The 279254-nt window shown below is 39.6% G+C and overlaps 1 protein-coding gene and 1 pseudogene across 6 annotated transcripts; one reads left to right on the forward strand and one right to left on the reverse strand.

Moving 5' to 3' along the window:
* Positions 1-54961: 54961 nt before the first annotated feature.
* Positions 54962-232893, forward strand: GLRA2 (glycine receptor alpha 2). Of its 5 annotated transcripts, none has more exons than XM_080652521.1 (10): positions 55093-55595; positions 56454-56522; positions 57711-57844; positions 95222-95289; positions 104752-104975; positions 121418-121500; positions 124364-124501; positions 126175-126389; positions 195704-195853; positions 231372-232885. In XM_080652521.1, exons 1-10 carry the CDS (start codon positions 55528-55530, stop codon positions 231648-231650), a joined length of 1428 nt encoding a protein of 475 aa, XP_080508647.1. In that variant the 5' UTR covers positions 55093-55527; the 3' UTR covers positions 231651-232885. The 5 variants fall into 5 exon arrangements, with proteins under 5 accessions (XP_080508648.1, XP_080508647.1, XP_080508646.1 ...); XM_080652520.1 differs by lacking the exon at positions 95222-95289 and adding an exon at positions 95385-95452; XM_080652522.1 differs by lacking the exons at positions 56454-56522; positions 95222-95289 and adding an exon at positions 95385-95452 and having other exon boundaries at positions 54962-55595; positions 231372-232893.
* LOC308239420 (F-box only protein 31-like) lies at positions 173398-174755 on the reverse strand (annotated as a pseudogene). The gene has a single exon. The product of its transcript is annotated as an F-box only protein 31-like (transcript).
* Positions 232894-279254: the final 46361 nt, after the last annotated feature.

Raw genomic sequence — 279254 nt, forward strand, 5'->3', positions numbered from 1 at the left:
TTTGTGTATTAGGGGATGTGAGGGGAAGGCTAATATACTATGTATCTCAGTTCTGCTAAATGCTCACGTATAAGAAGACAGAGAGCAGAGCTCTGGTGGCTGAAGTGAACCAGAGGAATCACAAAGGATGCTCAGAACCAGGACAATTCCTTTGGATCATGGAAAGAGGCAACAGAGCAAGAGTAAGAAAAAAAAGTTCAAATAGGTGAAAGGACCAAAGAAGAAATACAAAGAAGGCTGTAGTGAAACTGGAGAGGAAATTGGAGGAGAGAGTTACCCCTCTTTGCTTGACCCTGTTTTTGGCCAAGAGATTCCAAATTAACAATTGGAAGATTTTTTCTTCCCCATGAGAACACACACCTAATTTCATTATACAAGGGGTAGAAAAAATTCACATTGTATATGCAGTGCAAAGTACATCTGTGTAAAGGATAATCAGGGTCTGGTTTAAAAAGAAAAACACAAGGACAGATAATAATGCGGGGAAGACCTGGGGAGGGGACAGGAGCAGGGTGGGAGGGCCAATGCAGGGGAGAGGAGAGGGATGGGACATTCGTAATACTTTCAACAATAAAGATAAATTTAAAAAACACAATTGAACAACAGCTCTCCATAGGAATGAATTGAGATGCTTGCGAGTTAAGATTCCATTACTGGAATGGTTCTTAGCTTTTTGGAAAAGGTAGTAAGGACAAAGATTATTTTACGAATCTGATGAAAGCAACTGAACCCTCTCCACAGGAACAAAAAACCACATTCACACATATGAATTGTTGTACTTAATCCCGGTGCTTCTGCATCCCAGCCATGGCCAGTCCATGGAGCCCATTAAAGAACACCAGCATTAATGATTGCTCTGTGTTGTTCCAGGTTTCGTCCCTTCCCCAATAGGTGTATAAGGTGCTGCCCTTGTGTTGTAGGCATCTCTGTGTTTTGTCATCTTCTATGAACCCAACTCATCTTTCATTCAATAGTTGTCCACTCCCACTTTAGAATGATAAACCAGTCTGCTCAGACTGCATTTCTGCACAGAGGGGACTGTGCATTGATAGGACTTTCCTTTTTCTGTGATCAATGCAGGCATTTAATGATATCATGAAAATCAACTTTCAGATTTTAAAAGGAAAAGGAAAACTTTCTGAATTGAAGAAAATATGGAAGAGAGGTTCTAATTTCTTCCTTTCACATTTGATGGCAGGGTAAGTAGTAGAGAATAGGGGTAGATTGTCACTGGCGCTTGTCTGGATGTTTCCTGCTGCTCTGTTACATGGTAATACATTTTAAGAATGGTTTTGCACACAATCCAGATTAATAATGAAATATTGAAGTACTTATATCTTCTCAACATGTATGATTTTCTTAATAAAAATGGCCAAAAGCAATTCTTAGGCCTAAGAGGCTGTGTATGTAATGACTTCCCTAATTACAAGTCAATCTGGAATTTCTGTAATGCTGTACAATCCATTATCCATTGAATGAGTCTGATCATATCATTAGACCATCCAATTTCCCAACTCACCAGGCTCTTCTTGAATCACTTCAGTCTCTCACATCATCAAAACTGAACCACTCTCCCAGGCAGAGATTTATTGGTGATTATCAAGCAGCCTATACAGTTTAGTGTGGCTTGAGATACTTTGTACCTCAAGCTGCCTTGTGTAATGGTTCAGCTTGTGCCTGGTACATATTGTTGAGCTTAGGGGGCTTGAGTAAAGACTGAACTCCAATCAGAGCTTACTAGCTAAGTGTCTCATTCACTTCACTAAATACCCCAATAACTCAAACTGTAATGGCTTAAAACAATAACTATTTTTTTTATCATAAATATTATGGATTGGCAATCTGGGTTGGGCTCAGCTGCCTGGTTCTTCTACACCTGGCTGATCTTGGTTAGCTTGCTTTTTACCAATAGTCAGCTGGTGGGTGGGCTGAAGCTGGCTGGTTTAGGGTGGCCTCAGCTGGGATGGCTTGGGTGACTAAGGTCTCTCCCCTTATAGACTCTCATTATCCATGTGGTTAACTGGGCTTGTTTGCATGGTAAGAAAGGTTACTGAGAGCAGTAAGAGGGAAAACCCCAATGTATAAGCTTTTTTCAAGTCTCTGTTTTCATCATGTTTGCTGATGTTCCATTGGTCAAATCAAGTCTTAATGACAGTCCAGAATTACTATGGGAGGGCAATACCAAAGAGTTTGGATAAGAGAGAATACTTTGTGGCCCATTTTACAATCTACTACACAAAGCCATGGCACTGGCCTGAGCGTACATTAGCGTGGTGGAAGGGGCAACTTTTCTAGATGATCCAGCCATTAGTTGTGACTTTCCCTAATTTCATTTTCCCAGAGTAACTCTTTTTTTACTACTCACAAAGGCATTATATGTGCTAGCAGAGACTCTGATTGCTCCAAAATATGTTTTGTCTTCCTAACTAGATTGTAAGTGGTGAATAACATCCCTGGGGATATTTTACCCTTTTTCTGTTTAGCAGACTTTCCAAATTAAGCAGTCTCAAAAAACAGAAACTGCTTCTTTAAATTTTTATGTCTTTGAGGGAAGGATCCATTTTTCATTCAACTTTGTAAACTCCACAGCCTTTAGCCTAGCATTAATTTGGGCTCAAAAATAATCCAAATTGTTAAATTATTATCATGAATATTAGTTATAATCTCTACCCTAGAAACATGTTGTTTAAAGTGGATCTGCGGACCACTTGAATCAGAATCACCTTGAGTGCTTGTTAAAATGCAGATTCCTTGGTCCTTCTTCAGTCTAGTATACCAAAATCTCTGCTTTGGGCCTAAAATTCTATCTTTAATCCATCTGGGTACTTCGTGAGTGCATTAAAGTTTAAGAATCAACATCTTAGAGAAGTGATTTTTGCAATGTTTTGAACTCTACCCATCGCAATCACACACATACACACAGAGACAGATAACTGAATAAAAGATTTCGAGGAGAAAATACCCTAAGTACAATAAATATTTTCTAATTTATTTAAGTTTTCTAAATGCTGATCAACAACTTGGATTATTTCATGACCTAATAATGTGTCATGGCCTGGCTTTTGAAAAACACAGCTCTAGGGAATATGCTTATAATACATTTACTTAAAGACATTCTTTCTTCTCCCATGTACATGACAAATATATATAATGCTTCTCCTTCTATAATTATGTACAATATCATGTCATCTGCAAATAAGGACAGCTTTACTTCTTCTTTTCCAATTTGGACGCCTTTTATTTCTTCTTCTTGTCTAATTGCAATGGCTAATACTTCCAGTACTATGTCGAACAGGAGTGGTGAGAGTGGGCATCCCTGTCTTGTTCCTGTTCTTAGGGGAAATGGTTTTAGTTTTTGCCCATTGAGTATGATGTTCGCTGTGGGTTTATCATATACAGCTTTTATTATGCCGACGTATGATCCATCTATTCCCACCTTGTTGAGACTTTTTATCAAGAAAGGGTGTTGGATTTTGTCAAATGCTTTTTCTGCATCAATTGATATGACTGTGATTTTTATCTCTCAATTTGTTTATGTGATGTATCACATTTATTGATTTGTGGATATTGTACCATCCTTGCATTCCTGGGATAAATCCTACTTGGTCATGGTGTATGATCTTTCTGATGTAGTGCTGGATCTGATTTGCTAGAATTTTGTCGAGGATTTTGGCATCTATGTTCATGAGGGATATTGGCCTGTAATTCTCTTTCATTGTGTTGTCTTTATCTAGTTTTGGTATTAGGGTGATGCTGGCTTCATAGAAGGAGCTTGGAAGTGTTCCTTCCTCTTGAATTTTTTGGAATAGTCTGAGGAGGATAGGTTTTAGTTCTTCCTTGAATGTTTGGTAAAACTCCCCTGTGAAGCTGTCTGGCCCTGAGCTTTTGTTTGCTGGAAGCTTTTTGATGACTGCTTCAATTTCTTCCATAGTTATTGGCCTATTAAGATGTTTAGATTCTTCCTGATTGAGTTTTGGAAGGTTATATTTTTCTAGGAATATGTCCATTTCCTCCAGGTTGTCCAGTTTGTTGGAATAGAGTTGTTCATAGTATTTTTTTAACAATCCTTTGTATTTCGGTGGGGTCTGTTGTTATTTCACCTCTTTCATTTCTGATTTTGTTTATTTGGGCCCTCTCTCTTTGCTTCTTGGTGAGCCTGGCTAGAGGTTCATCAATCTTGTTTATCCTTTCAAAGAACCAGCTCTTGGTTTTGTTGATCTTTTGTATTGTTTTTTTGGTCTCAATGTCATTTATCTCCACTCTGATCTTTATTATTTCCTTCCTTCTGCTTACACTGGGCTTTTCTTGTTGCTCTCTTTCTAACTCTTTGAGTTGTAGGGTTAGGTAATTTATTACCATTGTTTCTTGTTTTTTGCAGTAGGCTTGTAGAGCTATGAACTTCCCTCTCAAGCCTGCTTTTGCTGTGTCCCATAGATTTTGGATTGTTGTGTTTTCATTGTCATTTGTTGCCATGATGTTTTTTATTTCTTCCTTGATCTCTCTGATAACCCAGTCATTGTCTAATAGAATGTTGTTTAGTCTCCATATGTTTGATTTTTTGGATTGTTTTTATTGTAGTTTATTTCCAGTTTTATGCCACTGTGATCTGAGAAGATACTTGATATGATTTCTATGTTCTTGAATTTGAAGAGACTTTGCCTATGACCCAACATATGGTCTATCTTTGAAAATGACCCATGTGCACTTGAGAAGAATGTATATTCTGTGGCTTTGGGGTGAAATGTTCTGAAGATGTCAATTAATTCCATCTGGTCTAGTGAGTCATTTAGGATGGATGTTTCTTTGCTGATTTTTTGTTTAGAGGATTTGTCCAATGGTGATAGTGGGGTATTAAAGTCTCCTACTATGATTGTATTGCTGTCAATCTCTCCTTTGATATCCTCCAGGAGTTTTTTTATGTATTTGGGTGCTCCTGTATTGGGTGCATATATGTTTACCAGAGTTATTTCTTCTTGTTGGATTGCTCCCTTTAGTATTATGAAGTGGCCTTCCTTATCTCTTGTTATGTCCTTCACTTTGAGATCTAATTTGTCAGATATAAGTATTGCTACCCCAGCTTTTTTTCATTTCCATTCGCCTGAAAAACCTTTTTCCATCTGTTCACCCTCAGTCTATGTGCGTCTTTTTTTCTGAGTTGGGTTTCTTGTAGACAGCAGATATATGGGTCGTGTTTTCTTATCCAATCCGTTACCCTATGTCTTTTGATTGGGGCATTTAATCCATTTACATTTAAAGTTATTATTGATAGGTACTTATTTGTTGCCATTTTTATTCTTTACCCCTGGGTTCCTTCTTCACTTCCTATTTCTTTTTCTTACAGCACACCCTTTAGCATTTAAATGTCTTTATTGATTAAGGTATTACATATGTGTCCTTATTCCCCCATTACTCCCCACCCCCTCACTCATGCCCCACCCCCCTGTTGTCTGTGTCCATTGATTAGGCTTACATGCATGAATATAAGTCCTTTGGTTGATCTCTCCCACTTACCCCCACCCTCCCCTACCTTCCCTGAGGTTTGACATTCTGATTGATGTTTCTCTGTCTCTGGATATATTTTTGTTCATCAGTTTATGTTGTTCATTATATTCCACAAATGAGTGAGATCATGTGATATTTATCTTTCTCTGCTTGGCTTATTCTCCTTCTATAATTAATAAATGCCTCTTAATATCCATTCCCTGGTGCTGGTGGTTCTCAAATTTTGGTATGCATAACTATTTCTTAAATCAAAACTTCTGGAGGCCCACCTCCAGAGTTTTTGATTCAATGAGGCTGTGGCAAGGCCAAAAATTTGCATTTATAACAAATTCCCACATTGATGCTGCTCCTCCAGAGACCAACTTTGAGAACCACTGCCACCTATGTTCCAGTCTCTTTTATTTGGTCCAAAAACCCTAAGAAATCCCTAAGTTTAATGATTGATTTTTATTACTCTTTTCCAACTACATTTGTACCATTTCCTGATTTTTTTTATTACTGCTTTCCAACTACATTTGCTTCAACTGGGTTTCCACTCAGACTTAGCTTTGCATTGTGTAATGAACATACTGGATTCAGCTGGCATTTTCCTAATGCCGGCCAAGTGCACTCTAACCATTGTCTTACTGGCATGTTTCCTAACTATGATTCTAAAGCTGTTCTTTTAGCTCCTCCATTTCTTCAGGATGCACTAAGGTGGCTCAAGTCTCAGTCTAGAGGGCTGTTTGTTTGGTAAGGTTAGATTATTGTCATCTCAGAGATAGCAGATCAGTCCTTCAAGAATGGTATTCTGATACTATCAATACTTTCTTCCTCCAAGTCTCTGCTAGGTCTCTGCCTGAGTTTACTGGCCTGTATTTATTATTGTGCCTTATACTATTAGAAATTCAATACAAGAAGAAGAGCGTGAAACATTTTTGGAAATTTTATGTGTTTGCTGGGAATTGGACAAAGTAGCAAGTTATTATATTGCCTTCTCGTCTCCTAATGCATAAATGTGACTTTTGTTCTAGCCATTCTATCCAGTTTCTTTGGGCTGTGAAGAAAGAGGAAGGGAAACCCAGATAAGTCTAGACCTCCCTAGAAATTCTGAATTACCCATGGTAAGACCAGCTTTGGATGTTTTAATACATCCAAAGGGGAACAGGGGACTCATTCCTATTCCAAGAACCCTGCATCCGGCCTCACAATCCTCTTTGTCATGATAAGCTGATTAATGCCTATGTCACAAATGCTTTCAAAGGAAAACTACTTGGGAATCTGATGTCATTGTGTTTTCTCTCCTTCACTTGTGATCCAGGCATTCACAGCCAGAATGCTGTTATGGTGGTCATGGCAGTTGACCCTAAAATCTCCCTGTAAAATTTCCAAGGTCAAAATTATCTCTCCTCTATCCTATGATCTCTGTTTATCTGGGGAGTGGGGTTGGATCCCTAAGTTCTCACACAGGATTTTGCAAAGAATTTAAGTTATTTTCTGAGAAAAATTAGGACTCTGTGCCCAGGTCCATCTGATGCTTTATTCCATTTAAAGGTAGGATGACTTTTTACCTAAGTGAAAATACAAATCAGGTTTTTTAATTTTACAAAAGAAGGATGTTTATTTAACCTTGCCACACAGTCATCTGAACGTGAAAGCATATGGGTTTCATTTCATTCAACAACACAAAATACATGTCAAATGCTCATTGGAAAGCTTGTTTTGGAACTGACATGTACCTATGGCCAATATCATGGTTGTGAAGGGTTGTACATGCAAGAGATCATCTATCTTATCCAGCAATAATTCTAGGATCTCTTACTCCTAGCTTTGTATTAAGTGTTAGATCCCCTGAAAGCAATGCATTCAATAATATTATCTTGGTTGCACTACAATCCTTCTTCGGGACATCATGCCACTCACACCCAAAAGTGAGAGTAGTTGCCCTAACCGGTTTGGCTCAGTGGATAGAGTGTCAGCCTGCAGACTCAAGGGTCCCAGGTTCGATTCCGGTCGGGGGCATGTACCTTGGTTGCGGGCACATGCCCAGTGGTGAGTGTGCAGGAGGCAGCTGATTGATGTTTCTCTCTCATCAATGTTTCTGGCTCTATATCCCTCTCCCTTTCTCTCTGTGAAAAATCAATAAAATATATTTTTTTAAAAAGTGAGAGTAGTCTACAGGCAATCATTTTCTGTGATATGGCTTTGACTTTCTATGCACAGTTGATTGGTTCAGACTTGAATGTGTGACCCAGATTAGACAAAAGAGAGGACCTTCCCTGAAATTTGGAATTGGGATTGAATTTCCAGTTTCCACCAGGACTGTTTATTTAAAAGGAAGCACTGCAAGTCCATGAGTGGTAGTGTGATCCTATTTTTCATCATGTGGATTTTTGATCAGAGAAGCCCAGGAGGAGGAGAGAGAGAAACTTAGGGGAAAGAGAAAGAAATGAAGACTTGTAGAGTGATGCAGAGATGAGAAATGAAGATAGCACAGAGTGTGTGTTAAGCCCTCCTTCTAATCTATTGCCAAGGCCTTTGTAGGCCATGTTATTATATCTTACTAATAAATGGTGGCTTTTTTGCTTACACTCGTTTGGGTACACTTGAGCCTATGTCTGGTATATGCAACTAAAGGAGTTTTAATAGCACTTATTCCTTCTATGAACAACTATCTAATGTTATCTCTCAGCTTGTATTAGAATCCTTACAGAAAAGACATTTGTGTTTTATATAGAGACATGGTTGAAGCAGCCCCTTTTGCATTGATAGCTGGGTAAAAAATATTTACACAGCCCGGACAGTGTGGCTCAGTGGTTGAGCATTGACCTATGAACCAGGAGGTCACAGTTCGATTCCAGGTCAGGGCACATGCCTGGGTTTCAGGCTTGATCCCTGGTTGAAGGCATGCAGGAGGCAGCCGATCAATGATTGTCATCATTGATGTTTCTATCTTTCCCTCTCCCTTTCTCTCTGAAATCAATTAAAAAATATTTACACAGACTTATATGTTATTTGTGTGAGTGTATTTCTGTGTGCATATAACATTACATTTTCTCTATGAAAATGTTTACCTTACAGAAAAGATGTCTGTGTTCCATATGGAGACATGATAGAAGCAGCCCCCTTTGTATTGCTAGCTGGGTAATAAATATTTACATAGACTTATATGTTATTTGTGTGAGTGTGTTTCTGTGTGCATATAATGTTACATTTTATTTATGAAAATGTTTACCTTTTTGTAGTCATTTGACCAGTGTTTACTGAGTACCTACTATGTGTTAAGCATTATGATAAGACCTGGTTTTAAAACAATGGCAATTTCTTCTATTAGGACAGTTTTATGATTTATAATGTTTTCCTAATTGTCTTGCCTGCCAGCAAGCTCCCAGCTAAACTTGCATGTTTGCTATGGGGATTATTTCATTTCATTATTTTATTCTTGTTACACTTACAGTCTCACTTTCTTTATATGATTCCTGACCATAATTTAAATTCATTTTTATTAGCTTTTCTTCACATGTCTGCACATTTTTATTTTAGGTTGACTCCAACACCTTCATGAGAAGGTGGGCACATATAATTTGGAATTCATACAGATGAAATTTGGTTTCATTTGGGTTGATCCTTAGAGTGAAGATGTTATTAATTAAGGAGTTTAATCATGAGATGGCCATGTTTTCTGTCAAGTGGATGATGGAGGAATGGAGAAAGGGAGTGTGGGAGGGAGGGTAGGACAGAAAGATAGAGAACACAAGAGAGAAGATATAAGTAGGCATGCAGAGAAACAAAGCGAAGAATATAACACTAAACTGGACTTTCATCATTCACATGCATTCTTTCCTTTATCCTCCAGAGCTTTTGGGGTACTTAGAAGAAAGTGTGCTGAGTGATGAATATCAGAGACAGTTCGCTCTCAGTTTTTATACCATCACTAAGGGATCATCATTTATTTATTTTTTAAAAATACTTTATTGATTTTTTACAGAGAGGAATAGAGAGTTAGAAACATCGATGAGAGAGAAACATCGATCAGCTGCCTCCTGCACGCCCCCTACTGGGGATGTGCCCACAACCAAGGTACATGCCCTTGTCCAGAATCGAACCTGGGACCCTTCAGTCTGCAGGCCAACGCTCTATCCACTGAGCCAAACTGGATAGGGCCAGGGATCATCATTTAAAAGCTCCTTTAACTGAATCAGATTTCATATTGCTGACCTAGGATGTTTCTGTTTTCTTTTTACTTCCAGACTAGTTTTCAATGGGCTTTCTGGCTTTACTTCTGATCTATGTTGCTGGAGTCCACATTTCACCTACTGGCCTAATTAATACTCAGGTGGCCTGTCCCAGGCTTCACGAAGCCCTTGGTCTTTACTGCACACCCTAAAGCCAGGGATAAGTCAGCATTAGGCCAGCACCCAATGGTTTATCTCACTAAGGCCAATGGTGAGTCATGAAATGGGGATGAGCGCTTGATATTGGTAGCTGGCACTGCGTGCAAGCTAGCAATTTAAAGTGAAAATCCAGCTGCCTGTCCCCTGAGCTCTTTCACATTTTAACAATGGATGTTTACTGGCAGGGGAAGTGATGTCTGTGCAAAAACAAAGATTGGAAGATAAAACATCACCCAATCTTCATTACTGAAATTAGAGCTTTGTTACTTCTCGTTACTAAATATTCTAATATGTTGATCTGAAGAGATTTTCCTTCACTGTGTGACTAAATGAATTTCCTGAGATCCACAAAAATACTCTTATCGTTCAGAGTCTGAAGAGTGGTTACAATGTATGGGCATAAAAACAATACATACACACACTCTCTTAGTGGTGAAATTTGGTCCTATTTATAGGCCTGTGTTTTAGCCCACTCTCACATCTAAGAATGCACTATAAATATTGCTTCAGAAAGCTGAAAGAAAAAAATCATTAAATGTTTCTATTTTACAGAATTAATACAATTAAATGTATATATATATATATATATATATATATATATATATGTATATATATATATATATGCAAGTAGAACTAACCATTGGCTTAACTATACATTCCTGATTTTTAAACGTGTGCTTTAACTTCCAGTTGGTATTCTAAAACCTGAGAGCAAACTTCTTGTGATATTGAATGGAAGGAATTGCAGAATCCAAAGAAGCCTTTCTTGATGTCTCATCATTGATCACAAAGAACACATATGCTTAGTGAACAAAATTATAAATTAATTTAGAATACCCAATGAATTGTTTATTAAAATTCAGTGTGCCTGGTTACAGTGGACTTTGTATTGGAAATAGATACATTTATAGTATGTACCAGTATAATTAATTAGGTGAGATATTCCATTTACAGGCAACATTATCACACTATTTCTTTCATCTCCAGGAATGCTCTAACCTGTTAACAAAATTGTTCAGAATTATGTTCTGCAAATTCTAATTTTTGAGCAATGTGGGAGGTCAGAGGAGAAGTTTTACCTAAGCAAAAGTCCTCACCCAATTTTATTCAAATGATCTCTGGCTATAGGGCAACTGGTAAAATATTTCTTTCAAATGCTCTTATAATGTGTCAGAGAGATGGCAAAGATGAAACATGTAAGATTCAGTAATGAGCTACAGAAAAACTCATTGATAAAGAAATGTTTCTAATTCTATATATTATATTCATAAATATAAAATATAGAGCATCTTAGTTAAGCATCTAAAATTGAAGGTTATAAAATTGAGCATGTCAACAAAAGATAGTGTCCTTATCATCATCACTACCACCACTATCATCATTATCATCATCAATGTCATTATCATGGAGTATTTTCATGTGCTAGGCATAAAGTTAAGTCTTTGACTCTCAATAGCTCATTTAATCCTCACATAGACACTATAAGGTAGCCATATTATTACTATTCTCCTTTTACAAGGGAACAAACTATGTCTTAGAGCAGCTAACTATATAACACTAAAGTTCCAATTCTACTATCCATCTGGTTATTTGCCACTTATGGAGGCAGCAACCTTAACTGTTCTTGATTTGGTATCCTTCTAAAGATAACACATTTAAGGTTTGAAACACGCTATAAACATTTGGTAGACTAAAGGGCAATCCTCTTCCAATGTGGAGTGTAAAAGAGATACTGAAATGTCATTTAAAGATTCTTTTACCATTACCTGACTAATCAAGAAGCAGCTATTTTAATATTATCACGACTCCTGCTTTCCACATTTGTAAAAGTGGTACACAACTGAGAAGGGCACAAAATTAGAAGCTCACTCTTTTCACCCATGCTTCGTCACTACAGTAAGTGGTAGAGCCAATTTGCCTACACATCAGAATGTCAGAACAACACAGAGATTGTGACATAGATTCTGGAACAGGACTGTCTGGATTCTTCCAGATCCTGGTTATACCACTTGTACCCTGTGTGAACTTGAGGTAGTCACTTAACCTGACTATACCTTTATTTCCTTGTCTGCAAAATGGTGGTAAAAAAAAAATCCTACTTCATAGGGTTGTAGTAAAGATTAAATGAGATGCTACATTCAGCATACTTCAAACTATGCAATAAATGTTAACTTGTATTATCATCTGACTATAGCCTTCACCTCTTACTCACTAGTAAACTGTCCCCCAGAAGTGATCATTGGGTTTTGTTGTCTCTAAAACTATTGGTTTCTAACTGTCTCCCCATGATAATCAACTCCTTCATGATTGGGGCATTTGTTATCTCTTTATACTGCCTGGTGCCTAGGACAATTGCCTTTTTATGTGTAAGAACTCCATAGCATCTTTTAAAAAAAATTATCTCAGCATTTTACTGCATTAAAAAAGTTTGGTTGATAGGGAATACCTTTGATTTTTTTACTTTGGCCTACCTTTATATTAGTTTTTCAGATTTTGAAAGCCGAAGTCATGACAATATAAAAGTAGCTGCTGTACTTGGTTAATGATACAAATGGAAAAGATCTTCAAATCACATTAAAGCATCTCATATACTTTGCATTACTTTAAAGAAAGGGTTTTACTTCAATCTAGTCAATGTTCACTGCTGGTTAGTGCCCTGTATTTTCTTTTTTAACTTAAAAAAGAATGCCAAATCAAGAACACGTAATGTTGATGACCTTATATTAGCAATAAACCCAACTGGAATGGATAGTGGAATTTGGCATAATTGTATGAGTCCTTAGGTACTTTTATGAGTCCTTAACTCATTGGATGATGTTAGGTACAGAAGGCAGGAGAGTGGCACAGAGGGATGAAGTCCTTGGCAAGGTCTTTTGGTTAGACATTTATTATAAACCCAAGGGAAGAGAAAGCATAGCTTTTGTATCAGCCATAGAAATTAATTTGGTTTTGATAGTGTTAACCTGAAAACCAAGTACCTGGTACTAGCTTTGAACGCTGAGATATATGGGGAGACACTATGTCATGTTGATGATAGGGTCTGTCATTTCTGAAAGTCACAAACTCAATAAGGTTATATCAAGCCATCCATCATAAAGGGCTGATGCAATTAGAAGAGCATGTGGAAAGTATTTTCCACTGGTCAGGAGCAGCAGAAAATGATGGTCATCTTGGTAAATAACTTTCTTCCAAGGGGCTCAAGTGTTCTATTTATATTCAGACAACACAGAAATCTCAAAGCTTTCTACTGTAAACATCACCCTTGGGCTTGTGTTAAAATAGCACTTGGTCTTAAAAACATTGGCCTCTTGGAAGCAGCTTCATTACAGATACTCTCATTTACTCTGATTATTTCCCAAGATGGCTAGTGTTGTTAGTGCTTATTAGTTGCCTAAGAATCAAGGCTTACAGACACTACTCTTTCAGCCTGACTTCATTATCAGGCAAGGGTCACCACTTGAATGGGAGGGTATCGCTAGCTCTAAGGAACTATGTAGGATATTCAAGTCTGAACTAAGTTGTCCTTTATAACCATGCTCCATGAGGGAGAAAGAAGGATGATTTATTAAACACATATACATACCATATTTCAAACCTATATTGGGCACTATTTGTGTATGTGTGCTTTATATAGTCTACATATGCCATATACTGTATATGTGTACTGTACACTGCATAATCTATCTTTATGGTTGCTCAACAAAAAATCTTAATGTGTCATTTTTGATCTCTCTCTACTTCCAATGCCTCTCTTATACCTCACCATGGATTCATCAGCAAATATGATTATCTTTAAATTCATAATATACCTGGAATCTGACCACATGTTACTATCTCTTCTGCCATCGGTCCCATCTTCCCCCATCTTCCATCTTCTCTCACCTGGATTATTGCACTGGCCTTATAATTGGTATCCTTGCTTCCATTCTTGCCTCACAAAGGTCTATTTCAATTAGGCTCCAGAGTAATACCTTGAAGACATAAACCAGGTCATGTCGGTTCTCTGTCATCTCACTCTATGATCTGTACCACCTAGTACCTCTCTGGCATTATCTCTTGCTCTTCTCCATGCCTCATTGGAGAAAATTTGGAATATTCTGTTTTAAGTGTTATGTAAATGGAAGCATAGACTAGTTATTCTTTTGTGTCTGACTCATTTCTTTCACCATTATAGTAATTAAGAGGTTATAGCATCTTCTCAGAGTTAAACAGACTAATGGAACAAAAGGGAAGGTCTGGAATTGTGCCCACATATACACGAGAAAGATGAAAAGAGAAGATAGATATATGAAAACAGAGGGCCTAGAATTGGTCCACATATACAAGAGTGGGCATGGGAAATCACTGAGTAAATAACTCATCTATTCAATAACTACAACTGGAATAGTTATCCCTATGAAAAGAAATTAACTTGTATCCCCATTTTTTATCATAAATAAAAGTCAAATACAGATGAATAAAAGATTTCAAGGGAAACAAAAAATAAAGCTAAAAGAAATATAGAGGAATAGTGCTACAAACTCTAGGTGGGGAGGATTTCTTTAAAAAGATGACAAATGCACAAGCAAAGGAAATACATGCTAAATTAAAATATATTAAAATTAACAATTCCTGTTCAATAAATAGGCCACAAAAGATAAAAGACAAGTCACAAATAGGAAGAAGATATTTGCAGTATAGATAACTGACAAAGGATCAATATTCAGAATATTTTTTAAAATCCCACAAATGAATGGAAAAAAAAAACAAACAAGCATGCATTTAACAAGAAGAGATATATGGATAAAAATATCCCTGAGCCCATTAATAATCTGGAGATACCAATTAAAGCTACAATGAGATAGCATTTTATGCCTACTAGATAAACAAAAATTAAAATGGCTGACAAAGATGATTATTGCCAGAATGTGGAGACCCAAACATGTCTTGAACTGCTTGCTGGTGGTGATAAAAATTGGTACAATCACTTTGGAAAACAACTTGGCATTGCCTCATAAAGTAAAAATATGTATACTCTTAATACCTAGCAGTTTGACTCCAAGATATGCACCATAGAGAGAATCCTTCTTATCTGACCCTAGAAACATGTGAAAAACTATTCTGAGTATTTTAATAGCAAGAAAATAGAAACAAAACATTATTATCATTGACTGAAGAATGGATGAAAAAACTATAGTATATTAATACACAGGAGCAGGGCACAAAATAATACCTAATCTGTGCTTCCATTTAAATAAGGTATGTCAGTGTATTAATAAGATCAGTACAAATGAAGTACAGCTATATTCATCAATAATGGGTGACGGTTAAACATAATATTTGGTAAAAAAGCAAGTCACCAAGGAATGTACACAGTACAATTCTCTTTTTCAAATATCCAAAAAGATGTGAAGTGAAATAAAATTTTGTTTAAGAATGAATAGAATTTTTCATAAAGACATACAACAAAATGAGAAAATGATAAACATAAAATTCAGGATAGTAGTTACCTTTGGGGGTGTGGTGGGATACAAAGGGATCAGGCAGGGATACTTGGGGAACTTCAGATATCTAGGTAATATTCTCTTTCTTAAGAAGGGTTAAAGTGTACATGAATTATTTTATTATTATTTAAACTGTATATGTTATATATTCTTTTGTGCCGATGGTATATTTAATAAAATTATAGCACCCATGAGGGCAACAGTTCTACTAGAACTGGGATTTCCAATATAATAGTCCTTAGACATATGTGGCTATTTAAAATACAATTATTTAAAATTAAACAAAATTACATATTCAATTCCTCAGTCATACTTCCAAATTACAAAGGCTCAATAACCATATGTGGCTTGTGGCTATCATATTGGACAGGCCAGACTATTGGGTAGCACTGTTCTAGAACATTCTTATTTCCTTAGAGTTAGATACTATTTTTATCCCCTTTTTATAAAATCAAGCAATTCACTGGATTTCTGCCAAAACAAATACAAAAATACATGTCTCCAAAATTCTGTCAATAACAGCAGTGGGAGATGAAGCAAAGATTTGCTTCCTATGGATTCTGTTGATCCTCTTGGTTAAAGGAAATTCCATTAACAAATTTGTAAGGCTTTATATTTCAGTTCACTTAACTCCATCAAATGCCAGCAGGAGCCTGATTATTCGTCTGCTTCAGGAAGTCAAAGACTGTTTCCATGCAGCTTGTGCCAACAAGATTATGAGCAGAATTTAATCTGCCAAAAATTTTTATTGTGTGAAGATTTACAAAGTTATATATCTTCCAAGGTATAATTCATAAATGGACTTCCAGAAAGAGATCCATAGGTACTATAAAGAAAGGAGACCTCTGGCTCCATCCCACCTACTTCCTACGTCCTCTCTAAGTCGACGTTGCTAATATGAGTGGTTCAGATTCTACTACTCTAGTGTGCGTTTGACCCTGTGTGTTAGAGGGCCGAAATGCATGGGTATATTTCCCTTGCCTCCATGGAGTACAATCCAGTCATGGGTTCTGGCTTCCCTTCTTTTCCATTGGGTTGAGGGAAGGGACAAATTTTGCCTCCCCACATGGGTGTAAGCTATGGATTCCTGTCCAGTTGCCTAGAAAGCTCTACATTGGGATTTTAGGTATAGACTCACTGAAAAGAAGTGTAGCTTTTTTTTTTTTCCCTGCCATTGCCCACTGTGGGCACAGTGACTCTGGAAACTTCAAGGAGAAGAGAGAGGTTGAATTAAGATAAGATTCAGTTGATGCCTTGTCCTTTGCTTAAAGTTCCATTTAATTGCACTTGACACCCTGACATCACTCCCAGAGATCCTAGATGGGGATTTATGATTCAAAGTTGAATGGACATACAACAGGGGGGTGAGGGCATGAGTGGGGGGGATGGGGAAGGCTAATGGGATGAGGACACATATGTAATAACTTAATCAATAAAGAAATTAAAAAAGAAAAAAAGTTGAATGGAAAGTTAGAGAAGTAGCATGACTCTGCTAGGAGCAAACACCCCTCTTTAGACAGGTGTTTCCCTCACCTATGGGTTATCATTATCCCATCAACACCAGCGGTGGTATGGTAGGGGGCATCAAGTTACCTTCCATCCTCTCTCAGGGCACTTAGGGCAAAAGAACCTTTTAATTCCTCTGTTCACCAAGTATTGGTTGCATAATGAAGAAAAACAGGTCTTCCTATATATGGACTGCTTTTTCAAATATATGCAGGTGTTATGATCAATCAAGTACAAAATCATTTAAAATTGTTTTTGAAACCTAGTCATTTTTTGTTCAAATATTTTCTCAATCAACTAGCACTAGAAACAAGTAAAATTACACAGTGATTGGAGATTTTTCTTTTTAAGTTGAATTTATTGGGGTGACATTGGTTAATAAAATTATCTAGGTTTCAAGTATAGAATTCTATAACACATCATGTATTGTGTGTTTGCCACTCCAAGGAGAGTTTTTCTGCTGGTATAAAGGGGTTCTCAGACTCATAAGGGATACAAAATTCTGGTTTAAGTCCTCTCCCATTGTGAATTAATGTCTGCAAATGGACTATTCAAATCCTTGAGCAACAGGAGCCACTGCTGATCAGTGACTACATTAGAATGTTGCTGGAGCAGAACCTGGGACAGAGACTTGGGATACTAACAAAGGAAAATGAACAAAGCTCTCTTACAACCAAAGAAAAAACCTTTTGTTTCTTGAAGGTGATTTTTCCTTTCACTTTCTGAAAAATTCTGTAACACCACATTTTCTTTCCAAACATAAAGAAATAATCAGAGGAAGCATGATGAGAAGTCAAGGAATCCCAGGCATCTAGCCATCCAGTCTTTCATCTAAGCATTCCCTTGTCTTGCTTTTGACTTCCCTAGGTGTTTGTGGATGGAGGCAGTGCCCAGTGAATTCATTAGTCAGAACCCTCTCTTTCAAACAATCATCTGCCTCTTCTAAGGCTACCAATCTTCCTGAGATTCAAGCTGTAGGAAGAGGGGTAGTCAGCTATGAGCCCTCCAGGGGCTGCATATGCAATGTGTCAAATATCTCTGCAGTCCAACCTTATCTGCTCTTCTTCGATTGAAGTGTAGGGTAGGGCAGAGTGGAGACTAAAACTGGCAGTGAGCCTGGGCTCCAGTCCCAAGATCAAGTTAAGATGCGATAATTAATTCAATTCTGATGAATTTTTCATAGAGAAATTAATTGGAAAAACTTAAAAGTATTATATGATATGTATCTTTTTTCTTAAAGTTTGAACAGCAGAGATAGACAATTTTACAAAAAATAAGTTCCTCTGTATAATAATCTCCTTTAGCTTAGTTATGTGTCCACAGTTTGCACCTCAGATTTCAGTTCATCAGTTTGTAATATGCATGTTCTTGGTAATAACAGGCTGAATCAGAGGATCTTTATGGCTGGATGAAACAAAGAAACAATGGAAATTCTGTGCCCCTGATGCTAAGTCAGCAGTATTAGCTCTCTGTGGAAGAAAAGCACACCTTGATAAGGTTTGGGGAGGTTGTGGAGAAGTGGAAGGAAAGCACAGAGGGAAATAATAAAACTTCATCGCCTTCTATTGTCTACACGGTTCTGGTAGACATTTTATAAGGCTAGCTTATCATACTTCCAAACTGCTATAATGATGGACAGCTTCAGCATGAGGCACACACTCTGCACATAATAAGTACCCGATAAATATTTATTAACAGCATCTGACCAATTCAAGACCAATTAAAAGAGTGCTTCTGTTTTTTTAGCCAGTTTGTCAGTTTACTTGATTTCAGCTCTCAGAATTCCTTTACCTAGGCTCGAGACTGAGATTATAGTCAGAATTACTATTAAAACTTACTCACCTGAACTTGGTAGAATGCTCAGAAAACAATTTCTTTCCTAAGGGTAAGGCACCACAAATAGCTCTGCTTGTTTGTTCCCCCATGCTTTCTGAATGTTATTTTTTAAAATATTAATTATAAGAAAAATAAGAAACCGTCTTCATTTTAAAATGACTTTACTGTATGCATTTACTTCAAAATAGAGTTTTTACCTACATTTCACAATACTATTTTGCCACCTATGATTGCAAAAGGAGGGCCACACACTTTCCTGGAAGCTGGCAGTCCTATTCACTGCTATTACTGAAGTCACGTTAGCTCTTTCTTTTTGAGGTTTAGGGAAGTCTGGTCCTAAAAGAGTAATAGATCAACACTCAGTAGAAATGTTAAAATATGAGAAAGTCATCTCATTTCCTCTTCCCAACTTTTAAAATTCAGCTTCGTGATAAGTATGTCACTAATCAGTGTATTTTTAAATTCAAAATTTAGAAAGAACTTAGACAATTCAACAATAGGAAGACAAACAATCCAATTAAAAAGTGGGCAGAAGACCTGAATAGACACTTTCCAAAGAAGATATACAGATGGTCAATAGACATATGAAAATATGCTTAATGTCACTAATCATCAGAGAGATGCAAATTAAAACCACAATGAGGTATCATCTCACACCTGTTGGAATGGCTATCATCAATAAATCAACAAGTGTTGGCAAGGATGTGGATAAAAGGGAACCCTAGTACACCGCTGGTGGGAATGCAGACTGATGCAGCCACTGTGGAAAACAGTATGGAGTTTCCTTAAAAAATTAAAAGTGGAACTGCCTTTTGACCCAACGATCCCACTTCTGGAAATCTATCCTAAGAATCCTCAAACACCAATCAGAAAGAATATATGCACCCCTATGCTCATAGCAGCATTATTTACAATAGCCAAGATATGAAAACAACCCAAGTGCCCATCACTAAAAAAGCTGTGGTACATTTACACAATGAAATATTACTTGCTCATAAAAAAGAATGAAATCGTACATTTTGCAACAGCATGGATGGACTTGTAGAGCTTTATGCTGAGTGAAATAAGCCAGCCATACCATATGGTTTCACTTATATGTGGAATCTAATGAACAAGATAAACTAACAAAATAGAAACAGACTCACAGATACAGAGAACAGATTGACGGTAGACAGAGGGGAGAGTGTTGGGGGACTGAGTGAAAAGGTGAGGGGATTAAGAACTACAAATGGGTAGTTATAGTATAGTGGCAGAGATGTCAATTACAACATTGGAAATATAATCAGTGGTTTTTTGTATTTTTCTGTTAACTTCAGAATGCATGAGAATGCCTCGTGAGGCTTGGTAAGGTACAGATTCCTGGGCCCACCACTAGAGGTCTGATTCAGTGTTGTCTGAGCATTGGGATTTCCAACAAGCTCCCCAGTGATGCGGATTCCACTGGTCTTCAGGCCACACTTTGAGATAATGGAGCCATTCAAAAGACCTGACATCTTCCTAGAGGATTATGTGTGGGTTCAAATAATCCTGCCTAATAAGTGACAATGGATGTCAATACTTGGACATCTTAAGACTTAAGCTCTTGCTACACCAGAGATAGTATCTTTTGAGAACAGCTCCAGCTTGACAAATGTATTGTCACAGTGGATCATCATGCCCCATGCCTCCCAATTCTGTTGTTAAGGCAGCCAAATTGAGAAGAGTGTGTACTTTAGGGGAAAGCCTGTTTCCTTACCCTGAGAACTACTGAGTCAAATCATTCCAGTAGGACTGTGCACAAGAGGGAAAGCACTATATCAGATCCATTTACTTTCTAAGATAGCAGTTTAAAACACTAAAACCCAAGGGGAATGGGTGAACTTGTATGCTTAGAAAGCAAAATGGGTTGACAGTCAGAAAACAAGTGTGGAGTGCATTTCCAATGAACCAACACGAGTTCTTTTGCCCTCTTGAATTTTCTAGGAGCCCATCGTACAGAACAGCAGGTTTTCAACAAACTTGGAGACATGATTCAAAGCAGAAGAGGTGTCTTTGAGTGTCACTGAGATGCATTCACCTCATCTAGAGTTCTCATGCTTTTAATCCCATTTGTTTGCTGTGATGTCTAAACCACATTCTATGAGAAACATACTAAAATTCAATTACAAAAGTATTGAGGACTTTTGAATCTGGTTGAGATGAAATAAGCACATACATGTACCCTATTCTCCCATGAAATACAAGGAAAAATCCTGGGTAGAATACATAAAGTAACTATTTGAGGATGGCAAATAAGCACACGAAAGTATGTTCAATATCATTAGTTATCAGGGAAATGTAAATTCAAACCGCAATCAGATATCACTACACAACTATCAGAATGGCATATAAAATAATCTGACACTACCAAGTGCTGGTGAGGATGCAGAGTAACTGGAGCTTTTGCACATTACTGACGGAAACTCGAAATGGGACAGTCATTCTGGAGAACAATTTTGCAGTTTCTTATAAAGGTAAACAAAATACCAAATATTCCAACATTTCTAAGTGATTGTCCCAAAGAAAGGAAACTTACATTCACACACAAACCTGTGCATGAATTGTTATAGAAGCCTTAAAGTGAAAAAGTAAATGCCTTTCAACAGATGAATGAATTAACAATTTGTAATCCATACAATGGAATGTTATTCAGTAATAAAAAATAAAGGAACTAAGTATATAGAAATAACAAAAATGAATCTCAAATAAACTGTGCTAAAGAAAAGAAACCAGTCTAACAGAGGTTTCACACTGAAAAATTCCATTTATATGACATTCTGAGAAAAGCAAAACTACATAGAATGATCAGTGTTTTGTCAGGGAGAAGGGTGGGTGAGGGATTGACTATAAAGGGGCAGCATAAGGGAATTCAGAGGAATTTTTATTGTTTAATTCTGATTGTGGTGATGGTTACATGACTCCATGCATTTGTCAAAATGCACAGAACTTTGCACTGAAACAAAATTGTATGTAAATTTTAAAATAAATTAAATTAAAATAGTATCTGTTAAGGTTTAACATATGCATATTATAGAACCCAGCCATTCTACTTTTTGGTTTATATCCAACAGAAATGTACACATTTGTTCACTAAAAGACATCATGGAAATGTTTGTAGTAATATTCACAATAGTCCAAATCTAAAAACTACCCAGATGTCCACCAATAATAGAAGGGATAAATAAAATGTGGTATGTTAATGGAATATATGCAGGAAATAAGGAGCTGCAACTATACATAATAATGTCATCTACTCTTACATACATAATGTTCAATTTTTAAAAAATCTTTATTGTTGAAAGTATTACATATGTCTCCTTTTCCCACCATTGACTTCTTCTAGCCCACCCTCGGCCCCTACTCCAGGCCTTCACCACCCTATTGCCTGTGTCCATAGGTTATGCATATATCCATAGAATTCTTTGGATGATCTCTTCCCAAAATAAAAAAATATATATATATTGTTCATTAGAATCCACATATGAGTGACATCATGTGATACTTATCTTTCTCTGACTGGCTTATTTTGCTTAGCATAATACTTTTCAGGTCCATCCATGCTGTCTCAAAGGGTAAGAGTTCTTTATTTTTTACTGTTGCATAGTATTCCATTGTGTAGATGTACCATAGATTTTTTATTCAGTCATCTGCTGCTAAGCATTTGTTTCCAAATCTTAGTTATTGTAAATTGCATTGCTATGAACATAGGGGTGCATATATTTTTTCTTTTTTTAAATTTATTTTTATTTTTTTTAATTGTTTGAAGTATTACAAATAGTAGTACATATGTCTCCTTTTTTCTTTTCCCCATTGGCCTCCCCCCGGCCTCCCCTTCCCCCCAGTACATGCCTTTACCTGCCCCCCCCCAGTGTCTTGTATCCATTGGTTATGCTTATATGCATGCGTCCAAGTCCTTCGGTTCATCTCTTACAGCCCACCCCCCCAACCTCCCCTGCCTTCCCATTGTAGTTTGACAGTCTGTTCAATGCTTCTTTGCCTCTGTATCTATTTTTCCCCCATTTCTTTCCTTTAAAAAATCTTGCCTCTGCAGACTAGAAATAAACGTATAATAACAAAAAATGTTTGAGTCCCAATTTCAATGTCCAACAGTTCTGAGTCCCCGTTTCAATGTCAAACAGTTCCTTATGTGTACATGTCAGCAATGATATCTGGACCACGCCCAGCTCAGATCGGGACACAGGTGACAGACAGTGACTTGGCCCAGCTCAGATTGGGACCCAGGTAACAGACAGAGACTTGGCCGACAGCAGCTGCCCTATATCTAAATCCAGCCTAGCACCAGGAATGCTCAGGGCCTACTCAAGAATGCAAATAATCCTTTCCACTAATATTTACAGGGTAAACTAAGATTGTTGGTAGAGTATTAAATTTGACAGTAAAATAATAATCAAGTTTTCAGATTTAAATAGGCTAATTGAAATAAGTGAATATTCAAGAAAATTTAATTGTACTGGACAAAAAGCTGTTCCTAATGTGGTAACTAAAATTTCTATTGGTAGTTTATCTCATGGTACAATTCCTGAACATGCAATGAAACTAAAGCAGTCATGTTTTTGTGCAAAACATTAAAATTTAAAGTTATTAAGACTGAATTATAAAATTTACAAAAGCCTCCATTAATCAAAAAAGGGGGGATAGTAGGGCATATATTCTTTCAAAGTTGAATTTTGTTGAATTTTAAGAAACCAAATATAAAAGTGTACACTGTAGATGATTTCATTTATATGAAATTCAAAAGCCAGCAAAAATAGTTAAAGTGTTAGAAGTTGGGGTAGCATTTACCATTGGTGGGCAAGTGACAAAAAGGGGAAGATAGATCCTATCGGGGTACTAATAATGTTTTATTTTTGATCTGGATGCTGTTGATATGGGTGTGTTCATTTAAAAAAAATTATCAAGCCCCAACCTTTAAATTTTTAAATTGCTCAATTACAGTTTACATTCAATATTATTCTGTATTAGTTTTAGATGTACAACATAATGGTTAGACAGTCATGTATTTACAGAGTGGTCCCCCCAGTATTTTAGTACCCCTCTGGCCCAAATATTTTTAGTACACTTTATGTATGTTATACTTCAAAATAATGTGACTATGCATAGATTTTTCTAGGTAGAGGTTCCAAAGTTTTCATCAGTTTTTCAAAGGGGTTCCTGCCTCAAAAATAATTAAAGCCGTTGAATTGGGAAAGAAAAAGAAGATCTTGGATGGCATTGGGATTGTGGGTTGACCAGAAAAATGTTTTGTTTTGTTTTTCTGGATTTTTATAAATTGAATGAGTCGAAGTCTTATTCTATTTTAAAAAATTGGTGGACATGCGCCATTCCCTACTCTTGGCTATATTTATAGGAAAGCTGTTCTGTGTTTTCTCAGGACTGCAGGGTTTTCCAGGACTATGGACCACTAAAGCCAGGAAAGTCCTGGGCAAACCAGAACCGAAATGGAAGAAACCCCTGCTCTGCTTTTCTTTCTTTTTAAAGAAAAAAACAAAAAAACAAAACACGCAAATCTTCAAAGTCCCCTGTCACTGGAGTCATTTGGGAATCCTCTGCCTCCATAGAAACTCCAGATGGGTTTTGAGGGGAAACAGAATGGAATTTCCAGCAGTTCCTGTATTTGAAAAAAACAAACAAAACCAATGTGGGTCAGGGCAGTGTTTAGGAATTCCCCTGTGTTCTGAGGGTGAGGGCTATCCTAGTACCAGCCCTTTAATCAACCCACTGAATGATTCCTCCTTTCATCTTCCATGCTAAGTGCAGGGACTTGGTTTCCTGTATCACTTCAACTGGATGCATTTTCAGCAGCAGTTTCAGGACAAGTGATTAAATGAATGCCTTTCAGAGTCCTTGCTGGTGGATCAGATTTAGCCAAGGCAATCTTGTCTCTGTACAATGAGCTCCTGAATTCCCAGGGAGAAGGCACACATGTGCCCCAGCAACCCGTGAGAGTTTTCAGTATAAGGTGGCTCTCTCTCTAGGATTGGCTTTTCATGGTTTTTCCCCTCTTATAATACATGAATACCACTTAAAATATTCAATATGAGACAAAACATTTCTCCAAGAAAGGACCAAAGCATCCTTTTAAAAAATGTAGAAGGATTCTTTGCCTGTTTGCACTTGTGATTAACAAATGATCTCAGCAAGAAGTGGAGAAACAGGCAAAGTGGCTGGATTCTCTAAATGTTGCAGAAAATTATAATGCAGGATAGTGGACACTGTGTTTTATTTTTAGCCTGGTTTTAATTCTCTTTCAAGGGAAAACATCTACACATCTATATTGCCAGGTGACATAGGGCCCTACTGTAGCTTCTGGAAAAGCTGTCATGATTGGTACGAGAGCTAGAAGAGAGAGAGAGAGAGAGAGAGAGAGAGAGAGAGAGAGAGAGAGAGAGAGAGAGAGAGAAACAATGCTACCAATTACAAGTTTATTGAGCACGAAATGCTTATGAAATTTCTGGAGAGGGATATCTATCTATCCTTATACATATATATTTATTACACATATATCTTTATTTAATCTTCTCAACAACTTTGAGTATATTATTATTTGTTCTATAGATGAGACTCTAAGATTGAAAGAGATAAAATAATTTGCTGTATACACAAAAAACAGCAGAGAAAGAATTTTCACCTTTATGCCTGGTGATACCGTAGAGGTGTTATGATCACTGTGGGCCTGGGAAGTCAAAGAGTTCATTTTACAAAGAAAGACTTGAGCTGAGTGTTTTCAGGATAATTTTGTTCAGATCATTCAAGAGGACTATGTAAAACAAATTAAGGCAGAAGTTTGTGAGCCTTTATGTTTACAAGTGTGAAGAGTTCAATGTGTTTGGGAAAGAAGAAATAAACCCTCACGAGGGCAATGCAAAGTATGCATGGGGCAACTTCGAAGAAACAAAAAGGAAGCTCAGATTGCAGGGGTGGGAGAGGGGCTTGACCCCTGGGCAGGGCATAATGGCTCAAGTGACCCAAATTTCCACCCCGGCATCAAGAGAGGCGAAACCCAAATAAAGCCTTTTTATATTCTGTTTATGGCACTATGCACATTGTATCTTCAGTTTCTACGCTTTGAAGTGACAGACTTCTCTAATAAACATTAGCCAAATTAGTGCTCAGTAAATTCCACATATGTTGGATTGGCCTCAGACATAATTCAGATTGTTTTTTAATACCTCAATATGTTTTTCCCCAGTTTTCATTGCATTTACTACTACTTTATGTCCTAGAGATAATTATATAAACACAATTATCTCATCTATAACACAAGTAGACAGGCTGATATTACTGTATTTATCTTAGAATTTTGGAAATTGGAGATTTAGCTGATTCCACTTTCCAAAGTTATCTTCATGCTAGCACCAAACTATTCTAAATCTAACATTTTCCCAAGTGCATTCATTCTGAAGGATTCGAACTATTTTCTGGATTCTTTATTAATCCTCACAATATGTGCCAAAGGGACCATTGTCAAATGTCAAGCCCATTTTCCAGATGGAGGATTTGAGCAGTGTAACAAAAGATAAGTCAGTCACATCCTCAAAGGAGTGAAGTTCCAGCCCAAACATGGCCCTAGACCTGCTGGCTCCTGGCTGTTGCTTTGTTTATTAAGGAACGTGGCTTCTCTAGGTTCCCCTCTGGTGCTGGTTTTCAGCTGGTTACTAGGCAACTTGAGCCACCCCACCTAGGCTGGTTCATAATACCAGAACATCAAAGTCCTAGAAAAATTAGGCAAAATCCTGTCATTGTATACATGTTAAATTTAGTCTAGCACCATGCCATTCCAGCCAGGATCAGCCAGGAAAAAAACAGAGAGCTTTGAAGGGTGACCGAACACTGTACATCTGATGGATTTGGTTTAATTTTAGGCTGATAATTATTACAGGTGCCTTAGAGCACAGAAGAGGAAAAATAAAGTACAGCTGCTTGCTCTACAGAACTCAGAGCCCAAGGCACTCGAACAAATATTTGTACCACATGGAAAGATGATGCAAAGGGGATGATGTGAGGTCAAGTTAGAAAAAAGAACTCATCTGATAATTGGGCGGGGGGGGGGGGCTTGAGTTTACCTTCACTGACTGGCCTTGTATGGTAATTACAGAATGGAAAGCAAGAAGGTGAAGGTAGAGGGTGCAAATTACCCCAGCTACTTATTTCTAAAGCATGAAAAGGAAGTCCTAATAAGAGTAAAAGGAGGCAAACAAGTTCTGTGCAGTCATTTATAATCCTCAGCGTGTGAATCCACGTGGGCCTGGTTATATGGAGTGGGCTTTGTCATTGAGGACAGAAAAGGTTATGAAATGTGGACCTGGGCTTTGCAAACAACAGCAGACCCACAAACCTACAGCCCAGTCACTAGGCACAGTGAGGGAGTGGTAGACTGAGCCTCCAGCTTCCCATTGTGCACAGGATATGTTGTGGGGAACATTTCACTCCACTTTGTTTAATGAGGGGGCATTTTGACCAGACCTAAAAAGTAAAATATGCAAATTATCTTGGTTTTTAAAATATCACTACAATTTTATGTCACTAGAAATTTGTGTTAGGCAATTAACCCCAGAAGTACTTTGCACTCTGCCCTGCCTGCTCCCTTCCCCATCCCCCATCAACTTCACAGCAATGCAGAACAACCTTGTGAATGTGTCTCTTATAAACCCTCCGGTTGTTGTTTGTTCATTTGTTGCTTTCAGTTTTATATCCCACACAGGAGTGAAAGAATATGGTTTATATGACTTCTTTCACTTACCATGATATTCTCAACATCTTATATATTCTCATTAACAATGTCACCCTAATAAATTTAATTTTAAAAAATGTTTAAAACCCTCTGATTGCATGTGGCTCTGCTCAGGGAGGCACTCTGAAACAGCAATATCATCCTAAATAAGACAAACAATAGAATATATCACATGTAAAGTACCCCGTCACAACTACAACTGTAGCATAAACACTATCCAACAGCATATACTTTTACTCTCTCAAAGAAGAGATGCTACTATTTTCATTCTTCAGAGTTCTAGCTAATGCAATAAGCCTTAAAAAGTAAAGACGTATGTCAATATTCGAACACAGTCATATTATCCTGATTTGCAAATGATATATGATGGTGTCCTAGAAAACTTAAGAGGCACAATGAAAAGTAAATTGGGGTGGGGCAGGGGCTGGGTGGGGGGGGGGGGCAAAGAGGAGGGAAATCTATAATGCTGTCAACAATTAAAAATAAAATAAAACAAAACAAAATATATGGCACCTAAAAAAAGTAAATTACTGGATTAGAAGTAAAATAATTTAGTAAGGTACTGGCTACCAGAAAAAAAAAATATATTGAAAATCAATTCATTTTCTAGTAGAAACCAGATGGAAATAGAAATGAAAATGAGGGGGGGGGGTCAAACACACACACACACACACACACACACACACACACACACACACCTAATAAAAAGAGACAGACACTACAAAACATGTATTGAAAAATTTAACAAAGAAATGGTGGGAAGGAGAGGGAGAGGGAGAGCGAGAGGGAGGGGGAGGGAAGGAGAGGGAGAGGGAGAGTGAGAGGGAGGGATAGGGAAGGAGAGGGAGGAAGAGAGAGAGAGAGAGAGAGAAAGAGAGAGAGAAGAGAGGAAGAGAGAAAGTCTATTAATCGCCTCCTGCATGCACCCGACCAGGGACAATACACCAACCAACTGAGCCTCACCAGCCAGGGCAAGAGAGTTATATATTTTGAGGCATATAAAACAAGACAATAATAAATGTAGACACATAACATGCTCCTGGATTGAAAGTCTTAATGTCATTAAAATGTTCATCTTTTTGAAATAAATATATAAATGTCATGCAATTTCCATCAGAAATACAATAAGCTTTATTTTAAAACTAGAGGCCCGGTGCACAAAATTCATGCACAGGAGAGGGGGGTGTCCCTCAGCTCAGCCTGCACCCTCTCCAATCTGGGACTCCTCGAGGGATGTCCGATTGCCCATTTAAGCCCGATCCCCGTGGGATCAGGCCTAAACGGGCAGTCGGACATCCCTCTCACAATCCAGGACTGCTGGATCCCAACTGCTCGCCTGCCTGCCTTCCTGACTGCCCCTAACCGCTTCTGCCTGCCAGCCGGATCACCCCCTAACCACTCCCCTGCCAGCCTGATTGATGCCTAACTGCTCCCCTGCCAGCCTGTTTTCCCCTAACTGCCCTCCCCTGCAGGCCTGGTCACCCCTAACTGCTCTCCCCTGCAGGCCTGGTCCCTCCCAACTGCTCTCCCCTGCAGGCCTGGGTCCCTCCCAACTGCCTTTCCCTGCAGCCTGGTTGCCCCCAACTTCCCTACTCTGCTGGCTTGGTCACCCCTAACTGCCCTCCCCTGCAGGCTTGATTGCCCACAACTGCCCTCCCTTTCAGGCCTGGTCCCTCCCAAATGCCCTCCCTTGCTGGCCATCTTGTGGTGGCCATTTTGTGTCCACATGGGGGCAGGATCTTTGACCACATGGGGGCAGCCATCTTGTGTGTTGGAGTGATGGTCAATCTGCATATTACTCTTTTATTAGATAGGATAGAGGCCTGGTGGATGGGTGGGGGCCAGCTGGTTTGCCCTGAAGGGTGTCCCAGATCAGGGTGGGGGTTCCCTTGGGGTGTGGGGTGGCCTGGGTGAGGGGCCTGTGGTGGTTTGCAGGCCGGCCACGCCCCCTGGCGACCCAAGTGGAGGCCCTGGTATCTGGGGTTTATTTATCTTCTACAATTGAAACTTTGTAGCCTGGAGCGGAGCCAAGTCTTCTGCTTGCTCCGTGGTGGCAGCCATTTTGGGGGGGATTTATGTATCTTCTATAATTGAAACTTTGTAACCTTAAGCAGAGGCCTGGGACAGCCAGGGTGTGCGGAAAGCTTGGCTTCCTCCATCACCGGGGGCAACCCTAGCCTCCTGCTCTTTCCAGCTCCGTGGCTGCCGCCATTTCTGTTTGGGTTTATGTATCTTCTATCATTGAAACTTTGTAGCCTTCAGTGGAGGCCTAGGCCAGCAAGGGCAGGCGGAAAGCTTGGCTTCCTCCATTGCCAGGGAAACCCAAGCCTCCCTCCTGCTCTCTGTGGCTGTAGCCATCTTGGTTGGGTTTATTTGCATATTTGCTCCTGATTGGCTTGTGGGCGTGGCTTGTGGGTGTAGCAGAGTGATGGTTAATTTGCATATTACTCTTTTATTATATAGGATTGAAGATAATGATTTAAGAATACATATAAGAAAACAAAGTATGCCAAATGGCCTAGAATGCGTTTGGAAGGGTAGAAAATAAGGAGAGATTTATCCTCCGTGCTATTAAAATTAAAAACTACTGTTTTCCAAAATATTCCTCTCAGCACCTGCTTCTGGGGAACTCAACATGACACAGTAATGATAGTTTGTCACTCAACCATATTTTGATGGGGCTGTCAGAATTCAATTTCAATGCTGTGTTCTTTATCCAGATACAGGAGCATGATAGAAAAGTGGGTTTAAGCTTTTTAAAACTGGACCCTACTGCCAATTGGGTCTATAGATTCAGAAAGCATTTTTCATGATCCCTTTCGTATGCCTTATGGCTTTTTTAAACCTTGGCCTTTGTGACCTGGTCCTTCTTTTTGCCTGGATCATTTGACTTGCATGTTGTCCAGCACAATTCCTCCCTGTTTTGTGTGTGATTCTGTGACTTGGCAACCCTCCTGGTGTTTTGTTCTGGCTTGGCCACCTTTATGCCCCACTTGGCTTTGGCCCAATATCCAGCACATTTTTTTCCCTTGCTCCATCCTTGCAGGCAGTTCCAGAATTCCAGATTTAGTCATAGCCTCATTTACAATTATACTGCTCCTTCCCTGAAGAAACCTGCCTCCAGAGGATTATGACAAGTGACTAGCCCCTGAGTGGTTTGGAGTCTTGGGCCATGTCTTATATATCAACCAGGCATTAAGGTGTAGTTGTATTCGTTTGCTAGGGTTTCCATAACAAAGTACAATAGTCAAAGTGGTTTACGGAACAGAAATTTATTTCCTCAAGTTCTAAAACCTACAAGTCCAAGATCAAGGTGTTGGCATGATTGCTTTCTTCTGAGGCCTCTCTCCTTGGCTTGTAAATAGCCGTCTTCTCCCTCTGTCTTCACATGGTTTTTCCTCTGTGCATGTCAGTGCAATAATCCCTTTTTATAAAGACACCAGTATAGCCAACCCCAATTATCTTATTTAACACAATTACCTCTTTAAAGACCCTATCTCTAAATAGTCAAATTTTGAAGTCCTGGAGGCGGGGTAGGTCTTCAACATATGAATTTTGGGAGGGACACAATTTAGCCCATAACAGTAGTCAAACTACCTAACTTAAAATTGCTGAGCACATATACAGGAGATTCTTATTATTTACAGCAATAACATACTCTAAAGTCACCATGAACACTGTATTAGTGAATACTGAAACATTGCTTCTAGGAGAAAGACAGGGTTAGTTTCCTAAGTCTCCAGTCACAACATTCTCATCAACTGATCAGAATATATAACCTTGTTTGAAGTACGCTTCTGTTTAAGATACCTTATTTACTACATATTGTTGGTTCATTAACATTGACCTCAAGGCCAACATCATTATAACTTAGGCCTGGACAAAGCTTATCTAACACATGTATTTTCTCTGTAAGGTACAGCACAGAATTCTTGTGTTTGACAACACTAGGCAGCACTTCAGGGTTATAGTTGGGGGTAATTTTCAACAGTAAAGTCACCAACAAAAAGCACAATTTTTTTTTTCAAACATGGTACTAAAGTGAGCAGAAAAGGGGTACTTGTTTACAGTAGAAGAGCTAAAATAAGTAGGCAGACCTTTGTCTTACTCAACCTCAGTTAGAAGCATGCATGTGCTTTGGAAGGTTAAATTTTTTTTGTTGCCCTGCATATGTACACAAATGACCTTGAAAGTACTGCAAGTATTGATTTGGAGGTTACAAATACATTTTAGTGAGTAGATGAATTTACAAATATGGAACCAGCAAATAAAGAGAACTGACTAGGTGTGAAGTATTGCATTAAGTTCTAGAGCACACCGTGGAACAAGGCAGTTTCTGTCTAGCAGGGGACAGGGTGGTAGGGTGCCAAAAAGGGGCTTTAATGAATGACCTGCTGTCGTGGAGTTGGCAGGATGTTCCGAATCCTTGAATCCTTTGGAAAGGAAGAGAATTCTAAGCATCTGCCTCTTAAAGGCGCTCCACCATCACTAAACTGAATGAATTGTATCTCTTTTCAGAGGCTACCACGATCAGGGTAAAACCCAACTAAAGTCACTCTCGATTCCAGTAATTACAGGCTGTTGTTGTTCCTTGTGATTAAGAAGCTGCGTTATGGAGTATGTCAGCATGCCCTTGTGTGCTCTGTGTCTCCCTGTACTTGAATGACATGGGACTGGCATTCCTCTTACACAAACAGTCCCTGGCTGCAACACTTTCCCTTTCCAGTGTGGCCATGGCTCATTTCCTTTTAGTGCTCTCTGAAGGGTGGCAGCATAGGGGTAGAGGACACACCTCTGATCTTAGACTCACACAGCATTGTTCTACTCCCCATTCTGCCACCGAGCATTAAAACATGGATTCTGGACTTTGGTTATATATGAGAACCATCTGAGAGGGTAACTTTTTAAAAACCACGAGTGCCAGGCTTCATCCCTGACCAATTATATTGGTTCTGGAAGTGGGGCCTGGCATCTCTAGTTTCTCAAGCTTCCAGATAGAGTTACTGTGCATTCAGAGTGGAGAACCACTTTGATCTCTTTCCATCTCACTTTCCTCATCTGAAGAAAAAGATGCTGGTCCAAGATAAAGCTATGAGCTAAAATTGTAAATTCCATTTCAACTTTACCAAGGCACCTCCTCCTCCAGTCTTTCTTTCATTGATGTAGCTTCTATAGCAAAGGTGTCAATTAACAGATTTCCTTCCCCATAGCATGTTTACAACATAATGTAATGTCTGTCTCCTTATTTATATCTTTGGAAGGAAGTAAAGTGATTTTTCTTCTCCACAAAACCAAAACACGAAAGTACCAAAAATATAACTTAACATTCACTGAATGGAAAGAAAAGTACCATGATGTTTCACATGTTAGCTGAACTTGAATGCTCTATGGCATGAATGTGTATGCCATTTCATGTCTCTAAGGGCATTCCTTGAGCACTTAAGTCTGAATGCCGTAAGTGCAACTGGAGAGAGCAGGAGAGACACAGAGGTGAGCCAGACTGGTCTTTTGTTTTTGAAAAAGAATATGTCCGGGACTCTGAAAAATAGCTCAGATCAGAATCTATGAAATAAGCATAGAAAAGATGCAAGTGAGAAGATGAACAGAGCAGAGGTCACAAGGCTCTCCACACAGGCCAAATGCTGAGTGAAGTAACAGCCACACTTGGGCAGAGTTCTCATCAAGAGACACTAAAACTCCACACTTGAGTTACTTAACCTTCCTTGGATGATATGTAGCAAATCTTCTTCAGCAAAACTAAGTGGTGAGAATAATTTAGATATACTGATCAGCAGTGGTGCAAAGAGACTCTTTCTAAATGGAATTTAGAAATATATATCCCCTGCTAATCTGGTATGTCTGGGCACTCACTTCAGGAACTACATAGGGGGGTAAAATATATAGTTGGCCTCCACCAGTCAAGATATAATGTTTTCCAAGACTGTCAGCAGTTAAGTAAAAGGGTGACGGAAAGAAGCTGTGCAAAAGTCTGAATTGGTATCTAGGAGCTTCCAGAATGTTCCAGAAGTTTGGCAGACTGATTAGGAAACAGCAGTTACTGTAATTCACATGGACAGCAAGTGACACTCAGTGACATCTTCAATGACTACATACAGTCAGATCCTAGATCGGAAAAATATCAAGGCTGGATAGAGGGTGTTGTCCATGACAGAGAGAAGTAAGCTGATAGAATGTATCTACACAGGTATGAATCAGGAACCATGGGGTCAGGAAGCAGAAATGAGAAAGCCAGGCTCAAATATTGGGCCCCAAAGGTTGAATGACTGTGGGAATCTAAAGTGAGACGGCAACATACTCAGGCTTTTATCAACAAAAACAGAATGTGACGGAAGGAAACTTGACTTGGGGTGGTGAACACACAATACAATGTACAGATGATGTATTATAGAACTGTACACCTGAAACCTGTATAATTTTATTAACCAACGTCACCCCAGTAAACTAAATGAAAAAGAAAAAATTAAACAACAACAATAAAATTATCTTGGAATTAGGGGCTTCCTGGTAGGGTGACCAACCGTTCTGGTTTGTCTGGGACATTCTCAGTCTTTGCACTCAAAGTCCTGCACCCAGGGCAACTTCACAGACCTGGGAAAGCAGGGACAGTAGGTTATCCTGTTACTGTGAAATCCTGAACCAACACCAGACATTTTCTGAGTAAGAGGAAGCCAACTGCAAAAAAAAAAAAAAAAATCCTATAAAAGGACAGAGCTGATTTGAGGGGAGATGTCAGAGAAGAACTAGGGAATCAAGAATACAACTTATATTAGTATTCAAAATGGTTAGGTAGCTTAATGATTACACAAACTAGTTGTAAAGATTGGGGGCTAATACACTGCATAGATTATACACGTATAACCACACAGGTATGCACACAGATGTGGGGTACACTGAACTTCAAAGCCCAAATGAATAGAAACACATTTTCTTTTTTAAATATATTTTTATTTATTTCAGAGAGGAATGGAGAGAGAGAGAGAAATGGAAACATCAATGATAAGAGGAAATCATTGATTGGCTGCCTCCTGCACTACCCTCACTGGAAACAGAGCCTGCAACCCGGGCATATGCCCTTGACCGGAATTGAACCCAGGACCCTTCAGTCCGCAGGCTGATGCTCTGTCCACTGAGCCAAACCAGTGGGGACAGGAACTGTTGTTTCTTTTTCTTGCTTTATTTGAGAGTGTACAGTAAAAGGGATTTTTTTCAAATTATTTTTATATTATTTTAGCTTTAATTGTGCTGTCATTCTTGAAACAGCTGCTTTGCTTCTCTGTCAGAGATGACAAGGGCTTTCTCAGCATCTCATTTATGTGTGGAATTTAAAGGAGTAAAGTTTTACTCCATTCTGTGTGGGAAAAAATTCTCCTTATAGCTACCATATATGAATGGTCATGGGATCTTCTAAATTTTCTTTCATCTCTTGGAACTTCAATTACCTTAATTGGTATTAGAACAATGACTTTTAATCATTTTTATTTTAGTCTTTTAAAAGGAACAGAATCCTTTCTTCAAATGAAATCTTACTCAGAAAGGAATACATACATGAGATAAAGCAGAGCCGCTGTGTTGAAGCCAGGTTGGGGGACCTATAGCCTTGACCACTTTGCTATACACTCAACCATCCCTTATCCTGCCCCGCAGGCAGCCCCTGAGGTATCTGTGCCAAATCTACACAGCTCTGAAAAACAGATTTTTAAAATTACCAACTGGATGATCTGCAAGTTGTCTCTGGGTCAGAAATCCTACAATGCTTCGTCCATCTGCAACATTATCACTATTTTCCAGAAATGGATTAGCTGCCCCTATTTTCAGAGTCCTGGCCTCAATACCCCTCCCTCTCTCCAACACACACACTACTCAGAATATAGTCAGGGAATCAGCTCGGTTGGGCTTTACTTACTCTCAAAGTCAAATAATGTAAAAACACACTGCAATTATCATCTTTGGATAGTGGGAATATGGGTGACTGATTTCTCATAGTGTGTGTGTGTGTGTGTGTGTGTGCGCGCGCGCGCACGCGCGCGCGCGCACGCGCGCTACTGCTTTTCTGTATTTTATACTATTTGGATAAAATACTTATTTGATCTTGTGCCAAACCCTGGGGCTTAGACATGGCCTAATCTGCTATATTTGACTTACTACCTACTCTGTTCTTACTGTTTCCTCTTGGCTCCTCCCTTTCACCTTACATCCCTGCTATGACAATGCACTTTTTAAAATTTTCCCTTATATCATTTTCCACCTTGTATTTCTTCCTCCTACTTTAGTTTCCCACGTGAGTTTCTAATATTAGCTTTAATGTCCCCTGCTCCCAAGAGATTATCCAACTGTAAGACATCACACTTTGTTTCAAGTGGGTATTCCTAGGAGCTAATTCCCTGGCGATGTCTTCTTCCCTCGCTGCAAAGAGGTTTAGTCACCCTGTGCCCACCTCCCAGCCTTAGAGGGTGATCAACTCTCAGTTCTGTTAGCCTCACAGGATCTGCTTCCCTGTAAAGAGGATGTTCTGATAAGCAGAGACAAATCCTTGAATTTGATAACCCTGGATGGTATATCATTTAGTCTCTGAGGATAAAGACCCTCCAACTGAGTCTCAAGCAGGGCCAAAGGATGTGTCCCTCCCTTTGCCATATGCAGCAAAGCTTATGGATATATATTGATGACCCTATCACCATAAAAGGATCAGGACAACTGTATATTGTAAAGTGATAGAAGAATCAGGTCTTTGGTTGCTTTAGGAAAAAGGATGATTAAGAAAAACAAAATCTTTTATTCCATTTTTTCGCATTGCAGTAGTTGATTACAAGGAACACTCAATAGTCTAGCAGCCAACCCAGTTTCAACCACTCTTATCTTCCAGGACCTGACTCAAGCCTGATCTGGTTCTCCTGATCTTTTGCTTCCAGCATCTGATTCTGCCTGATGTCATTCTTCTGTCAATAACCTTGCACGTTACAAACTACCCAACCTTGCTACTTGCTGATCCTTAAGAAAAGATGGTAGTGGATAGATTTGAGTCAAGGAGAAAAAACATTTTCCATCACTGATGGATTCTTTTTACTTGCAGCATATTTTCTAAACTCTGTAAATCTTTTTTATTTTTTCATTAAAACAGAAGAGTTGCCTCAGAGGATTGTTATGAAAGACTAAAAGTATGATATTGATTAAATATTTGGCATAATACCTGTCCCTTAAAAGGTGATGGCTTTTATTTACATATATACCAGGGCTATTCAAAGTGTGATTTGTGGACTAGTGCTAGTTGTTCGTTACTAGTTTATGGTGAAAAAAAGTACAGAAATTGAGAGCTCATACTTAGAAACTTTTAGACTGGAAATTTTCCTTTTTTAAAAAAACTGGTCCTTTCCCAAACATACTTAGAGAAGCACTGACATAAATGGGACCTCAATTGAGAAAATGTCTGGGGTACCACTTAGCATATATCACCTGGAAAGATATTCTTAAGAAATTCCAAGTGGTTATCAGAAGGGAAGGGGTAGGGAAAGAATGAAGAGGGTAAAGGGGGTCAAATACATGGTTACAGGAGAACACTAGTCTTTGGGTGGTGAGCACATAACAGCCTGTACAGATGTTGTATTATAAACTTATACACCTGAAATTGACATAATGTTATTAACCACTGTTACCCCAATAAATTTAAAAGAAAAACAAATATTCTATGACCTCTCCCTTTTCTGCTGGCCAATTACCTTCTAATCCTTGAAAGTCCTCCCATCACACCATCACATTCGTGAAGGGCTTCTTTCCCTGTTCTGCTCATCTGTTGGTGTCTGTTAAGGAAACACAAATTAATGTTAACATTTGTTCAAAACATAACTCAGAAAATCTGTTTCAAAAGCACGCAGGATGCATTCCAAAGCCAACTGGCATTTCTGATTTGTGTTACCCATGCCATTTCCTAAAGCTGTCAGGGGATAATTAAAAGTCAGAGGGGAAATTTTAATTTTTTTCATGTTGAGGTATAGTGGCTGTAGTAGAAAGAAAGCATTAACACTTTCAGGGGAGGAGGGAGAAGTGCTTGATTGAATCTAAAGAAAACAGTCAATTGTAGGCATAAGCTGTGGTCACTTTATCCCTCAGTTTCAGGATGAGAGCAGCATTTGGAGCACAGTCTTTTCAAGGCATTGGCACCAGGCCATTCCTGAAGCTCACAGTCATTACGGAGACATTTAATTAGTGCATTTTGCTTGATTGCCTATGGACATAGGAGGGGCAATGTGCCATCTAGCCCTTTTAGGGTCAAGTAATGGCTGGAGGGAAGGCAAGCCTGATGAGTCATGCTAAATTCTATGAGGTTAGGAACTTCATATTACTTCCATTTTTGTACCTCCCTGCTCAGAATAGGGCCTGGGGCATAGTAGGCACTCAATAAAATATCTGTTAAATGGATAAATGATTTCAGGGTCACCAAAGCTAGAATCCTTCTAGAAACCTGTTCCTTAACTGTTTCAGTTCAGTATGCTCCGGTCCTAGTAAATTACGGAACCAGGGTTCAAATACAGACCTGCTCAGAGTTCAGTGCTCATTCTACAACAGCATGCTTCAGAGAGAACACCAGAAACAAATACCATGCTCTCTGCAGTTGGGGAGGTCCCAGACTGTGTGATTTGGGCCACCCTTCCCCAGACTCCATAGGGCTGAGTTACTCTTCACTTATCTCTCTCCTCTCTAAAAAGGGATAGGGATATATAGTGGTACCTTGAGTTTATTATCAGGAATATAAAATTGGACTCTTCTACCATGGACAAATAAGTCCTCCCTCTCTATCACCATCTATGGAATGTGCCCTGGCCCTATCTTGAAGAACCCAACCAGGCCCTTGGGATACAAAAGGAGATTATAATAGATTGAAGTACAAAGCCCAAATGGAATCCGGTTCTACAAATCCGTTCCCGTCTCATCTTTATTTATCTTCCCTGGTCCAACAGCCTCATGACAGCAGACTACATGACCCTTGAGCATCCTTCACTAGAATTTTGTTTAATACACTAAAATAACTAACAACAGTGCTTAATTTAAGTAAACATGATAGCACTTTCCAAGTAAATTGACCTCCTTTCTTTGATCAGCCAAAACAAAACAAAAAATAAGATGAGCTCTGTATTGTGCCCTGAAGAGTGGAAAATTCAGACTTTGCTATATTAGAGAGCAAAGGACTTTCAGACTCACAAACTCAGAGTCCTTTGATTTGTCATCAATAATCTAATTTAGTGGCTTTATAAGGGGGCTTGGGAATGATGGGGTTATAACAATTGAGTCCAGGAAAAAATAGGGGTTGAAGGCATGGGTTAAGATTAAAAGAAACTAAGAAAGATTAGAAAGGAGGAAAAACAAAGCAATCAATAATGAATTAAAATTTCAAACTCAGCTCCCAACTATTGCCTCTTCCTGGACTAAAAACTATGAGAAGTATGAAGAATGGGTTTCTGTGTTATCTTTAGGTAAAATATGTCTTACACTTAGCCAAATAATCATATATGAATTTAAAGCAAAGCAAAAAGCCAAAATATTTAGAGTATTGAAAATGTGTGGTAGAGATGATATGGAAGAAGAGAAGTATATTGAATCACAGCTTGCAAAACAGGAAGGTGAGGAAGAATAAAAAAGGGAGTTATGCATATATGTTCTTTGGTTAATCCCTTCATCTTCTTTCATCCAGCCTCCCCCTACCCATCCCCTCTGGCAGCTGTCAATATGTTCCATGTATCCATGCTTCTGCTTCTATTTTGTTCATTAGGTTCCACATATAAGTGCATATGCATGACACATAGATACAGACAACAGTGTGGTGATAGAGGAAAGGGCGGCGGGCGGCGGGGATAGGCAGAAGTGGGCAAAGGGATGGGGGAATGGGAACATCTGTAATAGTGTCAACAATGAAAATAAAGATAAAAGGGGAGTTAAAAGTCAGAGAGAAGAGTTTGGACATGATGATTTGTATGGGAAAGGGTCCTGGCTAGGAACAGAGGGTGTACTCAAATAAGTTAATTGAAGAGGGTTTACTAATAGGATTCTTTACAAAGGTCTGTGGTCAGGATTAAAGAAAGCTAACTAGGGATGGTGAAACACCCAGGAGCCAGAAACAGCAGGGAGCTGTTATCTTCCTAGGCTTGAGGGCACAGAGTGGAGCCAGAACTGGAAACTGGAAAGAGCTGTAGTTTTAAGAAAGAGCCACTTTCTAGGAACTATGACCCTTCCTTCCTTTCTTCCTTCCTTCCTTCCTTCCTTCCTTCCTTCCTTCCTTCCTTCCTTCCTTCCTTCCTTCCTTCCTCCCTCCCCCTCTCCACCCTCCTTCTCTGCCTTACTTCCTTGACTATTTTCTTTAATTGATGTAAAGATACATTTTTCTTGGCATGTATTTTTGTGTTATGATGTCACTTTTTATTGTCTGTTTTTTTTATTTGTCCATATTTTCTTTGGTTTGTGCTACAAAAATTGGATTTGAAACTTTTCTACCCATTTTTAAATGAGGTATAATTGACATACAACACTATATTAGTTTCAGGTTTACACATAATGATTTCATGCTTTATATATTGCAAAATGATCACCACAAAAAGTCTAGTTAACATTTTTCACCACATATACTTTTTTTTTCTTGTGATGAGAACATTTAAGATCTACTCTCTTATCAACTTTCAAATGCACAATACATCATTATTAACTATAGTCACCATGCTGTACATTATATCCCCAGGACTTATTTTATATCTGGAAGTTCATACCTTTTGACTCTCTTCACCTATTTCACTTACATGCCACCCCTTGCTATGGCAACCACTAATCTGTTCTCTGTATCTATGAGCTTGGATTTTTTTTCTTCAATTCAACATATAAGTGAAATCATACAGTATTTGTCCTTCTCTGTCTGACTTATTTAAGTTAGCATAATGCCCTCAAAGTCCATCCATGTTATCGCAACTGGTAAGATATCATTCTTTTTATGGTTGAATAATATTCTAGTGTATATTCCCTATCCATTTTGAAGTGAGATATTATTCATACATCATAAAATCCACCCATTTAATATACACAAATAAATGGTCTTAGTGTATTCACAAAGTTTTGCCACCATCGCCACTATCTAATTCAAGAACATTTTTATCACCTACCAAAACCCCATATCCATTAACAATCACTCCCCACTTTCCTCTCCCCCCAAGTTGCTGGAAACCACCATTTTCTCTCTTTGAATTTGTCTTTTAACAGAACAACAAAGCCTCTACCAAATTTCTGCTTAGCTGGAAGGGAACTGATGGAATAAATACTCCAACTTCTCTTTCCTTCCCTATTATGATATCCTGCTGGTGTCTCCTATTGGCTGAAATCATATTGAGGCCAGATGTCAATAAAGGCTGATTTGTGCAGTTCATTAATGTCAGCCTCCAGAGGCACAAAGCAGGATGGGGGGTGGAAGGGAATCTGTAGGGACAGGAAAAACCAAGTGCCCCAGCGCCCTACAGATTCTTGATGAGAAGATGTTAGGGAGAGAATGGATTGCCAGACAACTAGAAAGTAGAAAGGGTGTGCAATCCTGGGGCAAGGAGCTGGGTGGAAGGAGGCACCCCTGGGGATAATCGGTCTATTCAACGGAATGGAATCAAGGGGTCTAGTGGTCACAGTATTTTCAATGTCCTTATGTAACAAAAGATTAATCATGGCATGCTTTCATTTTAATTTTAAGTGGATTCTGGAGACCAAAGAAAATGATTCATCATCCATTATTCATATTTCATTTTCATTTTTATCTGTATCAATGTGACTTTGTAGACATGACATTGAGAATTGTATTTATCCTTTCTTTATGGTACCCTATAATAAATAAAAAAGCTTATTTTCTAATTATGTGATGGGAGCCTGTACAACTAGATTTGTCTAGGATATTTACTTAAAAACTGATTTCTTTTTGCAGTATAAGTTGGCCTTATCATCAAGGAATTGCAAGCCATAATAAAAATAGTTGTCCTTAAAAGGAGAAAAATGAATGGTTATTCAAGTGTTTCAGTCTCTTGAGCTGATTATGTTTCTTGGTGTCCTGTCCAAAAGCAAACACAACTTGCCTGGCCAGTGTGGCTCAGTGGTTGAGCATTAACCTATGCAGCAGGAGGTCACAATTTGATTCCCTGTAGGGCACATGCCAGGGTTGCAGGCTTGATCCCAATGGAGCAGGCAGGAGGCAGCCAATCAATGATTTTCTCATCAATGATGCTTCTATCGCTCTCTCCCTCTCCCTTCCTCTCTGAAATCAATAAAAAATATTTTTTAAAAAGCAAACACAGCTCAATATTTTCCACAGAGTTGGTCTTATGGTTATATTAAGTTACCTCCAACGAGTAATTAGGACAGATAATATAAATATTCAGTTTCATGGATGGCTATTAAAGTTGGAGATGGCTCCATCAGTGTATATGTAATCAACAGTCCTGCCAATCAAACAATCAACAAATATTAATTGAGAATTTACTATATACAAAGTACTGCGTATTTTTCTGAAGATGAGGCAGTGATATGACATTATTTTGTCCCTCTGGGGACTTATGATCTATATATTAAAATAAGAAAAATAAATATAGAGGTGGGGCTGTAAGCCAGGTTATCATCTGGGGAGATCAGCTCACTGACACCCAAGAGCTTCAAAATGTGGCATTCACCTATGTATTCTATGTATTCAAAGTCTAAACTCTGGTTCTTAGCTTGGCAGGTTCACAAAATTAATCCTGTCAGTGTCCCAACTATGTTACTAATCAGGGATGTGACATACTAACTCTAAATACCTAAGAGTCACCCTAGCTGGTTTGGATCAGTGGAGTGAGCATGCAGATGGAAGGGTCCCAGGTTCCATTCTGGTCAAGGGCACATTGCCCTGCTTGCGGGCTCGATTCCCAGTAGGGGGCATGCAGGAAGCAGCCAATCAGTGATTCTCATCATTGGTGTTTCTATCTCTCTCTCCCTCTCCCTTCCTCTCTGAAATCAATACAAATATATTAAATATGTAAGAGCCTAACATATAAGCCAGAATGAAAATATAGAAAATATAGCTATCAGGCTGCCAAGTAACCCATGTAGGCTGAGCATCGTATAAGTGTATTTGATACACATTACCAGAAAATGTTTCATGATAAACATAGAATTAAATAATAGGATTTTTCTAATTTTCAATTTGTTTAAAATTAAATTTATTGGGGTAACATCTATATATATAAAAGCCTAAGCGATTGTTATAACCAGATGACTGAACAACCAGATGACTGACCGGTATGATGTGCACTGACCACCAGGGGGCAGATGCTCAATGCAGAAGCTGCCCCCTGGTGGTCAGTGCTCTCCCATAGCCAACCTCCTGGCTGGCCAACCTCCCGCAGTCCCTCCCCCTTGACCAGCTGGCCCCAATCAGGCTGGCTGAGGAACCCCACCTGTACATGAATTTGTGCACTGAGCCTCTCGTTGATAAAATAACATTATATAAGTTTCAAGTGTTATTAATTTGCCAACCTTGGGCAATCCCCTTCTTTGAAAGCAGCTCTGAGATTAGTTCTATAATGGAGACAGACTTGGTTAAGGTTGGAGTGAGGGCAGGATGACGCTAGGCTGGGCAGGTTATGAAGTGTGGGGGTTCCCCAAAGGGCACTCACAACTGTTGCCATTTTTCAAATTAAAATAATTCATTTTTTCAAAATCAGCTTCTTTTCACCCTTCTGTGAACCAAGAAGAGGCATTTTATGGGAAGGGAGAATAATATTATTTAAGTAAATAGTAAAATTTAATCTCTGAGAACTCTCCAAAAGAAATTTTTAGCAAGAGCATGATAATGAAGGTGATGTCAAGGCAGTTTTCACATCAGTTGCCGAACCAAACCTAGGAGATTCTAAGAAGAGTGATACACAACAATAAATCTTATTGTTATTCATTATTTTCATTTTTAGAATTGTAGCAGAGGAAGCTTTCTAATACATTCCAATGGTATTACATTTGCTTTACCCTCAAAATTAATGTTTAGCACCTGATGTTTATGAAAAGAAATGCTGCATTTCTCACGATAGTCAATAGAGAAGCAATCAATTTATGAATCATTGCTGGAAATAGAAATTTTTCCAATTACTGCACACATATGTGGTCTGTGAACATTGAACACTAATAAGCAGAAGAGTTCCAATCCTAAAATGAGTTTTCTGACTTCTCAGTAATTTCATCCAGAAATGCTTTGGACAGACATCCAGTTGTCTGCATGGAACTTGGAAGAGCAACGGTTTCATATTTTAGACTTCATGGCCTTAAAGCTTGCCTCTCTGGATGCTGAGCATTTTTATTCATTCCATAAGATAAAGAAGAGAGAAGCAAACTGGTTTCAAAAAATGAAAGTGAATAAATGCAGGATGACATCAGTTCTTTAGGCATGCTTGCTCTGTGGACAATGCTGGCCATTGAAAATAGCCTTAAATTCATTGTAGCAGCCTGCACAGATCAACATGCAGGAGCTATGCTTCATTTTCATTCTTTCTTTTTAAATTCCTGTCCTCCTGGCAACTTATTTAATCCAACAGAGTGGGCTCTATAGTGTGCCTTTCATTTCCAATACAACGGTTGCAAGGAGGTAATGGATATATGAATCAGTGAGTGGCCATGAAAGTTGAAAGCCATTTGTTGACTCTGCAGTGGTAGCTGACAGATCTCAGATTTAAGAGATAGTCTATCTACCTGATCCCTGAGATATTATATATAGTAAATAATGGCAATCACTAATTATTAATCTCACAAGCTACATGTTTTAAACAAATATCATAATCATCACACATCCTCATGTTAGAGGGTTTTATTAACCAGAAATCTAAACGTGAGCCCTACAGTGAGAGGAGTATCTGTTTGGGACAGGAGACTTTCTCCTAAAATTCAAAAGGTGCATTTTATCAAGATGAAATTAGCTCTATTGTTCTCTGTGAGGAAGCATCCTCAAGCAAACAAAGATTTGGTAAAACAATTTCTTGCCCTCTCTGATTTGCCTCAAACTCTACTTCTTGGTTGGTGTCCATGGTACGTTAATAAGTCCTTTCTTAATCTCTATCTTTTCAAGTGGGGAAATAATGCCCATATTTTAGGATGACCATCTCTCTGCAGGAAGACCCATAAGACTTCACGAGGAGACCTGATAAAGGATGTTGATATGTTAGAAATCTTTCAACACTTTCCCTGAAGAAATTGACTTTGGGATTCTTAATAATGGGCTTTCCATCTGTCACTTGTGTGTATGTGGAATTCAATATAATAGAAACCAAAATGTCATCAAGAAAGTGACACTTACTGCAAAGGAATAATAAACATAGCTATTAAAAATAGTTGTGGGCATATAGTAGATTTTAAGTGACATGAAAAATAGCATCAATCATATATAGGATGAGAAATAAGTTTATTCACTTGGATAATAACTATAAAAAGTATGATTGTCAGTTAATAAACATGTTGACTTGGGATAATTGATCAATTTATATGAACTTGATATTCTTCATTGGAAAAATATGGCAATGAATCATTGTTCTGCCTACCACATGGCGTGGGTATTTTGAAAACTGTAAAGAATTATGTATATACTAGAGGCCTGGTGCACGAAATTCGTGCACGGGGGGTGTGTGTCCCTCAGCCCAGCCTGCACCCTCTCCAATCTGGGAACCCTCGAGGGATGTCCGACTGACCATTTAGGCCCGAATCTGGTAGGATTGGGCCTAAATGGGCAGTCGGACATCCCTCTCACAATCCAGGACTGATGGCTCCCAACTGCTCGCCTGCCTACCTTCCTGATTGCCCCTAACTGCTTATGCCTGCCAGCATGATCAACCCCTAACCACTCCCTGACAGCCTGATTGATGCCTAACTGCTTCCCTGCCAGCCTGTTTTCCCTTAACTGCCCTCCCCTGCAGGCCTGGTCCCCCACAACTGCCCTCCCCTACAGGCCTGGTCACCCCTAACTGCCCTCCCCTGCAGGCCTGGTCCCCCACAACTGCTCTCCCCTGCAGGCCTGGGTCCCTCCCAACTGCCTTTCCCTGCAGGCCTGGTTGCCCCCAACTTCCCTCCTCTGCTGGCTTGGTCACCCCTAACTGCCCTCCCCTGCAGGCTTGATTGCCCACAACTGCCCTCCCTTGCAGGCCTGGTCGCTCCCAACTGCCCTCCCCTGCTGGCCATCTTGTGTCTACATGGGGGCAGGATCTTTGACCACATGGGGGAAGCCATCTTGTGTGTTGGAGTGATGGTCAATCTGCATATTACTCTTTTATTAGATAGGATAGAGGCCTGGTGCACGGGTGGGGGCCAGCTGGTTTGCCCTGAAGGGTGTCCCAGATCAGGGTGGGGGTTCCCTTGGGGCATGGGGCGGTCTGGGCGATGGGCCTGTGGTGGTTTGCAGGCCGGCCACCTCCAGTGACCCAAGCGGAGGCCCTGGTATCTGTGGTTTATTTATCTTCTACAATTGAAACTTTGTAGCCTGGAGCGGAGCCAAGCCTTCTGCTTGCTCTGTGGCGGCAGCCATTTTTTTTGGATTTATGTATCTTCTATAATTGAAACTTTGTAGCCTTAAGTGAGGCCTGGGCCGGCCAGGGTGTGCGGAAAGCTTGGCTTCCTCCATCACCGGGGGCAACCCTAGCCTCCTGCTCTTTCCAGCTTCGTGGCTGCCCCCATTTCTGTTTGGGTTTATGTATCTTCTATCATTGAAACTTTGTGGCCTTGAGTGGAGGCCTAGGCCGGCAAGGGCAGGCGGAAAGCTTGGCTTCCTCCATCGCCGGGGAAACCCAAGCCTCCCTCCTGCTCTCTGTGGCCATAGCCATCTTGGTTGGGTCTATTTGCATATTCGCTCCTGATTGGCTGGTGGGCATGGCTTGTGGGTGTAGCGGAGTGATGGTTAATTTCCATATTACTCTTTTATTAGATAGGATTAGAGGTTATCAGTGTCAGTAAATAATACTGATTTCTTTTTTTAAATATTTTTATTTATTTCAGAGAGGAAGGGAGAGGGAGCTTGAAACATCATATTGAGCCCACAACCTGGTCATGTGCCCTGACTGGGAATTGAACCATGACCTCCTGCTTCATAGGTCGATGCTCAGCCACTAAGCCATGCCCGTCAGGCAATACTGATTTCAAATGATACTTTTTTTTTTTAATATATTTTATTGATTTTTTACAGAGAGGAAGGAAGAGGGATAGATAGTCAGAAACATCGATGAGAGAGAAACATCGATCAGCTGCCTCCTGCACACCTCCCACTGGGGATGTGCCCGCAACCAAGTTACATGCCCTTGACTGGAATCGAACCCGGGACCCCCCAGTCCGCAGGCTGACGCTCTATCCACTGAGCCAAACCGGTTTTGGCCAAATGATACTTTTGAACATATGAAATGCCTTTATTTGTTTCTTTTATTTAGAATTTTTTAATAGTAGCATCATATAGACTAAATATTGTGTATTGATCTTTATGACACTACTAGTGGCCCGGTGCATGAATTCATGCACATTGAAAGGAAATTAATTAGAAGAAATGTTTTAATATCGCTATTCGACCTTTCTCTATAATAGAAGTGTCAAACCAATTCACGATCAATAATGACAGAACGAAACACATGAGTGCAATTGGCGCCAGCAAGAGCTTTGTATGTATCACACATGCATGAGTTAACTTAGCCTTTTATATATATAGAATAAACTTGTTTAATTAGACCTGCTTTCTGGTTTAGCTAAACTTTTCCCAGCCCAGTGAAGCACCCCAACTTCTCTTTCAAGTAATTGTCAGCAATACAGCAGTAAACATCAACATGAAGCAGATTATTATTGTAGATCACGCAGGGAAAACAAAGGGTAAAATATTTATTTATTTTTTTAAAATATATTTTATTGATATTTTACAGAGAGGAAAGGAGAGGGATAGAGAGCTAGAAACATCGATGAGAGAGAAACATCGATCAGCTGCCTCCGGCACACCTCCCACTGGGGATGTGCCCGCAACCAAGGTACATGCCCTTGACCGGAATCGAACCCGGGACCCTTCAGTCCACAGGCCGACTCTCTATCCACTGAGCCAAACCGGTTTCGGCAAGGGTAAAATATTTAACTGCAGCAGTGTTTGACTATATTCTGTGCAGTGAGAAAACCTGAAGTTATTTTCAAGGTCCACCATTTCTTACTTCTTTTCAGTCAGGTCAAGTTTCTAAGCTTTCTAAATCTCTGTTTTCTGGCTAATGAAAAGAAAAATAGGATTCCACCAAGTCTCCTATCTACCTACTCCAGGACTTCTGTGAGGAGAAAATGAGATAATGCATGGGAAAACACTTCACAGACATTTGGTTAAAGTGGAAAATGTTTCCACCTGGCTATAAAGCAAGTTGTGTTCCTGGGCTGAAGAAACTCCAGGGAGGCTAGTCGCTAGGGAGAGGAAGATGGGCGTTGCTATGTGACGTCATTACCCAGTGTCCACAGCATTTCTGGGCTGGGCTGGGCTGGGCTTTGGGCCACATTTTGCGCCATAGGATCTTGGCAGTGTTGGCTGCGATTTGGTGGCGGGGCCTGTGTTCCACTTGGGGGAAGCTGAGTGTTGCTTTGTGGGCCTGTGTTCCACTTGGGGGAAGCTGAGTGTTGCTTTGCCAGGTCCGCAGTGCCATTTCTCTGTAAATGGCCAGTGTGTGTCACAGCAGCTCCTGCATTGAGCATCTGCCCCTGGTGGTCAGTGTGCATTATAGTGACAGGTCGGACAGTTGGACACTTAGCATATTAGTCTTTTATATATAGAGATAGGATGGGTCAGAATCTTCCCATTTATCTGACAAGAGTAAAAAGCAAGGGTGCCACATGCCTCAATCAGTTGTAATTTGGTGAACTAGAAGCATAGGTGGATTCGACTTCAAGATTCTATTGCATTGCAAATATGACCTTTCCAAGCTCTGAGACTTACAGTACTTGCAAGTATAATTGTCCAAGGGACGAAATCAAAACATGAATTTTAGTAGTCAATAGATGTTAAGAACTCAGATTAAGAACTTAAAACACATCCTCAACTATGATTTAATATGATTTTTAAGAGTATTCCATATAGAAATATTTTATGTAACAATATTACCATCACATTACTATCTGTATTTTGCATATTACTAAAATGAGACTTAGTGGGATTAAATGACTTATGCAAGATCACGTAATTGATTGGTGTTAGAGGTGGAATCTGAATCAAGCACATCAGATTCATAGTCTCCTACTTGTATTTTCATCTCATGCTATGGACTCCTGAGCCACTGAGCTTGGTTTCCTTTCAAATAACCATAGTTCTTAAATTGTTCATTTCCTCACAAGTAATTTTTGACAGAACTACATATATTTAAGTATATTGTTTTGTTTAAGTAGTACTTCTGGGTGCATTTTAAATATTGTATCTTAGTCAGCATTGATACCATTATGATTATTGTCATTATCATTGAATGCATGGGGATACAATAGTGGACCAAAACAAATGTTTTTCTGTCCATTACAAAGCTCATTATCTAAGCAATTAATCATACACATGTATACACTGAGTGGCCAGATTATTATGATCTCTGAACGGATAATAATCTGGCCACTCAGTGTGTGTGTGTGTGTGTATACACACACACACACACACACACACACACACACACACACACATATATATATATATATATATCTTACCTAATAATAGAGAAACATGTAAATTGACTGTACCTCCACTATGCCCACAGATAATCAGAGTATGCAAATTAACCCAACAAAGATGGAGGTTAATTTGCATACATACCTGGGTCCCAGGAACCTCCTTGGCACCCAGGTCACTCCCAGCTGGCCATCGGAGGGGCTGAGCCTGTGATTGGAGGGGCGGGGTGGGGGTTGCTTCCAAAACTTAAAGCCTGGGACTTGGGAAGGGGCCGAGCCTGAGACCAAAGGCAGACCATCCGGAAGTCAGCGCTGGGTTGCCCAGCTGCAGCCTGGCGACCCAGCACTGACTGCTCCGGTGGCTGAGACCCAGAAAGGGAGTCAGGGTCTGATCTGCAGCCTCAGTGGAAGCTGTTGATCAGTGTACTTACCTCTCTCTTTCCCTCCCTCTTTCTTTCTGATCCTCTCCAGCAGCCAGGCTTTTCTTTCTCTCCCGGCCTCCACCGGGGCTGCTGTTAAGCCCCACCTCTTTGATCAGGCCCAGAGATAGGCCTGGAGATGCTGACTGGCATAGGAACCAAACAATCAGAACCAAAGGTGGGTGCTGTGGGAAACCAATGGCTGCCTAGGAGGCGAAGCTTCTGATGCTGACTGGCATAGAAACTGACCAATGAGAACCAAAGGTGGGTGCTGTGGGGAGCCAATAGCTGCCTAGGAGGCAGACCTTTTGATGCGGACTGGCATAGGAACCAACCAATCAGAACCAAAGGTGGGTACTATGGGGAGCCAATGGCTGTCTAGGAGGCAGAGCTTTTGACGCTGACTGGCATAGGAACCGAACAATGAGAACCAAAGGTAGGTGCTGTGGGGAGCCAATAGCTGCCTAGGAGGTGGAGCTTTTGACGCTATTGGCATAGGAACCGGCCAATGAGAACCAAATCTGGGTGCTGTGGGGAGCCAATGGCTGCCTAGGAGGTGGAGCTTTTGACACTGACTGGCATTGAAACCGACCAATGAGAACCAAATCTGGGTGCTGTGGGGAGCCAATGGCTGCCTAGGAGGTGAAGTTTTTGACGCTGGCATAGGAACCAACCAATCAGAACCAAATTGGCCAGCAGAGGAGGGCAGTTGGGGGCAACATCAGGCCTGCAGGAGAGGGCAGTTAGGGGTGATCAGGCTGGCAGGCAAAAGCAGTTAGGGGCAATCAGGCAGGCAGGTGAGCAGTTAGGAGCCAGTGGTCCCAGATTGTGAGAGGGATGTCTGACTGCCGGTTTAGGCCCGATCCCTGGGATCAGGCCTAAAATGGCAGTCGGACATCCCACAAGGGGTCCTCAATTGGAGAGGGTGCAGGCTGAGTTGAGGGAATCCCACCTCCATGCACGAATTTCATGCACCGGGCCTCTAATTTTATATATATTTCCTATCTAATAAAGAGGGAATATGCTAATTGACCATCACTCCATCACAATGATGACTGCACCCACAGCTGAAGCCAAGTTCCCATAAGGAGCCTTAACAAGCAATCAGCAGGGACCTGAGGCTACGCCCTCCCCTGCCCCCGTAGGGCTTGACAGGGGACCTCAAGGTGCACCCCCAGTGCTGGGTCAAGAGAACTCAGGCCGTGCCCCCCCCCAAGCGGGGCTTGACGGGGGACCTAAGGCTGCACCCCCCTGCCGGTGGAGCTTGATGGGGGACCTCAGGCCATGCCCCCCACCTGGCAGGGCTTGACGGGGGACCTCAAGGCATGCCCCCTACCCCAGTCTGGGCTGGAGGACCTCAGGCCACGCCCCCCATCCTGGTGCTGCGCTAGGGGACCTGAGGCTACGTCCCCTGCCCGGTGGGGCTTGACAAGGGTGGAACTGGCCAGATCTGGATCTAGCCCAATGGGGGTGGGGGCCAGCCGGGTCTGGGTCTCACGCGATTTTGAGTTGCATGTGGGTGGGCAGGGACTTGACTCTGGGTCCCGTGGTGCACCCCAGACTCTGACAGGAGGAAGTTTTTCATATACATTTTACTAATTTTCTTTCATCTCTGACACTTCTATTATAGAGCAAGGGCAAATAGCAATATTAAATTATTTCATCTAATTAATCCCCTTTTAATGTGCACGAATTTCATGCACTGGGCCACTAGTGTGTGTGTGTGTATATATATATATATATAATTAGAGGCCCGGTACATGAATTCGTGCATGGGTGGGGTCTAGCCAGCCTGGCCGCGGGGTGGGGCGGGCATGGGCGGTTGGCTGGACTGCCTGCTGGTCAAACTCCTGGTCGAGGGAACAAATTTGCATATTAGCCTTTTATTATATAGAATATACACTGAGTGGCCAGATTATTATGTGTTCAGAGATCATAATAATCTGGCCACTCAGTGTATATGCAATGATGACCAGCTCTTTGAATCAGAGTTGCTGAGTACTAAGAGAGCATATAATAGGGAGAGTTAATAGAGTCACACAGGTCATGGAAAGCCTTCTTGAGAAAATAACACTTGAGCAGAGATTTGAAAAATAAGCTAAAGTGAACAAGACAAAATGGGAGGCATGAGCATGCCATGGGATTAAGCAACATGGCAAGCATGAGGGACTAAAAAGAGGCCAATATGGCTAGAGGGGAAGAAATGAGATGAGTAGGGGATGAGATGAAGGATAATGTAAGCACAGGCCAGACCTTGTAGAGCTTTTAGGTCATGTTACATTTTCTTGTTCTACCCAAAGATCACTGGAGAGTCATAATGTTAATCAAGAAGTGTGACATAATCAGGTTTGGATTTTTGAACAGTCATTCTGGCTGCAGTGTAGAGAATGAGGTGAAGGACAATGTGCTGTTGGTCCAGGTAGATCAGTAAGGTAGCTATTGCTGCAATAGAATCAAGAAATAAAGATAGGTCAACTGGAGTCATAGTGGTTGAGATGGAGAGAATGGACAGATCTTGGAAATATTTGAGAGATAAAATCAATAGGGCTTGGTGAAGAACTGAATATGGTGGATGATGAAAAGGGAGTCTTAGAGATGATGCCTTGGTTTTTGGTTGGCAACAATGAAACAGGCACAGTAGAATAGAAACATCATTTGGATGAAATAGTAAAGGGTTGATTTTGAAATGTGGAGTTTGAGGAGCCTTTGATACATTCAGCAGGAATTGTATAGGGAACAGTTGGATGTACAGGTCTGGATAGAAATACATATTTGTATATCATCTATATAAAAGGATATTGGAAGTTATGGATGGGCATAATATTGTATACTAGTAAGTGAGTATAGTATAAGAAGAGAGGGCCCAGAATATAGCCTTTAGGAAATTCAACTTTCATAAGCCAGGCAGAAGAGAATATGTCTGCCAAAGAGATAGACCAAGAGGCAAACCATGAATTCACTGTATCACAGGGTCAAGGGAGGAAAGTACTTTGAGAGCAGAGTGCTGGTTGCTAGGGACAGAGAAGAGGGGCGAGTGGGGAGCTATTAATCAAAAGGTATAAAATTTCAGTGGTGCAAGATGAATACGCTCTAGAGACCCACTGCATGATATTGTGCCCATAGCTAACAATATTGTACACTTAAAAAATCTGTTGAGAAAGTAGATATGTTAAATGTTCTTACCACAATAAAATAAAACTTTAAAAAAAATGGGAAAAAAGACCGAGGTGTTCAGTGTCATGGAACTGTCAAGTAAGATGACAACAAAAAATATCCTTTAGTTTTAGTTACATGGAATTCAGTGGCAGACTTAGTGAGAGCTATTTCTGTGGATTTACAGAGCTGGAATCCAAATGGAGGAGAGCTGAGAAGTAGAATGAGGAGGCTAGACTAGATCCTCTCTAAAGTTCATTCCAACTCTAAAATAGTTAATTTCATGCTGTTAGCCAGAGTGTCCCTTTGTCACAGGTTTCCCTACCCACCCTGCTCCTGGTTAATAACCAGATTGCTGTTGAAAGAAATTATTTGCAAAGACTATATTACTTTGAGCATCATTACAACCTCAAATCAATTTGGAACAAATCATTTTCTTCTACTTTTACATATATATATATACGTACATATATATATATGTACATATATATATGTACATATATATATATATATTATATATTACTTTTGGAAAGTATCTTGAGCATAAAAATCTTGTGTGGTTTTTCCCATAACACCAACTGGAATTGATTTTATTTTTGGGGTCAGGACTGCAGGGATAAAATCAGGTCTAGAGTTTTCATGTGGGTGAATCTGGAAGTGAACAGATTTGAAGATACAGTCCAGAGATGTCTCACACTACACTACACTGTCTTCCTTTTAAATTGAATCACTTTTTCTGGGCTTTGAGAGTTAAGAGAACACATCTCAAAGAATTGATTTTGTATGTAAGCAGAATGCTTGGGCACTGCTGCTTTTCATTAAGGAGAAGTTCCTATATTTTCACTGGCTTGGTGGGATAGAAATCCAATAAAAGGGTGTACAGACCGTTGCTCCTCAAAGTGTGATCAGTGGACCAGCTGCATCAACCTCAGCTAGGAACTTGTTAGAAATGCAGCATCTCAAACCACCACCTCAGACCTACTAGATCAGAAACTGCACTTCAACAAGATTCTCAGTGATTTATATTAACATTAAAAGGTGAAAAGAACTCACAATTTCTTCTCATAAATTTTTTCTACTTTTTAAAAATATGAAATTCTTTGTTACTCTGCTATGAAATTCAAACTGATCTTGGTTCATCATTTATGGACTAAAAAATTAATCATATTCTTTTTTAAAATTAAGACCTGCAGTGGGGTGCCAAGGTGACTAACAAGGTAATTTTACAGACAAAAAGTAGCTTATTCACCCAGCTCGTGGTTAAACATGCATTTTTTCAGTTCCCCTTACCAGAAGCTGCTAATTACTTGCACTGAACTATTTACCTTTCCTCTTTTATTATTAGTAATATTTATAATTTTAATTTGAAATAGCAAGATTACCTGTCATGCTATTTTCTGACTCTTTAGCCAATTTAGAAGAACTTCACTGTATTACATGACCCTCCGTAGTGATTAACATCTGGAATGGGCAGATGAAACAACCCACTTCCTCGCTCCATTTCTTACGTGGAGCCCTACTTTAACCTTTAACCAGGGCAGGAAAAGATTGCTACTGCCCCCTTCTGGCCCATTGTATTTCTTCTTCTTCTAGAAATCTGAAACTTCAAGAGGATGCCCAAGGATTTTGAGCCACTGAAGAAAACTCAGCGGAAGGGGTTTTCCCTAGTAGAGAGGTAAAGAGATACTTTGGAACAGGCGGCTAAAATCAAACGAAAACACTCAAGGGGTGAGGAAGGTATAAAGGGCTTCTAAATTAATTTATCAATCCCCACGTATCTTTCCCCGCACACGGGCTTCTCTATGCCACGGAAATATCCCCTGCTCTTCAGCACAGGACTCCCCTTTGCTTCCAGGTTCAACTCATAAAGAGTGGGCAACCCACTCCCCTATTATAATTTCAGTACTCCAGATCCTGTTTTGTGCTTCCCCCAATTTCGTTTTCCCACGCCTAGACCTCATTCCCTTCTCTTCTCTGCTTCAAACTCCTGTCCCGCCCACCCACCGACAGACTCGCATTTCCAGGAGGAGCTCAGACCCTCCTCTCCTTCACCCACTCAGTTTACCCTGACCTCTGCTCTTCCTTGGTTGTCATCGCACCCCCTTCAGCACCCCTTAGCTGAGTGGGCAGTCACTCTTTGCCTTTGAATGACAGACATGTCCCCTCTTGAATGCCTCTCCCCGACCCCCGCCCCAAGCGACTGAAAAAGGAAACATGCGCACTTCAGAGCTAGAAGCTGTCCTAGTGCTGAAATTTATAGGCTGGGTAAGATCACGTCTCCGTCTCTTTCTGTAGCCCTCATTCCAGCACAGGATCTCAGCATTTTTGCCCTCTTCTCCCTACCCACTCCAGCTCGCAGAGTCCTTTCGTCTCCCTCATTTACAACTTATTTTAAAAAGAGAACATTTTCTAGAGAAAGGGGATTTGCTAAACAGAAAGGACTTAAAAGCCACAGCAACCAGACTTCCAGCATGGCATTGTCACCAGCCCCCTTTGCATGGTGATGCGATTAAGGTAGCAGCATTTTTATTATTTAGGGAAAGCAGCTGGGGGGATCATCAGTTCTAAGGCTTTGTCCTTCCTGGGTTAACTGATGGTCCCGAGCCCAGTTTGACCTAACCACGATGCTTAGTACTGGCACTTTGTTTTTTCTCAGCAAACTATACAAACCCAGATCTCTTTCTGATTTTCAAGGAAACTAGATTCCTGCCAGGTTTTGAATCTGGACAATAGACAGATACTTTGTCCTAGCTTCTTTCTGGAATCGTTTCGGGGATATTTTCCACAAGATCACAGACACAGGAATGAACCGGCAGCTAGTGAACATTTTGACAACCTTGTTTGCATTTTTCTTAGAGACAAACCACTTCAGGTAGGTGAAAAGACTTTGCATGTTGATGTTTTCCACATGAAAACTGTTTGAAAGATAACATGTCATACAGTTTTTCTCAATTTCCTATGCCCCAGACCATATTATTTTAATTTTATGGGAGAGAGTTAGATTTCTTTTGTTCTTTTAAAAAGCTTAATTATGGTGGGAGGGGTGTAAATTTTCACAAAGGCAAGTTTTATGATATATAACCCCACTCTATGCATTTCAACATATTTTCACAGCCAATGTGATATTAAAGTAGTCTGATGAGTTGCATGCTCTTTAAATTTCTATATAATGGTGAATTTTTTGCTTTCAAATTCTTCTGGAAGTCATTTAAAAGGATTATCGAATGCAATACTTTTCATATGGTGGAAGTGATTGGATTAATATACCAAGATCATGCTCATTTTATATGAGATATTAAAAAAACCCTAATTCTTAGCCAACTTGGGACTTCTATTATATTTCAGCAACTAGATGCATACTATGAGGACTACAATTCAGGAAATTTCTTGAAACATCAGTAACATTTCAAATCACATTTTGCCACTATATTCTACTGTTCAGTATAGTTGAAATTGATTGCCTACCAAAATGTAATTAAAATGACATCTTTGTATTTATGTATGCATGTGAAATAGACTATGAATAATTAAAATAAGTGAGAAATCATTATTTGCATGCTTGCATTTTCTACGTAATTTAAAAATTGTCAAATCAATTGATACTTCAAAATATCAGATTATTACCAATAAGTAAAATAGCCAACCTAATGAAAGATAGATAGATGTTCATACAACAAAGTGTAGAACTCTTCATTTAATTTTCACCAAATTTTATGGTATTTTTTCACAGAACCAAGAGAAATGAAACATATAGCAGCAATGCTCTGAGTACTGGGAAAACCCACTACGTTCCTTTCAGGTTCACACCTCCTATTATGATTAAGAAAAACTGTAGGCTGGGTTTTATTAGAATCATCATCATCATCATCATCATCATCATCTTCACCTTCACCTTCACCACCACCATCATAATCAAATAGTACTTGATTAATCAGATGATCTGCATATGGGAATGTGAGTATTTCTAGATGATCATATCAATTTTTTAACTCCTACCAAATGTTTATATCATCTTTGCACTTATATTTAATATTACTTCTTTGAAAAACTGGAAAGAATGTGGTAATTTTTTGCGGTAATTTTTTTAGTTATAAAATTAACAAGACTATTAAATTATTGAAAACAAAGCTTGTAAAATTTCTTCAGGGTAGAAATCAACATTCAGTCACCACTATATATTGTGAAATAAATCATTTCCACTACAAACTAAATATGCTCTTTTTATAAGCCCTTTAAGGAAAATAAAAATTTTCCAACCAACATTCAGTATTTTTGATCATTCAAGAGAAAATAATTTAAAAGTTCTTTTCTATGAATACTTTATTCCAGTCAACAATTTAAATGCTTATGTATAAATAACAACTGATAGAATAATAGAAGTACAGGCATGCTCATTGTTGACCTATTTTAGAATGAAGTTAAATTTCCAAGTGAAGATTTTCTTTTAGACATCACATTGGAAAGTATTAATAGTTGATAGCTGGAAAAGAATCTAGCAGGTGAGAAAATAAGCAATGGGATAATTAGTCCATGCTTACTTTGTTCTGCCTATATTTCTTATAAAAAGTAGAGGACTTATTTTAAGGGCTAAAATACTGGAAGAATTTTTTGAAATTCATGAGGAAATGATTTTAAGACAAACACCTAAATTTTAGAAGTTATCATCTTCATTTCTCTGTTGACTCTAGAAAGAAATATCCTCAACTATATGTCCATAAAATCTACACTCTAAAACTATGAATATTGTTTCATCTTAAACATCTTATGTATGGCTGAAGTTTGAAAACTTAGGAGATAGGACTCAGAATTTGTACCTCTCATCATTTAAAGTTAACTCTAGACCAGAAGTTGACCAAAGAGTTTGTAATTTATTTTCTTCTTAGTAACATATCAAATATATTTACAAAACATGTGAAACATTCTCTGAGTATTAGTTCTTAGGCAATGAGAATGGAATTATTGCTAAAATATTCAATGATGTGCTTAGGGCGGCTTTCTGCAAAGACCATGACTCCAGGTCTGGAAAACAACCTTCGCAGACCCTATCTCCTTCAGATTTCTTGGACAAATTAATGGGAAGGACATCAGGATATGATGCAAGAATCAGACCAAATTTTAAAGGTACGTTTTGCTTAAACTTATGTTAAGCCTGTGGGAAATGTAAACATTTAAATATTCTTTAAAAAGTTTTCAGGTCTTTTTATTATAAAATGGAAACAAGTATAGCATTCATTTCAATTTGGGATTCTTTTGAACTCGTCTACTTAATAGCTTAAATTTTACATGTTGCTTGCAACTTTTGAAAACTTTCATTTGTGCTCTATTTCACAAAGAAGACTAATGTCAGAGATTATTGCCACATTCCCTATTTTCTCTTAAGTAAGAGAGTAATTGGAAATGAATACAAGAGCAAATGATGGGCTTCACTTGTATGAATGCCTACCAGGACTCATAAAATTCAATGGTTACACCAAAATCCTTGGTTTGGGTTTTATATACCTATTCCCAAAGTAAAGATTAAATCTCAGTGTAAAACATGCCATTTTACACATTTTCAGGCCTCTCTCATTTTTAAATATTGTGAGAAGAGGCTCTAATACCACATCAGAAAATTTTGATTTCCTCTTGTTTGAACATTCTAATTGTTTATTTGACATCTGAAATTAACACAGAAGATAACAGAATTATAAAGTGCACATGTCAAAGACAATACTTTCTTTGTTCAATTAGAAACAAACCAAAAAATTTGGCATTATTGTTGAACATTACAAAAATTTAATTGATAATCTGAAGAAATTACTTTTTAACTATTTGGTTTATTTTTATTCTAAATCAGAAAAATACTGTAATAAGAACCAATCACTAATAATTGGATTATTTTTAATGTTTTAATTTTTAAATACGTATTTTAAATGCTTTAATTTTTTAATATATATTTTAAATGGCAACTGCATTTTATCTTATAATTTCATTTAATGCATTGTGAAATGTTTATAATATTTTATAAGAGGAGAAACCTATAATATTCTTGATGTTATGTCACAGTCCATGCATTGCTTTGGTTCTGCTTATTAGCAATTTAATTGGATTGCTTTCCTTGAATTTTGATTAATTTTTATTATTAGCAAATGTGAGCATAAAAATTAAATTCTAAATTCATTTCTTCTTTAAATGCTACACCTCTGAATATACTCAGCTAAGGGCACATTTCATAAAGAAATACATTAGAATTTTGATAAAACATGTTTTTTATTTATAGGGTATTTCCAAAAGAGACAACAGAACTAAGTTCAAAGCTTATTTTCCTGAAAACAATTTTCATATTCATCCCATTTCATATTAATTTTGTGATCATTGCTTTGGAAGTCAATATTTGAAACAAAATCCTATGAGTAACAAGTCAAGAATCAACTTTCAATGGGACTGCTCATTCATACATTTATTCATTTAGCTATTCAATAACTGTTGAATTTGAACTATATGCAAAATACTAACTCCTGCATGCTTTGAGAAGTGGAAAGATGACACAGTTTTGGGTGCTACCATAAAAAATTTCAGTAAGGAGATTAGATGTTACATGAATATTTATAAAATATAATGATATAAGCTATATATTATTATACAGATGTAAAGTAATTAAGAGTTAAGTAACATTAGGAAGTACAGATAAAATACTACAGGTTTCCAACAAATGAAAAGATGATTTCTATTAAGCTATTTATGGAAAGCTTTATAGAGAAGGTGCAGAGATGAAAAATTGTTTCAAATTCATGAGCATCCTGTTCAATAGCAGTTATTATTATTTTCTAGGAATAATTCTTCAAAAGGAGATAGAAGTACAGAGAGTAATAAAAATCCATGTTGCCATTGCTACTTTAAGTGACCATATAGAATGAACAATCATTTCCATATGCAAGCTTTTTTTCTGCTTCTTCTGGGGATGTCACCCTTTGGAAGTGACAGTTCTCATTATTCTAAAGGATAAATAAATAAGGGGAATATCAAGGATAGCAAAGTATGGCCATGTTTTGAGATCTATCCACTACTTGAAGACCTGAACACAGGATGCTTAAAGACTTATAGGAGGGAAATATGTGGATATAATTTAAGACACTATTATTAATGGACATCACTGAGTTTTGTCTCTCTCTCCCTTTATATCCTCATTTCAATGAACCCTGATACTCTTTCATAAATTTTATTTACACAGACAATTTATAACAGATCAATTATCTAACAGTTCCCACAATTCTCGTTACTCTTAGGATCTTGGCTTTTCCTGTATATAGAACATTCCTCATTATTTTAGAAAAAAACAATTATCTCTCCTTAGTGTTCCCATAAAACTTTATGTTTAATATGGTTCTTTAGCATACTTATGTTTTATCTGCCCACCCCTACACCACATCTGAGAGGGCAGTGAAGTGTTATTATTTATACTGATGATGAAGAAGGAGGAGGAGGAGGAGGAGGAGGAAGAGGAGGAGGAGGAGGAAATGATCATGATTAATAAGAAGACACAAGGGCAATATTTGGCCACAAAAATAAAAGCAAGAGCCAGATATGGGCTGCTGAGGCAAAGGGAATGGCTTTTCTAGAAGTCTTACTAAATAATAGCACATTTCTCTGTTTCCTTGCTGCCATGCATTAGCAAGGGAGAAAGAAATGCATATGCATAATTTTTCTTATTGGAAGGCATGTCTCCTTCATACTTTCAAGTCAGTAAAATATATCATGTCTATTCAATGTCCCTGATAGACTCTGAAAGATGTCATAATGGGGATACATACAAGAAGGAAGATGGACGTAATCTAGAAAAGGGAAGCTGAGACATGATTCAGACTTAGGTCTGTAATTGAGAGCCATTCTTAGAAGCTATAGGGAGAAAATAGCTTTTCTGATGTGAAGCATAAGTGTATAAACAAAGTAATGAGTCAGAGTTGCCAATTGCATTACATCTATAAGATCCATAGAGACCTGGGCCAGATCTTGTTAAAACATAAATTTTCAAAATCCTCAGTTCAGATGAAAACACAAGCTATGTGTGCCTGGTTTTGAAACTATGGTAAATATCGATTTTATGCCAACAGATGAGTCTTTTTTCCCCACTTGGGTGTTTTGTCTCATTGTCAGTTGATTTATCATGATGTTATTCTATCATTCTATCAGCTATTCCTTTGTCAGTATTATTGTATCTTGAAAATGCCACTTTAAACATTAAGCTTTTAAAGAAGCCAAATGAAATGCTCAAACCAGAGCAAAATGCATTAGTTCTAATTCTCTGTCTTTGAAACAAAGCCTTTATCTATTGTAATGAGATTTGCTTTGAAAATTAAATTAACTTGGAGTTATAGCCTAAGTTTTATCCCAATATGAATAAATACATTTCACTATCACATTCATTTTGGAATAGGATCTTGAAAAGATAAAGCCAGGAGATAATTATTCACTTCACTTCTTTGTGCATGCCATGCACACTATTCTCTCCCCACCCCTCACCCCATGTCTGGAGACCTAAATCTGAAAGTGTCATGTGTGACATTAAAACCTACATTTGCATGCAATATGGCTTCCTTCATTTCCCAAGGAGATATCAGCTCAAGAGGTGTTTCAGATAAAAATATATACCCTTCTAGAACAACTAAAGGTCTTTAGGTTTCTCCCCTTGGAAATTCTCTTGTCTGTAGCCATGTAAATGTCAAACTCAAATGCTGTGCTTACCAATCCTTGTAGGGGGTGGCTTGAACACAAATGTCCATCTAGTAGGGACTCTTGGAAAGAGTGATTTTCTCACTGATAATGTAGCCACATAGTGTGATCACTTCTTTGATCACCCTAGTAGATCACATATTAATATGAAGAGTAAAATGCTCTCATGTATTAGAAGTATTTAACCTGAGTACAGAAAGTAGCAGTACCCTTGAGGCACCTGAAAGGGTAATGCCATCCTATCTAATAAAAGAGTAATATGCAAATTAACCATCACTCTACTACACCCACAAGCTACACCCACCAGCCAATCAGGAGCAAGTATGCAAATTAACCCAACCCAGATGGCTGCGGCCACAGAGTGAGCAGGATGCTTGGGTTTCCCTGGCAATGGAGGAAGCCAAGCTTTCTGCACACCCTGGCCAGCCCAGGCCTCCACTCAAGGCTACAAAGTTTCAATTATAGAAGATAAATAAATCCCAACAAAAATGGTGGCAGCCACAGAGCTGGAGAGAGCAGGAGGCTTGAGTTGCCCCATGTGATGGAGGAAGCCAAGCTTCCATAGCCCTGGCCTGCCTTGGCCTCTGCACAAGGCTACAAAGTTTCAATTATAGAAGATAAATAAATCCCATATACCAGGGCCTCCACTTGGGCTGGGGGGCGTGGCTGGCCTGCAAACCACCACAGGCCCCTGGCCCAGGCCACCCCATGCCCCAAGGGAACCCCCACCCTGATCTGGGACACCCTTCAGGGCAAACCAGCCGGCCCCCACCCGTGCACCAAGCCTCTATCCTATCTAATAAAAGAGTAATATGCAGATTGACCATCACTCCAACACACAAGATAGCTGCCCCCATGTGGTCAAAGATGGCTGCCCCCATGTGGACACAAGATGGCCACCACAAGATGGCTAGCAGGAGAGGGCATTTGGGAGGGACCAGTCCTGCAAGGGAGGGCAGTTGTGGGCAATCAGGCCAGCAGGGGAGGGCAGTTGGGAGGTACCAGGCCTGCAAGGGAGGGCAGCTGGGGGTGATCAAGCCTGCAGGGGAGGGAAGTTAGGGGCAAACAGGCTGGCAGGGGAGCAATTAGGCATCAGTCAGGCTGTTAGGGGAGTGATTAGGGGGTGATCAGGCTGGCAGGCAGAAGTGGTTAGGGGCAATCAGGAAGGCAGGCAGGCGAGCAGTTGGGAGCCAGCAGTTCTGGATTGTGAGAGGGATGTCCGACTGCCCGTTTAGGCCCGATCCTACCAGAATCAGGCCTAAACGGGCAGTTGAACATCCCTCGAGGGGTCCCAGATTGGAGAGGGTGCAGGCTGGGCTGAGGGACACACACCCCCACGCCCGTGCATGAATTTCATGCACCAGCCTCTAGTTTTAGAATAAGACAACAGGAGATAAAAGGAGGAGAAAAGGTTATTGAAAAGAAAGGCTGTGGATAACAAAGGGAATGATATTGTTTAGGGATGATATTTATGGAGATTTTTTTTTTAATATATGAAGTCCACTTTGTCATAATTTATTTTAGATTTTGTGTTCTGGATGGACACCAAGTAATACATTTATATATAGTAGGCTACTACTACAGGCCTACAAGGTGCCTGTCAGGGATTTCAAGTGGCATCAAGAAGGAGGCATCTTGCCTGGCTGGTGTGGCTCAGTGACTGAGCATCAACCCATGAACCAAGAGGTCACAGTTTCGATTCCTAGTCAGGTCACATGCACATATCCAGTTGTGGGATCGATCCCCAGTGGGGCGGGGGGGGGGGGGTGCATGGGAGACAGCAAATCAATGTTTCCCTCTCATCTATGTTTCTTTCTCTCCCTCTCTCTAAAAATCAATAAAAACATTTTTTTAAAGAAGGAGGCATCCATGGCATTCTAACACACTCTAGTAAAGTATATTCCAATAAGTTCACCTTAGTGGAATATGTCTTTCATTCTGTGGTGACAGAACGGTATAGTAGAAAGAGCCCTGGACATAGATCCAGAAAACCCAGGTTCATGTCCTGACTTAGCCACTTTTGACCTCAGGTTTTCTTCTGCCTTTGTTACTCATTTGGGTTGTTGTTAATATCAAAGGAGATTATGCACCTAATAGATTTGTTTTGAAGTAGGAAGACCTAAATAATTTGAATTATTATTATTAGTCCTCCATTTCTCCTTTTAACCAACACTGACTATATATTATCAAAGCTTACCTTTCATGGCAATTGGGTCTTTATAATTGTTTGATGTTTTAAAAATACGTTTTTATTGATTTTAGAGAGATAGGAATGGAGAGGGAGAGAGATATATCGATGTGAGAAACATTGATAGATGCTTCCTGCATGTCCCCTATGGGTAGCAAGCCCACAACCCAGGCATGTGCCCTGACTAGAATCAAATCAGCAACCTTTCAGTGCATGGGACAATACTGAAGTTACTGAGCCACACCAGTCAGGGCACTGTTCGTTTTTTTTTTAATGAAAAAAAGTCTTGAAAAGTTCTAGCATCTTAGAGTTCAAATACAGTAACAAAAACATAGATAACATGAGACTCAGCTAGTTCTCCCATTATTAGTTTGGTGAGAAAATTTTCAACATGAAAGGGCTATTTCTAATCCTAAATATGAAACAAAGAGGGAGCCATTTATGGAAAGGACCTATCGTTATCCATTCAAATCGAATCACTCATTGTTTTTGGACTCTTTAAGTGAAAAAAGAAAAAGACATGGAACTAATTTCATGTGGTCCTAGAAAGAACCTTAAATTTACATGAAGATATATGACTGTCATTTCTGATGTATTTTCTTGTGCAGTTTCTGCCGTTGCAAGGGTTGTTGCACAAATATGCTGAATTTATTTCCTATTTTAGAATACGTATTTTTAAAAGAACATGTGGTCTCTACAACATAGAAGGTTAAGAGCACTGGAAATGGGAAACCATAACTTAGTTTTTGAGAATGTATTGTATTGCTTCTTAGTTGATTCTGGGTAACATCATATCTTGAGTTTTCATTATTGAAAGAGCCTGAACATTTATCCTGAATTCTATAGTGCTTCTTGCTCCTCCTCATCCTGAAAGGCAATTTAGCCCATTTTGCTGATAATCTGAGACTTTATTTTTTTAAAAAGATAATGGCTTAGATATCAGGTTATATTGGTCCTTAATGACTGGATATTATGATGTGTCCAGCTGGGGCAAGCCAATTTAGAGTGACAAAAAGTCATTAGTTTTTTTCTTGCTGGTGTTGGATATTTTTCTTGGTGTGTTAGATCAGACACATTTGGAATAGGATCTTAAAAATGAAAATATAGTTGACCTAACCTCATAATAACAAGGTCATTGGAAGCACTCTGGGTTCTCCTAGGAGTTAACACCTCTTAAAAGAGGCAGTCCTGAGGGTGACATGCAGCATTTGCTCATTGACTTCTTTTTTGAGAGGGCTACTCTGGACACTTGTGACTGATTGCAGACACATTTAGCCACATAAAACCCACTAAAGAAAGAGCATGACCAAAAGGAATAGGTCTCTAAGTGGTACTCTTAAGTGTGGTACTCTTAAGAATAAAGTCACTAGGTGACCCTCTTGGAGTCTAGTCTGGCTAGCCAACTTATGTGGTCATGGGGCAAGTACAAGAGTGATGCTGGGCACTCTCTGACTCATGCTCTGGCTTATGCACTCAACATTCCCTTATGAGCATGAATACACCAAATGGTGGCTGTGTTTTATTAACATATTCATCCAAGAGTGCAAAAGAGAATCCTGGATTGAGTCAAAATATGGAAACTCAATAGGCATTTATCATGACTATGACTGGATAAGTCTTGTTTTCTATTGCATCTTTTTCTCTGATGGGAGGCGGTTCCCACTTTCTTGAGGAAAAATAAATTACATGCCCATGCATTGTCAAAGCAATAGAGTACATTTTTGTCAAGTAGCACACATGTGGACACAAAAATTATATGTAAAGATTTACATCTTTATATTTGAGTCTAAACACACATTTGCTTTTTCCTTTAATAACTGGTGAAAAATTAATATGTGCAGGTGTCCTGTTACTTGCTAAGCATACAGTGGTAAACAGAAATTTAAGTTTTTATTTATATTTTTGAAAATTGGAAGAACATAAGAATTCCCTTTATTATTTAGTGTTTCCAGAAAGCAATAACTTTATAGAGATATACTTTATTATTCAAGAAACAAGAACTACATTTACCAGATTTTAGAGACACAGAACCTAAGACTTGCCATGACGTGATTTGACTAATGTTACAAAGCAGCTCTGTCAAATTGGGTATTTAGAACATCAAGAACCTGAATATTCATGACAATTTTTGTTATCTTTATCAGTTACAATTGATATTCAATATTATTTTGTATTAGTTTCAAATGTACAGCATATTGGTTAGACAATCACATACTTTACAAAGTGCCCCCCCATATTTCCAGTACCCATGTAGCTCCATACTTAGTTATTACAATATTATTACTATACTAGAGGCTCAGTGCACAAAATTCGTGCAGGGGTGGGGTTCACTAGTCCTGGCCAGCGATCAGGGCCTATCAGGTTCCCCACCTCCCCACCTCCTCCTTCCTTTGCCACGCACATTTGCTGCCACCCACTCCTGGTTCCCCATCCCAGCCCTGGACCCAGCCCCAATTGGGTGATTGGGATCTGCAGCCTGGGGGAAGGGGCCAACCACCACCACAGCGGGTGGGTGGCAGACCAATTGGGCCTGCCGGCTAGGGGTAGAGGGGATTGGGGGAGGGACCCAGGAGGTTGGCCACCAGCCCTGATGAGGGAGCCAGCCCTCGGCTCCCCTTGGTCAGTCGCTACCCACCCATTGTTCCCTGTCCCAGCCTGGGGGCCCAGCACCAAACAGGGCCTACTAGCTGGGGAAAGGGACTAGAAGGTTGGCCAGCAGGCCCCATCGGCAATCAGGGCCTGCAGGCTGGAGGCAGCTCCTGCATTGAGCATCTGCCCCTTGGTGGTCAGTGCGCGTCATAGCAACCAGTCTTTCCGGTTGTTCCATCGTAATGGTCATTTAGCATATATATTCCCTATGCTGTATTTTTATATCCCCATGACAATTTTGTAACTACCAATTTATACTTCTTAATCCCTTCACCTTTTTCACCCAGTCCTCCAACACCCTTCCTCTCTGGCAACCATCCATCTGTTCTCTGTACCTATGAATCTGTTTCTACTTTGTTCATTTACTTTGTTCTTTAGATTCCACATATAAGTGAAATTACATGGTATTTGTCTTCTTCTGACTTATTTCACTTAGCATAATACCATTTAGGTCCATTCATAGTGTCACAAATGGTAAGATTTCATTCTTTTTAATGGCCAAATAATATTCCTTTGCATATATGTACCACCACTTTTTTATCCACTCGACTGTTGATGGGCACATGCATTGTTTCCATATCTTGGCTACTGTAAATAATGCTGCAATTAACATAGCAGTGCATATATTCTTTCAAAATAGTGTCTTGGGTTTCTTTGAATATAAACGTAGAAGTAGAATCACTGCGCCATAAGGCCATTTCATTTTTAATTTTTCTAGTAACCTCCATAGTGTTGTCCATACTGGCTGCACCAGTCTGCATTCCCACCAATAGTGCATGAGGATTTCCTTTTCTCCACATCCTCACCAACACTTGTTTGTTGATTTGTTGATGTTAGCCATTCTGGCAAGTGCAAGGTGATATCTCATCCTGGTTTTAATTTACATTTCTCTGATAATTAGTGACATTGAGCATCTTTTCATATGTCTATTGGCTATCTATATGCCCTCTTTAGAGAATAGTCTTCCACTCATTTTTAATTAGATTATTTGGGGGGGTTGGAGGTTGAGTTGTATAAGTTTTTATAAATTTTGTATATTAACCCCTTATAGTATGTGTCATTGGTGATTATGTTCCCCCATTTGGTAGTTTGTTTTTTCATTTTGTTAATGGTTTCCTTTAGTTTGATTTAGTCCCATTTGCTTTTCTTTTGTTTCCCTTGCCTAGATAGATCAGAAAAAAATATTAATAAGAGAAATGTCATAGATTTTACTGTATATATTTTCTTCTAGGATTTTTATGGTTTTGAGTCTTACATTTAAGTCTTTAATCCATTTTGAGTTTTCTCTTGTGTATGGTGTAAGAGGGTGGTCTAGTTTCATTTTTTGCATGTGTATGTTCAATTTTCCTAAGGTCATTTATTGAATACACTGAGTGGCCAGATTATTATGATCTCTGAATGCATAATAATCTGGCCACTCAGTGTGTGTGTGTGTGTGTGTGTGTGTGTGTGTGTGTGTGTATAGAGGCCCGGAGCATGAATTCGTGCATGGGTGGGGTCTGGTCAGCCTGGCCAGGGGGAGGGGACATGGGCGGTTGGCTGGCCTGCCTGATGGTCAAACTCCTGGTCGAGGGGACAATTTGCATATTAGCCTTTTATTATATAGGATATGCATTGAGTGGCCAGATTATTATGCATTCAGAGATCATAATAATCTGGCCACTCAGTGTAGACTGTCTTTACTGCATTGTATATTCTTGCCTCCTTTGTCCTATAGCAATTGACCATATAATTGTGGGTTTACTTCTGGGCTATTTTGTTCCATTGATCGTTGTGTTTGTTTTTATGCAAATACCATGCTGATTTGATTATTATAGTTTTACTAGAGGCAGGTGCACGAAATTCGTGCATGGGGGGGGGTGTCCCTCAGCCCAGCCTACACCCTCTCCAATCTGGGACCCCTCGAGGGATGTCCAACTGCCTGTTTAGGCCTGATCCTGGTAGGGCAGTCGGACATCCCTCTCACAATCCAGGACTGCTGGTTCCCAACTACTTGCCTGCCTGCCTTCCTGATTGCCCCTAACTGCTTCTGCCTGCCAGCCTGATCACCCCCTAACCACTCCCCTGACAGCCTGATTGATGCCTAACTGCTCCCCTGCCAGCCTGATTGCCCCTAACTGCCTTCTCCTGCAGCCCTGATCACCCCTAACTGCCCTCCCTACAGGCCTGGGTCCCCCATAACTGCCCTTCCCTGCAGGCCTGGTTGCCCCCAACTTCCCTCCTCTGCTGGCCTGGTTGCCCCTAACTGCCATCCCCTGCAGGCTTGATCACCCCCAACTGCCCTCCCTTGCAGGCCTGGTCCCTCCCAACTGCCCTCCCCTGCTGGCCTGATCGCCCACAACTGCCCTCCCTTGCAGGCCTGATCCCTCCCCTGCTGGCCATCTTGTGGCGGCCATCTTGTGTCCACATGGGGGCAGCCATCTTGTGTGTTTGAGTGATAGTCAATCTGCATATTACTCTTTTATTAGATAGGATAGAGGCCTGGTGCATGGGTGGGGGCTGGCTGGTTTGCCCTGAAGGGTGTCCCGGATCAGGTGGGGGTTCCCTTGGGGAATGGGGAGGCCTGGCCGAGGGGCCTGAGGTGGTTTGCAGGCCAGCCACGCCCCCCGGCCCAAGTGGAGGCCCTGGTATCTGGGATTTATTTATCTTCTATAATTGAAACTTTGTAGCATTGAGCGGAGGCCAGGGCTGGCCAGAATGCTTGGCTTCCTCCATCACTGGGGGCAACCCAAGCCTCCTGCTCAGCTCCAGCTCCATGGCACATTTTTGTTGGGATTTATTTATCTTCTATAATTGAAACTTTGTATCCTTGAGAGGAGGCCAGGGCCAGCCAGAGCGGGCAGGAAGCTTGGCTTCCTCCATTGCAAGGGAAAGCCAAGCCTCCTGCTCGCTCCGTGGCCACAGCCATCTTGGTTGGGCATACTCGCTCCTGATGGCCTGGTGGGCATGGTTTGTGGGCACAGCAGAGGTACGGTCAATTTTCATGTTTCTCTTTTATTAGTGTAGATAGTATAGTTTGATATCAGGTAGCATAATAACTCCAACTTTGCTCTTCTTTCTCAAGATTGCTGTGGCTATTCAAGGTCTTTTGTGGTTCCATATACATTTTTTGATTATTTGTTCTAGTTATGTGAAAAACGCTATTGGTATTTGCATTGAATCTATAGATTGCTTTGAGTAGTATGGACGTTTTAATGATATTAATTCTTCCTATCAATGAGCATGGTATATGTCTCCTTTTATTTATATCTTTTTCAAACAAATCTAAGATTTTAAATATGTTTTTATTGATTTTAGAAAGAGAGGGAGGGAGGGAGGGAGATAGAGAGAAAGAGAAACATCAATGAGAAAGAAACATTGATTTTCTGCCTCTTACATGCTCCCTATTGGGGTTCGAGCCATAACCAAGACATGTGCTTGTGGGCATGTGCCCTGACCAGGAATCAAACCAGTGACCTCTTGGTGCATGGGAGGACACTCAATCCACTGAACTGCACCAGCCAAGCAGAAATCTAAGCTTTTAAATGCCAGTTCTCACTTTACTAAAAACTGAAATATAATTTCTAAGTTGAATGCTATATTATCCAGGAAAGAAATGGCATACTCCAGTGAGGTATGGCAGGGTTTGGAAAACCAATCTCTAGAAGGAGAGTATCATACTCTGGGACTATCAAGAGTAGACCTGAGAGGCAAGGAAGAGAGTGGTTACCAGAACCTAGAGGAAGTGGCTATATATAGAGGCCACCGAATGAGACCTATGGAGCAATGTAGTTAATCTGTGCTGTCCTAGCAGGGAACAGGCTATGGGATAACTAGTCTGACCTCACTCTCCTCATGCTTTCCATTTTCTTGTGGGAGGCCCTCATTGGCCAAATATAGCTAAAAGTCAGAGGGCAGGCTCAATGATGCAAACCTAGGAGATCAGTTTTCCAGGGTACGGCAAAGAACAGAACAGAAAAGAGCGTGTCTCTGGGAATATATGGGAGATAATCAGCACAAAGTCAAGTTATGAGCAAAGCCAACCCTCAAGTGGTTAAGCAGACAGCTCCAAAATTCATGATCAGTTCAGTAAGCCTTCCTTTGTTAGACTTAAGATAGAATGGAAATCAGGAAGTCATATCATTTGGATATATTATCCCAATAGATACATGATAATTCCAAAAGGAGAGAAGAGAGAGGAAGATAATATAACATGATAGTCCTATCTCCTAGACAGACAGTTGAAAGAGGCACAACCAATGGACTGGTGGTGGTGGGGGGGGGAGTTCTTCCTGTGGAGTATATGAAAATAATTAATATAATTACCTTTCTCTTTGATTTAATATGTGTATAAGTTTGCTAATATCACTGTCTTTGCTCCACAGTAATCCCCTCAAGGATCCACATACTGGGATGTATTATGGGCTTAGATTTGTGCACAAGACTTAATGCCAAGTCTCTTTGGGGCAGCACGACTGAGACACATTCTTTCCCTCCGTGTTCTTCTGTTCTACACAGAGCTGAAGAAGGAGTGTTAGAAGAAGAAAAGATTAGGTATGTGAGGGGGTAGTTAGAAGAGTGTGAAGACAGGAGCAGAGTAGTGTGCGTTTGAAGAAAATGGGAAATCTGAGGAACAGTTGTTTGTTTTCACTTCCTTGGCTGGTTTGATTAGTGCACCTGAAATACAGCTACTAATGGCAATTCTACTTATTTAGTAAAACCTCAGACCACTTTACCACATAATTTTCTTTCATTTTTAAAACCCAAGTGTACAAAGAAGATAATATAATTTATCTTCTTCTGATTTATTTACATTTAAATACTTCAAGATGTTGATTCCTAAGAACCACTTCATGTCCAACAACGCAATTGAGATTTCTTTCATCAGGCTTTCTCTTAGGAAAAGCATTCTTTGCTCCCCAAAAAGAATGTGTTGAGAAAACAAGGGGTCTGTTTATTTAGCTTTGAACCTTGAAGTCTCTCAATAGTGAATGATACACACATTTGGCAAACCACACTGTAGCTACTCAAGTTAAATGATGTGATTCAGAATAATTTATAAATATATTGTGCAATGTTTCAGTAGATTTCTTACATTCTACTTTTTCATTTTAATTAACTCTGATTTTAGTACTTGTGCACTATATAGAGTATTACAAATCAAAGGACTTAGGATTTAATGCTAAACCAAATTAGCAACTAACCAGATGTGTTTCTCAAACCACATTCTTCAGAACACCTGCTTCAGAGCCAAGAGTCCTGTTAAAAAGGTACATACCTGGGAACCACACTTCTCCAACTCTACCTCCCCAGAATTATGGGATGATGGGATCTTGAAATAGTCACTTTAACAAATTACTCCCTGAAATTTAAGAACAACAGGACTAGAATGAGAAATATTTCCTTTTGTATCTGAAGGATACTGTATAGTATTTTCCCCAAGATACTGTGTGCTGGTATCGCCTTACCAAAAATAGAGGGGGAAATACCAAATGAGATAAAAAAAAATCTAAACTAAGACTCATGAGACCTGGTTTGATCTTCAGTTTTGCCAGCTGTGACCTGAAGCATGCCACTGTACCTCTCTGGGATTCATTCTTGTCATATCTAAAAGGATTTGTACCAAGATGTTTTCCATGATGCCTTCCACTTTGATAGTCCCTCTCTTTATAGTCTATATTAATATATTTGCATATGTCCTTTTGTAAGTTATTGTTTCACCCACAGAAGAACTTGGGTGCATGCACTATTCCTAGAGAATTGGCCTCTCCTCTAAGAAATTCTTAATTCTGTCCAGAACATTTTTTGTAGTTGTGCATAATTTACTTCAACTCCCAATATTTCAAGGATGATTCATTATACTCTGGGGAGACTCTGGAAACTTATGAGGGGATTACTGAAGAAATCAGCCATTGACATTTTTTGCCTTGCTTTTGGTCTGGAGGTAGCAAATCCATGTACAGAAGCTGTCTGAGAAAAGCAGCTAGCATGCTTTACTAGTTTAGCATTGGGCCAAAGATGTTTCTCAAAACACCAGTTCTATGAAATGTTCTCAGATATAAGGTTGAAAATCTATCTATATAAAAGCCTAAGTGACCATCACAACTGAATGGATGACCAACCAGGCTGTGTGGCAACCAGGCTGGCAGGGCGGTTAGTGAGGGGTGACCAAACAACCAAACAGCAGGTTGCATGGGGCGACCAGGCCGGCAGGCAGAGGCAGTTAGGGGTGATCAGGCTGGCAGGAGGGCCAGTTAGGGGCGATCAGGCAGACAGGCAGGTGAGCAGTTTAGGAGCCAGAGGTCCAGGATTGTGAGAGGTATGTCTGACTGCCCATTTAGGCCCAATCCCCGGGATTGGGTCTAAACAGGCAGTCAGACATCCTCTGAGGGGTCCTGGATTGGAGAGGATGCAGGCTGGGCTGAGGGGACCCTTCCCTGTCCCCCACCCCCGTGCACGAATTTCATGCACTGGGACTCTAGTGTAAAATAAGAATGGAAAATTCTATAAAACATCCTCTGAGAGAGTCCCAATATTTATTAGCATATTAAAAGGTTTTGAGAAAACCTGCCATAAAAATACACAAATAAATATTAAAAAAATTTTTTTTACACTGAGGCTTATCCTGTATTTATTTGGTCATAATTCTTTAAGTGAGTACTATTTACAGAATACACTTTAGAAAATGTAGTCTTAGTAAGCTCCATAAATCTAAAAATGTTTCCCATGAAAATATATGATGATGATGGGAAACCTAACTATACATAAAATACAATGATCATCTAGAAAGATAATAATCATAAGAGAGAGAAGGCCCATGCATTCAGTAAATGTGGCTTTCTTATTGATACATGGTCAACATTAGCATTCCAATGCCACAAGAGAATTACTCTACAAATGAGATTATTATTGCAGGCTATTTATCTCCTGCTTCATTTATATGAATAAATAAGCAAACTGTGGCATTATGAAAAACAAATATTGAAGACAAAAGAAAAGACAGTGAAACTTTGATCTGATAATCACCTTCTGTTTTAACCTTTATCATTCTTGAAGGCTGAGTGACAAATACACATTTAAACAAGTGACCTTTGACAAACTACAGACATTTTTTTTTCAGCAGAATATGACAAAGTTTTATGCCTGAATGAAGAATTTCCTTTTAGACTGCCATCTTGTCTTTCATGGATAAATCTTGTGGTTGTACAATTTCCATTCAACTGTTTGTTAAAAAAATTTTCCCATCACTTCCTTGAAATGAAATTTTAAAAATCTGAATCCATAGTAAAAAACTCATTTAAAATTGAAGTCATGCAATATTTACCTTAAGTAACTTGTATAGATTTAAGGTTAGGTCTTTATTTATTAGTATTAAAATATATTCTAAGTTGGCCTGCTCAAAATTATGTTTCATATACTTACATATATAAATTCCCAGAAAAATACTGAAATTGTTTTCAATAGATGGATGCCAAAAGAGAAATGTATTTGAAATAACACTAAATGTCTTTGGGAAATGGCATATGTTTGTATATATATACTCCTGTGTGTGTGTGTGTGTGTGTGTGTGTGTGTGTGTGTGTGTGTAAACTTCTTTATTGCTTGTTCTCTCCCCACCCTTTCTTTGAGAGAGTGTTTTTTTAAAATAAGTATAATTTTTTTTCTTCCTGTTTCTTATTCCAGGGTCTTAGTAAAATATACAAAACAAAGTAGGGGGTGAGAAAATATGAAAGCTACTTAATGGCTGATGACCCATGTCATTTATTTCATACAACAGATGAAGGCACATTGGTGATGAAGCCACTGCACATTCTGTATCAAACTAGTCCTTTATTTGTAGCATTGCTTCATGATATCCTCAAAATTTGTTTTCAAATTTTGTTTTACATAGTCTGGGTGCTTTACTCAGATTCCTTGTTATCATTTGCTTCTGATACCACTGCTGCTTCTCCATTTCTAGAAGAGAGTGGCATTAGATATCGGGGGTGGGGAGATGGCTTTGCTGAATCTTTAGTTATAGAAGTCATGGAATACAAGAGGATAACATTTTCTCTAGGATTACAAGATTTGCTTTCAAAATGAAATATACAGTATCTTCCAAAAATATAAAAACGTAAGAACAGATCCTCCTGTTTGAAAGGAAGTGCTACATAGGCTCAATGCCATGTCTTGTGAAGAGGAAGCCCTGGCACCAAAAGTTGCATTTTAGGTGGCTTTCTTACAGATAAAATGCCATTTTGCTTGTTGCCATAGCTTGATAGCAACAAGTTGCTATGCTATTCAGGTGTTTTTTCCCCCTCTGAAACATCCCTATTTCATTTAGAGGAGTTAGTGACCACTCTGTGACCAGTGGCATACTTGACTAGATCCTTGCCAAACTGATCCTATATTACCAGACATTTTCTCTAGCTACCAAAAATAGGAGGCATTACTCACCGTCTTGGCTATCTGTTCTTTTTATTTCCCCTAAGAACCTACATTTCCAATATTCACTTTTGTTTATTGTGCACATATGCCTCATTTAAGCTCATCCTTTATTCAAAATTTCTGAGCAAATATTCCCCCTGAAAACCCAGCAGGAGGATTCCTGTTCCATAGATATCCTGGTGCCAAGCAAGTTTATAACATGCAAGGCTTTTAGCAAAGTGTATAAATTTGTAACTTGGGAAAAATATCCCAAAGCCCATTACAGAGCAGGATTTCCTCAGCAAGAGAACAGACTATCTCAAGGAAAAAATTCCACATGTCCACCTGTCAACCAGACTCTGCAAATAACATGCTTACACACACGTTTTTTATTTCCTGCTTAATTTTGAAACTGGGTTTGCATAGAGCCCATGGGTAAAAAACTTTTCATAGTACCCGCTCATCCCAACTGAGTTTAAGAGGTGTCAATTGTATAGTTATCAAAAATATGGCTTGGGTGAAGGAATCTTGGTGGAGCTCTGTGGAAGTGGGTTGACATGTGAAGCTTCCATGATTGAGTTATGAGTACTTTATCATGGGAACTTTCTCATCCCTCAATACATTGAAAGAACAGAATTATTGCATAAGAATCTGGAACTAACAATATGTGCCATAATAAACTGTGCATAGGTAAAGTCTCAAGTGAGGAGGTGTCCCCTCAGCATCTAACTTCTGATATATATATATCAGAATAAATTATGTGCTTTAGCAATTGAGCAAAGCAGATGAGGGTGTTAACAAAGAGTGCCCATCAGTGACATCATGCAATATGCCATATAAATCGCAGAATGACACCTTTGAAAAAAAGTTATTCACTTCTGAGGGGTGAGGTGGCAGGTGCAAAGAAGGCAAAGAAATATAGAGAGGATAATAAATAGATCCCAAAGGAAAGCTAAGATCCGAAATAAACTCCTATACTTTTTTTAGAAAATCCATAGTGCAGCTGCTCTGGGGTGCCTGATTGGCTGTATCTTTATCCGAATGCACAGGAAGAGCAAGCTGAGCTGTCACCCAAGGGAGTGCAGAGCTCAAAATACTAGTATCTTTGCCGTTCTAGGCCTCGCATGACTCTTGAAACTCTCCTGGGACTTCTCATCATTTTCTGATAAAGTTCACACACCTGCAAATAGCTTACAAGGGCCTTGGTGATTAGGTTTTTTTACTATATCTGCCTGAGATTGGGTTTCTGTGAAGCAGACCCTGTGTGCAAGTGATTTATTAAGGATAAGTGAGCAGGGGAGGCATATAAGAGAGTGATAAAATCAGACAAGGATGAGAAAGCCCGGTAAGGGGGTGATCTCAAGAAAAGTTCAAAGGGGTAGGTTCCACCTTAATCCCTCAGGGGAACTCTGGAATGTAAGCTACATCCCAGAATTGTCCTGACTGGAAACAAGAAAGATGGTTTTTCAGATTGCCCTCTGTCAGTTATTGGGTAAGGACTACCCTCAGGTGTGTGTGGGTGGGTGGGAGAGTAAATGCTCAGATGCTTCTATTTCTCCATGTGGGCAAAGTGAGCTCCAGTAGCCCCAGAACTGTCCTCTGTGAAAGACTGTAGGTGTGGTTATTGGAAGCAAAAGCACACTGAGGTGAGAGGCACAGATTGGTAAATGAGATCCCAGGAATCTGAGTGGTGCATCAGTACTGTCCACATTAATATCATCATTCCACATCTCTAGCCATGCCCTCCCACTCTGTTCCAGCCTCAATGCCCTGTTTCTTGTTTCTCAAACCATTTACTTCACCATACCTGCCTTCCTACCAGCCTAATGCCTACTTATACTACAGAACTCAGCATCAATATTATTTTGTCTAGAATGCCTCTTTTAAACTATTAAGTCCACCCTTTCCTATATCCTCAGTCTACAATCTCTCTTGAGTTTGGCTACTTCCCTATCTCTTTCCCTCCTAGACTAGTTAAGGAGGCCAGAGGCAGGGCTTATCTCATTATTCATTGTACCTCCAACATCTGACAGTAGGCAACCAATAAACATTTATCAAGTGAATAGAAAAATGTATAAAACTAATAGTTTTTCACTTTTATTGAGAAACTAGAGGCCTGGTGCATGAAAATTCATGCACTCGGGGTGGGGGGAAAGGGTCCCTCAACCTGGCCTGCACCCTCTGGCAGCCTGGGAGCCCTCGAGGGATGTCCGACTGACAGGGAATGGGCCGAAGTCACAGTTGGGCATCCTTAGCGCTGTGGAGGATGTGGGAGAGTCTCCTGCCACCGCCGCTGCACTTGCAGCTGTCAGCCAGGCTTGTGGCTGAGCAGCGCTCCCCCTGTGGGAGTGGACTGACCACCAGGGGGCAGCTCCTGCATTGAGCACCTGCTCCCTGGTGGTCAGTGCACGTCATAGTGACCAGTCATTCCACTGTTAGGGTCAATTTGCATATTACCCTTTTATTATATAGGATAATTGACATATAACAGTAAGTTAAGGTGTACAGCATGATGGTTTGAAATATCCTATATGATAAATAGGTAATATGCAAATTGACCATCACTCCAACACACAAGATGGCCGCCCCAATGTGGTCAAAGATGGCCGCCCCCATAGGACACAAGATGGCCACCACAAGATGGCTGGCAGGGGAGGGCAGTTAGGGGCAATCAGGCCAGCAGTGGAGCAGTTTGGCGTCGATCAGGCTGGCAGGGGAGTGGTTAAGGGGTGATCAAGCTGGCAGGCAGAAGCAGTTAGGGGCAATCAGGCAGGCAGGTAGGCGAGCGTTTGGGAGCCAGCAGTCCTGGATTGTGAGAGGAATGTCCGACTGCCATGGGATCAGGCCTAAACGGGCAGTCGGATATCCCTCAAGGGATCCCAGATTGGAGAGGGTGCAGGCTGAGCTGAGGGACACGAACCCATGCACGAATTTCATGCACAGGGCCTCTAGTACTAGTATATACATTGTGCAATGATTACCACAGTAACTTCAGTTAACATCCATCTTCTCATAAAATACAATGAAAAGAAGGAAATTTTCCTTGTGAGGATAATTCTTACATTTATCCCATTAACAATTTTTCTATACAACATATGGCAGTGTTAGCTATAGTTATCGTGTTATATATCATATCCCCAGTATTTATTTACCTTATAACTGGAAGTTTGTACCTTTTGACCACCCACACCAATTCTCCTCCCCCCTTCACCTCTGGTAACCACAAGTCTGATCTATTTTTGCATGAGTTTGAGGTGTTTTAATTCCACATATAAGTAAGATCATACAGCATTTGTCTTTTTTGTCTGACTTATTTCACTTATAATAATGCCTTCAAAGTTCATCCATGTTGTCATAATTTCATGGCTAAATAATATTCAAATAAATATAACTTTATTCCCATGTTTTCAGGTCTTACATTTAAATCTTTAATCCATTTTGAGCTAATTTTTGTGAGTGGTGTAAGATATGGATCCAGTTCCATTCCCTTACATGTGACTAACTATTCCAGCACCATTTATTGGAAAGTCACTTTTCTCCATTGAGTATTCTTGGGTCCTCTGTCAAATATTAGTTGACTGTATATGTATGAGTTTATTTCTGGGCCTTTGATTCTGTTCCATCGGTCTATTTGTCTGCTTTTATGCTAGTAACATACTGTTTTGATGACTACAGCTTTATAGTATAGGTTGAAATCAGGAAGTGTGATGCCTCCAGCATTATTCTTCTTTCTCAGGATTTATTTGGATATTTGTGGTCTTTTGTGGCTCCATTTAAATTTTGAAGTGTTTTTTAGACTTCTGTAAAAAATGTCATTTAAATCTTGATAGGGACTACATTGAATCTATAGATGGATTTTGGTAGTATTGACATTCTAACAATATAAATTCTTCCAATCCATGATCATGGGATAACTTTCCATTTATTTGTATCTTCTTTGATTTATTTCATCAATGTCATAGTTTTCAGAGTTTAGTTTCTTAAATTTTTTCATGTTTTTATTGTTTTTATGCTATTTTAAATAGGTTTGATTTCTTTACTTCTTATTCAAGAAATTCATTGTTAGTATATAGAATAAATGCTACTGATTTTGTATGTTAATTTTATATAATACTAATATTTAAATCCAAGAATTTGTACTAATGCTAAGTTGGATATGAGCAACTGAAATTAAAAATAAATTATCTGCTAATACTTGCTAGTCTTTTAAAATGCATGAAGTCTTTTCCCATGTGTTATCTCATTTGATTCTATCCATTCCTCAGAATGGAAGACAGCTGCAATTTTGTTTACCATTCTTGTTATTTAGGGAAAAGAAAAAGTTAATTTTCTGACAGACAAGGCTTAGACCAACACTACGTTTTCATTTAGAGAACGATGACAAAGACACTCATTCTTGATCTCCAATACCTTAGTGAATGCATTTTTAAATTATGACTGTCCCACTTTTCTATGACAGGGTGAATCTAGTTTATCTTTGAAGTCCCAGGTTTTTGTGCACTTCCTGTCTTTGTAGAAGCTTAATGAATGTTTAATGCTGAGTGAGTGGATTCATTTGGGATAACTTTCCATTTATTTGTGTCTTCTTTATTTTTTAAAATATATTTTTATTGATTTCAGAGAGAAAGAGAGAGAGAGATAGAAACATCAATGATGAGAGAAAACCACTGATCAGCTGCCTCCTGCATGCCTTCTACTGAGGATCGAGCCCACAACCTGGGCATGTGCCCTGACCGGGAATCAAACCATGACCTCCTGGTTCATAGCTCTATGATCAATCACTGAGCCATGCCAGCCGGGCTGTATCTTCTTTTATATGTAGACATATATCATACATTTAATAGGCATATGACACTGTAATAGGCACCAAGTAGAGGAGAATTTTTAAAAATTGTTAATGTATGAGCATTCTAACCTTCAAACCATTCTATCCCCCTCCTTCTAGTTTACCACTATTCTAGGGCCAACACTGCATACATAAAAAGCTTTATATTCTATGACCAATACTGAAGAGATCACGGGGACAGACAGTTAGTAGTGGAGGAAAGGAGAAGGGATACAGTGACTGCTACCTTCATGGGTTACACAGTCTGTGATTTTGCTTCTGACTAATGGTATTTCGTAGTCATTTTTTTACATCTTCTATCGTAAAAATTTCTGATATATTTAAATATATTCCAGGAAAATGCTGACTGTGACATACCAATAGCATGCCTTCCATCTGGCATTTTCTCTAATCCTATAGTCTACTTCCTAGTGCAGTTTACCTTCTGGGCTCTGTAATGTTTTCATTCAGTAATCTCAGTCTTTGGGCCTAGTGAGAGAAAATGCTAAGTCTGAGGCATGAAGTCTGCAACTTGATTCTTTATGATTACTTTCGAACACATATGAAAAAGCCCAAGTTTGAGAAGTGAACAGGGGAGGAAGATTTTGAGTGCTGGCTGCTGGGGCAGGGTTCTTTAAGAACCAAGGAAACTACTCTCTGAAATGCTATATGTGATCTTTTCTTAAGCAAAGGAAGCACTTGCTGCTTATGAACAAAGTTGAGTTTACTTTGTAGCAAGGTAAAAATTAATCACAAAGTATCTGGGAGCAACACTTATGATGTGTCTAACTTGCAGGGACTTAAGGAACTTACTGAAAGCAGTGCAGATAATTCCTGTCTTTTAGCAACGTGTTATCTTACTGAGCAAATGAAATACCACACATAAAACAAGTCTGAGCAACACAAGACAATTCTTGTCTATATAAACATGGAGCTATGTATGGAATTATGTCACAGAGGCTAGAAGTTCTGAGTAAGGGGGGTTGATATTGGCTAAAATAGAAGGGAGGTGTAGAACAAGGGTGGGCAAACTTTTTAACTCGAGGGCCACAATGGTTTCTTAAACTGGACTGGAGGGCCAGAACAAAAGCATGGATGGAGTGTTTGTGTGAACTAATATAAATTCAAAGTAAACATCATTACATAAAAGGGTACGGTCTTTTTTTTTTATTTCAATAGTTTTATTCATTTCAAACATTTTAACAAGAAGAATGTAAACACTAATTATTATAATTTGAAACTTCAAAAAATGGAGGAATCATAGCACAATAACATACCTTATATTGAAGATGGCAAAGGCAAAATAAAATTGCCTAACAAAGGAAAGGTACAAAAGCCTTTCAAATTAAACTTAAATATAATAAAATAATTTAAAACTAAAACAAATAGAAAAGAACAAAATGTGTAAATAGTAAATTAAACATTTTCTTTAGTGCAACTTCCAAATTATGCCCAGGACGTCGATGTAGATGGCAATGTAGACTGGGTTGAAAGGTTTTTGGTCTTTAAAACATCAACTTCAGTGGGAACAGTGTTGTTGGTCTCCTTTTTAGCTAATGCTCTGATGCTGTGCTCTCCAGGGGCGTGTCTCCCTACATCACCACGATAACGTGTCTACGCATTCCCAGGGTGATGTCGGGGGACGTGTCCGCAGGCATTACAAGGAGCCTCTGGAAGATGGAGAGGTTGTTCCTTCTACTGAATGGGGGGTATAAATCCGCCCACTCATAAGAAGGAGCTGCGGCCGTGTTTCCCGATGTTGCCATGTTAACACTGCTGCTGGTGAAGGAGCGGAGGGGAGAGCAAGAGAACCCTCCGCTCTTTTGGCTCTGCGGGCCGGATAGAACAGCCAAACGGGCCGGATCTGGCCCGCGGGCCGTAGTTTGCCCACGGCTGGTGTAGAAAATAAGTGAGGACTTCAAGTATGAGTGGGATTCACAGAGACAACGTGTGCCTCATGACATGCCAGGCAACATGTTAAGTGTGTTAAATGTGTGATCTCATTTATTCTCTACAATATTGATAAATACTATTGTTACCAATTCCATTTTTCAGGTCCAGAAACTAATGTTCAGAATCCTTACAGCTGGCACAGCTGTGAGAGGCCGAGCAGCTGGTCAAATCCAGGCTCTGTGTTGCTGGAGCCCACATACCCACTACTGTTCATCCTGGTGGCCTAGGCAGGGTGTGAATGCCCGTGTATGTAAATGCCCAGCACATCTCACTGGAAGGGGCCTTTTGGAAAGTTAGGCATTAACCCAGCCTACTCCCCAGAATGAAGACTCTCTTAGGTAGAGTCTTGCCTTATTTTAATTTGGGGGACTTTCTATCTCTAATACCTGAGAATTAGGACCATTTCTCACCAAAGGACTTTATTTCCTACAATTATGCTCTATTACGTTTGGGACAACACACAAAGTTAGAGCCTTCTTTACTCAGAGGAACAGCTCTACTCAGCTCAGCCTCAGAGATCCTGCCACACTCAGATGGAGGTGGTTTTATATATTAAAATATAGACATATGATAGTTCCTCCACAACTTTAAAAAACCTCCAACAATGAAAACTTTGGGGTGGGGGTATCTGAATTTCAGGGAGGATATACAATAAAAAGGGCAATAATGCTGGTTCAACCTTCAATTGCTGATTAAACTTTGGCTAGTGATATATATTTTTTATAAAATAGAGCCTATCTTTTCCTCTCCTCTGTATATAAAGAAATACATCAACCTCCCTACAAAGAACCTCTCCTCTCTTTTCCTTTTCCCATGAACAATTTGTTGCCATAGCTGCTATATTCCCTTAAAAAGTTTTATTCCTATCACATTGCATTATAGTTAGTCTAATTTATGTCTTTCTGACATGACAGATTGTGAATTTATTGAATTCAAGGATTGAATACGTTTTGGTATTTCCAGCATCTTACAGGTGCTACTATCAGCGCCCAGCCCACATCCCCAATTCTTTACCATATCAGTGCATCATTTGACTTTGAAATGCCAGCAGTTGCATTTCTTTGCTTGAGGGCTTTCTCTGACCCAAGCCACCTTATCCACCCTTGTGGCAGACCAGAAGTGAAGATGAATTAATGGCCCCTAAGAATACTCTCATCTAATGACTGATGGGAGTTGATGTAAAATACCCCAGCTCCTTCTTCCTTTGGGCAGAATAGCTCAGAAGGTGTCTTCCAGAGTTGCTCCTGGGATAAAGCTTCATTTGCCCCCAGGAGATAATGAACTTACTAAAGCACCTTTTCTTGGTTTCCTTTCTTACTGTTTCTGTTCCCCACTTCCCAACTAGTGTATGGTTCACTTTCCTAATAAACCACTTTCACTTGAATCCTTGACTCGAAGGTAACCCAAACTAAGAAGTCCAATCAATGTCCTTCTAATTAAATGGATGCACGGTGTCACATGAGATAAGAGACATAAAAATTCTATGCTACAATAGTGCTAGAGGCCTATCAGTCAATTCTGAGCCCATGTAAACACAACAAGCATCATGATTTCAGGGTTTCCCTCTGCAGTAGGGCAGCGACTGTCCTAGTTGTTAGAGAAGAGTGTGTGTCAAGAACTCTAACTTCTATTTTTAGATCTCTTGCTGAAATAGAAAACCTCTGTTTCCTTACCGTACAATAGTGACCTTCCTACCCTCATAGAAATGGTGCAGAATGGCTAATGAGAAAACAAGTCCCCATATGTGGAAGCCACAGAGGAACAGAGAAGGGAAAAATGAGAGCTTTGGTACAATTCATTGGCAGATATGGTGCTCTCTGATCTCTTTTGTCAGCAAAACAGCAAGTGCTGAGTTGCCTGGCAGTGCAATGGCCTTCAACAGGATTTAGGTCTCCAAGTTTCCAAAGCCTGGCTCTGAGTCTAATGCTTCCAAAGGGTAATAATTTCTTAAAAAAACTCACATTAAAAGAAAAATTTATTTTAAAAAAAGGTAAAATCATGACTCTCATGCAGATATAAAATGAAAATGTATTAATGATTTTGTTTTAACTAATTAACCAATGAGTGATTCAAGCAGATGGTATAACCAGTTCAAAAGAAAGCCCCAAAGCAGACACATTTATAGATCAAGAATATTGAAATGAATGCTCAAATGGAGGCAAAATAGTCTCTTCCACAGTGGGGGAGGGAAGCCACTTGAACCTTGACAGGACAGGACAGAATTTGCAAGAATAAGCAAAAGATATTTTACATTTCTATCAGTTAGGCAATTTATAAAGTTGTAATATAGCTCCAATAGAATCACAGTCAAATAACATGGAAAGTTGTACTATAAACAATGCAAAGTTTTCCATTGAAGTACAATTAGTTTCTATACTCTTGTTAGATTCAATAACACAATTCTTTGCCAATATGGAGAATATCATTTTTTTTCCTAGAGCCTATTTATACTTTTAAAATACGGGTCTTTTTCTTAACATTCTGAGCAAAAGTGAGAGTGATAAAATGTAGGGCAGAGATATGTGTTTGAGAAAAGTACATCTGATCATTAAATTAAAGGGGAAATCTCAAGGTTTAGGAGAAAGATCCTTCCTTGAAAGGGGAAGGAGATGGGAAGAGAAAAGAAATAGATGGTATTTCACACACTATCACATCCCGTCCTCCCAATGAACCTGTGAGTTAGGTAAAGATATTACTTCTTTTATAGTTAAGGAAACCGTAGAAACTGGAGCCCAGAGTGATTAAATAACCTACAGAGGGTCACACAAAGAGTACATAGCACAGCCAGGATTTAAATCCAGTTCTAACTCTGAAGTTTATTACTTTTTCCATTATTCCATGCCCTGCTGGTCAGGGATGATGTCAGGAGGGAGAGAAACCGTAAACAAGTTTCCTAGCCCTCTCTGCAAAGAGGACAACTCAGTAGCAGCTTCAAAGGGCCAGGTTGCAATGCTGCTCATTGGTGATTGTCATGTTTTTGTCACAATTTTATCATTCTGTTGATAAATAGAATTCACTTATGATTCCACAAGCTTAAATGAGACACTTGATTTACATGAATAACCTTTTGAAAAAAACAAAACTATCCTTTGAACTTGCAGGGATGGAGGCTAACTAATGGGGTTAGAATGCCTTGTATTTCAAGTTGCTCTGAAATGAAATGGAAATACTATGCGCTATTTAAATCAGAGTCATAGTCCTCCCAGACAATTTTTCAATCCATCAGGCAAAACCTATTTTTAATAACATAGCATTGTTAATCAAAATTCAGTGAATTCAGATGTTTTTCCTTTTATGCTACCATCAGAGTTGACAATGGAGAAATATAAATGCTTACATTTAAAAATAAAAAAATACACAGATTTCTTTGGATGCCACCGGCATTTCTTTACCCGAGGCGGCTTATATTCTGATCAATAAGAATCAATGAGTTTTTATTGAACGTCTACTATGTGCTTAGTAATATACTGAAATGCCTTGGGAGACGTTACAGTGAATCAGATCTGAACCAGACCCTGTCTAGAAAATAATAGAAAAGATTAGACACATTTGAAAAATTTACTATAACATGGTAAGGGTTATGGGGCTATAACAGTGCCAAGAAAGATGATACTCAAGTTAGGAGAATTATGGAAAAATTCACTGCGTAGGTATCATTTGAACTGGACTTTGAAAGATGAGAATATTTGAACATGGAAACATATGTATATATGTGTGGATTGTACCTAATTCCATTATTATAAACCCCGATACAGAATAGTTCCTTCTTTAAAAATTATTAATGGAAAAAATATTTTCAATTTGTCAGAACCTAACAAGTTGATGAACCTGCTATTCATTTTGCAATGTAGTAGATGATTCAATTAATATGAGAGAAAGTTATCTTCAATTCTTTTTTTTTTTTTGTTACTTCCTAAAAAGAAAGGAAATATCATTTGGGTTCATTAGAAATTCTCAGATCTCTTCATTTCAAAACTAATTCCAAATGACATTTAAAACTGTCTTCTTCTAAGGTCAAATGGGCCTCTATTTATTATCTCCTTCAACTCCAAGAGAGCAAGAATCTTATGTTTTCCAGCATTTCTCCATCTGATGACATTTTATTATAGCACAAATAGAAATATATGTAAATTACCCTTATAAATTTCTCCCAACATGAAAGTTTCCATTTAGTCTGAGATCTTTAAAATGGGAAATGAACCTTGTCACCACAAGCAAAGTGTCCTACATCTCCCAGAACATAAACTGCACACTTTAAGGTGACTATAATCCTGCAAAGAACAAAAAGGCAGCTGTTCACCTGTATTAGAAAGAGGCTTAACAAAAATGTTCTCTCCATGATGTTTGCTTAGATACATACTTTTCCTTTCATTTGACATTTCTTATAGAATGACTCAAGGGCTTTATAGCAAATTGTCCTTAATGCCTGATATTTTTATATTTACCCCCTCCAACTCACTATATCATTATAAACTAGAGGACCAGTGCACAAAATTTATGCATGGGTAGGGTCCCTAGGCCTGGCCAGTGATCAGGGCCAATCTGTGGGGTGACCGGCGGGGCAATGGGGGGGGGGGCCCGCTGGCACCTGCTTTGGCCTGGGACCTGTGGGCTGGGGGCAGCTCCTGTGTTGAGTGTCTGCCCCCTGGTAGTCAGTGCGTGTGATAGTGATCGGTTGTTCCTCTGTTCAGTAGATTTGCTTATTAGGCTTTTATTATATAGGATTATACAGGATGATAATTAGAAGACCAAGAATATACTAGGCACATAATGGGTACTCAATAAATGTTTGTTGATTTAATGAATAACTAAAGATCTATAAGATGGAAATGCACATAATTCAGCAAATACTTGTAAAGAGGATGCAAATTAAAAATTTTAATAAACAAATCCAACAAATGCATATAAGTTTAATAATACTGCCATGTTTTCTTCACCCAAAGTATGTTTAAAATTTTTTATTTTATTTCTTTATTCTAATTTTTTTGATAATGCTCATCCAAGGATATTTTTTCCATTGACTTTTAGAGAGAGTGGAAGGGAGGGAGCAGAGGGGAGGGAGAGAGAGACAGAGAGGGAGAGAGAGAAACATCGATTGGTGCTTTTCACATACACCCCGACTAAGGCCAGGGATCAAACCTGCAACCCAGGTACATGCCCTTGACTGGGAATTGAACCTGCAACCCTTCGGTGCAAGGGCCAACACTCTAACCATTGTGCACCACCAGCCAGGGCTAAATATTTTTAAAATCCACATTATTTGTTGAATTAAATGAGAGATGACTTTCTTATGAGAAAGTCATATCACCAAAATATTTTAATATTTAATATGTTAATAATTTGTTTGGTTGAGCACAATCTAAAGCTCATTTAATTATTACATAACATGTAATCTGTATTGAATAACCTTTCTGCTCATCCTGTCATTTTTACCTTATTTTTATAGTTTGGTGATTTTCCACCCAGGGTGATATTTTTTCTTCCAGGGGACATTTGGCAATGTCTGGACACATTTTTGGTTGTCATAACAGAGACCCTGGGAGGTGGGGTGTTACTGGCAACTAGTGAGTAGACACCAAGGAACACCCTACTGTACATGGGACAAGCTCCCTCAACAAAGAATGATTTGGCCCAAAATGCCAATATTCCCAAGGTTGAGAAACCCTGTTTTTAATAAAGGCAGCAGCAGCAGTGATCTCAAGCCCACAATGTTACATGGTTGTTCAGATACGAAGAATATTTATGCATCATTCCTGGAAGCAAGAAAGTTATAAAAGTTGGTTTGATCCTGCTAAAACATTCTACAGAGCATAGAACAAAACAGTGTTTACAGAGAAAAGAGAAAGGAAGTTGGATGAGATGGGCATTATTTCAGTAAAGAGTAGTATAGAAAATGTTGGGAGATCTAAGTTATAATCTCAACATTTCAGTTTACTCTATATTAAAATGTGTTTAATGATGTACCTACTACATAGGCCTATTGTGATAATCCAATGAACTTGTAATTATGATAATAGTACTACTACTAATATTACTATAAAGAAACTATACTTTATTGAGCAACTGTTATGGGCCTTCCATATATCACCAATAATTCTCACAATTAGCATCAAGTTAAGCATCATAATTATCATTCTACAGAAGAACTAACAGACTCAGGAGTTTCTGTAAACTGTTTAAAGTTCACAGATGGTAATAAGCAGAACTAGTGGCAAAAAGCAAGTCAGACTGGTAGTTGCCCTACTTCAGATACATCTTTGAATAGTGTGACACATGTCCAGGTCTTCTCAGGACAGTCCTGGTTTATGCCGCGTGTTTCTGTGTAATTATTAATAACACCCACTTTCTCTCATAAAAGTGATTCTCCTATATGAGATAATGGTACCTGCCTTATTCATTCTCTTTAAATCATGAATAAATCTATAACATGCAAAGATAGAAACTTACCAGCATTCTCTAAGCCCTCTGATATGGATCTGGTCTGTGTACATCTGTCTATTCACTCATCCTTATGTGAGAGCAGTTGACAACTGGTAACCATTAGTAGGAAGGACTCACAGAGCCTGCCATTTGGTTCTCCTTGTTTAAGCTACCTTAAGAGCTAAACTAATTGCTTTGTCTGTCAATTTCATAATTGTATCACATGACTGATCCAAAGCAAATTGTTTGCTAGACAATCTCACCAGGCTGTGGGACTCAAGAAATGCCCAATTTCTTTATTTCTCTGAATATTTTGCTCTTTGCACAGACCTGGATGTCAGCAACCCAATTGAATGTTGTAGAACTGGTAAAATCATTTTGACCTTGTGCTGGGAAGAAGAATCAATTACATATAATTAATTTGTAGTGAATTTTCAAGAAGATTAATATAATTCAATGGGTTACATTGTGTAACTATCTTTAATTACCATTATGGCATTAAACACACACACACACACACACACACACACACACACACACACACACACGCACACGCACCTTTCTCCATTCTTTTCAGATTATGTGCCTCAAATCATTCCTCACAAAGGGAGTATCACGATGAAAAGCCATTCCCTCCCCTTGCAATCCTCCAAGGCTCTCTTTTTCATGGGCATCAAAGCACCATGCAACATAGAAAGCCATCATAAGAAACAGTGCTTCCCATGTTCATATAGCAAGACTCTGACCTTTAACTACATATCTTCTTGCTTCCTCTATGTGCTTTATTTTCCCCTTTATCACTTGAGTTAATGGCAAGAAGTTTTCCTCTAGACAAAAATCTTATGCCAAAGGAAATTTAATTTCTGTATAATTCAATCACATATATTTCATATATCATTCCCATCCAAGGGCCCCATACTAAAGCAATTGTAGTACTTGAGGACATGTTATATTATTTACGAGAAATAAAATGCAAAATGAAAATGCCATTCTTGTCTATTTGTGGCGAGAGGAAAAATGTAACATTTTCATCTTAGAAATGAAAGAATTTCCTCTGCTGTCATCTTTTCCCTTAAAATGTTGTTGGAAAATAACATTAACTGAGGCAAAACTAACGATTAGTGATTAGTTGTTTTGGTTTTATACATGATCCCCTATTTTTCCCTTATGCTTATTGTTCATCTTTGCTGCAGCCCTCTTTTCAATTGTTTTCCAGCTTTATTGAAATATAATGGACATATAACAATGTGTAAGTTTAAGGTGTACAACGTGTTGATTAATACACTTATATGTTGCAAAATAAGTACCACCATAGCATTAATATCACAAAACAATTAGCACTGCAGTGTTAGCTAACACCTCCATCACATCACATAATTACAATTTCTTTCTGTGGTGAGAACATTTAAGATCTATTCACTTAGCAACTTTCAAGTATACAATACAGTATTGTTAACTACAGTCGCCATAACTTATTCATCTTGTACCCTTTGAACATCTCCCCATTTCCCTCATCCCCTACTGCTCTACTTTCTGTTTCTACCAAGTCAGCTTTTTTAGATTCCACAAATAGGTGTTATCATGACATATTTGTGGTGTTTTTACTTTCCCTTGTCCCATCCTCTCCCAGTAGTGGCTTTAGTTTCGAATCAGTGACAGCCTACATTCTCAGTGTGGAACCCTGGTCCTTGGGTCTGAAGGGGGCAGAAACAAAGAATGGCATTATATATATATATATATATATATATATATATATATATATATATATATTAGAGAAATATGCTAATTTCTAATAATTTCTAATAATTTCTCTAATATATATATTAGAGAAATATGCTAATTAACCAGGATGCTGTAACGGGTCAACCAGACAGGAGGAGGTTGTGCGCGTGGTGTTGGGGGCGGGGCGGCAGGGGCCTCCATGCACCTGCGCTGGGGGAGGACCTGATCAGCAGCGGCTGTGGCTGCTTCAAGGGCCAGAGGGAGGCAGGTTTGGACCAGCAGCGGCTGTGGCTGCTGCAGGGCCGGGGAGCGAGGCAGGACTGGACAGGCAACTCGAGGGTGGGCAGTGCCGCGCGATTTCGAATCGCACGCTGGGTTCCTAGAATATTGATGAAAGGGTCAAGTCACTAAGATGACATAACAATTCTAAAAATATATACACCAAACAGCAAAGACCCCAAATACATGAAGAAAACATTGACAAAACTGATGGGATGAATAACACTTCTACAATAATAGTTGAAAACTTGAATACCATTTTCAATAATAAATAGAACTTCTACAGAGATTGGTAAGGAAACAGAGAACATGAACAATACTATAAACCCATGGTCGGCAAACTGCGGCTCGCGAGCCACATGCGGCTCTTTGGCCCCTTGAGTGTGGCTCTTCCACAATATACCACGGCCTGGGAGAGTCTATTTTGAAGAAGTGGCGTTAGAAGAAGTTTAAGTTTAAAAAAATTGGCTCTCAAAAGAAATTTCAATCGTTGTACTGTTGATATTTGGCTCTGTTGACTAATGAGTTTGCCGACCACTGCTATAAACCAACTAGATATAACAAATATATACAGAATATTCTGCCCAATGACAGAATATACATTCTTCTAAGCACATGAAACATTCTCTAGGATAGTCCATATGTTGGGCTATAATACAAATCTTAATGAATTTTTAAAGATTAAAATAATAAAAAAGTATTTTTTCCAACCATAATGGAAAGAAGTTAAAATCAACAATAAGAGGAAACCGTGAAAATTCAAATAACCCATGGACACAGACAACAGTGTGGCGAAAGTCTGAGTGGGACTGGGGAGGAGGGAGTCAATGGGAGAAATAGATGGGGGCATCTGTAATACTTTCAACAATAAGTGTAACTTTAAAAATATTTGGAAATTAGTGTACTCCTAAATAATCAATGTGTCAAAGAAGAAATTATAAGGGAAATTAGAGATGAATAAAAACAAAGATACAATATACCAAAACTTATATGATGCAGTAAATGCAGTGCTCAGAGGGAAATTTAAAATGTAAATGCATGAATTGAAAAAGAAGACAGATCTCAAATCAATAACCTAATATTACAACTTGAGGCACTTGTTAAAGAAGAGAAAACTAAACCCAAAGTTCTCAGAGAAAATAATAAAATTTAGAGTAGAGAAAAAGAAAAGAAAAATAGAAAAGCAATTAGAGAAGCAACAAAACCAAAAGTTGTCTTTTTTAAAGATAAAAAATACAAACCTTTAGCTAGACTACAGAGAAAGAAAGAGAAGACTCATAAATAACTAAAATCAGAAATGAAATTGGAGACATTACTACTGACCTTACAGAAATAAAAAGAATTGTAAAAGAAGATGTTAAACAAATTAGATAACCTAGATGAAATTGTACAAATACCTAGAAACACACAAATTACCTAAACTGACTAAAGATTAAATGGAAAATTTAACAGACCTGGAGCAAGAGATTAAATGAGTAATCCAAAATTTTGCAACAAAGAAACATTCAGGGCCAGATGTTTTTATTTAAATGAGAATTGCCACACATCTTTCTCAAACCTTTCCAAGAAATAAAAGAGGAAAGGATACTTCCAAACTCATTCTCGGAGGCCCACATTACTCTGATATCAAACCAGATACAAACATCACAAGAAAAGAAAATCACAGACCAATATCCTTTATAAATATAGATGCAAAACTCCTCAACAAAATGTTAGCAAAACAAATCCAATAGCATTAGTAAAGGAATTATACTGGTATACCATGACCAATTGGGATTTATCCCAGGAATGCAAAGGTGGTTCAATATCATAAAATCAAAGTAATACCCCACAATAATAGAATGAAAGAAAGAAAACACATCATCTCAATTGATACAGAAAAAGCAGTTGACAAAGTCCAATGTTCTTTCACAACAGACAGAAGAAAACTACTCAGAAAACTAGGAATAGAAAGAGACTTATTTGACATGATAAAGAGCATTTATGAAAAATTCAAAGCTAACAACATGACCTGACTTTATGCCATCTACAGAAAGCATACCCAATGGTAAAAGACTAAAAGCTTTCTCCCTAGGATCTCGTTTCACTATTGCTATTCAACATTGTATTGGAACTTTTCTACAGAGCAATTAGAGAAGAAAAAGGAATAAAAAGCATCCAAATTTAAAAGGAAAAAGTAAAACTATATTTGTTGGTGACATGATCCTATATATTTTAAATCCCAAATAATCTAAAAGAAAACTACTAGAGCCAACAAATCAATTCAGCAAAATTGCAGCATTTAAGATCAATACACAAAAATCAGCTGTGCTTTTACACAGCTGCAATGAACAATCTGAAAAAGGAGATTAACAATTCCATTTAAAATAGCATCTGCAAGAATAAAATACCTAATAATAAATTAAACCAAAAAGGTGAAAGATTTGTAGCTTCTATCATTCAGATCATTCTATTGGCCTCAGACATTTTACTTCTGTACTTAAAAAAAAAAAGTGTTCCTAAGGTTAAGCAATTTCTGCCTCTTACAAACTCTGTGACCTTAAAAAAATTAACTAACCACCTTTGTGCCTCATTTTCTTTATCTATAAGATGGAGGGCATGGCAACACCTAACTACTGAAGAATTAAATAAGGCATCTACTGACACACAGTGAGGTTTTAATGTATGTCGACTCTTATTATATGCATGTGCTAATCCCTCATTAAAAAAAAAGAACACTTTTTTCTCTTGGTTTTATATCTAAATGCAAATGAACCTTGAGACAATGCCTAAGATTGAAGAGGTCAGATGTAAAGAATAAAATTATCCCAGAAAGTGACAAACCAATGGAAAATACCATGATTGATGGGTCAGAAGGGAGAGAAGATACTGTGTAATGAATGCAGTGAAGCAAATCGGTTGAAAGTTTCGGTTTGGGGGATCAGAATGATGAGGCGCCGAGTCTCTGCTTTTCTAATTACTGTGACATGACTTTAAGCAAGTTACTTAATCTCTCTAACCCCCAGTTCCCACATTTGAAAAAAATTACTGGAGCAATAAAACAATTCCTCTTTTGTAAGGATTAATCTAGGTAATTGTAATATGCCTAGTAGAGTGTGTCAATACATGGTAACGTAAAAATATTTTGAGTTCAGTAATATACTAACACTATCATTTACTGGGAAGGATAAAAACAAATGTATGCCCTTTAAATGGTTCCAAGTCAGTTGGGGAGGCCAGACAAACAGATATTGTACAGTACAAGAAAAACTCCTGTTAAGATGACATTTCTCTTTCCTGTTTCTTTCCCCATCATTCATTTTCTATATATCTTGCATATAAAAAGTCAAGAAAGTTTTCCATCATGAATTAGACTATCTAAAATAAAAGGTTTTATTGTAAAAAGAACAAAAATGCAAACATACAATTTCTCATGACTTGCTTCTACCTTGTATAATGTATTTCTTATTAGCAGAAAAAATAGTGTTATAGAATAGAATTTTATAACAAAAAGATACTCATTTTTATTTTGTTTTGTTTTGAGTAACCAAAAAACAGTATCTTGTAAGTACCGCACGCTAACCGATTGCACCACTGAGGTTGGGGGGGGGCGCTGTAAGAGATCAACCGAAGGACTTGTACGCATGCATATAAGCATAACCAATGGATACAAGACACTGGGGGGGGGGGGCGGGCGGGTAAAGGCATGTACTGGGGGGAAAGGCCGGGGGGAGGTCAATGGGAAAAAAAAAAGGAGACACATGTACTACTATTTGTAATACTTCAAACAATTAAAATAAATAAATAAATAAATAAATAAATAAATAAATAAATAAATAAAAAGAATGATATGAACGAAAAAACACACAAAAACAATATCAAGCAGAGCAGGAAGTGACCATGGAGAAGTCATCTTAGCAGATGCTGAAATAAGGGGAAAGGGATGAACTACAAGACTTGGAGGCTTTAAAACATTTTGGTAATATGGTGGTGTCTGCAAACTTTTTAAAGAAATACATTTTTTTTTTATCAGAAAAGTTAGTTATGCTGGAAAGGAAAACAGCTTAACACATCTCTTTCACCAAAACTCCTTACTCCTTTTACAAAGGTCCTTGCCTGGAGATTTAAATTTGCTGTTCAGCCCATTTCCTTTCCTCATTTTGAGAACCCAACATGGACTTGGAGAGTTCAAAGACATGGTGTTCAAGTGCCACCACAGCTGTTTTATTAGCCTTTGAAGGAGGCCTCAAGCCAAACTCCTCATTCAGATCCTATCAGCTAATTGAGTAGAGAGCCAACTGGGTGTAGCTTGCATCAGGTTGCTGAGCCTTTTATTTATTTTGTTCATTTTTAAATTTCTTTATTGATTAAGGTATTACATATGTGTCCTTATCCCCTTTTTGAGTGAAGACAAACTTCCACCAGGAAAAGCAAAGATGGTTCATGGCAGTATGTTCTTATCTCAGAAAGCATAGGGGAAACTACATGAGGGCAATAAACATATTCCCCAGCAAAAAATTAAACTGAAAATCATCAGAGGGACTTATCTATTGTCAAAGAGCAAAGAGTCTGTGGCCATACCTCTCTGAACACACCTGACCTCATCCGATCACTGAAGCTTAGTAGAGTCTGGCCAGGTTAGTGCTTGGATAGAAGCCAAAGGGGATGGGAAAAGAGAGCTAGTCCCTGTCTCTTTAAAGAAAAAAAATATGGGCTTTGTTCAAAGCACATCTAGCATTAATAAACCATTGCTTTTACATTGTATTTGCTGAGGCAACAATCTGGACATAATTGACATCTTTTTTTTTTCTTTTCTTAAAATGAGCTAATTTTCTTCATATTTTTGTATTTCTGTATGTCATTTTTCATTGTGGGGGTATCAAGGGATTATAGAAACATGGGGTAAATTCATAGGCATGAAAATAATCAAACTAGACCTACTGATTTAAAGGGTGTCATGGGAAAGGAGGTGAACCCTGACCCAAGCACAGTTCAAACTACAGCTCCATTTAAACTCATGACCCAGGCTTATTTCATCACCATGGGATGCTCACTGTTGATGTCTACAGTATTGCTGAGTCTAAGATGAAAAAAATCCACCTACCCAAAAGGCTATTTTGATAGCAACTATTGACAATGAATTCAGTTTAAGTCTTCAGTTAGTATTTTCCAAGTCCAAAAATTCTTCAGGGTAAGTTATCATTGCTTAACTGTCATTATTTAAAATACCAGTGGGAATGCTATCACTATAAACCTCTGGGCAAACATTTTTTTTTGCAATCTCACCATCATTTTAATTTTGTTTACAACTCTAGTCATTTGCACAGGTGTTGATGAAGCTGCATTTTTGCTTCAATGTGTATTGCAATATTCTTATTGCGTTCTGCAGGTCCTCCAGTAAACGTTACTTGCAATATTTTTATCAACAGTTTTGGATCAGTCACAGAAACCACCATGGTAAGTGCTACAATGCCACTGGCAAGAGAAAAACTTGACTTGATTATGCCATGAACACAACCTGTCAAATTTTCTATTTATTGTTCAACTTGCAGGGCCTCCTGTAAATGTTACCTGCAACATATTTATCAACAGCTTTGGGTCAGTAGCAGAAACTACAATGGTGAGTGGGACTGAACATTGAAGCCATGGTGTGAAGGAATGGGAAATGGGATCTAAGAGCACTATTGTATATTTGTGGGATATTTACTGAGTGCCAATTTCCAAGTTCACTCACCTTTAGAAAGTAATTATTTATACTCTTTTACTTTAGAAAGTCATTAGTCAAGTGTCCATTACTTAAAATTCAATAATCTTTTATCCATCATGCCAAGGAAATTTTGGAAACACTTGATGTTAGTTAGATTTAGGTAAAGATATAGTTAAGGATATTTAAATATTTGCATCTCCAATGTTTCAGAAAAATAATTTCAAAGTTTGGGAAATATTTTATAGCCATTATTTTTCATATACTGTAAGTTTTAACATAGTCAGGACTCATATATGCAATGTTTAAGATATATGCCAAGGGGCTGACTTTACAATAAACACATTCATGCACATATGCACATATGCGCGCGCACACACACACACACACACACACACACACACACACACACACAATTTTGTTGGCAATAGAAAGTAGTCCTGAGTCCATAGCAATTACATGCACGGCTTTTAAAAAATAACATAAATATAAGGCTATTTAAAGCTCATCATAATGTACATGCAAACATGTTTCACGTATATGAAAATGGTCTTAGATACTTTAAAATTCGCCGGATTCCTTATAGGTGTCATGGTTATGGTGTTGCGTTGACACAGCCAATTTGATCAGTAGCCTTACAGTGCTAGGCTATAGTGTGGAGATTGCTTTTTGAGTGAAATATTATCTTGTTCCCTATACAATTTATTTTATGTCCTAAGTCAGTTAGCTGGTTTTAATTTTCATGACTGTAAACTATACAACCATATTATTGGATGAGATAAAAATAAAATATAGTTGAGCTTGATCAAATAGTAATGATGGCTGATGTACTAGAAACACTCAAGAAGTGAAATAATGAGCACAATGCCACTGAGATGTAAAAAATAATGTTCCCCTGTTTTTATGAATTTTCTCTTTTAGGCTACTAGGATCATGTCTAACAAATTATTGTACTTTTTAGTATCCTTGATGCTAGAAAGAAATAATTTGTTTTACCACTGGCAAAATTAGGTATAATCAACCCCACTACCCACTATAATATTGCTCTGGCATAGCATTGTCCAGAAATGAGACTTATGGGCCTTGACAGAATATAGTGCATAAATAATTTTACTCAAATAAAATAGTTTTGATAGGGTTATTAAATGACATAATAAAAGCTGAACATGGAAAGAATAATGAAACTCTGAGCTTGGCATTCAGTCTGTGTCTCTCCCCTCTTGATTTTATCTTGATAAATCTCCTAGCAGCCCAAATCACTGTCACCAGCTTTACACGATGGCATTCAATGACAATATTTGCACGACCTAATGCTAATTGCATTAATTAGTCTCCTAAGTTGCTTTGATTAAATCTCCTCATTGCATTTTACTCTCAATCAGAAATGCAAATGTACACCTTTTCGATGCTTATTAATGCAAGAAAAAGCTTACTATTTAAGGAGATGAAAATGGAAAATGTGGAGATCCTTGTTTTCCAGAGTCTTTATCAGCTACTGAAGGTGTTTAATAAATGGGCTGCTTTGATGCTTCCTGGTCATTTATTAAGGTGTTCTTTGTCATGTTTCCTATGAGAAAATTTGGAAATCATTGCTCAAGTGTAATGTCAACAGCTTGTCTGTTCTGTAGTATGAGCTATATTGAATCACATGGTCAGAAGAGTGATGTGTATTAAGCTTCTGTTTTATTTCTTAGCTTTTAATGTAATGACAAACGTCATTTGTTTTTTTTTAAAAAGCTCATTTATTTTCTTCAATATGTGTGAAGCTAAAAAATGTTTTTGAAACTCTATCATATTTAAATCAAGAATAAATCCTTGTACCACATAAGGTGGGGACTGGCAAATTTTCTTTCTGTAAAAGGCCATTCCATAAATATTTAAGACTTTGAGGGCCAGGCAGTCTCTGTCACAACTCACTTCTGCCCTTTTGGCATGAAGCAGTCATAAACAATAGTAAGCAAATTGATGTGGCCACACTAAAAATAAAAAATACTTACGAAAACAGGCTATGGCCAATTGCCAACCCCGAATTTAAGGCATCAATATTTAAATATTCAGATACTCATAAGAATGTGTGAATAGCTCCACCCTCAAAAGGGTCTTATCTTCCCAAATCCCTAAGGCCCTGCTTGGGAATCTACCTGATGTGCCTACAGTGTCATCACAGCCTGAGTTTTCTTTAGCAAAACCCAAGATTCTACCACCCATGATTTTATCCATACTTTCAGAAATTCGTCTCAAAAATTGGTCAAAAATGTTAAACAGAACCAGATTCTTCCCTGAGCTGTCTTTAGTTGGAGTGAGAACATCAGACCCTTAGCTTTCAAGCACAGTAATGGATGTGGTCATTGAGGACACTGATTAGTGCTATTTGAGGGGTAATAGTTTTGCTTTCTCTAAATTTTCTGGAATAGATTTTTACAAGAATACCTCAGAATTTTGAGTTTCTAAACATGATTTTCCTCTCTCTATATGTGCCACTCTCACCACATAGCCCTATAGCATTATTGCAGGATTTAGTTTAGGTGTTTGTTCCTAAATAAGAGGCAGTAATTTTCTGATTAAGAACTTGACATGACTTTCTTTTGGTGCTATCCAGTCTTCCCCTTTTATGTTTGATGAAATCCCATAATACGTTTGATGAAATACTAAATAATTGTTGGTACTACCTGCCCACAAAGTACAGGCTTGCTTACAGACGGAATGTGGCCTCTAACTCACTCCTTTGATATGTTAGTGTTGAAGATGTGTGCTCACAGGATAGCATATTTGTGTTATTCTAAGAAATATTTTTATGGGTCATTATGATGACATACATTACTCCAAAATACATACTTTTGTTCATTAAGAGCCACAGGGATCTGTTGATGGCCATTGCTATTGTGTTAAAAGTATTCAGTGGAACAATTTTTTTTGTGGGTTCCAAATGGTCAGTTTACCATTTCCTTTTCTTTCTTCCTTCTCTTTAGCTGCTGATGGCAAGTGAATTTACAGCATGGGGAGTGTATTTGGTATTTGCAAACCCCTCTTTCCTGATTTAAAGGCATAGTTTGGGAATATTAATAATGTCAGTAAAGGTCAAGAGGATTTACATGACATCTGCATGCAACTCTCTCCAGGGATAGGCCATCAGAAAAAGGAAAAAACCCAGCCAGTGTAGCTTGCTGTGGTTGAGTGTCAATCTATGAATCAGGAGGTCATAGTTTGAACCCAATTAGGGCACATGCCCAGTTTGCAGGCTGGATCCCCAGTAGGGAGCGTGCTGGAGATAGCCGGTCAATGATTCTCTCTCATCATTTATATATATATATATCCCTTCCTCTCTCTGAAATCAATAAAAATATTTAAAAATAAGAAAATGGAAAAAGAGAGAGTCCCCTCAAAGCTTTCTAATGACTGCCTGGAAGGATGTGGGTAGACAGAGTGTGGTTTGAAACTGTGGGTCTGTGGGTGCTGGAACACTCACTACCCATGCCACAGAATCAGATCCTGACACCTTTCTCATTGAACAGATTTGGGGAAAGGAAGGAGCAAGAGCTGAAAGTATGCAAAATTTGTCCACTCAGCGAGCATCTTCACAATATGATCTTGGCTCCCCAAAACTCTGCCCCAGAGGAAAAGTTCCACATGCTCTGCTGATTACTGTTGCAGGGTAAAGAGTTGTTTTATCTCTGATCTGAAATCATGTTCCTGAGGAACTGGATAAGAGGTAGACAGCTCCTTATAAGAATACATGCTGTGTTGTAACTGCTGAAATGACACTATCAGCTCCCTTTTATTCTATAGCTGCATAAGCAATTCATAAGGAGATGCTAACTTATTAGGAATAGCAGGTAACTATATCTTTTATTTTTTATTTTTTAAAGAAGAATCAAGAACCTTCCACAAGCCTGGCATTTTGTTAAACTGAGATATAAGGTGACCTTAGTCTCTAAATTAACAACACAATGTTAAAGCCTGAATTCATCATAAAATAACTGCTTCCCCATAATTTCAAATTCAAGGATAACTTTCTATATCAAAGCTAGCATAGACTCAAGATGATGAAAACTGTACTACTGTGCAGCCAGAGGTTAAAACCAAAGTGCTACATAGGCACTGTGGGGAATCAACGAAGCATATCTTTGTCTTTGATAACATTGTAACATAATTGGATTAAAATGTATATGCATAAAAATAATAAAACAGTAATGGTAAGGTTTAATAAGAGTATGTATAAGGCAGTGTGGCAACCTCTATGTACAAATTCCAGGCTAAATATAATAGTACAAAAATAATTCAACTTAAGGAAACAATCTTTGTGGCATCAGCACCATATTAGAAGTTACCAGAAAAAGTGAAACTTTAGAAATTCTCAACTTAATAGGAAATAACAGTATGGAATATAGGTACCTGTACTACCTGTGTTAAGAATATAATAAATATTATATGACTTATACATAGCTTATGAAAAAATATGTATTTATACATACACATACACACACATATGTATACATATATATATATCCTATCTAATAAAAGAGTAATATGCAAATTAACCATCACTCTGCTACACCCACCAGCCACGCCCACCAGCCACGCCCACCAGCCAATCAGGAGAGAATATGCAAATAAACCCAACCAAGATGGCTACAGCCACAGAGAGCAGGAGGGAGGCTTCGGTTTCCCTGGCAATGGAGGAAGCCAAGCTTTCCGCCTGCCCTTGCCGGCCTAGGCCTCCACTCAAGGCTACAAAGTTTCAATGATAGAAAATACGTAAATCCAAACAGAAATGGCGGCAGCCACGGAGCTGGAAAGAGCAGGAGGCTAGGGTTGCCCCTGGTGATGGAGGAAGCCAAGCTTTCCACACACCCAGGCTGGCCCAGGCCTCCGCATAAGGCTACAAAGTTTCAATTATAGAAGATACATAAACCCCAAAAGAAATGGCTGCTGCCACAGAGCAAGCAGAAGGCTTGGCTCCGCTCCAGGCTACAAAGTTTCAATTGTAGAAGATAAATAAACCCCAGATACCAGGGCCTCCCGCTTGGGTCACCGGGGGGCGTGGCCGGCCTGCAAACCACCACAGGCCCCTCGCCCAGGCCGCCCCATGCCCCAAGGGAACCCCCACCCTGATACGGGACACCCTTCAGGGCAAACCAGCTGGCCCCCACCCGTGCACCAGGCCTCTATCCTATCTAATAAAAGAGTAATATGCAGATTGACCATCACTCCAACACACAAGATGGCTGCCCCCATGTGGTCAAAGATCCTGCCCCCATGTGGACACAAGATGGCCACCACAAGATGGCCAGCAAGGGAGGGCAGTTGGGAGGGATCAGGCCTGCAAGGGAGGGCAGTTGTGGGTGATCAGGCCAGCAGGGGAGGGCAGTTGGGAGGGACCAGGCCTGCAAGGGAGGGCAGTTGGGAGGGATCAGGCCTGCAAGGGAGGGCAGTTGTGGGTGACCAGGCCGGCAGGGGAGGGCAGTTGGGAGGGACCAGGCCTACAAGGGAGGGCAGTTGGGGGTGATCAAGCCTGCAGGGGAGGGCAGTTAGGGGTGACCAAGCTGGCAGAGAAGGGAAGTTGGAGGCAACTAGGCCTGCAGGGAAAGGCCATTGGGAGGGACCCAGGCCTGCAGGGGAGAGCAGTTGTGGGGGACACAGCCTGCAGGGGAGGGCAGTTAGGGGTGACCAGGCCTGCAGGGGAGGGCAGTTAGGGGTGACCAGGCCTGCAGGGGAGGGCAGTTAGGGGCAAACAGGCTGGCAGGGGAGCAGTTAAGCATCAATCAGGCTGGCAGGGGAGTGGTTAGGGGGTGATCAGGCTGGCAGGCAGAAGTGGTTAGGGGCAATCAGGAAGGCAGGCAGGCAAGCAGTTGGGAGCCAGCAGTCCTGTATTGTGAAAGGGATGTCCGACTGCCTGTTTAGGCCCGATCCCCAACGGGCAGTCAGACATCCCTCGAGGGGTCCCAGATTGAGAGGGTGCAGGCTGGGCTGAGGAACACACACCCCTGTGCATGAATTTCATGCACTGGGCCTCTAGTATATATATATATTTGTGTTTCCATTACCTAATCCAATATCCACATAGTCAATAATAGGAAGATAAATTTTAATACAAGGAAATATTTTTTTGAAGTAGAATCTGTCTCTGGAGAGAGTTGACAGTGTAAAACAAAATTCAGACTGCATTTAGGCATGTCTCTCAATATTTATCTCCCCTTTAATATTTAATTAAACCTAGAAGCAAAAATAAAGACAAAGAAGACTACAGAACAATATAACTAACTACTGTAGTTTGGAATGTCATGAGAGAATAAACCTATCTATAAATAAACAGAGATGATGCACAGATAAAGCACACATGAGTAATGTCTACCCTGCATTGACAATGATAGAAAACTGAAAAAATTACAGAGGCACAGCCTTAGAAAATATTTTCTTTGGCTATCTACTTCTCTAGGTCCTTGGGTATCCTTTTCTATTCTAATAGGTGTTAAGGGTTGCTATTTATTTTAGAATAGTGTATGTCATCATAAATAAAATTATGGAAAAATTTAATTCCTATATATTATAAAGAACAAATACTTCTATAAGATCTAATAAAGGACTTATTTCACATAATTCCTTTAATTGTGGCATAAGATATATTTTCTACTTTAAGTTTCCAATTATCCTTGCTTACAAATAGGAGGATTAATTTATTTTAAATTAACTGTTAAACATGTAATGGTTCTACTGTGGCATAATAGTTTCAGTGATCTTTTTAAAGTTCTAATAGTGGGAGAATCTATTTTATTATTTTCTCTATATATATAATTTTTAAAAACACCCAGGAAAACTGCAGAATACCTGTGGAAAATACTTTTTAAAAAGATGTTACATTCGCTGTAAAAAATTACATTGAGAGTTTTTTAAAGGTCAATGTTTTCATATTGTATGTCACTAATGTAATGCTCTCTAGAGTCTCTCAACATGCATATTTAAATGATTACAGGTTCAAGGGAGAATTGCAACGTATCCTGGTGATTTTGCTTCCCCATACTTTTTATCTGGCTTCTTATGTCCTCTTGCATCCTAGCATCCTATGATTACTTCCTGGGGGTCCCTTCTTGGCCTCGTAATGGCCTAAAATATTTAACTCATTCACTTCTGTTATTTCCAGCTGTCATTACATTCTGTATTTAGAGTTTCTCTACCTCCACAATTGGAATTGTTATGGATAACTGGTTCTCACTCTAAGGGAAATAAAAGGCGTGGATATCAAACACTGGAGAAGCTCCATTTTTTCCCCTCAGAACCTTTAAAAAATCTCACAATTGATGTATCTAGTGCATATATATTGGATTATTACATTTTTGGCCTTTTAAAAAATTTTCCAAAAATCACACCTTCCATTATTTACTAACGCAAAACTCCGAAGCTTCCAGTAACTCCTATTGACAATGAAACACAGACCTGGTCATCTCTTTCCAGTTACAACCTTCTGGTCCCTTTGGACAATTCCAAAACACATGATGAGGAAAACTTTGAGGTTCTGCCATTCCTTTAGTTCGATCATTGGGGGAGGGGGTACGTACACAGTGAACACATAGGATGGGATAGAAATATGGATGGGCCAAAAACAGCACTCTCTTAGGTCTGAGAATTTGCTGCATAAGCCTGGTATAATCTCAAAAGTCAGCTGATAAAATTTTCCAAGTCAGAAAGTCATTAGCTTGTACAATTGGGAATCTTAAGGTTATTTCTTTTCATACTTCAGCCTTTCAAAATAAGCTGGGTTTTGATGACTGGTTTTCAGAAATTAGTAACCATTTGATTATTAGCATTCTTTAGGCCAACTACATTGGGCACTCATTCTAAAAACCACCTTCAAAATATTCTATAAGCCTGATCATCAGGATGGCTGTATTTGAAAAGAAGTCATGGAAATTTGAATAGTTTAGTAATAGGTAGAAGGAACTGAACTGAAACTCTTTTCCATACACCCTGATCTTTATAACTTAAGTCATTTTTTTTTCTTTTGGCCCTGAGGTTAATTAACCAAAACTGACCATCCTGAGGTGGCCTCCATTATAGCTGGTAGAGTAACTAACCATCCCAATTTCACCTGGGACTGAGTGGATTCCCTGAATATGGGACTTTGGGGGCTAAAACTGGGAAGTTCTCAGGCAAACAAGGACAAGTTGGCCACCAGTAGATTAATATAAACAATTATCAAAAGTCCAGGTGCCAAAGGTGTGGAAACAGAGCAAATTTGAATAAAATGGTAAAGGAAAGAAACTAAGAAGGAATGAGTACATATCACCCTAAATGGGCACAAGTGGCAGGAATGGACAACTATTAGCTCTAAACCTTAGTCCCACTTGACTAGGGAATACAGTTGAAACCTATATGGGGTCCACTCTATCAAGCGAAGCAACAGTTTCCATGAACCTAAAGACTTTTGAGTAGAAATCCCCAGGAGAGCAATCGCTGCCCTATGCTGATTCATTAGCACAGAAAGAAATTTCCAGACCAAGTGGGAATAACAGGGTGTACCTGAGGCTCCCACGAAAAGTAACACATTTGTTAGAAGGTGCTCAGATGAGAACATGAAAAAGATCTCTGTTTTGATGAAGCATCAAGTTGACTACTATAGATACCCATTCCCATAAGTGCTAAAATATTTAAGAATTTCAAAAGTAAGTAGCTGTGCGGGAATTATCTTATCAATAAGAAACATTTTAATAAATATTTATGTTGAGGAGTTAAAGAAATATTGCCCCATCGCGTAAGAGTTTTACAATAATATTTTCACTACCAAAAGTACAGAGTGGGCTTGCTTCTGCCCAGAGCATCTGAGCAGAATGAGGAAATAGATCATAGCATTTCTGATTTGGAAAATGAATCCGTTTTATTTGACAATCTGTCATCACAGACTGACTTCTGTACTCATCATTACCTTTTCCTATAGAAAAATCAGCTTGAGTTGATACTATTTTCTCCCATAATTAGTAATTCAAATGTAAACAATTCAACCAAGTCTACTTGGTTTGGTTGAGTTTTTTTACTTTGTCCCCATTGTTCCCACTCCTAATAAAATGGAGTGGTTTATTTTGACCAAGGTATACACAGCCTGCTTTACTCCAAGGTATACACCAACACTGCACCAAATCAGAGAGAAGAGTGAGGGGAAATGTAGATGGACCTCGTATGCCAGAATGGGTGATAAGTAACACCTTTCCATGGCATTTCTGTAGGATTACCGAGTGAACATTTTTCTGAGACAACAGTGGAATGATTCACGTTTGGCATATAGCGAGTACCCTGATGATTCTCTGGACTTGGATCCATCGATGCTGGATTCCATTTGGAAACCAGATTTGTTCTTTGCCAATGAGAAGGGTGCCAATTTCCATGATGTTACCACTGACAACAAATTGCTTCGGATTTCAAAAAATGGCAAAGTGCTTTACAGTATCAGGTAAGCTTCTTTTGACTGCACCTGTTCAGTTCTCCATTTTTCTACTGGCCTAGAGCTGTCTAATTCTGCATGGCAAGATATATGTGAATATTTGACTTTTGTGGTCTCTTGTTTATGTTTTGAATCTTAAAGTTGGTGAGAGGTTCTCATGATCTCAGAAGCGTGATTCTCTCTCTCTCTCTCTCTCTCTCTCTCTCTCTCTCTCTATATATATATATATATATATATATATATATATATATATATATATTTGGTAGTATGGTGGATGGGTGATGGTATTGTGTAAATATCTGCACAAATGTGTTATTGATGAATTCAATAAAGGAAGTAGAGCCCTTTAGTTCAAGTATAATAGAATATAATGTACAAAGTATCATTTCAAATAATACTATCATCAATAACATTTAACCCCTCCCCCGCCTCACACACACATGGAAATTCAATGCTCACCATGATCACTGCCACCATACTTAGTGGAAAACTGGTTCTAATCCCAGCTCTGCTTCTAACTAAACATGTAAACTTGATCTCTAAACTTTTCTTGGGCTTGAGCTTGAGACAGACAATTCCTAAGATCCATTTTAGCCCTTATATTGTATCTAATAAAAGGGTAATGTGCAAATTAACCATCACTCCATCACAAAGATGGCGGTGCCCATAGCCACAAGATGGCGGCACCCAGTCTCCTCAGCCCTGCCAGAGTCACCCCATCCTGGAGGGGTGGCCGCTGTGAGCGGGCAGTGTGAGTAGCCTAGCGGAATGCTTACTTCATTGCTGCGGCGATGAGGTAAGCATCCCGCCCTGGCCACCGAGGGCCTCTGGGCTGTGGAGAGCCAGGCCCCGCAGAGAGCTACTGGTGCACGGATTCGTGCACAGGGCTACTAGTTCTAATATAATATCCAAAATCTTCATCACTCCAAGCTCAAAATAATCTCTCTTTTCTGAATTCTAATAACAGTTTCTCTGTGAATTTGTAACGCTCTTATTAATATATCACATTTTGGCTATTTCTATACATGAATATAGCATAAGAACATGGACTTTGGGAATACAACAAATCTAAAATCAAATCCAAGCTTTGCCACTTATTAAGTAACATAACACATATCCCTCAGGTATCTTAACAGTAAAATGGGAAACACCATATTTATTTCTGAGTATTCTTGTGAGACTGGATGATATAGAGCAAATATTTTTTTGCACAGGGCCAGACAGTATTTTAGCTTTGGGGGCTAGACTGTCTCAATTTTGTCACAACTACTCAACTGTGCCATTGTAGCACAAAAGCAGCCATAGACAATACTCAAACAATTGAGTGTGGCTGCATTTCAATAAAACTTTATGTTCAAAACCAGGTTGAAGACTAGATTTGACCCTTTGTTCATACTTTGCTGACCCCTGATATAGAGTATACAAAAATACTTGCCACCACCCTGGCCAATGTGGCTAAGTTGGTTGAGCATTGTCCTGTGCTTCTAGAGGCTGCTGGTTTGATTCTGGGTCAGGGCACATGTCCAGGTTGTGGGTTCAATCCCTGGTCAGGGTGTATACGGGAGGTAACCAATCAATGTTTCTCTCTCCCTCTCTATCCCTTCCCCTCTCTCTAAAACCAATAAAAGTATATTTTAAAAATACTTGCCATAATACATGACACAGAGGATGTGATCAATAAATAAAATCATGGCTGTTTGTATTTTAAAGTTAACATTCTTTCTAATTAGTAAGCACTTTGTATTCAACATATTTGGATTTTGCATCTTCTATAATCCCTCCCAAAGGCCTAGACAATGTATTGTATATTAGACTTTCTAATACATAGAACAAGTATTGACATTTTAAAGATCCTTTATAAAATTCTTCTTTTCTCTCCAATATTATTACCTCCCAAAAAAGTGGACAGCTAGTGTCTTTGTGAATAATTTCCACAAGTTTACAGACTCATATCATTAAAACTTCATTTCACAACTCTATATACAATTTAGGTTTGTACTATATATTCCATTCTTAACCTAGTAATTTCACAGCTTGATGATGGTTGACAGCCCCGATGTCATGTGGAACAAAAGAGGCTACTCATTTGTAAAAAGTAGCAGTCACTGCTTACACAAAGAACCAGGAAATTCCCTTATGTTATTTTTAAGGAACTTTACTTTTATTCTTATAAAAAATTTTAAGGAAACAAAATATTTCACATGGTGATGCATTTGGTGTAAGATGCAGTATTGAGCACAACCTAAGTTGATGTGACCTGATGAAATGGGACATATGTAGAGCGTGGTACAGGGAGGAAGAGTTATAAAAAGCAGCACAGGGCATCAGCTGCTCCAGCTAACCCTCTGGGCTTTGGGTGGCATTTGCTCTAGTAAATACCTAGCATCTTGCACTGCTGAAATAAAACCAGGAATTTTTTTTTCTTTTGTTCCATGAAGTCCTTTCTATTCTAGAACTATGAAGAATATAATGTTCCCCAGACCTAGATCCAGAGGCAATTCTTCTATCTTTGGTTCCAACTGTAGCATATTACAGGCTTTGAAATACCTAAAATAGCTTTGGATAGAGTGGAGTTTGTCCTGTGGCTGGCTGGCTTAGTTTTTCCTTCACTGTTTGTATTCTATGAGATTAATGAAGAAACTGACCAAGACAGATCCCTACGAACTCCAGGTATTAAGATTGGGACTGACCCACTCCTTGAGGGGTGCTTAATCTGAGGGGTAGGTGAAAACTTCATGGTGCTTTCCAAACAATCCTATCTAATGACTGACTCTTTAGATCCCCCTAAAACTTTGCACATTTTTTACATTAGGTTATTTAAACTTTTTTTTTGTTTGTTTAGAGGAAAACATAATTATCTTTCTAAGGAAGCAATGACCTTCCAACTGTTAAAAATTGCTTCAAGGGTTACTGCATGTACAGAACCCACTTTCTAGTATGGGTATGACCATAGCAATGTTGTTAAGGAAATACTATTTGCCTTCAGTGCCTTCTTAATTGACTTACCAGGTACCTGGGGGCCTTTGTTACCCTCAACTGAAGAAAATTTTGTAAACCATAAATAATTATAGGTTTGTCCCTCCACAACAGCACCTCATAGCACCAAGGTATTGGCTATCCTCATAATGAAACTTTACCTGAACTACAATTTATTCCTTAATAGTGTTGGAGGATATTTGCTTGTTAATCCCTTTTGATGCCATTCATAATTCTAGGTATTAATGTTTCAGCCTTCCCAGTAGTACTTGAACTGTATAGAGAACTCTTGGGGATTGACATGCCTTCTCCCTCTAATGGTAGGTTACAGACACCACTGAGTGTAGGTGGAGTATAGATTTCTAGAAAGATATCCAATGGTGCTTTCCAAACAATCCTATCTAATGACTGACTCTACCTACACACATACAAGGACAACTTTTTTTCACATAGCCTCCCATCCTTGCCTCATCTTAAGGTCCGATGCAAGAACTTAAAAAGAATCTAGCTTTAGTAATAGAATGATTTTTATGGCACAGGAAAAAAGAACATTCTCTATTTAGATGTCAGAGCTGAAATAAAATGCACAGTGAACTAAACCCTGTTTAAATGTTACCAATGGTAATACTTTGCTTATTTTACTCTCAGTTTTGATGAGATGTGTAAGTCCATATTTTCTGTTAGAAAGCAGCTATAAAAATCTGTGATTTCTTTTCTCCATGCTTATTTGGATCATGTTTATCTTTATATTCTATAATCCAGGCAAAATTACATTCTCATTTGCCTACTCTATGTCCAAATCCTCATTAGTTTTGTGACTTGATTTAATGCAGTAATTAATGACTGTAACATAAGCGCCCACATCAGAATTAAGCAGTGAGGTTTCAGAGAAGTGCTGGGAAATGCCATGGAAACCACGATGATTCCATTCTTCCTAGAGGCATGCAAGGCTAGGAAGGTGGGAGGCACTGGCATGCACATACGCTGGTGGATTCAGCAAAAGCTGAGCTAAGTGGTGTGGAGGGGGTATTTTTGGAGAGTAGTTTTCAAAAAAGGCATGGCTGACAGTAGAAGTATTAAAGTCTAGAAAATGGGTTCTGTACATGACAGACTCTCTGAAATTGCTGAAAAGCTCCGTTGAGCTCCTGATTGGTTCAGAAATACACATACACTCAAGGGCATAATATTGGTTCAAACACAACAGGGTAAGGGAAAAGAGGAAATTGTGCAAAGAAATACATGGCAGCTGGAATGACCACTTGCCTTTGGTTGTTTACCTGATTGAACTAGCAATAGCAACCAGTAGGTTTTCTTCCTTTTGGAGGCAACTTCCCACTACATTAACATTCATTAGAGGTTGCTTTGAAAGTGACAGTGCAAATACCAATACCAATAAGGTAGCTCATGACATCAGGTTATTTAAACTTTTACAATTCCATCATTTACTGTATCCTCCAGGCTTATAAAACAGCCTCTATAACCCCATCAGTTTATCATTCTGAGTCTTAGTTTCCTTATCTATACAATGAGTTTGAACCAGGAGATTAGATGAAGTCTGATGCTCCTTCTAGACCTATTATAAGTCTACTAAAGGCCCAGTGCACACATTCGTGCACCAGTGGGTCCCTCGGCCTGGCCTATGGGGATCTGACATCTCCCAAGGGGTCCTGGATTGCAAGAGGGTGGTTCTCAAGTGACATACCCTGGAATCGGGCTCCCTCCTCTCTTCTCTCAATATTATGTCACTTTCTCTTTGTATCTGTTTTGCTTCTTTCATCTCACTTTACCCTAAGTTTGGCGGTAACTGACGACTTGTGGGCATTTAGCTGCAAAATGCAATTATTTAGAAAACAGGATTTACTTATCCTGGAATCTAGTCGGTTTAGGGCAGGACCCTGCTCAATATCAGGCTCCCACCCAGGCCCTTCTGCCCAAGCAGAATCCTGTGGCTGCAGGAACCTCCTTCTTCCCACCTGAGCTGCTCCTTCACCTCCTTCCCTCCCAGGAGGTTGCCCACTGGCGCTACTGTCTGCCCAGAAGGAGGGCAGCTGTGGCTGGTTTCCCAGCCGAGAATGGTAGCGGAAAAATTCACTGCCTCCACTGATAATCAATATTAAGCGAATGGGCCAGCGCAGGCGCCAGATGTCAGGGCCGCAGCGAGTAGGTCTTGCACGTCTCATCATTTAGCTAATCGAATCAAAAAGTTTCTATAAGGGCCAGACCCACGACCTCTGCAATGGGCTAGAGGCCCAGTGGGGAGCCAGACCCGAAGTGAGGAGCCAATGGGCTAGAGGCCCAGTGCACAGATTCATGCACTGGTGGGGTCCCTCGGCCTGGCCTGTGGGGATCAGGCCAAAACCAGATCTCCAGCATCCCCCAAGGGGTCCTGAATTGCGAGAGGGTGGTTCTCGAGTGACACACCCCAGAATCGGGCTCCTTCCTCTCTGGTTCCAGGTGCATCGCCCAAGAACCGCAGCTGCCAAGTCATTGTAGCTCGGCAGCTCCTGCATTGAGCATCTGCCCCTTGATGGTCAGTGTGTGTCATAGCTACCGGTTGGGCAGTTGAACAGGCGGCTGATCGCTTAAGCTTTTATATATATAGATAACTCAAAATTATCTCCTCCTTCCCAAACCACAAAATTCCTTCTGGATGAGGAAATAAGAATAGGCCCCTCATATCCCTTAGATCTTGGGAGTCATCAAGAAGAGGTTTTAAATTTAAGGTGCCTATCTCAAACTATTTTTGGATTTTTGAACCTGCTCTCCCAAACTGAATATCCAATTCCCGAGGAGAGGAACCTGATTTTGGAGTGGGTATCAAAGATTGGACTACCTGCATTTAACATATAGCTTACACAAAGACAGGTACTCAATACTGGACTCCTTAGTGAGAAATTTTCCTAAATTAAAATTTAGGTAATTTGTACCCTCTTATTTAACCAGTCAGAGTACCCATGAGATATTTCAGAATGTGTTCATGAATTATATGTTTATATACTTTGAGACAATTATACAAACATGGTTGGCTGAAACAATTATTACCTGGATATGTAGGCTAAAGGAAATCACAGGGCAGATTTGAGCTAGCAGAATTGAAGGGCTAATCTGCTATTACTCATTATCTGAATTTTCTTGTGGCAGGAAGCCAAAGGAAATTTCAGAGGTCCTGGTGAGCCTGCACAACTTATGTTGACATGGGTTTCCCCCTGGTCCAGAGTGCTGCTTTTGAAAGGCTCCCTGGATGGCATTAATCCCAAAATAAACACACTATGGCTCTCATGAGACACATGAATTACTTTAGCACATTCTCATAGCGCATAACCCAAAGGAAAGGTGCTCCATTTCAAAATGGAAAAAAAATTGTCCATCCTCAAAGCTCAGCATATCCTGGCTTGCGGCATTTAAAATTACAAACCAGCATCTGTCCTGAAGAGGATACAACATTTATCATTGGACAGTCATTGAAAGACAACGAAGGACATATATAATTATGTGAAGTTCCACACACAGCCCACATTCAGAGCCGGTCCATCCAATATCTGATCGATCATTTCTTTCAAAGGACAATAAAATAAATGTTTTATTTGATGTTTCATTTTAGATAGTTCTCTCTATTCTTCCTAACCCATACAAATGGACATTTCTTTATTCGGTACCTATTACACCCCGCTCAACTCCCCATCCATGCTTAGTTCCAAGCACATGGATTGCCTTGTCTTGAGTTTCCTTCCTTTGGGAAGCATGTAGCTCATAATAGAAGTGATAGTTGTATCTTCTTTCTAATAATGGCTTGGGCCTCCTCTTTAGCTGCTTGTTAAGAATAAACTGAAGAATTGTGCCTAATTTTAATGTGTTACCTAATAAAGGATGGAGCATCCTACCATCTAACCAGGACTTTGTTCTTTCTCCAACCTTTGCCACCAGAAACATGGCCACCAACTCTCTGCCAGTTACTACAATAGAATCTCAATGCACAAAACACCAGCAAAGTAATACAATCTTACTGTCAGCCATCAGCGGATATAAAGTTACTTTAGTTTTCTTAAAGCCACATTTTCACTGCACAAGTGCTTGTTCTCTTTCTGTTTTGCCAGCAAAATAATCCCAAATAAAATGTTAAGAAAATGTTAAGAGAAAAGCATTGTCTCTCCTTCTTCACTTCAATGGCATCATTATATATCTATAAAATTAGACACATAGTGATCATGGAATGGACAAATCAATCCTCATTGTTTTAATATGCAGCTAATAACATTTCAGCTTCATGAATGTTTGGGTGTATAAATAATATTAGAGGTAAAATGACTTTGAAATTTAAAATGTAACTAAAATGGGAGCAGTATTGGTTATTTGAATCTTTGGTAATTTGAGCTCTTCATTCTGGTGGTGTTCACTTTAGCCCTCTCTAATTCAACAACTTCAAAACATTTTTGTTCAGGAAAAATAAAAGCATTTGGAAAAGTTTTAGCTGCATATTTATTGGTTAGGCTTCAAGTTGAATCTTATCCATATTTGGACGTAATTAACATGGGCCAACCATAGATGTGCAAATTTTCTTAAGGGCACAGATGGGAGAAGATATTGTATTTTTGTCCTTCCCAGCTAGTATTGCTCAATGCATATGGGTATTTTCTGCTATGCCTTTATAATGTTTGCTAAACATGGACCTTCCTTGTTAGCCACTGGCATTTTAGTCAGTGGAGAGGAGTAGAATAGCTGATGAATTGGCAGTGTTGCCATTCATCTTCTCCAAATCCCAAGGTCAACAGGGAAAAACAGGTCTTATATTTTCTTATTTGAAATGATCTAAAAGGACAGTCTAACTGTACAGCTAATACCAACTTGGGGCTTAGGTTCAGCCTGAGACAATATTGAAAAAAATAATTTATCTCTGGTGCCATTGCCACACTGTTCTGAACCCGGTTTTCTATCCAGCATCACCCTTCTGTTTGCTATTCTCAGTATCAAAGTCAGCTCTTGGGAATATTAGTAGGGAATCTGGGAATCTATCAACTCCTATACACAAAGGAAGAAATGACTAACAGTACTCGAAATATAATTCTCTTCCTAGATTTGCATCTTAATAGTCATGGGGGCTTTTAGTTAAATGTCTATTAGTTTATTATATATAGCAGCTAAGAGTTGAAAGGTATTTGAGCAAGGACATGCATCTTCCTGAAACTCCTAATAATTTACACAGCATGAATTTTTAACCTTTACTTATATGGAAAGCCTTCCTAAGTATAGCCACATCTGTGCCTGCCTATGAGCCAGGTGAACAGCTTAGGGCCAGAGTAAGCAGGACTTGCTCTATGCTTTATATGATGAGTGACTTCAAAGAAGTCATTTAATTACAGGGTTTAAAATTTCTTTTCTTGCCTGTCTAGCCAAACTTGGTTTTTGCTTTCATTGGATCAAGATTGTTTTGTGGGTCCCATGTGTTTTGATTCAGGAACATCAAATGATTATGGAAAGTCATACTTCCCTGATAAACCAAAAGGGCTCTCTCGGGATCTAGGCCTGTATGGGTAGATTATCTATTTACCCAAACAGTGTGAGCCCTTATGTAGGCACCACGGGAATAATTAAAAGTCCTTTTCTTGATTCAGTTCATGTGTCTGATTTACATAATCTGGAAGGATTTTTTGTATGTGTGTGTGTTGTTGATCTGTTTGATTTTAATAAAGCAAGTAGTAAATATATGAATATATATGGAAACATGAAGAGAAAATAAATACCTAGAAGGAAAAAAATAGAAATATTTTTTTTTTTTTATCTTTGCCACAAATTCTCCCTCCCCAAGTTTTCTAGCTGTAAGTATTGTTAACAGTTCTATCTGTCTATCTATCTATCTTGGAAGGATTCTTTAAATGGAGATTTGAAAACAACTTTAAAAGGTTGAATAAATGTACAAGTATTGAGATATATTCCTTTAAAATAATATATTAACATATAACATATCTTATTAATATATTGATATTAAACTACGGTCTCCTTCATGAGAGAAACTGTTCTTTAAAGTATCTGATATGCATGACACCCAAAAATTGCTGAATGGATGTACTAGATTACAAATCAGGCAGAGTTCTGTTTAACACTAACTCCTCCTCACTAAGGACATGGAATTGGTCCTCCTGTGTATTCTGCCCTCATCCCTGACTAGCACCATAAGCTTTTGTAAATTTTCAGTTGAGTCTAATCCAATGCATGTTGCAACCACCTCCCTAACTTCCTCTGAAGTTTCTCCATAGCTGATTTTCTAGTCAGAGATCAGAGACAGTGCCCTGATACACTGCTACCACCGTAAGTAGAGTCTCACTGCCTATCTTTGCACATTCACTTGTGTTAATAGGCATTCTGGTTTGGTCTCCTATCTGTGGCACCTGGAAACTGTTCTCCCATCTTAGAAGCTATCCCAGTTTTCTAGCCACACCCACCATATTCTTGGTTGCCAGTGAACTACCCTTGGTTTCACTGCCTTGACTTTACTAGAATGCCTCTCCATTGTGACCAAAGCTCTTGATCAATCCCCCTTGTCGTTAACCCTGGGTCCAGGCACTTTGAAGCCTCCTTGAGCCTAATTGTCTTCCCCTGGTTTCGAGTAGAAAGTAGTATTTCCTAAGAGAGGGCTAGTGCTACTGAAAAATTGCAGAGCATTTCCTTAACCCTCTTTCCTATTTCAAAATTATCTTCTTTTAGTCTATCATGTAGACCAGTGATTTTCAACCAGTGTGTCACAAGAATCTTTAAAATATGCAATACCTGACTATTTAGTCAGGGGCACTGACCTGTTCTCCCTCAGACTGTCAAATAAAAAATGTCAACAGCCAATACAATGGCTGTCTGGTGTGAATGATCAAAATTATAACTTTTCTTTGTCAGATCAGTAAAAAAATATATGTTTCTTGGTGTGCCACAGAATTTTAGTAATTAGTTTATGTGTGCCATGAGATGAAAAAGGTTGAAAGTCATTGATCTAGACAGTAAAAAGTCATCCCTTAGAACATGCTTGAAATAGTGCTGCTAATATATATATCTATAGATATAGATATGTATTATTGATTTCAGAGAAGAAGGGAGAGGGAAAGATAGAAACATCAATGATGAGAGAGAATCACTGATTGGCTGCCTCCTGCACACCCCACACTAGGGATCGAGCCCACAACCCAAGCATGTGCCCTGACTGGGAATTGAACCGTGTCCTCCTGGTTCACAGGTCCACATTCAACCATGGAGCCACACCAGCTGGGCTGAAACAGTGCTTCTTAAAATGTGCTCCAGAACACCAGCATCAGTGCTACCTGGGCTGCTTATCAAGAGGTCCTGAGAATCTGAATTCCTATCTCACCCCTCAGATAACACTTATATACACCAGAGTTTGAAATCCACTGTGTTAAAGGCTATCTTGATCAACCATCCTGGCAGTGCCTTTTAATCCACTGACTCCCTAACTTTTCCATCCCTCTTTCCATGTGTGGGTTATATTAATGATGCACTTCTAGCTTGACTTCTAACTTGCCCCCAGGCTAATTTCACATAAGGTCTAGATGGGTTAAGATGACATTCTTATTCAATATTTGATGCATCCTGCAAATCTCTGACATTAGCGTGTCACATGGTTCAGAAATTTCAAGGTACAACTGAGAGGAAAGATTCAACAGACCTACATTGTAGAGAAAGGCTGTTCTTATGCTCTTGGGGAAAGAGTGGATTGTGTTCTAGGATGTTGGATGACAAAGCCATATCAGGACAATAAATATCTCACCTATATACCCAGAGTGCCAGAAAGTTCCTAAATTAAGAAGCATTATAACTTGCACTTAAGGTTTTCATCATATTCAAAGTGTGCGAACTCACCTATAAGAAGAAATCCTTTAAGCTGGTCACCTTCACTTAGTTTAGAATCAGATAAATGTTGAACAGCATGGGGTTTTGGGTGGAGAATGAGGCCCAGAGATTTAGTCAAGATCAAATAGCATTTTTTCCCCAAATATCTTTATTGATTTCAGAGAGGAAGGGAGATGGAGAGAGAGATAGAAACATCAATGATGAGAGAGAACCATTGATTGGCTGCCTCCTGCACGCCTCCCACTGGGGATTGAGCCCACAACCTGGGCATGTGTCCTGATCAGGAATTGAATCATGATCTCCTGGTTCATAGGACAATGTTCAACCACTGAGCCTCGCCAGCCAGGCAAGGTCAAATAGCTCTTTAAGAGTAAGCTGGGTCAACCAACCAGTTCCCTGGATCCACAGTGAATGTACTCTGTGAGGCTGCCGGGGAAGGTTGGAGGGGTTTTTTAAAAGGACAGGTCATGAGAAGTCTGGACACCTGAAGAAAAATGAAAGGGGTATCCCTGAGCAGGTACAAAACAACTGAGGTGCCTACAATCCACTCTGCCGACTTCACAGACAAGGCATGATGATAAATTAGCAATAGGTTCTTTTACTAAGGAGGAAACGTGGTAGAGTGGAAAATAATAAATGAACTTTGACATCATTTAAAGTTGGGTTCAAATTTAACTCTGTTCACTTACTTGTGACGTTGGGAAAATGGCTAATCTCTTCAAATTGCTTATCTCAAAAACCGTGAGAATACTATCTGCCTTGTGTGATGGTACTCCATGATTATAGAGTAATGAGAGTGCTTGAGCAGAATTGTAATTATTAATACTATCATCATCATCATCATCATAACTTTTTAATATTTTCTTAAGTATTTTAATCCTAAAAGAGCACCATTGGTCCTACCCCCTTTGATTTCCACAAACTGCTGAGGGTTTATAGCATGCTGCATAGAGTGTCCTAAATTTGGTCCCCAAACAAAGATACAATAAATTCGGTTCCCAAACAAAGATACTCAAGACTCTCTTGCGTTTCCTGAATAAAACACAGAAGCTCCCTATTGTTATTACTTTCCAAATAAGACAGACTACTGTAACCATTAGAATTAACTCTCCCAAAATAGTACATTGGCAATCTTTGCTTCAGGCAAGCAGATCACTCATTAAAATGTGTATTTCTTTCTGAAAATTTCTTTTCTCTTCAAATGGTTTTCTTTTCCTCAAGAACATTTCACTTGGAATGGACTCTCAATTCTAATACTACTAAGTTTCTTGTGAACTAGTAGTTCCTTTATGAATCAAGGTGCCTCTGTCCACCATAATGTAAAGTTAAATAATTCATTTGAATCATTCTAGCAATGTGAAAACAGTCCTGACCATGGACCCAGCCACCTGACCAAGGCTCAAAGACAGGTGGACGGAGCTTTCTGGCTTTCCTTCAGCTTGATTTGCTTTATTTCTAGTGGGAATCTGTTAGCAACTTACAGAAGAGGCCAGGCAAGTTTCTCTGGCTTCCTGTGCCTGTCTTGTAATTTGGCAACACCCTATGGGCTCTGATGCCCAGACTCCTCTCTCCTAAATCCCTAATCCTTTCCCATTTCCGCAGGATAAAAGCCTGAAATTCCCCCGCAGAGCTTTAGAACACTGATTCATTCATTTGTTAAACAAATATTTATTGACTACTTACTCTGTGCCAACCACTGTTTTAGATGGTAAAGAACAAACAGGGGACAAATAAGTAAATAAAAATATAATATTTGATTTTAAAAACTAAAAGGAACTGAAATGATTTACAATGTCTGCATCTATTAGTCATTTAAACTTTAAGCAAGGTATAAAACCAAGAACTGGTTTTATGATCAAGGTGAACTGAATAGGAGAGTAGTAAGGAAAGGAAGTGAAATTTTGGGAGACTTTGTTTTATTCTCTTGCCTTTAAAATTGAAATGTTTGCTCAGCCTCTTACTCTCAGTAAAAGAAGCAGGGCCTCTCTGTAAGGGAACTATATTCCTTCCCTTGTACAAATCGGAGCTTGTATGTTGGCCACAATGAGGGATGTGTGATAATGCTTCAGGAAATGAGTTCTTTAACAAATATCAAATGGAAGATGGGCAGCCTCAGCTCACTGCTCTCAGGTGCAATGGCCTTAATATTTTAAATTATGAAAAAGAGGAGAGAGCAAATCTGACATGCTGTAGGCAGTGTCTGCCAGCAAACAGTCTGAATCTCAATTAAAATACTTTGTGAGACCCACCAAAAATAGATGGAGTTCCAGAGTAAAGCAGATAAAAATTGTTCACATTTTAGTGTAATGCTGTATGTGTCCATCCTACTTGATGCAATTTCTGCATTTGTACAAAATACTAAGCTCATTTTACTCAAACTATTTTTAAATAAAAGAATAGCTTAAAAAAAGAAAAGCAGTGGTGGTTACTTTTGAAGGTTCTTGACTGGGAAGAGAGCACAAGGGAATGTTCTGGGGTGAATGAAATATTCTAAAAGTGGATCTGGGTGCTTGTTAAATAGGTGGATAGAGATATAAAACGTCATCATGGTACAACTTAATATTTGTATAATTTTACTGTGTCCTATAGTAACTTCAATGAAAAAGGAAGAAAAAGTAAGTAAAGGGCAAGCCCACATTATTATTAGTAAACTAAACATCATAAACTATGGGTTCTGCAGCCTATGAAGGAACTGATTTAGATCTTTACAATTGCTTCCTATTTGCTCAACTGATTACATGATTTAGCAAACCATGGAGCTGTTAACTTGCCTCCTTGTTACTGGCACCCATTGAGTTCCAACACTAAACCCATGAGAAAGGAAATTAGAAAACAAATAAGGAGAAAGGGAAATACCCACCGAGTTCTCAGCTGAGCCAAAATTCAGAGACAGTTTCATGCTTGTTGGGAATTTCTCTCAATAGGGTATTCCATGCTGGTAATGGTTTACCCCAGGAGTTCTGGATCTCCATAGGATTGTTAGATCTGCCACAAAGGCAGAAATAATTGAGGGTGGCTTCTGCTCCCTAAATAAATGTGAAAAGTTCACCTCACAAAAGAGTCATATTCAGCAAACCTATGATAAGGAATATTTAAATTGGGTTGTTTCCAATAGCAAACAAAATATAGTTGAATTCCATGTTGCATGATTTTAAAACTGTATTTATTTCCACTATTATTACTTTTTAATTTCTCATAAGAAATTTATAGATTTTTCTGGGTTTGATTCACTTAAATTATGTACATGCTCACGGATTATTTTTGTATAATAAACATATTTTTGTATGATGAAAGTATTTCCTCTTTTAAAAATAGGAAAGAATAAATAGATTCTCCTTGAGTTAAAAACAGTTTTAAAAACTCATTGATTCTTTTGTGGTTTTTATCCCTTTACAAAGTGTCAGGTTTTTTTAAATTGATTACTAGAGATTTTCATTGTGATTCTTTCACTCTACTTTTATTTAAAAGAGTCCATGGCATTAGTCTCAATAAAACTGTTTTCCAAAAAATAAAGTCTTCTATGGAAAAAAAATAAATATCTATATCATATCTATATCTCTAAATGAAATCCATGACTGACAAAAATTATTGTTCCTGTCTAAAATGTTGTCAGTTGTTGATAACTCAAAAATCTATTTTTTCCCTTTAGAGACATGGTATTTGTGTTCTCAGAATAGCCCACAGAAGCTAGGTAACTTATTTAGCAATGGAGGTAAAATACTGTATGTTTATGGCAAAATTTAAATAATAATAAAATATTATAGCAATAGCAGTAGCAGAAGGTTACTGAATAAGACAGAATTTTATAATTTTACCTTTCAGGTATTGTTTGAAGACATGTTTAATATGAAAGACATCTTCAAATAACCTACATGTGTTAATATAGATAATGCAGAAGAGTAAAAACAAAACATGAATCATCCTACAAACCAAAAATATCTACTCTTAATATAGTGTTGTGCTTATCTCTAAGAATAAGAATATATTTTTACACAATTGAGGTCACACTGAACTATTTTGTATCTTGCTTTTCCTAATCACTGTTGTATTTTAACTAGTTTGAAGATTGTCAGCATAGATTCTTTGTCTAATCTCACTTCAGATCCCAAATCTTTACTTTCTTTGAAGTATATGCCACTACTTTTTTCATATTATATAGAATGTACAAAAGGAAACAGAGAAAGAAAAGAGGACCAGGAGGAGAGAGTGAGAATGAGCATGCCAGCAAGGGAGAGTTTCGGTTGTAGTGCCAGAGTCAAAGGGATCTACAGATATAAAAGAGTTCTTAGAGAAAATAAACAGGACTGGAGCAGTGAACTTTAGAATAACAGGGATTCTAGTATTGGTGTTAAATAGAAATAAACATTATTTTATCCTATCCCATCATTTGATAAGGAGATGAATGTTTGTCAAGTTTAAGGTCTTTCTTAGGGTACAGAGATAGTTTAAAGCAATACTGGTAAGGGAACTCAGATATGCTAATTCTCTACCTTAATTTCCTTCTTGAATCATTGAGGTATAGAAAAATTAAAGAGCAATAAGTAAGCACCATCTCACTGAGGACTAAAAAAAGGAAAATGGTAGCCCTGGCTGGTTTGGCTCAGTAGACAGAGCATCAGCTTGTGGACTGAAGGGTTGTAGGTTTGATTCTGGTCAAGGGCACATACCTTGGTTGCAGTCTGGACTCCCAGCCCTAGTCAGGTGCATGTAGGAGGTAACAAATCGATGTGTCTCTCTCACATTAATGTTTCCCTCTCTCTGTGTCTCTCCCTCTCCCTTCCACTTTCTCTAAAAATCAATGGAAAAAATATTCTCGGATGAGGATTAAAGAAAATGAATGAATGAATGAATGAATGAATGAAATGGTGCAAAAGAGATGGTGGCTCAAACAATATCCCGATGATATAAGGCTTGGTCTTTGCTGGCTGGGAGCTCAGAAAAGTTAAGGAAAAGGGAAAAAGGGAGCAGAGTAGCCCTCTTGGGTGCAGAGATGTAAAGACTATGTACAAACCACTATCCTTAAATGTTTTTCTTTCAGCTCAAGGATTACATGCTCCAGATTTGTCAAAATTCTAGAATGAATGCTGCAATATATTGTTAACCCACCCACATAGATTATCAAACGAAAAGACATTCAAGATAAATTTGCTCATTTGATGGAAGGAGAACCAATGCTCAATCACAACCAAATGTGCTTATCACATTCTTTATTGTCATTGAAGCAAAGTCCACCTGTCCAATGTATAAATCTAAAAACAGTATAAACTTTATGTATTTTGGACAGCAGTATGGGTGAGAGCCCATTGTCCTCATTATAGTATTTCTCGGTGCTCTTGCTGATCCTAAAATAAGCTTGTGACTGGTACCACTAGGGAGGTAGGAGTATGAGGTTGGAAGATGGGACATAGAAAGTAAGGGGTTATAGTAAAACTCTACATTATTTTTAAAATTTACCTATAATGGTAAATTTAAAAAATAAAAAGCATTGACCTGTGTGCAAGCTTAGATTTCATTATTTGAATCAGTCACTTTGCTTTAATATCAAATGTATTTTTGGTTTATCAAGAATCAGACCTTACAGATTTAAAACTTACTTTTTTATTTTCTATAACTTTTTTTTTGCTAAGGCTCACTTTGACCTTATCCTGTCCCATGGACTTGAAGAATTTTCCAATGGATGTCCAGACATGTACAATGCAGCTGGAGAGTTGTAAGTCACTGCTGTTGAAATGACTGCCTCCTTGTTTTAATCAATACCCTGGTTCTTTTAGTGTGTCATTAATTAAGGAGAAAAGACCCATAAGTCTCATTCTCTACCTACTTACCAACTCCCAAGGTCCTAATGAAAGGGCAAGCAAAAGTGTGTGTGCATGTCTGATACCTAATAGACAATCTTTCAAAGTAAAATGCCAATTAACTCACCTTCCTCAAAAACAAGCCTGATTGAGTAAGCTATTTTTTGAAATGAAAATGTCTCCTCAAAAAATTACGATGATTAGTCATTCAATCTCTACAATGAATTGCTCTCTAATCAGAAAATTATATGGCTATCTTATGCTCATATAGACCATCACCCCCAAAGGAATTTTGGCAGGGAGGGATAATTGATTTGAGGACAAGATACAAGAGATTCAGAGGAGGATGCAAAACTGAGGGGCCTGAGATGATATGGGATAAGAGGCATCTCCTTTAGATGGGCAGTGGACATATAAAGGCATGGTGAAGAAAGTAGAGAAATGCTATCTACTTAATTCCCTTTATGCCCCAGCCATGATGCCATTGAAATCTTTGACACATGCTATAAGCTGCTAATGCCTCCAAGGTAATGGCATGTTCACTCAAGAGACATGAATTTTTTCTGGCTTGCTCTGACAGTTTCTCTGTTTGTAAAATGCAGAGAATAATAAGTCCTACTGACCTATGGGGATGTTAGAAGATTTAATGAGGCAAGGGCAAGGAAATACTTTTAACTTCTTGGTTTAGAAAAATAATAAAAAAGATATCAACTATTATTTTAAAGAGGCAGTGACAGGGTGTCCTTCTGATCATTTAAAATCACCATTGATTTCCCTTGAAACTTCCTACAGAAATAAACAAAATAATGAAATGTCTTTGCTTTAAAAAACGTTGTCAGGTATAAAATGAGAATTTCTGATTGACAATAAACTTTATGTATTCTTTCCCCCCTATAACCCCTTCTCTTGAGAAGAAAGTTAAGAAAAAACATTTTTCTTACATAATGATTCCTTCTTCATATCTTCTCTACTGCTCCAAACTCACCCCTGCCTCAGCCCAACACTTAGATTCTCTATAAATCAGCAATCAGAGTTGCCATTTGAGGATCCTCCAAGGCTTAAAAAAAACTCCAATTAGTAAATATGGTTGGTCTTTGCAGGACCTAAAAGTAGGAAATCAAAGAAGTAATGTGTTTACCACTAACTTTGAATATGAAGGACAGAAATTACTATTTTTCTACCCTCATATTACTTCCTCCTTCCCCACCTCTTTACCTGGTCTGTCTGCCCTAGGCTGGGTCTTCAGGGTGGCTGACAAGACTATTATCATGGTGGCCAGCAAGAAGCTCGCCAGACAAGGATATAGGGTGTTTGATGATCTTCTTTTATTTGTTGGAGACACCCAACTACTCATATAGCATTGTAATAAGGTTGGCCATTCTCTCTGTTGTAATTTCTTGTTTTTTTGTTTTGTTTTGTTTTGTTTTTTTAAATATATTTTATTGATTTTTTACAGAGAGGAAGAGAGGAAGGGAGAGGGATAGAGAGTTAGAAACATCGATGAGAGAGAAACATCGATCAGCTGCCTCTTGCACGCCCCCCACTGGGGATGTGCCCGCAACCAAGGTACATGCCCCTGACCGGAATCGAACCTGGGACCCTTGAGTCCGCAGGCCGACGCTCTATCCACTGAGCCAAACCGGTTTTGGCTAATTTCTTGTTTTGTAATCCATTGCTTTCCATATTATTTTTGGCTTTGAATGGAAAATTGGTCCAAAGAAAGAGCAAAGTAGATTCTAATTGACATTGCCATTGATTCTGAGTAGCTTTGATGAGTCACTAAGCTGTAGTAAACAATTCTAAGAATCTATAAACTTAATAAACATGCTGAGGTTATTGGTTAATCAAAACTTCACATAATATTCCTTGTACTCCTCACTCTAATTTTAGTGTTCAAATATCATAAAGGGAGAGGAGAGAGAAATGACATCTGAAGGAAGAGCAGCCTTCATTTCTGGGGTGCAAAAAGATCCAGAGCACTTTATAGATAATGAACTAGTTAACAAGGAGCTTGGAGACTAAGAACTAACTTTGGTTTAGTAAACTGATAACAATCTTACTTTGGATGGTTCAAGAGTCATATAACAATATGACATTACATATAGAGAATGTTTTACTTCATATTAATCATTGTGATGAGTGGACCCATTTTGCAAGCACTAGAACAAATGAATATGCTTGATTTGCATATTCTGCAACTTCTTCTTAGGTTATCTCTCCTAGTTTTCCCCACATGCTAAAGTAACTAAGGAATGACCATAAGAACTTTAACATAAGCTTTCTGAAAACAAAGCTAATAGACCATAGGAGAGGGGCCAAGTTGCAATGGGAATGCTTTAGGCCTATGATGAATTCATTCTTTTTTTTTTAAAGTTTTTTTCATTTTAAATACTAAGGCTAGCACCATGAATTGCATTGTCTTATTGGATTGTCACAGACAGAGCTCTTTCAAGTAAAGATAGTCTACAATGGGTTTTTATATTTGTTTGTTTGTTCTTCAGAAAAATTTAGTGAAGAAAGCAGAAGATGGACTTTATAGATTCCATTCTCTCATTAAATGGAAATAAATCATTCAGAAATAGCTTGTTGTCTTCAATTTAGTTGGCTACAATAACATGTACTTGTCATGATGATTGCAGCTATTTTATTAAAAAATGCTCTTAAACTGATTGAGCATGTGTGGGCTTTAGACAATTTTCTTGTTTCTTTACATGGCTAGCCTTTCAAGGTTTCTTGGAAAGATGCATTCAATTTTTCACTGTGATTTGTTTATCTCAGTTGGATACACAATGAATGACCTAATATTTGAGTGGTTAAGTGATGGCCCAGTACAAGTTGCTGAAGGATTGACCCTTCCTCAGTTTATTTTAAAAGAAGAGAAGGAACTTGGCTACTGCACAAAACACTACAACACTGGTAAGTTTTCTTTCAGCTGCTAAACCCAAGTGGGCTCCATCTGCAGCTTGGGTTATATATCCCATCACCTTAATTGCTGCATATTTAACAAGAAAATGGAGCTACAAGGCAAGGGCCTAGACTTGACTCCACCTGCCCCACCCCCCGCCCGCCAAGATAAGATACCAATATCCTCTGGAATAGGTCAGTGAGCACAACAGAAAATTTCTCCAAAACAGGGAGATAAGTAAAGAGATTTGGGAATCTTTTACTGTTCTCTTGCTGACCATCTGCTGTCAAATGAGTATGGGAACAGGTGTATAGGACCTTGTAAGTGGTGCAGGAAGTGTATAAATTTTGGCCAGTTCCTGGCATCCACTTTTGACATGGGACCCCCAAGTCAATTTGCACTCTCTGTCTTAGTAGAGTAGAGGAATAATAACATAGGTTGTTGTAAACCCAGAAGCACAGCTGTTGTGCTCTCCAGTACTGAACAATAATGGGAGTTTGGATGAAAATCAGCTGGCAGGAATTCAGCTGGCTCTAAAGACCTACATTGTCAGTAGTGCTGACAGACACATGGCGGGGGAGTGGGGGGAGAGGAGAATTTGAGTCAGTAGCAACAGTGGGCATCTGTTGTTACCTGGAAGATTATGCCTGCCCAGTCAAGTTGATGGCTTTTCATATGCATGTCCCAGTTTTGATACCACACAAGCTGATCATAGGTAGGCAATTGAGACATGATAGTTTGTTCAGTGACTGCTCCAGGTCCCTTGCTGAGTAGAATGGCCCATGAAAACTTGTTTTAGCCGTCAACAGTGCTTCCTATTCAAGTAACTAAAACATAATTCCAAGGTGTTCTTCCTGACAAAGCAGAGTCCAACCCTACATCTTATAATTTGTCTGAACTAAGCCAATTTACCTTCTGGTGCTCTAACGTCAAGCCAATTAAAGAGGGGAAGTGTGGAAAGGAGAAGGAACGTCTATTTCTTAGTAGTATGTCAAAAGTTTTAATATCTTTATATGTACTCTTTTTATAGGAAGTGTAACATTGTAAACAGATTCTAGGAATATTATAAATGTCCTTAAGCAATTACCCAAAAGGATAGGAAATGTTTACAATGAATAGATTATATGCATGGCTGATACAAATATATACATATTTTTCTCTTGCTATTGATAACACAAAAATAAATACACAATTATTCAAATTCTTTGGGAGGCCCATGTGAACTTTACAACTTTGGAGAGAATGGTTACAAATGTTACATATTACATGTTATATATTATATATTTTACGCTGTATACTACATACTATACATAATTCTGTGGGTTATATATTATATGCTATATATAATAACCCCACAAATATGAATATTTTATTTCCATTAATCAGCTTATGGCAGTCTTGCAAATTCTGAAACTATCAAAATAAGCTGCAAAAAGGCACAGATTTTGAAAATTAATAATCCCACATGGTTTTGGTCCAGTCACTCTTTAGATCACTCATTCTTCCACTGTCATTTCTATTATTGGTTAAGTAGGAACAAAGTTCAATTGCTTATGTAGAGTGAGAATCTTGTAAAACCTACCAAATCCATCTATAATACTCTTATTTTTGAAAAATAAAGTGCAAGTCTAATAGGAAAGATAAATTCTAATTGGATTTTAAGTAATCATTTCTTGCCTTCCAGGAAAGTTTACCTGTATTGAGGTTAAGTTTCACTTGGAACGCCAGATGGGATATTATTTGATCCAGATGTACATCCCCAGTCTCTTGATAGTCATTTTGTCCTGGGTCTCCTTTTGGATAAACATGGATGCAGCCCCTGCCAGGGTCGCACTGGGCATCACCACAGTTTTAACGATGACCACCCAGAGTTCAGGTTCCAGGGCATCTCTGCCAAAGGTAAGAAATCTCCTCACTTGACCACAGTGACCTGAAAGGTTTGTCAAAGGTTTTGTAGGCTGGAGGATTCTGGGAAGTCAGAAATATTTACCAGTTTGTGACACTGCTGGAGATGCAAATGCAATGAGAACAAAGAACTGAGTTTGAGATCATTAGAGCTCTGAGGACATGGGGCAACTTCATAGTCAGATCAATTAGGGGGAAGGGGAGTAAGGGTTGAGAGAGAAGAGGAATGAGTGGAGGCAGAAACATTGAGGAATTCTAAGACGCGCTTGAGTGCTTTTGACATTATGTTGTTTATGAGCCATGAAGCTTGCAGGAATTGAAGTAAGATCGATTCAACTTATGCTGTATTGCCAACATTTTATTGGTGAAGTTATTGTGATCCATATGCTCAGTAAAGTCACTTACATTAATAAAAATTTAAATTAAGCTCCTGGCAGTTTATGCAGAAAAGCCATCTCGATGAGTATGTATATATATACTGGTATATATGAAATGAATGTACAATATTATGGTGCAGCAAATGAGATACATGAATCTTTGTTATGCCTTAATTTACCATAATGGCTGATACACTACTATTTTCAAGTGACATAATTACCTAGAGAAAGATCAGCAGAATCCTCCAACTTGGTGGACATTCTGGTAACTGTGGGAGGTTGAAAGAGAAGTGTGGGATGGATATCAGTGACACATAGACATTTTTTGGTAAGTCAAGTAATAATCCATAATGGCTGCACAATCTATTTTTATGTAAGGCAGGCCCTCTGCATTTGTAAATACTACTTAAGCAAGTAATGATATATGCTCCACTTGTGAAATGTCCCAGTTCCCCAAAAGTGCGCCTATGTGTGTTTCCCCCTTTCACTGAGTACATTGAGGCATTGGCTGCAATTTTACAGGAGTGTGAGTTCAATTTAGTATTCAGTGTATACTGCCTCATATGGTTGAGCAGTCTCTCCAAAACCAGTTCCAGAAAATTGAGATGTCATCCCGTATCTTTGCTGGTGTGAGCTTATGCTCAGTTGTGCTGCATTTCACCTGATGAGAAATATTAGATTGTGGTCCACATTATTTCCTATGTTGGAAGATAGGGTGACATGTGAAGAAGGTCTGTGGCTATAATGGAGATGGACTGGATGCTGTGAAAATAGTTCTACAAACTTTTAAGGTCCATGCCTCCAAAGATAAATATTAGATTTAGTATGCTAACAGAGAAAAGAATAGATGTCTCTGATAGTTTTTTTAGAATAGTACAAAATACGTGTGCCATATTTCTATTGGAATATAGTTGTTAGAAATACTGACAGCCTTTTATTCAGCTATAAAGTCACAAATCAATTTTACCTATTAGAAGTTCTAATCCACTCTGTGCTCCCTCCCAAACTGGTTCATTTGCTTGTTTCTCTTTAGTTATTAGTTACTGCCATCACCGCATGCCATGCCATTATTAAAACCCCAGGATGCACAACCATGTATTTTACAATTTAATAGACAGCTAAGGTATTGGTGACAAATTGTAAGCAGATAATGTCAAAAATAAGACATTTAGCCTCCAACCACTTATCGCTATGAAAATAGTAGCCATTTATTTTCAAAGTGAGAGCTTGAGTTTTTAAAAATGTGTTATTCATTCTTGTTAGCTATTTTGTTTTTACATCAATGGTCAAAACTATTGCTAAATAAATTGTCGCTGATCAGTGATCTTTGCATGTAGAGATGATCAGGAACCAAAAGAGGGCATATTCAAAAATTATTTATACTGGGCTCTGAACTCATAGGGGTTATCTTTTTTGCCATCCGCAGGTTTATCTTCCTACATGTATTTTTCTTAGGCTATTATTAAACATGGTTGGCTCTCAGCTGACTGTGGAGAGATGTGACTCATATAGATGACAAGTGAGAAAAGCAAATGGGATCAAAAGTGAGTCATGGAAAATAAAGAATTAACCATACACTTACACACACACACAAACACACACATACACATATAGATACTCATTTTAATTTACAAATACTGCAGTCCCTGAGCAGATGCTCCACTATGCTGACTGTAAAGGTAATCCAGTGCCTGTGGCAACAACCTTTACGAGTAGGCATGTACATTATTTCAATTAATTATTTTTAAATGTCTAGTCATCTGCAATAATACAGGGGTATAGGGGTCTCTAAATAGCTTTTACTTTCTCAAGAATGTCCTGCATCCTGCATGCAAATGTGTATGTAGTCTCCCTTAAGAGTGAGGCTTTAGTCAAAATTATAAGATAACAAGATTATCCCTTCTCAAAAATGTTAAACTTATAAAAGAAATACTTAATTTTAGTTTTATCTGTATGATGGTAAAAACTCCATTGATTTTATCCAAGTTTACATACCCTCCACTAGCAGAACACCTGGCTCATAATAGGCGCTCAGTAAAGTGTTGATTAGTGAATGAATGAAAAATATTGAATAGCCTTGTAGTCAAGAGGTATTCCACATGTAATTTAATTGGCAATTAATCCACCCATCCATTTAAACAACTAACATTATTAAATGTTTTCTCTGTGCCACTCATTATGCTAGGGGCTGGGGAAATGAACTATAAAGAAAACATAATCCTTGCTCTCAGAAGCTTGTAATCTTTAATGTCAAAGACAAATACTTGGAATAGTGATTATTAAACAACTAGAGGCCCAGTGCAGGAATTTGTACAAGAGTAGGCCTTCCTTCCCCTGGCTGCCAGCACCGGCTTCCCTCTGGCACCTGGGACCCGGGCTTCCCTTGCAGCCCCAGCTTCATCCGGAAGGTTGTCCAGAAGGATGTCTGTTCTAATTAGCATAGTATACTTATTATTATAAAGGTGGAATACAGTCATGTACCACATGACAACAGTTCGCTCAATGACAGATCACATATATGATGGTGGTCACATAAGATTATGAGAGAGCTTAATTTCCTGTAAAAAAACTGAAGGATTTGTGGGTCAGGACAAACTTTTTTTTCTTTAATTGGAGCAATACCTGAGGGGCTTGGCAATGTATTCTTACAGCACCTAAATTTTGAGTGCACAGATTATATTCCAATCAGTCAGCCACTGACCTGTTTCAGCACAGAGGAGCCTTTCCCCCCAACACTACATATTCAGAGGGTCCTATAGCTTCCCAGGCATAGTTTGATGGTGTTCAGAGTACACAGGTGTAAATTCTTTGTTGAGGAACTAAGATCCTATAGAAGGACACAGGTTCCTAAGAGCTACCTTAACAAGTATTAAGTGACACTGCCACTTTAGTAAAAGCTCTCAGTGATAATATGGAACCAGCCTGTACCTGTACTTTGGAAATATTTTCAGGTTGTAATGATGTGAAGCATAGATAGGTTTTATTTTTCCCCCTTTGTGCCAGATAGGATCAATGGAACAAAAAACAAATTTCCTAAGTCCAAATATTGGGTCCTCAGTTCAATACCCTCTTTTTTATTAATATCACAAAGTTCCTTAATCTGACCACTGTTCCAATATATAACAGCCAAAACCACATGGTCATGACAGTCCCCTGTGTTCCTTTATCTCTCCATTTTGATTTTCTTATTCCTACTGACCCTCAGACAACCTTTTATCCCCTCCTGACAATCACTATTATGGTGATCTATGCCCTCCTGATAACTTAAGATATGCAGATGACACCATCTTACTATTAGAAAGTAGCAATGATTTGAAACAACTTCGCATCAACATGAAGGAAGTGCCAAAGAAGGACTGCATTTGAACATCAAGAAGACATACATGATAACTACAAAAGCACTACACAACTTTATCATATTTGATTAAGACAGTGGTCGGCAAACTCATTAGTCAGCAGAGCCAAATATCAACAGTACAATGATTGAAATTTCTTTTGAGAGCCAAATTTATTAAACTTAAACTTCTTCTAACGCCACTTCTTCAAAATAGGCTCGCCCAGGCTGTGGTATTTTGTGGAAGAGCCACACTCAAGGGGCCAAAGAGCCGCATGTGGCTCGCGAGCCGCAGTTTGCCGACCACTGGATTAAGACATCAAAATTGTTAAAGATTTTTGTTTACTTTGGTTCTGTCATCAATTCAAATGGAGACTGCAGCCAGGAAATCAGGACAAGGCTGAGACTTGGAAGGACAGCAAAGGAAGAATTCGGAGAGATCACTAAGAGTAAAGATTGTCATTAGAGACCAAGACTGAGATCTTCCACACCCTCATATTCCCAATTGCTATGTGTGGATGTGAACGGTGGACAGTGAAGAAGTTTGATAGGAAAAACTTGATTCATTTGAAATACGGTGTTGGAGGAGAGCTGTACAGATACCCTGGACTTCCAGAAAGATGAAAAAGTGGGTCCTAGAGCAAATTAAACCTGAAACATCCCTGGAGGCAAAAATGACCAAACTAAAGTTATCCTACTTCAGGCACATCATGAGAAGTCAGAGTTCTTTGGAAAAGACAGTGATGCTGGGAAAAACAGAAGGCAGCAGGAAAAGAGGAAGATCCAATATGAGATGGATTGACTCCATAAAAGAAGCCATAGGCATGAGTCTGCAGGAGCTGAGCAGGGCTGTTGAGAACAGGACATTGTGGGCATCACACATGTATAGGGTCATGAGCAGCCAGAGCCCACTCAATGGCACATGAGAGAAATACGCCTTACCCAGTCAAGTTTCTCCTCAATATTTCTAATCCATCCAGTCCACATCCCTATCCATAGAGTAGCACAGACAGCTTCCATGTTCTATTCCCAACCTTGTCAGAGGAAGCAGGCAGGAGGCTTGTGGGACAATGTTTATGAAGTCTATAGTAGTGCACAGTAATGTCCTACGGCCCGCGGGCTGGATCCGGCCTGTTCGGCTGTTCTATCCAGCCCGTGGAGCCGAAAGAGCGGAGGGTTCTCTTGCTCTCCCCTCTGCTCTTTCACCAGCAGCAGTGTTAACATGGAAACGTTGGGAAACACGGCCGCAGCTCCTTCTTATGAGTGGGCGGATTTATATCCGCCCATTCAGTAGAAGGAACAACCTCTCCATCTTCCAGAGGCTCCTTGTAATGCCCGCGGACACGTCCCCCGACATCACCCTGGGAATGCGGAGACAAGTTATCGTGGTGATGTAGGGAGACACGCCCCTGGAGAGCACAGTATCAGAGCATTAGCTAAAAAGGAGACCAACAACACTGTTCCCACTGAAGTTGATGTTTTAAAGACCAAAAACCTTTCAACCCAGTCTACATGGCCATCTACATCGACGTCCCGGGCATAATTTGGAAGTTGCACTAAATAAAATGTTTAATTTACTGTTTACACATCTTGTTCTTGTCTATTTGTTTTAGTTTTAAATTATTTTATTATATTTAAGTTTAATTTGAAAGGCTTTTGTACCTTTCCTTTGTTAGGCAATTTTATTTTGTCTTTGCCATCTTCAATATAAGGTATGTTATTGTGCTATGATTCCTCCGTTTTTTGAAGTTTCAAATTATAATAATTAGTGTTTACATTCTTCTTGTTAAAATGATTGAAATGAATAAAACTATTGAAATAAATAAATAAAAAAGACCATACCCTTTTATGTAATGATGTTTACTTTGAATTTATATTAGTTCACACAAACACTCCATCCATGCTTTTGTTCCGGCCCTCCGGTCCAGTTTAAGAACCCATTGTGGCCCTCGAGTCAAAAAGTTTGCCCACCCCTGTCCTAGGGCCTAGGCTTCACATTCACTCACCACTCTCTCATCCCCTCACCCAGAGCAATTTCCAGTTCTGTAAGCTCCATTCATGATAAGGGCCCTCTAAAGGCATATCGTTTTTATCTCTCATGCCATATTTTTACTGTGCCTTTTCCAGGTTTGTGTAAGTACTCTCTATGTTCGCACCGTGATGAAATCACCTAACAACACATATATCAGAATATACCCTAGTCATTAAGCACACATGACTGTATAAGTACATCAAGAAAGATGCCTAACCTATTAAATATAGAGGAGGGAGAAATGGAGGGGGCGGGAGAGAGGTAGGATGGAAAGAAAAAGGAAGCAAGAGAAGGAGGGAGAGAAGTTAGGAAAAAGGCCTAAAGGAGGGAGCCTGAGTTGAATCTATAAAGCAGACTAAACAGGTGAAGTAGGAGGAGGTAAAGGTCCTTCCAGGTGATGAGGACTTCCTACTCATATTTGGGCTACACTTATAAAATAAGCTTTTCTAGAAGACAATCTGGGCAGGTTTCCAACATGCTTCGCACATTTTAAACACATTTCAAGAAAGAAACTTGTGTTTATTGATTCCAAGTTAATATCCTGCCTTCCTGCCAAACAAAGGCTTTTGTGGATTTTGCTTTATTTGGTCTGGTTTTGTTTGCTTTGGTTTTCAGAAGTTCATTGTCTTCCCTAAATACAGGAAAAAGAAATACCAGCATAATATCTGTTCCATAGATACCATCCCATTTGAAGCTGTAAAACTAGTTCTAAAAATAAACATCTCTGCCACCCTGGCCAGTGTGGCTGTTGGTTGGGCATCATTCCATGCACAAAAAGGTTGTTGGTTCAATTCCCAGTCAGGGAACATGCCTAGGTTATGGGTTCCATTCCCATGGGTGGGGATGCAGGAGGCAGCTGACTGATGTTTTGCACTGATGTTTCTCTCTTTCTCTCTCCATTCCTCTCTCCCTAAAAATCAATAAAATATTTATATCTATCTTCTATATGTATAATATCTTTTATATATACATACATACAGGGTGTCCCAAAAATGCATACACCCTTAACAGCTGATAGCTCAATGGAGGTTTATTTCTTTTCAGATTTAATTCACTGGAATTAATAATTATACAAAGTATGTATACATTTTTGGGACACTCTATATACATCTCTGCCAACTCCAAGAAACTGTTCAGCTGATAATGTTCTAACTATTTGGAACATAAACCCCCCAGTGGCAGACTATAGGCTGGGTGTATTGTTGTCTTTCCAACATGCAGGAAAATATAAGGATGAATTGAATAGCAGGCTGTGAAACATCAGGCAGTATTTTCCCTTACTCTGTGTTTGTTATTATAACTGAATGTGTTGTGGGAACTCATGAGTGTGTCTTGAATCCTCATTTGTGGCTGCAGCCTAGACACTGTAGAGGTGAGAGTGAGCATTGGTAGGGGATAGTGGGGAGGACACAAGTGCACAGGTGACGCTGACAGGTCCATAACCATCTCCTTGGAGCAAGGATCCAGAGGCATCTTTAACCATTATTAACTGAGATTCCCTATTTCCTACAGAAGAAAATGCCCCCTTATTCTCAGCCATCTGATAAACTAAGACCAGCTGGACCATTTCAAGCAGCTACCAACCCTAGGACAGCTTGGAATTTAAAAGAAAAGAGGCCGTAGCTCTGCCACATTCAGTCTTGCTTTATTCCCCATGATAATGTTTCAATGTAGGCACTGCATTTCATAGTAAGAGAAACTATGAAAGCAGTAAGACTGATAGTTATAGAAGTTCTGAAATAAAGATTTGGATGTCTGTTTTAACTCTAAAAAATAAACATAATTGCTCCTTGAATCAGGTACATCCCTAGCTAACTGGAATGAATTTCTTAGGTCAGATTGGTATTTCTGAAAGAGGTTGGGTAATGTTTTTGTATTTTAAAATCAGGATGCCACTAAGTTCTTGGATAAAAGATTAAAAAGTCAGAACGCCCAAGGTTTGGCAAATTGATCTGCAGACCAGCTTGCTTTATAACCAGATGTCTGCATATGTGGGAGACTTCATAAATTTTCCCTCTGACATTTCCCAAGCCACAGCAAATTGAAGAGTCATTGATGTAGTGAGTGTGTGATAAAAATATGCAAAGAGATGACGTGGGTGAATTCTCTCAGGACAGAGCTAGAGCACCAGTGGCACTTTAGTTTAAGAATGTTGTTGGCAGCCTTTTCAGGGAAGCTGACAATCAGAGAAGCTACCTAGGCTATGCTTCTTCTCAAGTCCTGGTAAGGCTCATAAATTTGGGGAAACAGCATTGTGAGGTTCAATATAATTTCATACACTCTTTCCATTTCATTAAAATGAATAACTCTCTCAGGGTCATACAGCCTAAGTGTCTTCAGGTGATGAAAAAATGAACTATTATGCAGAATGTATTACATACTCAAGATACAGACCTGAGAAAACAAAACTTTTGTCCTTATGAAGACTGACACATACATAAAATAGAATATTTTAATTCAGTAAGCTAAGGGCAATGCAGTAGTTTTGTGTTGTTGTTTTGTTTGTTTGTTTTACAAAAATGACCATAATAATTATGCTCTCTGTATCCATACCCTTTAGGTAATAGCACCCTTCCACATTGACTGTCACCTTGACCATATGACTTGCCTTGGCCAATGGGACAATGACAAACATGACATAAGCAGTGACTTGAAAAATGCTTGTATATTGTAGTTAGCTTTCTCTTGCTGCTCTTGGGGCTCCTATGGACACCACCAAGTGAATAAGGCCAGGGTAGCCTATTAAATGATGAGAGACACATAGCCCAGTTATTTCAATTAGCAAGATGATAGCCAGTTAACCACTATTTCCTTGCTCACTGCTCCAGGTACTGGTCTCCTTGTTGTTTCCCAAATATGCCAGGCACATGCTGTCATTCCTGGGCCTTTGCAATGCCTGCTCTCTGTACTGTAGAGCTCTGCCCCCAGATATTCACATGACTAACTTGTCTGCCTTTTCCAAGTATTTTTTTTTTCAAATTTTACCTTTTCAATAAACCCTGCTCTGGCCATTATCACCTCACCATGCTTCAGCAACACCTTGACCCTACTCAACTTTTCAATTTGTATTTGTTTCCCCACTGATTTTATTATCTTACTAGAGGCCCGGTGCAGATTTGTGCACCTGTGGGGTCCCTTGGCCTGGCCTGCAGGGATCAGGCTGAAACAGGCTCTCTGATATCCCCTGAGGGGTCCTGGATTGCAAGAGGGCACAGGCCAGGCTGAGGGACCCCACCGAGGGACCCCACTGGTCCATGATCGGAGGGACCGCGGGAGGGCTTCAGGGCATATCTGGCCCATCTCACCAAGTCCCAATCGGTTGGACACCAGCAGCAAACTAACCTACTGGTTAGAGCGTCTGCCCCTGGTGGTCAGTGTGCCTCATAGCAACTGGTTGAATAGTCGAAGAAATAGTTGGACATTTAGCATATTAGGCTTTTGTTATATAGGATAGCAACTCCAAGATTTATATCAAACTCTACTATGGATTATGTTTATTTTAATTGTCTATTTCCCTTAATTGACTATGAGCTCCATGAAGGCAAATATATTTATCTGGCTTACTCCCTATAACAGCACATAGCTTATAGTATACTAGAGGCCCAGTGCACGAAATTCGTGCACGGGGGTGTGTGTCCCTCAGCCCAGCCTGCACCCTCTCCAATCCGGGACCCCTCGAGGGATGTCCGACTGCCCGTTTAGGCCCGATCCAGGACTGCTGGCTCCCAACTGCTTGCCTGCCTGCCTTCCTGATTGCCCCTAACCGCTTCTGCCTGCCAGCCTGATCACCCCCTAATCACTCCCCTGCCAGCCTGATTGATGCCTAACTGCTCCCCTGCCAGCCTGTTTTCCCCTAACTGCCCTCCTCTGCAGGCCTGGTCACCCCTAACTGCCCTCCCCTGCAGGCCTGGTCACCTCTAACTGCCCTCCCCTGCAGGCCTGGTCACCCCTAACTGCCCTCCCTTTAAGGCCTGGTCCCTCCCAACTGCCCTCCCCTGCTGGCCATCTTGTGGTGGCCATCTTGTGTGCACATGGGGGCAGGATCTTTGACCACATGGGGGCAGCCATCTTGTGTGTTGGAGTGATGGTCAATCTGCATATTACTCTTTCATTAGATAGGATAGAGGCCTGGTCACGGGTGGGGGCCAGCTGGTTTGCCCTGAAGGGTGTCCTGGATCAGGGTGGGGGTCCCCTTGGGGCATGGGGTGGCCTGGGCGAGGGGCCTGTGGTGGTTTGCAGGCCGGCCACGCCCCTTGGCGACCCAAGTGGAGGCCCTGGTATCTGGGGTTTATTTATCTTCTACAATTGAAACTTTGTAGCCTGGAGCAGAGCCAAGCCTTCTGCTTGCTCCGTGGCAGCAGCCATTTCTAATTGGGATTTATGTATCTTCTATAATTGAAACTTTGTAGCCTTAACTGAGGCCTGGGCCGGCCAGGGTGTGCGGAAAGCTTGGCTTCCTCCATCGCTGCGGGCAACCCTAGCCTCCTGCTCTTTCCAGCTCCGTGGCTGCCCCCATTTCTGTTTGGATTTATGTATCTTCTATCACTAAAACTTTGTAGCCTTGAGTGAAGGCCTAGGCTGGCAAGGGCAGGCGGAAAGCTTGGCTTCCTCCATTGCCGGGAAACCCAAGCCTCCCTCCTGCTCTCTGTGGCCGTAGCCATCCTGGTTGGGTTTATTTGCATATTTGCTCCTGATTGGCTGGTGGGCGTGGCTTGTGGGTGTAGCGGAGTGATGGTTAATTTGAATATTACTCTTTTATTAGATAGGATGCTCAATAAATGTTTGTTGAATGAATGAATGAATGAATGAATGAATGGATACATCTCCAAAGTCTAGTCACTGAGAAAAATCCATCTAAGCTTTCTCTAGGATACCTTGACTGGCTATTCTTTACCACAGAGAATCCTGGATGCCTGCATTATATTACTCTAACATAACACTTTTATAAAGTTTCACTTCTCTGATTCTATCAAGTAGTGTATTCATTTTTCTTGGATAGCTATTGCTTATAGGCATCTAACTAAAGAAATAATAATAAAACAGCAATGGTTTAGATGAGAGGGCAACTAGATATGCCATTTTTATTACTGTCTTGCTTCCTTTGCACAGTCACAACTGATTTGGAGGTTTCTCAGTGTGCCAATGCAAGTGACCATTTCCCCTTCTTGCTCCTCCAGTTTGTTTGGATGCAAGCATATTTTTAAATTCTCATAAAGGCATCCACAGGTCTCCTCATCTGAGCTCTCTACAGCCATTCCAGACCAGAGGTACAGCCCCATACTCTTCCATGGGGCCCAAACATCAGAAAATACTCCCTTTTCTTTGCCTAACAAAAACCAAGTGGCTTTTTTTCTCTGATTCTAATGTGTTATCAAAGACGATCTGTGCATTTGAACCTTAGAATTTCTTTGGGCTTGAGAAACCATGAGCTCTAATATGAAGCAAACTGCATGATATGCTTAAAGCAAACCATTTTCTATGCCTCACACAAAAAAAGGGCAATCCCAGTTTGCTTTCCAAAATTTACTATGTCTTAACAAAACTGAAATTTCAAAATATTTTCCAAACTATAAATGAACTGATCTTATAAAGTCTTAAATTTTTGTGTTGTTAGCAGAAGAGCAGGCCTCAGTAATCCTGTTAGGGATGGAAAAACTGATGACTATGAAGGTTAATTCACTTCCCATTTTTGAAGATCTGCTTGAAGTAAGACACCACTTCTTACAGGAAACCCTCATGAATCTCTATCAAAAGTAAACAGCCTCTCTCCCTTCCTTGCATCTCTGGCATTTTTGGGGTCTTATATTGGTCACTGTATTCCAACATGTGGCTTAATGATCAGGGCCCATGTGTGCTTGCCCTAATATATTGTAAACACCTTGCAGAGAGGACCAAGTATTGCTCAACTCTGCATGGCCCATGTGACTTACATAGAAGATACCGTTAAATACTCTATGGGGGCCACATTCAATGGTTCCACGTTCCTGATGTTCTGTGATCAGAGCAAGATTTAGTGCTGGAACTTACTTGGCCTCATAAGGAAGTGTCACCAAAGCAGGGGGTCTCAACCTTTGCTGCACATTTGAATTGACCAGCAGCTCATATGACCATTGATATGGTTAGGTTTAAGTCTATCATTTTATGATTTTCATTTGTTCCATTTGTTCTTTAAGCTTTTCTACCTTCTTTCTAATTTCCTGAAGTTTACTGGCTCTTTTCAACTCAAATCCTACCCTGTGAACTCTAGCTTCTGTGGACTCTCCAGATCTTCAGCTCCACCTCTTCAATTTTGGAAGTTTGTTGAGTTCTGCTTAGGTTCCTCCTCTCTGCATCATGACCTGCCTGAAAACTCTCTCAAGACAGTAAGCTGGAGAAATAGCAGGACTGACATCATTTGTTTTCCATGTTTCATGGAATCACTGCCCTTTTTGCCTAATATCTGATGCCTTGAAAACCACATTTTCATATTTTCTTCAGATTTTTTTTTAGTTCATTCAGGATGGAGGGTAATTTTGATCCCTGTTACTCCATCTTGGCCTTAAGTAGAAGTTAATGCCATGGTTTTGAATCCTTTAGTTCTTTTAAAATTTGACATGGAATGTAAATAAATTGAATGTAACAATTTTGATAACTGAAATAATTATCAGAACCAGCATCTATAATAATAAAAAGCGTAATAAGCTAATTAGACTGGACATCCTTCCAGATGTCCTTCCAGAAGACCTTACAGACAAAGCCAGGGCTGTGAGGGAAGCCTGGGTCCCGAATGCCTACCGGCGGCCCGAGGGAAGCGCAGGCCCTGGGTGCCAGAGGGAAGCCGATGCCAGCAGCCAGGGGGGAGGTAGGCCTACTCTTGCATGAATTCTGTGCACCGAGCCTCTAGTTAGATTATTAATGCTAAGATTATAGTTGTTCTAATCAATGAAGACCACATTTATTAAATAAATGGTCTATGGACTCTAGGACTGAGAACAAAAGTTTTTTTGAAAAATTAATAGTTGGTATATATGGGCACAAATAATAGCCTAATGGGAAAATCAATTTTGCTCTACAAAATGTTTCATCAATTTAAAGTGTTATATTCCAACATATTTAGGCTTATAATCAACTAATTATTATTAATTCTTTTTTTTATAACACACTCTGGACTGCTTTGGGAAGAGGGGACCTTACCACCTGTGCAGCAACTCCTCTTCACACGTCAATTTCTCTTAATGGTTCCTGTCTGCCCCCCTGGATGCACTCACTTAAATCACATAATTATTTACTTTAAAAAGGTTGGATTCAACACAATAAATATTCAAGGTATACCTACTATGTTAGATATTAAGTAGGTCGAAAAGATAGTGAAATAGTTCCTGCCCTTGAGGGATTTATTATCTAGTACAAGACTCAACAAATATTATCTACAAAGGGACAGACAGTAAACATTTTAGGTGTTGTGGGCCATACATTCTCTGTGACAACTACTCAACTCTGAACTTATAGCACAAAGGCAGCTACAGATAAATACATACTAGTACACACAAGAGCATGGACTGTGTTCCAATAAAACTCCTGACCTAATAGAAAGAAGCAGAGGGGAAAAAAAAGCAGAGGTGTACATAGAACAATAGAGGGTGGGGCAAAAGTAAGTTAAACAGATGTGAATATGAGAAACACAGAGTTTATTTTTATATTATTATTTATTCATTAATGTATTAGTTTCCATATGAACAAATGTAAACCTACTTTTGCCCCACCCTGTACATGTATTACAAAGATGACCAGAAGCAAGTGCTATGAGATGTCAATAAGATTCATATCTTAATACTTGGTTTATAAAAACAGTGAATGATTTAATGGAGGCAGCAATATATGAGCTGATGTATTAAAATTTGATAGGATTATAATATGCAAATGAATAAGCACTGAAGATTTGGGGGATGAAATAGTCCTATTTAGCTGGAATGTTGATTATACACACAAGTGAGGTAGGAAATAAAGAAATGTGAGGCCTTTGGATTCCCCCCACAGAGATAGTATCTTCCTTTTCTGAAGTGGTTAAGCTCCTTTCTTCCATCCTTTATCTCATTCTGTCTTATATTATGGTTATTTCTGCATTTCTCTTTGTTCCTCTACTAGACAATCCTCACATTTAGGGCAATGATTATATACTGTTAATTTTTAAATCTCCACTGCTTCTAGCACAGAGATGGAAGCCAGCAGCAGAGCAAAATTATTTGTGGAATTAATAAATGAAACCATCCACTTCAGCCCAAACCATTTGGGCTTGATAACTAGACCCTGAGGCTATGCAGAAATAGTTTAAAGACTAGCTGACTAACAAGGAGTGGAAATGTTCACTAGTTACAACAGTAGCACCTTTATTTTTCAACAAGAGTTTTGGTAAGAGACCTTGCAAATCCCCATAGATTAATTTCTTTGATTCCTTCATCATGCAGATTTGACCATAATTAGTAGCCACTTGAAATACAGCTTCTAAGTTGTAATTCTCCACAGTCTATTTCAAGGGGGAAAATCCATATAGATAAGTACTGGGGTTTTATTTTTTAAACAAAAGGTTAATTAAGTGAATTAATCTTTATGTTTGAATACTTTTTTGCATGGAATTTTGAATAAATAATTTAAACGGGTTAAAATTAAATTAGTGTGGTATTAGAATGAATAATAAAGCTTAGGGAATGAATAAAAATCTCATGTGCTCTATTAATTATGTAACAGCAGACAAAATTGCCTATGGCAAGTTTAACCTGAAAAGACAGGAAAGTGGATAGATTCTCAAATCCTCCTGCAATTGCTGGTATCTCCATAGAAATCATTTTGTAAAATGTATAGTGTTCCATGATGACATAGTTTTTGAGCAGTTCTTTAATTTTTTTATTGCTGTCAGAGAGGAAGGAAGAGAAAGAGATAGATAGAAATATCATTGATTGGCTGCCTCCTGCAAGATCCCTACTGGGGATCGAGCCTGCAACCCAGGCATGTGCCCTGACCGGGAATCAAACCTGGGACCCTTCAGTCTGCAGGCTGATGCTCTATCCACTGAGCCAACCCAGCTAGGGCTGAGCAGTTCTTTAAAGAAAAGTACTAAGCAGTTCGCATTTAAATGAATCTTCTGAATTGCAATGAGAGTAAATAAGTGTAGAATCATAAATCAACTTTGTCATGTCCACTAAGAAAATGAAGATAGACAGCAAAAATGGAATCTGAGTATACACGTGTGGCTGAGAGAAGAGGCTCAGAATCATTTAATGAAGATTTTCTAGGTGCAAATAGCGATACCATCCATCAGCAGGATCTGTTTATATAACTCCAGTGTCTGTGAGATTACGTAGGTGGTGGCTTATGAGTAGGAACCTTTTTTTGTTAGTAAATGTCACCAATAAGCAAGTAAGCTAAGAGAAATATGAGGGCCGGAGTCTGTGTTACTATTCAGAAGAAAATGGACAGTAAAAGAATAATGTACACTTCAAAATATAAGAATGCAAGACAAGTCCATCATGGTTTTAGACAGTCTCCAGAGAAGTGTTAATTTCTTCTTTATTTGAAATTAATCAGGTCATGAGAAATGTGTGTCTCATGTTAACTCTATTGAAAACAATTCCTAGGGAGGAGTTCTGAATATGTCTCCTATCTAGAAATTATGGGGATCAAATATTGCAGTTTGAATGGAAAGCAAAGAGATACTTTCCCTAGTGCCCATACAGAGTCATTGTTCCTGGTCTTCCCTGTCCATACCAAGACTGGGTTTAGGGGTGGGGGAAAGAAAACCATAAAGAGAGGGGTATGTTAAAGGGACATAGGAGCCAACTGAATGAGTTCCCAGTGGCCAAGCAAAAAAATAAATAATATACCATTAGATTATAACCCATATCTACACTAATCAAAGAGTAAGATGCAAATTGACCGTACCTTCGCGATGCCCACCAGCCAATCAGGAGTGAGTATGCAAATTAACCCAACAAAGATGGTGGGTTAATTTGGATACACAGGCACTGAGCGGCCAGGGGTTGGGGCTGGATGCTTGCGTCGTCGCCACAGCGATGACGCAGGCATTCCGCACTGCCCCAGCCTCTCTGGGCCTCTGGGCAGCATGGGAAGGCAGAAAGGCAGCTCCAGGCCAGAGCGAAAAGGCGACTCTGGGCTGGAGCAAAGGCGGTGCCAGCAGCCAGGGGAAGGAAAGCCCATTCTTGCATGAATCTTCGTGCATCGGGCCTCTAGTCATAAAATAAATACCCATGAATCCATACTGCTATAAATAAATGATTGGATAAGATAATTAAGGACAGTAGACAAATGTCCCATGCAGAATTATTCTAAACTAGAGGCCCAGTGTCATGAAATTCATGCATGGGAAGGAGGTCTCTCAGCCCGGCCTATAACCTCTCAAAATCCGGGACCCCTTGGGGCATGTCCAACTGCCAGTTTAGGCCCACTGTGGATTGGGCCTAAACTGGCAGTTGGACATCCCTCTTGCAATCTGGCACACTGGCCCCTAATGTTCGCCTGCCTGCCTGATCACCCCTAACCACCTCTGCCTGCCTGTCAGATTGCCTCTAACTGCCTCTGTCTGCCTGATTGCCCCTAAGCACTCTGCCTGCCTGATCACTCCTAACCACCTCTGCCTGCCTGATTGCCCCTAACCACTCTGCCTGCCTGCCTGATTGCCCCTAAGTGCTCGCTGGGGGGCTGCCATTCAGGGTGAGGAGCTGTGGTTGTTCTGGTTTCTGATCATTCCACTGTTTTGGTCACTGGGCTTTTATTATATAGGATGATTTATGTAAATATTTTACCCCTAAGGAGGTGGAAGATAATTCCCCACTTAAACACAGGTTGTGTATAGTGACTTCCTTCCACAGACAGTATGGAAAGGGGAAAAAATAATAACTTTACAGTAAAGAAACCTGACAAACACTACCTCAATCAGAAGATCAAGATCAACAACAACAGTGATAAGTTTTATTGACAGTATATGTCCTTGATAATGATTGATGAGAAGGGAACTTTATTTTTTTTTTTTTTTACTTTTGATCTCGGTGATATGTTTAATAAAAAAAATCTACACACACACACACACACACACATCAACCTCATAGATACAGATTGGTGGTTGCCAGTGATGGGGATCATGGAGTGGCAAAATGGGAAAGGAGGTGAAAAGGTACAAACTTCAAGTAATAGAATAAATAAGTCATGGAGATGTAATATATATTATGACAACTATAATTAGTAATACTGTATTGTATTGCATGTTTGAAAGTTGCTAAAAGTTCTCATCACAAGAAAAAAAACATTTTTGTGACTATGTAAAATGATAGATGTTAAATAGAGAAGGGAACTTTAACTCTGTAGTCTTCCTCCCCAAAACCCATAACCCTTAGTAATCACAAGAAAAACATCAGACAGTTACCAATTGAGGGACATTCTATAAAATGCCTAACCAACAAGCTTCAAAACTGTCAAGGTCATAAAAAAACAAGTCTGAGCCTGGCCATTGTGGCTCAGTGGTTGAGCATTGACCTATGAACCAGGAGGTCAGGGTTCTATTTCCGGTCAGGGTGCATACCTGGGTTGCAGGCTCAATTTTCAGTGTGGGGGCATGTAGGAGGCAGCCGATCGATGATCTTCTCTCATCATTGATGTTTCTATCCCTCTCTCCCTCTCCTTTCCTCTCTCTGAAAACAATAAAAACATTTTTAAAAATACAAGGAAAAACAACTTTAAAAAACTGAAAGGAAATACACAATATCTACGCTTGTTTTAAAGGATAGGCTAACTCTATTAATAATACCTTATTTTTACATAATGTTTACAGTCTTCAAATCTCTTTTATGTTATTTTTTAAATTATCAAAATAGTTTTTGGACATAAACCAGACAAATACTATCATTGCTGTTTATGGATAAGAGAGGGATACCCAGAAAAGATTTTACTAGAGAAAGTGTAGGGTCTCGGTTGCATGTCTTGTAACCACTTATCCAATGTCCTTTAACTCTGGCACTTTGGCAGATGGAAAGGGATTATTGAATTGGCACTTTCAGCATGCAGTTAACACCATACCATGGCTACTTAATATGCAGTTTCTTTGAAGTTTTGAGGACTATGAAAAGGAAGGTTTGCCAAAGGTCCTTGGGAAGGGTGGTGATGAGGCAGTCTTCTGCAGTAGTATAAAATAGCCAGGATTCAGATTTCCTTGGATCTGAATACTGTAGGCGCCCTCATTAGCTGTAGGTGCCCTTGGTCAAGCCAGTTATTAAAATAGCTACCTCTTAAGGCTGTTTTGGGGTCTTTCATAACAGTCCTTAAGTAATGTCTTACATAGTATATTCATAAAAGATAGTTCTATCCTCTTTTCCTTCAAAATCCTGTGTATCTTTCTCAGGAAGTCACCCAAACTTTCCTTCTTAGGTGATTCTTAATGGGAACCGCATCCCCAATGCTGGGAAACATGACACTGTAGACTATACACCTCATGAAGGCAGAGAACCACTCTGTACCCAGCATAGACAAAGCCTGATATGAAGCAGCTGTTCAATATGTATTTGTCAAATGAATAATTAGAAGAAGATTGGGAAATTCCTATTGGAAAAAGTCCCACTTCAGAGGCAAGGAAATCCTCAACAGTTCATTAGTTAAATTGGACAATTTAACATTCTTAGAAAAAATTCCCTCCTGCATTGCAATTATTAATGGTTTTTGTTGTTCAGTGACAATGCTTTTTCTATTTCAGTGACAGTATGGGAGCCCCAGAGATAATTATTAAAGACAGCTCTTCAGTTCTGAGCCCTGTTCCCCTCTGCTTTCCATTTCTTAATGCTGCCCATCATTAGCAATTCTGAGACCTGTGTTGCCTTTGTAAGATTCTAAATTCTTAAAGTGCCCCCAAACTCCACAACAAGACTGAAATCTGTCTAAACTTGGAGAGTTCACGCCTATTTAAAGAAATCTCCATGTGTTTGTTTGCTATATTTATTTTTTCCTTTAATATAAATGTTTCTATACAGCTTTGAAAACACATTACTTTGCAGAGTATTTCTAATAATAAAAAGAACTGCTGCCCTAACCGGTTTGGCTCAGTGGATAGAGCGTCAGCCTGCAGACTCAAGGGTCCCAGGTTCGATTCCGGTCAAGGGCATGTACCTTGGTTGCAGGCACATACCCGGTGGGGAGTGTGCAGGAGGCAGCTGATCGATGTTTCTCTCTCATCGATGTTTCTAACTCTCTATCCCTCTCCATTCCTCTCTGTAAAAAATCAATAAAATATATTTAAAAAAAAAAAAGAACTGCTGATGCTGAAAACAGATGTCAAAATAGTCATAGTAAAAATATTTTGTACGATGTATAAAACAAGTATATTTTATATGTGAATTTCACATATCTGGTGATCCTATCAGTATTTTAATATTGAAACTCAATTGTAACTCCTAATTGGAAGAATATTTTGCAACTCTCTTTCTGTGCCATTGCATGGTTTCTTCCTCTTTGCCTGGTCATAATATACTAACACCCAACCCAAACCACAGCATGCAGGTACACATTTTAAATGGGTATACATGGTAAAGCTTGCTTTCGTTAAAGATTTGTGTTTGTGGTGAGAAGAAGGAGGGAGAGGTAAGAAGGAGGTAAGAGGAAGGAGGGAGAGGTAAGAAGAAAGGCAAGGAGAGGGAGAAGGAGGTCTCAAATTGCCCATTGCTTTACCAAGAGATAGGCAATATATAGCAAGCATTTTTAAGGAGGGAAATGGGCAAAGCTTCCACATTTTGTTTGGGAGATGACTAGATTTATGTGGTAAAATTCATCATAAGAAAAATAATCAACAAGGGTATTGCTTGCATCCTAAGGAAAATAATATCATGCAAATGAAAAAGAAATGAAAAAAATCTAAATGTCCTGTTCAATCAGAAATTTAAAAATTCCTAGGCCCAAATCTTCCTTCGCTTTTCACTTGGAATTTTACATTATGTATTCTTTTATGACTGGATTCTTACACAGAACCTAATTTCTATGGGATGTACTTATGTTGTTTGTGTGGCTGTAATTTGTTTTTCGTTGTCCATTCTCCTGTTGATCGGCATCACTTCCAGGTCTTAGTCTAATATGTGTTAAATCTGCTATGAACATTTACATAACTTTCATGGACATATGCACTCACTTATCTTGAGAATATATCAATGAGAATTGCTGGGGTACAGGTATGAATATGTTTGGCTCTGGTATATATTGACAGTTTTCCCAATTCATTGATCCAATGTATGAGAGTTCCCATTGCTCCACATTGGTGTCAACATTCATTGTCAGTCTTTTTCATTTTGGCTATTCAGATGCTACTTAGAGGTAGCTCATCATAGTGTTAACTTGCATGCCCCTAATAACTAGGGATGATTAGAACCTTTTCATATACTCATTGGCCATTTAGTTATCTTCTCTTGTGAAGTGTTTATTCCAAGTTTTTGCCCATTATGTTATTACCCAAGCACAATTTTTTTTAAAAAAAATTACCTTTATTGTTACAAGTACTACAGATGACCCCTTTGGTTTTTTTCCCCATAGACCCCCTCCACCCTGCACCCACCCTCCTAGGCCTCCACCACACTATTGCCTGTGTCCAGGGGCTATGCACATATGCATATAAGTTCCCTCCTAAATCTCTCCCCACCCACCCCCACCTTCCCTCTGAAATTTGACAGTCTGTTCCATACTTCTGTGTCTCCAGATTTATTTTGTTCATCATTTTATTCATTAGATTCCATATATGAGAGATCGTGTGATACTTATATTTCTCTCACTGGCTTATTTGCTTAGCATAATACTCTCCAGGTCCATCCATGGTGTTGCAAATGGTAAGAGTTCCTTCTATTTTACTGCCATGTAGTATTCCATTGCATAAATATACCACAGCTTTTTTAGCCATTCCTTTGCTGATGGGCACTTAGGCTGTTTCCAAATCTTAGCTATTGTAAATTGCGCTGCTATGAACATAGGGGTGCATATATTCTCTCTGATTGGTGTTTCAGGTTTCTCAGGATATATTCCTAGAAGTGGGATCACTGGGTCAAATGGCAGTTCCATATTTATTTTTTTGAGGAAACTCCATACTGTTTTCTATAATGGCTGCACCAGTCTGCATTCCCACCAGCACTGTACTAGGGTTCCCTTTTCTCCAAATCCTCTCCAGTACTTGTCATTTGTTGATTTGTTGATTGTAGCCATTCTGACAGGTGTGAGGTGATATCTCATTGTTATTTTAATTTGCATCTAACAGATAATTACTGACTTTGAGCATTTTTTCATATTTCTCTTGACTTTCTGTATGTCCACTTTGGAGAAGTATCTATGTAGGTCCTTTGCCCATTTTTTATTGGAATTTTTGTCTTCCTTTTTTAAAAATATATTTTATTGATTTTTCACAGAGAGGAAGGGAGAGGGATAGAGAGCCAGAAACATCGATGAGAGAGAAACATTGATCAGCTGCCTCCTGCACACTCCCCACCGGGTATGTGCCTGCAACCAAGGTACATGCCCTTGACCGGAATCAAACCTGGGACTCTTCAGTCATCAGGCTGACGCTCTATCCACTGAGCCAAACTGGTTAGGGCGGTCTTCCTTTTTTTTAAAGTTTTATGAGTTCCTTATATATTTTGGAAGTTAACCCCTTAGCATATGTATCATTGACAAATACGTTCTCCCATGCAGTGGGCTCTTTTTTCATTTTGTTGATGGTTTCTTTTGCTGTGCAGAAGTTTTTATTTTGATGTAGTCCCATTTGTTTATTTTCTCCTTAGTTTCCTTTGTCCTAGGAGATGTATTGGTAAACATATTGCTACAAGAGATGTCTGAGATTTTGCTGCCTATGGTTTCTTCTAGGATTTTTATCATTTTGTGACTTACATTTAAGTATTTTATCGATTTTGAGCTTATTCTTGTGTATGGTCTAAGTTGGCAGTCTAGTTTCATTCTTGTGCATGTATCTGTCCAATTTTCCCAATACCATTTATTGAAGAGACTGTCTTCACTCCTTTGTATACTCTTTATCTTCTTGTCAAATTTTAATTGAGCATAATGGCTTAGGTCAATGTCTGAGGTCTCTGTTCTGTTCCATTGATTTATATGCCTGTGTCCAGGGGCTATGCACATATGCATATAAGTTCCCTCCTAAATCTCTCCCCACCCCCACCTTCCCTCTGAAAGGTGCCACTACCAGGCTATTTTGATTATAATGGCTTTGTAATATAACTTGATATCTGGTATTGTGATCTCTCCAACTTTGTTCTTCTTTCTCAAGATTGCTATGGCTATTTAGGGTATTTTTTGGTTCCATATACATTTTTGTTTATTATATATCTGTGAAATATGCTGTTGTTATTTTAAGGGGGATTGCATTGAATCTATATATTGCTTTGGGTAGTACAGACATTTTAATGATGTTGATTCTACCAATCCATGAACACAGTATATTCTTCCACTTGTTTATATCTTACTCTATCTCTTTTTTCAACAGCCTGTAGTTTTCCGAGTACAGGTATTTTACCTTCTTGGTTAAGTTTACTCCTAAGTATCTTAATTTTTTGTTTCAATAGCAAATGCTATTGTTTTTTTTAGTTTCTCTTTCTGAGAGTTCATTATTGGTGTATAAAATGCCTTTGATTTCTGGGTGTTAATTTTGTATCTTGCTATATTACTGAATTCATTCATTAAATCTAGGTGTGTTTTTTTTTTGGTGGAGTCTTTAGGGTTTTCTACATACAATATCATGTCATTTGTGAATGATGACAGTTTTACTTACTTGTTTTCAATTTGGATGCCTTTTATTGTTTCTTCATGTCTGATTGCTGTGGCTAGGACAACACAAGCAGAACTTTTGATTTGACCTCAATTAGCTGAGTACTCTATGTTGAGTTCTACATAATTTTATTGACCAATCTAATGAGGTTTTTCAGCGGTAATAATTTTTGCCTTTTTAGGAATTCTCTGTGGTGTTTTCAAAAACAGTGATTTTAAAATGACCATGTCTTTCCAAGTGCAGAATTCTACATCGCATGATTCTTATCATCTAATATATTATCAGAAGTAAGATAAAATCCCTTATAGTTTAGTGGTTCAGAGCATAGACGGAGTTCAAGTCATATGATCTTTGTTGTATATACATGCCTCTGATACCTCCTCTGTACAATGGCTATCATGACACAACTTGCCTTCTAGTGTTGTGGAGATCACTGGATTAACCTATATAAAGCTCTTAGAATGATATGTAGTGTACATTAAACCATAAATAAATACTAGTTATTGATAATATTGTTGGGGTGCCATTCTGTCTGTTCAACCAAGAGAAGGTTAGAACATTATCCAATGAATTGGGGGAGACATTCACATGTGGATCTGGACCACTCAAACAAAAACTGGGAGATTGGATGTAAATCTCCAGAATTTGCTGTTGTGAAATGACCACTAAAATGATCACTGAAGCCTGTTGAAATGTTCTTTTTGGTCCATTTGGCTTTGAGTACCCAACATATGCCTAATGGCTCCTTTGGTGTATAAGTTAGGAGGGCCCAGGCCAAATAATACATATTCATGACTTGTAAATTGTTCAGTCTGGCTCTGAATAGGAACTAAAATATTTAGGATTAAAAGGGCAGCTCCCCTTCCAGACAGCCCAGGACACAGGAACACTTTAATAAAATAGGCATGTGGGTTCCACAAGAATCATTTTGTAGAACCTACAATGCAGTCCTGTAAGGTTATATACTCAAGGGCATCCAAGAAGCTAGAGAGCACAAGTCAAATGTGGCAGGGGAGAAATTGCTTAAGTAAGAACACTTCCTCCCTGTCAGTAAGTTAAAGGGGCAATGGACTTTTTCTCTCATTAAGTCCATCTGCCTAGGCTAGATGCCTGGCAGTTCCTCTGCTAATGAGAATCTGCTCTTCCTAATACTGGAAGAAACAAGTCTTTATCTCTGCCCCTTTGCATGTGCCAGTGCCATATCAGAAACAATTTTTCAGGAAAGAGACATTTCAAGGCGCAACCAGGTATGATCATTCAGTCACCCAGCTTCTCAGTCTTTTGATGTAATGAGAACAGGGGACAGTGCTGACTGACTGTTCCCGTTGACTCATTAGATTCAGAAGGAAATCACATCTTTTATTATCCATCACCACCAGAATGTTAGCTATCATAAATGCTCACATAACAATGTGTAATTATTTGCACTTGGTAATGATTATTTTGTACAATCCATTAAGTTATGGCTACATGGATTTCTTGCTATGAATATGTCCACTGAGAAGACAATCATTTTTATTTTGCTAAGGTTTTTTTGAACTTTCTACTTCTTAGATTTTAAGAAAATGATTCTTAATAATTATTTGGTTCAAATAAAAGACAGTCCTGGGGTCCTTTTTCATATGCTTATTGATCTGGTGTGATAGGCAGGATTCTAAAAATGCCCTTTCATATCAGAATGAGCTCATAAAATGGGTGTTGTTTTAAGCCAGTAAATTAATGGCAATATGTTACAGAGCAATAGATAGCTAATACATCTGATTTCTTCTCTTCGCATTTTTTTTTAATGGCCAAGCAATAGAAGTGGATTGGGTAAAGAAAATTAAAAGGCCTGAGAAATACCCAGTGATGAACTCGGGTTATTAGAATTCATGGGGTCATCTCGAGAAGAAGAGGCTCCAATTATAATTACCACAATTGCGACAAGGAAAAGAATATTGAGTCTTCCAGCATAAGCATAAGAGATTCCACCAGGAGCTGGGTTTGACAATTATTTTTCTTCAAATTTGAAATCATATCAGGAATGCCATTTGCTTTTTGTGCTTCCCTTTTCGCCTTGGCTTAGAAGAGCTCTTTCTCATTCCTGTAGCAACATGGCTGAGGTCAGGAGTACCGTGACAACTCCATGAATGAACTGGGATCATGCATCATTGTCACAAAACACAACATTGGTGTCACAAGGTGTTAGAAAAGTGAAAGGCAGGAAGTGGTGATAAAAATATTTTGAAATTTCCAGAATCACAAGAAAGTATAATATGTGGATTCTTGGAAGAGAAAGAATCTTGAAAGAGAAAGAAGATAAAAGTGTGGGTCCTTTAAAAGTAGGAAGCCACTAAGAGAGGGATATACTTCTCCATTCTCTGCAGTACCTAGGAATAGATCTGCAGGCCCTCTATCTGGTGTGAAGTACCCCACTGGGCTCTGCTTCCACAGGTGTGCCACCATTCTTGCTGGTTTTCTCTATACTTATGACCTCCTTTGCCTCTTTCCTCTATGGCCAGCAGGAGAGCCCTTCCAGTTCTTAGGACAAAAAATTTCCCCATAATAGTGCCTACATGACACTCTTCTTTCTGATTTCCAGAGTCCTCTTCTCACCAGAGTGCATATCTCTTGCTTTGTTTAGATAGATTAATGGGATAATCAAAGAAATGAAGTAGATTATTTTAGGAATAGAGAAATTAAGTCATGAATTTTAATAAACTAATGGGAGCAATCTAGATATTTGGAAAATCCCTATTTCAAATAATATTCCAAGCTTTCTAAAAATAGAGAGTTCTTTATGGGAAAAAATGTGGATTCAAAGCCTGTTAGTTCAAGCAAGGTAAAGAAATATGACATTTCCTACATCCAAAGACTCAAAAAGAAAAGCACAGGGCATCTAGCCTATGTAATTTATTTTACTATCATAACTTATGGTGTTTCTTTTGCTGATATAATACTTCAGAGGATGTATTTTATTTATATTTTAATTAGTATGCTTTTAAAAAAAACTAAAACACTCCTTGGTCTACCAAACAATCTATTTTATTTCCTACCTAAGAGAGTTGTTCTAAATTGTTTAAAGTATTGCTCTATCCTTAAACATTCTAACTAGTCATATTAAGTGCGGATTTGAAGAAAAGAATGAACAGGAGAACATAATTCAGTTCAATATTGGCTTTTGGCTTTATACTTTGATAAAAGCAATTTCTTGCTTGCTTGTTTATCCCTTAGCTTTCTTTCAAGTGCTAGCCTCTAGAACTAATCACAACATGTTAGTGAGTGTTGTAAATAGTGTTGATTGTTCAATCTCTGAAAACATATTAGTGCTTAAGCCTTCATCTTCATGTAAAGAATTTTTATGGTAGTATAAATGAAAGTTACCAGAACAACTTGCTATATGAACATTAATGAGAAATATTGATTTTATACCACTGATATGACTTCTGTGATCCATAGCAATAGCATAGGGAGGTAAAAGTGAACAGCAAATTCCATGCTTGCTCTGTCCATGGTTTGATTACTTAGCTTGGGTAGATGAAAGATAATTGCAAGGTGGAAGCTGTAAAGTTTCCTTGATTTCAGCTATAGATCCTCTTTACGTTAGATCAAAGAGTCTAATTAATATTCTTCCTTTTCTTTCATTAGCAAAGATAAACCCTTAATTGATGCCACCAATTTTGATGGTTATATGTGCTTCGTATTCTTATTGGGTTATATTTCCCAAGCTCTCCCTCTGGGATAGGAATTAAGTTATACATTTAGCAACAGAAAACTGAGAAAAATATGGAGAAATGAACTCTATTTTTCTCTTTCCTTCTTTGAGGCCATAATTAGACCCTTTGCACACATATGTGTGCAAATGGCAGTCATTATCTCAAAGCAAAACACTTTGAACATAGATCCAAACAGAACACAGCTCTCAACCATTAACTTGCCTCTTTGTAATTAACCTAAAGGAAAGACTAGAACAAGAACTCATCACAGCTTTTGGAACAAAGTCCTCCTGGGGCTTGCCAGACTTGGCACAATATTAGATAGCTGCTTTTCCCATAGAGTGAGATAGATGTGTTTTGAAAAGTAGCTCCTCTACCTTCCAACCTGACTTTAAGAATATAGCATGAAAGCCATCCCTCTGAAATAAATGGAGACAACTGGACAGTGCTCCAGAAGACCATAATTAAAGAATTAGAGGGGAATTCCAATAACCTAAGAAAATAAAAACAGCCAATTCAATTGTATGCTTATTATGTACTAAGCACTGTGCTAAAAACAATTTATACATATGTTATGTAATGTTTAACACAACCCTATATGGTGAAGGCACTATTATTACAGTTGAAGAAGTTTGGCTTACAGAGAATAATTACCTTGTCTTAGACAGTGTGGCCAGTAAGTGGCAGAGACAAGATTAGAACAGTTAAGAGTCTGAAGCCATGTGCTAGGTTCCTTTAATTCAATTAATTGGTATACTGTACTTGTATTGACTGCTTACTTGGTACTGAGCAGTGTAATAAATTCTTTGTGTGATTAACTCATTAAAACCTTCAATTAGCTCACTTAATCAAACATCAAATGAGGTAAGAATTCTCAGTAATTCATTTTAGAGTTTTACAAACTGAGGCAAAAAGAAGTTCAATAACTGGGTATCTTCATAAAGAAACTATGGCACAGCTGGAATTTTATTTCAGAAAACCTTGCACTAGAAGCTGTGCTTTTAACCATGACCTCTCCTTCTGTCATTAAAAAACTACCTTGAACCTTCCCCATGAGAGGGACTTGGGAAAGTAAACTGAATTTGGGGAGCCAGACTCAGTCTCAAGCCAACCCAGAGGGCTTAGAAGAGGATAATTGGGGTGTGTAGGTGCACACATGACAGAGAAGTCTCTCAGGGTGACAGAGTCCAAGGGGAAGATTTAACAAAGTTAGGGAGGGTTCATTAGCAAAGGAAGGTGGACAGCTGAGTTGTGGTAACCTCACAGTTTTGCCTAGGGAGGCAAGACCCTTTGATGGTGTTGAAAATAGGAAGTGACTGCTTACTCAGCTTCAGCTTTCCTTTCCTGCCATCTGTATCCTAGACCTCATAAAAGACAGTGACAGCCATTTTCAGGCCAGGTTTTCACAACTGTAAAAACCCAAGTAAATTGGGCAAAAGAAGCCATTATTCCCTTCATATTAGCTTTAGAGAGTCTGACACTAGGAAGCATAAACAGATGTTGTGCATTGCATGCAGGGATCTAAAAGTATCTAATTAAACATAAAGCAAAATGCGGGGAGGAATTAGAAGTTAGTGTTCAGGGTTTGCTTTAGTCATAGGGACACTCAGAGGTGAAGAACCATTAGGAAATGCCAAAAATACACCTGCCCTAAACCGTTCCACCCAAACACATTTGTCTTCAGCAGCATGGTTGAGAGACGCATGGATTCAGCTAAAGGAAGATTTCAATAATGATTACAATAGTTTATAATTGTATGGCATATTCAATTTACAAGTGGAGTTCTCATCCATTATATTATTTAATTTCCAGAGCAGCCTTCAAAAGCAGGTAGGACTAGATCTCCTTTGCAAAGGAAACAATTAAGGGCCCAAGCCCAGTTGCCAGTGCCTTACAGCTAAAGTTGAAATTCAGATCTCATGACTCCTGCTCTGAGTTAATGTGAGGCTGAACAGGGCAATTTGGAGGGAGTATCAACAGGGGAGCAAGGGTGAACCTACTAATAGAAAAGAGCATGCCACATCCAGGAGATAGGTATCAAAAAAGAAATGATAGAAAGCTAAAGACAAACACAATTTATTTTATTTAAGATAAGATAGATGTAGGTTTGTGGTAGTGTACATAAAGAAGCACTTGCATTGACCTGGTTATTTATCTGGTGAGATCATGAGAAGGTACATAAAAGTATTGTCTTTTGAGCTGGGTAGGATATTCTCAGGCAGAAATGGGTGGTGAGACTTTTAAGATGGTTGAAACAATTTGAATGAATGTGAAGAGGTAGAAATCAAGGTCATAAATGAAGAACAATGCATTACCCAGTGCACTGGTTGCACTGGATATGTGAAAGGGAATAGCAGAAAATAAAACTGGAAGGGGAAGATGATACCATAGGCATTTTTGAATATCAAGCTAAACTGATCTAATTCATAGGCACTGGTAAACCAATAATATTTTATAAACATGGAGGTAACACAATGCTTCATGGGTTTCTTGTGAGATTTTAATAAAACGATGCAAAAGTGCCTTGTAAAACATGATTTAAGGAATTAATATTATATACAGTGGAAACTCAGTTCTTGAACTTATTTAGTTCTGGAAGGCTGTTCAAGAAGCGATTTGTTTGAAAACCAAATCGTTTTTTTCCCATTAGTAATAATGTAAATTGAATTAATCTGTTCCAGACTCCCAAATGATTCCCTGTTTTAACCTTTCTCAATTGCCTATAATGGTTGTTTCATGAGCACTTTCACACCCTTAGAAACATCAGCACTCTTGATGATTTTTTTTATGTTTTAAAATTGTGCTAATCTTCGATTCCGCCATGCCATACTTGGTAGCCAGATCAGACACGTGAACACCTCTATCATACTTTGCAATTACTTCTTTTTAAAGCTCTCTTGCTGTTCTCACAACTTTCCTTTCTACTTTGCTGCTATCACTTACCTCCTTAGGACTCATGGTGACTTACTGTACATATTTAATAATAATAAGCAGTAACAAAGGCAAAAACACACAAAAATATTCATAGGACAATTTCCTGATGTTAACAATGCAAGGTTTAGCAGTAAACTGCTCATACTCATGCATCCTCTCCTTTGTCATCTGAGAGATGCAGACCAACTATACAGGTATCAGCAAGAAATGGTTAGGTTACCGTTAGAGGCTAGAGAACTGAAGTTTTGTTTGACAACTGAGACATTTTTTTCAGTGAACAACTTGGTCAAGAACCAGATTGCTCAAGATGGGAGGCATTTGAGAACCAAGGTTTGACTGTAATTACATTATTTTATACATTCATTTCACAAGTATTATTTGAGAGTCTGTTACTTATCAGGCATAGTCTGTCTAGGTATTTGGTATTCATAAGTGAACAAGACTTATCACTATGCACTGAAGCTCAAAGTCTACTAGGGAAAATGAACATTTCAATAATTACAATTAAGTACTCTGAGATAAATGAACATATGGTGCTGAGAAACTACAGAAGGATGGTTTGATGAACATTTCCTGGCAGTCAGGGGAAATGATATTTGAATTGAATCTTGAATAACCAGAGATATAAATGTAGGAGCTAAAACTATTAAAGTCTGAGAAGAAAATATATGAGATACTGGATTAGACAACGCTTTCTCAGAAAAATCAGAAAAAGTGCAAACCATAAAAGAAAAAAGTGCTAATATGGACATTATTAAATATTAAATTGAACATAAGTAAATAAAAAAGTAAGCCATGGACTGGGATAAAGTATTTGCAAAATGTATAATGGAACAGAACTCTTCTATCCAAAATATATTTTTAAAAAAGCTCTTACAGGTCAATAACAAGAGAAACAACCAAATAAAATGATGAGTCAAAAAGTTTCAACAGACACTACAGAAAGATATACAAATGGCCAATAACCACAAGAGAAGATTCTTGCTCAACATCAATCTTTAGTCATTAAGGTAATGCAAACTAAAATCACAATGAGATACCATTGTAAGCCAAAAAGGTTAAAGTTAAAAACACTGATTATAATCTAATGTTGATGAGAATGTATAGCAATTGAAATCCTCATGTATTTCTGGTGGGAATCTAAAATATTAAAGCCTGTTTTTAAAAAAGAAAAATTAAAAAAATAAAATAATATGGAACTGCATTCTAAAGTTAAAAAGACACTTAGTATATAACACAACAATTCCATGTCTAGATATTTACCAAGAGAAATTAAAATATATGCCCACACAGACTTGTATATATATGTACTTATTAGTAGTATTATTCACAATATTCTAAAATTGAACAAAACCCAAATGCCCATTAATACTTGAATGAATAAGTATACTGTAGTATATCTATACTGTAAACTTTCAGAATTTAAGGACTGGTGGTACTTATTTAGCTGTACAATTAAAACTAAATTAAGGCTATAAAGGATAAAAGAGTACATAATGGCTTTATGCTTTGACAATGTAGATGCAGCACAGCTAGCAAAGATAACAGGACAATAAGAATAAATTCACTGCTGAATGATTTAAAAATACTTAAGAAACTTTAAATAAACTTTATGTTATACTTAGAGATTAAAATAACTTTTAAAAGAAACATTTAAAGTAAATAAAGTCCAAGATGCAACACGTCATCTTTCTCCCTAATATTTAAGTTTTCTCTGACCTGCCTAATCTGATTCCAAATAAGTATTATTGTCTAAGATTTCTTCTTTATCTAATCAGGGATATATAGATGTTGGTCACTTGCCCTAAAAAAAAAAATAGAGCTAAAAAATATTAAGCAGTTATCCTAAAACTCTTCATTGTTTTGAATAAGTTAGTTGACATTTATGTAAAGACTAGAGGCCCAGTGCATGAAATTTGTGCACTCAGGAGGGTCCCTCAGCCCGGCCTGCACACCCTCGCAGTCTGGGACTCCTCCGGGGATGTCCACCTGCCTAAGCCAGCGGGCAGACATCCCTCTCACAGTCCAGGGCTCTCGCAGACCGGGACCCCTCACTCCTTACCACCCGCCTGCAGCGGAGGCGGGAGAGGCTCCTGCCACCACCACTGTGCCTCCAGCCATGAGCCTGGCTTCTGGCTGAGCAGTGCTCCTCCTGTGGGAGCACACTTACCACCAGGCGGCAGCTCCTGCATTGAGCATCTGCCCCCTGGTGGTCAGTGTGTGTCATAGTGAGCCATCGTTCCACAATTCGGTCAATTTGCATATTAGGGTTTTATTATATAAGATTACTCAATGCAAGTTTTTTAAATATGCCAAATAAAACACCAAGTTACAGATTCATATAAAACATGACATTCCAACCCAGGAAATATAACATTGCATATATTAAAGCATAAGAATATTTTTATTTCTGATTATCACAAGACTACTGCACTAATCACCTTCAAGAACTAATAAAACATTGGTGCAAGGAAAACAAAATCCAAACACACCATAATTACTACAGGGAAATCTCTGATGAAATATTATTATATATAATAAATGACAATTTTGAAAACTTTCTCAAACTGTGTTTTAATCATGTTTGTCTCCATTAAGCTTATAAGTTAATTAAGTAGGCAAGCCAACTTGAGACAAGGAAATTGATTTTCTGTGTAAGACACTCTCAACAGAGTAGCAGACATAAAAAAAAAAAAGATCAATTTTTCTTCGTGGTGTGCAAATTAAGCTCTGTTCAGAAAAAAAAATTAACAAAATCCCTGTTCCCTTGGGTTCTTTTGTTCTTTCGGGACATGTTAATCAAGTAAATATGGCAGGAACGAAAAATACATTTGAATGTTCCTTGTACCTTTCACCTTTGGGAAAACAAAGAAGTCTCCTGTCTCATTAGTGAGAACCTTTAACTACTCCTTCCAGCCTTCTGACTAATGGAGCATGGGTATTGAGATGTAAGGAGTAGCTCCCAGATCCTTTCCACCCATCAAGATATTTTAGTAGCAATCTATTCAGCATGGAACAAAAAAAAGTAGTTTGTGCACTGCATTTTTTAAATTAAAATAAAGACAGCCTATTACTTTGCCTTCCACTTCATCACAATTTCCTCATCTCCACTTCAGTGCCCCCAAGCACATAAAGGTCTCATTTTTACTTGCCTCCCCAAAAGAAAAATCAGGAGGATCCATATTTGCCTATACACTGAGTGGCCAGATTATTATGATCTCTGAATGCATAATAATCTGGCCACTCAGTGTATATCCTATCCTATCTAATAAAAGAGTAATATGCAAATTAACCATCACTCTGCTACACCCACAAGCCATGCCCACCAGCCAATCAGGAGAGAATATGCAAATAAACCCAACCAAGATGGCTACAGCCACAGAGAGCAGGAGTGAGGCTTGGGTTTCCCCGGCAATGGAGGAAGCCAAGCTTTCTGCCTGCCCTTGCCAGCCTAGGCCTCCACTCAAGGCTACAAAGTTTCAATGATAGAAGATACATAAACCCAAACAGAACTGGTGGCAGCCACGGAGCTGGAAAGAGCAGGAGGCTAGGGTTGCCCCCGGCAATGGAGGAAGCCAAGCTTTCCGCACACCCTGGCCTGCCCAGGCTTTGCTTAAGGCTACAAAGTTTCAATTATAGAAGATACATAAATCCCAAAAAAAATGGCTGCCGCCACGGAGCAAGCAGAAGGCTTGGCTCCGCTCCAGGCTACAAAGTTTCAATTGTAGAAGATAAATAAACCCCAGATACCAGGGCCTCCGCTTGGGTCACCAGGGGGCGTGGCTGGCCTGCAAACCACCACAGGCCCCTCGCCCAGGCCGCCCCACACCCCAAGGGAACCCCCACCCTGATACGGGACACCCTTCAGGGCAAACCAGCTGGCTCCCACCCGTGCACCAGGCCTCTATCCTATCTAATAAGAGTAATATGCAGATTGACCATCACTCCAACACACAAGATGGCTGCCCCCATGTGGTCAAAGATCCTGCCCCCATGTGGACATAAGATGGCCACCACAAGATGGCCAGCAGGGGAGGGCAGTTGGGAGGGACCAGGCCTACAGGGGAGGGCAGTTGGGAAGGACCAGGCCTGTAAGGGAGGACAGCTGTGGGTGACCAGGCCTGCAGGGAAAGGCAGTGGGGAGGGACCCAGGCCTGCAGGGTAGGGCAGTTAGGGGTGACCAGGCCTGCAGGGGAGGGCAGTTGGGGGTGACCAGGCTGGCAGGGGAGGGCAGTAGGGGTGACCAGGCCTGCAGGGGAGGGCAGTTAGGGGTGACCAGGCCTGCAGGGGAGGGCAGTTAGGGGAAAACAGACTGGCAGGGGAGCAGTTAGGCATCAATTGGGCTGTCAGGGGAGTGGTTAGGGGGTGATCAGGCTGGCAGGCAGAAGCGGTTAGGGGCAATCAGGAAGGCAGGCAGGCGAGCAGTTGGGAGCCAGCAGTCCTGGATTGTGAGAGGGATGTCCGACTGCCCGTTTAGGCCTGATCCCACCAGGATCAGGCCTAAACGCGCAGTCAGACATCACTCGAGGGGTCCCAGATTGGAGAGGGTGCAGGCTTGGCTGAGGGACACACACCCCCGTGCACGAATTTCGTGCACCGGGCCTCTAGTATATAATAAAAGGCTAAAATGCAAATTGTCCCCTCGACCACGAGTTTGACTAGCAGGCAGGCTGGCCAACCGCCCATGTCCCTTCCCCCTGGCCAGGCTGGCGGGACCCCACCCATGCACAAATTCATGCACCGGGCCTCTAATATATAACACACACACACACACACACACACACACACACACACACACACACTGAGTGGCCATATTATTATGTGTTCAGAAATCATAATAATCTGGCCACTCAGTGTATTTGCTAGGCTAGAGAAAGCTTAGCTGGGGCATCCATTGCTTGATCTTTTTGACATGGGACTTTATTGTTTTAGTGACTAATTCTAGAATCAGTGAATGGAGGATTCTCTGGTATGCTACTTAACTAAAAAGAAAAAGAATATCCTTTTGTGAATGTTGATGCTGAGAAGTATGTTTTTGGATAGAAGGTGGAGGAAAGGATTTTTCCTATACCCTTAGAGTTATCATATTCATAATGATATCAGTAAAGCTCTCTATATTCCAAAAGATACATGTTAACAGTTTAAATATCATAGTGTAGCATTCACTGTAGAGCATGCCATCTCTGAGATAATTACATGTAAATGTAAATATACTGTTTCTTCTTCTATTAAAATTGAATAATGCCAAGATCATCATTTGTGAAAGTGGTATTACTGTGTCATGATGGAAGAATTTGCTAATAAATGAAGTTCAAGCAGGAGCTTTTAAATCATCCCAGAAAACTGTTTTCCCCACACTTTGTAATCCTAAATCTGTGGATAGGGAGCAATATGTTTTTTTAGATGTAAGGATCAGAGTGTTGAAGAATTTTAAAGTAAAGTTATGCCTGACATTATATTATAATTACCCTACATTATAATATAAATTATATTATACAATTAAAAAGATATTAAAATATAAACTTACATTTTATATTATAATGCATCACTCAATTATAGCTTAACTCCATGTTATTATATTCAGATACCCCACTGTAAACTCAGGTTGGTTGAAATGTAAAGCTCCAAAGAACATACTTAACTTAGAACATATGTGACTAACTTTGCTTAGAATGCTTTATTAAGGTTGTCATCTAGTCATCCTTTGCTTGCCTGAACAGAAATCAAACATGGATGACTGGACATAAATGAGGACAGAGTCATCCTGATGCCCTTAAGATAGAAGATAAACACTGCTCTGTTCTCCCTCTTCAAGTATTCCCCCCCATACATAGTTAACATGTGGACATTTCTACCCCTAATACATTTTTAATCTTTGACATCAGTATCCACCTCTGGTAAACTTACATTCACACTCAGTACCCTATGCATAATAGACACTGAAAATATTTGAAGATGAGGATATGGAACTCTGAATTCTCAAAGTATTCCAAAATGGATGAGAGTGAGTGCTGTTTGAATAGAAACAAATAAGCCAGGTGTGAGACTTACACTGAGCAGGGACCACCTGAACAGTGGGAATTCTCTAAAAATGAAAGTAAGAACTTTGGATAAATCCCAAAATCTTGAATTTTAATTTTGGAAATGGGAGAAGCTGGGTAAATAACTGAGACAGGAAAAGTTCTAGTCCTCATAGAACTTACATTACATAAGACATATGAATAATGAACAAGCAAATAAAAATTAAAGTAGAATAGATACATAGGTAGCAATAAATGCTAAGAAGAAAAATAAAGCATAGTGAAGTGTTGGAGTGATAAATTGATAGGTTCAAGTGGGGAGAGTTAACTCCATTGAGTGATCAGAGAAGACCTCTCTGAGGAGGGGTCATTTGATCAGAGACTTGAATGATGCAAGAAGCAAGCCAAGCAAAGACAGGCATAGAGCATGCAAGGATAAAATCCCTAGGAAGAAACAAGTTAGGAGAGGTCAAGGGGTATGCAGAGAGCAGTACATTCATTTAAGTCTTGAAACTCTCAAAGCTTAAGTGCATTTATGGAAAACGTAATTTACCTGAAGGCAAAAATATCTTACATTTGAGGCAGCAGAAAAGTCACAAAAAGCCAGAGCATCATCATTGGCTCGACTTCTCTACTTTTCAACATAGTAATATTTTACTTTGGAATCTGCAGGCCTATGCTTCCAAACACATGCAGAGATAGTATTTACTACTCCAGGCAGTGCCTTGAGTTCAGCAGATTTACTCCTTCTCTATGATGTGATGAAAAGGTCCACTTAGGCATTCTTCTGCTTTTGTCTCTTCCCCTTTGATTTATTGAAGTCTTGTGAACTGCTCATAAAACCAGGACCAGGAGGAAGCCAGCCCTTTGGGCCTAGTGTACAGTGTGCTGAAGCATGGCTCTGGTTCGAGACTGTATGAGTCTCCAGTTTCAGCCAAGAAGCAGAACATCACTATTTTGTCGCTGTCCTCCTTCTTGAACCACTTTTTTTTTCAGATGTCATGGTTTTATTTATAACATTCAAATGCTGAAGGACATCTAGGGTTCAGAGATTTGTGTCCCAATTATGAGTCCTAATTGCAAAATCTTGAAGTAAGAATATAAGCCCCCAAAGAACCAGTGTCTGGTAATGATGATTGGTGATGGTGATTGAAATGGTGATGGTGATGATGATGACAAACGTATCCATGATGGGTCTCCTCTGTGTTTGTTTGTTTGTTTGTTTTAACATTTACAGCTTAAAGGTTAGGCTATTTTCAAATATATTTTCAATTATTTCAGAGAGAGGAAGGGAGAGAGAGAATCAATGATGAGAGAGAATCATTGATCAGCTGCCTCCTGCACACTCCCTACTGGGGATCAAGCTCACAACCCAGGCATGTGCCCTGACCGGGAATAGAACTCTGACCTCCCGGTTCATGGATCTACGCTCAACCACAGAGCCACAGCAGCTGCGCAGGTCTCCTCTTTTTCACATGCTATTTGACTCCAGCAGTGCAGGCTAAATACTCATTAGAACAACATTGACTAACACAAGATAAACCTAGTTACATTTCATCTCTCTTCTAAATAGCTTACATTGGTAATCAAATTTAATCCCCACAATCTCCTTATACATTAGTTACTGCCATATTCATTCCCAGAAACCTGAATCCTATAGATTTGGGGCAACTTATCCAAAGGCATACAAGAAGTGAACACACCAGTCTTCAAAGTCCAGACTTTCTGGTTCCAATGCCTGAGCTCATAGTCATGTCACTTACCTGCTTAACAAATACCTACTCATTTATAAAATACAACTTAAGAGCTTATTTTCTGTGCAGCTTTACCTTATCTCTCCCTCATCAGGTATACATACCATAGCAAAAACTATATAATTATCATTTTAAGTTCTGTGTCATGGTCTGTGGTTAGTGCTGTACTTATGTAACCCTTACAAAGTTAGATTGCCTCCAGGCCAGGCAATAAAATGGTTTTATTTCAAGTCCTGCACTATAAGATTAAATTATAGTTTTAGTCTTTATTGAATCCTCTATAAAAACTGCAGAGGAGAATTACATTCATAACACAGAGCAACACTTCTTAAGAGTCCCTCTCTCCCTCCTTCCCCATCCTGCCATGCATCCTCCAGCATCCCTCCAGTCTACAAAGCAGTGCATTAGAGCTGCCTCCAATCCTACTTCTTCCAAACTTACAAAACTCTCTTCCTGAAACCCATCCCAGGATGGCTTTTGTGCTCTCTCCCCCTCCCTCCTCCTCCTCCTTCTTTTTTCCAAATCCACTTTTTTTTTTCTCCTGAGAGTAGCTTTGTATCCTCTCCAGTATAAATCAATCTATTTTTTAGGTTTCTTTTGCCTTGACCTTGGTTCTACTTGGCCAATAGGATGAATGCTGAATAGTCAGCAGCGCTAGCAACAATGAAGCCTTTTTTCAGAAGAAAGGGAGAAAAGAGAAGACAATAACCATCCATATGTTTATATTTTGCCCTTGTCATATACACTTTCTCAATTTATTATCACTACTCTCAGATGGGTTTAAATTTTTGCCATTTTAAGATTTTAAAAAATGAGAGTTAACTCATTCACCAATAGGATAGGGCAAGTTCATGCAGATACAGAATTTGAAGGCGGAAGGCGGCGGCTGGAACAAAGGCCTGGGTCCCAGGTGCGGGAGGAAAACCGGTACCAGCAGCCAGGGGAAGGAAGGCCTATTCTTGCACGAATCTTCATGCAACGGGCCTCTAGTGTTTTTATAAAGAAAGATGCATTGGAATGTAGTCACAGTCACATAGTGTGTATGGCTGCTTTTGCACCACAAAAACAGAATGGAGTAGTTGTGACACAGAATATATGGCCCAAACTCAAAATAATTATGATGTAGTCCTTACAGAAAAAGTTTGTTGATTTCTGCTGTAAGAAGAAGATTTATAGCATGCCTAACAGTTAACTGGAAATAGGCCAATTCACCACAAATAGTTTTAAAATAATTTGGTAATTTGATGAATTATAAATATGGTAAATTGGTCATTCAGTTAATTTATTTGATGCAAACTAAGTTCTGGAAAAAATTTTCCGTCAACAAATTCATTCAAGAAATATTAATGGAGTATCAACTGTGTGCCAGGTTATCTTAGAATTTATTAATGAAAAATATCCACATACTCATATGTTACATTCCAGCAGAGAGAAACTGATAATAAACAATACATATACTACAAAAATCATATGGTACTTTGGAAGGAATATGTACCATACAGTTTAAAAAAAAATCTTGATGAGCCCTAGCCATTTTGACACAGTGGATAGAGCGTCGGCCTGTGGACTGAAGGGTCCCAGGTTCGACTCTGGTCAAAGGCACATGCCTAGGTTGCAGACTCAATCCCAAGTAGCGGGTGTGCAGGAGACAGACAATCAATGATTCTCATCATTGATGTTTCTATCTCTCTCCCTCTCCCTTTTTCTCTGAAATCAATAAAAATAGTTGTTTGGTGTGTTTTTTTAAAGCTTCATGGGAGTTTGAGAGCAAAAATAGAGGAATACAATTTTAAATAGTGTGATCAAAGCACACCTCATTGAGAATAAGATATTGAGCAAAGACTGAATGGAGTGATGAGAATGACACATAGATATCCAGGAAAGAACATATGAGGCAGAGGAAACAGTCAGTATGAAGACTCTAAGGCAGAAGCAACAAAGAGGACAGTGTGTCTGAAGTAGAGAAAGGGAAATTAGTACATGAGGTCAAAGTTATTATGGTAGATGGACCATGTAGGTCTTTGTTGACCATTGAAAGGATTCCAGCTTATCTTTTAAGTGAAATGTGGGCCATAGAAGGATTTGAATGGAAAAGTGACATGATATTGTTTATGTTTTAAAAGGTTACCTCAGCTGCTTTGTTGATGATATACTCTGGAAGGACAAGGGTGGGGTGGGGAGCAGGGATTCTAATTAGGAGGCTATTGTAGTCATTCAAATGAGAGATGATGGAAGAGTGGGACCAGTGGCTGGCAGTGGGGAGATAAGAAATGGTCACATTATGTTGGATGTATATTAAAGTAGACCCAAGAGAACTTCCTGATGGATTGGATGTGAAAGTTAAATGAAAGAAAGTGTTCAAACTTTTTAACATAGCAACTAGAATGATGGAGTTGCCAACCAATATAACCTTGGGAAAGATTGCAGGTAGAGCAGGTTAGTATAGATGTATCCATTAAACACCAGAATTATTGAGTTGGCATTGGGTATACAAGTGTGGAGTTAATATAAAATTCTGGTTAGAGTGAAAATTTCATTGAATAAAATACAGCTCATGGCATTTTTTGTATCTTTTACTACACTGTAAATTCTTTGATGGCAGGACACTTTTGCTTCTATCTTATTATCTCTAGCACTAATAGGGTGCAGGAACAAAATGGATTACAATGTACTTTACCAATATTCAAAGATGCTACATGAATAAATTAATGAATATATGGATGGATGTATGGATGAATAAATAAATGAATGGACAGATATTTTCATGAGACCAATTTACACATTTTGAGAAAGGAATATCATCCTTCTATGGAAGAGAGAAACCTCTAATTGTTTCATTTACCTTGAATGGTATTTAGGATAAAATATGACCTTCAAACTTCGCAGTGTGCTGTCTTTCCTATCAATTCTGTTGTATGAACAGATAACAAATACATTGGCAGTCCCATTTTGTTATTCTTGGTATAAGAGAATGACTCATTTTGTTCAAAGAAGTCTTGTCAATTTCTGGACAAGCTGAATGATCAGAGAAATTAAATTCCAAAGGAAAAAGCCAGGAAAATTCATCCATCTGAGAAAAACTGTATAGGTGAAACTATGCCAAGAGAAAAATAATAAATTCTAGGAAGTAGATAACTTGGCTAAAACTTAAGTTTAAAATAGAAAAGATTTGCCAAGAAAAGATTTGTCAAAATCATCCAGTCTGAATTAAGTACATTTTCACAGATTATTAATAATTGTTGAACTGAATAATATCTCAAACCTATGCTTTATTAAAGTTTGCAACTCTGCCCAAATAAATATAATACTAATAGATATTTTATCACTTTTAATTTCCATAACATATTTGAAAAGGGGGGTAGAATAGTTAGATGGGTAGAACTGAAGTGCCCAGGACATCTGAAATTTATTTTTCCTGAATACTTTCCAATTTATCACTATAATTCCTTTTGTTGACTTCTGATATATCAGGGTGATTTACACATTCCAAGATTTTGTCTGTCTCTGTAAAATTCATGAAGCAGAACACACACTTTTAACTCCTGCCCCCTTCACCCCCCCCCCCCCGACACACACATTTATACACAAAGACCTATTAATGAACATTCACAATCAACAACACAATTTTTCTTAAAGGGGCAGATATAACTTGATTTCAGAGTTCCAGAAAGCTTAGCTCATATTTTTTCACATTAACTTTGTGTTACATATTACTTCAAAGAAAGACAAGCAACACAATTCACTTAAGCTCAGTTTTAAAACTCTTTTTCCAGTATGAATGATGACAAAAAATATAGAAATTATTCTGGTTAGAATTTTTGTCCCTAAGCAAAATGTATATGAATGTTCAGACTTTAGAGGTTTAGTTGCACCTGATTTATATTCATGTATATTTAATTTTCTGAACAGGTAATAATACATTAATATAAATGCCCATTCAAGGTATTTTATAAAAGTCTCCCCTGACCCCATATTCCACAGGCCCAGTTCCTAAGTCTGTATCCATCTCAATGGGAAAAGATTTCATATATTTATCAGGAACACATCTGTATATATAAAAAGCCTGCAACCAGAATGCTGTAATGACCAGAACGACCAGTCACTATGATGCCCACTGCAGCCAGCAAACCAGCCCGATTGGGGGGTGGGGCTGGCCGTCCAACCTCCTGCAGCCCCTCCCCATACCCGGCCCCACTCCACATCAGCCCCCCCATATCGGCCCCCCCACCGCGATCAAGGGCAGGGCTGGCCGGCCAACCACCCATGGCCACTTCCCCAGCCGCTGACCTCCAATCGGGCCCCCCCACCCCATTTGGGGGCGGGGCTGGCCAGCCCACTGCCCACAGCCCCTCCCCATGGCCAGCCCCACCCCCAATCGGCCCCCCTCTCCAATCAGGGGCGGGGTCCACCAGCCAATCACCTGTGACCCCTCCCCCCAGCCAGGCTGGCCCTGATCACCCCCAATTGGGTGGGCTGGCCGGACAACCTCCCGCCATCCCCTCCTCCCAAAAGGCACGGCCCCGATCCGCCCTGATTGGGGCTGGGCCAGCCAGACCTCACCCATGCATGAATTCATGCACTGGGCCTCTAGTTTAACTATAAAAGGATTAAAACTTATATATTGAACCTTCCTATGCAAGTACATGGAATGTCTTTTTATTTGTTCAAATTAACTTTTGTGTTCTTGCATATTTCCTATTAATTTCACTCAAATGTTTTATTTTTATACTAGAGGCCCAGTGCACTCAGGGGGGTCCGTCAGCCTGACCTGCACCCTCTCAGAGTCTGGGACCCCTAGACTAGGGTCTCTAGGCCTGGCTTGAGATCAGGGCCTATTGGGGCTTTCCTTCCCCAGGCTGCAGGCAGCTGGCCCCACCCCCGCCGCTGCCACTGCTTGCCATCTGTGCAGCGCTGCCCCCCCTCCCCTGTCACCGGTTGCCTCCCTCTGCAGGTGACAGGCGTGGGTGCAATGGCTTGGCTGTCCTGGTCCTCCCTCTTTCTTTGCTGGGGGGTGGGGCCAGCCCTGCGAGGGGCCATCTGCCTACCTGATCAACCCTAACCACTCTGCCTGCCTGCCTGCCTGATTGCCCCTATCCATTTGCTTGGGGGCAGGGCCAGTACTGACTTCCAGTTGGTCAGCCTCCGGTTGTTACTGGTCGTTATAACCCAGGGTTTTTATATATTAGGATTGTTACTGTGAATTTATTATTTTTATAGTTTTTATATGAATAAAAATTTTGATTTCTATATATCAATTTTGTACTTTGCTACCTCACTGAATTATCTTAATACTTGTAGATTTTTCAGTTGATTCTCTTGGGTTTTCAAGGTAGATTGATATTAAATTCTACAAGTGGTTATATTACCATATGTTTTCTAATTTTTATACCTCTAGTTAAGTTATTTTGCCTAATTGCCTTAATGTCTACCTCTAGTACAATGTTCCATGATAATGGTAATATAGACATCCCTGTCTTGTTCCTAAAACTAGTTGTAAGTCTACTTGTGTTTTTCCACTATACATAGTTTTTGCCTTTATATACATACTACAGGCCCGGTGCATGAAATGCATGCACTAGGGGGGTGTCCCTCAGCCCAGCATGCATTCTCTCCAATCTGGGATTCCTCTCATAATCCAGGACTGCAGGCTCCCAACTGCTCGCCTGCCTGCCTGCCTGCCTGATTGCCTCTAACCACTTCTGCCTGCCAGGCTGATCACCCCCTAACCCAGGGGTGGGCAAACTTTTTGACTCGAGGGCCACAATGGGTACTTAAACTGGACTGGAGGGCCGGAACAAAAGCATGGATGGAGTGTTTGTGTGAACTAATATAAATTCAAAGTAAAGGAGCGGAGGGGAGAGCAAGAGAACCGGATAGAACAGCCGGATCCGGCCCGCGGGCCGTAGTTTGCCCAAGGCTGCCCTAACCACTCCCCTGCCAGTCAGATCGACACTAACCGCTCCCCCGCTGGCCTGGTTGCCCCCAACTGCCCTCCCCTGACAACCCGGTCGCCCCCAACTGCCTTCCCCTGCCGGCCCAGTCACCCCCAACTGCCCTCCTCTGCTGGCCTGGTCACCCCTAACTGCCCTTCCCTGAAGGCCTGGTCCCCCCCAACTGCCCTCCATCCCCTGCCGGCCTGGTCACCCCCCAATGCCATCCCCTGCTGGCCTGGTTGCCCCTAACTTCCCTCCCCCACTGGCCTGATCACCCACAACTGCCCTCCCCTGCCAGCCATCTTGTGACCACATGGGGGCGGCCATCTTGTGCAAGGGCATGTGGGTCAATTTGCATATTACCTCTTTATTATATAGGACTAGAGGCCTGGTGCATGAAATTCATGCATGAGTAGGGTCCATAAGTAGGCCTGGCCAGCGATTAGGGCCTTCCCGCTGCCTGCCAGGGCTTTCCTTCCCACTGCCGACCGGGGCCTCCCTTTGTTCTGTGATGCCCCCTGGTGGTCAGCACACATCATAGCGAGTGATCTAACTACCAGTCTCCCAGTTGAACTCTCAAGGGGCCACTTTGCATGTTAACCTTTTAGATAGATAGATAGATAGATAGATAGATAGATAGATAGATAGATAGATTGATTTCCATAAATTAATATTAAATATTTTATCAAGAATTTTACAAATATCTGTTAAAATATCAGTAGATGACCTCATACTTTTTTACATTGGAGTTTGAGGCCCAGATAGTTTTACAGAGGACTTCTAGTATACCTTGAAAATAAATAATTCTAATCTGTTTTATCTACTCCAGAACCTAGTGTATGAAAGAAAAAAACTTCTAAATCTAAAGTAAATATAACGGTGATACCAAAATTCTACAAAAAGATTACATGCACACACACAAAAGATAACTGCATATAAGTCTTACTCAGGACAATAGATAAAATAATTCTATATGGCAAACAATTTAGCAAGGCATTAAAAATAGTAAGTTATGACCAACCAGATCTATTCAAGAATGCAATGATAATTTGCTATAAGAAAATCTATTGATAAAATATTTCATATTAATTTATCTAAGAAGAGAAATCATATGATTATCTATATGTTGAAAAGGGTAGCCCTCAAAGTAACTTCTCTACTTTGTCTAGGGAAATGCTCTAATTACATTTTTTAAATTTTCTTCTTGGATTAGATTCAGTAAATCATGTTTCTCTATAATATTGCCTATTTCATCCAGGTTTTGAAATATATATGTTTAAGTTGAACAAAGTAGCCTCTTATTATTTATTCTTAATTTACTTTTTTCTGATTTATTCCCTACTAGAGGCCTGGTGCAGAAATTTGTGCATGGGTGGGGTTCTGGAGTGGGGTAGGATGGGACGTGATCGGTCCTCCAGGCAGGTGGTGGGATGCCCTTGCCGGTCTGGGATATAGATCCGTCCCGCTGATGTTCGTGCCGGTTGTCAGGAGCCACCTGGCAGCTGCTTTTATATCCTTTCTTCCTTGCGAAGTGTCTAGGGATGGGAAGCAGCCACTGTGCCCAAGGCTGACTTCCAGAAGGCCGGCGCTTTCCGGATCATGCCAGCAGTGCTGGTCCATTGGTGCCTGGCCCGTTCTCCAGAGATTGGACCTGCAGGACTACTGAGGGAGTGAGTGGCTGCCACCAGGTTGGTGGGCCACCAGGACGGGTCAGTCAGCTGAGTGGTGCTCCCGTTGTGGGAGTGAAATGACCACCAGGGGGCAGCTCCTGCGTTGAGCATCTGCCCCCTGATGGTCAGTGCACATCATGGCGACTGGTCAAATGGTCGTTCTGGTTGTTCCTATCATTTGGTCATAACCGTTGCTTAGGCTTTTATATATATAGACTAGTGGCCCAGCGCATGAAATTTGTGCAACGGGGGGGGGGGTGTTCCTCAGCCCGACCTGCACCCTCTCCAATCTGGGACCCCTCGAAGGATGTCCTACTGTTGGTTTACTGAGATCGGGCCTAAACCGGCAGTCAGACATCCCTCTCACAATCCAGGACTGCTGGCTCCAGCTGCTCACCTGCTTGCCTGCCTGCCTGATTGCCCCTAACCACTCTGCCTGCTGGCCTGCTCGCCCCCAAATGCCCCCCCACCAGCCTGCTCACCCCCAACTGCCGCCCCTGCTGGCCTGCTCGCCCCCACTTTCCCTCCCCACAGGCCTGCTCACCCCCAACTGTACCCCTGCTGGCCTGCTCACTCCAAACTACCCCCTCCGCTGTCCTGATCACCTCCAACTGACCCCCACTGGTGGCCTGCTCACCCCCAACTGGCCCCCCTGTTGGTCTGCTTACCCCCAACAGCCCCTGCGGTCCCATCCTGGCCTGATCACCCCCTGGAGACCCAAGGTCCAAGCCCCTCCTTTTTTTCCTTTTTTTTTTCAGCACCTCCTTGAGCGGAGGCCAGGGCTGGCTGGAAGCAAGTATCTAGGATTTATTTATCTTCTATAATTGAAATTTTGTAGCCTTGAGCGGAGGCTAGGGCTGGCCAGAGTGGGTGGGAAGCTTGGCTTCTTCCATCACTGGGGCAACCCAAGCTTCCTGCTTGCTCCAGCTCCGTGGCCGGCCGCCATCTTGGTTGGGTTGATTTGCATACTTGCTCCTGATTGGCTGGTGGGTGTGGCTTGTGGGCGTAGCGGAGTGATGGTTAATTTGCATGTTTCTCTTTTATTAGTGTAGATTATCATTTCTTAATTTATATAGTTATCTCTTCTCTTTCGTGATTAGTCTATCTAGTGGTTTATCTTGTTGTTTTATTAAAAAACAACAACAAAGCTAGCTTTTCATTATATAAGGTATCCCAGAAAAATGTATCTACACTTTAACAGCTGATAGCTCAATTCTGAAAATGAAATGTATTTTAATAAACATTGCCTTTATAATTATTCAAGGTGTGTGTATACATTTTTAGGATATCCTATATTTATTTTTCAAATAATTTAGTTTTGGTAACTCATTAATTCCTACTTTTATCTTCATGATTCATTCCTTCTATTTTTCTATAGTCTGTTTTATCATACTAAGTACTCCTCTACTATATGCCTTATAATTTCAATTCATATTATTTTATTAGTATTTTCTAGAAACTATGTAATTTCAGTTTATATTTCCTCTTTTTATTCAAGGATTAAAAGAAATTTATTCCCTCCCCACACCCCCAGAATGTAAGGACTTTTTATTTTCTGGGTTTTTGTTATTTCTAGTTTTGCCATATTATCATGAGAAAATGTTTACCATACTATTTCCAATTTTTGAAATTTATTGAGATTTTCTTGGCTTGCAAGTCCTATTCCCAGTCCTACACAACAATTTACAATAAGAAGTCAAGGTTCCACCAACACTATTAGATCAAATATCCTTGGATCATTAAAAAGGAAAGGTGAAATGGTATTTGAAGATCAGCCAAAGAGATTTTTCCAAGGTGCAACCAACATGTTTCTTCTGATATGAATGTGTCTATCATCTGTTCAGATGTTCTTGGTGGAAACAACAGCAGTATAGGATCTCCTAAAATCAGCACTGTCACAAACTCTCCTGTGTCCTCTGCTGATTCTGGTTTCCATTTTTTTATTTTTAATAACAGCTTTGTTGAGATATAATTCACATACTATAAAATCCACCCTTTAAAAATGTACAATTCAGTGGTTTTTATTATATTTAGAGTTATACAATCTAAAAATTACCACTATCTAACTTTAGGGTCTTTTTATTTCTTTTTTTTTTAAAAAAGACATGTTCAGCCGTAGCTGGTTTGGCTCAGTGGATAGACCCTGGGCATGCAGACTGAAAGGGCTAAGGTTGGATTCTACCTCAGTTGCAGGCTCCTACCCAGCCTGGGCCCTGGTCGGGGCTCATGCAGGATGCAACCAACTGATGTGTCTCTCTCACATCGATGTTTCTCTCTGTCTTTCCCTCTCTCTTCCACTCTCTCTAAAAATCAATGGAAAAATATCCTAGGGTGAAGATTAAAAGAAACAAACAGAAGGTGGGTAATCTGGTAAGAAGGTCAAATCCTCAAAGCGCATGCAAGCTGCTCTGCCTCTGAAGCCACTTCTCCTTGCTGTCTGTCCCTGGGCAAGGGAGGGGTCATCAGAGGGTCAGGACTGAATGTTTTTGAGCATCTCCAGGAAGACCTATGGGGATGGTGCCTCCGCATTCTGGAAGGTGACCTGGACTCTGCTGTACAGGCTGAAGCATTTCAGCTCCAGCCAGATGAACCCAAAGGGGTCCTCATCGAACAGGATGAAGACTCCAGAGATGCACTGGGGGTTGGTGAAGCCACAGCCGGAAACAATGCCCATGCCATAGAAACATATCCTGCAGGCTCAGGGGTAGTTCTGGTCACTTGAGCTCTCGCCCACAGGCAGAACAAACTGAATAGGCTGCTCCTCCAAAGCTACAGCCCTGGACTCCCTGATACTGGGCTGGGCAGGGCTCTGCCAGCCATGGCCCTTGCCGTCCTCAGTCCTGTCTTCTTGCTGCTGCTGCTGCTCCTGGATCACCTGCTCGTGAACCTCCTGGACAATGCGGAGGAGCTCATTGAAGCTGAGGAAGATCTCGACATTGGGCAGCTGGATGCAGTGCATGAGGTGGATCTCTATCATCTGCTGCCCAGCAGGGACTTGGGGTCTCCCGTAATCTTCGTGGCTCTGGCATGCTTCCCATGGAAGCTGAGCATGACAATCTTTAGGCCGTAGGCATTGTAGGTGCCTTTGAAGAGGCCTGGCCTGATGAGGGCATCTGGGTGGCTCGGCAGGAGGTAGATGTGGTGGTAGGTCAGGCAGTTGTTATACTGATGGTAGATGAACTTCATCAGGATGAACTGCAGCCTGTCCTCCTGGATGTCCTCCAGCACCTGGCCCCATTCTTCCCTCAGCCACATTAGTAAATCCTCTCGGCTCCAACCAGATATCCAGTGGTGGTGCATCTGGTTGCACTTGGTGGAGAACCCATCCTGAATCTGCATGTGGCAGCTGTGGGGGCCTCTGTGGCCGTACATGCACTCCACCGTGGTCGATTCCCTCTCCGTCAGGCGAATTCTAAAGGAGGGCTTGAATTGCACTGGATCATCAACATGGGCGTCATGCAGAGGCAGGTACAGCCAACTAATAATGCATAAGCCGTCCACCACTACATCCAGCAGCCCGCCACAGGGCCCGTTATCTTCCTGCCACAATCCCAAAATGTGTCTTCATGGGTGGAGCAGCTTCACATACTTCTCGACAAGACATACCCATCATCTCCAGGTTCTGCAGGTTTTCACAAACGCCATACTCCTCCCAGCAGCGCCGTCTCCAGATGCTGTCGGTGTGCAGGATGCAGTGGAATTTGATGCAGGCCTGGGCCAGGCCGGGGAGCTAGGTGAAGATCACCACCAGCCGCTCTGGAGGCAGGTCTTGCAGCGAGCAGGGTGCGGCGGCATGGGGCTCACCCTCCACTCCCCGCACAGCACCATGCTGCCACCTGGACATGCTCCTCTTCCCTGGGTGGCTGGGGCGGGGCCGGGGCCAGCTTGCCATCTCAGCTGGGGCCTGGCACTGCTGGAGACATCGGCATCCCCGCGAAGGGCCCACGCTTCAGAGGCAAGTGCGCTCCTCCTCCATGCCTGTCCGAGTAACAGCCACCACCTTCATTTATTATAGTAGATGACCTTCCATCCAAGAGATTTACCTATCCCAATACTTTCTCACCAATGGAGAAACACACATGGGTATTGTATGGTATCATTTTCTACTTTTTTTCTAAAGTTCTGTTTATTTATAGAATTTGAATACCTAATTCCTATGTGTGCCCTTAAAAATAATGTAGTAATATTTTCAAAGATGTTTTCCAAATGAGAACTATGCTGAAGATAAAATTATACATCTTCAAGCTGCTAATATATAGAAATATGCTACACCTGGACTTTAAAAACCAATAGAGAACTCTATTTATGTATGTGGATAAATAAAGTTATAAATTCTGATAGAAAACAAACAATTAGATACGGACAACGCAATGGTAGTTACCACAGGGGAAGAGGAGTGGGAGGAGGAAAAAGAGGGTAAAGGGGATCAAATAAAAGGTGACAAGATACTAGACTTCAGGAGAAAGCACACGATAGAGTACACAGATGTCGTATTATGAAGTTGTACACCTGCAATTTATATACTATTATTAACCAATGTTACCCCAATAAATTTATTATGTTTTAGAAATTCTGTTACCAATAATCAAAGACTAATTAAAGAAGGGGGAAGGTCTAAGAAATCATCTTGCCCAAACCCTTTCCGTAGGCTTAAGTCACCTGAAAAGAGGTATTTAGGAAGTATCCTGGTTAATCAAATATTTGTTAGATCTAAAATGCTGAAGGAAATATAGTACAACAAAAATATTTAAAATCTTAAAACTAGAATGAACATATGATGTCATAGTAGAAAAAAAGTGTGGCTTTGTCATAGAAGCATAATTTACAATAGCTAAGATCTGGAAACAGCCCAAGTGCCCATCAATAGATGAGTAGATAAAAAAGTTGTGGGACGTTTACATAATAGAATACTATGCGGCTGTAAAAAAAAAGGATCTCTTACCCTTTGAGACAGCATGGAGGGACCTGGAGAGTATTATTCTAAGCTAAATAAGCCAGTCAGAGAAAGACAAGTATCACATGATCTCACTCATATATGAAATCTAATGAACAAAATACACTGATGAACAAAATAGATCCAGAGACATAGAAGCGTGGAACAGACTATTGAATCTCAGAGGGAAGGCAGGGGAGGGTGGGTAGGTGAAAGTGATCAACTAAAGGACTTATATGCATATATGCATAACCCATGGACACAGACAATAGGTAGTGAAGGCCAGGGGGGCAGGGGTGGGTTAGAAGGGGTCAATGGGGGGGGGGAAAGGGGATATATGGAATACTACAATAAAGTTGTTTTTTTTTAAGTATGGCTTTGCTCTTAACTGGTTCTTTGCATTAGCACAATTTCTCAAACTGTCTGACTTCAGAATCTGCACAACTATAATATATTAAGATAGAATGAATTATATATTAAAATATTTTTGAAAGATCAATGAACTCTATACAACATACATAATAATGATTGTTGATGGTGACAATATGCTTCAGAGTATTAGAGAAAATTGGGTAAAATTATGCAAATTTAGTATTTTCATAATGGTACTCATAAACAGAATGCCTTCAACATTATTACCATGAGTCAAATTGGATAAACTTCAGCAAAAGTTTATGGAAAAGATCAAATTCGATTATGAATTATAAAAGCATAAATGAATCTCTAAGTAGCATTTGAGAGAATATAGTTTACATCCTGTTTACCTAAAATTCCACAGGAATAATTTTGCCCAGTTTTCTGAAATTAACATTTTTAGATTTAAAGGTAAAACTGAGCCATTTCAGGACAAAGGATAATTTAAAAACAAGAATAATAGCAGGAAAACTAGCCCCTCACTGATAGCTTTTATTTCAAGTACAGCAGTTGCCTAAAATTACTGTAGTGCTTCCATCTAGAAAGAAGTCATATGAGACTAACTCCCACATTCAAATTTAATGAAGATCCTAAATTGGATGAAACCATTAATTAATCTAATTTGCAGTAGTCAAGGCATAAACTCTAAGAGGTCAACTGTACAGTGATGATGAGACTTAATGTGTTTGAGCATTGACAAGGTACCAGGCTCCGTTCTAAGCACTACCTACTTATTATTTCGTGCTTATCTCAATCCTTACCATACATCTATGAGATAGGCTCCATTACTGTGTCAGTTTTTCAGCTGAGAAATCTGAGACACAGAGTGATTAAGTATCTTGCCCAAGAAGTATAGCTAGGAAGAGGCAAGGCCTGATTTTGATCCTCAAAGTTGAATACTGGTGCTAATGGCTTTTACCACCACACCAACCTAGCACTGATAGAGTGCTTGGACATCATCTATTTTCTTTTCTTCCCCTCTATAAAACAGGTTTCTCAAGGGCAGGAACCAAAATTATCTCTCAGCATCTCACACATAAAGAACAGTTTATGATGATTTCTTGACTGACTGCTGAAAATACTCAATTCATTTTGTGACCCTATATCTGTATATACAATGACATCAAGAGATCGAGATGAGAATTTAAGTGATTCCAGAACAGAGCACCCTAGATAGTATGTAAATGAATGGGTATGGTAATAAGCCAGATTTAACCCATGGGCAGTAGTTCCTTGACCTGGGACTCCAGCATAAGTGAATTTATTTTTTTAAATATATTTTATTGATTTTTTACAGAGAGGAAGAGAGAGGGATAGAAAGCTAGAAACATCGATGAGAGAGAGACATCGATCAGCTGCCTCCTGCACGCCCCCCACTGGGGATGTGCTCGCAACTCAGGTACATGCCCTTGACTGGAATCGAACCTGGGACCCTTCAGTCTGCAGGCCGACGCTCTATCCACTGAGCCAAACCGGTTAGGGCTAAGTGAATTTATTTTTAATAGCTACTTTATACATGTTCAAGTAGGGAACCTACTTGAATGAGTAGATTAAAAAATAATATATTATGGTTCTTATTCACTTATTCTAATTAATTATCCTCACAGACATCTTATCTATTATTTTTCTTAACTAAACTTTCCTCTTTAAAAAGTCCAAAAGTAGCCCCAGCCAGTGTGGCTCTGTTGGTTGGAGCATCATCCGGTACACCAAAGGATCATGGGTTCGATTTCCCGTTAGGACAAACCCAGGTTGCTGGTTTGATATCAGGTTAGGATGTGTATGGGAGGTAACCAATTAATGTTTCTCTCTCCTTTTCCCTTCCTCTCTCTCTAAAATCAATAAAAACATATCCTTGGGTGAGGATTTTAAAAAATGCCTTATTAAAACAGAAGTCCAAAAGTAAACCATCAACTCTTACTAAATTTTGAATTTGTGAGGCCCAAAATAAACAATGTATCTCTCAGCTCTCTCCCTTCTTCTCCTAAAGACATCCTATATTACTTATCTATTGCTGCATAACAAATTACGCCCCCCCCCCAAAAAAAAAAACAACAACTTAGCCACCTAACAACATTTTAAGCACATAGTTTCTGTGGGTCAGGAATCCAGGCACAACTTAACTGGGACCTCTGTTTCAGGGTCTTTCAAGAGGTTAAAATCAAGGTGTCAGCGAGGACTGCAGTCTCACATGAAGGCCCAAGTAGAGAAGGATCCACTTCCAAACTCACTCATGTGCTTGTCGGTAGGATTCAGTTACTCCTGAAACATTAGACTGAGGTCTCAGTTCTTCAGTGACTGTTTGCTGAATGTGACCCTCAGTTTCTTGCCAGGTAGCCCTCTCCACCAAGGCAGCCAGAGAAGAGCCAGAGAGAGAATGCCAGCAAGAAAGAAAGTGCAAGCAAAAAGGAAAGTCGATCTTTTATAACCTAATCATGAAAGTGACATCCCATCACTTTTGCCATATTGTATTTGTTAGAAGCAAGTTGCTGGGTTCAGCTCGCAGTCAAGGGAAAAGGGTTACCCAATGATATGAATAACAGGAGGCAAGAATCATTGGGGGGGGGCATTTTAAAGGCTGCCTACCATGCACTATTAACACTAAGTCTGCATTGATCCTTTAGTGTAATGCTGTTAACATTTTTAATTGACATTCTGTCAACAGGAGTAACTTGTATCTTCAAAATGTCTATATCTTTATATAACTTTAACTCAGTATCCCTAGGTATGATGTGCAAATGTCATACCTACAGGGAACAGATTATTTATATATTTCTGCAAATAAGGCGCTGTCATTATTTCCCTATTCCTAGGAAGGTCGGTATATGCAGAATACTTTTTGCAACATATTAGAAAGGAAATACTAGCTTTTATTATAGTTACATGGTTCTAAGGTCATCAATTTAAAACTAGCTGTGCAGAGCAAAAGGCGGGTGATGAGTGTTAAATTACATGGGTAATATAGATCCCAAATTGATTTCATACTTGCTTCTCCAGATTAGTTTTTGAACCATGTCAATACACCATTCTTATTGATGATGTGTAAAGCAGCCAAATGTAGGGCTTTTGTCAATCAGAAAGGAATTTTCAGGAGGCCGTATGGTTTGTTTGCCATCCTGGTTCTAAATAGTGCATGCTGTGGCAGGCATCATTTATGTGTCAGGCTTCCCTGATCTATTTCATGTTTGGGTCATTTGTTTCAGTGAACTGCAGATCCTATAACAAGTGTTTGCATGCGGATAGTTCTGTTGGGATGTGGTCTCAGAAAGGACAAGTGAGAGAGTGTGTGGAGTGTAAACAAGGAAAGGAGAAAAGCTAATAAAGTATATTACTCAGATGGTTAACATGGAGGTCAACGAGTGGTCAATCCAGCTGGGCATTCTCTGGAACACCATGCAGAATTCTCATAGGCTTGTCTCATCAAGTAACTGGAAATTTGGTGTCTTTACCCACCAACTTCCATCCATTTGTGCCTGAGAGCTGCCCCTGGGAGTGCTCTAGGCTTCCTTGTATGCAAGTTGAGAAAGTTATTAAAGTGCTAGAAAAATCTTTTGGATGGAAAAGCAAAAGGGTTCAAGGGCTTGAGGTGAGTTGCTGATGGTTTACAGGAGACTTTGCCACTAAATTTGCAGGTGAACTCAGTGCATCTGCTTACACATGTAAATGTTTTTTGCCAATACAATTTGTTTCTAAGCAAGGAATTCATCATTTTAGGCAAGTTCTGCCTGGCCCATTGAGGTATTCAATGAATATGCATTATTGGATGACACTGAAGGTGATAAGAAGGCCAGAGTCTACTGCTGGGACTCAGGACCCTGATCACCTTGAGATTGAGACCCCATGCTGCTAGTGACTTAGTTTCCTCTATCATCACTTTCTATTTCCCTGGAGTCACAGAATCACAGACTAGCAGAAACCTTAGACATCTATACTAATAAAAGGGTAATATGCTAATTAGACCAGATAGACCAGATAGACCGGATGTCTCCGGACATCCTTCCGGAAAAAGCCGCAGCGGCTGCGAGGGCCAAGGGCATTCCCTGAAAGCTCCCGGCCTGAGGGACACCTCCCAGTGCACTAATTTTCGTGCACCGGGCCTCTAGCAGTCATATAAACCGTTCATATTTTCAAGAAGTAACCTGAGGCCTATAAAGGTAAAATGGCATAGCCAAATCAGCCAGTGGCAAAGCCAAGACCCATATCCCTGGCATCTTCTCACAGCTCTCTCTATCACAGCTCTGCTGACTCCTCTTAGTTTATATAATCCTACAGGATTGATTTCTACAAAGGAACTGAAATTGAGCTCTCTGAAGCACATACATGCAACTGATATATTAGAAACTGATGTGCTCAATGAGCCCAAACAAAATCTTTTCACATTTACAATTTATCTTTTTTTAGCAATCTGTACACTTCCATATTGAAATATAATAATGTCTCCATAATGCATGGCTTTTTATATTTCCTCAAAGAGCTTGCACATCTATCTGTGTCATTTTATTCAAGAGGCTGTAGAATTTCTTTTTAATTATAACAGACTCCTGCAGGCTAATATCTATTGCAAATAAGTCATTGTAAGTGGGTGATTTGTGGTTCTGGTTTTTGAGGTGAAGAGAAAGGCATGGAGCTGACTATCATCAAAATGCTGCTTAGCTACAGGAAATGGACACAGTGGAGGCCAGTTCTTTGGTAATTTACAGTAACAAAAAGTGAGATCACCAGCCCAGTCAGAGGCTTTTGTACCACATTAATTTCCAACCTCTGATTGACCTGTAGCTCCTTTTCTTGTTTTCTCCTCCCCACATGTAACCTGGAACATGATGGGGGCCTGGCATTATTCTATTTCAGTTTCACTTTGGATGGTATGAACTAGTAGGTAGCTGATTAGCTTCAAGAGCTTTAGCACACACCAGGCATGATTGTCCAGGGTCTCATACCAAGAATGGAAGGTTTCTTACAAGGTGGCTCCCATGGAGACATCCTCACCAACCTGCTGCCTCCACTGTGAGCTCACATTAAAGTACAGAGATGATGCTAAACCAGGCCACTGGCCAGGGGTTGGGCAATAAAACTTCTTGGCTACCACTGAGTTTGCCTTTCAATGAAATTAATATTCTGTGCTATATTTTCAGTTGTGAATTTTGCTTTGGCCCTACATCAAAGAAACACCTGTCCTTATCCCCAGGACGTAGCATCTTAGTGCTCAGAGGCTTCAGGTGCATAGTGGGGAAACTCAACACCTGGAGAAACCTCTTTATACCCTGGAGTCATGACAAGATTCTAGGTATTCTTGGAGAAATGGCTTCTCTATCGCTGCAGGCTGAACTGGGCTTCTAAAGGCTGCCTCCATTTTGTAGCCCAGAATCTCCCATTCCCCACTTATCTTACCCACCAGTCATCTCAGAATCAGGCTTGCATCAGGATACACCATTGTGATTTCTGTCTGACAATGAAGAGCCTGCTATTCAACATTGACCCTCACTCAGCACTGGCCTTCCCACTCACTCTGCTAAGGTTCTGAGTTTCAGAAATGGTTAGGGGTGAGAAGTTTGGCCCATGCTGCCTTCCTGATTTGGCCTCCTGATACTAATCTAAGGAGCATAGCTTTTAGAAATCATAAGCTAGTAAGCCCAGTCTAGGAGGTGGAGTCTCCTCAGTTTTTCCATACTCCCCCTCCCATCAAGTCCCCTCTCTGGGTAACTCAAGATGGAAAATAAGAGAACACCTTTGTCATCGCTCTAAACCAGGGGTGGGCAAACTTTTTGACTCGAGGGCCACAATGGGTTCTTAAACTGGACCGGAGGGCCAGAACAAAAGCATGGATGGAGTGTTTGTGTGAACTAATATAAATTCAAAGTAAAGGAGCGGAGGGGAGAGCAAGAGAACCCTCCACTCTTTCAGCTCCACGGGCCGGATAGAACAGCCGAACGGGCCAGATCCGGCCCACGGGCCATAGTTTGCCCACGGCTGCACCCTATCCATCATTCATTCCAAGGCCTTTCACTCAGCCTTAGTTCAAAGAACAAGACCAGACTATTATTATTAAACTTCCTGCCTCTCCATTCTTGTTCACAAGTATGAAAATTGAATCTGGGGTGGAGTGGTTGGGGGTATAAATAAAGAAGTGGAAACAGCACTCGTTGCAGACTGAGAAATTAAATGAAGAACAACCCGGTTATCTTTCATCTTTAAACATTTCTTTTCATAGTATCTCTCTGGCTGCAGGTGACTATGCTGCTGTTTCTTTCCTCACCCACCCCACTGCATGCACTTTCTCAACTCTCTTTCACATCAGATGTTGTCATCTGGTGTGAGTAATCCTCCTGACTCACTCCCCAGAGAAGGAAGTTCCTACAGGGGTCAGTGAGCCAGAAAAGCAGAGTGTGGCATCAAACCAGAGTAGATGTGAATATCAGCTCAACCACTTTTTATCTGAGTGATCTTGGTGAAGTTAATGGGTAAACTCAGTTTTCTTACATTAATAATGGAGATAACACATAGTTGTGTTGTCACAAGGTTTCTGTTTATGACAGTGGTGGTGGTTTGTTGTTTTCTTTTGTTTTTGTAACAGTATGTCTCAGTCCCCCTGACATACAGGAGTGCTCACTACAACCAGGTCCCATTTTATGTGAATTTGAAATAGGGCAATACAAAAATACTAATAAAGTCTTAATGCATGCACAGAGCGTGAAATACAACAAATTCTACTTTACATTTTTTCCTCTAGGGAACATTGCCTTGAATTATGCAAGTTTTGAATTATGCAATGTCTTTAAGAGCTCATTCCTGGCAAACCAATGTGACTGAGTGTCTACAATCTGCCAAATGAGTGATAAGATTTACATAAAGTGTCTTATTCAATCCTTCAACAGCACCATGACATTGGAATCCTTGGGCCCTGCTTTAATATTAGAAAACTGAGATTCCAAAAGGTTAAGTAATTTTCCCAAGTTCACCGCCCATTCATCTAGGATCAAATCCAAGCTGGACTGGTTCCAAAGCTGTTCATTTCCTTCCTTTCTTTCCCATCTTCATATACTCCCCAATCCCTTCCCCCCCCCCATTCCTCGCCTCCACATGCATGCACTAACTACACAAATCTCTATTAAGTGGAGTGTCATCACATTATTCCCCAAAGCGTATGGTTGTCTTTCCAATACTGAGATAACCCAACTGATGCTTTTTTTAAGGTGTTTTTTTTTCCCTATACTAGTGGACAATCTGCTCCTGACTCCCACTCCATCCTCATTCCTGCTCTTGTTTGAGAAGCAATATGCTGCACTTGTTTTGTCATTTAAGGTGCAGCCACAGGAAGTAGACTATTGAAGGAATCATTATTCCTGTCCATCAGTTGAGAATGTGACGCAAACACAGGAAGATTCCCCCTAGTCCTGCTTCCTCCCCTTCCTCCTGATGCCACTCCCTCCCCAACCTTGGCTCCCTCCCCCAGATGCCTACATTTGCTGAAGACTGATATTTGGGGGTACCTTTCTGAAGATTATCCCTATGATACCTCTAACAGTGGATATCACCTAGTACTTCTCGGGTATTCTGGGGCTGGCAGTTCTACCCTTCTCTTCTGCACTCACAAAACTGACGTTGAATGCTGTACTTTGGCAAGATACTTTGAAGTTTTCTGACCAACATAGTGGAGAGAAACTTATTCCTCTTTGGAAACAATATCAGCTAATTAGGTCGTTATGCCACCCAACACCAACAAAGTGGTCCCTGAAGGTTGTTCAGTTCCTATCCTGATGAGTTTTGTTAACCAGTACCATTTGTAATTAGTTGGCCCCTAAAGATACCAGGCTTGGAGGCACTGCCACCTACTGGCTGTTTCTGCAAACAGCACCTTTGTAAGAGTGTGTTGACTCAATACTCTCTACCCAGAACCCAACAAGAGCACAAGATATCGATAGAAAATGGAGTGGCAGTAGTGACACTGGATAGGCCAGGTAGTCAGTGCTGCCACTATCCCTCTCTGCCCATGAAATCTTACTTTCCTGGCACTAAATAGGTGTCAGCTCTTCAATCGGGCAATAAAAATGGCAACTGGGTAGCAAAACTATAAAGATAAAATGTACGACACCATGAATCTTTGGCACTAGGATTAATTTGATAGTCTATATATTTTTTCTGATATCTTTACAGTGATTGTATACTGTAGGTAAGAGACAAAGCCAAAAATCAAAGCCAGAATTCTCATTTCCACCTTTGATGATTACTAGTTGTATAAGATTTAGACATGTATTTAATAAATTTATTTTTCTCTCCCATAAAATGATAATGGAGAGGATGGTGATGTACTTCATAGAACTTAATAAAAAAGTTGATTGGAGCTACCAAAGTCTTTTGTTCCATATAATGGAAGCACAAGTCAGGTTACTGTGACCAACAGTATCTTTCATTTCAACAGCTGCATTAATGAGGGTTAATTGCAATTTTTCTCTTAAATTAGATAAAAAGAAATTCTACTGTACAGAGCAGAAAAGCTTCTATTTTGGATTAGCAATGGGTTACATGGTTACATGTAGTTTGCGAATAATTAAACATTGACTCAAGCAGGTGGGTGTGACAGATCATTCCACTTAAAGAAAACTAGCTCATTATTTTGAGATTATCCTACAAATTACATTTTGTTTCTTTTCTATTAAAAATAATACTTGATTATAGTCATTGGTAATATTTATCCACTGTAGAAAATGTCTCTATATATGTTCATGACCAATCCTCCTTGATTCGCTGCTGGAAAAATGTCACCGCTCTCTGGAATCAGCCGAGGGGCCAGGAATGTGGACACATTTTAGTTGGCAAATACACACATGGGAGTGCATTGTCCATGAGAGATGGACAGGGCATCTGAGCTGAAAGGATAGTTAGGCAATCCTTATAAAGAGATCCACTCTTCTATCCTGGGGATAAACACCAGGTAGAAAATGACCCAACTCATGAACAACTGGCTTCATGACACAGGAAATGAGGTAGTTATTTTTTTTAATATAGACAAAACAAATATGGGACTAAAGTAAATAAATTCATGGTTTTGTTTTCCGCTTTGATACTAATCTGAGTAAATAATTAATAAAAGACTGACTTTAGAAAACTTGCCAAAGTTTCCCAAAATGCCAAGCCAGTGTTGAAAGAACAATACTGGAAATGTCAGCATGATGCCAATTCCGAGCAAAGAGCTAAATAAACTCTACCATCTACTTGGTCTGCTCAAATATCCACTGTTTACTTAGTGCCACAAAAAACCTAAAGCCCTTGAATGGCTCTATTTTTTTTTTACCAGATATGTTTGTAAACTACATGAATTGTAAAGTCATGAGAATAATAAGCATTCTTCTTGCCCTTTAGTAAAAATAAATCAAGAGTACTCTGGATATCATCAACTATCAGGTTTAAAATACCTAAGCCATTTTTTTCCTTTTAGCTTTCTTTCTCTCAGTTTTGATATCCAAACCTTTATAAATAGCAGTGACTGTGAAAAGAATTTGGATTTATATATGGCTTGAATAATGTGTCAATCAACAGAAATAATGGGGCCTTTACTCTATGCACAAAGACTTGTCATTAGTGGCATAGATAGAAAAGACATTACTGGGTCTTTATACTCTAAGTATCCTATACTTTAGTTGGATGGATAAAACATGCATGCATGAAGCAAATGCTAAATTGTATTATCCTAAATGTAAGTGCATTACAAATTCTAAAGATGGGTAAGACCACTGTGAGCTAGAATAGACAGAGTAAGTATCACTCTGGAGGTGGAATTTGGGTTTTTCCTTGAGGAATTATCTGGAAATAAAGATATAGAAAAGGTGGGAGAAACCAAGATGGCAGCATAGATAAACATCTAAACTTCTGCCTTGCACAACAATTTCAAAACTACAACTAAAAGACAAAATGGACATCAACCAGAACTACAGGAAGGCTGGCTGAGTGGAAATTCTACAACTAGAAGGAAAGATAAAAGCATACTGAGACTCAGAGGAGCTGCAGGAGGCAGAGGTACTGAGATGTGGGGAGAGGACTGGCAATTGAGTGCGCAGCTGGCTTTCTCAAGCGGGAGGGAGACAAAGGCTCCCAACTGCACTGAACTCCAGTTCTGGGTGAGACTCTGGGGACCCAGACTCATTCGGGGAGAAACTGGACTGTCTGGCAGCAGGCAGAACTCGAGGGTGGCTTTCTCTCAAAGGTGCTTGCAGCAATTACCACAGGACACTGAGACACAGGGGCCTATTAGGGCAGAGCTAATGGGAAACCAATGCTGTCTGCTCCACCCTGAGACTCCGCCCCATCCAAGCTGAGCACAGAGGCTTTTGCAAGTCTTCTCTCATAAGGGTGTCTCCAGCACAGAAGTTCTCCCAGCGTAGACACAGCTGATCCTCATAGCCAATTGGCCTGGATGTCAATTCCTCCCAGTGATACCAACAACAATCAAGGCTTAACTACAACAAGACGGTGCACACAGCCCACAAAGGGGTGCACCAAGAGTGTCCACCTCAGGTAACTGGGGAGACTGAGCCACTGGGCCCTATAGGACACGTAGCACACAAAGCCACTCTATCAACTCAGGGAAGCAGCCAAAATGCGGAGACAAAGAAACAGGTCACAAATGAAAGAAATGGAGGAAAGCAAACGACTGGACATAGAGTTCAAAACCACGGTTATAAGGTTTTTCAAGAATTTTCTAGAAAAGGCCGATAAATTTAGTGAGACCCTCGAGGATATGAAAAAGGACCAACTAGAAATTAAACATACACTGACTGAAATAAAAAAATAATATACAGAGATCCAACAGCAGACTAGAGGATCACAAGAATCAAGTCAAAGACTTGAAATACAAAGAAGCAAAAAACACCCAACCAGAAAAGCAAAAAAAAAAAAAAAAGAATCCAAAAATATGATGATAGTGTAAGGAGCCTCTGGGACAACTTCAAGTGTACCAACATCCAAATTATGGGGGTGCCAGAAGAAGAGAAAGAGCAAGATACTGAAAACCTATTTGAAGAAATAATGACAGAAAACTTCCCCCACCTGGTGAAAGAAATAGACTTACAAGTCCAGGAAGCCCACAGAACCCCAAACAAAAGGAATCCAAAGAGGACCACACCAAGACACATCATAATTAAAATGCCAAGAGCAAAAGACAAAGAGAGAATCTTAAAAGCAGCAAGAGAAAAACAGTTATAACCTACAAGGGAGCACCCATACGATTGTCAGCTGATTTCTCAACAAAACTATGCAGGCCAGACGGGAGTGGCAAGAAATATTCAAAGTGATGACTAGCAAGAACCTACAACCAAGATTACTCTACCCAGCAAAGCTATCACTTAGAATTGAAGGGCAGATAAGAGCTTCACAGATAAGAAAAAGCTAAAGGAGTTCATCACCACCAAACCAGTATTATATGAAATGCTAAAAGGTATTCTTTAAGAAGAGGAAGAAGAAGAAAAAGGTAAAGATAAAAATTATGAACAACAAATACATATCTATCAACAAGTGAATCTAAAAATCAAGTGAGCCCTGGCTGGTTTGGCTCAGTGGATAGAGCATCGGCCTGCGAACTGAAGGGTCCCAGGTTCGATTCCAGTCAAGGGCATGTACCTTGGTTGCGGGCACATCCCCAGTGGGGGGTGTGCAAGAGGCAGCTGATCGATGTTTCTCTCTCATCAATGTTTCTAGCTCTCTATCCCTCTCCCTTCCTCTCTGTAAAAAATCAATAAAATATATTTAAAAAAATAAAAAATAAATAAAAATCAAGTGAATAAAAAATCTGATGAACAGAATAAACTGGTGAATATAATAGAATTGGGGCATAGAAAGGGAGTGGACTGACAATTCTTGGGGGGGAAAGGGGTGTGGAGGGTGCGGGAAGAGACTGGACAAAAATCGTACACCTGTGGATGAGGACAATGGGAGGAGGTAAGGGCAGAGGGTGGGGTGGGAACTGGGTGGAGGGGAGCTATGGGGGGAAAAAAGAGGAACAATTGTAATAATCTGAACAATAAAGATTTATTAAATTTAAAAAAAATAAAATATATAGAAAAGGCAGGAAAGAATTTTTATGCTGGGAGAATAGTACAAGGATTTCTCAACCTTATACAATTAACATTTGGGGCTTGGATAATTCTTTGTCATGGGGTCTGTCTTACGCATTGTTGGATGTTTAGCAGTATGCCTGGCCTCTGCTCACTAGAAGCCAGTGGTAAAATCCCACTACCCAGTTAGGACAATGAAAGACATCTTCAGATATTGGAAATGCCCTCTCAGGGCAACATCACCCCCAATTGAGAGCCACTGGAGTAAACATTGATACCTGGATTTTGGAGGATTTCTTTATCAATATCAGAATTTATCAAACTCAGAATTATTGACATTTGTGGCTAGGTAACATCACTGTGGGGGCTGTCCTGTACATTATCAGATGTTTAGCAACATTCCTGACCTCAACCTACTAGATGCCAGTAGTACAACCCCCCCCCCCATTATGACAACCAAAAATATCTCCAGATATTGCCAAATGTCCCCTGGAGTGCAAAATCACACCTATATGAGAACCACTGTGATTTTCAGTGGGAATGGACTTGGCTTCCTCAGGGGTAAGTAGAAATGCTTAAACAAAGTACAAGGTATGTGTTAGAAAAGAGTGGAATAAGATTGAATAACTAGGGTGGCCACATGCTGTGTGAGATCTTGGATGCTAGAGCCTGTAATAGGCAGCCAGAGTAGTTCTTAAGCAGGTGTGTTGCAAAATAAAATTGGTGTTTTAAATTTAATCTTGCAGAAGCAAAAGGATAAAGTGCCACCGGGGCGAACTGAATACAGGGGCATCAGTTAGAAAGCTGTTATAATAACCAGGTGTAAGTGTTGATGGCCAGAGTTGTAGTGACATCTTTGGAATGGAGACAAGAGAGTAAACCCAAGGGTACTTTACAGAAAGAAATGATGAGCTTTTGCAATAGATTGAATATTAGAGATGAAGGCAAGGAAAGACCAAATGATGAAACTAGGGTTGCTAGTGGGAAGAAAGATGCAAATGAGATAAATGGGAAGGAGGAGCATTTAATAAGTTTGATTTTGCAAATGCTAATTGCAGGCATTTTAGAATTAACATGGAAATGGTGCTGAGAGGTCATGACTGAGTGATGAATTTTGGAGTGTTGAAAACACAAAATCTTGAAATCTCTGTGGCTTAATACAATAAAATTTTATTTCTCATTCACATTACACTCCACTGTGGAGTGAGTGGCCCTGGATCTTTTAGGGATCCGATTTCTTCCATTTTATGGCACTGTCATCTTAAATGGGTGACATCCAAAGTGACTACAGAAGGGTTAAGTCCTAAGGAACTCATGGGAGATTTTACAGGCCTTGAAGTGCTATAAATTATACTGAGTGGCCAGATTATTATGATCTCTGAACACATAATAATCTGGCCACTGTGTGTGTGTGTGTGTGTGTGTGTGTGTGTGTGTGTGTGTGTGTGTATTAGATGCCCGGTGCATGAATTTGTGCATGGGTGGGGTCTGGCCAGCCTGGCCAGGGGGAGGGGACATGGGCAGTTGGCCAGCCTGCCTGCTGGTAGAACTCCTGGTCGAGGGACAATTTGCATATTAGCCTTTTATTATATAGGATATACACTGAGTGGCCAGATTATTATGCGTTCAGAGATCATAATAATCTGGCCACTCAGTATATTCCTGCCCACATCCCACTGGGGACCCAACTGAACTGGAAAATCTAGTGTTCCAGGAAGAGAAAATTTGATTCACAAGAACTTGGCTAAATCTCTGCTATAACACACACACACACACACACACACACACACACACACACACCACACACACACACACACACACACACACACACACACAGAAGACTATAGGAGTGGATGAATTAATTCAGGGCATGAAGATTAAGAGTGAAAATTGAAGAAGAGTTCAAAGAACCCAATAACAAATAGAAGAAGATCCAGCAAAGGATTCAGGGATGTTGTTAGAAAGCTTGGAAGAAAATCAGATCTGTATAGGGTGGAAAGTGGCAAGATCAGGGGAGGTAACTTTCTGTAAGACAGGAAAATGTCTGCTTTTGCTAATATCTTGCTTTTGGATACAAAGTTCACAAATCTTACAAAAAAACTTATACATCAATACCCCACCTCAAATCATCATTCGCTTATCTTTAAAAGCAGTCTGAAACTGAAACCCCTCTGCCTGCCCTTCAATGTGCTGGCCCAGCCTATCTGCTCACGCTTCACCATGCACTTCCCAGGTACCCAGCATATCCTGGTCACTGGGTTGTTCATCCTGAGCCCACCTTCTCTCTCCCATCTTCATGGCTTTGCTTTACATCTTCTTCTACCAATCAAAAGCCTGGCTTTCCTCAAACCCTAAGTCAAATGCCACACCATCCAGGAATAAAGCCTTTTCTGATCTTCCCTATCAACATCAACTTCCCCATATTCCATCAGCCTTTTGATCTTTTTTATAATTTGGCACAGGGGAACATACATTTTACATCTATCAGTTATATGTTCACTTGACATTCTCTTTAAATAGACCATGGGTTTCTCAAGTATCAAGCAGGGCCACTGGGATGTATAACACTGCAGTCTAGGTCAAGGGCTGGCAAACGTTTTCTGTAAAAGACCACATAGTAAGTATTTTAAGCTTTGTAGGCCATATGTTGTCTGTCACAATACACAACAGTGCCATTTTAGTTCAAAGCAGCCATAGCCAATATGTAAATGAATGAGTATGGCTGTGTTCCAAAAAAAAAAAAGGTTATTTATAAAACATGTGGTGGGCCAGATGTGATCAATAGGCCAAAATGTGCTCCCTGTGAATGACACTTCCTGGAGCACAGTGTGAATGGGGTTTCCTGGGGCCTAGTCTGAGAAGTCATAGGAAGAATCGATGTGCATCTTAATTATCCTGATCTCTTCTGCCCCATCTCCCAACAGCATTTAGTACATTGCCTTCCACATAGTAGGCTTGCAATGTTTTTCTAAATTAAATATGCCTGGAACTCAGTGAATCATCTTAGCATTTTGAGAGCTTAATTACCTTTGAAAACTATTTTGCAAGATTGTAGTAAAGTAGTTCAGGAAGGGATCACATAAGCCCAAGAATCATAAAAAAGAATGTGACAGGGAAAGATGTGAGCTGAAAACATCTAAGGATTAGCAGCTAAAGAGAGAGAATCTGACATCAGAGCTGGGTAAAAGCAACAAAAAGGTATCTCAATCCTGAGAGACTAGCACCAAGTGGCATCACACCATATGTAATAGATGTCTCAAAACACCCTCTAAATCCATGTGAATAATGCATTTAATACCAGCACTTCAATGCTGGAAAGATGTTCGTGATTTGGAGGAAACTCAGAGACCAACCAAAATGATTAAGAGACTGAAAGGATTCATTTATGAGCGGCTATAAAAGAAGCCAAATACGTGCTTGGCCTGCTGATGGCCAGAAAGAGATGGGGGTATATTTTACAAATTACTGAATGTTGTAAACACCAGGATGGGGAGGAATGATGGTCAGCTCTATTGGACTTAGCTCTTGGTATGGACCTATCTCAGGCATTGACAAAGTCCTCTCATTATTGGGTCTTAAAACATTTATGGGCCATCTGAATAATATATAACTGGGAATGCTGTGATTGGTAATGTTCTATTATTATAAGAGAATAGGATTGCTCCAGAAGAACAAATACAGACAAATTATTGCTTATTAAGAAAAGAAACATTCCAGGAATACTAGGTGTACTGAGAGAATTGAAATGTGCTAATAGTCTACTTTTTAAAACATCAAATACACGAAATTGTGGATAATATTATTTGGTGTAGAATTGTTGAAATTAAAGCACAAAATGGAAAGGTGGCCAAATATTTCCTTCATTCCTTCCTCCTGTCATTCAATCATTTATTTAGCCATCTATCCCACATAGCTAATCCTTACTCACTATTTGTCACGTCCTGTACTGGTGATACAAAGAGTAATACTTCACAGGACCTGTCAAAAAGAAAAAGCTTATAGGTCTAGTGGTGGGGTCAGGGAATCTGTCAGACTAAGAAGGAACAGCAGACAGGCTCAGTAGAAACTGATAAGGAAGGAAAGAAAAGTGGCCCCTAACACAGACTGGAGAAAGTAAGAAGATTAGGGAAGCTTGTCAGGGGAGCTGATGTCTGAGCCAAGTCCTGAAAGATTCTGAGAAGTCTATTAATTAGAAAGAATGAGAACAGCATCCCAGGTAAGAAGAGTTGTCATTTACAATGCTGAAAATGATAAAGTGCTGGACCACTTCACAACTTATGTGAGACTGACAAGTAGTTCAGATTGACTGAGACACATAGTGTTAGGAATGTGGTAGCCTTAAAAGAACTGAAGAGCATTATGCTAAGTGAAATAAGCCAGTCAGAGAAAGATAAATATCACATGATCTCACTCATTTGTGGAATATAATGAACAACATAAACTGATGAACAAAAACAGATCCAGAGACACATAAGCATCGATCAGACCGTCAAACCTCAGAGGGAAGATAGGGGAGGGTGGGGGTAAAGGGGAGAGATCAACCAAAGGACTTGTATGCAGGCATATGGGCTTAACCAATGGACACAGACACCAGGGGGGTGAGGGCATGAGTGGGGGGGTGCGGGGACAATGAGGGGATAAGGACACATATGTAATACCTTAATCAATAAAGAAAAAATTAATTGGAATATGTAAGTATTGTGATTTATTTTTTCCTTGTTGATTTTTATGTCTCTTCCAAAATTTCTCCATTAACAAAATCACACCCTTATGTAGCCAAATTGTAAATCTTTATATAGCACTTATTCTGTGCCATACACTATTCTAAGCACTTTGCATATTATTAAGTTATTGTATCCATATAATTCTATAAGACAGGTATTATTATTCAAGATACAGATGAAGAAGGAGGCCAGAGATAGGTTGAACCACTTGGCAATGTTATAGAGACCTTCAGGAACAGAGCAGTGTTTCTTATTGGGGCATCTCACTGTGGAGTCTCTGCTTTTACATCCTCTGTGCTGGTACTAACTTTCTAAGTCAAGAGCATATTTTCATAGCATTTATTCCTATAATTCCAATCTAAAAATTGACCTAACATATAAACATAGTCAAATATCTGAGAGGAAGGATTTTCACAGCCCCCAAATTTATAGTAGCAAAAAATAAAACTAAATATCACCTAAATGTCTTATAATACAGAATGATTAATCATGGTATGGACCATTATGCAAGCTTTGGCAATTATGATTTAGAAGAAAGTTAAATAGCATAGGAAATTCTCACTATAAAGGTCAAGAGGAAATGCAAGAAACAAACTGTATAATCCTACTAATGTGTTTGTGTTTGACCGGAATGAAAATTCACTAGTCAGACTGGGATCCAATTACAATCTTGGCTCTGCCACTTACTAAATTTGTGACCTTAGGTAATAATTTAACCCCTCTCTACCCGTTTCCTCGTCAGAAATGGGAGCAATATAGTTGCTGTGATGGTTAGAAAATTAATACACGTAAAATACTTAAAACCAGAGGCACAGTGCATGAAATTAGTGCACGGGTAGAATCCCTAGGCCTGGCTGGTGATCAGGGCTGGCTGGGGCCTTCCTTCCACAGTTGCCGGCCACTGGCTGGGGCCTTCCTTTGTTCCACGCTGCCCCCTGGTGGTCAGCACATGTCATAGAGAGCCATCAAACTCCTGGTCTCCTGGTCGAACTCCTGAGGGACACTTTGCATATTAGCCTTTTATATATATAGATATTGGTAGGTAAGAACTCAGTGTTAGTTATAAAACAACAACAACAACAACAAGAAAACCTATTTATATGTTCATAGCAGCACAATTTACAATAGCCAAGATTTGGAAACAACCTAAGTGCCCATCAGCAGATGAGTGCATTAAAAAACAGTGGTACATCTACACAATGGCATACTATGCTGCTGCAAAAAAGAAAGAACTCTTACCATTTGCAACATTATGGATGGACCTGGAGAGCATTATGCTAAATGAAATAAGCCAGTCAGAGAAAGAAAAATATCACATGATCTCATTCATTTGTGGAATATAAAGAACAACATACTCTGATGGAACAAAAATAGATCCAGAGACATAGAAGCATCAAACAGTCCGTCAATCTTCAGAGGGAAGGCAGGGGAGGGTGGGGGTAGGGGGTTAAGAGATCAACCAAAGGACTTGTATGCAGGCATATAAGCATAACCAATGGACATAGACACTAGAAGGGTGGGGGCATATGCTGGGGGGTTGGGGTGGCCAATGGGGAAAAAAGGAGACATATGTAATACTATATGTAATACTTTAAACAATAAAGAATTTTTAAAAATAAAGTAAAAATAAAACGAAAAAATTTAAAAGTTAGGACTAAATAATACACATTCAGCTGGCAGTTTTATAAGCATCTTTTGAAGTCTAGGGTCCAATATACTACAACTTTATGTAGTTATTTTCACCCTTAGATCTAAAAAATAATTGAAAGTTAAGTGATATGAGGGGCACTTTCCATTGCAAGTAAAAAGTACTTTTCTTAAAAATCTGCTTTATTAAATTGTAAGATGTAGTAAATACTCAAACAACCACTGAAGGGTTATAAAAGTGTTCTTTTTAACCAGGTACTTTCCCCAAGGCGAGAGCCCTGATGTTTTATTTTGGTTCAATATCTTTAAATTGTGATAGTTTGAAACTATTTAAGAAATGTGTTTTCATGCCAGTTAGGGTCAACAGATGGATGAAAATTAAAAATTGGTTTTTAAAGGGCCCAAGACCATAGTTTATTTCTCATCCAAATTATGGAGTGATCTTAATGATATTTGTTTTTAAATGTTAAGAAAAAAGCCCTGACCGGTTTGGCTCAGTGAATGGAGCCTTGGCCTGCAGACTGAAAGGTCCCAGGTTTGATTCCAGTCAGGGGCATGTGCCTTGGTTGCAGGCACATCCCTAGTGGGGGGCGTGCAGGAGGCAGCTGATCGATGTTTCTCTCTCATCGATGTTTCTAACTCTCTATCCCTCTCCCTTCCTCTCTCTCTGTAAAAAAATCAATAAAATATATTTAAAAAAAAATAAATGTTAAGAAAAAAAATAGAAGAAAATGAGCAGTTTTGAGACTAGTGTCCACTCTATTTTCCTCAAAGTTTTGGTTTTATGTCTCTTTTCTTCATTAAGAAAATTCTTTGGAGCTGTTCTCAAAGATGAGGCTACTTGAACAGATGGGCTTCACTGAGAAAGATGGAAGAAGGACTCAGGTCATTGAGGGTGGGGTGTGTAACTGCCACTGCTCTGCCCAGCATCCACAAATGAGGTTATTCTGCTCACAACATTAGGAACAGGGTTCCTCACAAGCTGTCATGGACTCTCTCATCTGTCTCTCTCAGGTCTCCTATGTCAAAGCGATTGACATCTGGATGGCAGTGTGCCTTCTGTTCGTGTTTGCTGCCTTACTGGAATATGCAGCAGTGAACTTTGTGTCCAGGCAACACAAGGAGTTCCTACGGCTCAGAAGACGACAGAAGAGGCAGAATAAGGTACAGTTGAGCCTCAGGCAGCTCGTCAGGTAGTGCTTGAGGCGGTGAACCAGACAATATAATTCAGAAAACACAAGAACATATAATGAGCAAGAAACTATGGTTAATTTTTGTTCTGCTCTGCCCTACTATACTGAATTACTGCTCAGGTTAGTCATTTACAACTGGGGCAAAGTTGCCACGCTTAGCAAATCAAAATACAGGCACACAGCCAAACTTGATTTTCAGATAAACAATAAACACTATTATATATATATATATATATATATATATATATATATATATATATATCCCAAATATTACATGGGGCATACTTATATAGTGAAACCTTGGTCCTCGAACTTAATTTGTTCCAGAATGTCTGGTGTACTGCTTAATCTATAGATAAATACTTGTGTATGTGGTTTTTTTTTTTTTAATTTATTGAACCACCCCCTTCTAGCCTTAACAATCACTTTCAGCACTTGTTCCAGGGGTGTGTCTCAGGTCAGCATGCAGCATCTTTGCTTGTTCACATGTCATTGCCTCTGAAATGCTGTCACAGGGCTAATTGCTTTTCCTTTATCCAAATCAACAACAGCTTTTCTACTTCTTCAATTGCCTGTGATCATTGCTTCTTTCACACCTTTAGCAACATTAGCACTCTTGATGGCCTCTCTGTCTTAAAATTATGCTAATATTCTATTTTACCAACAACAAAAGCATTCTCTCCTTTGTTTGTTTTCTGAGAGATGCTTTTTGTCAAGCTGAGGTATCACCATGAGAGGGTTATCAGCTCAAAAACTGAAGTTTTGTTCCACAACCTAGACATTTTTTCTGTGGACAACTTGATCAAAAACCAAATTGTTGGAGACGGGAGATGTTCAAAAATTGAGATTTGACTGTATTAATAAATTATTCATTGTTTATCTGAAATTCAAATTTAACTAGGAGCCCCGTGTTTTAGCTGACAACTCTGACTGGAGATATATACTTACTCTGACAAAATTACTTTAAAATCATGTTTTAAACACTGATAATTGTATGTATGTGTATGTGGAACTTCGTACTATAACTTAGTTTAACTTTTTCATCAATTGCTCTGATTTTATGTAAATAAGGTTCCTACCCATGTTGATTGCAACTTGATAAATCCAGTCACATGGATTTCATCGTCTCAACTTAAACTTTAATGCAGAAGCCTGGACTTTATCCAGAGGACTGAGATTTGAAATACATGGCTCAAAATATCCAGTTCAGTGGTTCCCAAACAACCTGCCTGCACACCAGATAACCCCAGGAATGTTTCAAAGGTCCCAAACCGTGCCCAGGCCCCATACCAACTAAATCCCAGTCTTGGGATGGAGCACAGCAGCCAGTATTTCTGAAGCCCCCTCCCCGCCCCAGTAACTGCAGTGTGTGAACGAAACACCTTTGAGAAGCACCACTCTGGTTTATAAGCCAATTTTATATAGGACAACAGAAGGCTCGCACCTGTTTTCAGTTTCAGATTCTGGGACAGAAACATGCCCTTCGGTATGGAGAATGCTAGTGCCTGTGGTAATATCACTAGAGAACAAAAATTAAAATTTCATATACAGGAGATAAGATATATTTTTCAAAATCCGCCCCCCCCCACAGCCCCCAATCAGTAAATTAAACCTACTGGTAAAGCCATAATTGTATGCTACCCTATCAGAGCAAAACCAAAAATGGTTCATTGTCAAGCTTAATGCTTCCAGATCTAGATGTAAAATTGAGCATCTGCTATGGTTTACATGTTGCTTAGGCTGTGCAGCTTATATGTGTATGAGCTTACTGAGTCCCACCTGCATCTACAAAATATTTCCTGCCCATACTCTGGACTCGTATCCTGCTGGCTGCCATGTCTTTCTCTTCCTTACCTTTCAGGAATATTCTGTTCTGCCACAGCCTAAGGAAACACACACACACACACACACACACACACACACACGCGCGCGCACACACGCACGCACGCACGCACACACACACACACACACACTTCTATACATTGTTGAATATCAAGCCTTTCTCAATTTTCTCCTCCCCTGCCTCCCTGTGATAACCATTTCTTCAACCTCATCCACAGGAGTCAAGCACAAGTGACACAAGTTTGATGTCACTTGTGCTACCCAGGAAATTTTATTAGAATGTGAGGATACTTCAGCACATAAGCAGTATTCTCAGAATTCCCTGGCACAGCATAGTAGGTGGCCATGGACTGCATGTTCTCCTAGACCAGAGATAGAAAATTAATTTCATTTTGCTTCTCATATCTGAATAATTGAAATGCTATGGGGAGGAATCTTAGGCTGTATCTGTACCTAATCTTATCATAAGAATCACCTGGAGTGCTTGTTAAAAGTACAGATTCTTCTGTTCCACCCTCAACCTTATGAATCAGAGTCTACAGGGAGGTCACTAAATTACTGTGGTATTTTTCACAAGAGTCCTGGTGAGTCTTATTATGATAAAGTTAGTTTGGAGAAAGTTGAGCAGTATTAGAGCAGGCAGTAGCAAATGAGAAAGGCAAAGCAGCAGAAGATGAGGTTGGAGAACTAGCTACTGCCTATTTTCCTGATGCTTTGTGTGATTTAGCATTTGTCCTGGATTATTCATTTTAAACCAATCACTTACATTAACACTTGCATTAAAATAAACTGAGATGGGTTTTTTGACCTCCACTTTGTACATCTGGTTTCTGTCATGCTGTGATCTTCTGGGGTGGGAGTATGCATATGCAGTGCACAAGTTCTCACTTTAACATGTGGTGAAATCTAGAAAAATAACTATAATTGTCCTTGGCCTCTTTGGCTCTTTCCAGAGCAATGTCATAACTGATACTCTCTCCAGGATAGATCAAAGGGCCTTGCTGATATAACACAGTGCACTCAGACACAAGAGGCTGGGGATGGATAAATGATTCTTTTTCTTGTTCTCTGTCAATGGTGGGACTCTCCTGTCCTGCTGGCCACTTCAGGTAACAGCTTTGATCCATGACAGAGCATGCAAAAACCATTAAACCACTAGCCCACCACTTGGTGGGGTCAGTGAAAAACATGAAAAATTCCATGAACATGAAACGAAATAGAGGCTAAACAGTCTTGCTGTTGAACATATGAATGTTCATGATTGAATGGTTTTGTCATTTTTGCATGATATAAATCTGTAACTGTTTTACTGTTTGATAGTGCTGTTTAATTTTGCAATAATTAACATTATAAAGCTGTGTTGTCTGTTAGTGACACTTTCCACTATCAAAATGTCCTTGTTTGGATAAAATAAGTGGCCATCCTGCCAAAAATGAAGGCAGTGTTCTTATCTCCATTTTACAGATGAGGAAACTAAAGCAAAGCCAGGTTAAGTAAAATGCCCAAAGCCACACATGCAGGCAGTCTGGCTCCAGCATGTCCCTCACCATAACTGCTGCTGCTCTGAGCTCACATTTTACATCTTACATTATTATGATCCATTCTCTCATCTTCTCTCTCTCTCTCTCTCTCTCTCTCTCTCTCTCTCTCTCTCTTTCTCTCTCTCTCTCAATCTCTCCCTCTAATGCACTCTAATAGTCTATATTCTGTTGTGTTTTTTGAAAATACTGGACATCAGGGATGAGATGAGGGTAGGGCAAGTGAGGTCAGACACACAAATGCAGGGTCAGATCCTGTTTTTATTTAAAATTGATATTTCCTCACCACAGATTTTTGCATTAATGATAACTTTTTAAAAATATTGCATTAAATATTTATCTGGAGTACTGGGGTTTTGACATCTATTAAATTTTGCACCTTGTCCTAGTTCCAGCCCAGCTGGTCATGAACCACTGAATTTTCACAGACCCTAACAAGTTGTAGCCTAAGTTAAAAACAAAACAACAACAACAAAAAACAACAACACACAAAATCAAACACCACCACCACCATTTAAAAGTGTTTCATATTCCCAATGAAAAAAGTCAACTCTAACTTTCTACTGGGAAACTGACCTCCACAATACAATACAGGTTGATTTTTTAGCAGGTATTAGTAACACCAAGAGCAGATTATTTCCACAAATGACACTGGCATTCAGACTTATTTAAGGAAGATATATATTGAGAAAACGCCTGATATTACACTTACATGCATGGGAAGAGTGCCTGGTGTTTACTGAACAATCAAGTTCTGAAATAGGGTCACTTTCAAGGAGGGGCCAGGCAACTTGAGACTCTGCATTTGCTTTGATTATCTTTTCTACATCTCAAAAAGCAGTCACTGTCAATTTTATCAAAGTGGAGTTTCTTAGAATCAATCAAGTCCAGATGTCACTGATAAAACTAGCAAATCCCTACGGTTTGGCCAACCTCAGCTTATTAGAAACTGATGTCCCAGGTCTGTGTGGTAAAATCCTATTTTTATGTGTTCCCCTCAGCTCCAATAAGACGTTTTCATACTGTGTGATGTTATAGCAACTTCCCCACAAGAACTTTAAAGCCTCACATGCCTTTCTCCTTTTCCTTTTATATATGGCCACACCCTAACTGACTTCTGGCAGTGTGCCTGATTTCAGACGGTTCCAGCTGCCCACATAACCTTTCTTTATTTTCAGTGACTACACAGACATTGTGGCTTCTTGAGAACATGGTTATGACTTTTAGGCCACCTAGTGATAAGCAACCATTTAAAATGATTGATGTTAACACACTATTTAAACTTCAATCTCCCATCTTTGGCTTCCCAATTCCTGGACTGCCTTGATGGGAAGAAAATATGAGTCCTCTTAACCTGATTAGACAATAGGTTAAGAAAGGGAGACCCTGATCAAAATGTCTCAGGTGATGATAACTTGGGAAAGCAGGAATTCAGTACTCAATTTTTTGCCTGATTTTTCTCTCCCTTTCCCATTTATTCTATCCTTTTAATCTTAGCTAAATTGTTTTTTTAATTTTTTTTTGTTTAAAGTATCCTATCTAATAAAAGAGTAATATGCAAATTAACCCACACTCCGCTACACCCACAAGCCATGCCCACCAGCCAATCAGAGCGAATATGCAAATAAACCCAACCAAGATGGCTACGGCCACAGAGAGCAGGAGGGAGGCTTGGGTTTCCCTGGCGATGAAGGAAGCCAAGCTTTCTGCCTGCCCTTGCCGGCCTAGGCCGCCACTCAAGGCTACAAAGTTTCAATGATAGAAGATACATAAACCCAAACAGAAATGGCGGCAGCCACAGAGCTGGAAAGAGCAGGAGGCTAGGGTTGCCCCCGGCGATGGAGGAAGCCAAGCTTTCCGCACACCCTGGCCAGCCCAGGCCTCTGCTTAAGGCTACGAAGTTTCAATTATAGAAGATAAATAAATCCCCCAAAAAATGGCTGCTGCCACAGAGCAAGCAGAAGGCTTGGCTCTGCTCCAGGCTACAACGTTTCAATTGTAGAAGATAAATAAACCCCAGATACCAGGGCCTCCCGCTTGGGTCACCAGGGGGCGTGGCCGGCCTGCAAACCACCACAGGCCCCTCACCCAGGCCGCCCCACGCCCCAAGGGAACCCCCACCCTGATCCGGGACATCCTTCAGGGCAAACAAGCTGGCCCCCACCCGTGGACCAGGCCTCTATCCTAGCTAATAAAAAAGTAATATGCAGATTGACCATCACACCAACACACAAGATGTCTGCCCCCATGTGGTCAAAGATCCTGCCCCCATGTGGACACCAGATAGCCACCACAAGATGGCCAGCAAGGGAGGGCAGTTGGGAGGGACCAGGCCTTAAAGGGAGGGCAGTTGTGGGCGATCAGGCCAGCAGGGGAGGGCAGTTGGGAGGGACCAGGCCTGCAGGGGAGAGCAGTTAGGTGTGACCAGGCCTGCAGGGGAGGGCAGTTAGGGGTGACCAGGCCTGCAGGGGAGGGCAGTTAGGGGTGACCAGGCTGGCAGGGGAGGGCAGTTAGGGGTGACCAGGCTGGCAGGGGAGCAGTTAGGCATCAATCAGGCTGGCAGGGGAGCGGTTAGGGGGTGATCAGGCTGGCAGGCAGAAGCGGTTAGGGGCAATGAGGAAGCCAGGCAGGCAAGCAGTTGGGAGCCAGCAGTCCTGGATTGTGAGGCTCACTGGGATCGGGCCTAAATGGGCAGTCGGACATCCCTCGAGGGGTCCCAGATTGGAGAGGGTGCAGGCTGGGCTGAGGGACACACACACACCCGTGCACGCATTTCGTGCACCGGGCCTCTAGTTACATATATTAGTACTTATATCTCATTTTTCCCCATTGACCTTTCCCCAGCCTCCCCTACCACCTGTCGCATGCCCTCATCCCACCCCCCCAGTGTCTTGTGTCCATTGGTGTACTTATATGCATGCATACAAGTCCTTTGGTTGATCTATTTCCCTCCCTCCCCAACACTCCCCAGCCGTCCCGCTGTAATTTGACAGTCTGTTCAGTGGTTTACTGCCTCTGTATCTATCTTTTTATTCATCAGGTTATAATGTTCTTTACTTCCCATACATAAGTGAGATCATGTGGTATTTTTCTTTCATTGCCTGGCTTATTTCACTTAACATAATGCTCTCCAGGTCTATCCATGCTGCTGCAAATGGTAAGAATTCCTTCTTTTTAATAGCAGCATAATATTCCATTGGGTAGATGTACCATAGTTTTCTAATCCACTCATCTGCTGATGAGCATTTAGGCTGTTTCCAAATCTTAGCTATGGTGAATTGTGCTGCTATGAACATAGGGGTACATATATCCTCTCTGATTGGTGTTTCTAGTTTCTTGGGATAAATTCCTAGAAGTGGGATTACTGGGTCAAATGGGAGCTCCATTTTTGGTTTTTTGAGGAAACTCCATACTGTTCTCCACAGTGGCTGCACCAGTCTGCATTCCCACCAGCAGTGCATGAGGGTTCCTTTTTATCCACATCCTCACCAGCACTTTTCCTTTGTTGATTTGTTGATGATTGACCTTCTGACAGGTGTGAGATGGTACCACATTGTCGTTTCGATTTGCATCTCTCGGATAATTAGTGACTTTGAGCATGTTTTCATGTGTCTCTTGGCCTTCCTTCTGTCTTCTTTCAAAAAGATTCTATTTAGGTCCGTTGCCCATTTTTTTATTCGATCGTTTATCTTCCTTTTATTAAGTTGTATAAGTTGCCTGTAGATGTTGGAGATTAAATCTTTATCAGTGATAACATTTGCAAATATGTTCTCCCATACAGTGGGCTTTCTTGTTATTTTTTAATGGTTTCTTTTGCTGTGCAAAAGCTTTTTATTTTGATGTAGTCCCATTTGTTTATTTTCTCTTTAGCTTCCATTGCCCTAGGAGCAGTATCGGTGAAGAAATTGCTTTCGCATATGTCTGAGATTTCTCTACTTGTGGATTTCTCTAGTATTTTTGTGGTTTCCCATCTTAAGTTTAAGTCCTGTATCCATTTTGAGTTTATTTTTGTGCATGGTGTAAGTTGGTAGTCTAGTTTCATTTTTTTGCATGTATCTGTCCAATTTTCCCAACACCATTTATTGAAGAGACTGTCTGGACTCCATTGTATGTTCATGCCTCCTTTGTCAAATATTAATTGAGCATAGTGGTTTGGGTCGATATCTGGATTCTGTATTCTATTCCATAGGTCTATATGTCTGTTCTTGTGCCAGTACCAGGCTGTTTGGAGAACAGTGGCTTTGTAATACAGCTTGAAATCTGGTATTGAGATCCCTCCTACTTAGTTCTTCTTTCTCAGGATTGCTGTGGCTATTCGGGGTCTTTTTTTATTTCAGATGAATTTTTGGAGAGTTCTTTCTAGGTCTGTGAAATATGCCGTTGGTATTTTAATGGGGAGTGCATTGAATCTATAGATTGCTTTGGGTAGTATGGACATTTTAATGATGTAGATTCTACCAATCCATGAACATGGTATGTTCTTCCATCTGTTTACGTCTTCCTCTATCTCTTTTTTCAGTGTCCTGTAGTTTTCCGCCTATAGGTCTTTTACCTCCTTGGTTAAGTTTATTCCTAGGTATCTTAATTTTTTTGGTGTGATGGTAAATGGGATTGCATTTTTAGTCTCTCTTTCTGTAAGTTCACTGTTGGTGTATAGAAATGCCATAGATTTCTTGGTGTTAATTTTGTATCCTGCTACATTGCTGAATTCATTAAGTCTGTTAGTTTTTTGATGGAGTCTTTCGGGTTTTTTATGTACAATATCATGTCATCTGCAAATAAGGACAGCTTTACTTCTTCTTTTCCAATTTGGATGCCTTTTATTTCTTCTTCTTGTATAATTGCAATGGCTAATACTTCCAGTACTATGTCAAACAGGAGTGGTGAGAGTGGGCATCCCTGTCTTGTTCCTGTTCTTAGGGGAAATGGTTTTAGTTTTTGCCCATTGAGTATGATGTTAGCTGTGGGTTTATCATATATAGCTTTTATTATGTTGAGGTATGATCCTTCTATTCCCACCTTGTTGAGAGTTTTTATCAAGAAAGGGTGTTGGATTTTGTTAAATGCTTTTCATGCATCAATTGATATGACTGTGATTTTTAACTCTCAATTTGTTTATGTGATGTAGCATGTTTATTGATTTGCGGATATTGTACCATCCTTGCATTCCTGGGATAAATCCTACTTGGTCATGGTGTATGATCTTTCTGATGTACTGCTGGATCCGATTTGCTAGAATTTTGTTGAGAATTTTGGCATCTACGTTCATCGGGGATATTGGCCTGTAATTCTCCTTCATTGTGTTTTCTTTATCTGGTTTTGGTATTAGGGTGATGCTGGATTCATAGAAAGAGCTTGGAAGTGTTCCTTCCTCTTGAATTTTTTGGAATAGTCTGAGGAGGATAGGTTTTAGTTCTTCCTTGAATGTTTGTAAAACTCCCTTGTGAAGCCCTAGCCCCGGGCTTTTGTTTGCTGGAAGCTTTTTGATGACTGCTTCAATTTCTTCCATAGTTATTGGCCTGTTGAGATATTTAGATTCTTCCTGATTGAGTTTTGGAAGGTTATATTTTTCTAGGAATATGTCCATTTCCTCCAGGTTGTCCAGTTTGTTGGAAAAGAGTTGTTCATAGTATTTTTTAACAATCCTTTGTATTTCGGTGGGGTCTGTTGTTATTTCTCCTCTTTCATTTCTGATTTTGTTTATTTGGGTCCTCTCTCTTTGCTTCTTGGTGAGCCTGGCTAGAGGTTCATCAATCTTGTTTATCCTTTCAAAGAACCAGCTCTTGGTTTTGTTGATCTTTTGTATTGTTTTTTTTGGTCTCAATGTCGTTTATCTCCGCTCTGATCTCTATTATTTCCTTCCTTCTGCTTACACTGGGCTTTTCTTGTTGCTCTCTTTCTAACTCTTTGAGTTGTAGTGTTAGGTAATTTATTACCATTGTTTCTTGTTTTCTGCAGTAGGCTTGTAAAGCTATGAACTTCCCTCTCAAGACTGCTTTCGTTGTGTTCCATAGATTTTGGATTGTTGTGTTTTCATTGTCATTTGTTGCCATGATGTTTTTTATTTCTTCCTTGATCTCTCTGGTAACCCAGTCATTGTCTAATAGCATGCTGCCGATGTTTTGTTTCGTGTTGTCCTAAAGTTCCCTTAGGCTCTCCTCCTGCTTTTTATTTTTTTTTCTAGAAGCTGCTCTACTTGGGTATTTTTTCCTACCTTGTCTTCCAGCTCACTGATGCGGTCCTCTGCTTCTTCTAGTCTACTCTTGATGCTTTCTATTGAGTTCTTTACAGCAGCAATGTCATTTTTCATTTCTTCTTCGTTCTTCTTCATTTCCTCTTGGTCTTTATACATATTGTCGAATTTGTCTTCCATTCTATTCAGTCACCTTATGACCATTTCTCTGAATTCTTTCTCTGGCAGGTTGCTTGCCTCCATTTCGTTTACTTCCTTTTCTGGTGATGCCCGCTTTTCTTTCATATGCAGGCTGTTTCTTTGTCTCCCCATGGTCTCTCTTCTCTGGGTGTCTGGTTAAGTAGTTCTCTGTCTCCTTATCCCAGGCGAAATATGACCTTTCTGTGGTCAAGTGTAGAGCTCCTCTGAATCCACGTGTTTGCGCCAATTGGGGACCAGTGTTCTGCGGTTCGCAGCTGTTCGGTGGATGCCGTAGTTGTAGATTTTCAGGCTTCTGATAACATCCACTTTCCCCTTCAAGATGGCGCGGTCTCCACGTCCGAGCCAGTTAGCTCAATTGTTAATTCTTCAAAAGATAATTTCCTGATCCAACACAGGCTTAAATAATACCACTCATTCAAGCTCCCACAGTACCTAATTTGTTCCTATTTATAACTTCTGTTACTTCTATCCATTTGTTGTACATGAATATAAAACTGCAATGATATTGAGAGATATTATTTAGGACACTTTACCTATTAATACCTGAATCCTGCTTTCAACAGATCATCTTCCATTGACCTGTTGGAGGGAAATAAACTTGAAAGGACACTGAACTACCTTATTTTTATGAAGGTGTCAGCCTCAAACCCCAATGTAATGTCACAGGAGGAGACCTACTTAGAAGAAGCCCTTGTCCCTCCACTTGGTAGGTCCAGAAGCCCTGAACTATTTTCTTCCCAATGTTCCAAGGAGTCACCACGCCCCAATGATGAAGATAAGAAGACAAGGACCCAGAGCAAATTGTCACCTGGGAGTGGCTTATTTAAATGCATGGGGTCCTGGAATGTCCCCAGTTAGACTGGCACTCCTCCTCCTTAGGGGTAAAAATCTCATCCTCTCTTCCTGGAGAAATCCCGCAAACATTTCAGGATGGTGAGCTGGTAGGTAGTCTCAATTCTTCTGTATAAATAGAACTAGTCCTTCCTATGATATCGTTTACAGCCCTCAGCACACTGGTCACAGTTTCTCTAGTTTGCTAATGAACATCTTGAAGTATGACTTACAGAATCTGAAAGATAGTTATATAATCAACATGTAACACAGTTAAGCAGTAACATCCCCTGTCTTTATGTGTAATTTTTAATGATGCATTAAATTACAGTATTGCTTTTAAGTACTCATATTCCATTATTGGCTCATTCTGAACTTGCTAATACTTGTTAATTTCCCAAGTCTTTTTGTCCTATTATTAATATGATTGGCTATACTAATAAACTTGTGGGGTTTTTTCTAACCTAAATAAAGGACTATATTTATTCCTGTAAATTCTCCCCTCATTGTATTTGGCCCATGTTCTAGATTGTATCAATTTTTCTGATACATTAGAAAAATACTAGCTTTGTAACATTGACAAATAGGTGTCAACACCCTTCAGCCAAAGATCACAGGAATCAAGTTTGCGTATAGTTAAACTAGTTGGGTTTACTGCTCTTTGTAGTGTGAAAGAAGGCACATCATCGGGCTCCATGGAGAGGGTGCCTCTGTAAATTGGGTGATTTAAGAGGAAAGTCTAAGGAAGCAGGGGTTTGCTCTAGATTGGATGCTGTCAGAAAGCAGGGAATATTCTAAGATTGGGTATCTCAATAAATCTTATCTATAAGGGGGCAGACTAGATAGACTGAGAAGAAAACTATAATTTGTAAATAAGCAGCACTCATTTTAACCAAAAGGAAGATGTTTAGCATTTTGTGGATGGCATAGAGACCTTGTTTTTGCCTGTGCTTGGACAAAATTCTTCTTGTGTTTCACTTTATCATGGTCAGAGATTAACCTTGTCTGAAGTTGGTATTCTGTGAGATGACTTAAAATTTTGGAATTGTGGTTTTCCCCTCCTAAAATGAGAGGCTAAGCTACAAAAATTAAAATGGAGGCTCTATTATTTACCAGTTCTGTGATCTCGGCAGGTTACTTAAAAAACACCTCTCTGTGCCTCAATCTTCTCATCTGTTAAATGGAGTTAACAGTATTCACCTCATAGAATTGTGGTGAGAAAAAAATGAGTCCCATGGATAAAGCTCATAAAATAGGCCCTAGCACATGGAATGAAAAGTTCCATGTTTAGTGATTGCTCATTTTAGTATGTACTTTTTCCACCAGAAAAGTATGTAGCAGATGATGGGTCACAAAGTTATTGTTCAATTTATTGGGGAACGTGTTCTACAAATTAAAACCAAGTATATTAGAATAGCTGCAATAATAGACTGCCTACATACACGTCCCCTATTTTTACTCCTCTTTTTCCCACAAAGAGAAATTAGATTGCACAGCAAGATGTGACCCATGTACAACTATTTTTATAATCATAGCATTGAAATAATGAGTTCGTGCTTTTACTCTACAGCATCTAAACAACAGAAGTGGGAAGAATTAGGGGCAAGCTGAAATCTCATTTTACCTCTCACTGATTCTGACTTTGGCTGATGTACATCTTAAGTACAAGAGCACTTTTCCCAAAAGCAGAAAACCCATTAAGACCCTTCCAACTCAATTAGAATGTAAACTGACTCTGAAAGAAGGCTGTTGAAATGCAGATGTTACTACCACTAAGTCTAATCAACAGAACAAATCTAAGCAAATGAGGAACCCACAGAACTATAATCAAAGGAGGGTCAAGCTTTTAGAATCTTGCTAAAAGTCTTTCACCTTTTTCTCTTCTTCTCCAAACACTTAGAGCAGTGGTTCTTAACCGGGATCATTCTGCCCAACAAGGACATGGAGTGATATGTTTTGTTGTCACATCTAGTGGGGGTGCTACTGGCATCTAGTGGGTAGAGGCCAAGGATGGTGCTAAACATCCTACAATGTACAGGGCAGCCCCCACCACAAACAATTACCTAGTCCTAAATGTTGATAGTGCTACCATGGAGAAAACCCTTGTTTATAACACTGTTAGGCTATACTTCTCAATATGAAATTGTCTTACTTTTTTCTTGTATGCAAATTGTATCTCCCTTGCAAACACTGCTCACTAATCCAGGAGAATGCTTTCAGTTCTGCTGACCTCAGTCAGAGTCAATTCCTGCATATTCATATGTAGGTAGAGCACATTGGGTGATGGACAGTTTTTTCTTACATTAGAAAAAAGCAAATTCTATCCAGCAGCCTATCTTTGAAAATTTGATTTATTTATTCAAATTCACACTCAACTGAGTACAAATGAAAACTAAATCTGATTGGCTTCATTCATTAAGTAAAGACAAAAATCATGTGGATGTACACACCATGTGCCCTACCTATGATCTCTTATGCTATACATAGCTTCATGCATGAAGTAAGGCAGAGCCCAAATCTGGGAAATATTAGGTTCAGACTCTGAATTAATATCCAGATTGTGGGAGAGGAAGATGCTTGTATGTGTGTAGGAAAAATTAAATTCTTCATCACACCTATTTAGGGAATATACTGTGGTGTGAAGAGTCATAATGAAAGCTTATTTTTAGTATTGACACCTAAACATGTGCGATTGAACATGCACACACAATGATGCTTAGTGTTAAAGAAAAAGGGAAGGCAGTAGGACAGTGTTAAATAAGAGAGAACAACAATTTCATCCATTCCACAGTAGGAATTTTATGCTGGGTTGGCTACTAATACTGGGAGAATGCACATAAGAATCCTCACTAGTTAGACTAGTAATAAATACAGGAACTGAGAATCTATACTAATAATAGAGGAATATTCAAATTGTCTGCCACACCATCACAGTAACAGTAACAACCAAACACCAGGCTGCATGGGGCGACAAGGCCAGAAGGGGGGTGAGGGACTACCAAAAGACTGAACATCAGGCTGCATGGGGCAACCAGACTGGCAGGGGGAGCAGTTGGGGGTGACCAGGCCAGCGCCGGGGGGGGGGGGAGGCAGTTAGGGGCAACCACGCTAGCGGGGGGGCAGTTAGGGGTGGTCAGGCCAGCGGGCGGGCATTTGGGGGTGACAAGGCTGGTGGGGGGCAGTGAGAAGCGACCAGGCCAGCAGGGGGGCAGTTAGGGGCGACTAGGCTGGCAGGGGGGGCAGTTGGAGGTGACCAGGCCAGCAGGGGGGGCAGTTAGGGGTGACTAGGCTGGCAGGGGGGGCAGTTGGGGGTGACCAGGCCAGCAGGGGGGGCAGTTGGGGGCAACCAGGGTGGCAGGGGGGGCAGTTGGGGGTGACCAGGCCAGCAGGGGGGGGCAGTTGGGGGCAACCAGGCTGGCAGGGGGGCATTTAGGGGCAATCAGGCAGGCAGGCAGGTGAGCAGTTAGGAGCCAGCGGTCCTAGATTGTGAGAGAGATGTCCCACTGCCAGTTTAGAGGGATGTCCCACTCCGACTAAACCGGCAGTCGGACATCCCCTGAGGGGTCCTGGATTGGAGAGGGTGCGGGCTGGGCTGAGGGGACCCCCCTCCCCCCGTGCACGAATTTCATGCACCAGGCCTCTAGTATCAATAATAAATGCCCTTGTCCAGTTGCAAACTGCAACAGTCAAAATACTGGCACTGCTGCATGGACTACATCTTATCTTTCTACTCTAGATCAATACTTCCCAAAGTGGTACACATGAGAATCACCTGGAGGCCTAGGTAAAACACAGGTTCATAGGCCCCAGCTCAAGAAAGTGTGATTTGATAGGTCAGAGTCTGAGATTTGACTTTCCAACAAGCAGGTGCCAGGTGATGATGCTGCTGCTGGTCCAGAGAACCACACTTTGATTAGCGAGGGTCCAGAGGACTCCTAAAATGTGGCCTTCAGTAAAAACAGTGCTATGATTACTTCAGACCTTTGCAATAATGTGTCCATAGTCATGTCCAGGACATTAACCACAATGATTCCATGGTGGGAAACTAGCCATTGAAGTATTAACCAAGAGAAAAGAAGGTACTCTTTAAAGACATTTTTTATAGACTGGAAATCCTTACAGATCTTCTTCCTTCTCCTTAGAAAGGAAACTCCATAATTTTAGTTTTTTTTTTTTCTCTCTTTCAAGAAGAATATAGTGAAATGGTATGTGCTCTCTTTTTTTCATTTAGCATTTTTTCATATTCTGCCACATGTTTGCACAAGGTGTTTAAAGAGATTTCATAGTTCATTAATTAAGGTAACAACTGCTTTCTTAGCAAGCAGGATGTTGAAGAGGTAGTAACTTCTTCCCTGGGGAGGCAAAGGCATGTTTGTTTGTGTTTTGTCTTAAAGGTTGAGGGGTGTAGATGAGGACTTAACAGGCCTGTGTAGATTAGGAATTTGGACTTAACCGTGAAATCCAGCAAGAATAAATAAATGTCATGGTACTTTGTAATTGCCCTATACCACCAGGATAGAAAGCTGGTGCTTATCAGGGACATTGTGGCCTGAAACATTTTTAAGGTGTTTTTCTTCCAAACTTATTCCATTTTGCTAGGTATTAGGACAGACTGTTATTTTGGGGTTTGCAATATGCAAAGTAATTTGCAGAAGCAGCCTTGCAAATGAAATCCCTATCTTTTATTGTATCTCTCCATTTCCTCCTTTCATCTCAGGCTATTTCCCATTATCTCTATTTTCTTTACAACCTTCCTTCCTACTAGATCATACTTTTCTGTCTCTAATTTTCATATTTCCTTTACTCACAATCTCATCACTTTAGACTATCTCATTTCATTCATTCATTCATTCATATATTCAGTGTAAATCTACTGCACACCTACTACATGTCATATACAATATATTTGGCTCTTGGGAACACACTGTAGGGACCCTGTGTTAAACACTGTCGATGCCCCACCTATATCCCTGTGATATACATAAGGGTGCATACATTCTTTCTGATTGGTGATTTGGGCCTCTTAGGATATATTCCTAGAAGTGTGATTATTGGGTCAAATGGTAGTTTCATTTTTAATTTTTTGAGGAAACTCCACACTATTTTCCACAGTGGCTGTACCAGTCTGCATTCCCACCAGCAGTGCATGAGGGTTCCTTTTTCTCCACATTCCCACCGACATTTATTTGTTGATTTATTGATGACTATCCATTTACTATAGCAGCAAAAAAAATTAAGATACTTAGGAATAAACTTAACCAAGGAGGTAGAAGATCTGTACCTGGAAAACTATAGAACATTGCAAAAAGAGATAGAAGAAGATATAAACAAGTGGAAGAATATACCGTGTTCATGGATTGAACATCATTAAAATGTCCATACTACCCAAAGCAATATATATATTCAATGCAATACCCATTAAAATACCAACAGCATATTTCACAGATCTAGAACAAACACTCCAAAAATTTATATGGAACTAAAAAGACTCCAAATAGCTGCAGGAATCTTGAGAAAGAAGAACAAAGTTGGAGAGATCACAATATCAGATATCAGGTTATACCAGTGGTCAGCAAACTCATTAGTCAACAGAGCGGCAAACCGTGGCTCGCAAGCCGCAGTTTGCCGACCACTGGACTACAAAGAGAATGTACTCAAAACAGCCTGGTACTGGCACAAGAACAGGCATATAAATCAATGGAACAGAACAGAGACCCCAAAAACAGAAATCTACCCAGGCCATTACACTCAATTAATATTTGACAAAGGAGGCAGAAGCATACAATGGAGTAAACACAGTCTCTTCAATAAATGGTGTTGGGACAATTGGGCAGATACATGTAAAAAAAAAAAAAAAAAAAAAAACTAGACCACTAACTTACACCATACACAAAAATAAACTCAAAATGGATAAAAGATTTAAATGTAAGTCATGAAACCATAATAATCTTAGAAGAAACCATAGGCAGCAAAGTATCAGACATAAGCCATCCCTACACACACATGCTAGTTCAGTGGTCGGCAAACTGCGGTTTGCTGCTCTGTTGACTAATGAGTTTGCCGACCACTGTGCTAGTTCATCTTTTGGTAATTTTGCTCGAATTACCTTTCCAAATCTGGGATACATACCTTAGCAAAGCTTGTCAAACAATCATAAATACAAAAATGCTTTTGTGGTTCAAATTAATTTGCAATAACAAATGCTTCTTATCATTGCTATAACATCACTACAACTTTAGTGCCTTGAAAGAAGACAAAATTATTATGTACAATTCTGGAGGTCGGAAATTCAATACAGAACTCACTGGGCAAAAGTCAAGGTGTTGGCAAGGTTAAATTGCTTCTGGAGGCTTGTGGGATTTCTTGGAATTTGGGAACTGATCCAGGAAAAAGATATACTCACCAGAGGCAGTACCACACAAGCTGTACGGGAGGGGCTTGGGCAGGGTTGCATGAGGGGAAGTCCCTCACAGCATAAGATGGTCCAGAGGCTTACAACAAAGAGCTACCACCCAGAAGGGGAGAGAGTATCAAAGAGGGGATTTACCTCCTTAGATGACATTGTTCACCAGCACATGGGGAGTGTCAGAGAGCTCCAAAGGGCAACAGCAGCTTGGGGTCTTATAACAAAGGTTCCAGTGAAGAATCTGATTTCTTGCCTTTTCCAACTTCTAGAGGCCAGGCACATGCCTTGACTTACAGGACCCCTTCTCCCTCTTCAAAGCAGGCGATGTCACCTCTCTTTGACCCTTCTTTCACAGTCGAGTCTCCCTCTGACCATAGCTGAGGCAGCGTCTCCACTTACAGAGCCAAATTATGAAATCTGGGCTCACCTGGATAATCCAAGGCTTTCTCCCCATCTCTAGTTTTTTTCAGTTAATCACACCTGCAAACACCCTTTGCTCTGTTAAATAACATATTCACAGGTTCCAGGAATTGGGACACCAACAGCTTTGATAGCCATTATTCTATCACACACAGCAATGGTGTCCTGTGACCTTCTGAGTATCTGTAGGCCACTCTAGTGTTCTCCATGCATACTCGAGGCAAGCCAGAAGTGCCAGGAGGTAAATGCCCCAGGGGTGACCCTCAGCCAATGAGTTAGGGGTTTGGTGGCCTAATACCCCGCACCCTCACACCCCTTGATAGGTCAAGTCTGAGTCTCAGATATTTGAGCCATATTTGCCAACAGTGGTAATACGCTGATCATCCATGTACCCTTTATAGCCTTTCCTCCCTTCTCTGTCCCACGTCCTCTCTCCCTCACCTCACTTCTGATACTGCTCCCCAAATAAACTACTAGCACACCAACCCTTGTCTTGGGGTTGTTTTAGAGAGAACAAAATCAAACTAAAGTGCAATGCCTCCTGGGCCAGGGGCCTGATGACAATCATGGTCCCATTTAAACCCATCCTCTGCCTCCTCACGAAATACCAAACAGATCCCAGGGTACCTTTTATGTCTAAAGTGTGGAAAAAGAGGGCTAAATTTATAGAAGAAGCAGCAAATGCCATCCTTGGAGACAGAATAGTACTTCAAATTACAGATAAAAAATGAATTTCATTTATTGCAACTTCCAGTTGGTATTGCTAAAATATTTTTGTGCTATTGGGTTTTCCAAACAACTTGACAGGTTTCATAATACAGCCTTCAGCTCTATGATGGCAGATATCTTAAACCTTCTCCTTTAACTGCTCAGCTCTTAATTGCTGTAGAATTCTTCATGCTGACACAAACTGTGGTTATCCTATATAATAAAAGGGTAATATGCAAACAGACCGAACGGTGAAACGACCAGTCGCTATGATGCACACTGACTACCAGGGGGCAGATGCTCAATGCAGGAGCTGCCCCTGGTGGTCAATGCGTTCCCAAAGCGGGAGGGCCACTAAGCCACAAGCCCGGCTGATGGCTGGCCCCCAGCAGCGCTAAGGATGTCCGACTGATGGCTTAGGCCCGCTCCCCACAGGGAGCAAAACTGCGAAAGGACACAGGCCTGGCTGAGAGGGGACACCCCCCAAGAATGTCATGCACCAGGCCTCTAGATTCAATATAACTGGACTCCTAAAAAGATCAAACTGAATAAGAGAAGTCTGGTGCTTTCCTGATATTACATTGAAGAGATACAGGTTTGCCTAGTCACAGTATTAATTTGACTTCTCTCAATATCATTCTTGCTTGTAACAAGCTCATTTGGGAACAAAACATTTAAGTGAGTTATTTCCTACCTAATTGATGTATTATCATAAGCAAGTGTAACCATTTAGAAAATAAATGTTCCTGGCTCTGTCCAGAAGTAACTATATAGAAATGACCCCCATTCTCTTAATTTTTAACTCTAAGCTGCGGGACAACCCTAGAATTCATTTGTTCAACAATTATTTTGTAGAATGCTTGATTTGTACAGAGTTCTGTTGTAGATAGGAGAGTGAGGATATGAAAACTGCTTGAAACCTGTTCATGAAGCTTTAGAAATCAATAAGAGAAAAAATTAAGTGCAAAATGTTTCTAACATGGGGTAGAGAACATTAACCATAATAGTTATAATTGGAGCCCTGGCTGCACATTAGAATCAACTGGGAAGTACCTCCAGCTGATGAGGAGGAGCTATTTTCAAGGAGGAAGTGGCATTTGTAAACTTCATTTAGTCCTGGAATGTTAACTGTAAATTATCTTAACCTCATTTTGTTATTGTGAATGAATGAATAAAACAGAATTAAATAATGAAACAGGCAATGAAAATTCCACTCTTTAAGGTGGCATTCAATGCTCACCAGAAAATAGCCTCTTCCTACTTTGCTGATTATCCATCCTTTGCATCAGATAAACCTGGAGAGCTTCCCACACTGAGACAGTCAGGATAAAAGTGGGAGTCAGTGATAAGGAAACCTCCCTGGATCTAAGGCAGTGCTTCTCAAGCAGGGGGTATGTCTCCTCTGCCCCAGAGGGCTTCTGGTGCTGTCTGAAGGCATTTTTGGTTCTCACAACTTGGGTGGCAGACTGTGTGAGCAAATGGCATTGAGTGGGCGGAGGCTAGGGAATGCTGGTAAACATCCCACAATTTACAGGACACAGCGCCCTCAGCAAAGGGTGCTGAGGTGAGAAATCCTGATCCAAGGGACAGAGACATGCTGTGCACACAGAGGACTGACGGAGCTTTTTGAGAGAACATTTTTAAAAGCTTAGCTTCATAATTACAACTTGCTTATGAACAAAAATATCACTCCTGTCAGGAGTCGTTAATTAGAGCTAGTATAACCCAAAGGATGGTACAGAGAGAAAAAACTTTAAGTTAGAAATTTCCTCTTTAGTTAGTATTTTACTCTAGACAAGCTTCTTTTCTTTATACCAGAGAGTAAAAAAGGGATCCAAAGCCTGGTTCTTTGCACTGGTAGCAGAGGAATGAATTTTGTTGGGTGTATAATTTAATTGCTTTTCAGGAAATTGACATGGGTGTAAACATTAGTAGGCGAAGTTATTGAACGTTTCCACTTCACTTCACTCTGTCTGCTGCTGGATTTATTCCAGAGCAACAAGAGTCACACCAAATATGAGTCCTTACATTTTCTAGAGACAAGGTAACCCACGAGAGTAAGCTTCTCAATCCTGGCTGCACATTCTAATCACCTGGAGACTTTTTAAGATCTCCATGCCCAGACCCCACCCCAGTCCAATTAAATCAGAATATTTGGGGGGATAGAAAAAAATCAGCTTGATTTTTAAACCTTCCTGGTTGATTCCAATGTGTGGCCAAGTTTGAGAACCAATGCTGTAGATCCTCCCTTCTTAAAGTATCACTTGGTGCCCAGCAGCACCAGCATCAGCTGGAGCTTGTTATAGATAGACTCCCAGGCCCCACGGCACAGGATCTGCATTATGACACAACCCCCACCCTGGGGGACTCACAAGCACACTGAAGCTTGAGAAGTGCTGCACTAGAGCGTATCGCAAATAGTCCACTAAAAATGCATACATATTGCAATGTGCACAGTCTTAAGTAAGGCATACTGTTAATGCATGGGAAATGCCCCGACACTCTAAATAAAATTAATATCCGTTTGATGAAAAAGGCTAAGTTCATCACTATTGTTGCTTGTGTTTTTTCAGTATATTTTATTTCTTTTTAATTATGAAAGATTTCAACCATACAGAATAACACATTCCTACATTGCTGGTTGTGTTGTTTTCCTTAAAAAGAGTAGCATTATCATTCTAGTATTGGGAGCCAAATGGGAACTCCACGCAGCACCTTTTCCTGTAACTGAGAGGGTGCCCTCTCAGCTCTGTGTTCACATACATAACAGGGAGATGATCTCAAATGCCATCCAATAGAATCCATGCCAGGGTGATATTTTACCTTAGTTATCTGGATTGAACTGTGTACACACATATAGCGTAGTAAAACAATTTTTCTAAATATTCATATGGCTTTATTGTAGAAAGCACAAAATGCTTCAAATTAAAGTAGTTTGGCAGTAATATCTGCACAGGGAGTTTATGAGGTTTGCTAAATGTCATACAGCCAGACCTTACTCAGATGCCTTAATTCATCATAGAATCATCAAATGCCCTTTCACACTTCCTGTGATTAAAAAACAAAACATAAAAATCCCTGTCATAAAACAAGCTTTCTTCATCCCAGCCAGCTACCATGTCAACATGTTTTAATGTTTCATTACAGCACCCTTTCCTGGAATAATTCTGCAATGTGAATGCCTGTCCTCTTAATATACACTGAGTGGCCAGATTATTATGATCTCTGAACCCATAATAATCTGGCCACTCAGTGTATTTGTATCTCAAATGGGTACCAAAAGTATTCTAGACTTTTGCTGGAAATCAACCATCTATTTGTCCTGAGCTTTCTACCAGCCAGTGCAAAGGGGGGAACTGATCAGGTGCACGATTTATAGTATCTTTGATATCAAATAAATGAGGTACTCAAGAGAAGTACACTGAGTGGCCAGATTATTATGCGTTCAGAGATCATAATAATCTGGCCACGCAGTATATATATATATATATATATATATATATATATATCCTCTTCAAATCATATGAATAAAAAGATGGGAGAGAAGCATGACACTGTGAAATGTGTTTCAGCCAGGAGTCTACGTGAATGAATTCAAACCCTGCCTAGCACTATATTTGCTAGGTGATTTGGAGCCATAGTCTAATCACTCTGGTAAGTTTCTTCCTCTGTAAAGTGGTCTAATAAAGGTCTTTCTTGTGGGATTACTATTAGGAGTAAACAAGATTATGCATGTGAACACTGGTGCATTGCACACAGCCAACACTCATCAAATACTTCCTTTTACTTCCCGTCACCTGTTTTGTAAAGACCCTCAGGAAAATCTCAGCAATCTTCTCAATAGCAAAGCTATTACAGAATTCATCTTTCAATCTAAAGAGCCTGTAACATTGTCTGGTACATGCTAGGTACTGTTTGCTGAATGAATTGCTGGTTTCCACTCAGGTCTCATAGCTCAGTGGTCTGAGAATAGAAAACCTGCCAGCACTAATTCATCAGAAGTCATGCCATTTCTTATATGGGGTAGATAGCAATGTCTTCCTATGAAGTCAGCCCACTGGCATCTAACTTCTAGCACAATGCACAAATCTGTGGGAAAAGAAATGCACAACCACCTGGAATAGTAAAATTGGGCTCTTTATGTAAACTTATCTTCTTGTGCTCATATAAAATGTCCTCTGACTCTTTAAAATGATCTTGTGTGTTAGTGTGATTAATTTCATTGTCCACTATTGCACAAGAGACTCACAACTATATTGTTAAAATTCAACCTAATAAATGCAGGCATTTAGGAGAGAATATAACAAAAAAGGTGTGGTTACTGATAAACAGAGGTGGCAGAAATCAGAAGAAAAGAACCTCCTAGACCAGTGGTTCTCAACCTTTCTAATGCTGCAACCCTTTAATACAGTTCCTCATGTTGTGGTGACCCCCAACCATAAAATGATTTTCGTTGCTACTTCATAACTGTAATTTTGCTACTGTAAATGAATCGTAATGTAAATATCTGTGTTTTCCGATGGTCTTAGGCTCTATAGCAGTGGTTCTCAACCTGTGGGTCGCGACCAGAAGGACTAGAAATTTCTAGGAGCCTAAGACCATCGGAAAACACAGATATTTACATTACGATTCATTTACAGTAGCAAAATTACAGTTATGAAGTAGCAACGAAAATCATTTTATGGTTGGGGGTCACCACAACATGAGGAACTGTATTAAAGGGTCGCAGCATTAGAAAGGTTGAGAACCACTGCTCTAGGCTATCAAAACTAGATACTTTTTAATAAAGACAGGCCTCCATGAACATGGTATGTTAACCTCTAAAATATACCCATTCAGTGTATTTTACAGTGAGGTTACAGGTTACTCTTTTAGGATTTTTATTGTTCTATGTTATATATTTTATATGCTCTATATTAGGATTTTCCTCAAAATTATAATAGCAGCAAGGGACTTACTGCACAAATGACACCCTTAAAAATAATGAAATAAAATATTTTTCAAGTCAAAGATAAATGAAAGAGAAAATACATCTTAACCAAACTGTTGCTATGGTTTTCTCAAAATGGGATCAGAAGGACTAGAAATTTCTAGGAGGCCAAGGAGGGTCATAGCAGGGCACAACTTGTTGAATACATATTTCTTGCACCTTCAAAGTAGTTTGCCCTTCTGGACTTCTTCCCTTAGCAATTTTTATATACAATCAGAAACTCCCACAATTAGAAGGTACATAAATGGTCATCTACCTCAAACCCACATGTTACATTGATACCCAAGAGCTCCAACAAATGAATAAACACTTGATTATCTCTAGTAACAAGGAATTCATTACCTTCCAAGGTGTTGTGCTCCATGTTCATTTTCAGAGTTGTTAAAAGTTCTTCCTCATACTGAGTTAAATTCTGCCTCCCTGCAATGTCAACCAATTGCTTCTGATTAGCAACCTTGAAGCCATTAATACAAACATTCTTTACTCGTTTGAAAACACCTTCCATATGAGCCAGAATGCCACAACCTTTTGCAGTGAGGATTCAGGATCTGGAGAAGGGGCTGCACATAAACGGATACACTAGACAATAAATATAAATTTAGAAGGCATGGGGGAACCAAGTGGAGACCTACTCTCTAGTGGAGTGGCTCTCTGAATCTCTGGACCCATAGCTTTTTATTTACTAGAATATACATTTGCCCTTTAGCAAAGCAAACACACATATCAGGTAAGGTTTTTTAAACAGTAAAAGATTATCAGGTTAGGGTGTGGTCGGCAAACTGCGGCTTGCGAGCCACATGCGGCTCTTTGGCCCCTTGAGTGTGGCTCTTCCACAAAATACCACGGCCTGGGCAAGTCTGTTTTGAAGAAGCGGCGTTAGAAGAAGTGTAAGTTTAAAAATTTTGGCTCTCAAAAGAAATTTTAATCATCGTACTGTTGATATTTGGCTCTGTTGACTAATGAGTTTGCCGACCACTGGGTTAGGGGATTGCCTTGAGCCACCATTGTTTCGACAGAACAATCAGTGCATAGCTTTTCGCCCTTGCTAAAGCCCAAGGTCCATCAGCCTTCTGTGTTCCCTGCTGCACTTTTATGATAGTGTACAATGGGTAGCTTCTAGCACCAGACTCATCTGTTTTCAAGGCCAGCCTCTCTTGTTTCTTCTATGGTTCCTCTTGTGGTATGCTTTTGGGAACATTTACCACCCTGGGAGGAATACCTTGCTCTTCACCCTGTCCTTAGGCTGTCCTGATTGTGTTTCTCCTACCCCTTTTTCTGTCCAATGTCCCAAGTACAACAGTCCATTAACTAGGATATCAATGAGAATCTCTTTCAAGAATTTGAAGGAAGAATTACTCTAATTAGATGATAGTAAGAACTTGAGTTGAAAAGGTTCCCATAGGGTTGAGGCTAGGGTGGCCCAGTTTGAACATGCATAAAGAAAGGAATCAAAGGAGAAAGGCAGAACTTGATGAGAATAATAGCCCTGAGAGATTAAGAAGAATCTCATTTTTGACTTGCTCAATTGGAATTCCTGGGCTAGTTAGCCCTCCTTCCACCATCATCAATGTCATGATCATGGCTAACATTTATTGAGTACCTACTATATACCAGACACTGTTATAAGCCCTTAATGTGCATTATCTCACTGAATCTTTTCAAAAACCCTATAAGGAAGGGGTTGTTATTTCCATTTTTACTGCAGAACAGACTGAGGCATGTAAAGGTTTTATTTACTTACTCAACTTCCACACTAATTAGAGGCAGAACCAAGATTTGAAACCAGGAGTTCTGGACACAGAACCCAGGCTTCTTACCTGTACAGGGAACTGCTTCCCTATCCTTAGAGACTCATAAGATTGTCTTACAATAATTTTATAGTAATTTTCAAGAAATTTCCCATTTATTTAAGCTACCATGAGTAGGTTTTTGTCCTTTGTAACAAATCCTCTTTGATTAAAATACAGAAAGATTAAAAGATACGTACTCCTGGCCAAATGGCACAGGCAAGTATCTTTGAGCTGCTCTGTTGTTGTACTAAAAGGCAAGCTTGGTTAACAAAACAAAGCTGCCTTTACATGGGTTGCTTTTCTGTGATATATGTGTAATTAATATTCATGTATATCTTCCAGAGGCAGTCCATCCCATGATGTTATTATAGAAAGAATGCCATCTAACTTTCCTTTAATTATTCTACCATAACATGCTCTCTAACCTCTCTATCCTGTGGCTTGTGCATTCCTTTATCATAACAGATATCACATTATATTGGAATCGTTTGTCTATATCAGGGTTTCCAAAACTCATGTCCTATTGACATTTGAAGCTAGATAATTCACACTTTGTTGTGGGGGACTGTCCTGTGTATTATAGGACATTTAACAGTTTCCTATTGCCCTAGATGACAATAGGACCCTCTCCTCTACTGTGACAACCAAATGTATTCTGACATTGCCTCATTTCCTCTCAGGGGCAAAATTACTCTTGGTTGAGAACTACTGGTCTATATGTTCTTGACTCCCTACTCCAATTCCACAATGATTTCAAAGACAGAACTCTATCATCTTTTATCCTTATTTCTTCCTAATCCTTGGTACATTATGATGCCTAATAAATTTTAAGTGAGGGAAACTACAGTAATTTGCATTAAAATTATGTTTTTTGTTAAAAGTCTGGAGTACCTGTATACCTGTATCTTGTTGGGTTTAGTTAGGAAAACAGAGACATTACACATACTATCAGAATAAGGGGTTTAATGTAGAAATTAGGGTTCATATGAATATGGGAGTAACTAGGGGAATGGAAGGTTATAGTCAGTAGATGGGACTTCAACATGAATCTCTGGGTGGAAAACCAGGTGTTCACCAAGAAATCTGAGAAACCACCTGCTAAAGTGAGATCATAAAGTGGGATCCCACAGAAAGGTCTAGAAAGCTGTTGTGTCTAATCTGACCCCCACATATTCCCCAAAATAATAGCCTCTGCTTCCCTTCCACTTTCCAAATCTCTCAAGTTCCTCTCACTGGCAAACCCTAACCAAGAATCAATCAAGGGAATTCTGGGAAATGTAGTTCTTCCCTGCATTAGGCAGGAACTTCTACAGGAGTGGTACCAGGTAAACAACAGATAATTTCACACAGTAACCAGTTTTTGACACCAAGTCTTCTCTCTCTCTCTCTCTCTCTCTCTCTCTCTCTCTCTCTCTCTCTCTCTCTCTCTCTCTGGAACAATAATGGTCTGTAGAACTTGGTGGTCATGATCATCCAAGTTAGAAAGCAAATAACTGCTTGGTGTTATTTGTTGTTGGTGCTATCATTATTATTGTTTTTAGTTTGGCAGTTGGTTCATATATTAGTACTAATCACCTGTCTCTTTCAGTTTGTGCTGTGTAGACAGTCTCAACATTCACTTTGTTCGCACCCTGAACAGATGGCAAATGATGTTAATAATTGAACAGCTCATCCTCCAGATGGGAGATGTTCACCTTCATGCTTCTTAGAATTTAGTGTGTCTTCTGAGCATTCTAGATAGACTAGAATTGACAGAGACTACTAGGAAAAAAATGTCCATATGCAAGGCATTGCTTTCCTCTTGAGGAATTGAAATATCACAACCACGTAATTGATTTCTAAACTATTCTCTAAGACTACAGCTGACAGTAAGTGAAAACATTTCAGCTTAAAGATTTTGAGCCAAAAGTCAAACAATTACTTTTAAATAATTACTTCTAGTCCATTAAAAATATGATGTTATAGGTAAAGTGTGGTCCAAGGTACAGTGAAATATGTATTCCACTTTAGAAAATTTGTTTCAAAATATACATTGAAAAGATGTATTCTTCAGAGGCTGTATGGACCATGAAGTCTAAGATATTTATTATTTGGTCATTTAAGGACAGTGCTTGCTCACACCTGGGCTAGAAGGAGAGCAGCAGGAGGTGAGGTCTGAAAGGTAAAAAGAACATTACAAAGACCTGCTTTTTACTGAGTGAGGTGAGAGCCACCAGAGAGTTTTGAGCTGATGATCTGACTTGACTCACATTTTAACAGGCTCTCTCTAGTTGCTGTGTTGAGAACAGACATTATTGCTGGGAAGGAGGGTCTAGAAGCCAGGGGGCCAGGTAAAAGACTACAATAATTCTGCTGGGAATGCTTTGATGAGCCACCATCTGTGGCTCAGACCAGTATGTAGTGTTGGGGGTGGTATAAGAAGTGACTAAATTCTGGTTTGGAGATTGAGCTCATTGGACTTCCTGACACTAGATGTGGTGCATAGCCCCACATATGTGCAGGGAGGTTAGAAAATGCAGTCTCCCCACATGCACATGTCTGACCAGCTAAAGCAGGATTTCTTAAAGTTGTGGAGATTTTATGCCCCAAGAGACATTAGGCAGTGTCTGGCAACATTTTTCATTGTCACAACTTGGGGAGGAGGGGATGCTACTGGCATATACTCAGAAGAGGTCAGGAATGCTGCTAAACATCCTGAAATACACAGTACAGTTCCCTACAACCAAAAATTATCTGGTCCCAAATATCAATAGTGCTGCAATTAAGCAACCCTAAGCTAAAGGGAGGCCCACCACTGGAAGAAGAAAGAAAGATGGGTTTAGGTGGATAACTATAAATCTTAGCCAACTCAACTTCCTATGATGTGGCAATATCAGTTCTGGAATCCCTGCTCATACAACAGCTGAATTCTGTTTCTCTGCCCTTACCTAAATATTATCCCACTGTATTGGGGGTGAGCTTTGTCCTGAATCAGAGTCTCTGCTGGCTTTTAAAAAAACAAAACAGAAAAACATTTTAACTTCATTTAACATGTGATTGAAGCAATGAAGGAGATTTTGTGTTATGATAGCTAAATGGTGAACAGCACCACAGTATGGCTATTAATTTGTTTTAAAAGATTTGTGAAGAAAAATGTTTCATTGATTAGAGTTTCAAGACTTAAAACTGATGTTTGGTGGTAACCATTAGATTTACAGGAATTTATTCTCTTCACCAAACCCAAATGGATGGCCTATGGTTCAGATAACCTTAATGTTATGCAAATACTCTTTGGTCTTTTGTTATGAGTAAGAACTGACAAGGTCTAATTTATGTGGTGAAAATTTGCATATAACTAATAAATACTGGCTTTTCATTTACCTAGCTTTATTATTTTGATTTGCCAATAGATACATATATGACAAAATATTTCCTTGTATTCTGGAGTGTTTGTCTATTCCATTTGTTTTCTTTGCAAAGAAAGCATGCTTTTTTTTACTGAGATTAATAAAGTGCATCTAATTTTACATATTTTCACACTATCTGGGTTGCTCATTAGCTTAACACTGGGCTCAAAAAAGATGGACAGTGTTTCAAATATAGAATACAAATACCTCAGTTCCTGAGTTGCATTGTTGAGTTTAAGTTTGACTTAATATTATATAAATTGTGGAAATAAGCCACATAATAAATAAGCAAGGAAAATATTTTTCTTATTACAAAATACTTTTTTTCTACCATTAATTTAAGAAGAATTTACTTTATATATATTCAACACAGGAAGCTTCAGCCAATTATTATTCTAGGTACTAGGGCCATCAAGATATACAAAACTGGGTCCCTGTACTTGAAGGTTACATAAGAGGCTGACATATAAACAGCTGATTTTAATAGCAGGTCCCACTATGGAGACATGTTCCAGGTGCTACAGGAGCTAAGGAGGAACCCATGGCCCAAGCTCAGGGATCAAGAAAAGGCATCACAAATGGGATGATGGCAGAGTAGTCTTGCAGGACATGCAGGAGCTTGCCAGGTTAAGAGGGGAGGAACATTCTATGCAAAGGGAAGCAGTTGACTAAAATCAAAGATCATGAAACCTCAAGAGAGGCATAAGGCAGGACATAGGAGTCCTTGAATTTCACACAAAGGAGCTGGGGAGTGGTCATTAAGGAGAAGAGAAACTTGATTAAGAATTAAGGCTGGGAATGGAAGCAATGGGCAAATGGCATTCCATCAATTCTACTACAGCAGAAAGCAGGGCTGGCTTAAAAATTTGTGGGGCCCACTACAAAATGAAAATGTGGAGTCCTTTTCAAAAATTATTTTGAATTTTAAGATGGCTACAACAGAGCATTAAACCAGTTATAGGACCTTTCTAAGCATTGGGCCCTGTGACACTGCGCAGTATGCACGCCCTTGAAGCCAACCCTGGCAGAAGGTATCAAGGCAGGCGTAAGATGAAGACAATAAGACCCTTATTTGTATAGTATTTGAACTCTTGATCCCTGGCATATGTCATCAGTTTAGCTCAAATAAACTCTTTTTAAAAATTTAAGACACTTAATTTGCATTCTGTCTACTCTTTGCCTGGGAAGAAACATATCAGCCAGCTAGATATTAGTTTCAAGGCAATATTCTAGCCAGCATTATAGGCCTATACTCAAACTCAGAAAATGGCCAAATGCCTAATGTCTTCATTTTAAAGAGAAGGAAATAGAAGAGCAAGAAAGTTGAGGGATTGTCCTAAACTCAAAAATCTCTGAGGCAGTAATGATATGAATTCGACCCAAGTCTTTCAGGCTCTATCCCAATGTTTTCCTCTGGTCCTCTACAATAACAAGGCTATTGAGTTTCTAGTGAGAACAATAGGATGGAACTTCTTTGAGGAAGATTGATCCAGAGGCTATGCAAAGGACTGAAATTGGCAAAAAGAGGGAAATCTGCTAGTAGATAATTGCTGTTGCCTTTTCTCCCACAGGGAGCACTACCTTTCAGAGCCCTTACTCAGAATCAAGTAGATCATTCCAAGCACAGTTATTGAATAACCATCAAGGGCCCAGCACTGTACTAACAGATAGGGCTGTCTTTGGCACACTCCTAACAGTTCACCCTCCAGAGAGTGAAGACAATAGTGGAAATCAGTTATCAAAATTCAGAGTCCCTGAGTACCCATTCTTTAATATGATTGAGAAGCAAACATTCAAAAATAATAATAAAAAGCAAAAATATAAATGAATACTGAAAACCAATAGGTTGCTACAGAGTCCTTTTCATATTAGGTGACTTGTGTATCTCAGCAATATTACCTCACCAACTCTGGAGACCTCAGGCTTATCTGAATGCCAACAAACCTTTTTACATAACTCAAGAATATCTCTCATATTATACTCTATATAGTTCTCTATGCCCCTGTCCCCACAAAAACCCAAGGTCTTATTCATCTTTTCCTTCCCTTGGCTCTTAAAATAAAGCTTCAAATAGGCAGATGGCTTGCAAGGCCCTACATGATCTAGCCCTTGGTCATTTCTGAAACTGTCCTCATCCCCACCTTCCCTGTGCATTTCAGGAGCCATCCTACCATCCCTCAATTGCAGAAAACCCTCCAATCTCAGACATCTCCCAACTCTGCTTTCACCTCTTTAATGCTTTCATTTTTTCATTATCTTTAATGAAATATCATTTCCTCAGGGAAAAATTTCTCCTATCTGTCAGATTAGATGAGGACCCCCATTAATAAGCTCTCACAGCACCCTATAGTTTTCCTTCAGAGCCCTTGTCATAGTTAATAACTATCTATTCATGAGATAATTTTATTTTTGTTTTCATCTCAAGGTTGAAAACTCCTCGAGGGCAAGAATTTGATCTAGTTTGCTCACTACTGGATCCCCCAGCACATGGCATAGTGCCTGACATCTCCTTGAGCCTTTTCTGACCACTTAATCTAAAACATCTATTTCCCTGCCCCTCACCTCTCTTAAGTCTCTTACTTTGTTTTTCTTCAAAGCATCCATAATTATCTCTGTGTATATGTGTGTGTGTGCATGTAAGTATGTGGAAGTGTCTTTTGTATGCATATACATGTGTATATGTATATTTATACATATGTGTATATGTACATACATGTATACATGTATGTGTTTGTGTATAATTTCTTTACTTGTTACTATTTGTTCTCCCCACTAGAATCTAAGCTCCAAAAAAGCAGAGACTTTGTATTCTTGTTCACTGCTGCATCCCCACAACATACCTGGCACATAATAGGCATCCAATGACTATTTGTTGGAAATATAAATACATGAGTGACAAGTGCTCAAGAAATGCTTACCAGAACTTTCTTCTTAAAAACCTCAATAATAATTATATCTTTCACTGAAAAAGAGATGATCTATTGATATGCTTTTCTTTTAGAAAAATTGCCTTTCACTGTCTTCCAAAAACGACACTTTGACAGTATTAATTCATTTACCACATGTCATTACAAAACAAGTACTTATATTTGGTTTACTTTATTTCAACTTTGTTGTTCTGCAAAGTTCAGTCAGATTCTTCATCCATAATCTTTAATGAAAGCCATGTGGGATTTTATAGGACAAATACATAAAAATAAAAGACTTGTAGAGTCTTTGGAATCAAACAGACCTGCATTTGAATCTCAGCTTCAATATTTATCAGAAATATAATTTTGGAACGCCATAGAACTGGTCTCAGCCTCAATTTCACGAGGAAGCATGTGATTGGCAGAGTCGGTTTAGTGATAAAACTGACTGTAGTTTTAAGTGCATGGTGTACAGTCATAATCAATAATGATATTTATTCATTCTTCATATCTACTCCCAAGTCCCTGTGATACAAAAAAGGGAATTGAGGCCACAAGAATTGAGTATTTCTCAAGACCATCCTTCTTCCCCAAGTCCACGTGATAGAAATCAACAGGCCTACAATTACTAGTAAGCATCATCCAGCCTTCATTTGCTCAGGAGACTTTTTGGTAAAAACATGCTGTGTTTGAACTCATACTGTTTCCCAAGTGGGGCTGGGGATCCCATTATGTCCTTGCATTGATTGAGGCTCACTACAACCTCAGTTCCAACTGAGCAATTTCTTATTTCAACAAAAGGGTGACTTAATCCAATCAAAGAATCTGGGTGAGAAATGTGATGAAAACAATCTTTCCCTACCCCAGTTTTTAGGAGTCCTTTTATTTCCTCCTCTCTAAGGCATAAAAGAATAATTGAAGCTATAGGTTCTGCTAAAATCTTTCATTTTGTAAGTACCATGTTTTTTAATTATATTAAAATTATCTTAAACAATTCACTACAACGCAGTTCTAGTGATGCTTTAGGTCTAATTTCACATCTAGACAACAGTTATTCCAAACACAGGAATAAGTAAATTTTACAGTAAGTAAAATTGATTCATAAAATAAATAAGATAATAAGTTTCAAACAAATTGCATAGGGCCATGAAGTGCTTCATACAGCAGACAAAATTGAAGATTTTATCAAAGTGGGATATAGAAATTGTATATATTGATACTTGGACTGGATGATTCATTTTCTATGGGGATTTCGTCAGCGAATAACAAAATAAATGAGCTTGAAGTGTTTTCTGCTCAAAGTTATTGAAGATGGCTGGTCGGCAGCAATAACTAATTGGTTTCCTGGCTAATTAGAAGAAATGGATAATATGTGCCTAAAATTCTATTCTTACTGAGATGATGTACCTGACTCTCCCTGTGAATACATTCAACTAAGCTATGCCTACAGATTGTTCTTTATTTTAGCTTCTGTTTATCCATGACTCAAGCTCATCTCCATTTTGCCCTCATATAGGAATATTTCCATATTACTATAACATTTTATTCTGAACCTGCTATAAAGGCAATTATTCATTATAACACAGAAATTGGTTTCAATTGGTTTCAATTATGTTTTCTGAAGCAAAACCATACCCTTTTATGTGGATAGTTTAAGGTTCTATATTTAAAAAGCATTGAATGAGTCATAATGGTAAATAAGCAGAATGGTAAATTAGCATTCATATCTCCTGCATATGAAACATTCAATGGATAATTTTCTACCTATGACAGATTTATTTTTATGGTGGAGAATTTTAAAGAATTGATTTAACTAGCTTAACTATACTAAGAAGCATAATTTAAAATACTGTTGAATAAGGAAAGTATTTTCAAGCAGAGAGAAAACCTCTTCAAGTTTCTTTTTGTTCATTATTCAACAAACGTTTATTAAGCACCCACAGGTTGCATGGCAATGTACAACATAATTATAACCTAACCTGGCATTATTCTATTCTAGCTCTGGTAGTGAAGTGAATAAGTTAACCTCTTCACCTATCCATTCACAGTATGTGAGGAAAGACTATAGAAATTAAATGAATGAGTCAGTCTGAAAATAAATATGGACATGTGTATTTAGGTTTCCTTTTTTCATGTGCTAAAAGTGGGTTACCAGCTAACTACCCTTTCTATTTCTTCAGGAGCCCAAGACTTTTAAAATAATCTTATCTCACCCAGGAAGTAAATTGTATGCTTAATCACGAGTTTTGAAATGTTTATAGAGGTGAGAACAGCAATTTGCAGGATTCTACAGAGATGGAAAGAATAAACAGCACAATAAATTTAGGCAGACAAGGGGAAATTTAAAAGATTGTTTCCATTTGAAAAGTCACTTTAGACTCGACAATATAGAATAGATTCAGGATTTTAGAAATGGGCATTAGAGCTCATGTAGGCCATTGGTTTCCAACCTTCTGCATTAGAGTCACTCGATTTTTCAAAATACAGATTCTCAGTTTTCCTCCCCAGAGATTTTGATTCAGTTCGTCTGGAAGTTGCTGAGAGGGGAGGCAGGCAGACATATACTTACGAAAGCTCTGCAGAAGCCAAAGCTGAGATCCACACATCTAGTCTAGCCTCAACTTTTTTTGCATGAGATCCTGAGGCCTTGAAAGAATAAATATCTTGCCTAAGATCAATATAGCTTGTAACCCTTGGAGCCAGGCCTAGAACCGAAATACCCAAATTCCTAGTCTGAATCTCTACTAAACAAACTGACACCATTTCTTCTCCTCTGATACACTGGTTGAGATCTAATTACCAATCAGTAATAGGATGTCCAAGACGGCCTATAACCCATGTGATAAGCAAGTCCCCTTCCCCTAATGGCCTCTATGCTTCCTTTCTTGCTAAGTACTAAATAAGTCTTCCAATTACACTGCAATGATTAATATATCTGTTTATTCCATATTTTGAAATACTATACTTAATTAAAACCTTTGCATCCATAAAATATATCATTCTGATTTTAAGGCAAGGTAAATAGTACAGTGCCTCTGGTTTCTTGAAAGGGTTGCATAGTGTTGTAGAAGGCAGTAATCTAGTTTCAGAAGAAGATTCAACTGATGGCTATTCAGAACTAAATTTTTATTAAGTAGGTCATTTCAATCCTGCCTTTTCAACCCCACTATTTTGACCTACCTCACACCCAGATTCCATACATTTGTCTCTATTAAGGCTATTTACTCTTTACCCTGAAGAATAAATACAATTTTCAGTCTTTAATCAACACAAAATACCACTGACATTAGCTAAAAGGACACATGTTTAAATATGGTGGAAATAAATAACTAGCCCAAGAATCAATATTAAAAATTAACACTAGAAAAATTAGCCATGGTAGCCCTGGCTGGTTTGGCTCAGTGGATACAGCATCAGCCTGCAGACTGAAGGGTCCCAGGTTTGATTCCAGTCGAGGGCACATGCCTGGGCTGCAGGCTTGATCCCAAGTAGGGGGCATTGCAGGAGGCAGCCGATCAATGATTCTTTCTCATCATTGATTTTTCTATCTCTCTCTCCCTCTCCCTTCCTCTCTGAAATCAATAAAAATATATATTAAAAAAGAAAAATTACTCATGGTAGAAATATCCAATACCAAATAACAAATATTTAATCTCTGCTATATAACTGAAATGAACTAGAGTGCTAGAGGGGAAACATATACTTGTCAAAGGATAATCTTATATCTACCTTTAATGTTAAAATCAATGTCAATAGAAGGAACTGGACTGTGAATAAGCCACAATACTAGAAGTTCCTACCTCAGGGCCAGGTACACCGCAGGAGTTAAGTAAATGCTTTTGGAATGAATGAATGAATGAATAAATGAACTAATGAATAAATGAATGAATAAATGAAAAATGGTCCTCTTCATAGATTTAGAGTATATGTTTGTGATTTAGAGACTTCACTTTAAAACAATCTATTCAAAGCTATGGATTAATACATTAGATTTTGGAAAAGTTGGTGCTGAATATAATGTAGGTGTCTCTCTTTGTTAATTAAAATGACCACAAAGTCATTATTCTTACCCTTAATTTCTCAGCCTGAAAGTTAATGAACTGTATCTATTCCATGAATAATTGAGTTAAACTTGAAAGAGAACCACCCGTTCCAAAAGCCTCCCACACTATCAGTTATCTGTGATTTATCCTTTTACTTCTAAAGAATTTTAAGCATCTTCCATCTGATTTGACTGACAACCAAATTGTGCTTCCTCTGTCTTTCTTGTCTCAGGAAGAAGATGCTACTCGTGAAAGTCGTTTTAATTTCAGCGGTTATGGGATGGGTCACTGCCTCCAAGTGAAGGATGGAACAGCTGTCAAGACCACACCTGCCAACCCGGTCCCACAACCCCCAAAAGATGCAGACACGATCAAGAAGAAGTTTGTGGACCGGGCAAAAAGAATTGACACAATATCTCGAGCTGCCTTCCCATTGGCCTTCCTCATATTCAACATCTTTTACTGGATCACATACAAGATCATTCGGCATGAAGATGTCCACAAGAAATAGATGTGCCCTTCAGACCCTGGGACCTTCTTGCCTACGTGTTGTGCTTGTAAATACACAGTGAAATTGTCTTTATATCACTTTGATAGAGGAGAAGATTGGGGGAGGGGAGAAGGAGGATCATGGGGTAGGTTTCCTGGCACCTAGGTAAATAAAGATAAGTTATATGGCAATGAAGGAAAATGTTTGCACAAAATTAAGTTGTTGCAGAATCATGTGAGCATAATTCCCTCTAGTCTTTAGCATTGTTCTTTCAGATGATACATCAATTAGACATGATATGCAAGGTCAAGTTTTCAAGGGCAATTTGTCTTTTGGTCTGGTTTTGACTAATTCTAATACTGGAATAGCTTAACACACACACACACACACACACACACACACACACACACAGAAAATGCTTACCATCAGACCATAGTGACTAGCCTATTGTGAGTCGAGGACCAAACTTTTTTCAGGAAAATGCTGCCTCATTTTTAAAACAAGCCTCCTGAGCTACATTCTTTACAATGTCTGTAATTAGTGTTTCACCCATGAAATCCTTTTGTGGGTCATAAATTATTTCTACTCATAGAAAAAATAAACACCAATCACAAAGAACAGATTTCTACTTTACTGTCTGTGTAGGTGTGCATTTTAATATTATTTTCTTTCCTAGATGTAATTTGGGGGTTTAAATTGTGTCTTGTGCAGTTGTTTAATAGTATACCCTCTTAAAAATAAATGCCCATTTTATTTTAGATCCAAGTTAGCACACTATATATTTTTTCGCTTTGGCTATATTTATGTGTGAAGTGTTCAAGTGTGATGTAGCCATTGCAACCTCACAGCCACAGTATTTATGAAGATGGTGTATCCTGAATGGTGTAGCTCTTATTAGCCTGAACTTCCCATTTCTGCTCTCATTGTAGGTGTAACTACTAGTCCTAATGTCAACTGACCCATGATTTCTACTGTCAATCCAAGTGAATATCATTTTAGATATCCTTAATTAACTTAAATAATTTTAAAATTGTACTGTGATTTTCATAACCCGTTGCCTTTTTGGTACCAGAGCTACGTGGTTTGAATCCTGGCTACATGATTTAAGTAAGAAAAAAAAAAAAAAGACGTATTTTTGCTTACTCAGATAAAAGACAATCTGTAAAAATATAATGAAAAAAATTGAACTTTACATGTGTTGTAAAAGGGGCTATTTAAAAAAAAAAGTATTTGTTCAATTACAATAAAGCTAAGTGTGCCACAGAACTTCTGTAAGAGTCTTTCTGTTTTTTGCACTACAATGTGAATAATTTAGATGCCAATGGTAACTTGGATTTTTGTTTCTGGTCTACCTCATAAGCTTGAAGCACTTATATAGCTATTATATTATTCTTATCTATCTATATAAAAGCCTAAGTGACCATCGCAACTGAACCGATGACTGAACAGGCTGCATGGGGCGACCAGGTTGGCAGGGGGGGTTAGTGAGGGGTGACCAAATGACCGAGCAGCAGGCTGCATGGGGCAACCTGGCCGGCAGGGGGGTTAGTGAGGGGCGACCAAACGACTGAGCAGAAGGCTGCGTGGGGCGACCAGGCCAGCAGGGGGGTTAGTGAGGGGCAACCAAATGACCGAGGAGCAGGCTGCGTGGGGCGACCAGGCCGGCAGGGGGTTAGTGAGGGACGATCAAACAACCTGAGGGGTGACAAAATGACTGAGCAGCAGGCTGAGTGGGGCGACCAGTCCGGCAGGGGGGAGTTAGTGAGGGGTGACCAAACGACCAAGCAGCAGGCTGCATGGGGTCACCAGGCCAGCAGGGGGGACAGTCAGGGGTGATCAGGCAGGCAGAGAGGTGAGCAGTTAGGAACCAGAGGTCCAGGATTGTGAGAGGGTGCAGGCTGGGCTAAGGGGACCCTCCTCCCCCCTCTGCACGAATTTTGTGCACCGGGCCTCTAGTCTATAATAATAAAAGTGTAATATGCTAATTAGACTGGACGTCCTTCCAGACCAAGAAGCCAGGGCTGAGAGGGAAGCTGGTGCCGGCAGCTGGGGGAAGGAAGGCCTACTCTTGCACAAATTTTGTGCATTGGGCCTCTAGTCTACACTAATAAAAGAGAAACATGCAAATTGACCATACCTCCGCTATGCCCACAAGCCATGCCCATGAGCCAATCAGGAGCAAGTATGCAAATTAACCCTTCAAAGATGGTGGGTAAATTTGCATATGCAGGCAGGGCGGGCAGCGCTATGGCCTGCCCCTGGGGGTCCGGGTCCTTCAGGGGTCAGGGGAGGCTGGTAGGGCAGCACCAGATGCCACACACAGATACCACCCTCAAGGTACCAGTCCATTGGGGCCCGAGGAGGCGGGTTTGGCAGCTCCAGATGCCACCTGTGGGGTCCGGGTCCATCGCAGGCCCCTGGAGGGGCAGCGGGCCCGCCTAGCCACGCACGCGGGGCCCTGGGAACATTGCCAGCCCGGGGAGGCATGGCTGGGTCTGCCTAGCCACTCCTGTGGGGCCCTGGGAACATCACTGCCCTGGGGAGGTGCGGCTGGGCCTGCCTAGCCACTCCCGTGGGGCCCTGTGAACATGACTGTGGTGCTGCCTGAGGGGCGGCTCCAGGGTAAGTGCCACAGCTTTGGCAAAGCGGCTGGCCAGGAGGCAGGCGTTCTAAGGGGCCCCGAGCAGCGACTCACTATTCTTCTATGAGGACACCCCCCAAAGGCGCTGCCTTCGCCAGCAGGCTCTGGGCGACATCTGCAAATGCTACTGCAACCTGTAACATTCTGGGCAAAGAACTGACCCTGTGCCCCGCTGGGTACCAGGCTTGCTAGGCGTGTGCTTTCACCAATGCCATAGATCAAAGGCAAAAACCTGGCGAGGCGGGGTGCACCAGAGGGGGCTCGGGCTGGGGCAGGGGACCGGCAGGCAGGGATCTGCCTCGCCTGCAGAGAGAGAGGTTCTGCAGTGGCCCCAAGACGCGGATGGGCCCGGCCAGGGATCAAGGGGCATTTAAGGACGCCCGGGTGGAGGGACAAGGACTCGCAGCCCTGAGGCGGGGGTTGAGGGGCGGTGCCACCTCAGTGCAGGGGTGCTGCACTGCAGGGTACCGGACTGACTGACATGATTCAGAGAAGTTCCCAGTGCTAATTGGCCTCGCCCAGGCGGCCTTCACACTTCAGAAGCAGCGACTCCTGCTCCTGCCTTGACCCAAAAGCAAGCCCGCACCGCCCTGCCCCACGGCAGAGCATGCCTAGGCAGTGAGTGCGAAGCCTTCCACCTGCTCCAGAGAAGGGGGGGCAGTAAAGAATGGGGGCAGGGGACCGGGGAGAGGAAAGAATGTGGAGCGTCCGCAATGAAGAGGTGCCTGAGAAGGAGGCTCGGAAGCCTGACGGGAAGGTTGGTTCTGTTTGCCCAGCGGCTCCCCCTTAGGAAGGACAGAGAGCATGGTTCTGAGGGCTCCCTGTGCGCTGAGTCAAGTTCCACAGCCAACTGGAATTGGCCGCAGTTTCCTGGTCTGTAAAATGGATTAAGCATGTCCCAGTGCCTTCACTGAGCTTTGATGGCCAATTGAGATACTATACAAGGAAAATGAGGGAAGAAGTAAGAAAGAAAAGGAAAGGCAAACAACACAAAAGAAAGACTGGAAGGAACCTGTAAACCCATTGTCACTTAAATAGGGAATATAGTCAATAGTGTTGTAATGATGGTATGATGCCAGGTGGGTAGTGGAAATATCGGGGAACACTTAGTAAAGTATATGATTGTCTAACCACTATTCTGTAACTAATATAAAACCTGAAACCAATACAAAATAATATTGACTGAAAATTGGAGTGAATTTTTCATAAATTTCAAAGTTTAAATAAAGGCTGTAAAGGAAGGAAGGGGGAGAATAAAAATAGTGTTTTTCATTTTACCACTTTACTCTCTTTTCAGTACATGAAAAAGACAGTTGTCTTTATATGGTGCTTTTATTCTTTTCTAAGTCATTATCTCATTTTAATTTCAGGGCAACTTAAAGACAAGATAATTATTCCCTCCACTATTCTAAGAAAGGAAATCTTGGTGTCTGGTCCCAATGATTCAATCGTCAAGCCCTTATTGTAAAGCAGGGTTAGTAAAATTTTCTGTGAAGGGTCATATCTATACTAATAAAAGCCTTGGGGGTGATCAGGCCAGCAGGGGAGGGTAGTTGGGGGCAATCCGGCCAGCAAGGGAGCAGTTAGGGGGTAATCAGGCAGGCAGGCGAGTGGCTAGGAGCCAGTGGTCCCTGATTTTGAGAGGGATGTCCGACTACAGGTTTAGGCCCGATCCCTAACCGGGCCTAAACCTGCAGTCGGACATCCCCTGAGGGGTCCCAGATTGGAGAGGGTGCAGGCTGGGCTGAGGGACACCCTCCCCAGTGCATGAATTTTGTGCACCGGGCCTCTAGTAATATAATAATAGCTTATAGTATCCCCATGAAAAAAAAAAGTTATTTTCATTGTAGAAATAGGCAAATGGAGACATGAAAGCATTAGTAGTCATTGTGAGCAGAATCTAATACTGGATACTTCATGTGAAATATGGAAATGTTCCAAGAACACTGAGGAATTATAAATTGTCAAAGTGATAAGAAATACAAAAGACCAACCTGTCCAGCTATCCATCCTGATTTTGTCAGGAATCAAGTTCTAAGATGGAAAAAAAATTCTGAGAACATCAGTGAAGCAGAATTAACTCATCTTGACCCCAGTAGATTTTCCTTAACCAGAGATATGCATCATAATATTTTCAGAGAGATGTGAAAACATAAGTCAATGTTTATGCCCTCTTAAATCTACTCAAATAATAACTCATTTCCATAGAGAGAAATATTGCAGAATGGCTAAAGCATGAATTTTGGTGATAGAAAGACTAGCTTGGCCACCTATCAACAGAGTGATCTTAGATGAATTACCTACGTTTTCTGAGTATTTCCTGTTTCATAGAGTTTTAAGAGGATAAACTGAGAAAAATGCAAGTAAAGCCATTAGTTTGGAGTCTAACACATAGTAAATTCTCAATAACTAATAGGTAATAATAAAATTATTATTATTAATATGAATAGTATTGGCTATACACAGGTTAAAAAGCTTCAGTGTCTAACCTTGGCAAGATTAATGCCAGGCTTTTTGCACCATTTCTGAAATACTATCTCTGTTTTATTGCTCATTCCTTTTCAAATAAATAAAGCGAAGTCTTTGATTGGTCTTGATTTTCTTCCTTCCCCTGCAACCAGTAAAATTGAGACTAAAATGTCTCTCAAAATGGGCTGGATCCCCTAAGTGACCTGGGAAGAGCCCTGATTCTACATATGGTGGGTGAGGAGGTACCTTGGGGAAAATTCTCAGCTAAGTGGTCATGTCTAATCAATGTGTGTACCATACAATTTTTTGTGAGGGCATGGTCCCCCACATTAGAAAATTTTTAAAAGATTTACTTCTAAACATATCTGTCAACCATTCAAGTAGGCAAAGGCATCCTGGATGGCAAGAGGGATTCTTGGCTTTTGTCTAATTCTAGTCCATGTTCAGTGGAAAGAACTCTTGAATGTACTGATTTGGGTTATATAAATAAGATAAAATCTCAGGGAAAGGATTGTGAGTGCCACATATTCTGGTGAAATAGATAATTCCTCTAAAATGTTATTGGAGTTTTTATGTAGGACATTTTCTTTCATAATAGTATTTGAAGGAAACTAGTTCAAGAGTAAGATTACAGCCCTGAAGAAGAGAACTTACTACCTGTTTTCACAAGATTGGAAGCTTCTGGGAGAAATTGGCTGTTTTAATTGGCTCTCTGGAATTCCTACCAAAGCTCAAATGCTCAACAGATATTATTACTATCACTAGGAAAAAAGTTGGTGAAGGAGGATATGCTATGCCTATTGACAAATTTATGTAAGTTTACCCACCCAAGCAATGATATGAGGTAACCAGTTACTGCCACCATTTTTCAGATAATGGGTTACTAAGGGATTTGTATTTTAAACATTTTTCAATTAAGGCTTAAGACTCTTTATGACATTTTCAAGCATCTTGGCCCAAAACAGATACTACAAACCAAACGGGCTGTAGATTTTTAAAAATCCTCATAAAAGTGTTAGCATTAAGCTCATCTATGCCACTGAACAGATCTGCCAAATTCTGAAAACAAAACTTCCAATGTAAATGAATATCATTTTACATTTTGCTTACTTGATATTTGCATAAAGGTTCTAACCAAAATACAGCACAAATTCCATATCATAAGATTTACAGCTTTGGAAAATAAAGATATCATCTATTTGGAATTATTTTCATTTATCCATTTCCTAATTTAAACCTGAAGCCAATTTGTTGGATGAATATAAGTTATATATCTGCCAGATATTCCTTTTTAAATCTTTCAGCCTCTACTATAAACTTTTTCTTATTTTCACCAATTCAGTATTTTTTTCTTTTTAAAGTATAAAGTTGAATGATTCAGGTAATACATACTCTTCGTAGATCACAAAGTAAGAGAACTAAAGCTAACACCACAACCTCATATTCATATAGTGCTTTCCACATATCAACATGTTTTGATGTCTACAACAGCATTCAACTCTAATATAGTAGTCATCCGAGGTGGCCAGATCACAAAGAGTCAATATCTATCCTTTGATCAATAGATAAACCAAAGCTCTATGAGTTAAATGTCTCACCCCAAGTTCCTATAGTGTTAGAGGTTGAACATTCCAGCACAGTTTGTTTCCTATAGCCTTTCACTATATCCACACTGTCTAGGAAAATAAAAGCCTGAAAAAGTAAGCAGTCATGCCACCACTAACATACCCTCATGGATGAAAAAACAGATTGGTAAAGGAGAGCATATAATACAATATTTCTGTTGAAAATGCCTAAGAGAAACAGCTCAAAATTGTGCTTACAACATTAAAAACATCTTCACAGAGTAAATATCATATGTGATTGAATGCCCAAAAGGACACTGGGGTTGAAAAAAACAGAATTAAATTTAGAAAGTGTTTATTTCCATTTTTGAAGGAGAGAAAATGACCTTCACATTGTCACACATGCCCCACATAAGATGCAATATTTCTGCTTTGGTGCAAATGCACTTTAAAAATAAGTAACATAGTTTCCTTCAAGCTGAGGGCAGTGTGTATTAGATGTTTTTAGACTACAAGCCAGCATTTATGCGTACATTATCACTTTTCCACAAATGATTTATAAATAGGTGAAGGCATCTTGAAAGAGGAGACCAGAGCTCTGGGGTGCTCTTTGTGAAGCAAGCAATCATACTGGCCTTCTTGTATGACCCAGGGCTGGTCATGGAATGAGAAGCTTGGTCAGTCCTCATGCAGACTGAAGTCTCATAAGAGGCTCCAGGTCCTCAAAAATGATGGAACCAAGGGCTAGGAGACCCTTCATGTACAAGAATCAGAAAGAACCAAGACTTCATCAAATTAAATGGTTAATCATTTCTTAAGCTACCCCTGCTTTCTATGGAGAAAGATTTGGGGGGGCTGAGTAGTGGGGAAGGGAGATAAAAAGAGATAGTGGAATCTAATGAACAAAATAAACTGATGAACAAAACAGATCCAGAGTCATAGAAGCATGGAACAGACTGACAAATTTCAGAGGGGAAGGTGGGGTTTGCGGGGAGAGATTAACCCAGGAATTTATATGCATACTAGAGGCCTGGTACATGAAATTCATGCATGGGGGGAGGGTCCCCTCAGTCCAGTCTGCACCCTCCCCAATCCAGGACCCCTCAGGGGATGTCCAAATGCCAGTTATCCCTCTCACAATCCTGGACCACTGGCTCCTAACTGCTCACCTGCCTGCCTGCCTGATCGCCCCCAACTGCTCCCCCGTTCCAGCCTGATCACCCATAACTGCCTCTGCCTGCCAGCCTGATTGCCCCTCAATGCCCCCCCCCCGCCTGTCTGATCACCCCCAACTGTCACCCCCCCCGGTCGCCCCCAACTGCCCCCCACTGCCGGCCTGGTCACCCCATGCAGCCTGCTGCTCAGTTGTTTGGTCACCCCTCACTGCCCCCCCCCCGCCATCCTGGTTGCCCCATGCAGCCTGCTGCTCAGTCATTTGGTCATCTCTCAGTAACCCCCCTGCCGGCCTGGTCACCCCACGCTGCCTGCTGCTTGGTCGTTTGGTCGTCTCTCACTAACCCCCCTGCTGGCGGGGTCACCCCACGCAGGCTGTTTGGTCATCGGTTTGGTTGCAATGGTCGCTTAGGCTTTTATATAGATAGACTAGAGGCCTGATGCACGAAGATTCATGCAAGAATGGGCTTTCCTTCCCCTGGCTGCCAGCACCACCTACGCTCTGGCCCGGAGCTGCCTTTCTGCCTTCCCACACTGCCCAGAGGCCCGGAGTGGCTGGGGCAGTGCAGAATGCCTGTGTCCTGCTCCCTGCCATTTGGCACCTGCATATGCAAATTAACCTGCCATCTTTGTTGGGTTAATTTGCATACTAACTTATGATTGGCTGGTGGGTGTCGTGAAGGTACGATCAATTTGCATCTTTCTCTTTTATTAGTGTAGACTAGAGGCCCATTGCACAAAGATTCGTGCAATAGGCCTTCCTTCCCCTGGCTGCCGGCACCGGTTTTCCTCCGGCACCTGGGACCCAGGCTTTTGCTCTGGCCGTTGCCTTCCGTCTTCGCTCTGGCTGGAGTCTTCGCTCCAGCTGGAGCCTTCAGTCTCCTCTGCTCCAGCCGGAGCGCCGCTCCTGTAGCTCCCTCTGCCCCCCACCCTCCCCCTCATAGCAGGTGTCCTGCCCTGCCCAGCTGCTCCACGCCTGTGTATACAAATTAACCTTCCATTTTTGTTGGGTTAATTTGCATACTCACTCCTGATTGGCTGGTGGGTGTCACAGAGATATGGTCAATTTGCAAGCTTCTCTTTTATTAGTGTAGATATGCATAGCCCATGGACACAGGCAATAGGGTGGTGAAGGCCTGGGAGGTGCAGGTACAGGATGGAGGGTGTCAATAGGAAAAATAAAATAAAGGGGACATGTGTAATACTTTCAACAATAAAGATACATTTTTATAAACAACAGTAGATGGAAAGTTCCTTTTAAGGCATAAACCAAATCATGTCACTTTGCTTCCCATCTTACTTAGAGAGTAAGCCAGAGTCTTCTTTGTGGCCACATGATCTTACTTCCCTTCCCCTCCCACCACCTTCTGTTGTCCCCACTTCCTCTGAGCATACTGGCCAGTGTTTAAACATGCTGACCACACTTCTACCTCAGGGCCTTTGAATTTGCTGTTTCCTCTACCTGGTTGGCACCTCTTTCCCTAGACCAGGAGTTGTCAAACATTTTAAGGCCAGTAAATTGTATAGAATTTCCAGGCCATCCATTCTCTGCTGAACTACATTACTCTATTATTGTGGTATAAAAGCAGTCATAGATAATATATAAATAAGTGAGTGTGGGTGTGTTCCAATAATACTTTATTTATAAAAGCAAGTGGCATTCCAAATTTGGCCTGTAGGCAGTACTTTACAAACCCTTGCTCTAAATATAAACAAGGCTTACTCACTCATGTAACTCAGTCCTCTACTCGAACATCTTATCTGAGAAGCCTTCTCTGACCATGTTATATAAACTAGTACCCTCCAACCATTATAATCTATTTACAAGTCCTGCCTTATATTTTTCATACCACTTGTCACTATCCAATAGATGCTTTTATGTGTTTATTGTCAACACACACACACACACACACACACACACACACACACAAACACACACACACACACCTCTTGAAGGACGACAACTTTATGTGAGAAATTAGAAACATAGGTTCACTGTTGTATTCCCAGGGTTTAGAACTGAGCCTGGCACTTAGTAAGTGTTAAATCAATATAGCATTTGTTCAATGAATATTGAATAATTAATAATTATTAAGGAGTTGTGTGTTTGCATGTGAGACTTAGGGATAGAACTAAAGAACATAATACTACCCTGTGAGATAAAAATAGTTGGCAAAACTTAAGCAGGTTTTAGGTCTATAACAATGAAGAAATTGCACTAGATTAGCATTTTTTCAAAGAATGTTCTGAAAAACCCAAATTCTACAAATTCTTAAGGGTCTAATTGATTTTTTATAGTTTCCCGTTGACTTTTATTAGAAAATGTATGCCTTCTAAGACAGGGGGGTTATGAGAGGTATCCCAGGGGGTGTCCTGCATTTTAGACATATTTCTCTTTACCTGCATTCTGTAGTGGCAACTCAATTTCCCCTTGATAGATAGTCATGATCAATCACCCCACATAGTACAGAAAACCCCTTATTTGTCTGCCGCCTGCCTGGCTTGAGGAGCTCAAAATGCCACTTAGCAGTTTTGACTTCCAGTTCCATTTTTATGTCACTGGGAGGACGGAAGCCAGGACAGATTCCAGAAAGCTTGTAGATTTGAGGCTTTCTATCTAAATACTCTTAAAGTATAATTTTCAAAAGATAAAATCATGACTCTGATACAAATACAAAATTACCATATGTCAAAATTGTATTTAACTTGATTAAAAATAGTAAAATGCTAAGACCAATCCTCAAAAAGTATTTGAGAAGTCAAGTATCTATAAGCAACATTAGGATATGTTTCCTGGGTTAGATACAAACTGGTTGATGTCCAACAGGGCCATAAACGGTAACCTTTAGGGTTTTCTATCTCTTCTTTGGACAGAAAATATTTGAATTTCTACTGAACAAAATTCACCAAGTTCTCCTCTGCCACTACAGAGGTGAAATAGCCCAGGCAATACAATGTCACGTCCAGCACTGTACTGAAAGAGCACCTGTAACCTTTTCATGCCTATTTCTCAAGTTTCAGATAATTTTTCTGACCATTGACATTAAAAGTTAATGTTTAGCCCTAACTGGTTTATCTCAGTGGATAGAGCGTCGGCCTGCGGACTGAAGCGTCCCAGGTTCGATTCCGGTCGGGGGCATGTACCTTGGTTGCGGGCACATCCCCAGTGGGGGGTGTGCAGGAGGCAGCTGATCGATCGATGTTTCTCTCTCATCGATGTTTCTAACTCTCTATCCCTCTCCCTTCCTCTCTGTAAAAAATCAATAAAATATATTTAAAAAAAAGTTAATGTTTAATTAATATCTGACTATTAATGTCACGCCTTAACAGGACCAAGACCAGAACATTAACATGACATGCCACTATAACATAGCATGTTAATATAACTTTGGGTTTAGAACCAAAATCCCCTGAATTCTGTTGGTTAGTTTATAACTACCCCCATTAGCCTTTTCCCCATGTATCCCAGGTAGAAAAAGTTAAAAATTGCATTTTATCTCCTTTAAATTATTCTACATCCACATGATTATTTGCTCATTTTTCTGGAAGGCAGGTATCATGGTTGTAAAGGCACAGTTGGTGGGGTCAAATTCTCCCTCTGTCTAATATTTGCAGGGTGTCCTTGGGCAATGCTTTCATTCCCCAGAATGGAAGATATTGTAAATATAACATAATAATATCTACCACATACAATTGTAGGTGAGAACTAAATTGAGTGGTACCTACCTCTTAATGTGTACTGAGTAAATATTAATTCTCATTTCCCTTCCTACCTACCTTTAATTAATAATAACACCATTCAGAGCCTATCAGTTATAAAAGGAGTCAATATATTTGTAGTTACTTTACTATAATCTTAAATCATCATCTAAATATAAAAAAGGCTGAAAGTGAAAAGACCATATCTAGAGATAGTCTGAACACACTTCTTTGGTAAAAGGGGACAATAGAGATTTAATTGTTTCACTCTGAACTAATACAGCAAGGAAAATATTTTTTTATTTAAATGTTGAAAAAGTTCAAGTTGGCATGACTAGAGCCAGTGGGAGGAAGTTATTAGGAGGACTTTTGCTATATATAACTAATATTGGTACAGCACCATCACAGTTTACAAATTGCTTTCACATAAATTTGGGCAGATCATCCTGCAATCACAGGAATGATGGCATTGGGCAAGTTTCTCTCACAGCTTCACTTTATTCTCCTGTAAAATGGAGAAAAATAATGGTTTCCCATCAGAGAGCCTAGTAGGTGATAACCATCATCATCATCATCACTAACACCATCAGCAGCGTCACCACCATCATCATCATCATCACCACCACCATCACCATCAGCAGCAGAAGCATTACCATCAGCAGCAGCAGCAACAGCATAACGATCACCATCATCAGCATCGTGATCCTTATTTTACTGATAAGAAAAATGAAACAAAGCACAATGGAGGCCACTATCACAGAGGCAGATCCAGCCATTGGGTACGAACTCTGAAACACTAGGCAATGTTTGCAGAATGAGAATGATGGTATTTGCCCCACCTACCTGTCTGTTTCCAAATCTCCCTCTCCTTTTAAGGACACTTCATATGGCACACCTTAATCCAGAATGACCTCATCTTTTTTGTTCTTGTTGTTAATCCTCATCTGAGGAGGATATTTTTTTTCCATTGATTTTTAGAAAGAGTGAAAGGGAAGTGGAGGGGAAGCGAGGGAGGGGAGAGAGACAGAAATTCTGATGTGAGACACATCGATTGGTTGCCTCCCACATGTGCCCCAACCAGGGCAGGGATTGAACCTGCAACCCAAGTATGTGCTTTTGAAATGGAACCAGAGACCCTTTGGTGCATGGGCCAATGCTCTAAACCACTTAACAATACTGGCCAGGGCCAGTATGACCTCATCTTAACTAACTGTATCTACAAAGATACTCTCCAAATAAGGTCACATTCCGAAGTTCCTAGTGAACATGCATTTTTGGGGAACACTATTCAATCCAGTATAGGTACCAATTGTGTCTAATATTTTACAGTTTTCAAGGTGTAAGGTACACACAGGTTCAGCCAGATATAGCTTAAAAGTTTAATATGCAATTGGTGGTATGAGATTGCCTGGGATCAAAGTTCAGTTTCGCTTTACTAGTTGTGAGCCTACTATGGCAAAGATTCCAAACTCTCTCTGCACTGCAGTCCTAATGTGTAAACAGTACCTATTTCACAGAATTCTAATGAGATTTAAATTAGTTAATTCATGCTAAGGGCTTAGAACAATCATTAGCCCATAACAAATGTTTGACAAATATTACTAGTATTATATTATGTTAGCAAAATATATTTTAGACAACAAACACAATGATATTTGTTAAATAAAATAATGAAAGCAAGAAGTGTCAGAAAGCACTGAAAACAGCTTATATTCAAACTGTATAATATTATAAAGCATTTTCACATCTGCCTTTTCTCTGTGCATAGTCATTTTAGGGCATCAATGAACATTCAATTTAAGAGAGAGAAAGGCGGTAGGAGGAACAGAGGTGAAAGGAAAAAGCTTGCCTTTCTTTCTCCCTCAGGGGAAAAATTTCAAAAGAGCCATGGAGAAGCAGTATTATTTCTAACAGACCATGCTAGGAAAATGGAATTGCTTTTCTGAAACAAAGCAGAAGATTAATACCTGGAGGGTCTAAAATATAATAATGGTATTGATCTCAGAAAGCTTTGGATGAATCTAACTTTCTTTTTCTTTTTTGCCCTCCAATATCATTAAAATGGGCTCATATGTAAGGGTCTGCAGACTGTAAATATCTGAACATCACACATCAAGAGTGAAGCATGCAGCCTGGCTGGCATGGCTCAGTGATTGAACATCAACCTATGAACCAGGAGATCAAGGTTCAATTCCTGGTCAAGGCACATGCCCGGGTTGCGGGCTCAATCCCCAGTGTGGGCCTGACAGGAGGCAGCTGATCAATGATTCTCTCTCATCTTTGATGTTTCTATCTCTCTCCCTCTCCCTTCCTCTCTGAAATAAATAAATATATATATATTTTTTAAAGTAGGCAAGCAGTAAGGTATTATCGCTCTGTGGTGAAGAACACAGGCTTTAAGTATTGGACAGGCCTGGGTTCAATTCTCAGATATATCACTTTCTGTTCCTGGACCTTAGATGTGTTCTTAATCTCTCAGTCTCAGTTTCTCCATCTGTAGTGGCAATAATGATAGCAGCACGTCACTTGCAATGCTATTGTTAGATTCATGTATGTAAAGTTTAAGAAACTAAATTACAGGGTTTGGGTGGAAGGTCATGTCCCCCAAACTCTACATATTCCTTCTGGTCTCTCTCAGCCCCTCCCTGGAAAGCAAAAGTGACTGAATCTCACTGGGGATCTTGCAAGTGTTTCCCTGGCCCCTCCACTTTCCTTTTACTTGGGGGATGGCCAATTCTCCAAAATTGCATGTTGTGCTCTGGTCTTGCCATATGTTTTCAACATAATGGAAATGTTTCAACGTTTCCCTTCAGGGAAAGCCCACAATTCTCCAGCACAATCTGTGACTCAAAAGATAAGTCTGATTAATTCTAGAGCACAGAATTTTAGAGCCTGCTTACCCACAGATGTAAAGCACATTCTCTAATATTGGCACTACCTACAATAAAAGTGAAACAGGTATATCACATAGAATGTGTCCTCCACTAATGTTTTCTCAGTAAAATTCCTCTTTTTTTTTCTAATACCCAAACTTCACCTAAGTACTTTTCAGGCAAATGGATGTTGTATTCAAAAATTACATTTATGCCTTAAAAATCAATACAACCTTTTTAACAAAAGACCATGCTGAAAATATCTCAAGTTTCACTCCTAATACAATTGGCATTTGGAATAAATCAAATTTAGATGGATCAGAAGTACGCACAGATATTTTTTAGTGCTCCAGAGTGTCAACAGAGGTAAGGATGTTGCTAGTATCAAGAAAGACATGATTAGACAACACAACTGCTTGTTAATAACCATATTAATTATTTGGCATCAAGGAAGCAATGTTTTAAGCATTTTACCTCATGATATGACAGTTTGTTCTTTACATATTGGCACTGTAATGTGTTTTAGTTAGTTGGGGGTTTGGGATTGATGTTAATGCACAGTAATTTTTCCCAATAAAATAATTGGAAAAAGGTTTCCTTTAGCATTTTCATGTAGAACAACTGATTTCTTTAACAGAAAACCAACACTAAGCAAGAGATATCTGCACTTTGGGCCTCCCATCTGCCTCACCCATTTGTCTTACTTTTCAATTAGTTCACAACTCAATGGAAAAAGTAGATAGCTATTTGTTGGCCTCCACTAATAAACAGACTATATCACAAAAGTGACAGAATGTCACTTCTGAGATAAGGTTACAAGAGGCTGTGATCTCTCTCTCTCTTGCTCTCGCTCTCACTCTTATTGTCTGCTTGCTCTGATGAAGCAAACTACAGTATGTTGAACTGCCCTATGGTGAGGCCTATGTGTCAAGGAATCAAGGGAGTCCTCTGGCCAACACCCAGCAAGGAAATGAGACCATCAGACCTCTGAGGCCTATGAGGAGCTGAATCTGCCAACAGTCACATAAAGGAGCTTGGAACAAATTATCCACCAGTTAAGACTTGAGTTGATTGCAGACCAGGACAACATTTTTATTTCAGCCTAGTAAGGTACTCTGAGCCAGGGGACTCAGGTATGCCACACACAGAATTCTTGACCACAGAAACTATGCAATAATAAATGTCTGTTGTATTAAGCGGCTAAATTCTAAGGCAATTTGTTGTGCAGCAATAGACAATTAATACATTCAGTAAATGTATGCTAATGAAAGAATAAAGGTGTGATTTAATTATTCCCCAAACATTTCAATTGATTTGGATCCTTAGATACTTACTGCCAGGAAATGGACCAAGATTTTCTGAGCATGCTCTGGTGTTTGTGGAAACCTTCTGGTCTTTCTCAGCCCCTCCCCAGAAAGCATCCGATTAAATTGGATCCCATGCAATTAAATCAAGCCAAAATGTAGAGAATTGGTGTCCGGAATGAAACTTTGAGGTCATTAGCCAAATGCTTTTATTTTGCAGAAATGGAGACTAAGGTTTAGAAAAGCTAAGTGACTTGCTCGGGGCCACAGGGTCCATGGAAGTGTCATGCTAGAACCCAGGGCTTCTGATTACCACTCCAGGGCTCTTCCCCAGCATCCCATGCAGAGGAAAGGAAGAGGAGAAGGGCTGGAGTAACCCTGAATATAGAAAGTAAGGCTTAAGCATGGCTCAGATGAGGGTAGGATCAGGGAAAGCATTCCACATGACGGATCTATGTGACAGAAAAACAATGATGAGGTGCAGCTTATGGAAAGAGTACTGAGAAACCAAATCTCCATAGTCTGAGCCACCATCTTGAAGCTCATATGAAAGCTGAGAATGGGAAGGCCTTGGAAAGATATGGTACCTACAAGGAAGAGAGATCAGCAGAGAAAGGAGGATGAATCTTGTTAGACAGGCAAACCAAGGAAGAACATTTGCATAAGACTTTATGGCAGGCATCCAGAGTGAATCTGGAAATAAGAAAAACAGGTATGCAGGAAGAAATGCGGGGCATCAGAATTTTGGAAACTTGCTAGTTTCACAGTCTTGAAGTAGAAGGAAAGGGGAAGGGCTTAGACTTATAGATATAGGGCTCAGATCTGAGCTTAGAATGTACCTGGATCTTGTGGTGTTTGTATCATCCATTATATGACTATATGAGCTACCAGATATGGTTATGTAATGTTCAATCTATATAGCCATATACCACAGCCCTGTAATAAACAAATAAAGCTTGGGAAATTAGCATGTAAAATTAGTCTACAAGAAGCCAACTTTAAACAACGTATTAAGAAATTACTGACTCCTTTAAACTACTGATTCCTCAGACCTAGTTCCCAAATGTAACAGCAGCCCGGTATAATGTGGTTTGGTAAATTCTGTGATAATTCCCTGGCTCCTGACACAGACACTGAGGCGTCAAAGAGGAGTCAAAAGGACAGTGAACTGGAGTCACAAGTCTGGCTTCTAGTCTCTGTACTTCATTTTCTTCAACTGCCCAATAGAGATAATAAAGCTGTCTGTCCTATGTCACAAAGCTCCTGTGAGGCTTGAAGTTTGAAAAAAAGCATAAAAGAGTTTTGTACAAGTGCATGGCTATATATAAAAAGAGGTTCCACTAAATTTTCCATTGTTACCATGAAAAGGCCCTTTTCCATTCTGTAATGGCTTCCTTCACAAGAACAAAGAGGTTCAAAGGCTAAATTACACAAAATTACATCACATTGTCACAGCACATGCAATAAATGATGGGGTCAAAGATGATTCACAAAGATAATCAGATCAATGTCCTGCATTGTAGAGCTTTTGATTCCTATGATCCTGGCAAGTAAGGAGAGGAAGGGAAGTATGTCTTTAAGATTTCAACCTCGGGGAAAGGTACCAGAATCCAAATGATGGAAGCAGGTGGGATAAGTGTGGAAACTTTCCTGGTATACTAGTTAATGTAATACAAGCTGCTATAACAGATAAGTGCCCAAGTCTCAGAGGCTTAGCACAATAGAAGTTTATCATTCATTCATGCAAAGTCCAAATGGGCATTTCTGACCGGTAGCTAGCTCCTCTCTCTTCCGGTGATTTAGGAGCCAGGCTCCCTTCATAAATCCAGCCTCATTATGGACTCAAAGGCCCATGCTGAATTCTCTGTATCTGTCTGGTGTGGGGGGAAAAAAGCTAGGGATAAGCCCTAACCGGTTTGGCTCAGTGGATAGAGCGTCGGCCTGCGGACTCAAGGGTCCCAGGTTCGATTCCGGTCAAGGGCATGTACCTTGGTTGTGGGCACATACCCGGTGGGGAGTGTACAGGAGGCAACTGATCGATGATTCTCTCTCATCGATGTTTCTGGCTCTCTATCCCTCTCCCTTCCTCTCTGTAAAAAATCAATAAAATATATTTTTTTAAAAAAAAGCTAGGGATAAGAAGAAACACCTAGCCCTAGCTGGTTTGGCTCGGTGGATAAAGCATCAGCCTGCAGACTGAAAGGTCCCAGGTTCGATTCTGGTCAGGGCACATGCCACGGTTGCAGGCTTGGTCCCCAGTACGGGGCATGCAGGAGGCAGCTGATCAATGATTCTTTCTCATCGTTGATGTTTGTATCTCCCTTCCTCTCTGAAATCAATAAAAATATATTTAAATGAGGAGGAGGAGGAGGAGGAGGAGGAGGAGGAGGAGGAGGAGGAGGAGGAGGAAGGAGGAGAAACAATTGCTTTCAACTCGTTATGCTTGGAGATGACACACATCTCTATCACTCATATTCCAAGGGTGAGAACCTTCACATGATCCCAGTAGGTACAGGGGTAACAGTCCTGGTTTGCCAAAGACAACTCAATACCACATAAGGGTCACCACATTGGGGGAAGAGGTGACCTCCTGTGCCTCACCTGGAAACAGAGAGAATACAAATCTCTACCATTTTGCATCCTTTCCTTTTGCCAGCATTTCCAGGCAATACAAACATCTAAGGTTTTTATAGCTAGGGTACCAATAAACAGACAACGTTGCTTGGAAAACACTGTTATTAATCCTTAAATCACATGCAAATAGTCTAGCATAGTTCTAAATCAGAGATCAAAAGCTTATGGGAGCACATCATTAAATAAATAAAGTAAAATAAAATAAAAATCAGGCTTTGAAGTCAAGTCAGGCTAGGTTTTAATCTCTGCTCCTGCCCAAACAATAATGGACATTGCATAATTTATTTAACCCTTCTAAACCTCGAAGTCTTTAGCAGCAGCATAAGCCCCATAAGATGCCAAAAGGATTTTATAAAGACTCAATGAGATGGCATGGCAAGTGCTTACTTAGCCCATAGAAGACATTCAAAAAATAGTGCCCTCACAACATCTACTGAAGTTGAGTGCATACATCTCCTACAGGCCAGCAATTCCACGCCCAAGTATACACCCAACAAATACACATATATACCAAAATTCAGATACCAGTACTGTTCATAATAGCTAAAATGTAAAAACAACACATATGCCCACCAAGAACAGAATGGACAAATAGATTGTGATATATCTTGCATTCAATACTACATAGCAATAAAAATGAACAAGAATTTTTTGTTATTACATGTTTATTTCTAGTCTGCAGAGGCAAGATTTTTTTAAAGGAAAGAAATGGGGAAAAATAGATACAGAGGCTAAGAAGCATTGAACAGACTGTCAAACTACAGCGGGAAGGCAGGAGAGGTTGCGGGGGGGCTTTAAGAGAGCAACCGAAGGACTTGTACACATGCATATAAGCATAACCAATGGATACAAGACACTGAGGGGGGGCAGGTAAAGGCATGTACTTGGGGGAAGGGGAGGCCGGAGGGAGGTCAATGGGGAAAAAAAAGGAGACATATGTACTACTATTTGTAATACTTCAAATAATTTTTAAAAAGTGTAAAAAATAAAAAATAAAATAAAAAAAATGAACAAGCTATGTGCACCAATATGGATGAAACTCACACACATTGAGCCAAAGTTAAAGAAATTACCTACTGTGTGATTCCATTTATATAAAGTTCCAAACGAGCAAAATTAATCTATGCTGTTAGAAGTCAGAATGGTGGTTACCCTTGAAAAGAACTACTGAATGGGAATAGATGTGATAATGGATTGTCGGATGCAGCTAAATGTTATCTTTTGGAACAGAGGTGCTGCTTATGGAGTGTATCCAGTTTGTGAAAATTCATTATGCTGAATACTTACAACAATAAAAAGTTTTTTTTTAAATGGGGAACTTCCCCTGAGTGACACTCTCAAAGTACTTAAATATTGATCATGATGGTGACCAGCCTTTGGAAAGGAAAAAAAAAAGAGTAAAAGGGATGGGAAGAGAGAAATGTGAAAGTAAGCCATAAAGAGGAGGAGAGTTGGTGAGGACACGGAATAAGGCTGCAGGGTATCAAGAGCCAGAGATATCTACCACTTTCCTAAAAAATGCCATTTTGTGATATATGCCCCAAATTTCTGACAATAACAAAAGGATCCAAGACACTTTTTCATAGTGACACTGGCATTCTTATTTAGGCTAAATCTTAGTGCTACTAAAAATACAAGCCTTCCCTATGGGCAATCTAGCACATGCCTTCCAGACTATAATGTGTCTTTCTGTTCCATATGCCACGCTGTCATTTCTGTCATTGTGATTCTTCTTTCCAATTTCATATTGGGGAGCTATGGTTGGTTGTGTGTGTGTGTGTGTGTGTGTGTGTGTGTGTGTGTGTGTGTGTGTGAAGGATGATCCTTACCAATATGAATCCTTGCGATCTAGATCACTTACCCTAATCACCAATAAGGGCTTCCAACACCATGATCATGCAAACTTCATTCTCCACTAATAACATCCCCAAATAACCTGTCTTCTACAGGGGCAACCATGTAATAACTCAAGCCTATGCTCACTATACTTCTACTATATTTCTATTTAACAAGGTACCCATTTTTAGCCATAAATATATGTCATGTAGTTATCACATAATAACAAAGGGTCACTAAGATTACAGCATTAGAAGTCAATTCTTAACACACTTGGTTTCATTTTATAAGTATTTTACAAATGTTAGCATCAGTAGGAACCTTAAGATATTACCTTCCCATTAATACAGGAAGAAAATTGAGGCCAAGAGAGGAGAATTACTTGCTTTTTTTTTAATCCTCACCTGAGAATATTTTTCCATTTATTTTTATAGAGAGTGGAAGAGAGAGGGAAAGACAGAGAGAAATATTGATGTGAGAGAAACACAGTGATTGGTTGCCTCCTGCACAAGCCCTAATCAGGACCCAGGCTTGGAAGGAGCCCGCAATGGAGGTACATGCCCAATGGAGAAATCAAACCCGGGACCCTTTGGTCCACAGGTTGATGCTCTATCCTCTGAGCCAAACCAGGTAGGGCTAGATGACTTGCTTTAGCACATAAAGATAGTTGTGGTAGAACCAAGACAAAAATCCAGATTTTCTGCTCCTTATCCAGTACCCTCTTTACTACCCCACACCTGTAAAGGGCTTCTGTTTATCTCCACATGTATTTGGCATAAAATGAACATGATTCCAGCATTTTCCATTTCCCATTTCAATCATAAGCCCCCAGGTCTGATGTCTACATAAATAAGTGTCTTGGCTTTCGTCTAAAACAAATGTATTGAGATAATGTTCTTAGGAAGTTCCTGAAGGGAACTATACAAGTTAATTATTTTATGTCCTCAATTGTCAAGGTTTTATTTTTACCTTTTTTGAAATATTTTTAAAATTATAAAAGATACAAGAAAAGTATAAGTAACCTCCATATAATTTTACCCATGCCGATCTTTTTTATTTTTATTTTGCCATAGTTGCTTTGTAATTCTCTCTTCCTCCTACCTTTCTTCTTCTCCTTCTTCTTCTCCTTCTCCTTCTCCTTCTCCTTCTCCTTCTCCTTCTCCTCCTTCTCCTTCTCCTTCTCCTCCTTCTCCTTCTCCTTCTCCTTCTCCTTCTTCTTCTTCTTCTTCTCCTTTCTCTCTCTCTCTCTCTCTCTCTCTCTCTCTCTCTCTCATTATTATTATATTTATTATCTGAGAGAAAATATTATTATTGTTATTTTTCTCATGGAGTAGGTTGTATAAATCATGCCAATTTTAACTCATAACACTTCAGTGTGTATTCCCTAAGAACAAGAATATTTTTTAACATAACCAATATAATTATAAAATTCAAGAAAATTCATATTGTCACAATACTATTATCTATAATACAGTCCATAATCCATTTTAAATGGTCCCACAATGTCTTTTAGAGCATTTTCCCCACCCAGTCCAAGATTCAATCCAGTATGACATACATTTGATTTGCATGCCTCTTTACTCTCCTACAATCTGGACTACCTCTTTGGTCTTTCTTTACATTCATGAAATTGACATTTTTGAAAACTGCAGGTCTTTTTTTGTACTAGAATGTTCTTTAATTTAGGTTGTATCAGTTAACTTTCGCTATATAATAAACTACCCCCAAACATAATAGTTCAAAATGAAAATTTATTACAGCAAAAATGTATCATTCCTCACAATTCAGTGGGTCAGCTAAATGATTCTTCTAGTTTGGCCCAACTTAGTCTAGGATCTAGGCTGACCTCATTCACATGTCTGGCAGTTGGCTGACTATGAGCAGGGGTCATAAGGATGACTTAGCCATGTGTGCATCATCATCCAACAGGCTGACCCAGTGCATTTACATGGTTGTGGTCACAGTTCTAAAGCTCAGGAAGAGAGAAAGCCCCAATGCACAAATGCTTTCCAAGCCTTTGCTTGCATCCTGTTTGTTAGTGTCCCATTGGCTAAAGGAAGTCACAAGGCCAGTCCAGAGTCAGTGTAGGAGAGTATGCCCATAGATCATGGAGAGAAATAGTAGAAATGTTACAATACAACAGCAGCTAAAAGCAAGGGATAAAATATTTTTTTCAAAGCATAAAGAATATGCTATTAATGGATAAATGAGAAAATACAAAAGCTGCCAAATAGTAAGGTAGGAACACTTAAATTACAGCCTTGAAAGATTCTGAAATCAAGGTGCCACAGCAGTGAGGAAAAAGGACCTATAACAGAAGTTCACTAGTAAAGGGTTTGTCATCCTGTTTCTTTTTATTGGTCAAAGAGGTCAAATTTAAAGGCCTATAAATTACCTGTAATGCTCACTCTCTGAAGCTATAATGCAATTACCGCAAACAACTGAATGATGGAGAATTCTGTGCAGAGCAATAGGTCCCTATTATAAGAAAAACAACAATAAGAGAACAATTATAAAGAAAAATTGATGCTCTTTCTTCCTCTTGGGGCAACAATAGGGAAACTGAGGCTACAGTAAAGAAGAGAGCATACTCGCCCTTTACAAGCAGCAGCAACTCCTTCATTACTGCTAAGTGCTTTCATGCAGCAATGGAGGCCCTAGAATACCAAATGTGCCTTTTTCTTCAAGAAATTATAAAAACCTAGATTTACATGAAGAATTTTCAGATATCTAGATATTGGTTTAAATATTTTTAAGAGATTATGCACAGGCTGAATTTGAAAACTTGATTTTCTAACCTAAAATTAAAAAATCAAACTAGCCCTAAATGGTTTGGCTCATTGGATAGAGCATTGGTTCATGGACTGAAGGGTTCCTGGTTCAATTCTGGTCAAGGTCACATACCTCGGGTTCAGGCTTGATCCCTGGCCCTGGTCGGGGCACATGTGGGAGGCAACCAATTGAGGTGTCTCTCTCATCAATGTTTCTCGTCTCTCCTCCTCCCTTTCACTCTCTCTAAAAATCAATGGAAAAATATCCTTGGGTGAAGATTAACAACAACAACAACAAAAATCAAACTAAGCATAGGAAGGGTTTAAAAATTGAATAGATGAAATGCTTAGCCAATCCTGATTATATATAATATCTCTCTTAATCTGTGACTATGTAAAATATACTTTAATTTATCCTCAATAACTATAAGACTTAACATCATATATATACCATAGATATATCTGTATGCTTGATAACTATTGCCTTTATCATCATATATCACATATAGCAAAGATGATTGAAGCTGTAATAGTGGAATATGCAGACATTCAAGAGGTAATGGAAAACTCACAGATGATAAGGCCATCACAACATTTCTGAAATCAAAAGCCTGAATTTATTTTTTACTTAAGGGAGAGTTTTGCTGGTCAGGTAGAATCATTCTGAGCAAAGAAAACCACTGATTTCGGTGATGGGTTTGTTCTGAGGTTACATTTGTCTAAGAGACAATAGACAATAGTGGGTCAGCCTTAGAAATGTCTTCAAGTCAGCAGCTTCCCATCAGCTGACTGTTAAAGTGTGAGACTGTCACTGATTGAAAGACTTTCAGAGAGTAACCAGTGACAGATAAGACAGCTTTAGATCCTGTTCTAGGGTTTGATTGTTAAAGTGGCTAGGGAATGGGCTGTCATCCCCTAGGAGTGTGGGGGCTTTTTGTGAATTCTCAGAACTAATGGAGGATACTGCAAAGGTTACATTCTCATGGCCTCACATAGGCACAGATGCTATTTCACAGTGGGCTTATTACCACATGGAATGTGGCTCTTCTATGAAGCCATTGCCACCCAAGTATAAAGTCAGGACCATTTCTCATCTCACCCTAAGAAAGACTCTATCAGTGTAGACAGATGGATCTGGCTCCTCTGAAAGGTAATATTCACAACCCTCATGAATTACAAATTCCATGAGTACAAGAAATGGTATTTCATTGAAAGTATATTCCCTCTGATTTCAATAAAAGAAGGGAAAAAGGGAGAATAAGAGGAAGTCTGAGATATTGAAGAGGCACAGAAGGGGAAAGAAAAAACGAACCAAGTTTATTAAAGGTTGTTTTGTGTCTTTTTGAAACTGGAATCAGATAATGAGATAAAAATTCAGGCCACTGGACAGCATTCATTTTTATATACTTCTATAAAAACAATTCCTGACTCATGACTGACATTTTAGTAGCATGTCCCTAATTTTAAATAAAATTGGATGTGTGATATCTCTTTAGAAATACGAAGCCCAAGTTAGGCCTCATATGTGATTCTTCTCATATGACCTATGCAAAGAGGGGCATGGCTGTCTTAGAGAATTTGAAGATCTCAAAAAAAAAAAAAAAAAAAAAAAAAAAGAACCACAAGGAGTAGGTAAGACAAAAAGAACCTTACTGGATGTTCAGTAACAAATGAAAATGCCATGTGTTTCGATCGATCTTACATCTATCTGACTCTTGTAGAGGGAAATCGATCTCCCCTCTTCACGAAACTGATGGTATACAAGAAATGGCTTTAAAGCTGTATGACAAGAGAATGTGTTGTTTCTCATAATTGCTCATTCATCCATCCATTCCACAAACATTGAGCAATTATTAAAGGCACAGGCTTCAGAGCAAAATAAAATTCATCCCTGTATTCAAAGCACCACAAACTTAAAATGAGAAAAAGACACAGATAAATTTACATACCAGGTACAGAGATAGGATCAGTGCATGAAGAAGGGTGTGTTTTAGTAAGCAACCATCCCTGCAGGTTTAGAAAATTTACTGAGAAGACATTTGACTTTTATCTGGAAGGAAGAGATAGAGGTTTGCTAGGTAAAGGAAATGGCATGTCCAGGGACTTATTCACTTTAGGTAAACCACAGAATAAAGGTTCATGGTCGGAAGTGGAAATCTGAAAGTAGTTCTGGCCTTGGATTTGGCATGAGATTCTTAGTTATGACACCCAAAGTGCAAGCAACAAAAGAAAAAGTAGATTAATTGACTTCATCAGAATTAAGAAACTGCATCAAAAGGCACTATGAAGAACGTAAAAAGACAAGAATAGGAGTGTACAAAATAGGAGAAAATATTTGCAAATCATATCTGATAAGGGTCTCATCCAGAATATATAGAGAACTCTTATAATACAATAATTTGGAAAAACAAACAAACAACCCTATGAACAAATGGACAAATGGGCAAATGAGCAAAGGACATTTCTCACAAAACAAGATACTGGAATGCCCAATAAGCATATGAGAAGATGCTCAATATCATTAGTCATTAAGGAAATGCAAGTCAAAACCACAAGAGTTGGGGAGACAATGTTGGTAGGATGGCTATAATATAAACAACAACAACAACACAGAAAAGAACAAGTGTTGGTGAGGATGTGGATACTGGAACCCATATTATTAAATAGCCATAAAAGTATATATCCTTATAAAGGTCATCTTAAGAGATTTTTGAGTAACATAAAAGTTTAATATTTGAGGGAGAATCTGGATAATTGTAAATAAATTACAGAAGGGGTAATGGTGACAGGGAAGCCAGTTGTAAATTATTCCAGAGATGACAAGAGTTTGAATTAAGGCATGGCAGAAAAGGTGAAGAGGAGAGCTGGCACGTGATAGACGTTGGAAACAGAATGGACAGCAATTCATGACTGGGTATAGGGGTGAGAGATTATAAGGAGTTGTAGAGAAAATGCTTTTAGAAGTAGATGGTAGGATTGGTCAGATGGAGTGATATACCAGGAACAGGTTTAAGAGGTGCTCTTTTCCTTGAGCATCTGCAGATTGGGGCAAAATGTATAGATAATAGATTAGCAATGTGATTGTGAGATCTGGGCAAAGACTAAACTTTTAGAGGGCTAAGAAACAATTGCCTTTTTTAACCACCCCCAAAGAATGTGGGTCCATTCTGGGCTTTTGCATCTCATCACTTTCCAGAACAGTGATCAGTAGTTTTTTTTTTTAGAATGGGCAGCAACAGTATCAGAAGCTCTAAGAATGAACACTGACTGTGGCTGTAAGTAGAAGAAAAATGTCAAAAAGCCCTGCCCATGTGGTACAGTGGTTGAGCATCAACCCCGGAGATCAGGGTTCATTTCCAGGTCAGGGCATATGCCTGGGTTGTGGGCTTGATCTCTAGTAGGGGGCATGCAGGAGGCAGCCAAACAATGATTCTCTCTCATCATTGATGTTTATATTTCTCTCCCTCTCCCTTCCTCTCTCGGAAATCATTAAAAACATTTAAAAAATTTTAAAACGTGTCAAAAAGACACTACCTCCTGGACATATGAAGAAATGAAGTAGAGCAGAGAGCATTTGCAAGAAGGTCAGTTGGGTCATTCAGTTGGGGTCATTCAAGTGATGCTGAGTACCTGAAATAGGGGTAGAAAATCACCAGTATGTGTGGAAAGGAAACACTGGTCATGAGGAGGTTTTCTAGATAGAATGGATGGGATTTTTTGAATGGATATAGAGTGGTTAGAAAGATTATGTCAGGCTTGGAAAATGATTGGAGGGTAGAAAGTATAAGGTGGACATATGGGGAACGGATATGGAACAGACTTCAGGCGGGTACAATCTTTGCTGGAGAGGATAAGGATATACCTATTTAGAGAGATAGCTTTCTACAGAGTGAAGAAGGGGGCACTGTGAAGGTGTGAATGCTGTAGACACACAAGTTAAGCCTGGATGGGGGTGGGTAAAGAAAGCATGATGGAACAGCTTAAAAGCAGGAGTCAGTGAGGGGAGACCTAGTCATAACATGAGAAGAGGGCCATTCTGGTTGGAACTGTCTCAGTTGTATGGAGAAGAGTATATTTACTACACATCTAACCAAAGAGAAACAACGATGCCCTCTTTCTGCATTTAGTCTGCATTTCTGTTCCTAAAGCATTGGAATCAAGCTTCTCTCCACAATTAGTGATGTCATTATGGTTGAAGGCCCCCATTTGGACAATGGCCCTCATGCTTTTCCTGTTTTTATTTTATTGTTGCATTTGCAGAGTACTTGACTACTACAGAAATGCATTACAGCGAATGAAAACATGGTTTCACCACTCTCTCTATTTCTTCTGTGAAAAATGCCAGCTGCCGTATCCCTGGGTTTGTTTGTTAAAAAAGAATTAAAAAATTAAAAAGTATTTCCAAAATAAAAAAAAATGCCAGTTAAGTCCTCTGGCTGATTCAAAGAGGGGCGGGGGGAAGATGATTAAATGCAAGGTCCTTTCCTTCAGAAACTATCAACACCAGACTCAATAAACCCTTATGAGATAAAATGTTTGTAGTTTACACCTACTGAAATAGCAGTCAATTTGTCTCCCCACACCAGGCTTGCCTCTTTTCAATTAATTCTCCAAAATGTAGGTAGCTAGGAAGATATATTTTTTATGAATTTTGACTTTAACTCTTTAACGGCTTTTTGGGATAAAGTCCAAATTCAGATGTGGCTTGCAGAGCACTGAGCAATCTAGCATTGATCCACCTTTCTGACATCTGTTTAGATCACTTGTGACTCTGAACACTTATATTTCAGGAGGTGGTTTAAACCAAGCTTGGAAAGGTAGGCTGACGCTAGATTGCTTAGTCCCCTATAAGCCACATTAGATGCCCCCCTCCTTGACTTCAAAAGTCCAATGACTTTATCCTATGACTCAACTAGGTATCTACTTAACATATGTTGTTTTCACTAAAGCCATGCACAAAGATCTTCACAGTAATAGCTCCAAGGATGAAACAACCCAGATCACCCACATTAGCATGTATAAATGTGGTATCTTCTAAAATGGGAATACTATTCATCCACAATACAAAAGTAACTTCAGCTTTATGCAACATGAATGACTCTCACAAACATAACATTGGGGACAAAAGGCCAGGTACAGAAGAGGACATGCTATATTAGTCCTAGTATATAAAGTACAAAAATAGTCAAAATTAACTATGGTCTTACATGTCAGGACAGAGAAGAAGGGTGGGTTACTCTCAAGAATGGGGCACAGAGGGGCTTTGGGAGGTAGATAATATTGATCTATAACTTACTTGTTAGTTGCATGGGTGTTTGCTTTGTAAAAATTTGCCAAGCTTTACACTTAGAATTTATGCACTTTTCTGTAAGTCATACCATGATAGTTTACACTTTATAAAAATTCTCTGTTCTTCATACTTTGCACCTCTCCTTCTTGCTAAATAACTCTTGCTCTTCCAACTTTCAATATCTCTTCCTCCAGAGGCCCTTTCCTAAATTCATAGACTATTTTAGCTCATTATGCTGTGTGCTCAAAGTCCCCTGTTGTTCACCTATCTGAACAACTATCCACATTTAATTACAACTACTTGCTGAATCAAGTTTTGCAAATTGGCTTTATTTATCTTTTCAGGCACATTGTGAAAGTGCACACATTTTAATAGAGGCCACGTGAAGAGAGTAAGATTTAATAATACTCTCCCAAGGGTAGAAGATCAGCCCCAGAGCAGTTCGAAATATAGAAGGGTGAACTAGATATATATTGCTTTGTAACAAATTCACTAACTGAGAAGCTTAAAACAACACACATTCTCTCACAGTTTCTGTGCATCACAAGTTCAGGTACAAATTAGCTGGTTCCTCTGCTTTAGGGTCTCACAAGACAACACTCAATGTGTCACCAGGCTTGTATTCCTTTCGGGAGCCTCAAGGTCCTCTCCCAAGCTCACGTGATTGTTGGTCACATTTAATCCTGTGCCACTGTAGAACAGAGACACCCACTTTCTTGTTGACTGTCAGCCAAGGGCCACTATTTCTTCCTAGAGTCCACCCATTTTCCTTGTCAAAGGTCCGTGAACAGACCTCTCAAATGGAAGCTTCTTCAAGGCCAGCAAGAGAGGGGCTCTTTTTTGACATTTAGGAACACATTTTATTTATTTTTGTAAAGTTATCTTTACTGTTTAAAGTATTATAGATATCCTCCTTTTTCACACCAATGACTCCCTCTACCCCTCACTGGCCGACCCCCCCACCCCCGCCCCAGGCCTTCACCACATTATTATGTGTGGCCATGCATATATTCATGTTAGTTCTTTGCTTAATCTCTTCCTACTCACCCACCCACCCCCACCTTCCCTCTAAGATTCTACAGTCTGTTCCATGTTTCTATGTCTCTGGATCTATTTTTGTTCATCAGTTTATTTTTTTCTCTAGATTCCACATATGAGATCATGTGATACCTGTCTTTCTCTGATAGGTTTATTTGCTTAGCATAATACTCTCCAGGTCCCTCCAGGCTGTCTCAAAAGGTAATTGATCCTTCTTTTTATGGCTGAGTAGTAGTTCATGGTGTAAATGTACCACATCTTTTTTATGCAATCATCTACTGATGGGCACTTGGGCTGTTTCCAGATTTTAGCTACTGTAAATTGTGCTGCGATGAACATAGGGGTGCATATATTCTTTCTGATTGGTGTTTCAGGCTTCTTAGGATATATTCCTAGAAGTGGGATCACTGGGTCAAATCGCAGTTCCATTTTTAGTTTTTTGAGGAAACTCCACACTGTTTCCCACAGGGGCTGCACCAGTCTGCATTCCCACCAGCAGTGTACCAGCATTCCCTTTTCTCCACATCCTCACCAACACTTGTCATTTGCTAATTTGTTGATGATAGCCATTATGACAAGTGTGAGATGATACTTCATTGTTGTTTTAATTTGCATCTCTCTGATGATTAGTGACTGAGCATTTTTTCATATGTTGCTTGGCCAATTTACATCCTTGGTTATCAAGGTTCTCTCCAGCTAGTCTTCAGTTGATTATTTAGGATGGTTTTTCTATATTTTAGTTATAATTCCAGTTTGGTCCTGGGAGCGTGTTAATGTAGCTTCCACTTAATCCACCACCCAAGGATGAGCATCTTGCTCTAGTAGGCTAAGAGGGACTCATATAATAGTCAACAGTGTCGAGATAACAGGTTATAGAGCCAGGTGGGTGCTTGGAGCAGTGAGGACCGCTCTGTAGCGTGCATCATTTTCCGACCACTTTGCTGTACATCTGAAATTTGTGTGGAACGGTACTGAATGTAAACTGTGTTTCAAAAAAAGAATTATGAAAATGAAACCCCATCACCTCTGACATATAACATAACTTAATCAATCAAGGCAGTGACATCACCTTTGTCATATTCTGTTGGCTAGAAGCAAGTCTCAGATTCTGCCCACATTCAAGGTGAGGAGGGCATTATATAAGGATATAACTCATTAGGGGTTACCTTAGAATTCTGTTTACCACAAAAGGGTATTATTTGAAGACTGAGAAAGATTTTCCCAGCAGCCCTGAAATCCCACAATACAGATGTAGGAACCAGCCTCCAAGATGGTACTCTATGATCACACCACTGTGTAAGCCTCTCCCACACTTTACCAGACTTGGTCTATGTGACCAATCAAAATTGGCCGAAATGATGACATGTGACTTCTGAGGCTAGACCATAAGACAATGCAGTTTCCACCTCTTTTGTTCCTTGTTTTCAGGGAAACTAGCCACCATGCCGTGAGGATACAAAAACAGCTCTTTGGAGAAGCCCATATAGCAGGGATCTGAGACCTACTGCTAATAAGGTGGTCAGATTATAAAAAAAAAAAGACCATGACTGGTGTTGGCCCAGTTGTTAGGGCATCAGCCTATGTACCAAAGGTTCTCAGTTTAGATTCCAGGCCAAGGACATGTAGCTGGGTTGCAGGTTCGATCCCTGGTCCTGGTCAGGGTCCATGCAGGAGGCAACTAATCGATGTGTCTCTCTCACATCAACGTTTCTTTCTCTCTTCCCCACCTCCCTTCCACTCTCTAAAAAAAAAAATCAATGGAAAAATATCCTCGTTTAAGGATTAACAAAAACAAACAAAAAACACAGAATGCAACTTAAATTTGAATTTCAGATAAACCATTGTTTAATGGTTTAGTATATGTTTAGTATGACTCAAAATATTGCATGTAACATACTTATACTATAAAATCATTCATTGTTTTCTAAAATAACAGTTTAAATGAATATCCTGACTTTTGTGTGTGTCTGTCTGTCTGAAATCTGATAATCCTACCTGTCAACAGCCATGTGACTGACACAGACTCCCAGACCCAGTTTTAATCAAATCTTTATCTGACTGCAGCCACAGCTGACATCTTGACTGCAACCTCAGGAGACCACAACCTCCTGAGTAAGCTGCTCCTCAATTCCCGACACACAGAAACTGAGATCATATATGCTTGTTTTTTAAAGTCACTAAGTTTGGGTAGCAATTTGTTACACAGTAAGTGATGACTAATACAATAGGTAACTGTCAACCTATTATCTTGTCTCTTTTATGAGACACAATAATAAAAAATAGCTCCATCACTTGAGAAGCAAACCTTCTCTAGTTGACGAGTAAAGAAAATAGCTCAGAAATGGCAGTTATGGTGATCATTTATTAATGAAATACCTCAGTATCTATTTTATTGAATTAAATCTGTCAAACAGGACTCTTTGTTAGGGAAGTCAGAAGGCATTTTTTGTTGTTCTTGCTTCCTGAAGTTGGCAACAGCAGCTTCAACATAATAAAGCCTGACAGCTTGATTCAGCCTGAAAATGCTGGTGACAAGCAAGTGATGTCTGTTGTAAATATAAGGTCCTGCAGTTCCTCAAGCAAGGATGGGAAAAGCAAACACACATCAGATAACTGAGAGACCTGCCAACGTCCACTCTGCCGCTGGAGGAACAGAAAAGGCATTTAAAAATAATTTACACATTATTAAACATGTAGCTGGAGAGAAGGGAAGAAATGGAGAACCAAAGGATCTTAAGAGCTGTGGTTCTCAAGTAGGAGTGATTCTACCCCCCAGGGGACACTTGGCAACGTCTGGAGATATTTTCAGTTGTCAAAAAAGGCAGAGGGACTGGCATCTAGTGAGTAGAGGCCAGGGATGCTGCCAAACATCCTACAATGCATAGCCCAACCCCACACATCAAACAATTATCTGACCCAAAATATCATTAGTGCTCAGGTTGAGAAATACTGCTGAAGAGAGAGATAAATGTGAACTGTTTGTTATACTGACAATTCAGATTGCTATAATTCTCTGGTATTTGGAAAATGTTTACTTTGAAAACATTCATTGCTCTATTCAACACTTTCAATTATTCTTTCTATGTTCATTCATTTTTGTTTCTTAAATAAATATTTATCTAGTGCGTCACTGTGCCAAGTGCTTTGGGAAAAACTAACATGTATAAGAAATTCATTCAGCCATTAAGCAAATTAGTAAGCACCTGGAAGTGTTGTGGAAGATGAATCAAATGTGTTTTCTTTCCTCAAAAAACATAAAATCTTGAGTGAATACTAAATGCAAATAGGAAAAAAAAAAACACAGAAAAAATTGAAGCAACCATGCTGACTTAACAATCAAAGCTTTGAGTAATTCTAATAATGGGTAATTTTATTCAGGCAAACATTTAGAGAGCAGCTGTCATAAGACCATTGACTGGGTGAAAGATGCATCATTGGGCTAATGTGTGGAGCCAGGTGGTCATGTGCGTTTTCATTGAGTCACCTTCATTTTCCTTTAATCTAATACAGCATATAGAAATTTATGGAGAGGTTTTTTTAAAAGGTGTTTGTGAAAAAAGAGTAACAGAGTGAAAACTAAAGCTTCAGTGATGATTAAAGAGCTAGCCCTGGCATACAGGCATGCCTTGCACAAAACTTCAGCTCTGAAGAAATTCTAAACAAACATTTCAAGTTAGCAAAGGCAGGGTCTGTGAGGGCTCTAAACATACCTCTTATGAATGGTGACGTGTCATAAAAGCGCTATTCAAATCAGAAAATGGGAGCATCTGGGAGTCTCAGGAGAGATTTCAAAGGCATGAAAGGCTAAGGTGTAGTCATAAAGCAGCCTGGCTGACATGCAGGATGCAGGGAGGAACAGGAGAAAAAAAACCAGTAGGAAGGCCATGATTGCATTTTAGAGGACACCCAGTACTCAATAAGATTCTCACGTCTAAACAAAGGCATTGAGAGAAGGAGAAAACGAGGAAAAATATTTTATACTGTTCAGTACTACTTCAATTAAAACTATCTTTGTATCACTTCATACCTGTTAGAATTGTCATCACCTAAAAGATGAAATAACAAGTGTTGGTGAGGATGTGAAGAAAAGGGAACCCTTGTGCACTATTGGTGGGAATGTAAATTGGTGCAGCCACTATGGAAAACAGTATGGAGGTTCCTTAGAAAGTTAAAAATAGAACTACCATATGATCCAGCAATTCTACTTCTGGGTATATAGCCAAAGGAAATGAAACAAGAACTTGAAGAGGTATCTGCACTCCCATGTTTACTGCAGCATCATTCACAATAGCACAGATATGGAGAAAACCTAAGTGTCAGTTGATGGATCAATGAATATACACTGAGTGGCCAGATTATTATGATCTCTGAACGCATAATAATCTGGCCACTCAGTGAAAAAAAAAAAAAATATATATATATATATATATATAGAGAGAGAGAGAGAGAGAGAGAGAGAGAGAGGCGCCAGATTATTATGACCACCGCATCAGTACTTCGTTGGGCCACCTTTTGCCTTCAATACTGCATCAATTCTTCTTGGCATCGACTCCACAAGATGTTGAAAGGTGATGTGAGGAATCTGGCACCATGCCTGATGAATAGCACTGTCCAGTTCTGTGAGATTTGATGGTTGTGGAACCAGCTGCCTGATGGCTCTTTTAACTTCGTACCACAAATGCTCAACTGGATTGAGATCTGGTGATTGTGCGGGCCACATAAGCAAGGTAAAGTCTCTCTCATGTTCTTGAAACCACTCCTGAACAATACGAGCACCATGGCATGGCGCATTGTCTTGTTGGAAGAAGCCATCTCCATTGGGATACGCCATCAACATGACAGGATGAACTTGATCAGCAAGAATACTTAGGTATGTTGTGCTATTCAGACATTGTTCCACATGAATTAAAGGGCCCAAATCATGCCAGGAAAATATGCCCCAAACCATAACACTGCCCCCACCAGCTTGAAGGGTTGTACTCATGCATGTGGGGTGCATGCTTTCATGCTGTTTCTGCGAAATTCTCACTCTGCCATCTGCATAATGCAACTGGAAACGTGATTCATCGGACCACATGACTTTTTTCCAATGCTTGACTGTCCAATCCTTGTGTTCCTGTGCAAATTGGAGATGTTTTATCTTGGTAACTGCAGACAGCAAAGGCCTTCAGCTTCCATATCCCATACGATACAGTGTATGGCCTATTTGTCTACAAACGTCAGGTGGTCATAATAATCTGGCCACTCAATGTATATATTAGAGGCCCGGTGCATGAATTCGTGCATGGGTGGGGTCCAGCCAACCTGGCCAGGGGGAGGGGACATGGGCGGTTGGCCGGCCTGCCTGCTGGTTCAACTCCTGGTCGAGGGGACAATTTGCATATTAGCCTTTTATTATATAGGATATCAGGGGTCCTCAAACTTTTTAAACAGGGGGCCAGTTCACCGTCCCTCAGACCATTGGAGGGCCGGACTATAGTTTAAAAAAAAAAACTATGAACAAATTCCTATGAGCACTGCGGGCCCGAGACGAGTCGGCTACTAAGCAGGACAGGCAGCGGCACCCGGCGGGCCGGATAAATGTCCCCAGCAGGCCGCATGTGGCCCGCGGGCCGTAGTTTGAGGACCCCTGGATACTGAGTGGCCAGATTATTATGCATTCAGAGATCATAATAATCTGGCCACTCAGTGTATGTGTGATATATAGACAATGGAATGTTATACAACCATAAAAAAAGAAGAAAATCCTGACACAACAAATTTGATGAAGCCAAAGGACATTATTCTAAATGAAATAAGCCAGACACAGAAAGAAAAATACTGTATATTCTTACTTATATATGTAATTTTAAAAAGTCAAACTCATAGAAGCAGAGAACAGAATGGTAGTTTCCAGGGGCCTGGGGATAGGGGACATGGAAAGATATTGGTCAAAGGGTACAAACTTTTAGCTGTAAGATAAGTTCTGGGGATTTAATGCACAGCATGGTGATTATAGTTAATAATAACATATTGTACACTTGAAATTTCTTAAGAAAGTAAATCTTAAGTGTTTCCACCACACCTACACACACAAATGGTAACTATACGAGGTGATGATGTATTAATTTATTGTGGTAATCATTTCACGATGTATATGTATATTAAATCATCATGTTATACATCCTACCTATTTGTCAATTATGCCTCAGTAAAATTGGGGGGATCTATTTTTAGAAAAATTAGATATTTTGCTTCTCATAATCAGAAAGAATGTGATTCTAGTCAGAGATACCTAAAGCAGGAGGTCTATGTCACCAGAAGACTCTATTGGTGTCAACTTTTTTCAGTCTCGCTCTATTCTCCATGAATTGAAACCTTCCTGGCTTACAACTCTCGGCTCATCATGTCACTTCTCTATACTCAATGAGATCCCCAATTCAAAGAGATCCCAGTGAAAGCATCTGACTGGCCTGGCCTGAGCCACAGATCCATCTGTTGAACCAACTACCAGCACATGATGTGGTTGTTTAACAGCCCTCACCCAAATCATATGATTAGATTGGGAAAGGAGCAATTACCTAATGAAGGAGAGCAAACAAAGATCTGACAAAACACTAAATGCCTTCAACCTAAGTGTCCAAAAAATAGCATAATGGTTTGATAAATTAGGGCATAAGAAAGAATATTAGGCATCCATAAAATTTTAATTATGGTAAATACTTTAATGAGATTCCAATAATCTATATTTTCCCCTATGAATCTCCAATAATTTCCTATGATTCAGGGGAAGTATAAAACTCAGAGGAAAAATACAAATGTTTCAATACATACTTTCTTTCCTATTCTTTTACAGGTAGGTAAGGATCAGATTCCTAAAGCCCTGACCAGGTATCTTTTTTGTAAACTAGAACTTTTCTTTTGGGGTCCCCTTCTATTTCCACTCTGTTGTCTCCATCCCTCTAACCCAATCATTTTATTTTGGTATTGTTTTTATGACTTTTCAACGTTTAATATGGGGGATCCCTCCCTTTACTGCCTAGCTCCCCTTCCTCTCTTTACATTCATTTATTTTCTCATGTATCCTCTTTTTTAACACTTGAAGAAGATTATGAAAATGTAATATCTAATAATCACCTGAGGCTGATGAAACAGAAATAGAAAATCAGGACAAAAAAGGGAAAAAGCACACTAACTATACAGGTTAGTGTCATAACTATAAATATTCATTACCTTAGAACTTTGGGTTCCTAGAAGCCAGGGCATGAATGAGAAAATGAGGTTACATATATTTGGTTTTCATTAAGGAGAGTGAATACCAGTTCCTCTGAGGACATATAACATTTTCCTGACTGTACTTTCAAAGAAATTGAAACCTTATAAGGAAAACAATGCCCAGCTCCCATGGTTGTTATGTCTATTAAGTACATACAAAATCCTTTATAAATTGCAAACTACTATTTAACACTAATATTTAACTATCTTTTCTATACTTACAGATTTTCCTACTGCCAATCATCCTTCCACTCCTTACTTTATCTTTTAGTACAATTAATGCTTGGCCAGTCAGTGTGGAACAGGGCAACCTCAGAACTAGGCTGAGGCAGAAGGTGGTGTTATGAGAGCGCTTGGGAACCCTGGCGCTGATAGGAAGCATCAAGGAAAGAAAGACATCTATTCCAGACCAGCTCATTGGCAAAAAAAGAGCCCAACTTGTAGAGAAATCCTAAGCTGTGGAAATTACTTTTTATAGCATAGTGAAGTCTCAGCTTGAACTTCCACTGGGTCACCAAGGGGAATTGAGACTGTCTGGGTATACTGTGGGTCCAGTGGGCTGAATCTGTCAGAAATCTCTTTCCTCTTTTTAACTTGAAGAATTAAGGACACTCTTGGGACAGAACTTATTAAAACAAAACAAAAAGTTCTGCAAAACCAGCTTGATCCAGTTTGAGTACCTCATAAAATTTGTTATTCAGTTATTTAGAGCTATCTATTTCTCTACCCAGTATCTACTATTGGACAAATGTCTGTGCCTTCTGGTCACATGGACTAAAAACTCTGTAAAGCTCCAGGACACAAAATGCTGCTGTATAGAGGATGACAGAGAAAAGATGCTTGGGAGGGCTAGTGGGGAAAGAGCACTGGGCCAGCTCAAATCTTGTCTTTGTTAAAAATGAGCAATGAAACTTTGAACTCATTCCTGTACCTCTCTGGGTCTAAGTTCCTTGTTTGCAAAATAAGAAAGTTGGACTACACTGGTCATTTGCAAATATTCTTGAACAGAATGCTTGGGTCTGTGGAGCACCTGTGCTGAGAAGGGAGCCATGAAGATGGAATGAGATAGCCATGAACCTCCCTAGCCACACTTCTGGGGAGCAACGGCACATGTGTCTTTCAGTGGCTGCTTCCCAACACTGGATTGAGCAAGGCAGTCTGCATTCAAATCCTGGCTCCTTCAAGACTCTAGATGGGAACTCTCTGCGTCTCTGAGACTCACGTGTTGCTAGAAGCATGACTCCTCCAATTCTTGCATTTGGAATATGTGAGGTTCCTACCTTTTACCTTCCCCAACGTCCAAAACAACAACAGCCAACCAACCAAACACAATACCACGCATGAAAAATTCTATTATTTAGAGTAGGAAATAGGAAAATATTTCCAGCATTCCAAATGTGCTGCTGTTAATCAGCTTACATGGTTTCCAAGATTAAAATCCATTCTGCCCAACTTGCAGGAATTTCTTGAATCCAGTGGTTCTCAACCAGGAGTAATTTTGCTACCTAGGGGACATTTGGCAATGTCTGGAGACATTTTTGCTTGTCACAACTTGGGGAGTTCTACTAGGATATAGTGAATAGAGGTCAAGGATGTTGATAAACAACCTACAGTGCACAGAACAGCCTCCCATTACAAAAAAAATTACCCAGTCCAAAAGGCCAATAGAGGTTGAGATGTCCTGCTTAACCTATCTAGGGCAGGATTCATCATTTGTAGTAGTGTTTTTTGTGTCATATAATAGAGATGATAGATTATGGCCAGTAGAGCAAGGTGTTTCCAGAGACTGGCAATGTGGGACAATTTCAGATTCGACATGTGTGGAAGACCTATCCTGTATTAGTTTCCCAGGTATCACCTTAAATCAGCAGAGTAATTCTCTGAAGGACAGAGAACTATGCTCATTTAAAGAGGCACAACCTAAGAGACAAAGAGAAGTTTAGACATATGACCATGGTCCCTTGACTGGGTAGAAAGCCAAGATTCGCTCCCAGGGCTCTTTCCTTCCAATGATATTTGGAAGTAGAAGGTGGTACATGCCACATGGCAAGAATATGCCAAAGGTTAAATGATGTGATAGAAATTGAGATCCCGCATACCACTTCTGTGCACCCTTCCCTAGCTTCAGTGTGCTTCTGCTTGTAAAGGCTTGTACCTGTGACTTTGTTCAAAAGATGTCCTTGGATACCTAGAGCCATTTTGATCACATGCACAAAAAGCTCACTAGCCTAGGATTCTACCCTGAGCAGTCCTTAGGCAATGACTCAAGCCTGTAAGAGTCTAAAAGTTCAGGTCCTTTTCCTCAAGGCAAGACAAAAGCTGAGAAGCAACTTTTACTCCAGAGCTCCCCTACAATCATACTCTTCCCTCTCCTCCTTCCTCCACTCCCTCACCATTTTCTCCTGAGAACTCCTTAAGAATTATCCTTAAGAATTCCTTAAGAAATCACTTGCACACAAATCCTTGTCTCTAAGTCTGCTTCTGAAGAACCTAATACATAAGAAGAGAGGCCAGAGAGGTTGGGGATGATAAAGTCTGAGAGAGTCTGTACCCAGGATGTCTAACTAAGGGATTTGGATGTAGCCTGTGAGCAATGGAGAACTATTAATCATTTTTTTTTTCAGTAAGGGAGAGAGAGTATTCCACATGAATAGAGTTGGGTACATTAATAAACCTTAGTTGAAACTAAACATAATTTATTGGACATTTTCCAAGTGCATTACTAAGTAAAGAGGAACTTGCAGGTATAGCAAAATGTAATAAAGGAAAATGAAAAATTTGTAGGTGTTGATTACTTTCTATTTGAAAAGGGGCTTCATGCTCTAGAAATACACGAATAGACCAAATGACTTTGAACTGTGATTATGGCCAACCATAAAAAAGAGGCTTGTTTCTCTGTGGCCCGGGACTACTTATTTTACAAAATGAAACACTTATCTTTATAACAAGCTAATTTTCTAACTGAAACCACAAGAACTACTTGGGATCTGAAAAGTCCAGTCAGTTTTTGTTTATTATTAAATATTCCCTACCTGCCTAAATTTGAGAGGAGATAGAGTATATGGAGGCTAGGGCCAGCACTAGAAGCCGCAAATTGAAAACCACTGGGAATGGAGAGCCAGGAGATGGTGAGAAGCAAAACACTGAATCCAGCCTTGTTCACCTGGCCAAGATAGTGAGTCAAGTGCTTCTCAGACAAATGGGCATGTGGATCACCCTGGGCAGGGGTGGGGGGTGGGGGTGGGGGGATGGTTTTGTTAAACTGCAAATCTGATTCAGCAGATCTAGGATAGAGCCTGAGATGCTGCATTTGTAACAAGCTCCCAGGGGATGTCCATGCTGCTGGTTTGCAGAACATCCTCAGAGTAGCAAGACTGTAAAATGCACTGATCTCATGTCCATAATCTAATACAGGAAACCAGTAGTTCAAACTAAGCAGGGCTGAAATCGCTAATTAAGCTGGATTGCTGCTCCTGATGGCAGTGCTGAACTTAAAGCATGGAGAACAAAAACCTCATATGCCTAAACTTTTGCCTCGAGGCACAGATTAAAATCAAAGATTTTTGATAGCATGCTTTAATGTTTTTCTCTTACAGTGGTAGGAACAGTAGGAATAAAATATCCAGAAATCTAACTCAGATTTTGAGTTTCATCAAATCTGAGTTTACTTGCTGAATTACAGTATCAGTGGGATTCATAGTCCTGCCAGCTCTTTGATGAGAATGAAGGCAGTGACCTGGAAAGAGTGCATTTTCAGCAATTTGAATGGAAATACCTAAAACACTTTTAAGGAGTACCCTATATCCCCAACCCCCTAAGAAGTGCCTCCCACTGGGCCTCCTGTGTCTGCAGACCAATTCTCCTACCCTCTCTTAGAGAATGTTACTTCCTAGCCTGAGCAAGGGCCCTTGCAGAACAAGTTCATATTCAGTACCCTACCGCCAGTCAGTGTCTCTCCGTCAATAACCATAATCGGATCCCAGCATGCCCTTGGGTGGGGGACTGAGTGTGGACTCAGACTCAGGAAGAGAAGGCTTATACAATGGAGGATCTTTGGGAATTTAAGTTATAACAGCAAAAATCAGGAGGGTATTTGTGGGAATAGATTTTCAGTATTTTTAAACCAAAGGGAAGAAATAGGAAGGAAGAATAAAAAAGAATTTAATTGACAATAAAACAACACATGTTTCAGTATGTAAATGCTGGGGCATAACTACCAGAGAAGATATTCTTGAGTGGCTAGACAGTTGCCCCTGTTACCATGAATACAACAGCTATAAATGCCCAAATACTGGTAGATGCAGTTACGTTATGTTAGCAATCCATGCCTGTATTAGTATTAGCTTCCTATTGTGGCTGTAACAAATTATCACAAACTTAGTGGTTTTTTAAAACAACACAAATATATTATCTTACTGTTCGGGAGGTCAGAAGTCTGAAATTGGTCTCACTGGGCTAAGATCAAGGTGTCAGGAAAGCTGGATTCCTTTCAAGAGGCCCTAGGGGAGAATTCATTTCCTTGTCTTTTCCAGCTTCCAGAGGCTGCCACATTCCTCAGCTCACCTCACGGTCCCCTTCTCCATCTTCAAAGCTGACAATCTTATCACTTGAACCTCTGTTTCCGTCATAGATCTCTTGAATTTTCCTGCACCTCCTTTCCCTTATTAAAACCCTTGTGAGTAAATTTGGGCCCACCATGTAATCCAAGGTAATCACCCCATCTCAAAATCCTTAATCACATCTGCCAAGTCCCTTTTGCCATAGAAGGTAACATATTCACATGTTCTGGGGATCAGGAGTATGATCGATCAACTCTTGGGTTTTTCAGTCTCACACAGAACCTGCAGGCTAGAATGACTATTTCTCAGATCCTTCTTACACCATCTGCTATGGCAATTCTGTCATTTTTACCTGACTTGGTGCATGCCATTGTTTTTGCCAAGTTTCCCAGAGCCATCACAATTGTATGTCAGCCTGGTCTCCTTGTGTTCTCGCCAGTGTCAAATCCTGCATCACAGGAGGGTGCTCCCAATTCAATACACTGTCTTTGACCCAATCTTTTGCTCCTTCCCCCTTGATCCTGCACCCTCAAGATCCAGTTACCAGAGTTCTCTTTTGGACCCTAACAGCATATGTTGGCTAGATCCTGCAGTAACTTTGGGACAAAGCCCCCTTTCTCCCTCAGAGAGCCAGCACTTCTTTGATAGAGTTATGCTGTAATAAGACCCCAGTTTATCTCCTAGTTGGCTGGCACATTTGAAAGTTTTAACAATCCCAGGGCTTCAGTATGCCAGACATTGCCTGTATGTCACCATCCCCCAGCGATGGAGTCCTGATTGTCAGCTAACTGATGGGTGATCCGCCTTCCAAATCCCATTTTAAGGTGACCTTCCTCAGATCACTTATGGTGCCCAATCTCTTAGGTGTAGAAATGCTCTTGGGAACACCTTTAAGAATGTGAGAAAAGCAGGTTTGGGCACAGAGAGGAAATTAATGGCAATGCATTCACAACAATGGCCTCAGCTGAGCCCTTGTGGAGAGCTCTGAAGCTGAGCTGTCCCCTTAAATTGTCTTGCCTTGAGGCAAAGGAGCGGGGCCTTTCTACTCCAACATCAGCTAGTCAATGACAGTGACTATACCTGGGGAAGATGTATGAGAGGGACTCCACTAAGAGTTGTCAGCTACCACAGCCAGTAGGTGGGAGGAAGGGTGCTTTAGTTCTTAAGGGAAACCTTGGTGACGCACAGTAGCACCTACTACAAGGATAATGGTGCAAAGTTTTTTAAAGCCTTGTCCAGAAGTTTTGATATACTGAGAGGTCTTTTCCTGTCCCCCAAATGGGGGCTGGGGAATCTTGGACAGATTATCTAAAAGTGCTGGGGCCTGGTCCTTCTCCTTATCATCAGTTACCAAGAATGAAACCTGACAAATCAAAGAACCTCCCAAAAGGAAATAAACTACAGTCAAACCTCAGTTACTGAACATCTCTGATCTCGAATAATTCGGTTCTTGACCAAGTTGTCAACCTAACAACCCTTTCATGCTGATACCTCAGCATGACAAAAAGGGTCTTTCAGGCAAAAACAAAGAAGAGAATGCTTTTGTTGCTGGGGAAATCAACTATTAGCACAATTTTAAAACATAAAGAGGCCATTAAGAGTGCTAATGTTGCTAAGGGTGTGAAAGAAGCAATGATCACAGGCAATGGAAGAGGTAGAAGAAGTGTTGTTGATTTGGATAAAGGAAAAGCCATTCACTTGTAACAGCTATTTTGGAGGCAGTGATATATAAACAAGCAAAGATGCTGCATGCTGACCTGAAAGACACCCCTGGAATGAGTGTCGAAAGTGATTTGTTAAGGCTAGTAGGGGGTGGCTCGATAAATTAAGAAAAGAAGTGTTTATCTATAGATTAAACAGTACATTAGACATGTACTGTATATAAGAAAGGTTAAAACAGGGAATCATTTAGGGGTCTGGAATGAATTAATTCAATTTACATGATTTCTAATGGGGGAAATATGATTTGGTTTTCGAACAAACTGCTTCTTGAACAGCCTTCTGGAATGAATTAATTTCAAGAACCGATGGTCCACTATATTTTTAAAGTTCTACTTGTGCTAATGCCTGTTTCACACAGTCTCTCTTTGGCCTTCATGGGTGGCAAGGGAAGTGAGCTGAGGAAAACTGTACCTCAAACAAGCATTTCCATGTCCCTGATAATAAAGTGAGGAGAAGGAGCCTCATAATTAGTAAGCAGGAAGCAGATTGGGGTAAAACAGTCCAAGAAGTGGCAACATAATCTCTTATTGGGCCTCCATTGGAATTGAGAAGTTCATTACTACCTGAGAACACCTTGGGGTCAGCCTTGCCCTGGCTTCTACCTCCCTGGTATCAAGCTCTACATGATGGATTTCTTGGAAGAACACGCCTTACCTAGGCTGAGGGATCCATTTTGGGGAGTCAGAGAAGTAAATACAAAGAAGTGAGAATGAGAAAAACTTCCATTTTCCTCAGAGTTTAAAGTATTCTCTCATCAAGTTGTAGGACTCACTCAGTTCTTTCTGTACTTCTGGAAAGTCATTTAAAACATATGATGGGTACCTATGTTGACAATAGCATTTTTCACGATAGCTAAAATGAGGAATCAACCCAGGTGCCCATGGAAGGATGAACGGATAAGCAAAATGTGGTATGTATGTACAACGGAATATTTTTCAGCCTTGAAAAGGAAGGAAATTCTGGCACATGCTGCAACATGGATGAACCTTGAAGACATTACACTAAGTGAAAGAAGCCAGTCGCAAAAGAACAAATACTATACAATTCCATTAATATGAGATACTTAGAGTAGTTAAAATCATAGAGACAGAAAATAGGATGGTGGTTGCCAGGGGTAAGGGGAGGGGAAAATGGGGAGTTATTGTTTAATGGGGACAGAGTTTCAGTTTTACAAGACGAAAAGAGTAAAGAGATGGATGGTGGTGATATGAATATATTTAGTACCATTAAACTGTGCATTTAAAAATAGTTAAGATGATAAATTTTATGTTAAGTATATTTTACTATAATTTTAAAATAACTTTAAAGAGTATATGAAACAAAGAGAAAAGAAAGAAGCAAAGAAACTTACATCTATAATTAAACATTTTAAAAGTTAATTTGTTTATTTTTAATTTTTTTTAGAAACCCACCCAGTATAAATATAGAAAGAAAAAAATAAATGAAGCTTTAAATGAGGAAACCAAGAAGACAGGAGAAAATAACAAGAGGAAAGAAAAAATAGAAATAGTAATAAACCCAATTTAAAGAGAAATGAAAAATTAATATAACATTAGAAAACTTAACTCCAGTGAGAAAAGCAATCGAAACCGAAGTTGAGAGAGGTATGGCTAAAATAAAACAAACATTTTTGGTTAAAGGGTGAGGTTAAGAATTAGCAGAAAGAAAGAAAACATCTTGCTAGACTTTGTCAGAGGAAAAGTCCTAGGTGAAGTTGTGGGGCTGGAGCTGCACTTGGCTGAAGCAGCGGGAACATGGCCCACAGGGACTGAGATCCCAGGAAGCCTGTATGGGGGTCCACACAGAATAACAGGCACTGTGCCAGGCATTTAAAAGAAAAGAGTTAATAGAGAGAATTGATTGACTGTTGTCAGATAAAAGACAAAAGGAAGAAACTGAAGCAGCAACCTACCCCCATGTAAGGAGTCAGGGTTACTGGAATTTAAAGGTTTAAAAGGAGAGCCCCATGTAATTGGGACATAGACCAGGGATCATAGGGTTGTGGGCACTACCCAGCTGGTCCTGGCATCTCTGAGGGGTACAATGGGGCTAATTCTGGGAATGTGGCAAGTTCTGAAACTAATTGCCACGTAAGAGTGAAGAACCATTGGTGCCTTGAAACTCACTGACAGAAACAGAAGTGGACTGGCAGGTACAAGTGCCTTCTTCTATCTTTGAAGTCTCCCTCTACTGACCCCTACTGGCAGAGCCAAACAGGGCATCAGCTGGCAAAGGTTTGCGAAGTGCCATCCCCAGCATGACAAAGCACAGTGCTGTCTGGTCTGGTTGTCACTAGCCGCGGTGGCTATTTAAGTTTTGATTTAACACATGAAAATTAAATAAAATTTAAAAGTCAGTTCCTCAGTTGTTCTAGCTACATCTGAGGTGCTCAAGAGCCACGTGGCTAGAGGCTACCATGTAGACAGTACAGCTGTAAGGGATGGTGAGGCCCTAAAACACATAAGGAACACAAATCATCTTGGCAAATTTCATCTTCTATGTTATGTCTGCAGGCCCAGAAAACTATCTATACCTCAGCAAATGCAATCTTTTTTCAAACAAAACAGTGTTATGTCATTTTAAAAAGGCATACATTTAGACTCGGGTACTGTGCAAAGCTAAGTACTTTTTTGATCTTATCTTACAGATGCAGACCATGGAATTTAAAGTGGGTAAGAAACTTGCCAAAGTCACACAGTTGACTTCAGAGCCCTTGACTTAACATCTGGAATATATTGTCTCTGACTATCAAAGGGAGCTGACATTTCACAAGGAGATTTTATTTGCTTGGCATTGTTCAGTATAACAGTATTTTCTCAGAAATAACAGATTGGATAAAGGAAACCAACAATTAATAATGGCATTTAATAACATAAAGAATTATGACAATGAAAGTCATTTCAGTTTAATAAAATTCATACCCAGCAGACTTACAACAACCCAACAGGGAGAAGTAAAGGCTCTTCCTGGTTTTATGATAAGCCATCACTCTCTATCAGATTCAATGTTTAGAAATACCTTGGATTGAGTACTTTACCTTTTGGTTTATGGTGTTTGCAAGATGATTGCTTAATTTACAGTTAGAGACTAAGAGCTCCTTGTACCCTCATTTTCTATAGTGTTAACACTGAGCTATATAAGTTATATATAATGAGAGGCAACATGGTTGGGTCAATCATTAGCTTTGTGATATTGGAATAGTTATAAGACTCCTCTAAGCTTCAGTTTCACTACCTTATAGGGATATTGTGATGATTAGATTAGATCATGGATATATGTAAATAATCCAGAACATTATTTGACTTGTATAATTGTACTATTATTAACAGATTTTAGGTGGCCTTCTAATAGAAGGCAAAAGAGACACAAACAAGTATTTATTGTCTTTTTAGCATGTACACATTCATTTGTTGACTCAACAAATGTTTGTTGAATGCCTACTATGTGCCAGGCACTATTCTAGGTTCTTGGTATATATCAGTAAACACACCAGATAAAAATCTGTGCCATTATGGAGCTAAGATCATATCTATTTAGCACCCATGAAAGGCATTAATCCCATTTATCAAAAATATAAATGGGAATCTTCCCTGTCTTAAAGAAGTTCCTATTACCTTATTTTAAAAGCTTGTAAAACATCCTCTGAAAGGAATGACACTTATTAATATATGAAGTATTCCTGGCAATAGGAATTAAATGCGTAGTTGGAAAATGCTAATTTAGATATCAGAGAATCAGGTTCTAGCCCTATCTATACTACATCTTGTGTTATTCTATCTAATAAAGAGGGAATATGCAAATTGACCATCATGCCATCACAAAGATGGCGGCACCCATAGCCACAAAATGGCGGCGCCCAGTCCCCTCAGCCATGCCAGAGTCCCCCAGTCCTTTCAGCCCCGCCTGGGAGGTGGCAGGTGCGTAGTGCGGCCAGACCCACCCTCAGTTCCCCAGCCGCCCAGGGCCGGCCCAAGGCGCAGGTAACCAGGGCTGGCTGAGGCCTGCGCTGCCGGCAGTGGCAGCAGCAGAAGTGTGATGGGGGCATCACCTTCCTCTGATTGTCCGGTCGCCTCCCACCCCTGAGGGCTCCAAGACTGTGAGAGGGGGCAGGACAGTTTTGTGCATTTTCATGCACTGGGCCTCTAGTCAATTATATTCTCTGAGCTTCAGTTTTGCCACCTATGGAAATGAGTAGGGTCTCAAAGGTATTTTCAGCAATAAAGTTATATTTTCTGTATGTCTACATCAATCATACTAGCAAGACAGGCCAAGTTTATGGAGACTAGAAAAATATACTTTTTTAGAGTTAGTATCATAACCACAGGTACTGCTATCACATATAACTTAAATTGAAATGTAACCTTATAGGGGATTACTTAGATTTTTCTGCTGAAGATAGCAAAAGCAGCTGTTTGGATTACCTCAGAAGCAGAGTCTGAGACAAAAGATAATTTCAGCAGAGTGTTGGAATTTATTTGAGAGGGAAATCCTAATAAATTGTAGGATGAGAAAGGGACCTTGAGACAGGGAGAAAGCCAATGTCAGGGTGTATTAATGAAGTTGCTATTATTGTAGCAATTAAGACCCAGTCCCATCAGGACTTCTGAGAAAAGACCAAATTCCTGCCAGAAAAACCCATTCAAAGGAGAGGAGTCAGTGCACTTTTTCACTGGGTCCCATCCCTGACTGATTGAAGATTGCCCCAAGGGTGTCAACAGCCTCACCTTCTAAGCCCTGCAGACTTCCATAGCTTCAGCTTTGAGAAGGCCATCACAGACAAAGCAAGAGTTTAAGGTG

The sequence above is a fragment of the Plecotus auritus genome (assembly GCF_963455305.1).
Source record: "Plecotus auritus genome assembly, chromosome: X".
Taxonomy (NCBI): domain Eukaryota; kingdom Metazoa; phylum Chordata; class Mammalia; order Chiroptera; family Vespertilionidae; genus Plecotus; species Plecotus auritus.

Coding starts and splice junctions, on each gene's coding strand:
- GLRA2 (XM_080652521.1), top strand. CDS start 55,528: ATGAACCGGCAGCTAGTGAACATTTTGACAACCTTGTTTGCATTTTTC. Junction 55,596..56,453: donor TTAGAGACAAACCACTTCAG/GTAGGTGAAAAG, acceptor ATTTTTTCACAG/AACCAAGAGAAATGAAACAT. Junction 57,845..95,221: donor AATCAGACCAAATTTTAAAG/GTACGTTTTGCT, acceptor TGCGTTCTGCAG/GTCCTCCAGTAAACGTTACT.